Raw genomic sequence first — 287,227 nt, forward strand, 5'->3', positions numbered from 1 at the left:
TGGTCTCAGTACTTCACAGCGTTCAGCTTTACCTGAATAATCACCAAAATCAGTCTTCTGATCTCCACAACTACCGCCCCACACCATGACACCTCCCCTGCCGAATGGAAGGACCTCTCGAATACACGCCGGAGCCAAACTTTCATCTCTGCGTCGATAGACTCGTTCTCTGCCGTCATTTCGAAACAGTTAAACCACCTGAGTCCGTATCTAAAAATAGACGCCCTCATGCATATTCATGACCATCTCCACACGCTAATCCGAAGCCTATTTTAGATACGGACTCCTGTGGTTAAACCGACTTTCATCAGTAAACAGCACTCGACACCAATTTGCCAGCAATATTCCAGCTATATGACGGCGGTCTGTAAATACCGTGTATGTGAAGGGGGTATTAAGTGCACCCAGGTCTTCTAGCTATTGGGGATTTCGGGTAATAATATAGGTCCCCAACAACCCATATGCATGTCGTAAGAGTCGAGTAACTGAGTCGGATGATCAGGCTCGGTGAATTGTTTCATTGCATGTCATCTATCTCAAATGTGTGTTTTCTCATTAGGTCTTCGGCAACCCATGCTTGCCGTAAAAGGCGACTATGCTTATCGTGAGAGGCGACTAACGGGATCGGGTGGTCAGGCTCGGACAATCAGACCAATTGCGCGGATCGATGCTCATGGTATTAATCGGATTATCTGCTCCTGACTCGATTATTTACAGACCGTCGCCATTTAGCTGGAATATTGCTGAGTGTGTATCAAATGTGTGGAACGTTGCTCAGGTCAGTCACTGGATTGTCTGTTCCAGAGGGTTGGTCCGACGGCGTGGATCGATGCTTATACAGACCGCCGTCATCTCGCTGGAGTGCAGCGTTAAGCAAAAAAACAAACAAACACACCTACCTAACTAATGCATCTAACAAATGAAAGACTGAAAAATTCTGATTGATAAATGAGTGGATTCTTTAGTGACTATTCATCGTCAAGGATAAAACCATAACAAAGGACTGAGTAACTTGTGTTTTATGACAGCATTTCAGGTTCAAGGCGGCAAGTGAGGTAAATATGAGACGAAAACCCAAAGTTATGCAGGTCGTAGACGCTTACCCCTTTGGTGAAACCCAAGGGCAAAGGTATGATCATGACAAGCCAAAGTTGATACCCAAGTCGAATCCTGGATTCAAACTCATCCTGACTTTATGCACCTAGGGTCACCCGGTCAATCGTGCTCTCTACATAACAAATAACAAACTACTGAAGGATAATGTCACGTACGAGTCATCTGTTTTTCTTTTTGTACATTATTTAACAAAATACGTTTTGAGTTCCCCGTGCACGATTATGATGCTGCAAATGAACCATTATCTTGGCGAATCAGCGGCGCCACAGACGATTGGACAACAGATATCCTTGTGTGGAAATTGCCATTTTATCATCTGAGTATGGCGACGTTTTTCTGCCACTCTTGTTTCGCACATTGTCGGTCAAGGTCGATATGGAAAGACCACTCCAACCAGCAATGACACGACAAGAAGCGCAGCACATAGCCCCACGTTGTGCGCACCCTGAAATACATAAGAGTTTATTACAATCAACGACAAGTGAAACATGTCTTGAAACTGTCAAGGGCTTGAACGACATCCGTCTATATGACATGGTACATAGGGATCTTTATATAGGATTTAAATCATCAATTATGCGCCTTTATTAGTCGCAATTCTGTTGCGTTAAACATAACTTATTATTATTTGTTTGTTGTTCAACCCGCACACAGCAATGTTCCAGTTATATGGCAGTGGTCTGTTAAAACTTGAGTCTAGGCCAGACAACCCAGTGATTGACATCATTAGCATCGCTCTACGCAATTGGGACCAACCAGTTCAACGAGGCTGACCACCCGATCCCTTTAGTCGCCTCTTACTATTAATTATTTAATATCAAGGTTTTGCCATTGTGTTGTGAGCGAAGAAAACTATACTTGTTTCACTTTTCCCGACGTTGATGCTTTATAAAATTACGACATTCTTGTGATGAAGACCAACTTGGAATGGGTTTGGAGCCGGGATTTTGTATAGAGACTAGATACTATTTTTGAGCTATATAAGCAAAAAACAGATTTTTCTATTAAAGCTATGAGCCTATATTAAAAACAGTCCCCAGCCACCTATGCCACTCAATGGATCGAGTGGTCAAGTTCGGGGAGTTGGTTGATTGCATGGCATCGTACCGCGGCTGCGTGGATCGTTGCTCATACAGGCCGCCATCACACAGCTAGATATTCCCTGTGTGCGGCGGTCAACAACAAACACACCAATAAAAGCTATCTTTTTTATACAGAGCATCGTTCTTTCTCAAGAAATCCCAATTGTCTCCAGCACTTACGCATGTACAACAGTAGGGGTATCCGGTTCCGCTCACTCCGTTCCACCCGGTTCCTGCTCCGGCACCCAGATTCCCTGTGTGACGAAGATGGCGTTCAAGGGTTAGTATACAGATTATATGAAAAGCACAAGTTAACAATAAACCTAAATATTTTGGTTTTTATAAGCGTCATTTCCATCGCGTCATAAACTGACGGCAAGAAGAAACTTTACCATAGTTTTAAACCACACTAGTTTATAAACCAGAAAGATACATGCATGAAGTCAAATGTATTAATAGGATCAAAATCTAAACGTGTGTGTGTGTGTGTGTGTGTGTGTGTGTGTGTGTGTGTGTGTGTGCCCCTAGTGCCGAGCGCCAGACAGGATAACAACTAGTGCCATATTTTCACATGGCCTGGCATCAAATCCCCGACCTTCCGCTCTCAGGCGGACGCTCAACCACTAGATAACGGAGGCGGTCCGTTCACCATAGATGACGCTCAGTAAGGCCATGACAATGTCATGATTTATCAGAAGCTTATTTAATTGTTACAAGCCTAATTTTTTTCAGCTGACCAAAGACTTATTCAAGTTCGTTAGCATCAATGGCGGCACCTCACCCGGCAGACTCGGGTCCACTCGGCTTATTCCGCTACCTTCCAGTGGACTTGGTCCACGGCTTATTCCGCTACCGACAGCAGACGGGTCCATTCGGTTTATTACGCTACCGACCAGCAGATTCGGGTCCATTCGGTTTATTCCGCTACCGACCAGACGACTCGGGTCCATTCGGTTTATTCCGCTACCCCCCAGAAGGATCGAGTCTATTCGGTTTATTCCGCTACCCTCCAGAAGGCTCGGTTCCACGGCTTATTCCGCTTTTAATGGCATGACTGTGCCGAAGCAAAGCAGCAGCACTCGTCCGCTACAATCCACTCACTTTGGGCGTTCATATAACTAACATTAAAACCGGATTTTTTTCCGAACAGAACCATAAGAAGTGAAAAATCTCGCTTTTACGATAAATCGATCTTGAGAAACATTTGTCCATGGTCTAAATTTTCTTGAATAATAATCCCCTCACCTTGTGCAATTACCGACGTCAATGGCAGCACCAAAAGTACAGCTAGCACAATATTCACAGACGCCATACTGAAACTGTATAAGAAGCACGTGACATTCTCCCACAAAGCCTATATCACACAACTTCTCTGTAGATATACACCTGGAAGGAACAAAGCTAAGCACCACTCCCATCATTGTGCCATGTATCCTGAACTTCCCATGCATCGGAATATGTGCGGTATTGATCTCATTTCGATAAATATGACCAATAAGAAGAAAAGGGATCTGATGGCTGCTAGGTTCAATTGTGCTGTGGTGTCATAAAGACTTTTGACGTCAACTCACTTCAGTAAAAATCGCCATGTATGCCTACTGTACACAAATATGCCTCGCTATTTTTCGTAATGTAATAAAAACATAATTTCAAAACCTTTCAGCATATATGTCTACTTTAAATTGATCAGACATAGCTACAAACTGCAATTATTACATAAGCAGCTGTAAGTGGAAATATGAGTCCAAGTGTTTCATGCCATGTATCTCTGTGTTAAAATACAAATTGAAGCTGGTGACTTGTATTTTGTGTTCCTAAGATACTGTGGTTTTAAACTATAATGAGAAGTAAAAATGTGATTTTTGACTTCTTATTATATGTCCCCTATCTCAAAGTTGGTCACACATGTCTAAGATGAGTAATATGTAAAGAAGTACCGCATGTACTTCTAAACGGACAGAGGAGCTTGTTCAATCATACGCAATAAGAAAGCCGAGGAAGCATCTGTAAGGCCTACTCAATAACTATAGTCACGTAACAGTTACAAAATATGTTGGACAATCGATTTCAGTTTCGGTATTTTCAATATGAATATTTATTTACAAAATTAATACAGGATACTATTTTTAAAATATGTACTAGGCGGTGGTTAACCTTTTTCAGGTGTATATTCATGAAATTTCTGGTTACTAGAAAAACTTGCATACCGTAAGAGAAACTTGCATACTGTAAGATAAACTCGCATACTGTGAGATAAACTCGCATACTGTGAGATAAACTCGCATACTGAGATAAACTCGCATACTGTGAGATAAACTAGCATACTGTGAGATAAACTCACATACTGTGAGATAAACTCGCATACTGTGAGATAAACTCGCATACTGTGAGATATATTAACAAGGAGTAAAGAGTAACTACTATCATTTGTCCACCATTATGTACGTCCCAAGCGTTGGTGGAAACAAGGAACGCGAATGAGCAAATGATGAAAACTCCCCATGAGGCTCCTACAATAACCTATGCTATTACATATATGACCCGAACGATCATTAGAAATAACTGATACATAACAGAAGTAAATATATATTAAAAGGATATGATTGATACTGTTTGATATACAGACATACAAACAATATTTTCAAATTCTAGTATATGTAACTACCAAATATTATGAATATTATGTGCTTTGCCAAACCAGTGACTGAACATGATGAGCAACGATCATCGCATCAGCCAAGTCACAGGGTCTGAGCAGCCAAGTCACAGAAACTGAGCAGCCAAGTCACAGGTTCTGAACAGCCAAGTCACAGGGTCTAAGCAGCCAAGTCACAGGGTCTAAGCAGCTAAGTCACAGGGTCTAAGCATTCAAGTCACCGGGTATGAGCAGCCATGTCACAGGGTCTGAGCAGCCAAGTCACCGGGCATGAGCAGCCAAGTCACTGGGTCTGAGCAGCCAAGTCACAGGGTCTGAGCAGCCAAGTCACAGGGCCTGAGCAGCCAAGTTACAGGGTCTGAGCAGCCAAGTCACAGGGCCTGAGCAGCCAAGTCACAGGGTCTGAGCAGCCAAGTCACAGGGCCTGAGCAGCCAAGTCACAGGGTCTGAGCAGCCAAGTCACAGGGTCTGAGCAGCCAAGTCACAGGGTCTGAGCAGCCAAGGCACGGGGTCTGAGCAGCCAAGTCACGGGGCTTGAGCAGCCAAGTCACAGCCAAGTCACAGGGCCTGAGCAGTCAAGTCACAGGGCCTGAGCAGCCAAGTCACAGCCAAGTCACACGGACTTAGCAGCCAAGGCACATTGTCTGAGCAGCCAAGGCACTAGGTCTGAGCAGCCAAGTAACAGGGTCTGAGCAGCCAAGTCACAGGGTCTGAGCAGCCAAATCACGGGATCTGAGCAGCCAAGTCACAGGGCAAATGATGGTTAGTTTTCAGTGCAATAGGTGAGGTGAAATGGGGTTTAACATCGCGTCCAAGATTATTGCACTTATATAGCGACGTGCATGTACGTGCGTGTGTGTGCTGCTTGTACAAGTCCGGACTGATGCCGATTTATAGTGCTAGCTCACTGATATACCATGCCGAGCGCCAGACGGGGTAACAACAAGTACCATCTTTTAACGTCTTTTGGTATGACGCGGCGGGGGATCGAACCCCGGACCTTCCGCTCTCCGAGCGGACGCTCTACCATTAGAACGGAGGCGGTCTTCTTCAGTGCAATAAATACATATAGAGGTTAACACGCGAGCGTGTTTGGGGATGGTAAATATCTTGTATTAGGAATAAACATTGTATTTTGCGAGCCTTGGAGACCTAGGTACACACAAGCCTCTTTATCATATAATGTACTTTTTCAATTGTGTGCTAGAAACATATCTTCCAATCTCTCACAAACATTACCTAGACATTGCAAGTCTTTTCTGGAATGTGCGCATTAATATATATTACGGCAGAAGGTAGTGACAACAGTCAATAAACCATATTTATGGTACATGTATATGTAAGTGAAAATGGTCTGCATACCTGTCGACGCCTCCCGCTGGCTGGCACAATAAATACTCGCTGACGTTGTCAGCTATATATATATATATATATATACATTTGTGTGGAATTCCGAGCACGACGCAGTTCAAGCATTGTCATGACTCCTGATCGATGTCGAATGATGTATTGTCAGCAAAATCCTCAAATATCGTTCTTGGTTGCACCTTTAAAGAAGTATATTATCGGTGAGCATTTTCCTGTATAACAAGAAACTAACGTCACGAGAAACCCCGCCAAGCACAAATGTTAACAGTAAGTATTGGAACAAAGATAAGTTCTGACCACAAACATCCTATGCAAGAACGTTGATGTCTATAAAACTAAACACCAAAACAAATCCTGTAGTTTGCACGTGCTTCACGTGCTTCACACAGTAGTGCCACGCGTTGGGTGTCACTTGATTTTGACTGATTTTGACACTTTCAAGGAAGGTCGATTTATCTCTGTGGAACAATATTTCTGTCAATCTGCTTCTCATACAATTCTGATTTACTTGATTTCATTAATTATCGTTTGAACTAGCAAACGCGCGGAGCGTCGACCGGCTATTGACATGCTGGAAACAGGCAGAAGTCAGCGTGCAGTGGCCAATACGTTTATTGTTTCACAGTCAGTGATTAACGGAGTATGGAACAGGTACCAACAAACCCAAAGTGTTGACAACAAGTCCCTGAACCCGTTCAGGAAGTCCAAGGTCAACAACAACGGTACATGAAACCAGGCTTTACGACATCGAGCTCAAACGGCGCATCAGATTGCTGCGAACATTCTCCACGGGTCAGACGATTAGTAATCGTCTACATGCAGCTCATCGCCAGGCTCGACGACCACGTGCTGTGCCGCTCCTTATATAGCCAACAGACGTCAATGGTGTACACAATATCGAAACGTCGTTTAATCGGCGCTGGTCTCGTGTCATGTTTTCAGATGAATCCCGATTCTATTTGCACTTTCTTCATAGGCGTGGTCGTGTCTGCGTCAATCCAATGTCAACCTGAGATTTCATGACAGATTTGGCGGTGGATGGGGTATGGTGTGGGGAGGCATCACCATGACTGACCGAACCCAACTCCATATTGTGCAAGGAAAGTACCCTGGACAGCACTATCGGGACAGCATACTGACACCCTTTGTTGTCATGTTTGCAAGGCGCGTGGTTCAACGTTTTGTCAGAATGCGCGACGGGATATGGGTACTTCGATCAATATAATCTAGAGTATTTAAATTAAATTTTGGCAACATGATTTTGTTTTAAAAATGTATAAAAATATAGATTGTCAGTTAAACATCGCACTGTATACAGATAACAGAAATATAAAACTTGATGTTGTTAGTTGTAGGGCTGTGTTGGGTGATATATTCAAATGTATACGTGCGGTTGTTCATGAAACGCCCACTTGACTGCAACATCCGTTCATTTGAGCATTAGACCTGGCTTTCCAAAAAGACAACAATATAATATCCATTTGTATGATATACCAAGAGTTGAAAAATGTGCTAGAGTAATTATCTAATTGCCGATTTCAAAAAAAATTATTCACGTACCTCTTAAGGCCTAAGTCAGCTCAGCTGAGTTCAGACATGCGTACCAAATGATGGCTTTAATACCTATCTCTAAATAGGACATTTGCCAAGCATTGCCCTGGGGTATAAATGAATACCAGCTAGTGCTGACATATAAAGAGACAATCCAATTCCAAAACTAATGCTTTAATAATGATGTTAACTTTATCAGCATTTTAACGGGTGGATTTGCGTAGATGGAGTATACATATGAAATTAGGGCAGTGGTAATATATAACACTGATTTAATTGCTATAAATATATATTTGGGTGATTATCTAGTGCCCTGAGATACTCCTACACCCCCCTCTGTGTTGTGTCAGATCCTTGTCACATACCTTTAGTACATTAACAAGTGACAACTGAACAACCAACATACCGGTTGCTAGAAAAAAATCAATTCTCATATGAGCATTGACAATTATGTGATGGTTGGTATGCCACAAATCATAAACGCAAATATGTATAGGATTCTAACGAATTTTTGCAAAATTTGTAAAACAAAAACCTATCGTAAAAATGTCAATATTAAATACTTACAGAAATTGTTAATGAAAACTTAATGTAATAAGTTGTATGGGTTTTAGGTGACCTAAATGGGTGACGTACATATATTCTTGTTTATTATTTTGTAACAGACTAGTGTGTTACACAATTTCATTAGTTGAATACAAACTTTACCAAAGATTCCGCTTTTATATCCAGCACATATAGTTTTTACGTGTTAGGTTTAGTTTTTTCAACTACACGTCTTTACGTTAGTTGATAAGATTGTAATTCTTTACGTCTTTCTTAACACCTTAAATTTGAACGTCCTTCAAGACCTTTGGCGACCATAACATCTACTGTCATACTTCACTACCGGCTGTTATGTGTTCCCAATTCGTTCCTATACTATCATTCAACTATTACTAGAAACTAATATCTCTCACAATTCTGGAAATTTTAAGTACCAAATGGAGATATTTTCTGCTGACACATCTACTTTTATATGCCCATGAAAAATATCTGAGTTAGGGGGATGTAAACGCAGCATCAGTGCCTGTCAGTGAAAACAATCTCAGTGTCTTCCACCTGGTCTTTTAGTGACTGTGCAAATTCGACAAATATCTATCGCCATTTCTACCTTTTTGAACACATCAAAGATTTCATTCATTTATTGGCCTGTTCTAAAATTAACAAAAGCCTCAGGCTATAATTGTGGCAATAAGGTATACACTACCTTGGGAATTTCGGAACAGAATGTAAATAGTGTATATCAAAATATTATTCGTCGAGTCTGCAGCATGAGATCAACGATGCTATTCCTGTAATGAATGTGTCCTTTCAACTAAATATGCCATTTGCGAACGATTTCGGGGTGTGTGATTATAAATGATATGCATGATATTATGGTGGAGCGTGTTGTGTATATATTTAATGTATAACCTGACAAGGAAACATAACTGCATGAACTGGGTCATTCTACCATACATACGGCAAAGTGACACATGTTGCTTATGAATAAAATCGGCAAAAAACATTTCCATAGCCATAAGAAAAGTCCGTTGTACCATTCTGACTACATCATAAGCAGTATTAATGATATTCTTGATGTTCGCGAACAGGTGGCCAAAATGATGTCCGATGCAGCTCCCTATTGTGAGCTGCCCTCTACGTTCAGGTTTGTTCAGGAGAACAGCTGACTGGTTGGTGACGGGTGCCACCAGCGGGGCACAGCTTACCGTTTCGCGAACACCTGGCATCATCACTATTTGATGGAATTCATGAACACATGCTTATTGTAATGCAGATTAGTGAGTGAGTGAGTTAGGGTTAATGCCACAGTACAGTATTTTAGTTACATCGCGGCGTGTCAGCTTAATGTGGGAGGAACGTCCGACGTGTTACAGGGTGAGTAAGTGATTGAGTGAGGTTTAACACCGCTTTGAACAGTATTCCAGTTATATCACGGCGTGTCAGCCTAATGTGGGAGGAAAGCCCGAAGTGATGCAGGTCTCAGAGGTTTACCATTTTGGTGAAACCCACGAGCACGGGTATGATGCTAACAATCCTAGAAACATAATCGGAGCGAACGGGGATTTTCACACATCCATAGGTTTCTGGCGTGCAAATTGGACGCAACCCTGGACAGCGAATTGAGACGACTGGGCTACCTGTGCCCCCGTCCCGACTAAGACCCGGATGAACGTTTTTGGTGTTCATTGTTGTGACATTGCTGAATCTTTGCCGAAAATGAAAATATCACTCACACAAAGAGTATTTGGGCAATTCTTTCTTTTAAATGATATAAACAACACACAAAAATGTTAACAAGATGTTTTTAATCAAATGGAAACAAAATCATGAAGATTAACACAATAAGTCACAAACACGTGCTATCAATTACGGTCTCATTTACATGTACTTGGACAGCGCCTGTGCCAGTGCCCGTGTTACTGCTTCACCTGTGGTGATAAAATATTGAAGTAATCGTTCTTAGTTCAGTGACAAGCATTTGTGTTCTAATGTTTTCACTCCAACGACTTTCGCCCCACTCGTCCCTTTCCGTGTCCTGCAAGAACGCTCGTTCCCCTGTCAACCCTTGTTACGTGTGGAGACTAGACAAACCGTGCAGAAAGCGCGTGTGACTACATTTCTGTCAAAAATGCCCGATTTTATGTATGTTTTATCTAATTGTTTATCCAAGGGGCATATACTCGTGTCATGTTGAATTTTACCAAAACAATCACATTTGTTGTCAGTAACAACTGTGGAAAATACCCGTTTAAGTTTACACAAACAATTGGATAGTTGATAATGAGTTGACTATTCCTGTCGGTATGCCCGCTTTTATGGAGGCGGAACCCAGTTGATAAGATGGCCGCGAGAGGTAAACGAGATGCCACGCTTGTCTTGCCCCGGACTGACACGAGTGGTCACGAATGTATCAGCAATACAGCATACAGCAAAATGAATTCCTTATTCGTAAAGAAAGTTCAAAATAAACCTTAACATTTTATAACCATAGGATCATGCGCAGCGGGATGCTTAAACCGGACACGTGACAGGAAGTATATCGTGGATGTCAAGGTCGCGCAGCAAGTTGGAGGGCGGTGGCAAGGCCTATCAGGATCAGGGGAGTTGCTATGGCAACTGTTTCAGCAGCATTCTGTAAAGAAATACGAAAAAACATAAACTGATAGCCAAATTTAACTTTATCACTTAAATTAGCAAAAAAATTTAAAAACACACATACAAACTAAATCAATACGAAACACATGGTCCAAACATACTAATGCTCTTTGATCACGTTCACGGCACGTTTGTGTTTGTAGAAATTCCACGACTGACACCCGAACAACGCGAGCGGGTCCTGGGTATGGTACAGATGGGAGCCACCTATTCCCACATTGCTTGAACTTTCGATTGCTCCCGTGTTGCTGTAACTAACCTGATGCAACAGACAGACTGGGTAGACATCAGACAGACCAAGAACAGGCAGACCGAAGGTAACTACGCCCATATGATGACCGGTACTTGCTTACTTTGCATCTCCGGAATCGATTCCTGACAGTGACGTCATCAGCGACCGATTAGTCGACAGTGGCCAGGCTTACAGACTTTGGGCTTACAGACTTTACACAGGATAGTTATTGACAGCGCAACATTGTCGTCAGATACTGAGATGGGCCCGGACTGCACGTCGTTGGCAGCGACATGACTGGGAGAGCGTTGTCTTCACCGAATGAGTGAGTGAGTTTGGTTTTACACTTCTTTTAGCAATATTCCAGCAATATCACAGCGGGGGGACACCAGAAATGGGCTTCACACATTCTCACCCGGGCGTTACGAGCGAACGCTTAAACCACCAGGCTATCCGACCTGTTTTCACTGATGAAAGCCGGTTCTGACTGTTCAGAGTTAATGGTAGACAGCGTGTTTACCGCGGAAGGGGTCGTACCGTATGGTGGAGGAGATGTAATGGCGTGGGAAGGGATTTGTGGGCAGGAAAGAACACCACTGGTCATCGTTAACGGAAACTCAGCGTTACGTGGATGGCATTCTTCGTACGATCGTCCTACCATTTCTACAACAGCTGCCAGGCCAGACTCCATACAGGCGGAATCGTACAGAACGTCCTTGCAGCCATCAACGTCAACGTGTTGCCATGGCCTTGCACCCTTCCCAGGCATGTCCCCAATAGAACACCTCGGGGACGTCATGGATCGTCGTGTTCGACAGCAACCACATCCTCAAGCCAACCGTCAAGAACTGATTCAGGCCCTCCGAGAAGAATGGCGACGTATCCCACGTGACGTCATCAGAAGACTGACTTTTTCTGTGCGCCGAAGTGTTTTTGCGTGTCTAGTAGCAGGTGGTGGTTACACACGCTAATAATGTGACGTGTCATTGTACTTGAGCGATTTTAGATGTGTGCCCTTTGTCCATTACGTTGAAAGCTTGTGTTTGCTACCCCACCTCAATTCGGGCAACTGTCATGCCGAGATCGGATGCTGTATGACTGTCATTTTAAATGTTCATTTCGTTGAGACCTTGATATTTTCAATACATTTTACTCCATGCATCTATATCTTAAACGAAAGTGATTTGAAACTATTAAAAAGTCTCTTTTCGCCGTCACTTTATATTCAAGAAGCATTTGTACCTACTGTTGCACAACTCTGATTACAACCGCGGAGGGTAATCAGCTCGTCACCGATCAGATTTCATTCCATTTGTATTCTCCATAGCGAGGACTTCATATGGAAATTTGTTAAACAATGGTAAATAACGTATGTTATACGAATCCACCAACGCCCGTCAACACATCCACTCTGGATGTGAGCAGATAGCGGTTATAATGAATCTGAGTTTAAACCCAGAAAAACCGTGTGTGTTGATGTTGAATGATAAATTAAGATCATTTGGATTTAGCAATACTCAAAGTTGACTTGTACAGCCCGCGGTACACCATGTACATATACTGAACTCTCATTATCTGATAGATCAACAGGTCAACTGATAGTACATATGTCTAATCCCGTCATGATCCGGATTGGAACTGGTCTTTAGCAACCCACGCTTGTCGTAAGAGGCGACTAACGGGATCGGGTGGTCACGATCTCACACTAGGCTGATGCATGTCATCGTATCCCAATTGCGTTGATCGATGGTCATGATGTCATTCACTGGATCGCCTGGTCCGGATTCGAATATTTACAGACCGCCGTCCTATAGCTGAAATATTGCTGAGTGCGGAGTTAAACAACAAACAGACAAACAAACAAAGTACATATGCATTAAAACATCGGTTATTTCATAGAGTGTAGCTCAGTAGTGAAAATGTCAAGCGAGAATTCCCAGGTCCCGTTGTCCACGTCGGTAAAAGAATATGATGACGATTTCTTGGGTTCCCGTGGTGATATTGCTGGAATAGTGTTACAAACCACTCACTCACTCACACACTATAATTAACAGGGTATTATAAAAGTTATTTAATTCTTACGCCGTCTTTATTTGTTGTTTTTGTTCCATTTCCTGCCACAGTGCTGTTAACGTCCGCCGCTACCTACAAAATATTTTCAAAACGTTGGAGGCAAGCTATATGTATTCCATAAATGTCATTATAGTTTTACACTGCTTGTAAGAATGACATTATCGTATGGTTTTACACTGCATGTACACGTGACATTATCATATGATTTACACCGCTTGTATAAATGACATTACCATATGTGGTTTTACATGGCTTCTATAAATGACGTTATCCTATGGTTTTCCACGGCTTCTATAAATGACGTTATCGTATGTAGTTTTACACGGCTTCTATAAATGACATTATCGTATGTAATTTTACACGGCTTCTATAAATGACATTACAGTGCGGTTTTACACCGCTTGAATAAATGGCATTATCGTAAACGTATGGTTTTACGCGGCTTCTATAAATGACATTATCGTAGGTAGTTTTACACGGCTTCTATAAATGACATTACAGTGCGGTTTTACACTGCTTCTATAAATGACATTGTCGTATGGTTTTACACGGCTTCTACAAAGAGATTCGATTTCAGAGTTTAATTTGTTTCAAGTCAATGAAAGATTTGTACATCATTGCAGTAAAAAACATGGAAACAATTTAGAATATATTCTTCTTTTCACAGAATATATAAAAGTGCCGTACACACCAAAGGCAAACCTAACTCTAATAACATTAATCTATCGTCAACTGAAAATTTATAATGATTATAATCATTATTGACCTTAACCTTCTAACTGTATACACTATAAACTACTTGTCTAGGAAGACCGATGGGGTCTTTTCATTGACCTGTGGAATGAAAATAATGACTTTCATTTTCTAGTACTGGGGTACTTAACACAAAACTGACAAGACAAAACTTAAATTTGATTATTAATATTCTTTCTGTTTTAAATTAGTCAATCGTCTGCAGCATCCCAGTTCAATTTACATCTTTAAACAGTTTTAAGGTATGTCCTTCGCTTTAGGATAAATTAGAAAAGGATCACGTTATTTTTGCACTTGAGTATATCACAGTATTAGAGAGGTGTACTTACCACACGAAAGGGCTCTGCAAGGGGGAAATATACATAGTTACAATATAATGGGGTGGTCAATTGCAGGTCATCGCCGCGAATAGCTCCCTCAGGACGAATAACGAATATCAGTGTATCTTAAATTTAACTGGTTATATCCAAGTGATCACATCCTCGATTCTCCTGTGTATTATACCGCCATTCGGCTCCATTCTATTACGATGAACAACCCAGGCCCATCAGATTAATGATCCAACGCGATTTTAATGTCACGAGGCTAAAATAGTCGTCGAAACAAACCAGTTCTCACGAGTAAAAGAAGTTATATGCCAAATTATAAGCGAGATGAAGATAGCGAAGCAATGCTGGCGATAGGACGACAAGGTATTGAACGTTTCTGAAGGTTTCTGAAAATTCGACATTTCTTAACAACCAACATTTCGTTTAAGAACATGTTTCGTTCCTTCCTTTTATTGCTGTATTTCCCTAATTTGAAATGTACCTATGATGTATATTGCGGATTAATAAAGAAAACCGTGTTAATTGTATCTTGTTTTAAGAATAAATATTATATGAGTGAAACATTCTTTTTTGCAGAACGTACCTGTCAGTAACGATATTGTCCATGCCACGAGGCAGAAGATGGTGAAGCTGTTCATGTTTCTAGATGGGATAAAAATAAAAACTATTGATTAACTCTTTGATAGATACACATCTACAGTGAAACATCGTTAATCCATGTACGGATTAACGAATTATGGAGTTGTTATTTCGCCTTGATTATTGACATACCCCCAACAGTTACTGTCCGAAAGGCGGGGTGTCTGGGTTAGCGAGGTCAACACTAACAGGGGTTCGCTGTCTCTACAATGCCACATTCTAATCGTAGAGAACTGAATGTTGGGAGTACAGTGAATTGTCTCGAGTTCCACAGAACGGAAACCCCTTAACAGAATCGGATGGAGTCATGTATAAAATAACTAAGCTGGAAGACTGATGTGTTCATAGTCAACTCGAAGCGTTGTAGTAGTAATTGTGGTAGTAGTAGTAGTAATAGTACAGTGGCAGCAGCAGCAGCAGCAGTAATACCACAGGTATCAATGGGGGCAGTAGTACAGTAGTACTAGCAGTAGTTGTAGTAGTAGTAGTAGTAGTAGTAGTAGTAGTAGAGTAGTAGTAGTAGTAGTAGTAGTAGTAGTAGTAAGAGTAGTACTAGCACTGGTAGTCGTAGTAGTAGTCGTCGTAGTCGTAGTAGTAGTGGTGGTGGCGGCGATGATGGTTGTAGTAGTGGTGGTGGTGGTGGTTGTAGTAGTAGTAGTAGTGCTGGTGGCGGTGGTTGTAGTAGTAGTAATGGTAGTAGTAGTAGTGGTGGTTGTTGTTGTAGTAGTAGTAGTAGTAGTAGTGGTGGTGGTGGCGGTGGTGGTGGTAGTAGTAGTGGTGGTAGTGGTGGTTGGAGTAGTAGTAGTAGTAGTGGTAGTAGTGGTGGTAGTGGTGGTTGTTGTAGTAGTAGTAGTAGTAGTAGTAGTAGTAGTAGTAGTAATAGTGGTGGTAGTGGTAGTAGTAGTAGTGTAGTGGTGGTGGTGGTTGTAGTAGTAGTAGTAGTAGTAGTAGTAGTAGTGGTAGCATATTTTCAAATATATTATACTCACAGTATTTTCAGGTGATCCGAGGGAGAGCGACGATCTCCGGTGTCCGCCTGGTGTTGCGGCACCGTTACGTTGGGTATTTATAGACACACATGTGACGTCATGACACTGGATGAGTCTACTTGTGGTGGGGTAAGGCAGGGGGGACAACACAAGCTTACTCGAACATTCCATGTTAACGATAATCGAACCTGACTCCTGTCTCATATGATTCTCTTACACTGATCAAGATGTTTGGTTTCGTTTTCTACAGAAAGTAGTGATAACAATATTTAAGAATAATATATAAACGTTCTCACTTTATTTCCTGTAATGGATTCATACATCAAGTTTTATATGATAAATGACTAAAAGAGCATTTTATCAACAGTGTCTGTGTTGTGCTTAGTTACAAGTGATAAATTACAAATGACTTATCTTTGATATCGATGTGCATGCACAGGTATCCATTAATATATATATATATATATATATATATATATATATATATATATATATATATTGGTTATGTTGTTTTTTGTGTCAGTTGTCATGATATGAGCTTTATACATTCATACTTCCATACCGCCGTGCTTTCACGCTTTCATGTTTTATATAGCATGCAGCTGTGAGTGTGTGTGTGTGAGAGAGAGAGAGAGAGAGAGAGAGAGAGTGTGTGTGTGTGTGTGTGTGTGTGTGTGGTTGCTTGTACTAGTCTGCACAAATTCCGATTTATAGTGCTAGCCTACTGAGATACCATGCCGCTGTTTAACATTAACACACCACTCAAACACAGTATACTGACTCCGAAATGAGCAGTCCTTGTTTTAACCCCTTTATGCCGAGCGCCAGGGTAACGACAAGTACCATTTTGGCAGGACGCGGCCGGGGATCGAATCCCCGACCTTCCGCTCTACCACTAGACCACGGAGCGGTCTTCATGTTTCAATGTTTCATGTGTCTTTCAATAGTCATGCGATGACAGATATTAAAGCGTAGCGCTGGTGTATGTTAAGTTCAACTGGTTCCTGTTTTAAATACAAGGACTTGTGAATTAGAGTGTATCATCCTGAGAGGTGAGGTGAAATGGGGTTTAACGTCGCGTCCAAGATTATTGAACTTATATAGCGACGTGCATGTACGTGTGTATGTGTGTATGTGTGTGTAGTATGTGTGTGTATGTGTGTGTGTGTGTGTGTTGGGGGGGGGGGGGGGGGGGGCTGCTTGTACTAGTCCGGACTGATACCGATTTATAGTGCTTGCACACTGGGATACCCTGCCGCAGTTTCACATGAATACTGACTCCGAGCTGACCAGTCCTTGTTTTCGTCCCTTAATGCCGAGTGCCAGATAGGGTAACAACAAGTACCATCTTTTACCGTCTTTTGGTATGACGCGGCGGGGGATCGAACCCCGGACCCCCCACTCTCCGGGCGGACGCTCTACCACTAGACCACGGAGGCGGCCCTTTGCTGTAAGCGTGAGTTGGGTTAACACCGATCAGAACAGTATTTCAGTAACATTACGGCGCATCAGCTTCTTGGAGAAAAGCAAAACGCAATGTAGTTTATAACTGTTAGCCACTCCATGGAACCAGCAAACAGAGCTTTGGTGCTGACAAACCAAGAATTATAGCCAAGTCGCATCTGGGATTCGAACCAACCAATGGGCATCATACTGATTTTACGGAGTATCTGGTTTCATCTTACCGGAAATACACGAATTATGGCACGGGTTTCGTAAAAAACAGCATTAAAGCTACCTTTATTGTCATCACTTCAGTTATAACCTGGAAGTGGTGTCTTTCATATTGAAAACCGAATCGAGAAGCCAGAATGACGTCAACGAGAAGCAATGACGTCGTAACCACTGCGTTTCTCGAACTCGAATATTATAAATATATGTTATAATGTCGTAGATGATGCTAACTTTATAGAAGACTAAGAAATGAGCTTCCAGAAAGAGATATCAGATATGTCATAAAATTTATGTTTGCAGATAGTAAGTTGAAAAATATTTGAGTTTTACGTCGTATTTATTATAAATGTAGACACAAAAAACAAATACGTTTATCCGAATGGCTGTAATAAAAAGATATATATGTACCGTGAAACCCCCTTAATCAAGAACCCCAATTTTAAGGACGATTGCCGCTAGGAGCAAATGTGCATAAACAAAGGACATTAATACTCTGCTTCCCTGATTCGTTGATCTGGGAATTTGTTAACCTGGAGGATACCGTACGTCCGGATCTAAGGGATTTCACAGTGTGGTGAAACTGGTGTAAGTGACAGTCTACTGACGCACGTAATATGTTATTCAATGCAGGATTATCCCACGTATGACTTTCTCAAGATTGCGGAGATACAATATATTTTCATCGTTATGCAAAATATAAGAATCTGTAAAGAAAATCCATTCTATTTTAAAGAGAGTTAGCAGAAGACTAAAACTGGTTATATGTTATTATGTTAAAGTTTATCCAGAAATATGTATAATTCAAGTTTTCTACCTAACAATTTCGTATAATTACAATTCATTAAAAAGAGCAAGAATAGTTAAATCACTGAGGAACACGTTCGTAACTAATCTAATCAAATTGTATTATATAACATGCACTCGAACACACGTAGAGTGCCTGTATCCATATTCGTTTCGGTGCTGTAAGGTAAGATTTGTGACATTTATCATCCACTAATTTAATCAGCAGTATAGAAATTGTCAGTCTGTGAGTACAGTTGTCATGCAGGACTTCACCAGGGGTGCGTTTTTTCTCCATTTCTGATTTACTTTGCAGACATTTATATTGCAAATGGTTATAGTGATAAAATCATTTCTATTGGTTTTTAGTCATAATTCATTTGAAATGTCTATACAGCTTATTAGAATGTCTAAAAGCATGTATGGGACAGGAACGTGAGCCATCATGCCTGACGCGGTTATGTTATTAATCATCAGAGGCTCGAAGCAATGCAAATGTAGAGTTACAAAAGAGTCGCGACAGTCTCACTGCTAGTTCACAATGGAAACGTTTACACACAGGGTTTCCTAAAGTAGGCAGATACCTGGACTAACGTCTAGTCTCTGACATGAACATATTTTACAGAAAAAATGTGTTTAAATTAAAGTGATAAAATATAATAAAAAGGAGCCCAGAGGACTTTCTTCATTTGCTGATACTGGAGTAATCTGGACTTGCCAAACATTATAGACTTGCATGGGCTGTATGGGATATATTTGTTTCAGGTTGTCTATATGACAGACTAACAGTTACCAACGTGAGCCATAAATCCATATTTTTAGTGACTTTGAATTCAACCTGAGAGGTGTAAAAGACCCTTTTGCTTGAAAAATGTCATATACCCCTGGCCAACTGATTTTATTCCACGGGACATTCACATCTACTGATTTAGTTCCATGTGACACTCACGCCAACTGATTTAATTCCATGTAACACACAGACATACACATTTTCTTATTTAATTCCATGTGGCCGACACATCCACTGATTTAATTCCACGTGACATATGAATCTAGTGATTTAATTTCATATGACAGACACATCTACTGATTTAGTTTCATGTGACATACACATCTACTGGTTACATTTCTTGTGACATATACATCTACTGATTTAATTTCATGTGACATATGAATCTAGTGATTTAATTTCATATGACAGACACATCTACTGATTTAATTTCATGTGACATACACATCTACTGGTTACATTTCTTGTGACATACACATCTGCTGATTTAATTTCATGTGACATATGAATCTATTGATTAAATTTCTTGTGACATATGAATCTACTTATTTAATCTTATGTGACATACACATCTACTGAAATAGGTTCAATGTGACATAAACCTCCACTGATTTAATTTCTTGTGACATATGAATCTACTGATTCAATTTCATGTGACACACACATCTACTGATTTAATTCCATGTGACATATACATTTACTGATTTAATTTCTTGTGACATATGAATCTACTGATTTAATTTCATGTGACATACACATCTACTGATTTAATTTCTTGTGACATATATATCTACTGATTTAATTTCATGTGATATACACACCTGCCGATTTAATTTCATGTGACATACACTCTACTGATTTAATTTCTTGTGACATATACATGTACTGATTTAAATCCATGTGACATATACATCTACTGATTTAATTCCATGTGACATATACATGTACTGATGATAATTTTTATTCATGTTTGTTTGTCGAGCTTGAATTCTTCAGTTGAGATTCCAGTTCATTTCATATATTGCTAAAAGAACATCTATTGATAAAAAAATAATTTTAAAACATGTTAAATAGTCATACAAAGTACATATTTACACCCCTAACCAGTCATATGTAATTTCGGTGTTTCCTAAAAAGCATCCAACAGCTGGCCTCATCCCACAACCAGCGCGTATGCCGAGCGGTAGCTGTGACGTTTTAGTGGAGAGGCGCGTATGCCGAGCGGTAGCTGTGACGTCATAGTGGAGAGACAATGACGTGATTTTCCCTCATTCTTGGCGTAGTGAAGATGGGAAATTGAGTTGCGTGGGATGTACAACTTCAACTAAAAAAAGTACCAAAATGCAAGTCTCATTTCCAAAGTGAAAAGGCCGATTTAGCGAGGAGTAAAGATTGGATACAACGATGTCAGCGAGGAGGAAAAGGGAAACCATGCCATATCGTGTTTCTTGCATTTAGAGGAATCTGTCTATGAGAGATATCAACACAAACTTAAAGAAGTTGGTTACGAAAATAAATTTAGCATTCATTGTTCCATGACTATCGTCGAAACACAATTACAAAGCACGAAAAATTAAAAGATTACATACGAAGGCAATATGTTTGGCATATTTATGGTGTACAGGAAAGGCCTCTCTTATTTTGTTGACAAACCATGCAGGATGAACTTCTCTACAGTTTGGGGACGTCTTTTGATGACCAGATTTGAAGCTGAGAATCTCCTGTATGCACAGTATCTGTACAAACATCAAGAACATCTATTTGCCTCGGGAATGTTTTTACGATAAATGTCAATGTGAAAAAAGTAGTTATGTGTCAGTGTTATTGGATGTAAGGTTATTATCGATTATTGATAATCAGAGGCGGGTCCATGTTTTTTCAAACGAGTTGCTTTTTTGCATGCTGAATTTAGACCTAAATGCCAGCCACTATTGATCAATGACAACAATTCAACGTATCCATTGACGGCATTGTTTGGTAATCTACGCTCGTAATCTACCCAAAACTATACAGAAACAGTGATCGCTGCATGTCGACACTCCACCATCACCTCTGATCCCGTGATGACACTCCGCTTACTAACTCTCGGTAGTTTCCGGAATACGAGTAGGTTTGCAACGTTTTTTGTCACTAATATTGAGTCTAGAATATTTGTTATCTTCAAGATGTTTATTTAATTTAATTTTTTGGTATGTGTTTATCACATACTTATAGTTTACTGTACATATCCTTTAAAGGCGTCTGCAAATGACCTAATTTCTTCAAGATAACCTGAAGATCCGGGGTAGAATAGGTCTTCAGCAACTCATGCTTGCTTGTCGTAAAAGGCGACTGACGGGATTGGATGGTCAGGCTCGCTGACTTGGTTGATGCATGTCATCGATCCCAATTGCATGGATCGATGCTCATGATGTCAATCACTGGATTGCCTGGTCCAGACTCGATTATTTACAGACCGCCGTCATATAGCAGGAATATTGCTGAGTTCGGCGTTAAACAACAAACAAACAAACAAAATCAAGATAAACTTTTAAGTAAAAACTTAGATTTCAACATGCATATCTATATTTGTGAATTGAGTGAGCAATCGAATGTTCAGAACATCCCCGCAGGATGTAAACTATCGAATATGGGTCAGCCAGACCAGTGGTTGATAGAATGAGCACCGATCGGCCGGGTTACTATGAACTGCATTCAGACAGGACCCACCTCACAGTATGACGGCTAGATTCATGTATTACTGAAAACTAAAAACAGTAGGCAGGTAGAAATCAGTTAACCAGTTTTAATGGTACATGGTTACATGACTAAACATGAGGCAACATGCTGAAGGCGGAGATCATAGCTTCATAGAATGAAAGCTTTGTGGAAAGCGACATAAAGCATAAACGCAATGCTACGGGGCTTTATCATTAGTCATTCGTCACCTCTCGTGTCGTGCCGTGTCGAGCCGAACGTAGGTTACGTAAATGGACGAATGCCACTCTGTACTGGTTCACTTGAGCTGTTACAGCTGTAGTAACTAGGAACGTGAAGACCACCACGCATTGTGTTTATGGCTTAGTCGACTTTTTAACAAATGAGCATAAAAACTTTATGTCATATAATATCTGTGTGCTATAGTTAACACGTGATGTTCGATTTGCTGTCACAAAAACATAAAAAGAACTATTTTCACAGAAGTGAAAAAATACATGATTTAATGAATACCCGGACTCATATACCAAATGTTACAGGCAAATCAAATGTCACTCAAACAAAACGATGCTCTTCAAAGTAAATGACTAGGACTCAAGAGTTTAATTCCGGTCGTGATATTGTTTAGGACGGAATCGTATACCGTTAACAGATTTTATTTAAAAAATAACAGTCAAAGACATTGACCAAGCATCCCTCATACATGCAACATGAAAAATATCCACCGTCATAAATACAATTCTGAAAATAAAACTGTAAATATTTCAATAATATATGATTAAATATGTATTTTTGAGAATAAATTGTTGATGCCGTTCTAATTTGCAAAGATGAATTTAAAATACCACAACGGCACAACAAATCGATTACAGTTCGTCGGAAATGTAACTCTACCTTTTAGAATAAGATTTCGTAACAAAAAGGAATTTTCAGCTACCCAAATACCACCCTTCGGTGAAGGCCTCCTCCAAAGTTCACAAACATTAGTCACTCATGTATGTGCATAGTCGTTCTTTGATAAACTCGGTCATTCGGAACAGAAACACCTGCTATTCAAAGGCAATATATATATATATATATATATATATATATATATAAATATATGATTCACGAGGCAATTGTGATTTCAATGCTCGTCAAGACTAACAAAATCCGACCAAAGAGCAATATGTTTGTTGTGACCCAAGTGATGTCAATGAAAATAATGAAACCTCAAAATCAAGTTTAACTTGTGCATCTTATGTCGTACTCAACACGACAATTGTAAATGTATTTTACTTGAAACCGAACCGTTCGTATTAACGAAGTTCCGCAATAAACAGTGACTGTAAGTATAATATACAAGCATATTTGACTGCATCGTCAACACTTCACGGATTTGTATCCACTATGTTCCTTCATCATCTGTGAATACATATGGCCGCTTTGCAGTGCTATTTTTAACAAACGGAATCATTCTAGACTTGATTTGGATGTCTTCTTAATATATTCTCTAAGGTCAGGGAGACAGTCTACCCAGACTCATTCTGAATCAATTACAGGTCTAAAAGTAGACCCTGTTCGCTGCTGCACCTCATATCGGCCACATGCAGTCTCGGGTGATGGAGGAACGTGAAGACAATAGGCGATATAGTATTGACGATATTTGAGTGGGCGTCACCTCTGAAATGTACAAAACCAATGGCAACCTCATTACACACAATCTGCAGCGGAGCACATACGTCAACAATTATTGCAATTTGAGCATTTTCAGCAGTTATTTGTATACAGCAGGCTCTCAAAACAGAGCGATCACGTGTAACGGTCAACCAATTGTAACCATACTATAAAGGGGCTACCATGCAAAGGTAGTCAGCCCCGACAATGGATAATACCTTCAACTGACATATTCAGAATAACAGAACGTCTCTTTTTCTGAAGATGATTTCAATATCACATACTCCTGGGGCTGGTTTTCATATTAGAATATCCCCGTAAAAAGATTAATGTATGAAGATCCATGATTTCGTATTTGAAACAGATATAGCGTGTGTTTCTATACAGTCTGGATTAACGAATGCCTACACAGAAGAAATTACTAGTAAGCTTTTCATAGAAAGCGGCCTCTAATATTGTCAGATCGGAGTCTCGACACTTTCAGTACACACACGTTGTACACGTGCAATATGGCGCTTCCTTACGCACATCAGCTGTGACATACAGGTTTAATCTGGAACTTCTTCAGGACAATCTGGTGTGACATCCTCATACACATGTTGTTGCATGACCTCAACAGAATCCCATTCACCAGAGCCGATAGCTCCACACATAGTTCAGTTACAAGGCTAAGCATCAGTTCTGATCAAATAATAAAATAATATCATGGATGTTGTTAAGTCACAGTAGCACTTATGCTAGTAAGAATATTTTTTTTGACAATTGATGACCGTCACAGTTAAATCATCACTAAAGGTAATACCATATTTTAGATACACAGTGGGTGTGGTTTTCGACGCTTCCTAAAATATTCCGGAAATATTAAAGGACGTCACACACTCTGCCCACATTTGGAATCGAACCGGGTCCTTGAAGTGACGAGGGTACACTGTATACCCACAAGGCCACATCACTGACTTTTAACTGTGCAATTCAGTGCACGCGTTATCTCCCTTTCAACAGCGATCTCCGCGACGTCAGCGATTCATCCACACGGACGTAAAATACTTCCACGCATACACCAATGTCTGGAATCTGGCCACAAACGTTTGCTCGTGGAACACAATCAGGAAGCAATCAGTTTCCTTCGAGTATATGTATTTGATGTTCTCAGAAATCCACGAAATACATTTGTTTAGGCACATATATATCGTTGCCTAGCAATGCCCGTGCTTTGAATGAGAATGAGAGTTGTGCTTTATCGTTAACGTCCATTGACAAGTGACTGGAATATCATCAACAATGTCTGGTCCCCATCAGTTGTCCGCATATAGCTATTTGGATATTGATATCAAAAGATAATTCATTCTGATACACAGTAATGGTGTAATAAAAACAATGGCGCGAACTCTGTACCCCTTGCCTCTGGAGTTTTTGTGGAAAGGGGAAAATCATAAACATACTATTTATAATGCGTCATCGGGCATTCTTTATCCTGCACAAGAAACTCCGGATTAACAAGGTTTAGCTATATGGATTTCGTTGCGGCGGGGAATCAAAACAAGCGTACGTACCAGGACGTCGTCCATTTGCCCTGCATGCCATACACCCGAGGGACCAAACTGTATCCAGTATACAGATAAAAGGTCAGAATATTGGGTTGGGTTATTTGGCAAGCATAACTATTGCCTGGGCGCAGGTGTATGGACATGACGCGCTGCTATAGGTGACTAGCGTAGCACTGGGGGCGCCGTGAACACACTAGATGGAGACAGAAGCACTGGGGGCGCCGTGAACACACTGGATGGAGACAGAAGCACTGGGGGCGCCGTGAACACACTGGATGGAGACAGAAGACAATGGTTATGAAGGAGTCCACAGGTACTTTGGGTCGTGCAGGAGTATGGAGAGTTTTTGGTTGAAAGGCATGTAGAAATTGTTGAGGATTTCCCTGGTATCTTCTCTCATCACACCCAGGTCTTTGTCCTTAGATCTTCGTGCGTTAGCCACCATCGGCTTCCGGAATATTGACTCCTCTTCGTCGGATGTCAGAGCTCCTGCAAAAAATGAAAAAAATGAATGATCATCATGGCAATGATGATAATGATCTAATGATGAATGATCAACATGGCAATGATGATAATGATCAAGTGATGAATGATCAACATGGCAATGATGACAATGATCTTATGATGAATGATCAACATGGCGATGATGCCAATGATCTTATGATGAATGATCAACATGGTAATGATGATAATGATCAAATAATGAATGATCAACATGGGAATGATGACAATGATCTAATGATGAATGATCAACATGGCAATGATGATAATGATCAAATAATGAATGATCAACATGGGAATGATGACAATGATCTTATGATGAATGATCAACATGGCAATGATGATAATGATCAAATAATGAATCATCAACATAGCAATGATGACAATGAACTTATGATGAATGATCAACACGGTAATGATGACAATGATCTTATGATGAATGATCAACACGGTAATGATGACAATGATCTTATGATGAATGATCAACATGGAAGTGATGATAATGCTCTAATGAAAAATGATCATCATGACAATGATGATAATGATCAAATGATGAATAATCATCATGACAATGATGATAATGATCTAATGATGAATGATCATCATGACAATGATGATAATGATCTAACGATGAATGGTAAACATTTCACAAAATGATTATGTTGAGAAGTGAGAATGAATGGGGTTTATCTTCGTAACAATACAACTAAATATGGGATGCCAAGTACGTCAGTGTAGCTGGACAAACTAGTGGTTGATGGTGTGAGCACCGATAAATAAGTAATCGGATTAGATGACAAGCAATCACACAGTCTCACGATGTCTCCTCTCTCATAGTCATCATCCAAAGGTAATTTCTTGTCATGCAATCCCTATAATTGTTTTAGTCCCTGTTGTGTCATCCTCGAGTATCCAGGGTATAATACGTTCATTATAGTATCTATTGTAATAGAATGTAAATGGACTACATTGGATAATCGAAGATGGGTCAGAGAATGACCTTCTGACTGGATTTCTAACGTTTCCGTGCCAACGAGGTTCATCTATATTTGACGAAAACAAAGACAAGGGGTCGATTCCCCAGTTCAGTGTGTGTAGCCCATTCCACGCAGTGCTCTGATACTGCTGGAACAATGCCGTGACATTGCTGACATGGCGAAAATCAACATTTAACAAATTTCATCCAATGTCCAAAAACAGACCAGTAGCTGAGTAGACAATAGTATCACAATCGGGGGTTGACGCCAACCTTCTCGGGCATACATCAGATACTGCAAACAATTGTGTTGATGTCTATTCCTCCATATCTACTCAATATAAATTCCCCTAGCGCCATGTGTTTATTTCTGGTATTGTCACCAGTGCTGGTCGGAATGACGCCGTACCGTGCAGGAAGTGCAATGCAGCTGTAACCATGTTTTCACCAAAAAATAACTGTTAGATAATATATACATGCTAACAACAATTATCAAGTCTACTTTATCATAAACATCACACTGAGACTTGATAAGAGGCTTTTCAGTATTCCCTCAACTTAAAATCACTTGTTCATCCCCGTACGGATTCCGGTTAGTATAGTCCCAAATGCCCCTGCTTGCTAAGAAGACTGGTGGTACAATGTGTAACCTTGCTGTCCGTGTGTCATCGTACCCCGACGGCGTGGATAGTTGCATGTGTTTCAGCCACTAGTTTGCCTGACCCCGGCGTGATTACACACAGAGATATGACTGTAACGTCGCTTTTGCGTTAATTAGATCTTCTTTTCCCGATACGACACATCTCTTCGTGAAGGTCTGAGGACATCGTAACACAAGGTTGCTTCAAGTTAACCCTGAGCGAACTATGAGCGAACTTTGACTGCCCAATCTAAATGAATGAAATGTGGGTTCTTAAGCCATCCAAATAAAATGATTCGGTTTCGTTTCTTTATCGATCCGATTCGTAAATTTCGATTCTAACACAAGAACTCACAGAACACAAAAAATATTCCTTCGATGGTATTCCCTATGGGTGTAGTTGCTATAGTGCTACAAGGCCTGGTCTGGTGAGACTTTTATCAGTTAAATTCGGAACAGGCCGATTTACTTCGTTTTCGAGATACAAAACTCAGATATACTGGTCTGAATGCATTGCTCACTCGATACCGCGACGCTGATTAGCAGATGAGAAAGTACACCTGACCCGACCTTATATACACAGCCCAATAAACCTTCATTTGTCCTGCAAAGACAGCTTCTAGACGTTTGCCACTGTATGATATCCCTCAGCAAGTCTACATCTGCGCTACGTGATGAGAAGAGGGACTCTTATCTTTCCTCTGCCGCGCGGTAGTCTCGTCTGCCTCAGTCGGAAGTTAAATATTTATGTAGCGCCCCCTAGCCGCTACTGTTACGGTACTGCAGCGTGAGATACTGGGTGTCTGCGTGATAGCGAGGTCACATAATCTTGTCCCTCTTTAGGAACGCGCGGTCCGCTTTCCGCATTTAGTCATCATGCTTTGGAGACAGAAACAAGTCAAAAGCATCAGTTAGGAAATTCTTCGTATTTCCTGAATACCACACCAATACTTTCGTGATTGCAGAGCAGTCTAGGCCACGTGACTGCGTCAAGGTGGTACTGGATTTGATGTTCCCAATGAAAACAGTGTTCGCTTTTGAAAAGGTTATGTTATCGTTAGGCGGAAGAATAATACACAGGCTGGTTATATGGCATATCTTCACATAACCCAGAGAAAACAGTGAACACAGTGAACATTTTCTTAGTTAAAGACATATATTTAAATCAATAAATACACAACACTCAGCAATGTGACGGCGGCATGTTTACTATCTAGTCTGGACAAGACAAACCAATGATATCATTGACTAGATCATTAACAGGTCAACGCCATACACTTGGCATATTGCTGAATGTGAGGCGTTAAACAACAACAATACAAATTAATACCTTCTGGTAGAAGGGTAGCCGATTGAGTGTGGCGTTTGCCAGATTACTAGCCCTCGGAGACGAAAAGAGCTCTCATACACAAATATATTTGTTTTGTTTGTTGTTTGTTGTTTAACGCCGCACTCAGCACCAGATATATGACGACGGTCTGTAAATAATCGAGTCTGACCAGACAATCCAGTGACTCACATAATGAGCATCGATCTACGCAATTGGGATCGATGACATGCATCAACCAAGTCAGCGAGCCTGACCACCCGATCCCGTTAGTCGCCTCTTACAACAAGCATAGTCGCCTGTTACGGCAGCCTGGGTTGCTGAAGACCTATTCTAACCTTCACGGGCCTTCACGGGTATAGTTGAAAAAGACTGAAACAATTCATCGTCAAATTGACTTCAACCCCGACAATAAGATCCCGATACGCTTCAGTGCGTATACAAAAACACCGTTTCATTATCTGTACATAACCGGGCTCCACATCAAACAAACACTTGAGCGAGTGGTGCCACTGCTTGTCACAAACGCAACCGGAAGTCGCCTGTCTTACATGGCGTTCATTTTCCCACGTTGGATCAAAAGTGAACTGTGAACTGAAAGAGTCGTTTAAATTGAATTAAGTGTTTGTACTGATGTGGACACCATCAACCTGCAGCTACACTTAAGATGTTATGATAATATATAGAACGGATAAATAAAAAATTAATAAAAATTTCCACACATCGTCTAACCCAGCATGAAAACATTTGCAAATGATTCTAAAATACTTCCACACATGGCGTAAGCAAATGAACTACGTGATATATTGAAAATAACAAAACAGTAAAACATAACCGCCCAGCAGGCATATATATCCTTACACCGAACTGCCAGCATGCGTATCTATGTTTCCAGTGTTTCCCCATCTGGGGCGACTTACAGCTCAAGTTCTGTTCTTTAGTCTATGAAACCCGACACATGAGCGACCACAGTTCCCAGATAACTCCGGTCTCGCTCCGCTCTGCTTGTGGGGAGGAGGGTGTGTCCGTCAGGATTTTGTACAGAGTAAGCACCATCTGTGGTTCTACTTATGTTTCAAGGCATATGAGGACGTGGTATGGCTTTCTTTATGTTATTTCACTTGTGGATAACTTCGGCTCATTTTTCAAACGATGTCACAACGTCTTCTAGAGTTGGCAATTCCCTTTTACGAAACACAAGTTTCATGGAATCATGTATTTGAATATTAAATGATAAACATTACTGTACTTTTATAAATGTAACAATGAAACTATACCCTTAATCGAAAAGAAATCACTGTATTTTACCACCAATTGAATCGCATGGTTGAATAAATGGAAAAAAATTGTCAGTACAAAAGTCTTATGTCTTTATGTTCTAAAATGTATTAAGAATAAAGTATTGTGCTGTACAGTACAACCCTACGGGGAAGAGTACGAGGGCTTGTCAAGAGGTTCTATGCCTAACAATTAAACCAACAATTGTGAAAGTGTTTTCAACATAATCTCCCTGCTTTTCAATACACATCTCGAATCGACAGTGAAGCCTTTCAATTCCAGTCAGGAAGAAGTTTTCTAAAGCCACCCGAAAAAAACATTCTCGACAGCTTTGAGGTCATCGTTGTCGTCATCTTGTTTTCCACGAAGGTGTTCTTTCTGTAACCGATGTTATATTTGGGATAACACTATCTACGTAAAGTACAGATTCTCGTACTTTTATGGGTTGAGTCCCGTCCGGGATTCGAACCCACACTTGCCAGAGTGAGGCACCTAATCGCCAGCACACAAAGTCAGCGATCTAACCGACTCAGCCACCGAGGCTTCCACAAAAATGAAAGTCCGACAACTGGTAGTCTAAATCGGGTACTTTGAGTACCCCTCTGACAAGTGTACATTGGCACGGCTCCCATGGCCGAAAGCTATGAATACACAATGCCATTTAGAAAGTGGTCAAATGTAACCGATGTTATATTTGGGATAACACTTTCTTCGTAAAGTACAGATTCTCGTACTTTTTTGGGTTGAGTCCCATCCGGGATTCGAACCCACACTTGCCAGAGTTCTTGGTGTTCTTTCTGTTTAGGAAACAGGTGGGAATCACTTGGTACCAGGTCTGGTGAGTATGGCAGTGTCAGTTCTTTTTTCCTTAAGATCAGAATTTAGAAACCTTTGCACCCAACGAGCATCTATAAATGTTCATCTGTATATGTTCATGAATAATAGTTTTAATGGACCTGTGTCTTCTTCAAATTCAGCAATGGTAATACGTCTATCTGATTGTCTCCTTGATTGCAACTTCATTGATGGAAGTTGAGGGACGTCCAGACCTAGGGTCATCATCAAGGCATGTTCTTCTAGCTTTAAACATAGCTGCCCAACGTTTAACAGCGGAATAGCTAGGACACTTATCCCCATACACTTCTGACATGTGGTCATGAATTTCTTGGGGAGTACATTTCTCTGAAGTCAAAAACTTGATGACTGCTCGGTAATCGTTCTTTTCCATTTCTGTGTCCATTTGGACCCATATCACGTTGAACTGGCTAATGTACTATTGTACTAATGTACAAACGACCTCAACAGACTGAATACATTTGCAATGAACTACTCAAACAATGTACTACATTGACAGTTCACTTTGTTATGGCCCATAGTTGTAAGGCGGGCTCAGAACTTTTTGACCAGACCTTGAAGAAACTTGATACAGTTGTGAGTAAATATAAATACAAACATAAAAGGTGAATATACATATGATGCATACAGATTATTATACAAGATACATAAAATGTTTATATAGATCAGAAGCTCGTTGATGACGTATACGTAATGAAATACAGAACTGATAAGTCACAATATATCCTTTGACGATTAACTTCATGTCTGGCATTGTCTAAAAGATGAGAGAAATTGTGTAACACAATTCAAGTTTTCCGTGCAAGGATTTAAGATGGTTGACACATCATTTTGACAGGTTGATAAATATAATGTCTGAAAAAGTAACTGTCTTTCTGTATTATAGTTTGGACAGTGCAGAAGAGAGTGTATGTCGCATGCCTTGTTTAGGTTGCTTACTCTCTGGTCAGCAGTCGTGTTGAAGTATCTGGCGCTTTCTATCTCCATATTGAGGCAACTGAGTCTCAAGTTGGTCAGAGCTAATCTATGATCCTTCCAATTTACCGCTTAATATACTTCTTAAGGTCAAATATATCTTTAATAATTCCTAGATGTTTAAGTTGTGGGGGTTATGTTTTACTTGGTCACTTAAATTGAGAATTATTTCTAGTTCGTTAGATACATTAATAACACCTATCTATTGCGTTGTTTCTTTAAATAAACGAACTAAACGTATTGTCTGGCACAGTGTCCGCAACTAGAGCCCACTTCTATTGGTTATAGCTCTAGAAACCGTTATCTAACGAATACCAGTGCGTGACAAGGTTGATTGAGTCGTCACACAGAGCTCCAGCAGGGTTACACGCCCTCCTGTTTGACGCGGGAGCTCATGGTGGTCTTGGGAATTATAGTCGGTATCTCTACATCACATCGTGACATAGCCATTATACATTCCTAAAACTTGAAAGATGGTGTACGACCCAGGCAGCAGGGTTTAACTAAAGCTGTACCGAGTTAAATCGGGTAAAGCTACGGTACGCGTGTACGAGATACGAGTCTTGAAGTCATGTATTGATTAAAAAGTAATATGTATATGTAAAAGTAGATGTGAATTGGTTCGAAAATGAAACCGTCAACTGTTTACAAGTCTGATCCTGTCCAGGTAATGTTATAATTCACACTGAGAACCACCCTCCATAGTCTAGTGGATAGAGCGTCAGCCCGGAGAGGGGAATGTCGATGGTTCGATCACCAACGTCACACAAAAAGACGCAAATAGATGGTACTTGTCGTTTGTATGTCCGTCGCTATATAAGTCCATTAATCTTGAACGCGACGGAAAACCCGATTTCACCTCATCCCACTATTCGAATTGATGAAGTGTATCGTATCTCGACCTTCCTGTTGTCTATCGTATCTCGACCTTACTGCTGTGTATCGTATCTCGACCTTCTTGTTGTCTATCGTATCTCGACCTTACTGTTGTCTATCGTATCTCGACCTTCTTGTTGTCTATCGTATCTCGACCTTACTGTTGTCTATCGTATCTCGACCTTCCTGTTGTCTATCGTATCTCGACCTTACTGTTGTCTATCGTATCTCGACCTTCCTGTTGTGTATCGTATCTCGACCTTACTGTTGTCTATCGTATCTCGATCTTACTGTTGTCTATCGTATCTCGACCTTACTGTTGTCTATCGTACCTCGACCTTCCTGTTGTGTGTAGTATCTCGACCTTACTGCTGTGTATAGTATCTGGACCTTACTGTTGTCTATCGTACCTCGACCTTCCTGTTGTGTGTAGTATCTCGACCTTACTGTTGTGTATCGTATCTCGACCTTCCTGTTGTGTATCGTATCTCGACCTTACTGTTGTGTATCGTATCTCGATCTTACTGTTGTCTATCGTATCTCGACCTTACTGTTGTCTATCGTACCTCGACCTTCCTGTTGTGTGTAGTATCTCGACCTTACTGTTGTGTATAGTATCTGGACCTTACTGTTGTCTATCGTATCTCGATCTTACTGTTGTCTATCGTATCTCGACCTTACTGTTGTCTATCGTATCTCGACCTTACTGTTGCCTATCGTATCTCGACCTTACTGTTGCCTATCGTATCTCGACCTTACTGCTGTGTATAGTATCTGGACCTTACTGTTGTCTATCGTATCTCGATCTTACTGTTGTCTATCGTATCTTGACCTTACTGTTGCCTATCGTATCTCGACCTTCCTGTTGTGTGTAGTATCTCGACCTTACTGTTGTGTATCGTATCTCGACCTTCCTGTTGTGTGTAGTATCTCGACCTTACTGCTGTGTATAGTATCTGGACCTTACTGTTGTCTATCGTATCTCGACCTTACTGTTGTCTATCGTATCTCGATCTTACTGTTGTCTATCGTATCTCGACCTTACTGTTGCCTATCGTATCTCGACCTCCCTGTTGTGTGTAGTATCTCGACCTTACTGTTGTCTATCGTATCTCGACCTTCCTGTTGTGTTTAGTATCTCGACCTTACTGTTGTCTATCGTATCTCGATCTTACTGTTGTCTATCGTATCTCGACCTTACTGTTGTCTATCGTATATCGACCTTACTGTTGTGTATAGTATCTCGACCTTACTGCTGTGTATAGTATCTCGACCTTACTGTTGTCTATCGTATATCGACCTTACTGTTGTGTATAGTATATCGACCTTACTGCTGTGTATAGTATCTCGATCTTACTGTTGTCTATCGTATCTCGACCTTACTGTTGTCTATCGTATATCGACCTTACTGTTGTGTATAGTATCTCGACCTTACTGTTGTGTTTAGTATCTCGACCTTACTGTTGTCTATCGTATCTCGATCTTACTGTTGTCTATCGTATCTCGACCTTACTGTTGTCTATCGTATCTCGACCTTACTGTTGCCTATCGTACCTCGACCTTCCTGTTGTGTATCGTATCTCGACCTTACTGTTGTGTATCGTATCTCGACCTTCCTGTTGTGTATCGTATCTCGACCTTACTGTTGTGTATCGTATCTCGACCCTTACTGTTGTGTATCGTATCTCGACCCTTACTGCTGTGTATAGTATCTCGACCTTACTGCTGTGTATAGTATCTCGACCCTTACTGTTGTGTATCGTATCTCGACCTTACTGTTGTGTATCGTATCTCGACCTTACTGCTGTGTATAGTATCTCGACCCTTACTGTTGTGTATCGTATCTCGACCCTAACTGTTGTGTATCGTATCTCGACCTTACTGCTGTGTATAGTATCTCGACCCTTACTGTTGTGTATCGTATCTCGACCTTACTGTTGTGTATAGTATTTCGACCTTACTGCTGTGTATAGTATCTCGACCTTACTGTTGTGTATAGTATCTCGACCTTACTGCTGTGTATCGTATCTCGACCCTTACTGTTGTCTATCGTATCTCGACCCTTACTGTTGTGTATCGTATCTCGACCTTACTGCTGTGTATCGTATCTCGACCCTTACTGTTGTCTATCGTATCTCGACCCTTACTGTTGTGTATCGTATCTCGACCTTACTGTTGTGTATAGTATCTCGACCTTACTGCTGTGTATCGTATCTCGACCCTTACTGTTGTCTATCGTATCTCGACCTTACTGTTGTGTATCGTATCTCGACCTTACTGTTGTGTGTAGTATTTCGACCTTACTGTTGTGTATTGTATCTCGACCTTACTGCTGTGTATCGCATCTCGACCCTTACTGTTGTGTATCGTATCTCGACCTTACTGTTGTGTATAGTATCTCGACCTTACTGCTGTGTATAGTATCTCGACCTTACTGCTGTGTATCGTATCTCGACCTTCCTGTTGTCTATCGTATCTCGACCTTCCTGTTGTGTATAGTATCTCGACCTTCCTGTTGTGTATCGTATCTCGACCTTACTGTTGTCTATCGTATCTCGACCTTCCTGTTGTCTATCGTATCTCGACCTTACTATCGTGTTGCGTATATCGACTTTCTCCTGTGTGCCGTATGTTGACTTTACTGTTGTGTATCGTATACTAGTATCGACCTTACCATCGTGTATCATATCGACCTTACCATCGTGTATCGGATCTCGACATCACTATCCTGTGTCGTATCTCGACATTACTGTATCGTATCGCGACAATGTGTATCGTTTCAAGTTAGACTAGTATTGAAAGCGGCCTGTAAATAAATGAGTCTTGGTCAGGTACATAAGCACGAGCGGCGGTCCACGGCGTTGGGTGCGATGCAAAAGACGCCTGGTCTCGATGGTACCTGTTCTTCTCTTCTGGCGATAAGCATGGCCTAACTGGTACCGTGCATGGTCCAGAATCAAGTGTAAAACGATATGCGCAGTCAATATATATTACTGAAACAATACGTTAAACAGAAAAGATGCAGCGACTGTCATCAAATAATAATGTGTACAAAACGAGAGATAGATAGAGATGAATGTCGGAGAGATCGGTAATATAATATTTCGCAACCATATGACATCCAACCTATTTTTTTCTCACAACCAACAGTCAATTCTAATACAGCAATCTATCTGTTGCCAACACACAAGAGCCGTGTTACCATTACCGTATAAATCAACCCCTCCACTAACACAACAAGCGCCGTCCACAAATACATTGCAGAGTTCTTGGAAACCCTCCAAAGGTAACTCTCATAGCGACAGTTCCTTGATCTGTGGAGCTATCTGTACCTTTGTGTGCGATGACGGGTTATTTGTTGATGTGAAAGAACAGTTGGGGTTTTCAGGGATGAGCGTCTTGAGATGTCAAGTGGGAGAAAAGGAGAATGTCCAATAAAGAGGATATTGTTAGGACGAGAAGTGTTTTCAGTTAAATCTAGGAAAAACAACTTTCAGGGAGGGAATACCGTTCTTGTTTGTTTGGCAACCTAAACATTCTTTTCAGAGTTAATGAGCTTTTTTAAATCCTTGAAAGCTTCAGTGCCAAGCAAGATCTAAGATTACCATTGCGATTGGGAAACTTCCTGTTGTGAACACAAATGACACACTTTACAATTGTTAACGTCTTTACATGTTTTTAACTTTCGTACTGATGATGTTATTATGGTCATTCCGGTCCACATGAACTATATGGTTTGGCACATCTGACTCCAACACATGGATTCTGCAGGACTGTTTACATTTGGCAATCCCTGACAGATAAACGTCATTAAATAAACATGTTTTACGACAGCGAAATATATTACATTTAACGCCAAATCTCATTCACTTACATGCGCCACTTATAACGCCATTATTCTGTGTGCACACTAATTTCCAAGGTTGGGCACGGTGGAATCTCGTTCGGGACCGAGAGAGACTGACTTTTTAAAGTTGTCATTAGTATTCGGACAATGCGATCCAACGCCCTGCCAATAATATAATGTTGCTAAATGTCTAGAACAAGGCTAACTATTATACAGCAGAGAAAATGCAACATGCTTTTAATGCTTGATAGAACTGCATTTTGAACTTAAAGGCGAGGTATATTCTGGGAACATATTAATATTCCCGCTCATGATAGACAAATATTCAGAACCTTTTAAAGACTCGGCCATAACATCACATTGATCTGTGGCAATTTCAACACGTTGAAGAGTATTGCAATTTGTACATTCTGGGAAATGTCTTTATTCAGAATGTGTATTATTCACGAGTGCAATGCCCCTAGTCTGGTTAGGAGAACCCCTTCTCTCCTATTGCTTCTGGTTATAAGGAAGGTTTTAATGAAATGCTTGCATGTCATAGAAATGGCGTCCCTTTGAAGATGATGTCCATTGCTGTTACAAAGCGCCTGGATCACGGATTGAAAACGAAATCATTCTCAAGCACACTGATATGCAATCAACATATATTTTTGTTTTACGTACTAAACTACGTTATTTCTGAACATTACTTAGAAGGCGTTATTGTGGGTGTGGATCTGAGAAAAAACATTCTGAGATCATTAGCACATTTTATCAAAATATGTATGATGTAACAGATGGGAAATTACATAATCTCTGAAGTGGGTCTCTACAAAAAAGTGGAAATGGGAGACGTAGAAAAGTGAATGTACTCTCAATTGAAACAACAGATTGAACAGTTGCGACGGTGTCAGATAGCAATTACAACGGTTTGTCGTACACAGACTCGGAACCGAGTTAATCTCAACGAAATCAACAGCTGTAAAAGCGAAAAAACATTTCCGTCCTGTAAGATGCTAATAGCTTATGAGCAATATATGTTTACTCGTTAACCACACCCTATTTTTCAAAGATTTTCTTTTTAAAAAAAAAAGGTCAACCTCTTCCAAGAATCTTCGAAATGCATTAACGAACTCACCCTGGTGCGAACGTACACTTTTTTAATGGTGTAATTTGTCCGAAAATGTCACTTGCGGCTACCAAAAACTGTACGCAGTGACTGAGCGAAGTCGCATCCAGTCAGTAGCACCAGTTATGTAATAAACGCTTTTGAAATAATCTCTTAATTCAACAAATTGGATAATTTTTCAGTGCAAAGAAATTTGACATCCCGAGAGCACCCACTCACCCTACCACCACGTGTGTGAAAATAAATGGCTCGTGGTAAATTTTGAAGATAATCTTATTTTTATTGCAAATGGACCGGTTTAAGTATTATTTATTACACATCAAAGGAATTAGCATGCATAGATTAAATGGCGATTATCAATGTAGAATATGTAACCTGAATTATATTCTGGGTTTGTTTTATAAACCATTTTATCATCCAACAGGCATGTTCGGTGTTAAAGAATTTCATAGTTTAGATCTTTCCCGAATCTGTCTGAATGAATCAATAAAATACGGGCCTAAAGACACTGGGACTTGTACAGTACACAACGCTCACAAGTTCCAACTTTGATGCCTTCTTTAATGTCTGTTTTAACCATCTTCGATTATCCAGTGTATGTTATCTCTCTTCCATTTCGTTAAATACCCCATGTCAACTAGTTGTACCGTGTGAATGCCCCTTTAGCCTCGCTTACATATTCGAATGACACAACGGTACACTATCAACATAAAAATGTACATAAAATGCAACCAGCCGGCTAATGGTGACAAGATAACTAACGCTTAGGACAACAACAGTGTCCGCGGCACAGGTGGTAGCGTGGTGGACTACAAATCAAGAGGTTGCAGCTTCGTATCCCGCCGAGGTATTGGTTCATAAATGTGTCATTGCTGTACATTTTCCCGAGGTAAGAGAGTTAACTCACTATAAAAGTCCAGTTTCCACCCTTGCCGCACTAGGCTGGTATTATGGAATTACATTTTGACTGGATTAACGGTAGTCCAATCAAAACCGCGCAAACAAATCGAAATCCGGTTCGTGAACTGTCGTGCAGATTTAAGTCGATTGCAGGATTTTCAAAACACGTGCACCGCCAACTCGTAGTAAACAGATATTTTCCAAATCTTTTCATGTTTTTTTTAATCAAGTTGCTCACGTGATTTGATGCATTTCGCGATGAAAGACCCGTTTTATCACAATATAGATCTTGATTATCGATCAGACCGTCCTGACTAGGCGCCGCCATCTTGTTTGAAGCAAATGCAAGTAATGCGAAGGTGGAATCTGATTGGTCCATAGGAGAGGCTTAGAAGGGATATAACTCGTAATAGCTACTGTTAGCCTACGATTGAGCCCAGGAATTCCAGCCTAGTTCGGCAAGGGTTGGAACTGGACTTTCAAAGTCAGTTAACTCTCTCAGCTGACAATGAAAGTATATATGATTACTACGATAGATCCTTAACTTTCGTAGTTACCAAAACCTATTCTAAACAATTTTTCCCACACATTTAGACCCTAAACACGTTTAGCTGATAAGCACAACCCTGAACATGTTTAGGCCCTTGCCACGTCAAAAGTATAGGGCAATTAGTTTTTCATTGTATGGTGGTACCGACTTCAGCAGAAGTGTGAGGTTTCAAAGTTACAGGAAGGCAATCTCTTGTTTCACTTAGAAATAGAATCCATGTCTATATCATGTATGTCCTAGAGTTGTCATAGTGAAGACAGAACTGAGCAAAGCTCCACCGCAACGCGTGACACATTCGTTGTGTTCTGCTTTAATGACGTATCGCTGTGCGGAGCTGGTGGTATTCTGTGTGAATGCTGGCGCGCATAAATGAAATTGGTGTATGTTGGCATTTGAATTTAAAGTCGCAAGAATGTATTCCAAAATCATTGAGTGTGGATACGAAATATTTTAAATACGACAATTAAAAGGGAATATTATGTTCCCAAGTGCAAATCTATCCCTGCATCTTCAACGTTACATCGTCTAGGATAGGATAGGTAAGCGTGTATCATATCAGTTAATTAATGATCACAGTATAAACTATTTCTGAAGCGACATCAAACACATTCTATGATTGGCATGTTAGCGAAAGAGTCTAAATCCTAATATTAGACCTCGTTCTATACGCCTTGTTACATATTGTAAGTATTTCATTCCGCACACGTGTAACAACGATGTCTGTTGTCCACATGCCTATTTGCTCCATTACGACACAGCGTTCTATTCAGGGAGCACACGATACAGTCTTGTAGCAAGACGACACAACGTTCTATTCAGGGAGCATACGATACAGTCTTGTAGCAAGACGACACAGCGTTCTATTCAGGGAGCACACGATACAGTCTTGTAGCAAGACGACACAACGTTCTATTCAGGGAGCACACGATACAGTCTTGTAGCAAGACGACACAGCGTTCTATTCAGGGAGCACACGATACAGTCTTGTAGCAAGACGACACAGCGTTCTATTCAGGGAGCATACGATACAGTCTTGTAGCAAGACGACACAGCGTTCTATTCAGGGAGCACACGATACAGTCTTGTAGCAAGACGACACAACGTTCTATTCAGGGAGCACACGATACAGTCTTGTAGCAAGACGACACAGCGTTCTATTCAGGGAGCACACGATACAGTCTTGTAGCAAGACGACACAGCGTTCTATTCAGGGAGCATACGATACAGTCTTGTAGCAAGACGACACAGCGTTCTATTCAGGGAGCACACGATACAGTCTTGTAGCAAGACGACACAACGTTCTATTCAGGGAGCACACGATACAGTCTTGTAGCAAGACGACACAGCGTTCTATTCAGGGAGCACACGATACAGTCTTGTAGCAAGACGACACAGCGTTCTATTCAGGGAGCATACGATACAGTCTTGTAGCAAGACGACACAACGTTCTATTCAGGGAGCATACGATACAGTCTTGTAGCAAGACGACACAACGTTCTATTCAGGGAGCACACGATACAGTCTTGTAGCAAGACGACACAGCGTTCTATTCAGGGAGCATACGATACAGTCTTGTAGCAAGACGACACAACGTTCTATTCAGGGAGCATACGATACAGTCTTGTAGCAAGACGACACAACGTTCTATTCAGGGAGCACACAATACAGTCTTCTAGCAAGACGACATAACGTTCTATTCAGGGAGCATACGATACAGTCTTGTAGCAAGACGACACAACGTTCTATTCAGGGAGCATACGATACAGTCTTGTAGCAAGACGACACAACGTTCTATTCAGGGAGCACACAATACAGTCTTCTAGCAAGACGACATAACGTTCTATTCAGGGAGCATACGATACAGTCTTGTAGCAAGACGACACAACGTTCTATTCAGGGAGCATACGATACAGTCTTGTAGCAAGACGACACAACGTTCTATTCAGGGAGCATACGATACAGTCTTGTAGCAAGACGACACAACGTTCTATTCAGGGAGCACACAATACAGTCTTCTAGCAAGACGACATAACGTTCTATTCAGGGAGCATACGATACAGTCTTGTAGCAAGACGACACAGCGTTCTATTCAGGGAGCACACGATACAGTCTTGTAGCAAGACGACACAACGTTCTATTCAGGGAGCACACAATACAGTCTTCTAGCAAGACGACATAACGTTCTATTCAGGGAGCATACGATACAGTCTTGTAGCAAGACGACACAACGTTCTATTCAGGGAGCATACGATACAGTCTTGTAGCAAGACGACACAACGTTCTATTCAGGGAGCATACGATACAGTCTTGTAGCAAGACGACACAACGTTCTATTCAGGGAGCACACAATACAGTCTTCTAGCAAGACGACATAACGTTCTATTCAGGGAGCATACGATACAGTCTTGTAGCAAGACGACACAACGTTCTATTCAGGGAGCATACGATACAGTCTTGTAGCAAGACGACATAACGTTCTATTCAGGGAGCATACGATACAGTCTTGTAGCAAGACGACATAACGTTCTATTCAGGGAGCATACGATACAGTCTTGTAGCAAGACGACACAACGTTCTATTCAGGGAGCATACGATACAGTCTTGTAGCAAGACGACATAACGTTCTATTCAGGGAGCATACGATACAGTCTTGTAGCAAGACGACACAACGTTCTATTCAGGGAGCACACGATACAGTCTTGTAGCAAGACGACATAACGTTCTATTCAGGGAGCATACAATACAGTCTTGTAGCAAGACGACACAGCGTTCTATTCAGGGAGCACACGATACAGTCTTGTAGCAAGACGACATAACGTTCTATTCAGGGAGCATACAATACAGTCTTGTAGCAAGACGACACAGCGTTCTATTCAGGGAGCACACAATACAGTCTTGTAGCAAGACGACACAGCGTTCTATTCAGGGAGCACACGATACAGTCTTGTAGCAAGACGACACAACGTTCTATTCAGGGAGCACACGATACAGTCTTGTAGCAAGACGACACAACGTTCTATTCAGGGAGCACACGATACAGTCTTGTAGCAAGACGACACAGCGTTCTATTCAGGGAGCATACGATACAGTCTTGTAGCAAGACGACACAACGTTCTATTCAGGGAGCACACGATACAGTCTTGTAGCAAGACGACACAACGTTCTATTCAGGGAGCACACGATACAGTCTTGTAGCAAGACGACACAACGTTCTATTCAGGGAGCACACGATACAGTCTTGTAGCAAGACGACACAACGTTCTATTCAGGGAGCACACGATACAGTCTTGTAGCAAGACGACATAACGTTCTATTCAGGGAGCATACAATCCAGTCTTGTAGCAAGACGACACAGCGTTCTATTCAGGGAGCACACAATACAGTCTTGTAGCAAGACGACACAGCGTTCTTTTCAGGGAGCACACGATACAGTCTTGTAGCAAGACGACACAACGTTCTATTCAGGGAGCACACGATACAGTCTTGTAGCAAGACGACACAACGTTCTATTCAGGGAGCACACGATACAGTCTTGTAGCAAGACGACACAGCGTTCTATTCAGGGAGCATACGATACAGTCTTGTAGCAAGACGACACAACGTTCTATTCAGGGAGCACACGATACAGTCTTGTAGCAAGACGACACAACGTTCTATTCAGGGAGCACACGATACAGTCTTGTAGCAAGACGACACAGCGTTCTATTCAGGGAGCATACGATACAGTCTTGTAGCAAGACGACACAACGTTCTATTCAGGGAGCACACGATACAGTCTTGTAGCAAGACGACACAACGTTCTATTCAGGGAGCACACGATACAGTCTTGTAGCAAGACGACACAACGTTCTATTCAGGGAGCATACGATACAGTCTTGTAGCAAGACGACACAGCGTTCTATTCAGGGAGCACACGATACAGTCTTGTAGCAAGACGACACAGCGTTCTATTCAGGGAGCATACGATACAGTCTTGTAGCAAGACGACACAACGTTCTATTCAGGGAGCACACGATACAGTCTTGTAGCAAGACGACACAACGTTCTATTCAGGGAGCATACGATACAGTCTTGTAGCAAGACGACACAACGTTCTATTCAGGGAGCATACGATACAGTCTTGTAGCAAGACGACACAACGTTCTATTCAGGGAGCACACGATACAGTCTTGTAGCAAGACGACACAACGTTCTATTCAGGGAGCATACGATACAGTCTTGTAGCAAGACGACATAACGTTCTATTCAGGGAGCATACGATACAGTCTTGTAGCAAGACGACACAGCGTTCTATTCAGGGAGCATACGATACAGTCTTGTAGCAAGACGACACAACGTTCTATTCAGGGAGCACACGATACAGTCTTGTAGCAAGACGACACAACGTTCTATTCAGGGAGCACACGATACAGTCTTGTAGCAAGACGACACAGCGTTCTATTCAGGGAGCATACGATACAGTCTTGTAGCAAGACGACACAACGTTCTATTCAGGGAGCACACGATACAGTCTTGTAGCAAGACGACACAACGTTCTATTCAGGGAGCACACGATACAGTCTTGTAGCAAGACGACACAGCGTTCTATTCAGGGAGCATACGATACAGTCTTGTAGCAAGACGACACAGCGTTCTATTCAGGGAGCACACGATACAGTCTTGTAGCAAGACGACACAACGTTCTATTCAGGGAGCATACGATACAGTCTTGTAGCAAGACGACACAACGTTCTATTCAGGGAGCACACGATACAGTCTTGTAGCAAGACGACACAACGTTCTATTCAGGGAGCATACGATACAGTCTTGTAGCAAGACGACACAGCGTTCTATTCAGGGAGCACACGATACAGTCTTGTAGCAAGACGACATAACGTTCTATTCAGGGAGCATACGATACAGTCTTGTAGCAAGACGACACAACGTTCTATTCAGGGAGCATACGATACAGTCTTGTAGCAAGACGACACAACGTTCTATTCAGGGAGCATACGATACAGTCTTGTAGCAAGACGACACAGCGTTCTATTCAGGGAGCACACGATACAGTCTTGTAGCAAGACGACACAACGTTCTATTCAGGGAGCATACGATACAGTCTTGTAGCAAGACGACACAGCGTTCTATTCAGGGAGCACACGATACAGTCTTGTAGCAAGACGACACAACGTTCTATTCAGGGAGCATACGATACAGTCTTGTAGCAAGACGACACAACGTTCTATTCAGGGAGCATACGATACAGTCTTGTAGCAAGACGACACAACGTTCTATTCAGGGAGCATACGATACAGTCTTGTAGCAAGACGACACAGCGTTCTATTCAGGGAGCACACGATACAGTCTTGTAGCAAGACGACACAACGTTCTATTCAGGGAGCATACGATACAGTCTTGTAGCAAGACGACACAGCGTTCTATTCAGGGAGCACACGATACAGTCTTGTAGCAAGACGACACAACGTTCTATTCAGGGAGCATACGATACAGTCTTGTAGCAAGACGACATAACGTTCTATTCAGGGAGCATACGATACAGTCTTGTAGCAAGACGACACAACGTTCTATTCAGGGAGCATACGATACAGTCTTGTAGCAAGACGACACAACGTTCTATTCAGGGAGCACACGATACAGTCTTGTAGCAAGACGACACAACGTTCTATTCAGGGAGCATACGATACAGTCTTGTAGCAAGACGACACAGCGTTCTATTCAGGGAGCACACGATACAGTCTTGTAGCAAGACGACACAACGTTCTATTCAGGGAGCATACGATACAGTCTTGTAGCAAGACGACACAACGTTCTATTCAGGGAGCATACGATACAGTCTTGTAGCAAGACGACATAACGTTCTATTCAGGGAGCATACGATACAGTCTTGTAGCAAGACGACATAACGTTCTATTCAGGGAGCATACGATACAGTCTTGTAGCAAGACGACACAACGTTCTATTCAGGGAGCATACGATACAGTCTTGTAGCAAGACGACACAACGTTCTATTCAGGGAGCATACGATACAGTCTTGTAGCAAGACGACACAGCGTTCTATTCAGGGAGCACACGATACAGTCTTGTAGCAAGACGACACAACGTTCTATTCAGGGAGCATACGATACAGTCTTGTAGCAAGACGACACAACGTTCTATTCAGGGAGCATACGATACAGTCTTGTAGCAAGACGACATAACGTTCTATTCAGGGAGCATACGATACAGTCTTGTAGCAAGACGACACAGCGTTCTATTCAGGGAGCACACGATACAGTCTTGTAGCAAGACGACACAACGTTCTATTCAGGGAGCATACGATACAGTCTTGTAGCAAGACGACACAGCGTTCTATTCAGGGAGCACACGATACAGTCTTGTAGCAAGACGACACAACGTTCTATTCAGGGAGCATACGATACAGTCTTGTAGCAAGACGACACAACGTTCTATTCAGGGAGCATACGATACAGTCTTGTAGCAAGACGACACAACGTTCTATTCAGGGAGCATACGATACAGTCTTGTAGCAAGACGACACAGCGTTCTATTCAGGGAGCACACGATACAGTCTTGTAGCAAGACGACACAACGTTCTATTCAGGGAGCATACGATACAGTCTTGTAGCAAGACGACACAGCGTTCTATTCAGGGAGCACACGATACAGTCTTGTAGCAAGACGACACAACGTTCTATTCAGGGAGCATACGATACAGTCTTGTAGCAAGACGACATAACGTTCTATTCAGGGAGCATACGATACAGTCTTGTAGCAAGACGACACAACGTTCTATTCAGGGAGCATACGATACAGTCTTGTAGCAAGACGACACAACGTTCTATTCAGGGAGCACACGATACAGTCTTGTAGCAAGACGACACAACGTTCTATTCAGGGAGCATACGATACAGTCTTGTAGCAAGACGACACAGCGTTCTATTCAGGGAGCACACGATACAGTCTTGTAGCAAGACGACACAACGTTCTATTCAGGGAGCATACGATACAGTCTTGTAGCAAGACGACACAACGTTCTATTCAGGGAGCATACGATACAGTCTTGTAGCAAGACGACATAACGTTCTATTCAGGGAGCATACGATACAGTCTTGTAGCAAGACGACACAACGTTCTATTCAGGGAGCACACGATACAGTCTTGTAGCAAGACGACACAACGTTCTATTCAGGGAGCATACGATACAGTCTTGTAGCAAGACGACACAACGTTCTATTCAGGGAGCATACGATACAGTCTTGTAGCAAGACGACACAACGTTCTATTCAGGGAGCATACGATACAGTCTTGTAGCAAGACGACACAGCGTTCTATTCAGGGAGCACACGATACAGTCTTGTAGCAAGACGACACAACGTTCTATTCAGGGAGCATACGATACAGTCTTGTAGCAAGACGACACAGCGTTCTATTCAGGGAGCACACGATACAGTCTTGTAGCAAGACGACACAACGTTCTATTCAGGGAGCATACGATACAGTCTTGTAGCAAGACGACATAACGTTCTATTCAGGGAGCATACGATACAGTCTTGTAGCAAGACGACATAACGTTCTATTCAGGGAGCATACGATACAGTCTTGTAGCAAGACGACACAACGTTCTATTCAGGGAGCATACGATACAGTCTTGTAGCAAGACGACACAACGTTCTATTCAGGGAGCATACGATACAGTCTTGTAGCAAGACGACACAGCGTTCTATTCAGGGAGCACACGATACAGTCTTGTAGCAAGACGACACAACGTTCTATTCAGGGAGCATACGATACAGTCTTGTAGCAAGACGACACAACGTTCTATTCAGGGAGCATACGATACAGTCTTGTAGCAAGACGACATAACGTTCTATTCAGGGAGCATACGATACAGTCTTGTAGCAAGACGACACAACGTTCTATTCAGGGAGCACACGATACAGTCTTGTAGCAAGACGACACAACGTTCTATTCAGGGAGCATACGATACAGTCTTGTAGCAAGACGACACAACGTTCTATTCAGGGAGCATACGATACAGTCTTGTAGCCAGACGACACAACGTTCTATTCAGGGAGCATACGATACAGTCTTGTAGCAAGACGACACAACGTAGCCGTCGTACTTACGATATTCCTTTCGTAAGGTCAGTGATCAATTGCAATAATTTCTAACGCATTTCATAAGCAGACAAGAAACTTGTTGTATGGAGGTGAAATATAGAGATGTTTCTATCATGAGTGCTTGTCGTGCGTAGGACTTCACTTCAGTGAAAAATAAAAGTAAAAGCGAAATTATTTCCCAAATACTCTTCATGTATGTGTAGCATTTAAGCGACTGTCACCTGGTCATCGTATGATGACATGCAACTCAAGATTTTATTCAATCGGTAGAAAAATAAACAAACAAACAAACGGACTTGAAATTGCTCAGTTACCTGGTTAGTATGGATGTTTATGCTGGAAAATGATATTTTGTTGTCAGCTTGAAAAACAAATCTGTACCTGGACATGCTGGACATAATGTTTTGTGAAGCCAAAATCGGGATTGGATCATCACGCAGAGAAACAAAGGCATGCCTGTAAGCGCTGACTGAAAAACACTTCTGTATTAAACAAAAACAAAACTTGCAGCCCCTCTTCCTACGCTGGTACTTACTGAGTGTGAGGAATTTGAAAATGCCTTTGAGTATGTCCATGGGTTCGTCGGCGTAGTCCTCGAGTCTGACGATGTGGAGTTGATGTCGAGGGAACACACGCAGCCACTCCTGTAAGTATACATAGTACATCCCGATCCGGAGCCGCACCTGTAAACAACGAGGGGACAACAAGCGTATGAATACATACAGCCGTATGAACAATAAACGTATACATACTTTAGCCGTATGAACAATGGATGTGTGATAACATGTGAGCAATGAACCCGAGATTACCTAGTCGTGTGAACAGTTAATCAACGCATGAATACGTACATTTGTAGGAATAGGTACAGACGTATGAACAATATTCCTTTAAATATGCACAGTTATATCAACAATTCACGTATAAAGACTAATTGCCGTATGAACAATGAACGTATGAATAGGTACGTCGGTATGAACACGGATAGAAATACATCTAGCTGTATAAACATTAACAAATCAAATAACTCTCAGTTGTCACACCCCCAGATCCCCTTGTGACTAATATAGGGAGCGGATGAACGGCGGTGTGGCTAAAATAGGGATCGGATGGTACGGCGATTAGGTTAAAATGGGAATCGGATGGTACGGCGATGACACTAAAATGAGGATAGGATGGTACGGCGATGTGACTAGAATGAAGATCGGATGGTACGGCGATATGGCTGAAATGGGGATCGGATGGTGAGGCGATGTGACTAAAATATATGTGTGTGTGTTTGTGTGTGTGTTTGTGTGTGTGTGTGTGTGTGTGTGTGTGTGTGTGTGTGTGTGTGTGTGTGTGTGTGTGTGTGTGTGTGAGAGAGAGAGAGAGTGTGTGTGCGCGCGCTACCAAAGTGCCACAAATAGGCTTTCGTAGTATGTTAATCAAAGCAGCATTAGCATGAATCTCTGCTGGCATCCCATGAACTGGTACTAACAGTTTTTACTTCGTTATGTCGAACTTAGTTATATTCACGGATTAACGATTGTACATTTGTCTACACAGCTGCAGTGTCTTAGCACATGTCAACACCTCCAGAAATATGTCACATAACGGTCAATGAAATAGCCAGAAAACGCAAAACAATTTGCAGAATGTTCCCCTTTCTGTGGACGCACGCGAATTCTCACTTTTTCACGGAATTGCCATTCTTTGCAGAAACTTCGTAGCTCTCCATTTTCTGTGGAGTTTCACAGCCTTGTGGCAAACACCGAAGAATTCTCCCCCTATCCGTGGAATTACGCGTACTACTCTTAAACAGAATTCTCCTCCCATCCGTGGAATTACTACTCCTAAACAGAATTCTCCTCCTAACCGTGGAATTACTACTCCCAACCGAATTCTCCCTATATCCGTGGAATTACTACTCCTAAACAGAATTCTCCCTACATCCGTGGAAATACTACTCATAAACAGAGTTCCCCCCCTATCCGTGGAATCACTACTCCTAAACAGAATTTTTCCCCCATCCGTGGAATTACTACTCCCAAACAGAATTCTCCCCCTAACCGTGGAATTACCACTCCAAAACAGAATTCTCCTACCATCCGTGGAATTACTACTCCTAAACAGAATTCTCCCCCTTTCCGTGGAATTACCAATCCCAAACAGAATTCTCCCTACATCCGTGGAATTACTACTCCAAAACAGAATTCCCCCCCTGTCCGTGGAATTACCACTCCAAAACAGAATTCTCCCTACATCCGTGGAATTACTACTCCAAAACAGAATTTTCCCCCTATCTGTGGAATTACTACTCCTAAACAGAATTCTCCCAACATCCGTGGAATTACTACTCCCAAAAAGAATTCTCCCCTATCCGTGGAATTACTACTCCTAAACAGAATTCTCCCCCTGTCCGTGGAATTACTACTCCTAAACAGAATTCTCCCCCCATCCATGGAATAACTACTCCCAATAAGAATTCTCCCCCTATCCGTTGAATTACTACTCCCAAACAGAATTCTCCCTACATCCGTGGAATCACTACTCCTAAACAGAATTCTCCTCCTAACCGTGGAATTACTACTCCCAAACAGAATTCTCCCCCTGTCCGTGGAATTACTACTCCCAAACAGAATTCTTCCCCCATCCGTGGAATTACTACTCCAAAACAGAATTCTCCTCCTAACCGTGGAATTACCACTCCCAAACAGAATTCTCCCTATATCCGTAGAATTACTACTCCTAAACAGAATTCTCCCCCTATCCGTGGAATTACCAATCCCAAAAAGAATTCTCCCTACATCCGTGGAATTACTACTCCCAAACAGAATTCTCCCTACATCCGTGGAATCACTACTCCTAAACAGAATTCTCCTCCTAACCGTGGAATTACTACTCCCAAACAGAATTCTCCCCCTGTCCGTGGAATTACTACTCCCAAACAGAATTCTTCCCCCATCCGTGGAATTACTACTCCAAAACAGAATTCTCCTCCTAACCGTGGAATTACCACTCCCAAACAGAATTCTCCCTATATCCGTAGAATTACTACTCCTAAACAGAATTCTCCCCCTATCCGTGGAATTACCAATCCCAAAAAGAATTCTCCCTACATCCGTGGAATTACTACTCCCAAACAGAATTCTCCCTATATCCGTAGAATTACTACTCCTAAACAGAATTCTCCCCCTGTCCGTGGAATTACCAATCCCAAACAGAATTCTCCCTACATCCGTGGAATTACTACTCCCAAACAGAATTCTCCCTACATCCGTGGAATTACTACTCCCAAACAGAATTCTCCCCCTGTCCGTGGAATTACTACTCCCAAACAGTATTATCCCCCTAACCGTGGAATTACTACTCCTAAACAGAATTATCCCTAGATCCGTGGAATTACTACTCCAAAACAGAATTCTCCCCCTAACCGTGGAATTACCACTCCCAAACAGAATTCTCCCTATATCCGTAGAATTACTACTCCTAAACAGAATTCTCCCCCTATCCGTGGAATTACCAATCCCAAACAGAATTCTCCCTACATCCGTGGAATTACTACTCCCAAACAGAATTCTCCCCCTGTCCGTGGAATTACTATTCCCAAACAGTATTATCCCCCTAACCGTGGAATTACTACTCCTAAACAGAATTATCCCTAGATCCGTGGAATTACTACCCCCAAACAGAATTCTCCCCCTAACCGTGGAATTACTACTCCTAAACAGAATTCTCCTACATCCTCGGAATTACTACTCCAAAACAGAATTCTCCTCCTACCCGTGGAATTACTACTCCCCACCGAATTCTCCCCCTATCCGTGGAATTACTACTCCTAAACAGAATTTTCCCTACATCCGTGGAATTACTACTCCTAAACAGAATTCTCCCCCTATCAGTGGAATTACTACTCCCAAACAGAATTCTCCCCCTGTCCGTGGAATTACTACTCCCAAACAGTATTATCCCCCTATCCGTGGAATCAAGAGTCCTAAACAGAATTTTTCCCCCATCCGTGGAATTACTGCTCCCAAACAGAATTCTCCTCCTAACCGTGGAATTACTACTCCCAAACAGAATTCTCCCCCTGTCCGTGGAATTACTACTCCCAAACAGTATTATCCCCCTAACCGTGGAATTACTACTCCTAAACAGAATTATCCCTAGATCCGTGGAATTACTACTCCAAAACAGAATTCTCCCCTTAACCGTGGAATTACCACTCCCAAACAGAATTCTCCCTATATCCGTAGAATTACTACTCCTAAACAGAATTCTCCCCCTATCCGTGGAATTACCAATCCCAAACAGAATTCTCCCTACATCCGTGGAATTACTACTCCCAAACAGAATTCTCCCCCTGTCCGTGGAATTACTATTCCCAAACAGTATTATCCCCCTAACCGTGGAATTACTACTCCTAAACAGAATTATCCCTAGATCCGTGGAATTACTACTCCAAAACAGAATTCTCCCCCTAACCGTGGAATTACTACTCCTAAACAGAATTCTCCTCCTACCCGTGTAATTACTACTCCCCACCGAATTCTCCCCCTATCCGTGGAATTACTACTCCTAAACAGAATTCTCCCTACATCCGTGGAATTACTACTCCCAAACAGAATTCTCCCCCTATCAGTGGAATTACTACTCCCAAACAGAATTCTTTCCCCATCCGTGGAATTACTACTCCCAAAAAGAATTCTCCCCCCATCCGTGGAATCACTACTCCTAAACAGAATTCTCCTCCTAACCGTGGAATTACTACTCCCAAACAGAATTCTCCCCCTGTCCGTGGAATTACTACTCCCAAACAGAATTCTTCCCCCATCCGTGGAATTACTACTCCTAAACAGAATTCTCCTCCTAACCGTGGAATTACCACTCCCAAACAGAATTCTCCCTACATCCGTGGAATTACTACTCCCAAACAGAATTCTCCCCCTGTCCGTGGAATTACTACTCCCAAACAGTATTATCCCCCTAACCGTGGAATTACTACTCCTAAACAGAATTATCCCTAGATCCGTGGAATTACTACTCCAAAACAGAATTCTCCCCCTAACCGTGGAATTACCACTCCCAAACAGAATTCTCCCTATATCCGTAGAATTACTACTCCTAAACAGAATTCTCCCCCTATCCGTGGAATTACCAATCCCAAACAGAATTCTCCCTACATCCGTGGAATTACTACTCCCAAACAGAATTCTCCCCCTGTCCGTGGAATTACTATTCCCAAACAGTATTATCCCCCTAACCGTGGAATTACTACTCCTAAACAGAATTATCCCTAGATCCGTGGAATTACTACTCCCAAACAGAATTCTCCCCCTAACCGTGGAATTACTACTCCTAAACAGAATTCTCCTACATCCTCGGAATTACTACTCCAAAACAGAATTCTCCTCCTACCCGTGGAATTACTACTCCCCACCGAATTCTCCCCCTCTCCGTGAAAATTACTACTCCTAAACAGAATTCTCCCTACATCCGTGGAATTACTACTCCCAAACAGAATTCTCCCCCTATCAGTGGAATTACTACTCCCAAACAGAATTCTTTCCCCATCCGTGGAATGACTACCTAATCCCTTTAGGTATTAAAATTGAACTTATAAGTTCAAATGTTGATACATTTTACTAAAACTCAGAAATACAGAGAATACAATGGTACTAGTTTGCAGTTTCAGATTCGTAATAACACAGTGTGGAATAAAATCCTACGTTCATACAGCAAGCGGTCTGTATAATGTGAGGATAGTATGACTGCAAATACACTATCACATGCTAGACAGACCATCTTTCAACAGGAGCCGTTTTGGTCTTACATGTAGTGAAAAACACGAGCCGAGAGACGCAATTAAGGGGGACAAAAATCTGAGAAGGAATTTGAAGAATTTTGAAGAGGAATACTTCAGACTGGGTAAGTATCCAGAAACTGTTCTAGGAACACCGGCGTTCGTAAATAAGCAAAGAAAAGTTAACCTTTTGGGTAACATCCGTACGACAGTGACTCAAGAACACCCTGACATAAAACAGAGACATATTAAATTAATATTATTAATATAATATGTTGGTACTTTCAGATGTTAGAACGAAAACATAGTGTCTGGTTAAGTTACAGCTCGCGAACATGTTGTTAATAACTGTAAAATTAGCTGGGTTCAAGTTTACTTTCCAAACGTATACCACAGAGTTATGTCAACCGAGTAATGTCACAGTGGACCCTGTAAGCCCGGATTCCACCATTCGGATGATCACCGAACGTCTGTATCCTGGTACATACAAATGGGCATAATTAGGCATGATTCGTTAATCATGCATACGTTATTTCCATAATGTAAGAATTAAACAAATCTGTTAGAAATTGTAAATAAGACTAAGAAATAGACTTAAGAAGCGTTTTTCTTAAATTTGAACATCAGCAAGTTTTTGATCGTCGGATACTCAGTTTCTCTTTCGTCGGATAATCGAGACTGGTTATTCTCTGGCGTTATATTCATTTGGTAAAAATGTCGCGGCTCACGGACTTGCTCATACTCATCTCTTGGAGGTTTGAAAAATAGAAATAGACGTACGAAGCGTTTTTAGGGACTAGAAAAATCGCCGACCCTTTTCACTCATTTTTGCCATATTTATGTATTTTACTTATGTAAGAAGGACAAAAGGCTAGTTGTCTTGCCATTTGAACCTGCATGAAGGTTGGAGGACCTTTATCCTGCTTCATCCCTCATCAATGAGAGTTTGGGAGGAACAGTACGATGGGGACTAAAGGGGCGTCACTGTGTAACCAGTTGCTGCTGTCCTACTGTCAAGTCGGTGCAGACAATGTCTTACAAACAGGCAGTTGTTTCTTTTGGAAATACTACGGATCCACGGATAACAGCGCAATATCTGCAGATCGTCCGTACGGATGTCTGGAACGTATAGAGTCTCGTTGTGATAATATTCGCGAGGTCTGAGGTCACAGTTACATTGGTAAAGAAAATACAGAAGACATCGAACTACTTGAACCCAAAGAAGGAACAGCACTTTATTGGAGTTCTACGTCGAAATTTCACAAATCCAGCTTCGCGTCAACCTTCTGACAACAGGGATATCAACAAGCGCTAGACCAAGCAAGTTCGATCGAAACCCATTATTGTCCGCTAACTCAAATTTCATGTTGTGTACTAATTTCGCAGTTAATGGCTACCCAAATAGACACGGTGGCTCACAAATCTAACAAATGGAAGTTCGTCTAGACAAAGCCCGAAACTAGGAACCACACCCCGAAAATCCCCATTTCATATTAATTACATATTACAATTACATATGCGATGTTCCGTGATATGTTAATTTTGAATAACGTCTGCAGCACACCCAAGGCCAGAGATGATGATGCTAACAAATAAAGAGACAGACATGGTTTGAGAAACATATTTTCTGTGCGCGCCCGCGCCTTGAAATTATTGCAAGATGTTTTTTTTGTTAAATTATCCTTCCAGATGAAACAGAAAATTGCACAGAGATGGGTTTTTTTTCACTTTCCGAAATCTAAATTTGCCACAGTATGATAGATGTGCTTGTTTGTTTCGTATATGTTTGTTTCTTGATCTACATGAAAGACTAATAAGGTTGGAAATTCACAGGATGTCTGATCAAGAAATAAATGACTCCTCCCTCAAACATTCCGAAAAACAGTCCTAACAGGAGGGCAACTATTGCAACCTCTCAACTAGAATTTGTAGGTGAGATCACACATTACAGTGCGAGAGTGAGTTGGGTTTAACGCCGCTTTTAACAGTATTCCATGTGCACGGGTATAGTGCTGACAAACCTAGAAACATAATGGGGGCGAACCGGGATACGAACCCACAATCATAGGTTTCTGGCGTGCCCAAGGGACGCAACTCTGCACAGCGAATCGCCGCGCCTTGGACGACTGGGCCACCCGTTCCCCTTCACACAAGGAACAGACAAATCTGAGAAGGAATTGAACCACGGACACGGGTGCAGCACCAGCTGTTTGAGGTTTGGATACACTACATGGCGCCTACCCCCGCGGGTGGGATAACAGGTACTCACCCTGGCAGTGTTGGCGATCGTCCTGTTATTGATACACGACCGTATTGTTGTTTTATTGACGCATCGTTCATGGGAGCTGATGGCCATTAATACTTCTCGATGAAAGTCGTCCGGTGACTTCCGATGTTTTTGGAAATAGAGGTAATCCGAATATAATCTGGAACAAATAAGAACTGATAAACGTATTGTACAATCGGAGCCTACAGCAATGATAGTTAATGGTTGCCAGACAATAAGATGATATCTCAGTATTTGTGATAATTCGCCATTACTGACCACTTAGAAAATAATGGCCCAGTTGTTTAAGGCGCCGCAATTCTTTGTGCAGGATTGCGTCCCACATAAGTACCAGCATCAGCTTATCGCAGGTTCTTAATTTGAAGATTATTATTATGATCCTTAAATTGTCAGCATAACACACGTGCTCGTCGGCTTTGCACCAAAGCATTAAAAACTGCGATTTAACTTAGATATTGATTAATGGGGCGTTAAACCATCTCACACACCACTAGCAACAACATAAGACAAGAGTGAAGCGGTTTGAGACTCAACTATTTGTTTGGGGAATTACGTCCCTTATCCAGGATCTGCTGATCAAGGGTTTGAAACCCCAATAGATCTGATTATTATCTTGGTCAGCCCGCCGTAACAATATGGTTCACCAAGGTGCTAAACATCTGAGGCATCGGGACTTAGGCTAACCATCGTGAAATTACAAAAGTCACCGAAAACGTCGAATATAACGGTCTTGGAATTCTTCTTCTATCTCTCAACACTTCAACCCAAACTAAATGCTCTACAGTGCGTTCCTTCCTTGAACAGAGATATATCATTCGGCTGTCCCAAACTGACCACTCTTAGTTTCCGAAAGAAAACACAAAAACCCGGACCATCAAGTTGAAACGTTATCCGATCTCTCGCGCGTACTGCACTGCAACATAAAATGTGAACGATTAACCTGCAAACAACCAACGTTTTCTTCCGATGCGAAGAATTTCGAAACGAGACTCCGCGCAACTCCCCCACCTCTTCTATAAAGGAATGGCGTCTGGTTTTGATTCTGAAGTCATCTCAGTCACACTGAGCGGTTCTGGCACAAATGGTGTAAGGTTTGGTCTTGCATCGTGTCTGGCTGTACTGGTTTGATTATGGACATAAGACATGCCTACCAGATGAGCCTGGGGTGGAATTTTTTTTTAAATGTTTACCCCGATAGATAGCTATGTAAGCGGCTGTCGCGTTGGACAAATCATTATTCCCTGGAAGAGGAAACTCGATACCAATGTTAACTATTCGAAAGCTGTAATCAAATTAAGATGACTACAGATTGTGATGTGGATGGCGACATGTACACGCACTAGACATCAGATTGTAAAAGAGTTTCAGATATTATTCTGGCTTCCTATGTTATTTATTCAATCCAGTCTGTTCATAATATGTATATGCCTCCCTTACCTGTACGTCAACATATAGTTTACCCGTCTGTCGTATGTATTTATATATCATGCCTGTACATCTAAAGCATGAATATCTTTACCTGTATATTGTTATGGCTGAACACCCTCTGCATCAATGTGTAACCCAGTGTATGTATATACTATATATGGAATGGAATACCATGTTGGTTGGTTGGTTTGTTGTTTTACGCCGCACTCGGCCATATTCCAGCTACATGACGGCGGTCTGTAAATAGTCGAGTCTGGTCCAGACAATCCAGTGATTGATATCATGAGCATCGATCTACGCAATTTGGATCGATGACATGTATCAACCAAGTCGGCGAGCCTGACCACCCGATCCCGTTAGTCGCCTTTTACGGCAAGCATGTGTTGCTGAAGACCTATTCTACCCCGGATCTTCACGGGTCTCTGGAATGAAATATATATAGTACGACCTCTAGTAAGAGCATATCTTCAGCTGTTACACGTGGATGTTACTGAGTGAAGTTCGCATATAACGATCTGATTATAACAAAAACCCATTGGAGTTCGTCATATCCGGAGCTGGCTGTATATAAACAGAACCATGGTCAACTTCGCCATGAACACTGGGGGCACGTGTATGGAGTCAGTGTCCCTGGTCAGTCAGGTCTGACAACAGAACTGCACCTTACACAAGCACAATGCACACTGAATGGTAAATGGGGTTTCGGATATCCTCCTGCCTTCCTGTGCCATTTAGTCAACCATTGCTACGTCGGTATGCATATCACATGGCTGAGTGCCTATCCTGGGGCCATTGCTCACCTCTCAGTCGGGTCCCTCAGTATAATAATGATCTTGGCCTTGGGTATAAGGTAGCGGATGTAGTGGGCGTTGGTGTACTTGGGTTCCGTGAAGCCACAGTTCTCCGGCAGCTGCCACCAGTAGTCATTGAACCACAGCGTCGACACACTGGCATCACCTAAAGACATGGGGAGAGGTTAACTAGCGATCACTGTAACCACTGATTCACCAACCATCCAGTTCGGGGTTCACTGCATTGCTGGTTTAGTAGAAGAGAATTATCTCCGAAATCATGTTAAAGTATATTCTGTGTAAATAACAGCAAAGGTAAACATACTGCAGTCAGTAGTGAAGTCGAACTGCATTAGGCAGCTCGAGTATCAAGCAAACGTTCCCGAAAATAGAACATCCACAGACAGTTCATCAGCGTCTAAAAAAAAGGTTCCGATGGAGTTTATTACCTGTACCCAGCTGGTGTTCATTTACCTGTACCCAGCTGGTGTTCATTTACGTGTACTCAGCTGGTGTTCATTTACCTGTACCCAGCTGGTGGTCATCTACCTGTACCCAGCTGGTGTTCATTTACCTGTACCCAGCTGGTGGTCATCTACCTGTACCCAGCTGGTGTTCATTTACCTGTACTCAGCTGGTGTTCATTTACCTGTACTCAGCTGGTGGTCATTTACCTGTACTCAGCTGGTGGTCATTTACCTGTACTCAGCTGGTGGTCATCTATCTGTACTCAGCTGGTGGTCATCTATCTGTACTCAGTTGGTGGTCATTTACCTGTACTCAGCTGGTGGTCATTTACCCGTACCCAGCTGGTGTTCATTTACCTGTACCCAGCTGGTGTTCATTTACCTGTACTCAGTTGGTGGTCATCTACCTGTTATCAGCTGAGGTTCATTTACCTGTAAACAACTGGTGGCCATATTCGTATTATCAGGTGTTCATTTACCTGCAGTCAGTTGGTGCTCATTTACCTGTACTCAGTTGGTGGTTATCTACATTTAATCAGCTGAGGTTCATTCACCTGTAATCAACTTGTGGTCATATTCGTATTATCTGGTGTTCATTTACCTGTAATTAGCAGGTGTTCATTTACCTGTAATCAACTGGTGGCCATATTCGTATTATCAGGTGTCCATTTACCTGTAACCAGCAGGTGTTTATTTACCTGTAATCAGCCGGTAGCCATATTCGTATTATCAGGTGTCCATTTACCTTTAACCAGGAGGTGTTCATTTACCTGTAATCAGCTGGTGATACCCCTCCTGTTCCTCTGATGTGTTGGGGTCATTGACGTGCTCCATGAACAACGCTGCTTTGTCGTACAGGTCGATGTAGTCATTGATTGGGACTTTTGACGTGAAATTGAGTCGCCACCCTGAGGACATATGTAACACGACGACAATTAACACTTTGATGGCATTTCACAAACACAAAGCTACCACATATCAACAATATCTGCACCAGATGTATACTTGTGTTTTCTTAGAGTAAAGTCTACAAACAATAGAAGACTGCGGTTTGAATCATGTCGCACCATCTTGTTAACTAGGGGTATAGGGACTATTGAAACTTGAAAGCATCGCAACTGTGTATAGCCGGGGGCACTGCATCGATGTAAATAATATCGTAATAATGATCACCATTTATCTCTGCATTCGTTTTGTGAAAATCCGACAAGACACGTGGGTATCCATTCAAAAACACTTAAACTTGTATTTCAGTCCATATACCTCCGAACCTCATAACTTTCAAAATAAATCGGACTAATCTTGGACTTTGCGGATGTGATGTGCTTTGTTGTGATGTCAAATTAGCCCAGAAAATCTGGAATTATTAACGATTGCAGTAGTATGATATATACAGTGTTAGGACAGGAATGATCCTCATCCTTGTCTTATGAGTCATATCACGACACTGAGGTCGCGATGACCTGCAACTAATCTGTCTCACATTCCCTGAATCATATTCTTTCCCTTCCGCCAAGCCCTCACTGTAAAGCGATAGCCCTAAATGAAGCAAGTCTGGATTTTCCCCAGGTTCAGGTTCTGAATCTACCATCTTACTGGGGCTCCTTTCCAATTACACGTAGTTGCTTTTTCTATCAAAATTATATATTTTCGGAGACTACATGAGTTAGTCAACCATACCATACGATACAACTCGACTCTTGCTTTTTATGGAAATGTTTTCTGCTCAAAGGGAACACTAGTTGCCTTACTAAAGCGTATGGAGTAGATTTGAGGTAAATGTACCTGTCACCCTTATCTATACTTGAATCAGTCGTATTAAAACAGATCTGAGGGACAACTCATTGAGGGTTACGTCAGACCGACCTTTCGCAAACTTTGACTGATCAATGGAATGAATGACAAGAAGACGACATTAGCCAATCGGAAGGCAGCATTTTCGTTCTTAACGGCACTAGTTTCAAACTGGCGACCAAGCTTCGAACATGTTTTGATAATTCTTGATTAAAAAATTGAAAACTGAACAAAAGAACATTCTTGAATGGCTAATGTTATAAAGGCCGTAACTGTCGTTCGGAATAGCCCGAAATAGTTGCATGATTCCAACTGTCACTTTCATGTAAGCGACGCTCTGATTGGTCGGATGAAAGGTCGTTCTGACGTGACCCGTAATGGGATGTCCACAGATCTTTGTTCAGAGGTAGCGAGAACTATGGTCTGATTGACCTTGAATCGTTTTGTATCGATACATGACGTCACGAAACGACACGATTTTCCAGTGGTGTTACAGAGAATCACGATGCACGTTCGGTGAATAGTTACACACGCCTGCAACAACGGGGCCTTTTCCCCCGGAATACCCACAAGGTGACAAATACGAAGTATTGGGCATAAATTCTAACCCTGTATCCCGGAACACAAGGGGGCACAATTCAAGCATAGGATACTAACCTCTTCTAACCTGACCCCCAAGGGGAAACTATTCTCAGAACCCCAAGGGGAGACTACTCTTTCCCTGATGACGCAAGATAATACAAGCATGAGGCACTGGACTTGAAACCTATTTTGCCCCGAATCAACACGGGGTTGCACGAGATCACGGGGACCTGTTCTGTCCACGAACCCCCAAAAAGACAACAAATATGTATATTGGACCCCATACCGCTCTCGGAATAATATTCAAATAATGTTCAAATGATGACACCTACCAAATCTATTTTTGGCCCACCAGTGAGACTCCTTCATAGGAGGAGAAACGACGTCCGGGTGTGACATCAGCTTAAAGTACAGGTCCGTGCTCCCACACTTCGGTTGCCCGGCAATAAAAAAGTACGGCAGACAACGCAGTCTCCGAGGCTGGGCATCTTGTTCCATTTTCTTTCGCCATTCCTCAGTTAAATCTTTGAATAAGTTCCGGCAATACTTTGAAAAATGTTTGAAATGGTTAGTTTTATACACATCTGGTCTAACCATCGGTTCATACCAACATGGATTCTTAAAATTTGGAAGAAAGTTGAAGGGTGCCTGAAAAAACAAGTTAACGGGCATTAGCAATAAATAAAAAAAACCGTTTCGCAAAGCTTGCATCCAAATTAACATGCAATCATATTCACTGTAACACATGTCAAACCTGTGAGTATAGTTTTACGCCGCTTTTAGCCCTATCACGGCTTCACACATTGTGCCGACATGGAGAATCGGACCTGGCGAGCAAAAGTTTAAACCACTACTCTGCCACCGCCATGTCAAAACAATGCGAGTGAGTAAATGAATGTTTTCATGGTGTAAGCAATATCCCAACAATTCCACAGTATCGCTAAGTAGTCGAATCTGCGACGGCAGATGACACAATCAAGACACTGGAGGCCTATTCTAAGTCTGTAGGGGCACACAGTTTGAGTCACTGTGTAATATCAGATGTCTTGAAACAATGTGACCTGTTATAGCTGTTTTATGCTGCAGCGTCGAGTGTTGACATGTCTCTAATAAATTAATATATAACTCGTGGCTGGCACATTACCTATAATGTGTACGTGTTTAATATCACTCACAACAGCTGAAACTAAACATCACTTTTACATACCAACCATGGATTTTCTCATTAAACACATAAAAGATTACATTAGTGCAAGCCTAAGAATAAGGTCCCCAGTAATCTACGCTGGGGGTAAGAGGTGGTCAGGCTCGGTGATTTGTTTGATCGCATCCCAATTGCGAGGATCGATGTTTACGATGTCACACACCGGATTGTCAAGTCAAGACTCCATAAGCTGTGGCTGGACTATTGTTTGGTGCGGCGTTAGAAACAAACAAATAAAATACTTCAAGTAGCACTTACCATGCTAAGAATTTCCGACGTTTTATTCACATCTACACAATTCAAGCGGGCCCGGCCCTCCAGACTAATCCCAGACACCGTGGGTCCAACAGGCTTAATGTCGCTACCGTTCTTCTTCCACCGTAGCTCTAGAACCCCTTTCGGGGAGTACCCCATTATTGAGTCTAAACGTATATGATCTCCATTTTTATTAACAAACCCCACAATCTGCATGGAACTTTCGTCTGTTCCATTTCCACTGTGAGCAGACTGCACGCCGCCGAGCTGAAAATGTCTTACAAAATGGCCGTTGTTGATCTTGTATGACGTCACGTACGCCAGGATGACGATGGAGATGATGCTGGCAGCGAGACAGACTGCGTAGATGCATCGTGCGTCTCTCTTGGGGGCTGTTGGGGGTAGTTTGTGGTATGGTCGTTCCGTAATAGTTTGCCACCCTAAAACCATGGTCAGCTGACGATAACAACCACCGGCACAGCGCACACAACATCCGAAAAATCGTCTAGCACCCTGCAACCAAAAACAACATTTATTCAATTGTTTGATAGGCATTGTGAGAAGTAACAAAACTATTTTGTGGATAACAACTTGTAATAGCGACGTTTCGGTGTAGATCCTTATACGGCCTTGTTTGACAGCGGTATCAGGATAAATACCGAAACGTCCCCATTACATCATAATAAATCACTTGTTATCCATGAGCATTCGTTTGTCTACTGAAACATGTATTCATATAGTGTTCCAAGAAATCGTCTAGTACTCGGCAACAACAATATAACATTTTTTCATATAGTTTTAGTCATGTTCAACAAGCGTCTAGCACCCTTTAACAACAAAACAACATTTTCTTCATATAATGCTATATACAAACTGATCAACATGTCAGAAAACGTTTATATTATTTCTACTGTATTTTAACCTGAATATTTTAACCCTTACGAATTTATTCGAATTCTTATATTTGGTATGCAGGGAATTGTGTTTTTCGAGAGAGCACATGTCCTTTGTGCTTAAAGGAACCAAGACAAATAACTTTTTATCCTGTTTTTTTTTCTGCGGCCAAAAAACATACCATAAAGAAACACTTCTGAAAACATAAAATGTATGTACGTGGGAAATAAGATAGGTTAACAGAACTTAGGTAGAACAGCAACAACCGAATCTACTGCATTTATAGTGTCTTTACCGGGAGCGTTGATATTTTAACACTTTGGTTGCACAAAAGATAGACAAAGCAAATGAAACTTATCCAAAGAAAACATACTTTGGTGAAAAACAACAACAGAAAAACAACATATCCACGCAACATGATGTAAAAACTGACCCAACTTGGAAAGAGCGTGCACGTGATTATTGCTAAACGCCACATCAGCAATCTTGAAGCTATTCGCGGCGAACTTCGAAAAGAAGTGTTTGGGATATATGCATCTCTGTGGCTTGGTTGGAAGGGGGGTGAGAGAAAGGAAAATATTCTCTTGTCACCGTTTGCATCTACAAAGCAATTTGGTTTTAAGGCGAAAATGCATTGCATATCCTATGTTCGAGACAAGCGTAGTGCGTTATATAAACATTCTGACTGGACCGTCAATATATATCGTCTTGTTACGTCGAATTAACCAGTTTTCGATGCCTGTAACAATACTATGTTAATATTAGTCCGGACATTTTGAAACTGCACGACCGTTAGTAAGGTCAAGCATTCGTGGGAACATTGGTTAATCTACAAAACAGTTATTCACAGGATGCTAGTTTGTTGTGTCCGTACGGTCGTACATTCCAGCAGTCCTTAACCAACGGGCGGTGATTCAGGCGAACAGTACATAGCTTTAGTTCTTCCAGACACATTCAAGTCTATAATGATGTGGCAAGTCTAGATTGCCTCAGCCTTAGGCCTGAAATTAAACATTGTTCAGGGCTCAATTTGGGCTATATTTTTCTATTTTGTAGACATGTATTTGTAAATAATATTTCTGGGACTAAGTGTTAGTCTAGGACAATAGTTAGTATGTATCACCTATATTTCGGAGTGAGTGAGTGAGTATGGTTTTACGCCGCTTTTAGCAATATTCCAGGAATATCACGACGGGGGACACCAGAAATGGGCTACACACATTGTACCCATGTCGAGAATCGAATCCGGGTCTTCGGCGAACGCTTTAACCACTAGGCTACCCGACCGCCCCCATATATTTCGGAAAAGTCATTCATCCAGACAGTATTTACTTTTGATGACTAATATCAAGGACGTGGGATAATCTGGATACTCTGGATAATCGCTGTTCCAGTCATCCATTCCTTCAACCGTTAAACTTGACAATCAGATCGTCCATGAGGCCGACTTTAAATGAAGTAAGTGGGAGAGGGGGATATATTTTTGTTTGGCTACAACTGTCAACAGGCATAGTAACCAATGAACTGCCTGCCAGGAAATATGGTTCTGCTTAATGGTAATGGCCCACTTCCCGGATATTGGTCAAAAGGCTACATCAAATATGACATTAACTGATGTGAACAAGCCCCTGTTTACATGCGGCCTGACAGTATTTAGATTAGTGCTGGTGAATTTCCATGTTGCCATAATTCTCACCATGGAAATACTGTGCTAGCGGGTGACGTGGGTACTGTGCTAGCGGGTGACGTGGATACTGTGCTAGCGGGTGATATGGGTACTGTGCTAACGGGTGACGTGGGTACTGTGCTAGCGGGTGACGTGGGTACTGTGCTAGCGGGTGATATGGGTACTGTGCTAGCGGGTGATATGGGTACTGTGCTAGTGGATGACGTGGGTACTGTGCTAGTGGATGACGTGGGTACTGTGTTAGTGGATGACGTGGTTACTGTGCTAGTGGATGACGTGGTTACTGTGCTAGGGGATGACGTGGTTACTGTGCTAGTGGATGACGTGGTTACTGTGCTAGGGGATGACTTGGTTACTGTGCTAGGGGATGACGTGGTTACTGTGCTAGGGGATGACGTGGTTACTGTGCTAGGGGATGACGTGGTTACTGTGCTAGGGGATGACGTGGTTACTGTGCTAGGGGATGACGTGGTTACTGTGCTAGGGGATGACTTGGGTACTGTGCTAGGGGATGACGTGGTTACTGTGCTAGGGGATGACGTGGTTACTGTGCTAGGGGATGACGTGGTTACTGTGCTAGGGGATGACTTGGTTACTGTGCTAGGGGATGACGTGGTTACTGTGCTAGGGGATGACGTGGTTACTGTGCTAGGGGATGACTTGGGTACTGTGCTAGGGGATGACGTGGTTACTGTGCTAGGGGATGACGTGGTTACTGTGCTAGGGGATGACGTGGGTACTGTGCTGGCGGGTGATGTGGGTACTATGCTAGGGGATGACGTGGGTACTGTGCTGGCGGGTGATGTGGGTACTGTGCTAGGGGATGACGTGGATACTGTGCCAGCGGGTGACGTGGGTACTGTGCTAGGGGATGATGTGATCAATATCAATATTAATATAAATATCAATATTAATATATTGATATATGATATATATGATATTATATTAATATTATATGTGTAATCAATATTAATATTAATATGGTATGTGTAATTAATATTAATATTAATATACAATCATAACCTGTCATCATACTTCATTGTGAAAACAATAATAGCTTCAGGTTTACAAACCACATATGTTCCAAAATTTAGGTTAAAGTTAAAACTGGGTTTGTAATAAAAATAAATTCTACGACCAAAGCTTCTTTTATGTTGTGAAATGCCCAAAGCCTCTGGTTATGTGCTTAACCCAAATCTCTTGCCCCTTGTTTATCGTACTGGAACTATAATCAATGGGTGATATCACTCCAACACCCGATCTTGAAGCTACCGCATTTCTTCGTCTTGGAACATAATTCCAGCCTTGTTCGTGAAGCGAAACATTGCCACTTACTTGTGGCGGAACCGCCGTTACAAATCTTTGAATATGAACGCTGTCAGACGTTAGCATACTGAACAAAGACAATATATTTACTGTAAGATAAACCATTTCACAAATTCATGTGAGGAAGTATTTTACGTATGTGAACCATACTGTAATATCGGCAACATGGCCTGAAATACTGAAAAGAATTGTTTGAGAAACATTTTAAGTTTTGGGATGATAGAAACTTCCATCATTTCCATCAGTTTTGCAAGGATCTTTAAATTGGAAGCTCTGCATCCATGAGAGATAATAGAGAGTGTCAACAAATACTGTAATCAAATAATCTCTTTCTGCTACTGACATTAATACGCCCTTCACATGGACGTACAGCATGAGAACTAGGTGAAGAAGTTATGATGATAGAGTACATTGTTTGCATGGTAAAAATAACAATAACAATAACAACAATGATGCTGATGCTGTTGCCGATGATGATGATGATGATGATGATGATGATGATGATGATAATAATAATAATAATAATATAACCGCATTTCCATCAAATGCAAAAAGCCAAACTTAAATGTAGGTCACATGTACATACCACAACACAAAATACATCACAATACATGCCCAGGCTGATGCTCTTCGTCGTCTAAACCTGAACTCACCCTTTCAACATCACCATCATAAGTCATATTCAAAAGCACGTCATGACGGAGATTGCAAAATCCACCTACCACCGCGGTCGCTTTCCGCACTCAGCCAGCATAAGTCCAACGTTAGCAAACACCAAAGTATGACTGGGGAATATTTAAGAATCTCAAAACCTATCTCCAATTTCTCCCTCTCTTGAACTCGTGCACTTCATTGGATGCCGCTAATCGCTTTCCAAGACATATCGCTACCGTTCTACCCCCCTGGGAGGGCACGATGACACACGGTAGCGAGGATTTAATCAGGCAAGAGAGAACAGGTCGTCGAAGAATGGTGAGCAGCGGGAAATGTTTTATTTCATTGTCATGATTGTTGTTGGAGATGACTTCAAGCAAATTCATTATTTTTCCTGTACGCTGTTATGGGTATGGCTTTTTATCCGGGGCCTCTGTGGTATCATTGCCTAACCCGAACATATAGCGAAACCTGTTCAACCGGACGGTCCCGTACCAAGTGAATTCGATCAGATTCCAAATTTTCCGGATTAACCAGTACGTCAAAAAAGCCTTAAATCAAATGTTTACTTCTTTGAACAGTAGAGTTTTTTGGGAAGGAAGTTTTTTTCTGATTAACGGGGTTCGTACTACTAAGCGGGTTTGATAGAAGCGAATGGAGAGGTCGAGCGTCACAAAGGGTTTGACACATGAAACATCACACAGGTACAATGAACATATCAGGATGGATAGCTTTCATTTGTTGCATGACAGTAACACGAAGTTATGCCATAAACCCCATAATAACCTCTTCAAAACAGACGCTATGGTTTCCAATAACGTGTCCGGATTGACTGGTGTACGGACACTATTACCTCACTGCTCTCATCTTCTCTAAAAAAAATTTTGGGGGGGGGGGGGGGGGGGGGGGGGGGGGGAACGAATGGCCCAGTCGTCTAAGACGCCGTAATCCGATGTACAGAGTTGCCTCCATTAGGCGTGCAAGAAACCTACGATCGAGGGTTCGAATCCGAAATTGGCCCAGTCACATAAGGGAGAGAGGGAATATGGCTTAACATTGTTTAAGGAATGGGCTTTGCACATTGTACTTAAATGGGGATTCGAACCTGGGCCTTCAGTGTGTCGTACATCGATTGAGAAAACACACTATCCACTGGTTCACCCTACCGTCCCTATACGACTTTACATAGATTTGCACAAGTCTCTAAGCAATAATTATTAGTTTAAATCATAATTCCAAGATTATATAAATAATAAGAACAAGTTGGCTATTATAAAGGTAGAATTACTATACACCCATGGACTTACCATTCAGTAGAGCCGTGGAGCAGACCTAGAGTTTACACTGCAGCCCGCGATATGACGTAATATCACAGTATAGTTCTTATTCGACATAAGTGGCTTTGGAAAACATAATTGCTGAACAAACGTTAAACACGTAAATTGTTTGTTTCTCCATTAACTGAGTTGGAAACAGTCACACATTCATACCCTACGTAAGACAAAAAACACGTTCACTCATTTTAAACCAGAAAACAATATCCAAGTAGATCAAGGACGGTAAGTTCATGAAACTCGCAGAAAACTACAAAAAAAAACTGTTCCAGTGTATTAATTTAACAAGGCGGGGCCGCTGGTAAATGAGGTTTTGCGTTCCACAAATTGTGTTTGTAACCAAACCTTTTCGCAAATAAGGCGAAATTTGATATATTAACGGTTCTCTCTGTCGAAAGAAAACATCCACGGCATGTTATCAAGGCTTCGCCAGTATGTACAGAGAAGACGTCGGGACCTGACGTTCGGATTGCTCTCCGATAAGTGCCGAATGTTTGTGCAGCATTTGTACGGAGGCAGCCGATGAAGTTGTAGGCGGGTGGCATATGGTTTGCAAACTCACATAAATCTGTCTAGTTGATAAGGCCGTGAAGACGCTCAGCGCCAGCAGATAAACATTATCATGAAGATGATTAGCTTTCTTGGCAGTGGAACTTTTATGAAGAAACAGATGATTATATATGATATAACGCGCACAGAAAAAGAGCTTTTAATCTCAACATACAGGCCTCTGTTAAAGAGATATCGTAATTATCTGTTTAGGTTTAGAAAATAGCAAAGATCTCAATCAATACAGTTGTTGGAGTGCTGCCTAGTGCGGCGTCAAACAACCACTACAACATAAATGCACAGAGGGTGGGGAAGCCGAGAGGTTCTCACGTTACATGAAAGGCCTGGGTTTGGATCTGCTCTAGGAAAACAGTTTGAGATTTCCCGGTTCTGGAATAATGATAACACTGGCAAACACATCCTCCATGATCGATATTGGTCTGTCTTTGCCATACATGTGCTCGAGGTAAAAATCAACGATGAGTTTCCTTCACACATGATGTGAGGTTAAATGGAATTTAACGTCACGTCCAATATTATTGCTCTTATACAGCGACATACATGCACATGTGTGCGTTTGTGGCTGCTTGTTCTAGTCCGAACTAATGCCGATATTATAATGCTGAGATACCATGTCGCAGTTTAACACGAATACCCCATTCAGACACAGCATACTGATTCCGAGCCGACCAGTCCTTGTTTTAGCCCGGAATTCCGAGCGCCAGGCAAGGTAACAAGAAGTACCATCTTTTAATCTTTTAACATTTTTTTATATGATGTGGCGGGGCATCGAACCCCCATGAAACTGACACGTTGTGATATAACTAAAATATATATACTGAAATGGAACTGCATGGCGCTCTCTTAGGGGAATAATATAAGGCCTGGTCGGTGCAAAGGCAGTATAATGCGTCTGAGTGGGGTATCAACGTTAAACCGAGGGAACATACATGTATCTCAGTGGGCTAGCACTATAAAACCGGCATCAGTTCGGACTAGTATACACGCGGTCAAACACACGTGTTTACGTCGGTATGTGAGTGGAAAAAATCTTCGACGCGATATTAAACCCCATTTCATCTCACCACTAACCCAACGTGGACAAATCGAATCCCTCACATACTAATCACATGTGGGGGTTCCCGGTCCCCGGTCACCTGTGCAAAGACCGACGGTGTGGATCATTGTTCAGAACATCAATCAGTGCATTGTCAGGTCCAAACTCGACTATTTACAGGCCGGTATCATATGGACGGAATACTGCTGCGTGCGGCGTTAAACAATACAACAACCAACAACCAACAACCAACCATACATTGCCCTTGTTTACATGTACACGACCTGCATAATGTCCTCCCTACATAAAACAGCTGAGTGAAAACACGGGGTGAATTAACTGAAATACTATTCAACTGTTAAGCGGCACGAAACCCCAACCACATTCTGTTTCCCGATCCCCCTGGCAACTTAACCAACAAATTTCCGCAGCCATGTTCGATCTCTCGTCTAAAAACAATGACACGGGGGCATGGCTTCATATATCCTTCCGCACCTACGGCAAACTTCCCGTTTATCCTTCCGAGGGCTGAGAGGCCACACGTGTTCATTTTATGAATTGTGACTACTATTCCCGCTGCCAATCAAATTTAAAGTGGACCCATATTTGACAGCAACCTCGGCCACTTTCGACACACAGGGGGGCATGTTGCCAGAAAGGCTTTCAGCAGCGCAGCAATTAGCTGGGGGATTATTTTTCGTCATGTTCGAAAGGCGAAAACACAACAGGAATCATGTTCTGACTCCGAGGCCTTATAAAGGTTTATTTCATCAAGTAGATGAGGAAAAAGGGTACACTCGTGTGACACCGATATTGCATCTCTTTGGAGTAAAAAATCCGGTTTGTGAAAAATGAGAGAAGAAAATAGATTCATTTATAAAAAAATCAGCTGTATCATATTGAAGAGTGAGGGTGTGAGTGAGTTCGTGTGTTTGTGTGTGTGCGCGCACGCCTGTGTCTGCATGAGAGAGAGAGGGGGGGGGGGGGGGGGGGGGGGGGTGCGTGCGTGCGTGCGTGCGTACGAGTGTGGGATGAGTGAGTGAGCCCCAGGCAGTAGTAACTGGGCGGCCTCTCTCACTGACAACGCACTGGTCGCAGGGGTCACGCAATGCTGATGTGCAAATATTGGGGGATAGGTAACCATGCAGCTGTTTATAATAATGTAAACAGCTGTACCGGCCAGCGGTAGGTTATCCCAAACTGACGCCAACCTAAATGCTCTCAATATAACGGTATACAATAATTACATACATATCATAACTTACGTTATGAGTTTAGCATGGAAGTCCCATGTAAAAACGATATATAATAAGGTGTCCACCGGTCTCGGGGAGAAGATAAACTAATTTCTAGGTTACATCTGCCCACGTCACCCAAGGGGCCGGCGGACAACGAATGTATCCTACCGCCCACCTGATCATTATTGCAGCTATGTCTTATTCATGCACACTTTGGTCCGAATCTGTAAGTATACCATAGTTAGGTATTTATCCACTTCGTTCAGTTTTCTCATTCATCAAAACATAGCTTACGACAATAACAAACAGACTTATTCCCCCTGGATTCATTTCATTCGGAAAATATCGTAAATATCCGGGGAATAGAGTCTTACGTCATTAATTCGAAATACGGTTGGGATACTAGCTGTAAATGGAATGCCAACAGTTCGGCAATTGAAGTGGGAAAAATAACATATGTACATTATATTAGTGGGGTACAATAATAGAATGGATCAGAATCCGACAGCCACGTGTAAGGTAAGGTAAGACTTAATAGAGCAGTTGTTAAATTGCTTTAAAAAATTAAACATGTTTAAAACTGGCGGATCATGGGAGCCCAATACTGACAAAAGGTACAACAACATTCACTTACAGGCTATGGATATTTAATGACGTCATTGCTGACTTACCATTTCGAATTCCGCAATCACCGTCATACAGCGAGAAATATATCCAGGATATTTTGCAAGACAAACGGTACACGGTATAATTCCTCGCTTGTGAAACCACGTTCTTTGGTATGCCAGTCACCCACTTCATTTCCCCGTCGCATATTTACATACATTAACACAAACGACTATTCGACTATACAGACAGGACCTCGAGACGAAACGTGGAACCCTCACAAGCGAGGGTCAATTTAATCCACATGCATTTTCAAATCGTGACAACATATACTTTTTTTAACCAGCTGGAAAAAAAATGAAATAACGCGCGTACACTCTCTGCTTGAAATCTCCCAGGGCATGTGTTTGTAGTCTCAGTTCCAGAAAACACTGCTGGATAAAGTGGCACAGAATGATCCCGTCCCACACATCAGTGCAAGGGTGAAACTAAGTTCGGTCTGGGGCTCTTATGGAAGTATAATGACGAGATCGCTGTATCTGATAATTTGGTCCTGTCAAGGGGACCCGCCATTAAATATTCTGGCGACATTTTTTTCACGGGACGTTTTTTTCTGAAAACCGGTCATGCCCAGTGAACAATGTATATTTTTGGATGAACCCGAGGCCTAATTATTAGTAACCATTTCTTTCTAGGACAAATTAGGGTTTTCTATTAATATAATTTTGATCGGTTCCTTTCCGAGTTAGTGTTTCATCGTGTCCTAATGCTCACACTATCCTGGCCAAACTTCATAATTGTATCTGGTGAAACTACGATATTCCGGATGCCGTACGATTCTTTTAGAAACATAAAGACATCTGACAGAACCATACAAACAGCTGACAGAAACAACGATTCGTTAATCCAGAATGAAGACCGCCGGGTTTATCAAGGTGCCAGTGTACAGAGGTAGTGCTGATGGTGTAGATATGTTTTCCCCTGTAAATTACCAGCCCCTTGGGACCGACACCTCAAGTGTATACGTGTAATATAGCTGTTGCTTCAGCGCTTACCAGCATACGCTTGGACTAACAGTTCCAGCATCCCCGGGGATACATGATGTACGGATTACGTCAAGATGCCGGTGGCTGCGATGAAAACCATCTGACGGCTGCTGAGTCGGTGCTGGAGAAGAGATCATTAGCACGATGAAGAAACATTGGAATTTTGTTTCAGTAAAGAGCCCCGGTCCTCACAAGTACCTACAGTCTGTCAAAAATGCAAAGCCGTGAGACATAGTCGACATCGATGTCTAAACGTTTCTTGCGGGACCTCGACTCGGATCCGGTCAATCGGCTGAAAGCGTACTCATTTTCCCACTTCGCGCATCTTTCCGAAACCAGCAAGAAGAGTTGAATGGGAATGACATGGAGTTAATTGAATGAGATACATTCAATATGGCGGTCCTTGCGTCCCATACACAGAGATGCTGTAGAATATAAGACCCACTGTCACTGCGAGAGTGAGTGGGTGTTGTTTAACGCCGCACACAGCAATATTCTAGCCTGAAAATAACCAAATTTAAAATAGGCAATCAAGTGAGTGCGCCCCCTATGGCTTATTATCCCTGCAGTGTTTTAATGTACGATAAACAACTCCCACTCGTTTTTTGGGACCTTTGTCTTTAAGACGACCTTATATCCGTCATAAACTGGATTTGTCTTTAAGATGACGCTGTATCCGTTATTCATCTACACGTATCTTACGTTATGTCCGTTCTACAACGACATTTCCCAGCAACATTGCGTGTACAGTGCTGATTAACCAAGAATAATTACCACGTCGATACATGGATTCAAAACCAAGATCATACGATTCTGGCACGCTGAAGGGGCGCAACTCTTCACAGCTAATTGAGGTCGGCGCCGAGCCAGCATAAGGCCTACACTATATACAATCCACAAGTTGTAACATTCATGACCAATCTTTCCGAGGCAAGGGAGTTAAGTGACTATAATAGACCACTTTCCACACTTGCCGAAATTCCGAGTTATACTTCGAGTGGGCTAACGAGTCCATGCATAGTCCAATCAAAAGTCGCGTAACGAAATCGGCATCGTAAATAGCATGGCGCCTGCCGTACAGATTTCGGTCGATTGTAGGATTTGTAAAGCATGTGTACCGTCAACTGTACGTCGACAGATATTTTCCAAATATTTTCATGCTTTTAATCAAGGTGCTCAAGTGATTTGATGCACTTCGCGAACTCGTGAGACACGTGTTATTACAATCTAGATCTTGATTTCCTTTCAGATCGTCTTGACTGGGCGACGCCATTATGTTTAAAACAAATGTAAGTGATATAAAAAGGCGGAATCAGATTGGTCAATAGGAGGGACATAGATCGGAAATAATTCGTTATAGCCACTGGTTAGCTACGATTGCGCCACGAAATTACATCCTAGTTCGGCAAGGGTGGAAACTGGACTTTTATAATGAGTAAATTCCTCACACTCCTTACACGTACGTGTCAGTGGAGAATCGTCGTGAGACAGAGTGTGTGACTTCCCGGCATGAATACGCTGTGTAGGAAATAGTGCTGTGTTGTGAATTTAAAAACTGAATTGACCAAGAGTCTTCCTTTATGACAATCACAACCAGGGCCTGTTTCCGACACAGAACTCGCTTCCTGAAATGCTACATAAACAACACTGATCGTGGACTTTGTCATGCTGTGAGTCAACACCATGCTAGTGGAACTACTTATTGTCAGTCATTTGAACTATTTTGTTAAGGTTTCCAGTATTTGTTCCTGTCAGTGTGTGGACCATAGGGTCTCCAGTCATACCCAGTTGTGGCTAAATGTTATCACAAGGCCAAGGCTAGCCTCCCCGTAGACTAGCATCTAGTCTCTGAAATGAACTTATTTTACGGATAAAAACAGTTACGGATAAATATAGTTATGAAATATAATAAAAAGGAGTCCAGAGACTCTCTTCATTTCTATACTGCAGCGATCTAGACTTGCTAAATACTATAGCCTTGCATTTTCTGTGTTGGATATATTTGTTTAATGGTCTGTAGGACAGACTAGTCTCCTCGGTACTAATTATATTCAATGGGCAATGTTGTTACATTTGAACATCCGGGTTAGAATAGGTCTTCAGCAACCCACCCTTGTCTCAAGACGCGACTATGCTTGACTGAGAATCCCCAGGACTCATAAAGTAGAAAGGGTATGCTAAAGGGACTCGGGTGGTCAGACTCGCTGACTTGGTTGATGCATGTCATTTTGTCCCAATACCGTAGATCGATGTTCATGACGTCAATCACTGGATTTTCTTGTCCATACTCGATTATTTACCGGCCGCCGTCATAGAGCTGGAAATTGCTGAGTGCGGCGTTAAACAACAAACAAACAAACAAAATGTCATATTTAAGACCTGAACAATTCATTTGAAATATCAGCCTCACTGAATTTGCCAATCAAGTTCCACGTGATCTTCGAGATACAGATATTACGTTGATGAAGTGATATACATACCCATAGAAGGAAATTACAGGTGTCCATTTCAATTAAACTGTTAAATACCCCTTCATGAATTCCTTATCCGTCATGTTGTATGTCCAGATCCAAATATCTGCCTATCAGCTAGTTCACAATAGATAAGGACGTGCATTGTCGTGTGATATAACACTTCCGTGAATGTGGGTAAAAAAATTCTTGAATCGCAAGAAATATCAGACAACATCGGTTATCTCCCTTATTTCACTGCCTCGCGTTTTTGTTCTGCCATGTTACAACCTTTGCGTGTTTGAAGACGAACTTCCCTCTCTCGTCTGTTTAAAATATACATGACATTCCTTTATAAATAAGGTATTGAATGTTATACACCTTACTAGTTCCAGATAGGCACGTGCTACGTTCTGTGTCAGTGTATGATATAGCAGTAATGATTGACAGTGATAAAGTTTATCAAAACTAAAACAGGATTCATATTTTATGTTTTTGAACGCTCATTCCATTATCCGGTCTGCTGGTCGTGACGTCCCTGTTTAGTGAGACGTTCGATTGCCCGGATGTTAAATTATAATACACACGTGCGATAGGCAAAGGCTAAAGTGCCACACTATGCAAACGTCCTTATACACTGGTTACTGGCAGAATATGCGCTCAGTCACTTTTGCGGAAGGTGCCAATCACAGGGACGTCATCGACAATACGGGACATAAGCTGCAGCCACTTTAATGGGCGAGAGGATGGAGAGTTATGCACTCTGAAATGATAACAGTATGGCAGTATTCTGTGGCAAGTGAATGTTTTAAGTGACCAACCCGCAATCAGCTTTCTAGCGGTAAAACTTTTAAAAACGATTGTGGTAACGGGATGGTACATCAGACACACCTACCTACACATCACCCTCGGAACCACGTCTCTACAAATCAATCTCAGACACACGACCCTACATATCAACATCAGACACACGAACCTACACATCAACATCAGACACACGACCCTACACATCAACATCAGACACACGACCCATACATCAACCTCAGACACACGACCCTACACATCAACCTCAGACACACGACCCTACACATCAACATCAGACACACGACCCATACATCAACCTCAGACACACGACCCTACACATCAACATCAGACACACGACCCTACACATCAACATCAGACACACGACCCATACATCAACCTCAGACACACGACCCTACACATCAACCTCAGACACACGACCCTACACATCAACATCAGACACACGACCGAATACATCAGCATCAGACACACGACCGAATACATTAACATCAGGCACACGACCCTACACGACTACATCAGACACACGACCCTACACATAACCAACAGGCCACCAACATACATTGCGGAATGCTGTGTAAAGTTAAGACTTGATGTTTCCATTACGGCCAAGGCAGAGCGCTGGGAACTTTAACAGGCACTACACCAGGAAATCGCCAGCATTTAAGTCGTAAGACATGTAGGCTGGTTCCAATAACTGCATTGTTTGTACGTGTGTGCAGTGTTTAGGCAACAGGCTGCGCTGTTTCTACCGGGCATAGCTCGGGACACGATGGTCAGCTATGTTCAGACAATGCCACCACGGAAATGGGGTCTGTATGCATGCACTGGTAAACATAAACAGAGGTGATGTGAGAAATTGCACACATGAATGTTTCATTATGTCAGAGGTACTATGACCTGAGGACAATGAGCGACAGGTGTGGAGCTGGAGGAGTTCCGCATTCATCGGAATAACATTCAGAACACACTTCGGATTTACAGGTAAACCCCGGTGGTAACTGGTGACCATTTTGCTGATCAAAAGTGTCACACTTGGACTCATATTGTGTCACGATATTATCTAGAACCATTAACTCTTTCTTACTTTCACGTTAATAGTGAGTGAATTAACATCGCATCGGAATTATCTCCAACCATATGACGATTATAACTAATGGAAACTTCACGCAAGATACCAGATCAGAGGAGCATCGACGAGGCTAGCCTCGCCTTCCATCTACAGAGTATTCGTTTCGTTCTCTGCGTGAAAACAGCTAAACGTCAAAACGAACCAGTGTCGTCAGACAAAGGGGCCCATGCATGCCTTGTCTAGACGACCATGCATATAAAGGTGTGTTTACATAATTATTTAGATGAATAAACGCAGAATTCAAATGCTGGTCTTGACTTATCGCATGGATTTCTAAAACATGACTTCTTTCTTCTTACATGAACATATTCCAGTAAACCCAAATTATTTAGTGGTACGCCGAAATGTAATCTCCAATTTTCCCGCAATGTAAGTAATTGAGAGTTACCTCCCTTTCGTCATCAGTCTTTCATAGGTAATCAGACGACAGAAGTATTTCAAACTAATTTACTTTCATATTTATATATAATCGGATATTTTATGAATATCATGTATTTACACAATTTCGATTTAATGGAAAATTAATCATAACGACTTGCATATATTTATTTGTATTTGTCAAAGAGCACGGGTGCTCGCGGTTGGTAGTTCAGTCGGTCAACGGAAGACGAAACTCAGGGGTGAAGTTTAGACGACAGCATCAATGTTTACTGTTGAAAATTGAATAACGGTCGAAAGATACATATTTGTAATCACGTGACGGAACGCACATCGGAGCCGAGTGGCCAATATTCCCAGTGCGTAGACCCGCTCTGTCACTTAAACACATGGAGGAGGTGGGACGGTGATTCTTGATCGTCGACGTAATCGTTGCTGATGCAGCTGCCGAGGAAGACGTCACAATTAGCTAAACACTCCATTCTCTTCTGTCGCTGACCTGGGACGGCCTGTGATGTGCAAAAGGCTCGGGACTTATACAGGGGTCAGATACTCCATAATTCCGTGTAGCTCACTATTCTATGATTAAAGCACAAACAACTATATTATAAGTATCATTTATATGTTCTTGCCCTGGCGTGATGTATTCATAATGTTTTATTTGTTGACGGTGCCAAACTATATCACATATATATTTAAGGTATAGCCAACAAAAATAACCTACTTGGATCTGTAGAATTTCCAGATTTTTTTGTTCTTACTCAATGCAGGTTTAGCCAGGATGACACTGTCAGAAGTATATTTACACCTTAACTATGAACCTTAGAACACACACACACACACACACACACACACACACACACACACACACACACACACACACACACACACACACACATATATATATATATATATATATATATAAAAGATCTAACGTAGCTGGAGGAGGAACAGCTTTTTTACACAAGGAGTAAATCAATGATTATGGTTTTAGGCTGCCTTCAGCTACATTTCGGTGTTAGACTCAAGAAATGGGCTTAATACATTGTACCCGTTTCGGGAATCGAACCTGGGTCTTCGGTGTGACGAGCGAACGCGTTAACCACTCGGCTACCCCACCGTGTGAACCAGTAGTCCAGGTTTTAGAGAGAACGGATGGAGATATGTTGTGGATGAGAGTCGAGGTTCAGAAACATTCCTCAGGATGCCATCATCGGATTTATGTACATACCACAAGAACACTGAAGCGTATGGAACAGTAAAACATCAGCCGCGTTTGCAACACTTAAAGAACCCCTAGCTCTTTGGGGAGCAAAGGGAAAACTTATTGTTGGGGGCGGCTTCCACGCTAGCACTGGGCCACTTTGGGACAAACTGATAGCTGAGGGTGACCGGAGTCATTCCCCGGTACCAGCAAACAACCAGGAAGAGCTCTCTACTGTCAGGAACAACACAGACGTCTTGACCAACAAGTTCGGCCATGATCTCATACAGACATGTCTCCATACAAACACATGCATTTAAGAGTACAAGAAGTCTCGAAAAACGTTGTATGCTTGTTTTGTGGACTTTAAGAAATCAGTTGACATAGTTGAGAAATGGGCTAAAGTACATGTTACTTAAAAACAATATCAATGGAAACGTGAAAAACATTTTAGTGAACATGAACTCTAACGTGTCACATGTAGTATATATTGATGGTGGAGCAACAGAGCCATATCGTCCAGCATTGGAGTAAAACAAGGATGTGTCTCCAACCTTTTAGCATTTTTGTCAACGACCTGAAAGACAATCTTGCCTCAAACAAGTACAGTAACGCCTCCATGATGAGAGAAATCACGCCCTAACCCACCTAGTGTTCGCTGATCTTGTACTTCTCTCACTCTATGCTCGTGGACTTCAAACCACGTGTCGATATTCTGCAAAACGTCACCCAAGACAGAATACTTTCAGTAAATATATATATTGTACATAAACAAGATAATAATCTTTTTGTGGTTCTGCGAAGGAAATGAAGCTCGAAGATGGAAATGAGTTTACTGAAATAGTGAATTCGTACACCTTCCTCGGCATTGTCATCGTCAGAACTGGGTCTTTCAAAGCAGCTATTACTATCCTGCAGAGTAAAGCCATGAGGGCATGGTACAAGATCAAAGCTGAATCAACATCACAACTCCCCGCAGAAACCATCTTACGTTTATCCCACGCCCTAATTATTCCGATTCCGACATGTGGAGCAGAGGTATGAGGTTCCACGAGTATATAGCACTGCCCTGAAGCATTCCATAACTGGTCAAAATGTCTATGTAACAAAATTACAATCAAACTTGCTACACAAGTCTTAGGAGTGCCTAAAAGAACTTCAAGTATTGGATGCCTTAGCGAATTTGGTTCTATATATGTGGTCATGCACAAATATTTCCTACAGGATGGGACTGTTGCATGCTACATCTCAAGAGATGCCCATGTCGGTGGCACATCGCCAAATAGGTCGAGGACATCATCCATCAGGCACACAGTGAAAATCATGCTTCTTGACCACGAGTACAGCAACTTCTTCAGTCTAAATTTAAAGCTTAATTCCTTATTGAAAGTCATCAAATTTATAGTGAGAATAATAACCACAAACTTAGACATCCAGGACAGTTTCAGAGCAGACCTGTCTAATGTAAATGGACCAAACTGTATATTAGCTGTCACTGTCTTAAAACAGAAAGAGGCAGATATATTAAGAACCAGCAGACCAGAGGTTATGTCAACTCTCCCATCTAAACAAGAAAGAAGATGAAGCCCATACTGTATTGCACTGTACAATATATTCTGTTCAATCTTCTGTCATCTTCTTTTCCATGTAATAAATTCAGAAAACAAGAATGTGTATTCGGTTACACCTTATTCTAAGCCCAGGGCCAGACCATGCCACAGCGATAGCAGAAATTATACATGACGTGTTTATTAGACTCATAGTCCCCCTGTCTCAAATGAATTATGCCATAAGCTGATGACTTACCTATGAAACAACTACTCGAAAGCGTGCAGGCCTGTAAAGGAAGACCTTATCAATCTCCCTCACAGAGCTATTTGATTCCACCTGTTTCAAATAACACAAGCTGTTTGTTGTTACAATAACTTATGTTTACGCGAGGTGCTCAGGATTGACCTTTGCTCAAGCAAATATTCCGGTAAACATTGGCGTTTGTGAGCGACTAACGTACAACAGGTACCTTCGAACAGAAACGTAATCGCAGGTAATATGCAAATACACATTTGCGGACTTTTAACGAACAACTAAACAATAAGAGGCACCATGCTTCTTTGGGGGTTTAGAGTAACTTAGGCGCATAGTTCATCTATACGTTCTGTTGATGAACCTGAACTGGGTGGTTGTATTAACACGTTATCTAATACAAAATGTTGTAGATTTAATTTAAGGAAGGGTGTACAAGTTGAATTATTTAAATATGGTTAACGCCACACTCAGCAATATTCTAGCTGTATGACGGAGGTCTATAAATTATCGAGTCTAGACCAGACAGTCCAGTGATTGATATCATGAGTATCGATCTACGAAATTGGGATACGATGACATGCATCAACCAAGTTAGTCAGTCGCCTCTTACTCATACATTGTACCCATGTGTTTCGGCTTGACGAGCCAACGCTTTAACCACTTGTGCACATGGTGAGTATATGTTGCTGATATAAAAAAAAATTTTTTTGCTAAATGTTAAAGCATAAACATAAACAAAAACCTATTAAATTAACAGAGATGTGGATACAGAGAAGGATGGATGAACAAATATATTGCAGTATGTCTTAAAGTATTTCTTATTACAGCGGGTCGTGGATGAATTATGGATTACTATGCAGGGTAGAGTAACAGTATTTATTTATAACGCAATCGCTCTAAAGGAGCATGTTTAGCAATCAGAGAGCATCATCCTGTGAGATATGTGGAGCTAAAGCCACGGGAACTATGTTAGCAAGAGAACAACTCTGTTATTTGACTCTTCCTCGGAAAACTTGCCAATTAACCCAGGTTTGTCAGACATCGGGGCCGTGTGTTGTTGTCATTTCAGCAAATGTTATTTTAAAACCGCTTTCTAAACAATCTCTTACAATGTGTGGGAAACAGCCGGTGTTGGGCATAAGTGCTGACATTTTAGACTGGTCGTGTCGTATTCTCGATGCTCTTTGCAGACAGATGAATCAACCTGTTTTAAAGACACGAGTGTATACTAGTATATATTATGTAAATTATTCACATTTCATCTTCCCGAGGCAAGAGAGTTAACTGATTTTAAAAGTCCAGTTTCCACCCTTGCCGAACTAAGCTGGAATTACTGGGCAAGATCGTAGCGCCACCAGTGGCTTTTACCAGTTATGTCCCTTCTAAGCCTACCAATCAGGTTCCACCTCTTGTATCACTTGCGTTTGCTTCACACAAAATGGTGGCGCCCAGTCAGGACGATCTGATCGATAATCAAGATTTTATATTGCGATAAAACGAGTCTTACATCGCAAAATGCATCAAATCACGTGAGCACCTTGATTAAAAACATGTACAGATTTGGAAAATATCTGCTGACAACGAGTTGGCGGTGCACATGTTTTGCAAATCCTGCAATCGGTCGAAATCTGCACGACAGTTTACGAACCGGATCTCGATTTCGGTACGCGATTTTGATTGGACTTTGCATAGACTCGTTAGTCCAGCCAAAATGTAACTCCATAATACCAGCCTAATTCGGCAAGGGGGGAAACTGGACTTTTATAGTCAGTCTTCACATTTTCACCCAATATACGTTCCAGCATCCCATTTCCATTCACTTCTCATCTCTAGCAACCCATTTTTGTCCCATTCTCAGCTGTAGCATTCCATTCATATCGACTTCCCAAAGCTACCATCCCATTCGCATCCACCTCTCAACTTCGGGAAATTAAGTTTTAGCGTATTATTTTATAAACACTTAAAAATAACTTGTGAGTCAACTACAATCAGCTAAATGTTGGTGGAAAGTGCAAAGCAAAGGTAGTAGACGTGTTTCACTTTGGATAGACTTGGACAAGTCTCTAAGGCAATTATTAGTAGTTTAAATCATAATTTGTAGATAATATAAACAGCTTATCTAGACTTGCAAGAATTACTCTACATACACCCGTGGACTTATCATTCAGTACAGCCTTGGAGCAAAGATAGACTTCGGAATTCGAACTTTTTAGAAGACAATTCTACACGTTCCTTGTACTACTAGGTCTTTAGTGTTAGGTATCTGTGTATCAGTTCTTTAACAGTTGAACCTATCCCTTTAGGACACCCTTTAATTTTTTCGATATTACATGTATGTGAGACGTTTCCTTGATCATAAGCTACAAGCTCGTGGTTCATTAATGAAGAAACATAAACTTTAAGATCACATGCGTACAAGCAGCGTGTGTTAGAACAGCGACGTATAGCGCTTCCTGGCAAAGCCAACAATGAAGGGTTGTGTTGAGGACGTAACCCCGAGCGCCGCTACATGTGGTCGGCGGACGTCGCAGCCACTGAGACAATGACACAATGACACAATGAGACAGGCACACGGTGTGCATCGTTTACACGTGTGTTCTACGTCCAGACGCCACAACACATGACAAAAGGAAACTGTTTTAGGATTTATCCCAACATGCTTGTGTAATTTAGGCATGGGTTTTCAATACAGAATATACTATATCAGTTCAAACATTGAAATGTGCGTTTTAGTATTGTGTGTGCGTGCGTGTCCTACATCTGATTTTCTAGATGTTCCACTAAAGAACATTCAAACCTCTGCTACAATAAGACCCCGTTGATCCAACATCAACCATAGGCCGCCGGCATATAACTTGAATATTGCGAAGTGCGGCGTTAATCAACAAACAAGCAAACAAAACAAAGCTACAATAAGTGATGGCCTCCTAAGAAATGAATCTTATGTGTTTTCAACTGGTTCATGAATACACTTTCATGGACATTATCTAAAGTCTTTTGATAAGACCAAGCTCGGAGAACATCCTTATAACTAGTCTTAACTTACCAAAGTATTGTAGTGTTCCTAGGGACAGCCTAGTGCTTATTATACACCAAAGACGCAGGTTCGATTTCCAGGGAATACATGGTAAACTCCGGTGGAGATTGTGTGGGGGTAGCGCTTTACAAGCTCCATAACAACCCCACTTACTCACCTCAAGCATTTAGAATAAAGAAGTGCACTGTTCCTCACCTACCTACAGCTGGAGGTCACTCGATATAGTTGGTAGCATCACCGGAAATCCAATTACGGCCATTAAATAACTTCTCACCTAATTAACCCCAGCTTGGGAGGATCAGAACAGGCTTTACGACTGTGTGGATGGTCTCTCTAACAACTGCTTAATTCAAAGGAGCTCACCCCAAGTCATTAAACAAAGCTCGCAGGTTTGTATAGATTTCAAATTTCAAAATGAATTTGAATACATATATCACACGAATTGAGATTTCAAATTCATATTTGGAAACTATTACTTCTCGTGTTGTTTTCAGTGAATATTTCCTTTCGACTCGTCAGCAGCTTTGCAATTAATCGACGCGAGGTTTGAAAGCGTCGAATACATATTGTAAATACCTTCAAGAATGAAGGTGTAGGGTTCGGATGTTTCATAACCATCTCACAAATGTTCATTGTCTGTTAAAAAACAGTTTCAGTATCGCAATGATTACTTTAAGGAAACCACACGTGTAAGTCTTTGATACAAGCACGCTTAAAAGCGCGAGGACAGAGATTCTCTCGACCTTGGTGTTCATTTCAAAGCGTCCACTTCCGGGTTGTGAGAGTTTTATACATATATATTTGAGAGCGAAAAGCGGAAAACGAGCTGAGGAATACGGTACGATGCGAGGACGTATGTCCAGATAATTTATAGGAAGGTTCAGCGATCTAACTGATAGCTAGACTGACATCCAGGACTGGCGTCATGCATGTGGCATCGCGTGTTGCTGTCTCTTTATAACGTACCCCCGTTATACAGTGTTATTTGGTAGACGCTCTCGCTCTCTGTAGTGAGTGAGTATGGTTTTACGCCGCTTTTAGCAATATTCCAGCAATATCACGGCGGGGGACACCAGAAATGGGCTTCACAATTTGTACCCATGTCGGGAATCGAACCCGGGTCTTCGGCGTGACGAGCGAACGCTTTAACCACTAGGCTACCCGACCGCCCCTCGCTCTCTGTAAGAAATCGAGTCTGGACCAGACAATCCAGTGATTGATATCATGAGCATGGACCCACGTAATTGCGATACGATGACATGCATCAAACAAGTCCGCGATCCTGACCACCTGTTCTTGTTAGTTGCCTCTTACGACACGCATGGGTTGCTGAGGGCTTACAGTAACCCGGATTTTCATGGGTAACCTGGTGTCTTGCTGGTTTATAAGCAAACTGATATTTAGAAGTGCCGAACTGTAGACAAACGCCGTGTTATATGCAGTGCCGAACTGTAGACACTGAGGTTAGTCTCTACTCTGCTAATAACGGAGTCTGCGGTAAAGCGGACAGCTACCTGCCTGGTAATCAGATAGCTGGGAATTTCTCAGATATATATTTGTTTTCCTGATAATTTGTATAAAGTAGTGTTCGGGTAGTTCACTTTATACGCTTCCATTTATTGTTGTGCTCAGCATCTTTGGGAACCTTTTTGTTAATTGTTTTTAATCGCATACTTTGTTTATGGATGACTGAATTTTGGGTAATCAAATCATGAATATTCAGTAGGTGCAATGGCAGGAAAATGATCTCGTGTTTTATTTCAAAATCAATATTGATGATTATATATATTGAAATGTAACATTGAATTTTGAGCGTGTTTCTACAATGTTATCGAGATACTGAACTAAGGTTGCAATATATTTCGTACGTTTATATACGTGTTAAAGGTTATTGGGTGTGGGGGAGGGGTGCTGGTGTTAGGTTATCAGTCTTACCGTAGCTATCGGGAACGGCCACTGATAACATGTGTGATTGATAACATGTGTGTGATGACTTTGGCACATGTATCTCCGTCAGTTACCGAGATTAAATCTACCCAACAACGCCGTGTGGTGACCAGTGCGCTACTACATCTGTAGACTCACTCTCTTACACTATAAAAAACATGCCTTTAACATAATTGTAATATTTTTTTCAAAAGAACCATTCCTACTCTGCTATTTTCATGTGAATCAACGAAATTAGACTTGGTTTAGCTTGATCTAGACTTGCCTCGACTTTAGCGAAAACATGAAACTAACTAAATATAACTTCCAGAGTCATGACGCGGTACTACTACGTCTGGTACAGCGGAACCGCGACCACCGACTGTTGTGTGTTGTTCTAGTCCACAAACCCTCACTCACCCATTACCTCTTTCACTCCTTCCTTCCATCTCACACTATCTCCTTCGTTTTCTTTCTACTTATTTCGAACTGTGAGCAATCGATGACAGTCGCCGTACTTGAAACTTTTATATTCAGTTAATTGTTTCAGTTCTGAATATTACCTGTGCATACCGTTTGAAACTTTTATATTCAGTTAATTGTTTCAGTTCTAAACATTACCTGTGCATACCGTATTAATCCTTCAATTCTCTCTCAGACCATGCCACAGCGATAGCAGAAATTATACATGGCGTGTTTATTAGATTAGATTAGATTTTATTAGCCCCGCCTGTCTCCACTGAATTATGTCATATTATCAATATGTTTACTCTCTCTCTCTCTCTCTCTCTCTCTCTCTCTCTCTCTCTCTCTCTCTCTCTCTCTCTCTCTCTCTCTCTCTCTCTCTCTCTCTCTCAAGCATTAGTTTAAATCATAATCTTTCAGTAAAGCCTAGGAGCAAGGCTACGTCACTACATACTCAAAGAGCTGACAGTCCGTATATATCCCAATACCGACGTCGTAATTTAGTGCTGATGATACATTGACACGTGACCCGGCATTAAGTCGAGCATTATAAAACCAGCGACCCGATACATATCCTGCACATGGCCTTTGAAAGGAGTATAGCTTGCGTGGAAAATGTCATGCATTAAAACATATTGATGTCTGCAGCCACATCACACTATGGGCAGGATATAGCAGTATGCATATAACCCTACAGTATGCATATAACCCTACAGTATGCATATAACTCTACAGTATGCATGTAACCCTACAGTATGCATGTAACCCTACAGTATGCATGTAACCCAACAGTATGCATGTAACCCTACAGTATGCATATAACCCTACAGTATGCATATAACCCTACAGTATGCATATAACACTACAGTATGCATGTAACCCTACAGTATGCATGTAACCCTACAGTATGCATGTAACCCTACAGTATGCATGTAACCCTACAGTATGCATGTAACCCTGCAGTATGCATATAACCCTACAGTATGCATGTAACCCTACAGTATGCATGTAACCCTACAGTATGCATATATCCTACAGTATGCATGTAACCCTACAGTATGCATATAACACTACAGTATGCATATAACACTACAGTATGCATGTAACCCTACAGTATGCATATAACCCTACAGTATGCATATAACACTACAGTATGCATATATCCTACAGTATGCATATAACACTACAGTATGCATATAACACTACAGTATGCATGTAACCCTACAGTATGCATATAACACTACAGTATGCATATAACACTACAGTATGCATATATCCTACAGTATGCATGTAACCCTACAGTATGCATATAACACTACAGTATGCATATAACACTACAGTATGCATGTAACCCTACAGTATGCATATAACCCTACAGTATGCATGTAACACTACAGTATGCATATAACCCTACAGTATGCATATAACCCTACAGTATGCATGTAACCCTACAGTATGCATATAACCCTACAGTATGCATGTAACCCTACAGTATGCATATAACACTACAGTATGCATGTAACCCTACAGTATGCATATAACCCTACAGTATGCATGTAACCCTACAGTATGCATGTAACCCTACAGTATGCATGTAACCCTGCAGTATGCATATAACCCTACAGTATGCATGTAACCCTACAGTATGCATGTAACCCTACAGTATGCATGTAACCCTACAGTATGCATATAACACTACAGTATGCATGTAACCCTACAGTATGCATGTAACCCTACAGTATGCATGTAACCCTACAGTATGCATGTAACCCTACAGTATGCATGTAACCCTACAGTATGCATATAACCCTACAGTATGCATGTAACCCTACAGTATGCATATAACACTACAGTATGCATGTAACCCTACAGTATGCATATAACACTACAGTATGCATGTAACCCTACAGTATGCATATAACACTACAGTATGCATGTAACCCTACAGTATGCATATAACCCTACAGTATGCATGTAACCCTACAGTATGCATGTAACCCTACAGTATGCATGTAACCCTACAGTATGCATATAACCCTACAGTATGCATGTAACCCTACAGTATGCATGTAACACTACAGTATGCATGTAACCCTACAGTATGCATGTAACCCTACAGTATGCATGTAACACTACAATATGCATGTAACCCTACAGTATGCATGTAACCCTACAGTATGCATGTAACACTACAGTATGCATGTAACCCTACAGTATGCATGTAACCCTACAGTATTCATATAACCCTACAGTATGCATATATCCTACAGTATGCATGTAACCCTACAGTATGCATGTAACCCTACAGTATGCATATAACCCTACAGTATGCATGTAACCCTACAGTATGCATATAACACTACAGTATGCATGTAACCCTACAGTATGCATATAACACTACAGTATGCATGTAACCCTACAGTATGCATATAACACTACAGTATGCATGTAACCCTACAGTATGCATATAACCCTACAGTATGCATGTAACCCTACAGTATGCATGTAACCCTACAGTATGCATGTAACCCTACAGTATGCATGTAACCCTACAGTATGCATGTAACCCTACAGTATGCATGTAACACTACAGTATGCATGTAACCCTACAGTATGCATGTAACCCTACAGTATTCATATAACCCTACAGTATGCATATAACCCTACAGTATGCATATAACCCTACAGTATGCATGTAACCCTACAGTATGCATGTAACCCTACAGTATGCATGTAACCCTACAGTATGCATGTAACCCTGCAGTATGCATGTAACCCTACAGTATGCATATAACCCTACAGTATGCATGTAACCCTACAGTATGCATGTAACCCTACAGTATGCATGTAACCCTAGTATGCATATAACACTACAGCAACTCAAACTGGTGGGTAGAGGCACATGTAGTGTAGTATTTATATACAACAAGTATATTCCTAATAACATCTATTTCAACAAAGCAAAATCAAAGTGCAATCATCCAGCCGACGTTATACCCTTTGTACGTTGACACAGGAAATTGTAACTATTTTTAATGGGTCTATTTTCGTTTAAATCTACTCTACAGTACCATTCTGTTGATGACGCCATTTCCTTCGCCTATACTACAATAATTGATACACGAATACCTGCAATCGAATTAACTACTTTGATACATAAAACCTCTTATCAAAGTCAGTAATAATTAATAATTACTTCAGGTCATACGTGTGTATCATGACATGATCAATATGGAAAAAGGTTGTGTTTACATATTTCATTAACGTACTTTGAATAAGTACTAAGTTTATGAAAGTATTATCATGATTAACATATTCAGAAAATGTAGAAGCTGTTTTATATAAGGAGGCGGAGAGTTATGAATTCTTATACATTTAAGGATCCACGTCATGTTAAAACACAATGTTTAATGTTTAGATAATGTTTAATACATAATTAAACAACAATAACTATCATAACGTAGGTAGGCTGATTGGTTTCCACTGTGAGAAGAATTTATCAGAATATGAATTGGAAATCCTTTTCCCAGCAATTTGTGATTTGCTATGAATAAACTAATCGACAATGAGGTTAATCTGTTGTTAAAAGTATGTGTAGTTAGTACAGGTATAACGCTGAAGGATGGTAAACCTAACTCCCAGATAGCGAGATTGGGGTCATAGGGGTGCTTGTAATAGAAACCTGACACTGTGCGGATGTTCCAGTTAGGCTGTGTTATAGCAACACTACTGAGGGAGTATGGTCAAACATGTTGGTCTATTTACCTGCTTCGGTACAACAACTTGTCCAGTCGGTCAGGCAACGGAGTGGAAGATACAGCCCACTATCCAGCTCGAGTCGGGAGTCTGCACCTCACTGATACTGCACTCTGCGCGTTACATCGCACCACCTGCACATGCGTGCACCCACATCATCTGCACTGCATTAACGTTACTCAACTCCGGCGTGGATTTTAAGCACAACTCATATATCCTGACGTTGTTTCACTCAAGTCCTCACCATGCAACACACCGGGGAAAATACATTGATATTATATCGTCTGCTCGTCTCTCAAATGGTTGTCTGCTATCTGTCTCGATCGGCTTTGTTGCCTCCGTGGCATACAGATATAATGTTGTCCCTACTTTTCTACATAGCTGTCCAAACACAGTCCATGCGGCTATTAGGAATGTTTATACATCCATCGCGTTTGCAAACTGACGCTTGTATCAGCTATTGAGCGCTTCCACTCTGTGCTATCTGCTTTATCTGACGGGCCGTAGCTACTTGGTGGCAACCCCCGCTTCAATGAACCTTATCTCAGCGTTAAGGGGGAAGCCAGCTGTTTCTTCCACTATCGTATGTCCGTGGGGATTCTACTGACATAGTGTCATCTCAACGCGTTTCTCCCCCTCAGCAGGAAGCTGCAAGGATCAAAAGTCATCCTTCGCCAGTTACATCACCACAGCAGACGATCACATAAGCAGACGTAATTCGCGCACCGAGCAGACGACCAAAAAACTCCTGATCATGGCTGAAAATATGGTACCGGCGGGGTCAATAACCTCAGTGTGAGGTGCGCGCGTCCAGTTGTGTTGGACGTCGCAGAAAAAGTGGCCGGTGAAAGTTCAAATCCACTGCCGCACCTTTATAAGCGTTGCCTGTTGTTTGGACAACATTCGATGGCCATGGTGAGACGCATGCGGAGACATATAGAACAGTAACACTGGGTTTCTCTCGAAGCCAGCCACTTGCTTCGGAATGATCCACATACACAGACCATATGTCCGTCTAGAGAAGGAACTGGCCTGCAAGAAGCTATATTGAAGCCATACAGCAAGCAGCCGGCAAAAGCCACGAGGCGGCTTCCTTGTTGAATATAGACTTCTGACTGTACAAGACACACCCGAGAGAAAATGATTATATTTGAGTATTGTTTAAGTTGGGTTTGAACACATATAGTGATGTCGCGGAATGTCAGAAGAAAATGGGGAGAGAGTTATGGAGATGGAGATTGTTGAGGCTCACCAGTTAGGTGAATCCTAGAGGCTGGGTGCTGACGGATCAGGGATCCTAACGGGGGGATGCCACGACCAGCGGATCCAGACAGCTGCAGTGTTAATGGTGAGGACCACTTAAGGAGATATCAATACTTGGTGCGTTATACCCGACTATTCGTTACATCCGACTTGTCAAAACGCGATGTCACGTACATTATAATACCCCACCCCGGTGCTGTCACATTACATCATACATGATACCCCCCCCCCCCCCCCCCCCCCCGCCCCCCCTACACACACACACACCTTCACCCCCACCCCATCCCTAGTGTAGCAGGCTCAAATCAATCTTATACATTCATGCCCCTTTTCATGGGCCCAAAACACCCACTCAAGGCTCAGATCACTATTCGTTGGGCTCATATGAATATCCTACATTTATACAGTGTACTACTTCTGATCCGTAGGTAGGTCTGCATGCAATTATCTACATTACTGTTAAATTAACACGCCTGTTGCAATTCTGAAATAATATTTTGCTCTGAAAAATGTCAGATGCCGCACACAGTTAGGTTAAAAGATACTACTTTAGTTTTTTTCTAATCATAACCGATACCCTACCCCGGCGCTGTCACACACATCACGACACCCGACCCCGGAGCTGTCACACATCACGACACCCCACCCCGGCGCTGTCACACACATAACGATACCCCACCCCGGAGCTGTCACACACATCACGATACCCCACCCCGGAGCTGTCACACACATCACAATACCCCACCCCGGCGCTGTCACACACACCACGATACCCCACCCCGGCGCTGTCACACACATCACTATACCCCACCCCGGCGCTGTCACACACATCACGATACCCCACCCCGGCGCTGTCACACACATCACGATACCCCATCCCGGAGCTGTCACACACATCAAAATACCCCACCCCGGCGCTGTCACACACATCACGATACCCCACCCCGGAGCTGTCACACATCACGACACCCCACCCCGGCGCTGTCACACATCACGATACCCCACCCCGGTGCTGTCACACATCACGATACTCCAGCCCGGCGCTGTCACACACATCACGATACCCCACCCCGGCGCTGTCACACACATCACGATACCCCACCCCGGCGCTGTCACACACATCACGATACCCCACCCCGGCGCTGTCACACACATCACGATACCCCACCCCTGCGCTGTCACACACATCACGATACCCCACCCCGGCGCTGTCACACACATCACAATACCCCACCCCGACGCTGTCACACACATCACGATACCCCACCCCGGCGCTGTCACACACATCACGATACCCCACCCCGGAGCTGTCACACATCACGATACCCCACCCCGGCGCTGTCACACACATCACGTCACCCCACCTCGGCGCTGTCACACACATCACGTCACCCCACCCCGGCGCTGTCACACACATCACGACACCCCAGCCCGGCGCCGGTCCACATGCAAGCTGCCGCTGTTCCGTACGTCCCGTGGAGTAACATGTGTTTTGCATCATGCATGACGCACATCCTTCAATGGACGACAGGGGAAACAACACATTGTTTAAAGTGCCTGCCACGTATTTTAAACATAACATATCGCAATACGAGGCTCGTTACTTGTGCATATGCGTGAGTCTCGGACTTGATGACATCGCCAGTCTTACACCTCGAGAAATACCAGCTTACATTGTGTCTGAGGACTAAAAAAACAACCAGCACGTGCTCACGAAGAACTTACTTCATCGTTTATAACGGTATAAAGGATAGTCACATAAAATTGAACCTGCTCTCTGATTTTCGTAATTATAACAGTGAATGGGTGAGTTTAATTGAACACAGTTTGAACATTATTTCAGTTATAACACAACGTGCCTGCTTCTTGTGGGAGAAAAGATTTACTTTAGTCAAATCGTAGACCCTCGATGAAGGATGTGGTACTGACAAACCACGAACTATGACTTACGCGAATCTAGGATTCAAACCCACCACGAATGGGACCTGAGATGTGCAAGGGACGCAACTCTTACAGCGTACAGCAAACTGCGGAACATCAAAGCACGAGGCGACACTTGGCCCCCTCGTTATAACGGACCATAGTTGTGGGTGTATACTGAACACATTAGATTTGTCGAATAAAACAAAGTGGGGATTCTACTAAATTCATTTTCAAAGTACACCTTATCAGGGACCACATAATAGAGCCCTCTTGTGTGTGGTCTCTGACCATATCAAAACAGTTCTCCCTGGCGAGATTTTGTTTTGTTAGTTGTTAACGCCGATAAACAATATTCCAGCTATATGGCGGAGGTCTGTAAATAATTGAGTCTGGACCAGACAATCCAGTGACTCCATGAACATATCATCCACACAACTGGGATACTATGACACGCAATCAACCAAGTTACCCAGCCTGATCACCCGATCCATTTAGTCGCCTCTTGCAAGCACAGGTTACTTGGATGCCAATACCACAAGAAAACATGTGTTTATGGGACATGGTGTTACAGGCCATTAGTGTTGTCAGGGATTCAAGCAATAAACGGTGGGCTCACCAGTTACAGCAAGCACAGGTATGGTGTAGATAGCTGAAGCCGATTATGGATTTTTCAGTTACCTTTCTGCAAATTTTAATTCAATTTGACCTTTAGTTTCTTTAGCGTAAGAAATAGTGACAGTTCGTCTCGATCCTTTATCACGCCTACTTCAAGTAGTGAACATATAGTTTGAGTCTACCTCTGCCTGGCATAATAATGATGATGTGACGATGATGATGTTAATGTTGATGATGTGACGATGATGATGGTAATGATGACGAGGATATTGGTGATGAGGACGGCGACGAGGAGGAAGGTGATGATGAAGATAAGCACGAATGATGTAAGGCAATAGTTACATCCATTAAAAATGAAGGCCTGGACAGTGACTTTCTATATCAGGATTTGGTAGACGTCACAAACGTCATTTCATTACATCCCAGACATACTCGTATGGTGACAGCGCAGGGGATAGTGCAGGTCCGAGTAGCACACTAATACTGTTCTGAGTCTCATACTGCTGCACAACGCTGCACGCTGAAACATTGTCTGAACCAGTGGCGACGTCGACGTTCCGTCGTCATGATTGGCCGATTGTCATCGCAGATACGTCTCTGTTGCCAGGGAGTGTATGGTACATGAGAGTTGCTGCCCCGAACCTGTGTTGAAGTTGGGAGGTTCGAATCCATATGTCTTGGGAAGAATTTGGTCACGTGTGGGTGGCCTCTTTGGGGACGGCCTATGACGTGTTTGCTCTGTTTCCGTAAATAACATGGTGTGCCGTGGACGTTAAGTTGACGTGCAACGTCATGCTGGGAGGTAACGACGGATTCAAGCATTCCTATGGCTCGCCATCTGTGTTTTTTCACTTAAGCGTGGAATGGTGAAACCTCATCAAAACTATCAAAAGTAGTGTTTTTTTTCTAAACTCTGCACTTCCTTAAAGTGTCATTGACATGCAACTGGATATCTGGCCTCCCATAGAGAACATTGTAAGCAAGTTCTCCCTAACGTTCGTTATTTCCTTCAAAATAACATCCAATATAATCGACATTTGGTTAGTTGCGTTTCTTCGAGCTTTTTCTAAAATATTTCCCTGATTCAAATCCAAAAACTCATAAAAGTATGTATGTGAAGAAAGCCTACGTCACAATAACTTTTATGGTGATGATGATGTTGATGGTTATGAAGGTGATGGTAATGATGATAGTGGTATCGACGATGGTCATGATGATGATGATGATGATAGTTGTGCTGAAGATGATACTGATAATTTTCAATGTAAATCTGGGATTTGAACCACGATCTGCTTTATCCTGGCACGGCTGGGGAGGACAACTCTGCAAAGCGAATTTTGACGCTAGAGCATCGGTGACCCGTTAAATTAATTAAATCATTCTCACCATGTAAGTGTAGTGAAGGCACTTTGTCAGAATATTTATGTGAGCTATCTGAATCAGAACTCTTAAAATGAGAAAAAGTTACTCAAACTTGGCAATGCTTATTCAAAGACTTCTTTATCGACAGTAATTGACGCTTCCTGTCTGCGGTGAAAACCATATAAACACTGACAAGAAACTGTGCTTAGTTGTCGGATGTTAAGACGGAAGAATAAATTGTTTTTTTAACGACATGCAGACTATGAAGCGACTCCCGTTTCACAAGCGAAAACTCAAAAAACATTTGAAATGAAAAATGAAAAAGATTCATGGTATCAAACATTTTGATATCGCATGTTATCATATATTCGTTTATGTAGTTGAAGTGTGAGCATGGATATGCAGAATTATGCAACGGAAGTTTCGACAAAGAAAGCTATTATGACAATGAACAAATGTAAGACAAAAACGCATACGTATTCCATGTGTTTAATGCATATCCAATTTCATGCTGGTGAATGTAAAACTTGCGGGCAAGGAACAAAAACACATTTTCCAATATGGCTGCCATGTTTTAAACTCGTGTCGGGGTTCTATGATCACTTTTGAGAGACACATTGCTGAGGGTCATCTGTCTTGGCTTCCTAAAAAAAAAAAATATGTAACATGTTAACGGTAGATGGGCGGATGGACGGACAGACGTCAAGTTCAGGTGAGCTAAGACCTACTATTATAGTGACATACATGTGGCTGAAGTAGTTTTCTGTTGATGAACACCTTATAAACAGGGATCGCAGTGGGGGTGTTTCCAGAAATAATCTCCTCACATCTTGACCGCCTCCGTGGTCTTGGTGTGTGTGTGTGTGTGTCCCAAATATGTTTCTTGGTTTGTCATCACCATATCCATGCTCGTGAGTTTCACCGAAGTGGTAAACGTCTGAGACTTCCATCACTTCGGGCTATCTCTCACATTAAGCTGACACGCCGTGCTATAAAAGTGGCGTTAAACCAAACTCACTCACTCATTCACTCCGTGGTCTAATGGAAGAACGTCCACCCGGAAAGAGAAACGTCGGAAGTTCGATCCCCGGCCGCAACATCTCAAATGACATTAGAAGATGGTATTTGTTGTTACCCTGTCTGGCGCTCGGCATCAAGGGGTTAAAAGAAGGACTGGTCAGCTCGGTATTCATGTTAAACTGCGGCATAGTATCTCGTTGATCTAGCACTATAAAATCGGCACAAGTACAAGCACACACACACACGCACGCACGCACGCACGCACGCACGCGCGCATGCGCGGGCGCATACATGCACGGCGCTATATTAGTGCAATAATCCTGAACGTGACTTGAAACCACATTTCACCCACCTCCTCTCATCTGACATCATACAAGGTTATCACCATGAGTTTATTGAACAGTCTTTTAAGAGGGTAGCGGCATCTAAAAAAGGAACATTCAGGATCTATCAAAGGCATAATATCAAAGTTGATCTGTCAATTTAAAACGCAATTAAAAACGCATTTATGTACTTCATGTACACAAAATATTTTCCATGTTCTGTTTATATAAACAAAATATGACAAACACTGTTTTATGGTGTTCGTTTTTGACATTTTAAACGAACGTATGCATGTGTAACACGTGGCTTGGGATGTACAGAGTGTGTGTAACACGTGGCTTGGGATGTACAGAGTGTGTGTAACACGTGGCTTGGGATGTACAGAGTGTGTGTAACACGTGGCTTGGGATGTACAGAGTGTGTGTAACACGTGGCTTGGGATGTACAGAGTGTGTGTAACACGTGGCTTGGGATGTACAGAGTGTGTGTAACACGTGGCTTGGGATGTACAGAGTGTGTGTAACACGTGGCTTGGGATGTACAGAGTGTGTGTAACACGTGGCTTGGGATGTACAGAGTGTGTGTAACACGTGGCTTGGCATGTACAGAGTGTGTGTAACACGTGGCTTGGGATGTACAGAGTGTGTGTAACACGTGGCTTGGGATGTACAGAGTGTGTGTAACACGTGGCTTGGGATGTACAGAGTGTGTGTAACACGTGGCTTGGGATGTACAGAGTGTGTGTAACACGTGGCTTGGGATGTACAGAGTGTGTGTAACACGTGGCTTGGGATGTACAGAGTGTGTGTAACACGTGGCTTGGGATGTACAGAGCATGTGTAACACGTGGCTTGGGATGTACAGAGTGTGTGTAACACGTGGCTTGGGATGTACAGAGTGTGTGTAACACGTGGCTTGGGATGTACAGAGTGTGTGTAACACGTGGCTTGGGATGTACAGAGTGTGTTTAACACGTGGCTTGGGATGTACAGAGTGTGTGTAACACGTGGCTTGGGATGTACAGAGTGTGTGTAACACGTGGCTTGGGATGTACAGAGTGTGTTTGACATGGGGATTGGGATGTACAGAGTGTGTGTAACACGTGGCTTGGGATGTACAGAGTGTGTGTAACACGTGGCTTGGGATGTACAGAGTGTGTGTAACACGTGGCTTGGGATGTACAGAGTGTGTGTGACACGTGGCTTGGGATGTACAGAGTGTGTGTGACACGTGGCTTGGGATGTACAGAGTGTGTTTGACATGGGGATTGAGATATACATTATAAGTCTCTTTTGTAAGACCACTTTGTCCCAACGGAACATTTAATTCATCATTATTCCAGGTGGATTGTCTGGTCCAGACTCGATTATTTACAGACCGCCTTCATACAGCTGGATTATTGCTTGGTTCGGCTTTAAACAACAAACAAACAAACAAAATGTGAGGTGAGGTGAGGTGAGGTGAAATGGAATTTAAAGTCGCGTTCAAGATTATTGCAGTCCACTATAGCAGGTTTTATAGAGCAAGCCCACTGGGATACCATGCCCAAGTTTTAACATGAATAAGCTACTCAGACACAAAACACTGACACCTAGCCAGGCAGGGCAACAACAAGTACCATATTTTATTTTGGTATGAAGAGGCAATAAATGAAACCACTCGACCTTCCGCTCTCCGGGCAGTCGTTCTATATACCCACTAGATCACGGAGGCGGTCAGCCTGTATGCATACATAGACGTATAGATGTAAGATAAAAGAAAGAAAGGAAGAATGGAATGATGGGTGGATGGATAGAATATATAATGTAGGCGAGTGTGTTTGCGTGTATGCGTGCGTGTGTGCGTGCGTATGATTTGTATCCTGCAGTTTTGTAGTTGACAAATAATGCGCACACATACAACACAGAACAAGGGATACTGAGAGGTAGTTTAAATTCAAACTCCCATGTTTGAAGTGAGTTTGCCGTCCCGGCTTTTGTTCACTGCGGCGGCCCATGGCACGGCAGGAAGGTACATTAGTCATTATGGCTGCATGCAGTACGGTCGAAATGTCAGCCATGTGGAAATACACCCTGAGTATCACAAATGCCTCGTGTCTGCAATGTCATCTCCGTAGAACTCCACCCTTTGCGCGCAGCCAGTGACACGACTATTTTCTAATTTATTCTGATTATAGAAGCGCTCGAATGTTCAACGTTTTTTTCAGCTTACATATTTGCATAGTTGTGCTAATCGTAGTTATAATTGCGGGCGGATAACAGATAGCATCTCGCAGAGCGACAGTCACTTCCGAGCGATGACCTTCTACCAGGCATAATCAACAATGCATTGTTCACCCAGTCCGTGTTGAGTATAAGCAAGCGAAATGATCTTGTTCAGAGTGAGTGAGTGAGTGAGGGTGGGTATGCATGGCTGGGGGAGTGAGGGTTCATGAGTAAGTGAGTTTTGATTCGGACGTTTCTATATTTCTTCATACACAGAGATGTCCCTATCAAACAGTTGAATAACATATAGTAATACTACACTTTGATACACATCTTATTACTTAAACCTGTTACCAAACAAAAACAATTTTAAACTTACACCATATAACAAAAAGGTACCTTTTTAATGACTTTGTAAACGTTAACACTTTACTCAGACATCCCTTGTTTCATATTGAAAGTTAACACAGAACTAGAAAGGTATTATAACCTCAAGATCCTTTTGATAGACACGTCTCAAAAACTCAAAGTCAAGTTTCTTGTGAAATTCCGACGTCGACTCTAACGACGGAAGGAGACGCACGTACTCTTGTACACTGAAAGAAAGGCTCGGTTTAGTAAAACGACATAATAATTTAATCAAAGCTAAAGCGAGCTGACACGTGGCCTCCTAGAGAAACTCGCCTGGGATGAATGGTCGAGTGTCAAGGCCTACATGTTTGACACACGATTGTCCGTAGAACAGCGCTGTTGACATATCAGTAAAATCGTCAAGCATTTGTGGACATAATAAATTTAGATTTCGACAAGTTCTCAAAACAATGTGAATGTTTCGTCGTTTTGTTTGTGGTTTCACGTTGGTTATTTGTCGAGGCAACGGTTTTTGACGGTCCAATACAGAAACACGAGAATGCAGTCAGCGCTATTTTGTATACGTTATTTTACAGATGCCATTAAATTGGGTCGTAAAAAGGTATAAAGAAAACCAAACCTTCCCTCCTAAAATGTGTCAAAAGACAACAACAGGGGAGGTGGCATCAACGTATCGTCGCTAAGTTCACTGGATTTGACGCAGCTTTCAGTTAAGCCAAACATGTAGGTTCAATTACAGGAGTCCCAACTATATTATTATCATTATTATTATTATTATTATTATTTGATAACTACAATAAAATTATATACCTTTTTATCATCCCAAAGCTGACTTCCACAGGAGATATAGCTCAGGTGAGATTACGTGATATCTCCTAAGAAATCGCATCACAATTCTTTGCAGACCATTGTGATGTTGATCGGTTAACATGTCGTCACAATCAAAATACATCACAGACCCTGGATGTCAAGGTACTATTTGTACCAGTGAATGGGGTTTCAACGCACATTTGAAAAGTATTTCGGTTATATCAACGCTTGTCATCCTAATGTGGGAGAAGAAACCATAATGACTGTCTTTTATGCAATAAATCAATATGAAAACATTTTCTTGATATAAATCCGATATATGCCTGAATATACCTACAGTTCCTACATATAAGTGAGTGAGTGAGTGAGAGTTGGGTTTAACTCCGCTTTTAACATTATTCCAGTTATATCACGGCGTGTCAGCTTAAGGTGGGAGGAAAGCCCGAAGTGATGCAGGTCTCAGACGTCTACCACTTCGGTGAAACCCGCGAGCACGGGTATGGTGCTGACAAACCTAGAAACATAATCGGTGCGAACCGGGATTCGAACCCACAATGATAGGTTTCTGGCGCGACCAAGGGACGCAACTCTGCACAGCGAATGCGGCGCCTTAGACGATTACTCCCGAGACTTTGTTAGAAATGTGCCTCTGTCCACCCAGCAGTGAATGAATACCCGGTAGGATGGAATTGTTATGTGACTGTAAACACTATCGCCTATGGCAGCTTGGTTTGCATACTGCCCAGGGGTTCGAGAATGCAGTTTGAGTGCACACTGAATCCAAGACCGTAGTAATAATAATATAACGCCATGATAATTCACTTGCTGAGTAGAATCTGATGCATTATATTGGAAAACGGATATGGTGCTGACCAATATAGCACCATAAACGGGGTGTGTGAATTTGGTGTAACGCCCTTTTAAACATATATTTCAGTTATATCACAGCGTAACACCTTGAGGCAGGAGACCCCGAGGCAGGCCTTAGACGTGTGCCAGAAGCGCGGGTATGGTGCTGGCAAACCTAGAATCATAAACATTGGGAATCCAAACCCACGATCGTAGATTACATCTCTCGTACGCCTCATGACACAGCTCTGCTACCCCTTCGGCGACATGGTCACCCGAGTCCCCAGAAGGGGCTGTATTCGAGATCGTAGTTTGGATAAGGAACGCAGTTTTACAAAATGAACTGCTGCAAAGGCAATACAGCCGGAGTGTTTTACGCCGATTCGAACAGTATGTCGGTCATATTAAGAATCGACTTTTTGTTGGAGGTAAGTCAAAAGTGAAGCAGGTCGAAGGGGCTTACCACATTGGTGAAACCCAAGACCACGGGTATGGTGCTAACAAAAAAACCACAATATCATAGGTGTCTGGCAACACTGTACAAAGAATGCCGTTAAGAAGGAAACATTCTCCACACAGAGGCATCTTGTCTTAGATTTCACATCCTTACCATTCACCTTCAGCCAACATGCACAGCATGATTTGGAAATGCATTCTTGTTCTGCTGTGGTAATCTTTTACGCCTCAGGTGCATGTTGTGCGTCTTTGAATAACGCATGCCCTTCTATGATATTTAGCGGGGAAAAGGCAAATTGTCAACACAAATAGGTTATTGCGCTGCAGTCGTGGTGAGTCAGAACATAATCAGCAAACATTCCAGCGATGACATTGTGCTGCTGATAGTTACCAAGGCAGCTTTACGGAATTCCAAATTGCATAATAGACAAACAGAACACAAAATGCTAACGTACGCCAATCGGTGCCAACTGGGCAACCGGCGTTCCGAATATAAATAGAAATCTAAGTTTGGTATATCGCCCCTTTGAACGGCATTTCCATGTAGGTAGAAACTCCTAAGTGATGCGAGTCCCTGACGTCTATCACCTCAGTGAAGCCAACGAGAACGCTTAAGGTAGCCACAAATCTAAAAACATTAACTGATACACTATGAAAACGCATAGTGGAGTTTGGGAAATACTTTTCATTTTCAGCGAACTGACAGAAAACAAAGAAATTTGTAAGTGGTAGTGGGACAGGAAGGCATCTAACATTGCTATAATGTTGTCTGAGTTCAAATCCCCATTCACATTACCATACCTGGACATAGGTTTCAAGTAACTTGTTACTTATCAAAGAAAAAATCCACTGTTCGTCTTCAAAGTGTTTCAGTATAATTATTCGGTTATTGGAGAATCCAATCTACTCTCAGTGCTGACAAACCACGAGTCTGGTTTGAGGCTCCTTTGAACAGTATCGTATTTGTCATGGCATGGGTACACCCGGGAGCACAGGAATGGTCCCATCCTCTATATCTCCAGCGCTAACATTTCGGTAAACCTACACCTACCCCTGGATCCTTTCCCGTGGTTCTTGCAATCGCAAATTACCCGCCCTTGGGGTTAGTTCAGGTTTACGTAACGCTAGCCCTGGAGATACAGAGGGTGTTATGCTCCTGGCAAACCATTAAACCGCCAGGGCAAATCTAGTTTTTGAAACAAAGATGTGAGGACATGTCTACCTCGTTCTTCATAATCGGTTTATTGTACAAACACAACACAGTTTGATGCAGACGAATGACATCAAATGACATGTCATGACCATAACAACGTACAAGTAGATACAATAAACACAGTATCATGTCTGTAATTGCACATGAGGGTAACAAAATCTTTAATAGGCCGATTCCACTTCAGCATACTGACACCAGGTCAATATGTACCTACATATTGGTTCAACAAGACCTGATGTTCATAAACATGACCGAACATTGCTGGCAGTTAACAAATCTCGGATACTAAAACAAATCAGTCAAAACCTGTGTTGGTCGCAGTCATATTCAGGCAGCTGTTTGTGGAATAGTATCAATGTCCAATGTAAAATAGCTTTGTGGTGGTCACCTATCTTAAAATCATATTTGGTTCCTAAGAATTATTTCGTAGTTGAAGAGCACCCTAACTGCCTTCAAAAAGATGTTTGCAGTTTGTAGAATTCTTCAGTGAGCAAGTGAACGCCGTGTGGCCTCTGTTGAATGTCTTGACAAACGTGTGCATACTGTCTGTACCAATCCCAGGCTCCCAAGAATATTACACATAACGTGGACACTACATCAGCCATCAGACAGCAGGCATATCACAGCACACATGGTTGTAGCAAGGTGCACAGAAAATAATGTACAAATTTGGCAAGTGAATATAAACATTTTGAAACCAAAAACCTGATTACCACTTATCCTGTGGCCAGTTGAAACTATTTCAATCTATGCATGGAGAAAAACCTATTTTAAGAATAATAATGATACTTGTACATTAACTAAACATCAATTTCTTAGGATCATTCAATGAAGAGGTCCGTTGAATGTTGCATTGAACAGTATTTCTGTAATAACAGCAAAATTAAGCCTGATGTGAAAGTTGATCACGGTAATGTTGGTCGTAGACATTTACCACTTCAGTGACACCCACGAGCTCAGGTGTGGTGCTGACAAACCAACAGGGAGTGACGGAGTTTATTTTAACCACACATTGAACAATATTTCCAAAAAGTCCAAAGCCCAAACTGATGCTGATCTAGACATTGACCACTTTCGTGACACCGAGGATGAATGTGGTGTTCACAAACAAGAATAATAATGAGGTTGTATCTTGGTTTCAGATCTGTGATCATACGATTCTTGCTACCTTAGGGACACAGTTCTGCACAGTGAAATTGAGCACTTTAGACCACTGGACCACTTGGGCCCAGGTGTAGGGTAGGAGTCTGTTTTGCGAACCTACACAATACTAAAGCTTTGGTTGTTTTAGGTAATGACGTTGGCAGACAACTGGGGGCGATCTTACATCACACTGCCTGTTCACAGTCATTGAGAGTATTAGGTCTTTCCCAGGCATCAGCTTGAGTAGCACAGCTTGAGTATGGCCCATAGAATCTATGAAGGTTGGTACACATACATTTGTACCTTCTCGGGATGTGAAAAATACATTCATAAAGGCGAGTTGCAAGCATACACACTTTGCAGGATAAAATATATACTTTGGTCATTCATCCAGGCTCCCTTTCAACAACCACCTGCTCTGAGTGCCAGTCTCCTATTTCAAGAAGTAACCAGCTCAGAGGTTGCTCACACCAACATGGGACACCCATATACACAAGCCTTCAACTGGAAATAGGTTCAACCTTAAAGTATATGGCTAGACTCCCACCCTGAACTGGCTCTTTAGCAGATTTGTATTCAGTGAAAGGTCCAAATCTTCCATCTTGAAGTTCAGATCCTGAACAAGCTTCAAATCTGAACAGACTTGTATCCTGAACACACTTTATATGTGAACAGACTACCTGGAAAAAGTTCCTGAACTGAACAAGTTCCTGACCTGAACAAGCTCCAAACCTGAACAAGCTCCAAACTTGAATAAGCTCCAAACCTGAACAAGCTCCCCACCTGAACAAGCTCCAAGCCTGAACAAGCTCCAAACCTGAACAAGCTCCCCGCCTGAACCAGCTCCAAACCTGAACAAGCTCCAAACCTGAACAAGCTCCAAACCTGAACAAGCTCCCCACCTGAACAAGCTCCCCACCTGAACAAGCTCCAAACCTGAACAAGCTCCAAGCCTGACAGGTCACACACTTGAACTGACTTCCGCAGTGAACAGGTTCATCACCAGAACACTGACTTTGTCTTCAGCCTGTTTGATCCAGGGCTCCAAGCTATCACATGTATTCCCCACACACCCATTTAACAATGGGTGGGTTCTGTACTAGGAGGCTCCTAACTCCCGGAATTTCTTAAAGCGTTTCCACTCTCCTGTGGAATAGTTCATCTGGAAGTAGGTGTCCGCAATCATCTTCCTCTGGACACCATCCGTCTGTTGTACAGTCTCTTCCGTCTCGCTGAGTCGGATGTTGAGTATATCTCCCTGCTGTGGGCAGGGGTTGTCTGTGGAAGAAACAAGTTTGTGTGAGAGAATGCATTCTGTGAGAATAGCCACTGGTCCAAGGATAGCGGCAGGTGAGGGAATAGTTGATGCAATGAGTGTTGAGAGAGACAAATGGCTCCATGAGGGGGTTGAGTGAGACAAGTGGCTGTGTGAGGGGGTCAAGCGAGACAAGTGGCTGTGTGAGGGGGTTGAGCGAGACAAGTGGCTGTGTGAGGGGGTTGAGTGAGACAAGTAGCTGAGTGAGGGGGTTGAGTGAGACAAGTGGCTGAGTAAGGGGGTTGAGTGAGACAAGTGGCTACGTGAGGGGGTTGAGCGAGACAAGTGGCTGTGTGAGGGGGTTGAGTGAGACAAGTGGCTGTGTGAGGGGGTTGAGTGAGACAAGTGGCTGAGTAAGGGGGTTGAGTGAGACAAGTGGCTACGTGAGGGGGTTGAGCGAGACAAGTGGCTGTGTGAGGGGGTTGAGTGAGACAAATGGCTGTGTGAGGGGGTTGAGCGAGACAAGTGGCTGTGTGAGGGAGTTGAGTGAGACAAGTGGTTGTGTTGGGGGGTTGAGTGAGGCAAGTGGCTGCATGAGGGGGTTGAATGAGACAAGGGGCTGAGTGGGGGTATTGAGTGAGACAAGTGGCTGCGTGAGGGGGTTGAATGAGACAAGTGGCTGCATGAGGGGGTTGAATGAGACAAGGGGCTGAGTGGGGGTGTTGTGTGAGACAAGTGGCTGCGTGAGGGGGTTGAATGAGACAAGTGGCTGCATGAGGGGGTTGAATGAGACAAATGGCTGCGTGAGGGGGATGAGTGAGACAAGTGACTGCATGAGGGGGTTGAGTGAGACAAGTGGCTGAGTGAAGGGGGTTGAGTGAGACAAGTAGCTGAGTGAGGGGGTTGAGTGAGACAAGTAGCTGAGTGAGGGGGTTGAGTGAGACAAGTGGCTACGTGAAGGGGTTGAGCGAGACAAGTGGCTGTGTGAGGGGGTTGAGTGAGACAAGTGGCTGTGTGAGGGGGATGAGTGAGACAAATGGCTGTGTGAGGGGGTTCAGCGAGACAAGTGGCTGTGTGAGGGAGTTGAGTGAGACAAGTGGTTGTGTTGAGGGGTTGAGTGAGGCAAGTGGCTGCATGAGGGGGTTGAGTGAGACAAGTGGCTGTGTGAGGGAGTTGAGCGAGACAAGTGGCTGTGTGAGGGGGTTGAGCGAGACAAGTGGCTGTGTGAGGGGGTTGAGTGAGACAAGTAGCTGAGTGAGGGGGTTGAGTGAGACAAGTGGCTACGTGAGGGGGTTGAGCGAGACAAGTGGCTGTGTGAGGGGGTTGAGTGAGACAAGTGGCTGTGTGAGGGGGTTGAGTGAGACAAATGGCTGTGTGAGGGGGTTGAGCGAGACAAGTGGCTGTGTGAGGGAGTTGAGTGAAACAAGTGGTTGTGTTGGGGGGTTGAGTGAGGCAAGTGGCTGCATGAGGGGGTTGAATGAGACAAGGGGCTGAGTGGGGGTGTTGAGTGAGACAAGTGGCTGCGTGAGGGGGTTGAATGAGACAAGTGGCTGCATGAGGGGGTTGAATGAGACAAGGGGCTGAGTGGGGGTGTTGTGTGAGACAAGTGGCTGCGTGAGGGGGTTGAATGAGACAAGTGGCTGCATGAGGGGGTTGAATGAGACAAATGGCTGCGTGAGGGGGATGAGTGAGACAAGTGACTGCATGAGGGGGTTAAGTGAGACAAGTGGCTGAGTGAGGGGGTTGAGTGAGACAAGTAGCTGCATGAGGGGGTTGAGTGAGACAAGTGGCTGAGTAAGGGGGTTGAGTGAGACAAGTGGCTGAGTGAGGGGTTTGAGTGAGACAAGTGGCTGCGTGAGGGGGTTGAGCGAGACAAGTGGCTGTGTGAGGGGGTTGAGTGAGACAAGTAGCTGAGTGAGGGGGTTGAGTGAGACAAGTGGCTGAGTAAGAGGGTTGAGTGAGACAAGTAGCTACATGAGGGGGTTGAGCGAGACAAGTGGCTGCGTGAGGGGGTTGAGTGAGACAAGTGGCTGCATGAGGGGGTTGAGTGAGACAAATGGCTGAGTGAGGGGGGTGAGTGAGACAAGTGGCTGCATGAGGGGGTTGAGTGAGACAAGTGGATGCGTGAGGGGGTTGAGTGAGACAAGTGGCTGCATGAGGGGGTTGAGTGAGACAAGTGGCTGAGTAAGGGGGTTGAGTGAGACAAGTGGCTGAGTGAGGGGTTTGAGTGAGGCAAGTGGCTGCGTGAGGGGGTTGAATGACACAAGTGGCTGCATGAGGGGGTCGAGTGAGACAAGTGGCTGCATGAGGGGGTTGAGTGAGACAAGTGGCTGTGTAAGGGGGTTGAGCGAGACAAGTGGCTGTGTGAGGGGGTTGAGCGAGACAAGTGGCTGCATGAGGGGATTGAGTGAGGGGTTTAGTGGGAGGTTGAGGTAAGTGAGGGACTGGTTGAGTTCGGTGTCATTCAGCTAGATGTAACATGAAGCCATGTTGATGAATAGACTGGAAATGTACTACACTGGATCAGTAAGGATGAGACACAAAACAGGGAGCCATACCTCTAGACCCTGCCATAAAACCCAGGATGAGAGCCTTCTCTGGCCGAGTGACTTTGTTCGACGTCTTAAACATCTCCTGTGCTTCAAGCATTTGTTCTCTCTGGAAGAAAAATAGTAACTCCTTTATATAATGTGACATGATTAATGTGATTCAATAGCTCATTCCAGGCTGGATTTGTTTGGTCGGTTGGTTGTATGTTTGCACCAATAAGGTGCCCCGGTAGCAGGAATAGAGAAGCTGTGAGGGTAATTACTCATTACCTGCTTGTATAATAAGCACCCCCTCTATTTGATTTAGCTTATATCTGCTGTACTTTTATTTTAGTGTACATCATACAAACGAAAATAACATATATACAGACAATCTATTTTATCCTAAATCTCAATATTGAACACTACTCACTGTGAGTGAAAGCCCTTTCTTGGCCGGTGCTGCAACAGCCGCCTGTGCTTGAGGTGCTGCCGTCACCTGCACAGATTGTTGGAGTAATGCAGGTTGCTGTTGTTGTTGCTGCTGTTGCTGTGGCTGTAGTGGAGTTGTTGCCAGCACAGCTGTTTGTTGTTGGGTGACTACCTGCTGTAGGGTTGTCTGAGGTTGCAGTATCACTGTTTGTGATTGGCTGCCTGGTTGCTGGGTGACAATCATCTGTGTCCTGATCTGTGATTGGCCAAGCTGTTGCTGCAGTTGTTGCTGAAGGTTTTGTCTGGCTTGCTGAGTCGAGGCCGACAGAGTGACCGATGCTGCAATAAAGCAGGGGGCATATCAACTCATCATCTCATCACATTTATATTATCATTCTGATCTTAGGGTGAATAGGTTTGCCTTACATTCATGTGTGTCTGAGAATGAAGAGTTTTGATGCAGGTCTTAGATATCTTCTACTAGAAGCATAGTGCTGACAAACCAAGGATCATAATCAGAGAAAATCAAGGATTTAAATCTACAATCACCAGATCCTGGCACACATAAGGGATGCAACTATGAATCAAGAATTGTGGCAATTTGGATGCTTAGTAGAGTTATATAATATAAATATGACACGTCAACAGAAAAAACTTCAATTTTCATTCTCAGCTACTGAATCACCAGACAGCATAGTCAATTTAGTTGGCAATAAGGAATGGTTTTGTTCTGGTTGCTATGGGTATTTCGTGTTACCTGTAGTAGGGGTGGCGGCAGCGGGCTGTGTCGGGAGTCGACTACTTGCCGCGGGAACATACGCTGGGGTTGGGGTGGACAATGTTGAAGTGCTTGTTCCAACAGCAGGGGTGGGCATTTTCTGAAACCACATAGAGCTCATCAGTGAAGTGTGTCATGGTAAGACTGAAAAGTTGATTCTGAAGAAATAACACCCTGAAACATTGGTGCTGGCGGGAATTCCGTACTAAAGCATCCATCCAAATGATACTGATATCTGGGTGGGATCGAACCTGCAACAGTCACATCTGTAGCCTAGAAAGTGCGCTACTAGGCTACAGAGGTACTGACAAACCATCATGGTCTTAAGAATCTTGTTTTCATGTACAGGTACGTCAACACGAGATATTTAAATGGTTCATGGAAAATGTCTTTGGAAACATAAAATTGTTGATTAATGTTTGTTCCAAAAAAGGAAATACTGTTCCTCAGGTTTGGTTAAAAATGGAAACACTAGGGGTCAGTGATGACAGGTGTTTGATTCAAAATGTGACTGACTTTAGTTCTTATTTTTGTGTGTAATAGTTTATCTTTTTATAGCCCCCAGCTATTAGGAAACTAAGGAATACTAAACAACGTTGTGTACGTCTGTCTTTCTGCAGAAATCTGTACACACTTTCAGTAAGTGACTGTAACAAACAGGTTTATTATATGTGGTAAAAGGTGAAGACAGATGGAAAATTATCTCCCTTGAAATTTAGTCACCAATTATAATACAAGTTGCAATAACAAGCTATGTTCAAAATAAAGTATGAGATTCAGTGGATCACTGCCATAACCCCCATGTACAAAGTAAAAGATTCAGGGGACTTCAGGACTCCCATTTAATTTCAACACCATCAACATCAATATTCTTTACAACAATTATTGCCCTCCAAAGTCAAAGTGATATGAGTTGTCTCCCTTGATTCCACCAAATTTCTTTTTCTTATACCATTCACTAAAATGTTCTCCATTCTGTGATCAATATTCCACTTATGCCTCAAGTCATTCTTGATTTTCATGCTGTTTAACTTTGGCTGATTGAGCATGCTAAACGGAAAATAATCTTTCATAACCGTGGCTACATCACAGATTCTTGTTATTGTGATTCATCAAAGGTTTCGACGAATCATGAAAACGGCTGGTAGGTCACAAAAAACATTTCACAGTTAATTAACATCATATCCTATAGAAAAATGGTAACCATGGTAATAAAACCAGAGAGCTACAGAGCTGTAATTTAGAACTAAATTTGAAACACGCATATAATACACATCAATTTACTGCATGTGTAAAGGCACTATAGCTAATTCAAGGTCAAGCAGATCACAACCAAGCACATGGAGAGACAAAACTTTCACACTTGTCCTAATGACAGACCTCAAACAAAAGTGAGGTGAGGTTTAACGTCTCGTCCAAGATTATTGCACTTATATAGCGACGGGCATGCACGTGTAAGTGTGTGTGTGGCTGCTTGTACTAGTCCAGACTGATGCCGATTTATAGTGCTAGCTCACGGGATACCATGCCGCAGTTTAACATGGATACCCCACTCAGACACAGTATACTGACTCCGAGCCGACCAGCCGAGCGCCAGACAGTGTAACAACAAGTACCATCTTTAAACGTCTTTAGGTATGACGCGGCCAGGGATCGAACCCCAAACCTTCTGCTCTTCGTGCGGACGCTCTACCACAAGACCACGAAGGCAGTCCCTCAAACAAAGATAACAGACAGTTAAATGAACATTTGTAACAGTTAATATTGATGAAAAATGATCAAATGACAACTAACACGAACAAAGACATACCGGTGTCGCTGGAGGCACGAGGCCGGCAGCATAGTCTGGCGTGTATGATGTCACTGCAGTCGTAGTTGTTGCAGATGCTGCTGAAGATGCTGCTGCTTCCTTTTCCTTCTTCTGCAGCTCAATTGCCTCAATTTCTGAAACAAGAAGCGTTTCACTGATCAAATACACTTACACATGACAGCGAGTGATTTTGGTTTAACGCTGCTTGAAACAGTATTTCAGAGTGTCAGATTTACCAGTATGTGTATGCTGCTGACAAACCTAGAAACAAATTTTGGAAAGCAGAGATTTGAGCCAACAATCATAACTTTCTGGTTCCCCTAGGGGACAGAGATCTGTAGTACCTTAGACAGCTCGGCCACATGTGCCACCACAAACAACAATAACCCCAGTCAGTCATAATTCAACACGGGTTACTCTTGAGCTGAATGCTGCAATAAGCATAATCTCATGTAAACAGTCCTGACTTGGCCAGACAAACCTGTAACTGACAAGTGAAAACATGTGCAACTTGTGCACCAGGTCACGATGATGTGACAAATCTTTAGTCACTTCTCAAGACAAGCAATGCATTACAGGGACATATTGAACGGCATGATGAGATTGTTTGGCAAACTTGTAGATAAACATAGAACTTTTACTGACCAGCCATCTTCTTTCTCCGCTTGGCTTCCTTGGAACCAACTGGAACTTCATCCAGGTCCAAGAACTGACAAGAAACACAGTTCAGTTACCGACAGAGAAATCATCATCACAATATCAAGATTAATCAATATTTAATATGGAATTTACACCCAAAAAGGTTTTACACACATTTCAAGATTTGCAAAATACATGTAAGTTGTTGTGACAATGTAAGTACATATTCTGATCTAATCTGTAAGCTAAGGTGCAACATGAGTTGCTGTTGACATTAAAAAGAATGGTACAAAATTTGTGCGGTTTTGTCATATTTCATATGTCATTATTTCATATTTTGAAAGGTCAGCTATCAACTAGTTTGTATTCATTATTAGTCAATTGAGGCTCAATCAAATTATATAAATGAAATCACACGAAACACTTGCTTCATAATGGGCACTAGCCATTGCTGGCTGAGTAATTGTAAGGGATGATTGTATGTCAATAGTTCACAAATAAATATTGCCTTTGGAAAATCGATACAGAACCTCAGTACGAATTGATACAGCGCGCATGAATCGATCCATGGATGGGCAGATCTGAGAAGCACTGATACATCGGTGAATTGTAACACATCTAGAACACTCTAATAATAGCACTGTCAACATAGAATCATACTGGTCAGGATAGATTCATGCAAGTGATTCGTCAGCATCTTTGTCTTAACACATGTGAAAAACACCATAGAGTACTGCAACAGAGCAGACTTTCTGACCGGGTCACGTGCCAGAAACATGGCACACATAATTCCTGTCAAGCGAACAGGGTTTCCTTGCGAAACAAGAAAACAGCATTATCACTAGCACCCATCATGTAATGGGGCACATCAAATATTTTGATTGCTCATATAGTAGTGAATACAAACTATAAAAAAGAGTTCTATAAAGCCCTAAGAAGAGCACTTGGGCTGCTTTATGTCATCAGAAAAAATGATTAAATATGAAATTAACACACACAAAAGGCCCCTTCTCTGAAAATTGATAAGTATTTCTAAGATAAGCTAGCTTTAGTAGTTTCTGAGAAAACTTATCCCAATTGCAGACACTTTGTATGCACCAAGTAAAATAACATGGATTAATTTCAACGTTGTTAAAAAATAACTGACGGGTCCAATTTTTTAAGTCTTGACAAATATCTCTAAGATAAGCATGCAAAGATTCTTTCATGTAATGTCTGCATTTATTTAGAAATGGTGTCCCCATTGCACACACAATGCACTAAGATGAAAAGCACGAAGCAAGGGAAATAACTCTTTGAATAAAATATTTTTAGGCACCAACTCAGTCTTGACAAGTATTTCTAATATCAGCATGCAAACTTTCATTCATGTAATTTCAGAAGTTGCTGAGAAAACTGCAGGGAGCAGAGGCCATAAAACAGAGAAGAAACGAATGTATGACAACAATTTTCGAACACATTTGAGATTGTGACCAGTGACATCAGTGTGTTAAATTTCATTTCTCTAACTTGAATAGTTTTGAGAAAATTTGAGAAGCAGACGGACGGACTCTGTTTCAATATCTCCCGCCCCACTTTTGGCAGGGATAATAATCAAAATGAATTTGATTATTGATGACATCAGTATACTTATCCTGTCAACATATTGCAATTACGTCCTATAACACTGAACCCAAAACATGCATCTTCCTCCTCTGAAGCGCCCCCAGCCCTCGGTTACCAGCAGGAGTTATCTGTCCCTGATCCCTTCACTGTCTTCTGATCTGCAGGACTCTGGGTAGCACTGCCGATGATGGGAATGCGTACACATAAAGGTTTTCCTAGGAGATGGCGAGAGTGTCGTGATCCCAAGCCAGTGGATCGGGTAATGGGGACACGAAGACAGGCAACTGATGGTTGTACTGTTTTGCGAAAAGATCAACATTGGGCATGGTTAAGTGGTGACACAACAACTGAACATCCGTTGGTGTGCACTGATAAGGGTGAGAATGTGACAAGCCCATCCGAAAGTTCCCTATGGTACTGCGTTTGGAAGGGTGTGGGTGTATATCCTGAGACTGCTCTTTCCCACTTTGACCCCCACCAGGTCCTTGGTCGCGAAAACAGTGTCGCACCTGGCTCTTTGGCTGGTAGTGACCATATGGTTTCCGTCCACCGCCTGGATGTGTAGACGTAGCTCCAAAGTTTTGTAAGGCCCTTAGGGTGATCTGTGAGTGAACCCTATCGGCCCATGTCTTCGCTGTATTGTCCACCTTGCTGTTAAATAAGGTGAGGCCAGACCAAGGTTGTTGGAACAAAGTCATGCACATGTTATTGTCCCAAGAAAATTCTTCCATAAGAGCCTGTTGTCTCAAAAGAGTCATCTGTCATTTGTCCACGCACATGTAACAAAATGTCCACCCTGCTCTCTACATGAGGGGCAACCTGAAAAGTGGCAGACAGCAAGGGAGTAGCCCAAGGTTTAGGCGGAGTCATTTGGATTTTGTCTCTAACATGGCCTCTAAAACGGAGGCTGTTAGCGAGAGTGGCATCAGAGTGAGGCGAAAGTCACTATCAATTGCTGCAAGTGCCTTATCTTCCACTAATACACATTCACCCCAAAAGCCAAACTTCTGTGCGTGTTTATCCACAGAAGGCGACACAATGGGGAAGGGCTAGCCATGCAGCTTACGTACAAAATCCAAGTTTGCCCAACAATCTGTTCCAGTCAATCGCCACAAAAGCCTTGACCAATCACTTCCAGAAGTTCCACCCCCTTCTTACTCTCCGCATCAGAGTCCTCCTCAGAGAGAGAACGCATAGGGGAGCTGGGTCATCTCGACCAGGAGAGAAGAGTAGAGGACATCTTTGGTGCAGGCGCTACGATAGGCGAATGAGCAGCCTGCAAAGTCGTAGCTGGCGTCCAATCAAAGTGGTGTGGACCCAAAGGTGCTTGATTGTAAAGTTCGTAGTAAGCTTGATTTGGAAAAAAGGGCGGAGGTTGCTGCTGTAATCCATAAGCCATGGCTCCCATCTAAGGGTGTCTCTGATTCAGGTAACAACCCTTGGGGTGGTAAGGCGCATGATCCCCGTCCAGCGCTCGTGTGCTCAGCCAAGTCTGTGATGTAGACGGTGCCTCATTCAGCGTGGCCTTACCATTTCAAAATATGCATGCGAAATGAAAAACTTCTAACACAGCATGAAGTAATATCTGTCTAAAACAGATATTGATGGAGTAACAGTCCCACAGAATGTCCACAAATCATAAAACACTAGGATATAGAAGTACATTCGCAAGTGCATGTGTAACACTGTGCAAAATGAGAAGTGCAGGGAACAGGGACAGATAACTCCTGCTGGTAACCGGGGGCTGGGGGCGCCCCAGAAGAGGAAGAGGCATGTTTTGGGTTCTTTTTATAGGATCGAAGTCCAGAAGGAAATTGTAATGTGTTGTGTCAGGATAAGAAATAACATAAAGATTAGCCAAATGTGAGTGTAAAATTAGAGTCAATCAGAAATTAGCTAAATAGACCAACATAGTCTGTATCGCAACCTTAACAGTTCTAGCAAAGCATGTCATGTTAATATGGTGCAGGTACACGTTACAGGCATCTAAAGACCATTAGAACCACTGTATCTACAACACTGACAGTACCTTTATCTTCCCCTCCTTCCGGGACGAGTTGGACCTGTTGGTGAGAGGGGGGGTACTCAGAGGCGTGTTGTTGATCCTCCCAAATCCTGCCCCAGCTGCCCGGAAGGCTGGAGTAGTGGGGCTCCTTCCTGGCAAGCCTTTCAGAGGAGCTGGAAAGTAGCATGTCAATGTAATACTATGTTGCCACTAGTAACCACTGATGTATGACAATGTTGCCACAATCAACCATTGATGTACAACAATGTCGTCACTAGTAACCACTGATGTACAACAATGTTGCCAGAAGTAACCACTGATGTACCACAATGTCGTCACCCGATCCCCTTAGTCGCCTCATATGACTAGCATAATCGCCTTTTACCACAAGCATGGGTTGCTGAAGACCAATTCTACTCCAGAACTTCATGGGTTGTCGCCACTAGTAATCACCGATGTATGACAATGTTGCTGAAAGTAGCCACCGACTTATGACAATGGCGCAACAAGCAGCCACCAATACACAACAATGTTGTCACAATGTGTAATAATGATGACACTGCCTGTAGCTTGTCATCTCTGTTAACATTGGTTATCTCAATGTACAATAATGTTGACTCAGGTCAGCTAGTCTAAGTATTTGACCTGCTTGTAAACTGCTGTTACTGTGAATGTTGATTTATTACTTCAGTGAAAGGAAAAACAGGGGCCCCCTCAGCAAGCCAGTTTGCTTGTTGTTAGACAGCACACTTAGTAATATTACAACTACATGACGGCAGTCTGTAAATAATTCAATCTGGACCAGACAATGTACGCATCATAACATCATGAGAATCGATCTACGCAACTGGGATACCATGACATGCATCAACCAAGCCACCGTGCCTGACCACCTCATCCCGTTAGCCACCTCTAGTGACAAGCGAGGGTGGCTGAAGACCGATTCTGACCCGGATGTTCACAGGCGTTAGAGCTAAAACACTTTCATTTTAACCGACATTGACATTTGAACCAATGTATTACTTGAATCGTCCATCTTCTTAGCAAAACTCCGGATCTTGATGGGCACAGAATTGGGCACGTTGTTCTTTTTGTTGGCAGCCGCTTCTGAAGCTGAAAAAAAGGAGAGAAAAATATGACAGTGTTAACTTTTAGGCTTATGGATCTGCACACCACAGATATTTACATTTACAGTGCCAGGTTTAATCTGGCACGGAAGGCCTCTCTCCATCCTGGTGCCAACCATAGTACCAAATGATCAGGGTTTCCCATGACATAGGAATACTTAGGCATTTGACAATATTTTCCTCAAAAATACTCCGAAACTTATTGGTGATTTTAACAAAAACATGCAATGCATTTAACCGCCGTAACAGAAACTTCAAATATGAATTATTACGTGTTGCAAACAACTGAATGTTCATGATATTCTTTTATGTCTTAATGAGTATCTTTGAGATCTAAATCTAAACTCATGCATGGCCCTGCAACTCATACTCATGACTCACAAAAACATGAACAGTCAGTCAAGATGACAACATGTCTTCAATGGCTAGGGGAACCTACACTTTTGAAGAAGTTCGGCTCGAAGTGTGGCCGACTTGGGTTTTCTCTTGAGAGCGAAATGTTTGACAGGCTGTGGAGGCTGGCCAGCAGTGTTCGACAGCGCTGTCTTGTTGAGAAACTGACATTCAATAGGTAGCATGCGCACATCGGCCGACTTTTTCACTGCAGATAAACATACAAATAATGATAGCGTCCTCTCCAGGAGGGAGTGAGCAAGAGAAACATCATCATGAAGACAAACTTTACATGTTTACCAACAAAGTTGAAAATTTTACAATATATAACCTGGCTGCGACTGATGGCGACTTCCAGTTGCTGTGCGAGAAGCAACGGCCTAAATTGATGCAGACCTTGGACGTCAGTCACAGAGATGTTTCGAAGGTAGTGGATAGTCTGATCATCCGATCAACTTAGTCACCTCTTATGACAAGCATGGGTTGCTGAAGACCATTTCTAACTCAGATCTCAACTGTTCTCGTGTTATGTCAGCTTGATGTTGGAGGAAGGCCCAAAGTGGCGCAGGTCTTTTACTTAACACCTTGGTTAAACCCACAAGCCTGGGTACAGTGCTGACAAATTACCCAGAAACAAACAAAATGAACTGGGATTCAAACCCACAATCACATGGTTCTGGAACACCTAAGGGACACAACTCTGCACAGTGAACTGCGACACCTTACAGGTTCTACTGCACCACATGAGCATCAACCCGGGGACCAGCAGTGACAAGTGACATTTGGTGCAGAACTGGGCATGTGTGTTCATCTTCCTGTACATGGATTAGAAGGAGCTGGCAAAGCTGGTCATTTCTTGTTGGTTTTGTAGCTGTTTGAGCCAGACTGTGAACAAATGTGCATGTTATACCTGTTGAATGCTCAGTTATTTTTTAAAAAATATGGGAAAACATTTGGTGGTATGTAACTTAGATGACTGGGCCAGCCATGCCCTGACAACAAATAAATATTAAAAACATCATGGGATAAATATATCAGATTATTCATCTTATAGCGAAAATGGTACAATGGTTTTTTCTAGTTTTACATTCAACGGAATATTGAGGAAATAGTAAGTAAAGAGGTTCCTCACCACTCTTCTTGAGGTCAGACAAGACCTCAGCAAATGTCTGACTGTTTTCCTCCAAGGCTGTGTTCAGTGAGCCTGTAGCTGGGAAGGTCTGTAGAATCTCCGCCACCATGCACACCCATGGGTCAGTGTCCATCATGGCCATGTGCAGAATCTCATCCATTTCCCGTTTCCACTGCAACCATAACAACTTTCTATTACCATAACAATATTCTGCTACCATGATAACTATATTTTGTAATCATGATAATAATCTGTTACCATGATCACAATAACATGTAACCATGATTGATGTTTCTTAACCATGGTAACCGTAACACTACTCTGGTGATGGTAAGAAGGCAATGTAGTGTTTGCAACTAATCAGGTTCTTTAGTCCTTGAGCATGAGTCTTACATGATCTTGGGATCCCTTAAGAGTTTTCACTCGTAGTCTAATCCTTCAATATGTTAAAGGACCGCTTCATTTTCATGTTCAAGTTGCAAACATAGCTATGCAGTTACTAACTTTCAGATGGCCACATGAAACGTTTTCCATATTCAGGATACTGGGTTAACACAGGTTGACCATGTTCAAGTCGGAGACTGTTTATTCCCTAGTCGAATGTATCATGGTTGTTGGTGACATGGAGGAAATGCCACTTTTAAGTCTAAAGTGTATATGTTCACCTTAATGGTCAATATTGTAACAATTAAACAGACGCTATCTGTCATACCTATTAGGCCATGTCAACAGTTGAGTTATTCTGATGTAACATCAACAATCTTTTTATGCATGGTTACCATGTGTTTACCCAAACTGCAGCACACAAAAAAGCAACAGGTTTTCATGAAAAACTATGACAGTCAATCTGTCAGAATAACAGCTTGATTAATACTCATTTCAACTACATGCATCATGGTGACGTGGAAACTCTTACTGAACGCATAGTTTTCTGGGGGTTGTATTGTTCTCCTTCTACCCGCCACATTATACCATACTACATATATCATACTAGAGCTATAACATATGAACAAAAACTAGGATTTGTACATGTTGTATGACCTGTATATATGTATCGCTTGAATTCTTTTTATGAAAATAATCATTTGTTGCCATTTGGTTTCTAAGCTTCAGTATAAATGGCTGCAGTTTTCAATTAAAATGTATGGTAGGCATTAAGGGCCATTTGGTTTAGAGGTGTTTTTTCTTGAAAATTCAACAGATGTATCTTGAAATTTCAAAATATATACTAAGTTGAAAATTCATGATAATATGTTGAAATATCAGGATAATAAGTTGAACTTTAGGACTTTAACTCGAAATTTCAACATAGCATCTTGAAATTTTAAGAAAAAAAACAAATGGCCCTAAAAGGCTTCTTTTAAAATGTGTTTCTGTTTTTGGTACATCACAAACAGTATTACTAGCAGGGGTGTAACTTATAGAGCAAATTCTTGTCCAAGTCAATGTATCACAATTGTCCAAGGTCCCAAGGAAATATGTTGATGACAAATTAGAATTAATATCAATCGACAACACTGCAATGCTACAATGCGACTGACTGTAATACAACAAATATTTCATGTTAATCATTAACCCTATGATTAATGGTTGCATTTATTTGTTTGTTGTTTAACGCTGTACTCTGCAGTACTTAGTTGTACACAAATTATCAAGTGTGGATCATGCAAATCAGTGATTGACATAATGAACAAAACATCTATGCATTCAGGGGTTGTATATAATTTCGTACCCCAAACTGCAAGTGATTTTGTTACCCCTAAGCAATGAATTATGTCATATAAAATATATTCAAGCTAAGTGAGGACTGTCTGGGCCAGACTTTGCGGTGATTAACAGCAAGTGATGACATTTGTTTTTTAAGTCTGTCTGTCTGTGTTTTAGTTTGACTATACTTGGTATGTGTATGATATCATTCACAATCATTCACAGAGACTGACCACTTGATCACTCCGACAGCCAGGCAGAAACCGAGGAAGTGATACAGAAATGAAATAAATAACAGCTATGACGGTAAATCCATGTTGGAAGAGGTTCGAGATTAGGGCTGGGGTGAGTAACTCGGGTTGGGTGGGTACAGAGTAGAACCTGGGGACCCACATGGGTACCCGGACCCGTGGTTAGTCATGTGATATATAGTTTAATGACAAAAATTATCTTGAACTCCATGGTTACACTACAAGTCACTAATGTTTGCATTTCTTTCTGACTATGCACCCATTCTTTCTGACTTTTCATATAGTTGAATAAAGATATAACTTAAGTCAACTTCAGTGTATGCATGACCAGATCGTTAAATACATGTGTCTAAGTACGTTTTGCAAGTGCTGTGGTAAAACAAAATTTCCAATCGGACATTTTGTATCGCTTGAAACCTACAGTGGCTACCCGGGTAGGGTCGGTACCCGGATAGTAAATTTGGACTCTTCCCAGCCCTAGTCGAGATAAGTGACTGGTATTAGCGTTCACCAGGTAATCTGAAATCTCCCTGGCCTGGTTATGGCTCGCATACTCACGAAATTACCAGCACGTCAACATTTAGTTCCAAACGATTAGTATCATTTCATGTATTGCTTCTTCAAAAAACAAATTTCTAACTGATTCTTATAAATGACACAAACTTGATTCTTGATTTGGACTGAAAACAATGCCATTTTCACAACTTTGTGTCAATATTTTTTTTCGCGAAACGTCATCTCACCACTTCGGTGTTTCGCCGTGGAACGTGTAGGAAAGACAGCATGAGCTTGACCTTGACATGCGGCTGAAGTGTATGGAAACATTCCAGGATACTTAACAAACGTTCCTTGCTGAGTTGCGAGCATATTGTACGTCCAGACCACAAATCGTCCGTAGATCCTAGTTTATTATGAAGCCACAGTGCAGTGTCACCGGAGGCCATATTGAAAAGAAGCGGGCCGAGCCAAAATACATAGTTCTGATTGGTTGATAATGAAAATCCGGAAGCTCATTCAATTTTACCTCCCTTTAGCCGAAGAAATCGTTTTCGTTTTGATTTTATGAGCGCATCTTCACAAAATCGCAGAATCAACGAATACACCACATACGACCATTATACATGTATAGGATAATTCTATGTTACTTACTTGGCAAACTGATTCGGCATTCAAACGAGATATTTGATCCTCTCAAATTTACCCATAAAATGTTAGGACAGACATTCAATCTGTAAAAACTTCGTAAAAACGCAACATTTTGTTTTAATATGTCTTGTATGCATCGCTCATCTCTCATTAAATTGATTCTATGTACAATGTACAACCCTAATGACTTGAACAAAACAATGTCGTTCTCATAAGGAGAACAAGACATGCTACTGTTTAGCGTCTCCGGTCTGGCTCAGAGATGTTTACAGAAACAAAACTGCATTTTGAGAAAATTAAAGAGCGTTATAGTATATCCTGAGCAGTGGCTATCAATACTTATTTCAATAAAGCTGCCTATGAGAATCAGATTAATCATCGGTGGAAACAAGGTGGACAACCCAGTCAGCGAGTCTGACCCGATCCCACATGTCGCCTCTTACGACAATTTTACCGCAGGCGTGAATTACTGAAGACCCTTCTTTGATAGGCATTTAGAAGTTGGAGTACTAAGTAAGGATAAGAATTTATGGATGAACAACTTCTTTATTACAATTAAGAGCGACGTTTCGGTGTAGGTTCTAACACCGTTATCAAGCAAGTGATTTACAGAGTGCAGTAAGCATGTCCTTATCTGCTTTGAACAATACTGTCACATGATTCAAGTCATTGATACAGCGTTAAGGACCAGCGATACAGACTAACTGTCTCTTGTATAGTTGCCTTTCAGGATGATATGATGCTTGTTTGTTTGTTGTTTAACGCCACACCCCAGCTATATGACGGCGATCTGTAAATAATCGAGTCATGCCAAGACAGTCTGCGATTATAGAAAATGACAGCTATTACAAACCGACAACATTGACTCTCCCGAGTCCATAGTCATTCTCAGGTGTGAAAATAGTCTTACCCAGATCCTAGAGAATTAATAATGAATTCAAATCAAGTCTAGAATGATTTGGCAAGTCTAAATTGCCCCAGCTCTGAAATTAAGCATTTTTCTTGCTTCCATTTTGATGGTATTTTGTATTTTGTAGGTGTACATTTTGAAATACGATTAATATATTCCTGAGGATAAATGTTAGTCTAATGTGACAATGTGTTTTTTCAAATAATATATATTCTAAAACACATTTAGCTATCTAAAATTCACACCAGTGTGTGAACGAAACTACCTTTGACTGTTTGTAACTCAAGTACAAGGTATTAAATTAGAGTTATTTTCCGTATGCATCTTCTCGTATACAAATATATTAATGAACTCTCAAGGGAAACTACGTACTTCCATTTTCATTTTTCGAGCCTTTTGGTGCTTTTTTGTTGTCAACAAAATCGTTTCAATCATAAGGACACCCGTGCATAAAGTAAGCGTGTGACGACAGTTGACGGCTGACAGGACAGGCTGATCCTGACACGTCTAAGGGGCATAACGCTGCAGTCTCATACCAGTGAGTCATGCGATGACTGAGATAATGTTTGGTGTACCGCCGCTTTGAACAGTGTTTCAGTTGAATCATGGCACTCAGCATGATATTGGGGTCTTACACACTAAGTACTGTGGTAAACCCCCCGAATACAGGCATGGTGCTTACGAACCGTGAAACACTATCACGGCTAAATTGGGATTCGAAGGTTTTTGGCACGACGAGGAGAGAAAGAAACAGGCGCGTATGTGTCAAATTGTCATAAACGGTTCAGATGTTTTCTCTCCCCATTGATAATAGACATTATATGTAGTCGTGTATATTTACTCGATTATCCAGTAAACATTTTATCTTCAATATGTTGTGATATAAACTCTTCGCCTGGAATCATTCGTCTCTCTTATCAAAAATTTAACACAGTGAGTGAGTGAGTTGGGTGTAACGCCGCTTTTCACATTATTCCAATAATATCACGACGTGTCAGCTTTATGTGGGACGAAAGCCCGGAGTGATGCAGGTCCCAGACGTTTACCACTTCGGTGAAACCCACGAGCAGGGGTATGGTGCTGACAAACCTAGAAACATAATCGGTGCGAACCGAAATTCGAACTCACAATCGTAGGTTTCTGGCGTGCCCAAGGGACGCAACTCTGCACAGCGAATCGCGGCGCCTTAGACGACTGGGCCACCCGTGCCCCCAATTTAACACAGAATGTCTCGTCATCATTATCTTGAAATTAACAACCAGTCAAAATGCCTGTTCCTGAACGCGAGTTCAAAATGGCTTCCTCCTCATTTCCAGGGTACTAAGATGACAGACGGATGCTACAAGACGTTCAGTTGGTTGGATTTGAGATGACACACAAAAAGTTCTGCCCTGCGTTCAATTGGCATAATGTTTTAGAACGTTCCGAGCGTCTTGTGGAACGGACCGCCTTCATGCAATGTCTTGCGCCGACTCGTGCCTTCCCACGAGGTGACTCGCAAAGGGACAAAGATGGCGTCCGATACAGAGGCAACGCCTGTTCTCGTGTAGCAAATGACACATTTTGGGCTATAACAAGACACGAGTGTTATAGTATACCTACTATGGGTATATACACAAAACAATGACTGAAATATGGACTCATTTCATATCAGGATATATATTTAACTTGTGTCATCTTCTCGAGGCAAGTTCACTGACTGTAAAAGTCCAGTTTCCACCCTTGCCGAACTAGGTTGGAATTTCGTAGCTCGATCGTAGCGCCATCAGTGGCTATTACGAGTTATGTCCCTTCTATATCCCTATTGACCATTCAGACTTCACTTCTCATATCACTTGCATTTGTTTCAAACAAAATGGCGGCGCCCAGTCAAGACGATCAGATCGATAATCAAGATCGTTTTTGTAATATAAAGGGTCTTAAGTGCATCCAATCACGTGAGCACCTTGATTAAAACATGAAATGATTTGGAAAATATCTGTTGACGCAAAGTTGGAGGTACACATACTTTACAGACCCTGCAACTGATCGATCCTTCAGTTTTCACAACGCGATTTTGATTGGACTATGCATAGTCTCGTTAGTCCAGCCAAAATAAATCGGCAAGGGTGGAAACTGGACTTTGTAGTCAGTTAATTCCATTGCCTCGGGTAGATGGATTTCTGTTTATACTGTGTGTGCCAGAGTAACTGTCATTGTACTTTTGAAAAGTAGTTCTTGCCTCATTAATCAGCACGGTTATAATGGCCATTTGAATGTTGAAATTAGGATGGTGGTCGCACAATAGAGAAACGTGGCCACTTCGCACTGGTTGTGTTAGCATACCTGCCGGGGATCATAGGATGGGTGGGTGAATTCGTAGACACACACCAACTCGTAGACACACATGGTAGTGAATTCGTGGAAAAGCAGGTAGAAGAGACTATTTTGTGGGTGTGGAATTGAGAGAATATATGTATTAAGGAAGAGAATATATGGATGTCAACTTCTTTACTATGAGGAACACAACGTTTCGGAGTATATGCTTACTCCTTCATTCAACGGAAGTTGACATCCATATATTCCCTTCCTTATGTGAATCACTTCTAAAGACCTTTTAAAGACATAATATATGTATTGAATATTATGAATACTTAGATTATTTCACGTGTCTTTCATTTGCCTCCCTGGCAATTTGGTTGATTGTTTTTAAAATAGATTCAGCTCTAAGGATATAATTGCTATTATCTGAGACTTAAGATATCACGGAGATATTCAGGTGCAATACCGTTGTTCATTTGACAAAATGTCTTTGATTTTAAACGGCATATCCTTAGGAAATTTGAAACAGGTTTCTTTACAAAGTTTGCCATAACCGTTGCGACGAACCGCACCGCAAACAGTTCTCGCTACCGCTGAAACTGAGATCTGAATTTAATTAGATTGCGTTTGTGTCGACATAGCCCTCCACACTGGACGGATGTTCTTAGCTGTGCGCTAACGACAACCATGGTTGATGATGTTGGAAATTGTGAAGCCGCTACATTCGCTGGTATGAGGCTGTCCTCCTCAGTTAATTCTACAAAGAGGACTGCCAGTACAGTGTCCTCCATTTTGTGAAATGTTTGCTCAAAACAAGGCGTTTACTAAGCGAAACGTTTTTCAAGAACGTTACTGCAAAACAAGACGTTCATTAAGAGTACAGACACTTTTCAGACACGCGAGAAAACGCAGTCTGTTGAAGGCAAAGCTGGTCACATTGCCGCTTGTTTCAATCCTGAAAACAATGTAATTTTATTGATCGTCTATTTTCAGCTTTGTTGTGATTTACTAGAGTATTTATTTATTTACTATTTATCACACTGGTGAGATATAATAGTGTGGATAGTCTTGGGTGTTGTATACACATGCATGATATGATATAATGTTATTGGATGACAGTTATGTCCAGAATGGGGAAATGAAACGTATCACATCAGATATAAATGTTTATATATTTGTTTCAATACTGTGAAATTGATGTTTCTCTCCCGAATTTGAGGAGATCCGCTCTGATTGTTAGAATGCAAAGGTCAAGGACATGGTCAGGTCTTTTCTTGACAATCAAGGTCAACAAGATGGCTTCCAAACATTCATAGATTATCCAGTAATGACTATAATGTTGTCATCCATTAAAGCTTCTAGGGAAAGGTGGTCGAGTGGTACTTTTATCTGTAGAGTTGCGCCCCATCAGCTTCCAGGATCCGAAGGTGAAAGATTCCAACATGTATCGCTTTTGACCCTCATCCCCTTTTTCAATGACACGCCCTGATTGAAACTACTGCATAGAGCGGCCCTCGGCCTCAACTTACTCATCAAGTAAAGGGGAGCGACAGGAAGGTGGTTCAATCCCCGGTCGCGTCATACCAAAAGACGTTAAAATATGGTACTTGTTGTTACCCTGCCTGGTGCTAGACATTCAGGACATGAAAGAAGGACTGGTACAAGCACACACACACACACACACACACACACACACACACACACACACACACACACAGGAGCAATGATCCTGAACGTGACGTTTGACTCCTTTTTACCTCACCTCACCCAGCAAATCTACCAAACAACGTTAACTAATGCAGTTAGGAAACATGTAGGTGTATGTATGCATGTGGAATTTTGTGTTTTCTATGTCCGTCAACCAGTGTCACCATGATCTATGGATCAAAGAGCTTCAGGGTCAGAAAGGTTCCTCAGTACATCATGCATATTGTAAAAAAAAGATTCAAAGAGACATCGTGCTCCGATGTTGCAAAACGTTGTTCATACTATCAACCACTTGTTTGTCTGGCCCAGGCTCGATCATTTACATGCCGTCATGAGGTAGTTGGAATGATGCTGTGGCGTTATCAACATCTGCCCATTCACTCACTCTCTCACCCACTCACTCACTATATAATATGGTGAAATGAGAACCCCAGCGACGGATTAGATTAACAATTTATTGCACGATTTAGAAATATCTTGTGACTAGATTTATAGAAATCATTTTAATCTCGCTTAATCAAAATCCTGAATTTTATTTAAAGATCCAAAGTTTCTAAATTGGCTTTGTACATCATGACAAATCAACAAATACAATGTTCACATTTCAAAGAAAGCTTGGTAAACACCTGGTACAAAGGCTGAAGCATGAAGTGCAGCAACGACAGTCAGTTGGGTATTGAGCTAACATTTTGACAAATACTCGGAGATGTGTACCACAATAACCAGTATATCACAATTATGCATTCATGGGAAATTATGAAAGGCCTAACATCAATGGTATAAGTATATAGTTTACACAATGATTTGATTTTTAATCTCTAGCACCATTTGAAATCAATAAAGTTAAATATCGATATGCGTGCTATACAATCACTCAGCATAATCAGCAGACAGGGAATCAAGCAAGGTAACTTTACACGCGTCACCAAACGGAAACCGGTTTCTTCAGAGCAAATTTCTGATCTGGAATCAGTATCAGTTCATTCGGCTGACATCGGCTATGTCCGTAAACAAACTCCGATCATGTGTGAATGAAAAACAGGCCCGAGACACTTGGCTTACTTGATCTATTTTACAGTCGTTTGCAGGTCTGACTGGTAAGCAATTACATGCACGTTGACTTGTCAACTAGTGCAAAAGACAGGATGTTGAAAAACTAGTATTTCTGCTCCAAGGTTGAGAGTTTTCTCTACAGCTGTTGGATCGGCACATTACGTGCAAGTCGCGGAGTACGGAAATTAGCAAAAAATGGCGACGAAGCGCATAACAGTGATTGGATAGTCTTTTCTTAATACTTGCTTGTTTCCCTGCTGCAATCACGTGACCGACAGACAAACATACAGACGGACAGATAAACAAACTGTTGCCAGGTGAGCTTCAGCTTATAGGTGGTTCACTCACACCTGAAACAAAACATACTATCATAAATACATAGGTTTTAATATATGCTTATCTAGAAACTATGGGTACAGAACAAAACTGTGACATAAACGTTTGGTCGTATTCAAAATTGGATATTCAATAATTCATTACGTCTTGAACGTCAGAAACTTCTTGAACGACTTCATTCAAAGACGCTGAAACAACAATTTGGAATCAAAGTTTCTTCATCTACTTTAGCTGAATTTAGCAATAAATTAAACTGTAACAGGACCTCCCATTCAGTCAGGTCACTACGTTTTGAATCAAATTCTCATGCATTATTTCTGTGTAGTTTACACATATGTAAATTTACATACACCTGTAGGATCCCCACAATACCCGTAGCTGTTACTAGGTCTGTTTGAATTGTTGTCCGCAATGGTACTACAGAGTCAACTGCAGCCACCTTTCTATACACACAAGTGTAGCCTGTATATACACACAAGTGTAGCCTGTATATACACACAAGTGTAGCCTGTATATACACACAGGTGTAGCCTGTATATACACACAGGTGTAGCCTGTATATTCACACAAGACACGCCTATCTTCACAATGCAGGTAACCGGTTTCAGTTTAGCTGTAAACTGTAGTGTGTACAATATGCCGAGTGTGCTGGGTACTCTTACACCACGCAACCCTGACGTCAGACCAGATGAATACCCCAGCTACATTTGTGCAACAGAAAGATACAGGGAGTGCATTTCTGTTATAAGAGTGCTGACAATGACCCCAATAGCTCATCCCCGCCTCCAACTACATCAAATAAAATGTGACCTTGACCTACCAAAGATCCATCAACGACCTTGATTCTGGCCTTGGCGTAGTCCTTGCTCTCGGAGTTCTTGGCCACACAGGTGTAGTCCCCCTCGTGGGACTTCTTCAGGCCCTCGATCTGCAGCCAGCCGGTGATTTGGAAGGCCCCTGGGCCACCACGGGCGGCGGTCAGCATGTACTGGTCATCCCCTGAGGGGTCACAGAAACAGATACGAACTATCAACTGGACGAAAGGCATTTACCGACTGGACACTACCCTCTTTTCAACACTAAACTACATGTAAGCCCCTACGAGTTGGCTAAAGTAACACTGTGGTAAACTCTTTCTAATTTATTTCAAACCAGGGTGTCAATATGACTATTTTGATGAAATGACAGAGAAGATAAATAAATAGCATTTTTGTTTTGTCTCCGAGAACAATGCCTGAACAATTAAACATAAAGTTGTCCACACCCTAGACGTGACAGCATAACCCTACATTCGGCGTATCGCAAATTATTCAGTTTACTTTAAATTATCCGACATGATCCTTATTGTACACACGCTGAAGACTTATCGAGGGGGGAATACGGTTTGGTGTACGCACAGTGTAACCATGTACCGAAACCGACACTTTTACCCTCATATTTATCAGTTACCATAATTTAAAAACAACGGGCGGGAATCGTTTGTTTGTCGCCATGGTATCAGGTTTGCACCAGGCGACAATGTGTTTATGTTTAGACTCCATGCATCACGTACATCTAAAGTCAATAGTCTTCAGGCTGTACAAAGAAAATAGATCGGCAAAATTTCAGTTGCCATGACGGCGGCCGCGGGGTCTAGTTTTTTCCAGATAATGAGTACATGTATTGCCAACGGATTAACACCAGTATACAATGTCCCGATTTCCACTGTCCCTCTATATAATTTATTTAGATATTTAATAAAACAATATAATCAAGAACTGTACAGTGGCAGTACTCGGTCATAATTCGTTAATTCAGAAATTTGTTAATCGATGTGATTCCTATGTGTACAATATGTATGTGTCACTACAACCTAATGCTACAGACCTGGCACGGAGAAGGACTTGCCGTCCACTCTGGTGAAGAGCCAGGCGATGTTGGGGGTGGGGTTGCCGACAGCCTCGCAGGACAAAACCACAGATCCACCAGTGTAGTTACGAGTGAACTCGGGGGGAGTCACAATCGTTGCACCTGGAAAAAAATAATTCAATAAATGAATGTGAATACACGAGCAGCCCCATATTTCTCCGCACAACCAGGGTCATACAGTAGCAGCCCGGGGAAGGCCTTCTCTTCTCTACACCCCCAGGTGATTCCCCACATGGATCTGAAGGAAGCTCATTCCTGCAGATTCCCACATTACAAGGACCAGTGTCCTGGCTGTAATATGTATGCTGTTTGTTTGTTTGTTGTTTAACGCTCCACTCAACAATATTACAGCTGTATGAGGGCAGCCTGTAAATAATCAAACCTGGACCAGACAATCCAGTGACTGATATTTTGGGAACAACGATCCAAGCTGTTGGGGACGATGACACGCAAATCAAGCAAAAGTCCTTGAGTGTAGCCACCCGATCCATTCGGTCGCCTCTGACGACCAGCGTAGGTGGATGGGCACCTATTTTATCTCCGCATGCGCACAGTGTTATGTACTTTACAATACATCAATTTTACAATTGTCAGCAGAGAAAACCTCTCATTCAAAAGTGAAAAGTGAAAATGATACAATTCTACATGCTGTGTCTATTGTATTGCATGGCCTGTGTGTGTTCATCGGAATTACTACAAATAAACCTTGTCAGTCAGGACCCCATTAAACCGGAAACCTCTTTTCCTAACGCTTACTTTTGGGGAAAAGTCTCATACAGTTGAAGGGACATTGTCACTAACAAATGATTCGATAATCCGGATATTCCGGACTTTCACTTTAACTTTAAACGTAGTTATCTGGATTAATTAGGTTTCAATGTATACAGCCATCTAGGAAAGCTGAATACATAGCCTTGCTCTAAGGATATAGAGATGATGAGTCCATGGATGTATAGTAATTCTATCTTCATAATAAGCAAGTCTGGATGAGCCTTTTTACAGGGACAATTTGTTCCTATTATTTACATAATCTAGGAATTGTGATTTAAACTATTAATCACTTCCTTACAGACTTGTGCAAGTCAATAAATATACACCACGCAGTCTTCCTGCCTTACCATCTGACAAGACGTTCGGGCCGCGCCTACCGTTATACACAGTCGAGCATCAAGTTGATTCACCCTGGCGTACTGAACAAAACCATATTCCGCCAAGCCAGGCCCTTGTTTACAAGTCTCCCTGACGGCGAGGTGCAGTCAGTGACCCCAGCTAGATGTAAGGATTGTACGTGCTGGCTTTCACCCCCAGCCAATTCCCACAACACGACATGCCTGGTGAAATTATACACTTAACAAACTTCATAGTTACATAATTTTCGGTTCACTGAGTTTGATGTGACATATTCCATTTCGGTGTCGCCGTGGTAACCAAGGGAGCGGATGTTGGAGAAATCTCATCATAATAAGGGGGTCTCCGCGGGTGCTCGCCACCAGGAGGATGTCAGGATGGAATTAGGTCACGTAGTTCCAGGGAGGAATGCCCGTGGGTCTTACCAGTGGGGCATCTTATCTCATGGTAACTCAACACTGCAGGCTTACATTGCTAGATAGACTGATATTTAGTCCCAGAAATAAAGTTATATCCCAGAAAAAATTCAAAATGTATCCCAGAACAAATTAAGTTTAACTTGCCAAATCATTCTAGACTTGTGTAGGGTTCCTTTTTTATTTTTTTCTAGGGTCAAGGAGACAGACTAGTAAAGTAGAAACTGGTAGAGGTCGCGCCGAGTTGTATTTCCCCTTTAATAATGGCGTCTGTATTGTTTAGATCTATTTCATTTCCTTGTAACCGTTTTGCGTTGTTGGTCAGGAAGTTTAAATGATTGTGTCACTATGGCCAAAGATAGACCGCAGCGAGAGGCGAACCGAAGTAATACATTTATTTTTTAACACCACATTCAACAATATTACAGCTGTATGGAGACAGCCTCAAATGCATATGCAGACATCTAATTGATATAACGAACAACCCGGAATCCCTGTGGGGGTGAAATAGTAGTAGTTGGTTCGTTCGTCTGTCAGTTTAACAGTATTTAGCAGTATTCCAGCTATATGAAGTGATTGCTATTGTGAACAACGATCAACGCTGTCGGGGTATAGCTCCCCAATGCCAGGAGTTAACTGACTATTCAAGTCCAGTTTCCACCCTTGCCGAACTAGGCTGGAATTTTGTGGCTCGATAGTGGCTATTACGAGTTATGTCCATTTTATGCCCACCCTATTGATCAATCAGATTCCACCTCTCATATCACATGCATTTGCTTCAAACAAAATGGCGGCGCACAGTCAAGACGATCTGATCGGCAATCAAGATCTGTATCGTCATTAAAACGGGTATTGCCTTTTGAAGTACATGAAATCCCTTGAACAAATTGCTTAAAATATTAAAATATTTTAAAAATAACATTCGACTTCCTTTTGACGGCATATATGCTTTGCAAATCCTGCAATTGACCGAAATCTGCACGGCAGCTGCCGTGTTGTTTACGAACCGGATGTTGCTTTCGTTACGCGCTTTCGCGTTAAACTATGCATAAACTTGTTAGTCCAGCCAAAATAGAAATTAGAAATTCGGCCCAAACTCGGCAAGGGTGGAAACTGGACTTATATAGTCAGTTAAGTCCCTAGCCTCGGGAAGATGTCAGGGCTCGATGATACCAGGTCACCGAACTTGATCCATTTGATCGCCTTTTATGACCAGCTTAGGTTGCTGGGGATCTATTCTAATAGTATTGGTAAAACTATACTAGTGATAGGAACTGATTTTTGCTGCTCGTGTTAATACTAGTATACCAGCCATATAACGACAGGGGTTTACACGTTGAACCCTTTTTAGGAATCGAACCCGGGTCTCTTTTTTCTACGCATTAACAACTGAGCTACCTTAATGCCCACAGCAGTTTATATTAATGTTTTTTGTCACGTCCCTTTACGACTGAGGGGTGCATTAATTCAATATTCAGAATCCTTCCATCACAATAAAACTTATATACCAATTCATACTTAACACGTATTATCACAATACTCCTATATAAATTCAAATGAATCCAGTCAATTTTCTGACAAAGAGAAAGCAAGCAAGAAAGTTCATTTCAGACAAACACCATTACGAGCCGACCATAGTAAACAGTATCAAACATTACTCAACGGGATTTATGTCCCACTTAGACGCTATCGACAAGTTCAGCAATTGTGACGCAAGTCCAGATACGGACCACACAGCACACCTGGTAACAGGAGTTGTAAGTATCCAGGTTGTCACCTTTCACACCCAAGTGTCGTTTTCTTGACAGACCAACACTCTTATCTACAAGGGGCGATCTCAATTACGTAACTTGACGTATATCTTCTGTCGTAAGCTGACAAGATGTCGGCCCTTTTCGTATCAAATCGTTTTCCTTTAGCAGATATTTCTGATTTGTACTTTTCTTGGAAATTGGGAAATTGTCAATGTGTTATCTTGTTTACTGTTTTGTATCATGATATTATAGATACAACGTTGCTATGATAAAAGAAGATAACAGAAGTATAAGTATCTACTTATCTACCATGTGTTACTTATGTTTCAAAGTGCAACCATGGCAACAGTTTAATATAATGTGCCCAATATAATCAATGAACGACGCATATTAGAAATATGCTGACGAATATGTTTTGGACCAGATGTTCAATCTGTCTAGCGGACTGGTTCAAATGTGTTACACATCAACTGGAAACGTTTTACCGTACAAATGTTCTTGTAGAAAATAGACAAATTACTCAGAAAGAAACGAGAAAATAAAATGTAGCCTCTGGTCAATGAACAAATGTTTACCTGATGGGAATACTGACCAATCAGAACCCAGGTCATAGCGATAAGACAATCGTGAGGGTTGGGGAATCTCGGATTTGTTTCAGCAATGAACTTATATTATCCATTACAATACTTATATCTTACCCATTTGTCTTCGAACGATGAATACACGCTGCATACTCACCACTAATAGTGAACGTAACATAAGGGGAAACTCATCCGTCGGGTTACGGGCGATCATGGTGCTTCGATGCTCCCATACACAGAGTCGGTGAAACATTTTGGCCAATCTTCATAATATAACAAGATCCTACTGTCAAATGGCTCTAAATAATACAAAATGTAAACAAAATGTAAACGAATGCTATACCTGGTTCGCAGGGTCCAGACTTTTTAATCTGAATTTTTTTTCCGCTCCTTGCCTCGGCAGCAAACATCTGACATACGTTGTTATATGTGACGCCATCTTTGCCGCAGATGATTTCCTCAGTTTCGCAAAGGCAGTAGTGCCCGACGTCCACCTTGCTGCACTTCAGTCCGGTGCCGCAGTCGCCGTACCCCTCAGGCTTCAGTTTGTGGTTACATTCCTCACCCTCCATCTTCAAGCAAATCTCGCAGCATTTGCACTCATCTTGTGTCTTCCCCGCCAGACACGAGACGGACGGACAGGCACTTCTGTCACACTCGCCACAACCTTTGAGTGTACCTGCGTTGCAGACGACAACGAGCCCAAGAAGGGCGACCAACCATAGAGAATTCATCTTAAAGATGGACCTCGGTTCCAACTCGCTTCAAAGATGAGCAAAACAAAGACTCGGTAAACTTGTGTCTTAAAAATGGTGGATCTCGAAACTGACGTGGCTGCACCGAAATAGCTGTGTAATCCTATACTTCATCCCCCGCCTGCTCGCTGTAACCCTCCTCGCTGATCCGTGGGCCAAACCATTACAGATGGCGGACACAGGAAGTGCGAGGTAACCACTCACGCTGGAGGAATTTCCTCAGATGTTTGTAACGCCAACTGGAAATACTTGTTTGAATTATGTCCAATCTGTATGTGTGACTGAATGAATGTATCGGACGTTATGTCACGTATTTCCCCCTTGATGAAAATCTATCTGTTTATTGTTCTGCAACCTCCCTCCCTCTGTGTTCTTAATGGTACCGACCGACCAACATATTGTGTTTGCTAATTTGGGTGGACCAAGCAGGTAACCGGATTATTACGATAAGAGGAAATAAATAAAGCAAATAATGTTCGCAAAGTCACGAACAATTAATGCAACTTTTATTCTTCGAGAATTTGTGAAAAAGTGAGTCATGTTAAGATAAAGATTATAGGGATAACAGTATCTGAATCCAAAAGTGATCAAATATCTTATGTACATTCTGTCTCATGAACACTGGAATATTACCTCGAATTCTATAGTTACAGTCAAGTGTTTTCATCTACATTAAACCGCGGTAATTTAGGTCCGTGATTAAACTGACCCGCAGTGATATAGCTGAAATATACGAAAATAGTTAGGAGTCATGAATATTTTGGGGAATATTTTCTGTAGTGAAGACGCAATTTCTTAGAATGTCATCCAAACCAATCATGATACCTAACTTTTTGTTTAGAATAGTTAAAAACGGCATTAAAATCTAACTCACCTATTTAAGTTAATTCTATAGGCAACAGTTCGACATAACAGGGTTCGTCATAACGAAAGTTATCATTATCAATAGTGGACATTAACTCCCAAGCGATTCAGTTTGAGATACGGCTTTATACGGGTTTTACGGAAGTCTTAGAGCTAAAATCACTTACTTAAATGGGACACGGTTTGTTATATCCACAATACGCTATTATCATGGAAAATAGTCTAGGTCGCTCTGCAGAAGTGGTGTGGTCCTGGGTTCGAATCCAAGATCCGCCCAAGAACACCATTCTCGTGTTCGTGGGTTAAATCCAAGGTTGTAAACCTGACACGCCATGATATAACCGGTATACTGTTCGAAGCGGCGTTAAAACAAACTCACTCAGCATATCTGAGTGAAATAACTGCAGCGCTACAGGATCGTTGTTGGGGGTCTCTGGCGTCCATCTTGACCAGGCAATAAAACAATTTCAACTTTCATCCTGCTGGATAAGCCAGGCGTGTCATTGCTAGCCCATGTATGCGTTGCCGGGCAAAAAAGAGTAACAGAATTTGCCTCATGTAGTGTTCAATCTTTACAAGGCCGCCATAAACAAGCATCTGGTAGCAGGTGATGCTGGGTTCAGGCTAACGTTTGACTCCTACATGAGTACAGGCTAACATGTAGGCCCAGAAATAAAATAATAAAGCTTATTTAAGAATATATATCTATAAACAAATAGTTTAATAGTCCGATTGGAGTCTAGAACAATGCTAATTTCAGCCCTGAGGTAATCTAGACTTGAGTTGGATTCATTTCTTTAATTCATCTTCCTGGGTTTTGGAGACAGACTAGCATGATTTTTTATATAAGTTGATATTACCTTCGCATCGGCAATATTTCAGGCATGTAACGTCTTTTGACTGGTGGTGTGTAAACACACAAACATTCAAGTAACGGTGAAAACATTCCTAGTTATCATATCGCGGTTTTCCGAAGGTCGTAAAAAAGATGTTACTGGAGTGTAATTGGGTGGAATATGGCTTCCATGGGCTCTCTTCATACTTTTACTGGTTTTGAAGAACATTTGAAACAAAATAAAATTCTACCTAGTAATGTTATTGTCATATCGATATATACATTTCACCATGAGATCGACACCAATCTGAAAGGGAGAAAAGGTTAGGTAAAAGTTTTATTTTACCTCAACTTGGCTTTAGAATGTTATCCATCTATCCTGCTATGCCTTGTGTGTACGTACACATAGACGATTGATCAATTCATCAGTCCATATCACAATTCTTATAAGTTTTTGTCAGTAAATTAATCAAATCACAGGGGCTTTGGAATAGCGAAGTGTTTAAAGTGCCCCCTTGTCGATTTCTTACATGGGACTATTGTGTGAGCCTGTTTCCGGTGTTCTCTGCCCTTATATTACTTGGCATATTGCTAAATCCTGCGTAAACTCACTCACTCACAATAATTTTGTTTTGGCGCATTAACAAGGTTATACGAGGGGGGATGAGACACCATAACGTAAGATCAAAATGTCTTTGTTTCATTTGTGTCCCCGTAGGGAGTCTAGAGCAGGGAAGATCCCCAGCATCCAATGGCGGCCCCAAGAACCGACTACAATGAGGATCCGATGGCCACAATGTATGATCTGGTTGTCATTATTACCCGTTGACGCGGATCGTTGTTCATGCTAGGAGTCACTGGTTTTCCTTACTAAACTCGATCATTTCCAAGCTGTTGTGATATAGCCTGGGTGTTGCTGACTAAGGAATCCTTCCGAGACAAATATGGTTATAAAGTTGTAGTTTACGTCGGTGATGAAGGTTGCGCTATCCTTCTGTGTGCCGTTTGCCACCTCGCATCCGTGGAGAAATAGGAATAGTCTGCCTGAAGTCCGGCCCTGAACCCCTGCTGTCAGCTGAGGCCACTGATTCAGGAATTCGTCTTGATAAGTGATCCAAGACAAATCATTGAATGCCGTGGTTTTACAACTTCATCAAGAGTTAGGGGCACGGGTGGCCCAGTCGTCTAATTAGCTGAGCAGAGTTGCGTCCCTTGGGCAGGCCAGAAATCTATGATTGTGGGTTCGAAACCCGGTTCGCCCCGATTATTTCTCTAGGTTTGTCAGCACCATTCCCGTGCTCGTGGGTTTCACCGAAGTGGTAAACGTCTGAGACCTGCATCACTTCGGGCTTTCCTCCCACGTAAGGCTGACACGCCGTGATATAACTGTAATAATGTTAAAAGTGGCGTTAAACCCAACTCACTCGCTCATCAAGCGTTGGTCAGATCTTGAACTTCAGCGCGCCAAGGCTACGTCAAAGAAGACCTTTGACGAATCCTTGACGTAGACGAGAAGGGAGTAGTGGAGCATCACCCACCAACCCCCACCCCCCATCACCACACACACACACACACACACACACACACACACACACACACACACACACACACACCCTGGATTGTGTCATCCACGCCATACTGTATGCTGTCACCAATTCCAAGTCAAGTACCACGACCATACTCAGATGTGGTAGCGCTGTAGGGACACCGATACCTCCATTTTCTGTTCACAAATGCGCGAGGAGCTAATGGAGGGGAGCGGCAGGAACAATAACTGATTCCTGGTGGTCGAGGTTTTTTGTTATAACCTTGAACACCACTTGCTGAAAGACGCTGTCGCCGCGTCGACTGACTGTCCCATTCTCATTCTTTACGATGGACATAGGTCCCATGTATCTCTGCCATTCATTAGCAGGTCACGTGAACATGATACTACTCTGTTTGTCCCGCCAGCACACATCCCACGTGCGGCTGTTTCGGGCAGTTTTGCAGGGTTTACAACAACCTAAGGTATTCAACCGGCTTTTAATCATACGTTCAGTTTGTCAGTGGGCATGTCAAGTCATTCATTATCACTGACTCCAACGATTCGCCAGGCCTCTTTCAAGGCATGTAGCATTTACTCCTTTTGACCCGCTGACTGCAATGACCTATATGAACTTTGCCCCTTCAAATCTGCTTTTCATCAGGAGCATTCGTCAAGTGCCATGATGAATAAGGTAGACGGCGGGCTGCAGGACTGTACAGGACATTCGGTTACACAAGAAGACGATGTGGCATTCTTCAGCAGGAAGCAGGATGTTCTCGTGAAGACATCGCAGCCGACAAAGAAAAGGAGAGTACAATCGTTGGGGCAAAGCAATTACGGAGGACTTGGTTCTGAAGAAGATCGTTGAACGCCAGGCAAATCACCCTCCAGTCAAAGAGGGCAATGCCACCAAACACATCTGGTGTCATCTCGCGTCCTTCCGACATCCAATGTTCTGATTCAAACGACGAAATCGACTCTGACGATCTGTACGGCCATTGCCACCAACTCCAACCCGAGGGACTCGAGCATGTGCCCCGTCGTGTTTGTGTCGTGGGCCCAGTACACTCACCCTTCTTGCATCATTTGGTGCATTTGAAAGTATAAACCCTTGTAGCTACGCGTGCACTCTTTGGTCCTAGGGTCGGTGTCACAACGAAAAGAAGATTGAATAACTAGAACACCTGAGACATGTACATCATATCTGAAAGTGAATGGGACCCTTCTTTTATTCACAAGAACGACCACTATCGTCTACATACTTTTGTATAATTACTCATCTTATGGATCACTTGCGACGAAAAGTAATGGCACGAGGATGTTAAACTTCTGACATTTTAACATTATGAATATGAATGATGCCATAATAATTCTTCTGTTTAAACATAAACACACGACAGAAACAGTATCTTCTTTGTTGAGCATATATCCCCCAAAATATTCGATTATATTTGCCTAAGTTTCAGGTCCAATTGGTCGACTGGATTCGTAGTTCAAATCCTTGGCCTGTCTCTTGGGCTGACATCACCATCTTGGAAAACAACAATATCACGGCGTGTCATCACCATCCTGGAGGAAACAATATTACGGCGTGACATCACCATCCTGGGGGAAAGAATATCACGGCGTGTCATCACCATACTGGAGGAAACAATATCAGGGCGTGACATCACCATCCTGTGGGAAACAATATCATTATAAATGGGCGTGGCACAAATCATTTGGAACAATATCATTATAAAAAAGGCGTGGCTGCAAATCATTTGGAACAATATCATTATAAATGGGCGTGGCACAAATCATTTGGAACAATATTATTATAAATGGGTCGTAGCTTCAACGCATTTGGAACGAATTCTTTATAAATGGGGAGTGTCTGCAAGTCATTTGGGAACAATATCATTATAAATGGGGCGCGGCTTTAACGCATTTGGAACGAATTCTTTATAAATGGGGCGTGCCTTAAACTCATTTGGAACAATACCATTATAAATGGGCGTGACACAAATCATTTGGAACAATTTCATTATAAATGGGCGTGGCACAAATAATTTAGAACGATATCATCATTAATGTGGCGTGGCGTCAAGTCATTTGTAACATTATCATTTTAAATCGGCGTAGCACAAATCATTTAGAACAATATCCTTTTAAATGGGCAGTTCACTCAGGCATTGTATTTCTACGCGGTTTCTTAAACTATGATCTTAAATTTCGATTATTTTAAGAATGACATTATATTATTAAGAGATAATTACCATCATGTCTTCCCGTAGGGTCAATATCATGTATAAGGAGGACAATATACACTTACAGGATGAGTGTTTATCACAGGGATACGGCGGTATTAAAACGTACAATAAGAACAAGTATTTGGCCCCTTTCTCTGAGATTCTCACATTACAATATCACTGTTTCTTTTTTTCAACTTAATCTGTTGTGGAGAATCTGTGTCCGAGTTGACTGAACTGAGAGAATTGTAGACACACATAGTCTGTTTATACAACAATCCTTGTCAGAATATGCATCAATGAAGTATAGACATCAACATAACACTAATCCATGAGATATAGGGAACGCAGGTCTTGTTCATACTTGGATCGGTTTGTGTTTGCACAAAGTTTTCTCTTAACATCTAAACATGTACATTGACAAAGCTTTCTAGTCATCGTGCTAAACATGACGATCAAAACATGTACAGAGACAAAGCTTTCCCTTCATCGTGCTAAACATGACGATCTAAACATGTACAAAGACAAAGCTTTCCCTTCATCGTGCTAAACATGACGATCTGAACATGTACAGAGACAAAGCTTTCCCTTCATCGTGCTAAACATGACGATCTAAACATGTACAAAGACAAAGCTTTCCCTTCATCGTGCTAAACATGACGATCTAAACATGTACAAAGACAAAGCTTTCCCTTCATCGTGCTAAACATGACGATCTAAACATGTACAGATACAAAGCTTTCCCTTCATCGTGCTAAACATGACGATCTAAACATGTACAAAAACAAAGTTTTCCCTTCATCGTGCTAAACATGACGATCTAAACATGTACAAAGACAAAGCTTTCCCTTCATCGTGCTAAACATGACGATCAAAACATGTTCAAAGACAAAGCTTTCCCTTCATCGTGCTGAACATAATGATCTAAACATGTACAAAGACAAAGCTTTCCCATAATCGTGCTGAACATAACGATCTAAACATGTACAAAGACAAAGCTTTCCCTTCATCGTGCTAAACATGACGATCTAAACATGTTGTTTATAACGGAAAGGTGAGACTGGTGACAAAGGGCGCCAATATGGAATTCTTCGAGAAGGGCACGAGTCTCCTTTAGGAGATTGGGATAGTCCCGGAATGGCAGGAGTTGGTTACGAATGGTTTCTATCAGTACATCGTCTCCAACAAAGGGTCAAACGTATACAAGAGCGCAAATAGGTCTCGATGTGACACGATATTTCCATTTAGACAAAAAATACTAACAAGCATTAGAACAAGCGTGGTTGGCTATCTGTGGCACCTATGACTTCCCTAAAGTTGACGAAAAAAAATATTATATATTGATGAAATTGTTATGGTGTATCCACAACACAAGACCACAGTCTGGATGCACTTTCCAGGAAGGGAGACAACCCTGTATCTTGAAGGGAAACTATCTCAGTCGACTCCATAGACGCGTCATAATAACCCCGGTCATTCAAGTTGTTGAGCAAATAAATGTTTATAAATCTGTAACCATGAGACGTGGCCAGTATCTGCCCAGTCATGGAGATCCCTCACGGTCGGAGATCCGTGGAACTATAAGCTCTCCCTAAAGAAGTGGTTCTGTTCGGTAGTGGCCTCGCTTGATAGGCAACGAGTAGATCTCCCACAGACTTGTAGTAGTCGCGGTTGTTAATCGTAACCTTTTTCTCCTGAAATAATGAAAACGTTTTTCTACTAGATTGGTGAGTGAGTGACTTTGGTCTAACGCCCCTTTGAACAGTATTTCAGTCATGAAAGTGAAGCAAGTTATTATAATAATAATCATCATCATCATCGTAATAGTAACAACAATAATAATAATATACTCGGTGTACGTTCAAAGCGCTACAGTTGAACAATAAACCAACTTATATAGATGGCGGTAAAGTGGTACGTGGCACAGTGCCCTGAACATTTCCTCCATCTAGGTATCTGCCTCATCCAAGTGATGGAAAAGATGTGGTTTGAGTTTTGATTCAAAAGTTTTAGAAATCCTGACATGGATTCAACAAATTATAGAAATATGAAAATACTAATGTAAAATGAAACATAGATATATATGTTATCAGCGTAAAATCAGTCAATTTTAAAATCGACTGAATAATCTGTCCATTTATTGTCAGATTCACTGAAAATGATGACAACCGTTTCGATGTCCACTTTCATTATACTCCTCACCTTTTGCAAAATTTTGTATTCCTTGATGACGGCACCTTCGGTCATTACAGAAAGCACCTAAACAAAGAAAGCAAAACAGATATTTAACCTCACCGTACTTTCAGAAGTGTCCTCTTCCAGAAAATACACTTGAGTTCTGTTTAGGTTTACCCAGTACCTTGACCCTCACACAAGGCCGTTTCCGGTTAGATATTTATTAATGAAAATGTATTATATTATCATAAAGTTTTACAAGTATGCAAAATCGGAAGATTGGAGCACCTTCTGGTCATTCGTACGGGACATCCGCACTAGATACGTCCCTTGGTCATTCTGCTCTCGTAGAATACTGAAAAGAAAGACATATTTTATAATCAATACACTTCAATCATCTCATTTAAATAACATCTGTTACTCCGACATCATGCCTCACCCAGATCGCAGGACACCTACGCGGGAAGAGGCGGCACATGAACTTTGACCGCCCAATCTAAGTTAAAAATGCATGGGTACTTGTGTCGACAGATGCAGCTTTCTAAAACGATTCGGATTCCGATTTGTACACATGAAAATCCCAAAGAGAACACAAACATTCGATCAACGGCACTCCCTTTTGGGTGTTCATAGCTATTATGAAGGTGTCCTCATATCTTAATTCAGAGATGAATCGTATCGGAATAAAATATCTGACTTTTATGAGACTGAATCTACTTAAGATGAACATATATCTATAACAGTCTGGTTTCATATCTAATCTTTCCCGTGGGGTCCCAGGGTAGAATGTGTCCCAGCACCCCATTACTGGTCGTAAGAGGCGATTGAATTGGGCACCACGTGATGACCCACGTTAGAATTGGTCTTCAGCAGTATTGGTATCGCTTGTTGCAAAGAGGTGACTAACGGGATCGGGGTGGTCAGGCTCGCTAACTTGATCGATGTATGTTATCGGAACCCAACTGCGTAGATAGATGTTAATGATGTCAATCACTGGATCGTCTTGTCCAGGTTCCATTACTTACAGACCGCCGTCACATTGATGGCCTATTGCTGAGTGCGGCGTTAAACAAACAAATCATATCTTACCTAATCTACGCAGGTAAAACGAGGCATAACAGATTAATGTTCCTGTTAAGGTTCTCGAAAAAATATTATTTTCCAAAATGGATACTGAATATTCAAATTTAAACTAAAAATATGTTGTTTGTGTTGTCTGAATATAAATTCAAAGTATTGTATATCAGCAAATTATTTTACTAAACTAGTAGTTGTACATAAGCTTAATAAACAACCAAACTGAACATACACATTTAATGTTGTATGTGGGCGAATGGTTAATTGTATAGATTATCAATGTCTTTGAATTTTCGAAAAACTCAAAATGTAACTACATAAAGCACATTATGATATAAACATATACCACGTGACTCGCCACCGGTAGCCATGTTTCAGCGCTCTAACGACGACCAGAGACTGACAACAGAGGCTACTGGGGACCTGGGGTACGATGACACAAAATAACACCTTCTCAGCAATATTCAAGCTATATGTCGGCGGTCTGCATATAACAGAGCCTGGATCAGACAACCCGGTAATTGTTATAACGAGCACCGATCCACGCAATTGGGATACGATGATATGCATCAACCAAGTCAGCCAGCCTGACCACCCGATTCCGTCAGTCGCCTCTTACGACAAGCATAGTCGCCTTTTCTAGCACGGATCATAACGGGGAAAGTGACAGAGACTGACTACAGAGGCTACTGGGGGAAGACGATACACAGTCAACCAGGTGACAGAGACTGACTACAGTAGCTACTGGGGGAAGACGATACACAGTCAACCAGGTGACAGAGACTGACTACAGAGGCTACTGGGGGAAGATGATACACAGTCAACCAGGTGACAGAGACTGACTACAGAGGCTACTGGGGAAGATGATACACAGTCAACCAGTTGAAAGAGACTGACTACAGAGGCTACTGGGGGAAGATGATACACAGCCAACCAGGTGAAAGAGACTGACTACAGTGGCTACTGGGGGAAGACGATACACAGTCAACCAAGTGATAGAGACTGACTACAGAGGCTACTGGGGGAAGATGGTACAAGGTCAACCAGGTGACAGAGACTGACTACAGAGGCTACTGGGGAAGATGATACACAGTCAACCAGTTGAAAGAGACTGACTACAGAGGCTACTTGGGGAAGATGATACACAGCCAACCAGGTGAAAGAGACTGACTACAGTGGCTACTGGGGGAAGACGATACACAGTCTACCAAGTGATAGAGACTGACTACAGAGGCTACTGGGGGAAGATGATACAAGGTCAACCAGGTGACAGAGACTGACTACAGAGGCTACTGGGAGAAGATGATACACAGCCAACCAGGTGACAGAGACTGACTACAGAGGCTACTGGGGGAAGATGATACATAGTCAACCAGGTGACAGAGACTGACTACAGAGACTACTGGGGAAGATGCTACACAGTCAACCAGGTGAAAGAGATTGACTACAGAGGCTACTGGGGGAAGATGATACACGGTTAACCAGGTGACAGAGACTGACTACAGAGGCTACTGGGGGAAGACGATACACAGTCAACCAGGTGACAGAGACTGACTACAGAGGCCACTGGGGAAGATGATACACAGCCAACCAGGTGAAAGAGACTGACTACAGAGGCTACTGGGGGAAGATGATACACAGTCAACCAGGTGACAGACACAGACTACAGTAGCTACTGGGGGAAGATGGTACACGGTTAACCAGGGGGCATAGACTGACTACAGAGGCTACTGGGGGAAGATGATACACAGTCAACCAGGTGATCGAGATTGACTACAGTGGCTACTGGGGGAAGACGATACACAGTCAACCAGGTGACAGAGACTGACTACAGAGGCTACTGGGGGAAGATGATACATAGTCAACCAGGTGACAGAGACTGACTACAGAGGCTACTGGGGGAAGATGATACACAGCCAACCAGGTGACAGAGAATGACTACAGTAGCTACTGAGAGAAGATGATACACAATCAACCACGTGACAGAGACTGACTACAGAGGTTACTGGGGGAAGATGATACATAGTCAACCAGGTGACAGAGGCTGACTACAGAGGCTACTGGGGGAAGATGATACATAGTCAACCAGGTGACAGAGACTGACTACAGAGGCTACTGGGGAAGATGATACACAGTCAACCAGGTGAAAGAGATTGACTACAGAAGTTACTGGGGGAAGATGATACACAGTCAACCAGGTGATAGAGACTGACTACAGAGGCTACTGGGGAAGATGATACACAGCCAACCAGGTGAAAGAGACTGACTACAGAGGCTACTGGGGGAAGACGATACACAGTCAACCAGGTGACAGACACAGACTACAGTAGCTACTGGGGGAAGATGGTACACGGTTAACCAGGGGACATAGACTGACTACAGAGGCTACTGGGGAAGATGATACACAGTCAACCAGTTGAAAGAGACTGACTACAGAGGCTACTGGGGGAAGATGATACACAGCCAACCAGGTGAAAGAGACTGACTACAGTGGCTACTGGGGGAAGACGATACACAGTCTACCAAGTGATAGAGACTGACTACAGAGGCTACTGGGGGAAGATGATACACAGTCAACCAGGTGACAGAGACTGACTACAGAGGCTACTGGGAGAAGATGATACACAGCCAACCAGGTGACAGAGAATGACTACAGAGGCTACTGGGGGAAGATGATACATAGTCAACCAGGTGACAGAGACTGACTACAGAGGCTACTGGGGGAAGATGATACACAGCCAACCAGGTGACAGAGAATGACTACAGAGGCTACAGGGGAAGATGATACACAGCCAACCAGGTGACAGAGACTGACTACAGAGGCTACTGGGGGAAGATGATACACAGTCAACCAGGTGAAAGAGATTGACTACAGAAGTTACTGGGGGAAGATGATACACAGTCAACCAGGTGATAGAGACTGACTACAGAGGCTACTGGGGAAGATGATACACAGCCAACCAGGTGAAAGAGACTGACTACAGAGGCTACTGGGGGAAGATGATACACAGCCAACCAGGTGACAGAGACTGACTACAGTGGCTACTGGGGGAAGATGATACACAGTCAACCAGGTGACAGAGACTGACTACAGAGGCTACTGGGGGAAGATGATACACAGTCAACCAGGTGACAGACACAGACTACAGTAGCTACTGGGGGAAGATGGTACACGGTTAACCAGGGGACATAGACTGACTACAGAGGCTACTGGGGGAAGATGATACACAGCCAACCAGGTGATCGAGATTGACTACAGTGGCTACTGGGGGAAGATGATACACAGTCAACCAGGTGACAGAGACTGACTACAGAGGCTACTGGGGGAAGATGATACATAGTCAACCAGGTGACAGAGACTGACTACAGAGGCTACTGGGGGAAGATGATACACAGCCAACCAGGTGACAGAGAATGACTACAGTAGCTACTGGGAGAAGATGATACACAATCAACCACGTGACAGAGACTGACTACAGAGGTTACTGGGGGAAGATGATACATAGTCAACCAGGTGACAGAGGCTGACTTCAGAGGCTACTGGGGGAAGATGATACACAGTCAACCAGGTGACAGAGACTGACTACAGAGGCTACTGGGGAAGATGATACACAGTCAACCAGGTGAAAGAGATTGACTACAGAAGTTACTGGGGGAAGATGATACACAGTCAACCAGGTGATAGAGACTGACTACAGAGGCTACTGGGGAAGATGATTCACAGCCAACCAGGTGAAAGAGACTGACTACAGAGGCTACTGGGGGAAGATGATACACAGTCAACCAGGTGACAGACACAGACTACAGTAGCTACTGGGGGAAGATGATACACGGTTAACCAGGGGACAGAGACTGACTACAGTAGTTAAAGGGGGAAGATGGTACACAGTTAACCAGGTGACAGAGACTGACTACAGAGGCTACTGGGGGAAGATGATACACAGTCAACCAGGTGATCGAGATTGACTACAGTGGCTACTGGGGGAAGACGATACACAGTCAACCAGGTGATAGAGATTGACTACTACTGACTACAATGAACCTGCCGCGGCATCTCAACATGGCTGTAATAGAAACCCGAATTTTATGACCATTAAAATACTTCGAAGTCTCGTTGATAGGAACACTTGACAAATATTTCAAAATTTCAACACTATCATGAAGAGGTGATTTGTTCTAAACATTGCCGTCCTCTTCCCCAGGTTATAACTATAACAAGGGTCTGCGGTTATACTCACGACAGTGCTTTGTCTCTGTCACTTTCAGGGAAGAAGTACTCTTTCTCCGATGGCACAGAGGGCGATGTTGGTTTAGGCTTCGTCTTGGGTTTAGGTGGTTGTGGTGTTTGTTTTGCCTCAGATTTAGCTTTCGCCCTCGGCGCAGCTGATTTAGCTGCCAAGGTAGATGCTTGCGCCGGAAGCTAAATAAAAGATGATTAATCAATTTATTGGCGAAGTAGTGTGGATTAATGAAGTGTTTGAACGCGTGATAGGTTGCTTCAAATGCCTCGATACAAAGATGATTCATTGACTGATTGCTTTGTGGTTGCTGGGTTGAATAAATGAGTGAGCGACTGAGCGTAGTGTTAAGTCAACAATAATCTTTCTATATCACTGAATCAAAATTACAAAACTATAAACGCTTGACTCAGCAAGTATCGTATCAACGACATGTTCTATGAATGGTTTACTTACCATGTTGCATAGCAACACGCAAACTATGGGCGATTGTTATGTTCCAGCAACATGAACTGTGAAAAGTTGATAATAAGCTCAGTTGCACAGCAAAGACATGGATCATGAACTTTGCATGATTGGATACTAACCTGCATTAGCGATTCCATCATAGTAAAATATTGTGTCATTAAAAACAAGAATACAGTAAATTACGGTTATAACGAACATGCTAATAACGAACTACGGTTATAACGAACATGCTAATAACGAACTACGGTTATAACGAACTAAAATGCCCCTTTCAGTTCGTTATAACCGTAGCTTACTGTACGTGATAATGTTGTTTGAGGCAAGTTGGCAATGATCATTCGATAACAAAGACCATCATACAAAAGCATTCATAACAAATATAAGCTCCTGATGTTGGCAGAACGATCGAGACCACAGTGGCGGCCGTGGGACGTTTGTTTCAGCAGTGAGAACACAACAAACATCCTTTGATCGCGACCGAACCGCGCATGCATTGCGTGGCGAGCGTGTGGTTCAATCAGAAGTGCTTATGCTTGTGCTTATGAGTGAAGATGATTGTGCGCGCGTCTTTCTTTATCAAATATTTCGTTGTAGTTTAGTTCCTACCTTTATCACGCGATAATTACAGACATAATCATTGCTGACAGCACAATACCCATTCTGAAACGTACACTGTTAGTCTTTGTACTTGTATGCTTTGGCGAGTTGATGTACGTGTGCTTCTCCGAATTTGGTTTATGTGGCGTTGGTAATGGTTTCTTCTCTGGGGCTTTCCGGACCTCCTTTGTTACCTCCTTATATGCTGGGTCATCGGGGGTTGCTAGGAAACACAAATGATTATTATATCCTCAAATTCTATAACAAAGCCATTGTCAACAATATTAAACTTTTGATATGACGGCTTGAAAACAAACTATCCAGAGGTTGTTAGCACAAGTGACCACTGAAGTAGAGGTGCAAGGTCACAGACTGTGACCGCCTGATCCCCATTTCCGTCGTCCATGGCTGCCCCGGTACTCACTGGGGTAACACAGCTTAATATATTTGAGTGTCTAACACAGTGAACAGTTTTTGTTACAGAGAACTGCTGAACATTCTCGAGTATCAGGACACGGGCTTGCGCTAGACATCTTTGCAAGTTGGGACAGTTTGCTGAGACGCCGTAATGTGCAGAGTTGCGTCCCTTAGACTTGCCAGAAACATATTATCGTGTGTTCTAAACCTGGTTGATCCTGATTATGGTTTTAGGTTTGTCAGCACCATACCCGTGCTCGTGGGTTTCACCACAGTGGTAAACATCTAAGACCTGCATCACTTCGGGCTTTCCTCCCACATCGAGCTGACACTGCGTGATATAACTGAATATTGTTCAAAGCGGCGTTAATCCAAACCTACTCACTCACTCACCCCGTGCAAGGTGAAGGTTACTCACGAGGTAGAGGTATCCGTGGTCGCCTGGCCTTCTCCAGGTCTAAGTCGTTTATTTGGTCGTAGTCGGAGTCGTCTTCCTCTTCATCGGAATCCTCTGAATCAATCAACCACCAGCAGTAATAGCAACTGGAGTTACACACACATCTTTTCCAAAATACAAATTTCTAAAATAGATACAAAGAAAATTGGAAGCAATTGCAGTATGGCAGTATGGCTATAGTTTTACCGCCTTACCCTTGTGAGCATAATGGTACTGTCCTACCGAGGTGCTTGGTATCTTGACATTGATTGACCTATTATCTCAAGCAGGGTATCAGGTTATTACGATTAGTAAAGTTTCGATAATTTAAACTTTTAGATATTGTCGCATTTTCGCGTTGTCACCCGCACAAAAACAAGCATTATGTGTCAACATTTACCAAAGAGCGACAATGCGACACATGGTCAAAATGTCGGGTTGTCACACTTTGGTAAATTTTGACAGTTTTCGCTTTTTTGGAAGGTCGACAACGCGACAATGCAACATCGCGACAATATCTCGTCTAGCATTCCATAGAAAAGACAGAATTCAGATTAAAAAAAGATTGGAGTTTTTAATTATCGAAACAGATGGCGATGGCGTCACTTCCGTAACGGTTACGCATGACTCCAGGGTATTTATCCTAATAGAATGGAGATAGTATACCCTGGATGTCAGCCTTAATGGACAACGTAGTGTAATTACATACCATCACTGTCATCACTCTGTGGGGGTTCAAATATAGGCTTATGGAGCATGACGTAGACGTCTTTGGAGGAGCTGGTGGACGCCACGGACCCTGCACTGAAACTACACGACGCCATGTGTTAGCAATGAGTTTACCTGATTCAGCACCGTACCTGAATACAGCTAAATATATAGAGGATCTTTCATGTGTCGAGTGAAATATATTGTTTCCCTCATCGAGTGACGGGGGAAAGGACATATTTTCACGAGTGGCGTAGCGACGAGTGAAAATTTCTCCTTTTCCTCCGTCACGAGATGAGAGAAATGTTTATCCGACTGAAGCCGGAGACGGACGGGCAGTCCGTAACCGTCGTTCGGAAAACCCCGTGTCAACCTTTTTCGAGGTTGAATGATTAGGAGACACATTCCGACTATCACTTTCTGGTAAGTGACCCTCTGATTGGTCGGGTGAATTGTCGTTCCGAAGTGACCCGTAATGGGATGACCTTAGATCTTTGTTTAGCAGTAGCGAGAACCAAGATAGGATTTTAGTGAGATTGTTCATGATGCCAATCATTGAATTTGTCTGGTCCAGATTCGTTTATTTACAGACCGCCGGTATATGGTTGGAATATTGCCGAATTCGGCGTAAAGCAACAAACAAACGAACTACTACTACTACTACTACTACTACTACTACTGCTAATACTACTACAAATACTAATACTAATACTAATACTACTCCTTCTTTCTCACCGGTCATCCTTCACTTTGTTGGCGAGCATCATCTCCTCGCGAAAAGCCTTCATCCAAGTCTTCAACACAATGAAATCAGAGTCAAATAACTATGAATGCGGATATCAGCATTACTGTGTGGTTACTCGGGGGTGACTGTGTGGTTACCCGGGTTACTGTGTGGTTACTCGGGGGTTACTGTGTGGTTACTCGGGGGTTACTGTGTGGTTACTAGGGGGTTACTGTGTGGTAACTCGGGGTTTTTGTGTGGTTACCCGGGTTACTGTGTGGTTACTCGGGGATTTCTGTAGTTACTCGGGGGTTTCTGTATGGTTACCCGGGTTACTGTGTGGTTACTCGGGGGTTACTGTGTGGTTACTCGGGGGTGACTGTGTGGTTACACGGGTAACTGTGGTTACTCGGGGGTGACTGTGTGGTTACCCGGGTTACTGTGTGGTTACTCGGGGGTTACTGTGTGGTTACTCGGGGGTTACTGTGTGGTTACTCGGGGGTTACTGTGTGGTTACACGGGGGTTACTGTGTGGTTACATGGGGGTTACTGTGTGGTTACTCGGGGGTTACTGTATGGTTACTCGGGGTTCATTCCAAGTAAAGGAATGACCAAACAAATAAAGGACTGAGAACTTAGTACGTGTATTCCTCAATACTGACAAACCAATGGCTGATAATATAAATGACTTCTATCTGACCTGGAATCCCATTTAGGTAAAGTGTGGTCGGAAAAGTATTAAGGCTTGACATTGCAAAGGATATTGGATTTTTGTTTATGGGTTTATAATTCTACCATCAAGATACCGTTAACCAGGTGCTACCACACTTGAAGGGCTTGGGACGTGTCGGGTTATACACATATTAATTGTAATGGAATATATATTAACAATTCGTCATGGACAATATCCTTACCATTCGATCCACGTCGCTGACGCAGGAGAAGTAATGAACCTTCGCTGTTTCGTCAGGGGAGGAAATTCTGAATGCCCAGGGAGTTGATGGTTCCTCATCCATTGCCAGTAACCTACAGTAGAGTAAGGTGGTAGGTGAGTGAATGCTGTTTACAGTAGAGTAAGGAGGTAGGTGAGTGAGTGAATGCGGTTTCCAGTAGAGTAAGGAGGTAGGTGAGTGAGTGAATGCGGTTTCCAGTAGAGTAAGGAGGTAGGTGAGTGAGTGATTACGGTTTACAGTAGAGTAAGGAGGTAGGGATGAGTGAATACGGTTTACAGTAGAGTAAGGAGATAGGTGAGTGAGTGAATGCAGTTTCTAGTAGAGTAAGGAGGTAGGTGAGTGAGTAATTACGGTTTACAGTAGAGAAAGGAGGTAGGTGAGTGAGTGAATGCGGTTTCCAGTAGAGTAAGGAGGTAGGTGAGTGAGTAATTACGGTTTACAGTAGAGAAAGGAGGTAGGTGAGTGAGTGAATGCGGTTTACAGTAGAGTAAGGAGGTAGGTGAGTGAGTAATTACGGTTTACAGTAGAGAAAGGAGGTAGGTGAGTGAGTGAATGCGGTTTCCAGTAGAGTAAGGAGGTAGGTGAGTGAGTAAATACGGTTTACAGTAGAGTAAGGAGGTAGGTGAGTGAGTGAGTAAATACGATTTACAGTAGAGTAAGGAGGTAGGTGAGTGAGTGATTACGGTTTCCAGAAGAGTAAGGAGGTAGGTAAGTGAGTGATAACGGTTTCCAGTAGAGTAAGGAGGTTGGTGAGTGATTACGGTTTCCAGTAGAGTAAGGAGGTAGGTGAGTGAGTGAATGCGGTTTCCAGTAGAGTAAGGAGGTAGCGGGTGAGTGATTACGGTTTCCAGTAGAGTAAGGAGGTTGGTGAGTGATTACGGTTTCCAGTAGAGTAAGGAGGTAGGTGAGTGAGTGAATGCGGTTTCCAGTAGAGTAAGGAGGTAGTGAGTGAGTGATTACGGTTTCCAGTAGAGTAAGGAGGTAGGTGAGTGAGTGATTACGGTTTCCAGTAGAGTAAGGAGGTTGGTGTTTGATTGCGGTTTACAGTAGAGTAAGGAGGTAGGTGAGTGAGTGATTGCGGTTTACAGTAGAGTAAGGAGGTAGGTAAGTGAGTCATTACGGTTTCCAGTAGAGTAAGGAGGTAGGTGAGTGAGTGATTACGGTTTCCAGTAGAGTAAGGAGGTTGGTGTTTGATTGCGGTTTACAGTAGAGTAAGGAGGTAGGTGAGTGAGTGATTGCGGTTTACAGTAGAGTAAGGAGGTAGGTAAGTGAGTCATTACGGTTTACAGTAGAGTAAGGAGGTAAAGAGTGAGTGATTACGGTTTCCAGTAGAGTAAGGAGGTAGGTGAGTGAGTGATTACGGTTTCCAGTAGAGTAAGGAGGTTGGTGAGTGAGTGAATACGGTTTACAGTAGAATATGGAGGTTGGTGAGTGAGTGAATGCGTTTCACAGCAGCGTGAGAAGCTAGGGGAATATGGTTTTAAGACTTTTTGCAAAGCTTAAATTTACCCAACACACGATTTTTCTCACACTCCACATAAAAAACAACAATAAACATGGACGCGTATTTGAGGAAGGTATCATGCGGCTTCCGGTATTATCACGACAGAGCACGCTAAGATTATCCACGATTATCCAGTGTATTATATCTCCATTTTGTTATCATCAACACCCTGGATTCATTCGACTGTTTGCTGCAATAATTTGAGTCCGATTCGACTGATACGACGCTAAAGTAGCCTTCCAATAGGAAAATGCTTATGTGGGAGAGGCATTCTTCGGGAAAGTATTGATAAAACAACTAAGTTATGGTAGCGAATAGGTCCAGGGTATTTACCAGAACAGAATGGAGATGGAATGCCCTGCATAGTCGAGGATACCCACGAATTGGGTCTTCATCGTGTTGAACGAAAACCGTTATCATTGGGCTTCCACGTCAGCTCCGTTTTAAAAACAAAATGAAAATGCTTAATGTAACGCAGTACAAATGAAACAGAATCTTAAGATCAACCTTAATACCCCCAGTGGGATGGTCTCCAATGACGAGTGGGTAGAGTGAAGGGGTGGCGAGTTAAATGTTAACGCCGCCTCGATATTATATGGAGATAACGGGGTTCGAGTTAACGAGGTGTTGGTGTTTACCTGTTGTATCCCTTTAGTGTGAACGCCTGAAGAGGTCGCCCGGCTGTTTCACTGGCGAAGCAGTATATACACCCCTGGGATATCACCACAAATCTCTGCCGCCCTGAAATAAACACAAAATAAAATCATTTCATACCAATAGATTTATGATACAATGATGCTGACAGGCAGACAGATAGATAGATAGATAGATAAGACACATGAATACCTGTATAATTATATGAAACTTTAAATCGTGCTCATAGTGATTACATGCAAAGAATAAAGATTCATGAGACACAAAAACTTCCCGCCAATATGAATAGCAAAACTTTCCTCGCTGACCAGTGCTGACCATGCACTTACATCGTAGAACCCTGCCAAGCAATGACCTGGTCAGACGGAAGCTTTCCAACATGCGTTCCCGTTTGCCTCTCTTCCGTAGAAAGCCCGTGTGACGCGGGGGGTGGTGTTGAAGAAGGGGCTGGGCACCTGCAATTGATCAAAGTGAGTGAGTGAGTAGGGTTTTACGCCGTTTTGGCAATGTTCCGGCGGTATACACGAAATGTTGTCCTTAGTGTGTACCTAGTTGGGGAATCGAACCGAATCTTCCATGACAAGGCTACCCCAGCCATCCACAGGACATCCAAACTGCACCATGTCAAAAGGTTATTTACAATTATTTCCACATTGGAGGCGGGCGGTGGGGTAGCTTAGTGGTTGAAAAGTTCGCTCGTCACGCCATAGACCCGAGTTCGTTTCCCCAAATGGGTACAATATGTGAAGCCCATTTCTGGTGTCCCCCGCCGTGATATTGCTGGAATATTGCCAAAAGAGGCCTAAAAACATACTCACTTACTCCACATTGCAGAGGAATCTTGATCTTGCCATATATCGTCACGTAACACCGGTTTGATGCATCCATCCTTGGTTCGTTTAGCGTGTCCTCGAAAGTTTACAATCGCTTATGACATAAACAATTATTTATCAATTTTTCATACCATTCGCTTCACTATCAGTGAGTGAGCAAGTATGGTTTTACGCCACGTTTAGCATTATTCCAGCAATATCACAACGGGGGACGCCAGAAATTGGTATCACACATTGTACCCACGTGTGGATTCTGCGTGACGAGCGAACATTTTAACCACTCGGCTACCCCACCGTCCCGCCTTACTATCAATCACCCCGCCTCACAGTTAATGTCCCCAAGTACCACAGGTGAAACAAATCGCTATGACTTGCCTTCTTTCTATACCTGGTGAAATTCGCCCGACACATGATCTACGTGGCCCTTCAAACATTCATGCTTCATGGGAATCACATCCACATTTAATGTACACAACTGTCCAACACTTTCTTGAAACCCGCCTCGCAGTTTTGTTTGTTTGTTTGTTTGTTGTTTGACGCCGCACTCAGCACTAATTCAACTCTACGACGGTGGTCTTTTAATAATCATGTCTGGACCAGACAATCCAGAGATTGACATCACGAGCATCGATATACGCAAATGGGATACAATGACATGCATCAACCAAGACAGCGACCCACACCAGCCGATCCCGTGAGTCGCCTCTTACGACAAGCATAGTCGCCTTTTATGGCAAGCATGGGTTGCAGAAGACCAGTTCTCACCCGGTTCTTCACAGGGTGAAACAAGGATGGGTTGCTGAAGATCTATTCTAACCCTGATCTTCACTGGTCTCACACTTTTTTGTAAGTGTGGATGCAAATATAATGATTAGTTTATTGTGGCCTTTTGCCTCAGAGTGAGCTTTACATAAGTAGTGTCGGCAGAACACGGCAGTCAGCCATCCGGTCAGACCGTAAACCTTTAAGGGGATGCTCAAACGAGGACAATGCTCGAGCTACTTCACAGTTGTGGCAGCTTGAAATACAATGTTTATATATCTGTTTCAAAAATCAATATATATATTTATCAATACAGTACTCAAATGACACAGAGACGATATCTCAACCGCGCACAAACACACATTAAACCGTCTAGACTACAGTTGAAAAGGGCACCAAGCATTGATTGTTTGTCGTTGAACGCCGCACTCACCAATATTCAGATACACAGTTTCACCAGTAACGCTTTCACGAAGGGCTGTTATATGCACACAGCTTAAAATGAAAATGAAAGCACGTGGTAAGCAAAGACTATGGTCAGTTTCAGTAGATGCTGGGGTCCTATTCTAACCCGGAATCCCCACTGTCAAGTACAAACGGATCCTTGTGTACTACAATAACAATTGACGACTTCCTATTGAACAGTCATCCAGTTATGCGATCATGCGTAACACCAAGCGTCACGACCTACCTAGCCCTGTATAGGGCTCTGGGATGATGTCGCCCTCCATAGCTCTGGGTGATGTCATCACGTCAATAACGCCGGGAAGTCATGGTTGTATTATCGTCACTACAACACAGAAAAACAAAATGAATAATTAATCACTACCGAGACACGTGTTGAACATTGTTACGAAAAACCCCACAAAGGATGCTTGTACTTTCTTTCCCAATAACATGTGCTGACTCCTGGTAAAATACGCCCGATACATGACATTCCCGGGCCAACAAACATTCATGCAGAATGTGAATCACATCCATCGACATAGAAATCCTAGACATTTTCTTGCCACCCTCTTCACATTTTCTAAAACAGTTGACCACTTCATATGGCCGTTTGCTCATGCTATCAATCATTAGTTATCAGTTGTCAGTCGTCTTTGTTCAGAATAAAATGGGTTCTACCAAAATAAAATTGTATCTGTTTCTATCCCCAAACTGGAATGGCAATATTTTCAATTTGACGTTGACCTTGACTGACGACGCAGTTGTGACCTTTTCTCACGACAGGTGTTACCGATAGGGAAGGAAAACTGGTGTCACCAGCTGAAAGTGTCCTGTGAGTTTGTATTCACCTATGTAAGGTTGAATGTGTAGACCGTACGCTCTCGACATATAACACGATCAAGAGTCAGTGAGTATGAATATTAAATGTAGAAATGCTAGAAGAAACAATACCCACAGCATAAAGGTCGTACAGCATGACGGCTGTAAATATTACATCAATATAGAAACCATGACAGAAGTGAAGTTGTGGACCAAGGCGTGTCAGGGCAGCTGATGGAAAAGGGAGTTTGACTATGCTAACTTGGGCACATTACTGACGGTAGAGCCAATACAATATGTCGAATGTATGGAAGGCGAGATCGAACTCATAACGGACAGGTAGCCTCACCATAGAGTATTTTCATGTTTCAAGGAAAATATCACTTGGGTAAATGATTGATTGATTGATATTCAATCCTTCATAGTGGCATGCACTGTTTTGCCCTTAATGAGGAGCACAAGACAGGGTAACAACAAGTACCATCTTATTACATCGTTTTGTATCACGCAGATGGGGATCGAACTCCCGACCTTGCGCTATCAGGGTGGACGCTCTACCGCTAGGCCACGGAGGCGGTTTTAAATTATGTATTCAGGGATATATTTATTGAGCAATATAATAATGCATTTATCATACTTCCACATCTCACGTGCATATACTCTATATCAGTGAGTTATATGCAACCCACCATGATGGTCAGGGATCATGAAAGGCTCTGTTTTTTGTGTTAAATTGTGAATTTAGGTTGACGTGGTTGGGAAGTCGAGAAATTTTAAAAAGCGACGAGAAACGGTTATTTCGTTATGTGGCCTAACACTCATTGGGTGACCATCAGATTATTCACCACGTGACTAGGTAGGAGTAACTCCCCTTTGAACAGTGCTTCAGGTGATGCTGGAGGGAAGTTTACATTGATGCAGGTCGTGAGCATTGGTGAGCTCCCTACCTCGGTATGGTGCTGGCAGACCAAGAATCATTCCATGTATAAAGAGAAACCCCTTTAATCCGAACACCTTACCCGCTTTCCTGACTGTCCCTGTTTGGATCAGCTACATACTAGTATGTTTGTGTTTGTTGTTGAACGCCGCACTCAGCAATATTCCAGCTATATGACGGCGGTCTTTGATTAATCGAGACTGAACCAGACAATACAGTGATTGACATCATGAGCATCAATCCGCGCAATCCCGTTAGTCGCCTCTTACGACAAGCACGAGTTGCTGAAGACCAATTCTAACCCGGATCTTCACGGGTCGCTCCATACTAAGGACATTACCTTATTCCCATGCTTCGTTAAACCGTGCATCCGTTTATCCGGATTGCAGGGGATTTCACTCGTGAATTATTCATCAATACACGGACAAAGTCCACGAGGAGCAATGACTGGTGTACACCGGCAGGTTATGTATGGTAGGACAACGCCCACCAAGGCCAACCTCAGCGACAACATTGCAGTGCCGATAATACCTGTCAACGATCTTTGTCAATAGCTACTTGGTGTGCAGTTTCAACAGTAACGGTTGAAAGGCTGGTATAGGCACACAGATAACATGAACATGGAAGCACATACAGTAAGCAAACACTATGGCCAGTTTCAATAGACGCTGTCGGAAAAGGCCAAATATATCACAAGCATGTGTGTTACCGCCATGTTGTTAAAGTGAAGGGCTTGTGATAGGGCGGAATGTGTTACTTTAATGTTGTTATAGTGAGGGTCTCATAGCGTATGATGTCATATATGTAAACTGATAAGTAGTGTTTGTTTAGTAGGGTGCGTTTAAACCTTTTCTGTACCCCGTGCATATCTGCATGTTTGAAATTTTACCAGTTTCGTTAAATACATTTAATAAAAAAATACTTTTCCCCTGCTTGCTGCCTTAATTAAAAGAGGAGCCCAAATCAAGTTTAGAATGATTGGGGGCAGTGGGGTAGCCTTCTGGATTTTGTTGGAATATTGCTAAAAGCGGCGTAAAACCATACTCACTCACTAGAATGACTAGGCATGTCGAACCTGAAATTAGGAATTGTTCTGGGCTTAATTTGGATTTTATTACTTTTATTTTGTAGATATATACTTTTAAATAAGATAGCTTTACTTCCGTGACTGAATGTCACTTTTATTGTTGTTTGTCTTCTCCGATAGGGATACATTAATGCATTCTTCTCACGTATTTCCCTGGCCATCATGTACGCCAAGGTTCTCAGTGGTGGTGTAACGTACAGCCAGCATAATTCAACATACAATATATGTGTCCAAAAAAAGTTACCAAAGGTTCAACTAGTCTCCAAAATGAACATATTTTACAGAAAAAACACAGTTGTTAAACTATCTTCATACAACATAATAAAAAGGAGCCCAGAGATTCTCTTCATTTTCAGAAACTGCAGTAATCTAAACTTGCCCACTATTTTAGACTTGCATTGGCTATATTGGATATATTTGTATCAGGATCTGTATGCCAGACTACATTGCTGCTTAAATGGGGAATAAAACACCACACTTCTGACCTGCTGCACTGCGCTACGCTACGTGTGTGTTAGCCTGCATTCACAGTGACAATGGAACTGTTGATACTTGCGTCCCGATGTACGCAAAACTCATTGTATTGATTTTTGTAGAAACCAGTCTGATGTAAGAGGTTGGGCGCGTTCACCCAGCAAACAGACCTGTTGGTGTAACTATATACTTCCTGCTAATGACACAGCAGCCATGTTCCATACCTGCTGGAGATTGTCGGTCTGGCTCCAGACGTTTAGATTGTTCCTAGATTGTTCCTTGTCTTATTGGAAATAACGTACTCAGAAAAAGGACAATCATTATATATGTGTCTGTTTATTAGTTTGTTTTTTTCGTTAACGCCACACTCAGCAATATTCCAGCTATATATGACGGGGGTCTGTACATAATCGAATCTGGACCAGACAATCCAGTGATTGATACCATGAGCATCGATCTAAACAATTGGGATGCGATGACATACACCAATCAAGTCAGCGAGCCTGACCATCCGATCCCGTTAGTCGCCTCTTAAGCATGGGTTACTGAAGACTTGTTCTGATCCGGATCTTCACGGGTACATGTGTTTGTGCAATACAAAATGAGTGAGGAAACAAAATGAAAGATGACTTCAATCAAACTACCTGGGACTGCCCCATTCCCTTTAGATTTATGTGCCCTAATTTAATCACATACCCGCAAACGGATATGATCAGTTAGACTAGCATTAGTCCCAGGAACATACAGTGTACCCATGAGGGGAATCGAACCCGGATCTACGGCGTGACGAGCGGACACTTTAACCACAGGGCTACCCGACCGCCCCCGGATGAGTGTATACATTACATGCAAGGAAAGATACAGTTTTATATTCCCTCAGTTTAAATGCATGTCGTTGAATAAATAGGAATAGGGAAGGGTTGTTTGAAAGAAAACTATACTTCTCACAAGAACAGATGAATTCATACGACATATATGTGATGCAGGGTAATAGTATATCGTCACATGATCTACTTGAAAAGTCCGTAAGACAGTATATTTTCACGTGATCTCCTTGAAAAGACTTAGAACAGTTTATCGTCACAATGTCCTCTTGAAAAGACTGTAGAAGAATATATCTTCAAAATGTTCACTTGAGAAGACAGTAGAACAGTTTATCGTCACAATGTCAACTTGAAAATATAAGCGACAAAAAACATATCCATAACCATAATAAATCCCTGCTGTACGCAGAGTCCATTGTACGATTCCGACTATGTCATAAGCATGTGTTTATGAAACACTATCAGATAGAGATTTACCAGGTGGTTACGAAAAAACACTTGACCCATCTGTGGTAGAGTGATGACGGTCCAAGGGTCGAATCTGTTGTTCAAACCCACGACCAGCGGATCCTGTTAAGCATATGGACCGCAACTCGTTATAACATCCCCCTGTTGAGATCCAGGCACACCTACACATACGCAACTTATAACACAGCCTTCAACTCAGATATTTAACAGATATTTAAACCTACCAATATAACCCGCAATACAACCCACGACAAACCTACAATACAACATACAACACAACATACAACACATCCTACAATACAACATACAACACAACCTCCAATACAACCCACAATACAACCTACAATACACCCTTCAGTACAACCCACAATACAACCCACAATACAACCTACAATACATCTTACAATACAACCTCCAATACAACCCACAATACAACCTACAATACAACCTACAATACAACCTCCAATACAACCCACAATACATCCTACAATACAACCTACAATACAACCCACAATACAACCTACAATACAGCCCACAATACAACCTACAATACAACCTACAATACAGCCCACAATACAACCTACAATACAGCCCACAATACATCCTACAATACAACCTACAATACAACCCACAATACAACCTACAATACAACCTACAGTACAACCCACAATACAACCTACAATACAACCCACAATACAACCTACAATACAACCTACAATACAACCCACAATACAACCTACAATACAGCCCACAATACATCCTACAATACAACCTACAATACAACCTACCATACAACCCACAATAAAACCTACAATACAACATAAAACACAACCTACAACACAACATACAATACAACCTACAATACAGCCCACAATACAACCTACACTACAACCCACAATACAACATACAATACAACATACAACACATCCTACAATACATCCTACAATACAACCTACAATACAACCTACAATACAACCTACAATACATCCTACAATACAACATACAACAAAACCTAAAATACAACCTACAATACAGCCCACAATACAACCTACAATACAGCCCACAATACAACCTACAATACAACCTACAATACAACCTACAATACAACCTGCAATACAACCTACAATACAACATACAACACAACCTACAATACATCCTACAATACAACCTACAATGCAACCTACAATACAACATATAATACAACCTACAACACAACCTACAATACATCCTACAATACATCCTACAATACAACCTACAATACAACCCACAATACAACCCACAATACAACCTACAATACAACACACAATACAACATACAACGCAACCTACAATAAAACCTACGAGACAACCTACATAAAACCTACAATAAAACCTACAGTACAACCTACAATACAACCTACAATACAACCTACAATACAACCTACAGTACAACCTACAATACAACCCACAATACAACCTACAATACAACCCACAATACAACCTACAATACAACCCACAATACAACCCACAATACAACACAACCTATCAGAGTCACCATGACACCGGGTGTTTGGGAAACGGTTGATTATAGAAGCATTCGAGGACTATCATTAATGTTGAAGTTCACATTTCTTGTATCCTTGAAGGTGTGAAGCCCCACACAGCGGCAAGCAGCACTTGAAGTATAAAACAGTTAACTTACACCCGAAAACAACAACTGACGCCGAAGGCCTTTCCAACTTCGCTTATACTTGAGGTTATTCAATAGAGAACTTTGCTAACGATGTTCTGGTGCTAGAAGCGTTTCACTTTGACAACCATATACACGGCGTTACGTTGTTGCAATTAAAAAGAAAATAATTATTTTTGACATTTATATAACTCAAAATCTGCTTTCAAACTACCCGAATTCAAGAAAACACAACTTTTCTAAATCTAAAATACATGTGATATCTAAGATGATTGTACGTTAAGTGAAAGTAATACAGAGCGGTAGGTTAGTCAAGTGGGTCATACACTGGAGATCACGCCGACGACCGGGTTCGATTTCCACGTGCGTACAATGTGTGAACCATGTCTTGATATGAAACCTGCCTGATATCCTGGAATGTTGATATATGTTCAACTCAAAAAACACACTCGCCACAAATAATCTAAAAGAAGCCTTCACCGAGTCTGCCTGACTATTGATTGTCTACCAGTTCCCTCGCATGAGTCTATTTATGTCCGCCAAGAGTGTGAATGCCACATGGCAGTAAACACACGACTGACTCGACGAATCAGGAAGCGGGCGATAAAGTGTAAACGCACAGTTAACACAAGCAATCCACACCGATTAAGGCTCTGAATAATGCACCCTCAGAGTCGTATGGCATGACCATCACTGATTGAGCTCAGCAGGGTCAGACATGTATTCTGTTTACTAAGTTTTTTTTGTCGTTGGATTATTTTTAGTGGATAGAAATGAGAAAATTGTATTCAGACTAATACAATAAATATAGCGGGTTAATAAAATTAATTGAAGAGAAAATGAAAATGACACAGGGCGCATTACAAATGACGAAGACGGATAATCATTTAGATTAACAACCATTGAAGAAAACCAAATATTCTCTAACGTAGGACATTTTTATCCGCCGTTCGAATGTTTTGGTTCGTTAGTCGACATCTTCGAGAAATCCGATTTCGTTTTATACTGACTCCACGATTTATCATATTTCGACGAATGGAAATTAAATATACTTCATAACATATTTATTTCTAAAGCTTACCTTATTCGTGATTAAGAGGTTCAGTTAGTCCAGTGGATAAAGCTTAGTTAATCACACCGAAGACCTGGTTCTATGCTCTGTGGCCTGCGCCGTGATATCGCGTGTGTATTGTGCTAGCAGAGGCCCCTCACTACCTAACCATAAACGTGGCGCAGTAGCTAAGTGCCTTCAGTGGTCGTCCATCACGCCGAAACCACAGGTTCGATTCCCATCTTGGCACAATAGTATATCCTTGGTATCCTCTGTCATTCTTTTGATCAATATTGCTTAATGTGGCGTAGAATCTCATTCACTCTCTTTTAATTCGTGATGGAAATGTGGAATCAAATCATGAGTGAGTGAGTGATTTTGGTTTAAAGCCACTTTGAAGAATATGTCAGTAACATCACGGCATGTCAGCTTGTGACTGGAAAACATAACCGGGGCGAATCTGGTATTCGAACCACGAGCATAGGTTTCTGGCACGCCAAAGGAACGCATAGTGCGTTGCTGTACCTTCTAGTGCCTTGTGAAGATGGTAGGAAGCCCTATTCAAACAAATAGATACTACATTATAAGTTGTAGCAGGATCACTCCTAGTACATGGGCTATTATGCGTCCCGCGTTAGGTTTTATACCACGAGTCAGAGGCGACTGATATAAAACCTAACGAAGGACACATACAGCCCCATGTACCCCTGACCGACATGTTTTAATCTGTTATTGTGAACGAATTAAAACAAATTCAAAATTGATCGAAAACAACTGTTCGATGGAGCTGAGGTTAACTTGTGCTATGTCACGTGACTTTAATTGACTCCGACAAAGTGTGCGGCTTTTTGCTTCAAAGCTGGGTTTTAGGGATTTATTCTCCCGCTGAGAAATCCACATGCACTCTGTTTGCCTAATGGTGGGGTATAAGGGCGTTATTCTACCTCTCAGAAATGTATTTCTCTCGCATGCGGGATACATACTATTTTATTAAGATCACGTGGACCAATCAGATCTCTCAATAGTGAAATAGTGAAATCTGTGAAATCTGAGTCAACAATATTCCCTCATAGATGCTTGTATCTTCCTATGTTACAGCCCAAAATAGGCTATTGTATCGACTATACGCATACAGGAAGAAGGAAGGTACTTCAGCTTTGGTCATATCATGGGACATATATCTACATGTATATGGTTCAATGCGTTGAAAAACCGAAACACTACAGCCCACTATAGCCATCCAGTGTTATGTCCACGTTTGTGCACGTATGCCTTCTGTGAACTGGTTTGAGAGGCGTGTGAACTGTTGTTAGTTATGTCACATTTGTTTTTGGTTTTGTCATCTTAATGTGGGAGGTAAAGCACAAATGATGCAAGGCGCAGACGAATTATAATCTGTAACTTAACGAACAATACAACCTTCGTTACATCCTACAACACAGATCGCCTCCGTGGTCTAGTGATAGAGCGTCCGCCCGAATAGCGGAAGGTCCGGGGTTCGATCCCTGGCCGCGTCATACCAAAAGACGTTAAAAGATGGTACTTGTTGTTACCCTGTCTTGTTGCTAAAACAAGGACTGGTCGGCTCGGAGTATACTGTGTCTATGTGGGGTGTTCATGCTAAACTTGCGGCATGGTATCTCAGTGAGCTAGCACTATAAATCAGCATCACTCTGGACTAGTACAAGCAGCCACACACACCCACACGTGTGCATTTAGGTCGCTATATAAGTGCAATAATCTTGGACGCGACGTTAAACCAGATTTCACCACACCTCCTACAGCATAACTCATAACACAACCTACAATACCGCCTACAACAAAACCAACAACACAGCATACAACACAATCTACAACACAGCTCACAATAACCCACAACAAAACCTACAATACAACCTACAAAACAACCTACAACCCAACATAAAATACAACCTACAAAACAGCCTACAACCCAACATAAAATACAACCTCTGAACAACCTACAACGCAACCTACAATACAACCTACAAAACAGCCTACAACCCAACATAAAATACAACCTCTGAACAACCTACAACGCAACCTACAATACAACCTACAAAACAGCCTACAACCCAACATAAAATACAACCTCTGAACAACCTACAACGCAACCTACAATACAACCTACAGAATCATCCATAGACTAAGTTTTAGTGAAAGTGAATGGTACCAAATCTTCAATATTAAATCATGCCTCAGTAAACAAAGCGTTCAGATAGACAGTGCCACCACTGTTACTACTACCACAATCACTACCGCTGCCACCACTGTTACTCCTACCTTCATCGCTACCGCTGCCATCATTGTTACTACTACCACCAGCACTACCGCTGCCACAATTGTTACTACTACCGCCATCACCACAGCTGCCACCACTGTTACTACTACCACCATCACCACAGCTGCCACCACTGTTACTACTACCACCATCACTACCGCTGCCACCACTGTTACTCCTACCTTCATCGCTACCGCTGCCATCATTGTTACTACTACCATCATCACTACCGCTGCCACCACTGTTACCGCTAGATGAGTACGCTATGCTACAATATGATGTCCATAACTTTCATCTTTATTATCATGTTGTTTCAGACAAGATGTCGATTTTTGTTCAACTACATCGATCAATTGGTCAACTTACTGCATGCAACACGCTTTGGCGTAAGGTAACGTGGACTGACGGTGGCACCGTGTCAATACGTGAGTCAATAGTCCATGAAGGTGAGTCAATAGTTCATGAAGGTGAGTCAGTAGTTCATGAAGGCGAGGCAAAGATTCATGAAGGTGAGGCAATGATTCATGATGGTGAGGCTGTGATTCATGAAGGTGAGGCAATGATTCATGAAGGTGAGGCAAATATTCATGAAGGCGAGGCAATGATTCATGAAGGTGAGGCAATGATTCGTGATGGCGAGGCAATGATTCATGAAGGCGAGGCAATGATTCATGAAGGTGAGGCAATGATTCATGAAGGCGAGGCAATGATTCATGAAGGCGAGGCAATGATTCATGAAGGCGAGGCAAAGATTCATGATGGCGAGGCAAAGATTCATGAAGGCGAGGCAAAGATTCATGAAGGTGAGGCAATGATTCATGATGGTGAGGCAATGATTCATGAGGGTGAGGCAATGATTCGTGATGGTGAGGCAATGATTCATGAAGGCGAGGCAATGATTCATGAAGGTGAGGCAATGATTCATGATGGTGAGGCAATGATTCATGATGGTGAGGCAATGATTCATGAAGGTGAGGCAATGATTCATGAAGGCGAGGCAATGATTCATGATGGTGAGGCAATTATTCAAGATGGTGAGTCAATGATTTATAAATGTGAGGCAATGATTCATGATGGTGAGGCAATTATTCAAGATGGTGAGTCAGTGATTTATTAATGTGAGGCAATGATTCATGATATTGAGGCAATAATTCATGATGTTGAGTCACTGATTCAAGATGGTGTGTCAATGATTTATAAAGGTGAGTCAGTGATGAATGATACTGAGTAATTGATTCATGAAAGTGAGTCAATGATTCATGATGGTGATCCAATGATTTATATTGATGAATCAATTATCTATGAGGACGAATCAATGATTCATGAGGTTGAGTCAATGTTTATTATGGTGATTCATGGATTCATGTTGGTGAGTCAATTGTCCATGAAGGTGAGTCAAAGATTCATGATGGTGAGTCAATGACTTATGAAAGTGAGTCAATGATTCATGATGATGAGTCAATGATTAATGATGATGAGTCAATGATTCATGAAGTTTAGTCAATTATTTATGACGGCGAGTAAATGATTCATGAGGTTGAGTCAATGTTTATGATGGTGAGTCAGTGATTCACGATGGTGAGTCAATGGTTAATGAATTAGGGACAATGATTCATGAAGGTGAGTCAATGATTCATGAAGGTGAGTCAATGATTCATGATGGCGAGTCAATGATTATTGAAGGTAAGTAAATGATTCGTGAAGGTGAGTCAATATTTCATGATGGGGTGTCAATACTTCAATATTCCATGTTATATCAGTTCTGTCATTTTAATGTGGGGAGTGTTGCCTGGTTTGCCTATTTGGTAAAACAACTCACAGATAGGATGCATAAAAACACGGAACGTTAACAGTGCGAATCTCGGATTCAAATTCACTGAGCAGCAGATCCTGTAGAGCGAGTTGTGACGTCTTATGTCACTTGGATAAACTGAGCAGCTGGTATTGACATTGCGGACAGATTACTCAATATACTACTCCACTTTTGATGGGGACGTTGCTATCTTTCCATGACACACAAAATTGCTTCTCGTGATATGTCAAGTGAATATCTATAAAGAATGGCATTGTTTACAATTGGAAGCCTCCGCAAAACAACTACAACTGTGTATGTCTAAAATCTGTATAACAACCAAGTTGTTCCTTCACTCATGTACCAATTACCTTCTGATTGTACAAACATACACGTTTAGCTGACCGAAAAAATTCATTCCCAGCCGGTTGTATTTATTTCCGCTGAACAGTCATGCTATAATGAACAACATGAGACACACGTCTGTGCACGCAAGGTATGCGACAGGGCGGTGTGCTTGATCCCTCGTCGTCTATGCGTAAAGATGAAAATTTTTAAATATTTCAATGACTGTTGATAACATTATAAATTCATACCCCAACTTACGAAAGGGATATGTTTCTAACCTGACACTGGAAGCGTCGCTATGTTCAGCCATACCTATATCATGGATCAGAGTCTCGTCGATTGGCTATGACCTACATAGAAACCCCGTGCGCATACACCTGTATATTATGCAAGGCCATGTTTCCGTATGAGGTCAGCTATACAAAACGATTCCTTACCTTCTTGATGGTTGACTTGTTTGTAGTGTTTTGTCCAGGCTTTGGCTGTTTTAATAAGCAGTTTCGCATGCAGCTTAGTACGCACACTCTGTTTTAACGTGTGTCACCTTACTACTTCCTGGTTGGTAGATTACACAGATTCGCACCTATACACGCCAATGTCAGTGCGCTGTATATTCATAATACTTACCTGTTCTCAATAGCCAGGTGATATCAGTATTAACTGACAGTCACCATATTTTGGCAGTGATCAACAAATTATTCAGATAACCTAGACATAACAACGCCCAGTTATTCATCGATCGAATCTCCTTTTCATTTCTTTCCGATTTTTTATATGCAACTGTATTCAATTCACACATCACATAGGCGGTTGCGGTGTGAGGGAGTCTAATAGTAAAAGCGTTCGCACGTTTCGCACGTTCGATTCCCAACATGGGAACCTGTAAACCTATTATTGGTGGTCCTTTTCGTGAAAGTGCTGGAGTATTGATAAAAGCGGGGTCAAACCTTAATCGCATAGTTAACTTCTTGTTGGCTATTGTGAAGATTAAAGGTACAAAAGTTTCCTTTTCCCGAGCGATAGTACTGGAATATTGCTGCATGCGGCGGAAGTCTAGCCTCGTTGTTGCTATGTATTGTCAGCCAGGATGGGGTGAGTCACAGCTCACTAGCTGCGTGTGACGTGGTACTGCGCGACCGACTACTACTACTGCCACCAACACAATCACTACCGCTGCCATCACTGTTACTACTACCGCCATCAACACCGCTGCCATTACTGTTACTACTACCACCATCACTACCACTGCCACCACTGTTACTACTACCGCCATCACCACCGCTGCCATCACTGTTACTACTACCACCATCACTACCGCTGCCATCACTGTACTTTACCGCCATCACTACCGCTGCCATCATTATTAGTACTACCGCCATCACTACCGCTGCCATCACTGTTACTACTACCGCTGCCATTACTGTTACTACTACCGCCATCACTACCGATGCCATCATTGTTACTACTACCACCATCAATACCGCTGCCACCACTGTTACTACTACCGCCATCACCACCGCTGCCACCACTGTTACTACTACCGCCATCACTACCGCTGCCATCATTGTTACTACTACCGCCATCACTACCGCTGCCATCATTATTACTACTACCACCATCACTACCGCTGCCATCACTGTTACTACTACCGCCATCACTACCGCTGCCATTACTGTTACTACTACCGCCATCACTACCGCTGCCATCACTGTAACTACTACCACCATCACTACCGCTGCCACCACTGTTACTACTACCACCATCCCCACCGCCACCAGCATTGTTACTACTACCACCATCACTACCGCTGCCATCACTGTTACTACAACCACCATCACTACCGCTGCCACCACTGTTACTACTACCGCCATCACTACCGCTGCCATCATTATTACTACTATCACCATCACTACCGCTGCCATCATTGTTACTACTACCGCCATCACTACCGCTGCCATCATTGTTACTACTACCACCATCACTACCACTGCCATTACTGTTACTACTACCGCCATCACTACCGCTGCCATCACTGTAACTACTACCACCATCACTACCGCTGCCACCACTGTTACTACTACCACCATCCCCACCGCTGCCAGCATTGTTACTACTATCACCATCACTTCGGCTGCCATTACTGTTACTACTACCGCCATCACTTCGGCTGCCATCATTGTTACTACTACCTTCATCACTACCGCTGCCACCACTGTTACTACTACCACCAGCACTACGGCTGCCATCATTGTTACTACTACCTTCATCACTACCGCTGCCATTACTGTTACTACTACCGCCATCACTACCGCTGCCACCACTGTTACTACTACCGCCATCACTACCGCTGCCATCACTGTTACGACTACCACCAGCACTACGGCTGCCATCATTGTTACTACTAACTTCATCACTACCGCTGCCATTACTGTTACGACTACCGCCATCACTACCGCTGCCACCACTGTTACTACTACCGCCATCACTACCGCTGCCATCACTGTTACTTCTACCACCAGCACTACCGCTGCCATCACTGTTACTACTACCGCCATCACTACCGCTGCCATCATTGTTACTACTACCACCAGCACTACCGCTGCCATCACTGTTACTACTACCACCATCACTACAACTGCCACCACTGTTACTACTACCACCATCACTACCGCTGCCATCACTGTAACTACTACCACCATCACTACCGCTGCCATCGCTGTTACTACTACCACCAGCACTACCGCTGCCATCGCTGTTACTACTACCTTCATCACTACCGCTGCCATTACTGTTACTACTATCACCATCACTACCGCTGCCACCACTGTAACTACTACCACCATCACTACCGCTGCCATCGCTGTTACTACTACCACCATCACTACCGCTGCCATCATTGTTACTACTAACACCAGCACTACCGCTGCCACCACTGTAACTACTACCACCATCACTACCGCTGCCATCACTGTTACTACTACCACCAGCACTACCGCTGCCACCATTGTAACTACTACCACCAGCACTACCGCTGCCATCACTGTTACTACTACCACCATCACTACCGCTGCCACCACTGTAACTACTACCACCATCACTACCGCTGCCATCACTGTTACTACTACCACCAGCACTACCGCTGCCATCACTGTTACTACTATCACCATCACTACCGCTGCCATCACTGTTACTACTACCACCAGCACTACCACTGCCATCATTGTTACTACTACCGCCATCACTACCACTGCCATCACTGTAACTACTACCACCATCACTACCGCTGCTATCACTGTTACTACTATCACAATCACAACCGCTGCCATCACTGTTACTACAACCACCATCACTACCGCTGCCATTACTGTTACTACTATCACCATCACTACCGCTGCCATCACTGTTACTACAACCACCATCACTACCGCTGCCATCACTGTTACTACAACCACCATCACCACCGCTGCCATCATTGTTACTACTACCGCCATCACTACCGCTGCCATCATTGTTACTACTACCGCCATCACCACCGCTGCCATCACTGTTACTACTACCACCATCACTACCACTGCCATCACTGTTACTACTACCGCCATCACCACCGCTGCCATCACTGTTACTACTACCGCCATCACTACCGCTGCCACCACTGTTACTACTACCGCCATCACCACAGCTGCCACCATTGTTACTACTACTGCCATCACTACCGCTGCCATCACTGTTACCACTACCGCCATCACCACCGCTGCCATCATTGTTACTACTACCGCCATCACTACCGCTGCCACCACTGTTACTACTACCGCCATCACCACAGCTGCCACCATTGTTACTACTACCGCCATCCCTACCGCTGCCATCACTGTTACTACTACCGCCATCACCACAGCTGCCACCATTGTTACTACTACCGCCATCCCTACCGCTGCCATCACTGTTACTACTACCGCCATCACCACAGCTGCCACCATTGTTACTACTACCGCCATCCCTACCGCTGCCATCACTGTTACTACTACCACCATCACTACCGCTGCCATCACTGTTACTACTACCACCATCACTACCGCTGCCATCACTGTAACTACTACCACCATCACTACCGCTGCCACCACTGTAACTACTACCACCATCACTACCGCTGCAACAACTAATAGTACCAACACCACTAATACTTTAACGTCCTCCCCCACTTCTACCACCACCACTGCTACTATTATTACTACTACTAGTAGTAGTACTACTTCAGATACTACTACTACTGCTACTGCTACTGCAACTACAACTACTTCTACTGCTAGTAGTACTATTGTTACTACTGCTACAAATGCTACTACTTATACCACCAAAAGGTCTAGTTTGTGTCGATAAACCTACAAACGATGTGATCGGTCCCTAGGGTCCTTGCTTTAAAATAATGACCTCGGCAAGAGAAATCAGTTGTTTTGTTATTCCGAAGTTCGTCTATAAAGTGTTTAAGTTCACCTTTTCGCAGCCTTCTTTTTATTAGAATCACCATTGCACCGTTCCTTCATACCATAGCCCTCCATTAAATAAAGGGTGACCAAACCTTTTCCATAATCCTACGAAAGTGTCCGTTGTACGATTCGGACTATCATAAGCATGTGTTTATAAATCACTTTTAAATAGTGACAACACCAGGTTCGCGCGTCCAAAACACATACAAAGGCAAGTAAATTGTTCACATGAAAAACAAGAAAACAGCGTTATCACTATCCCCCGTCGTGGGGCACATTAGAATTTTGGGTTTTTTTATTTAGCAGTGAATATTAACTATAAAAAGTGTCCTTTTAAGCCTTAATTTGGTCGCTTGATGTAATCACATAAGCTCTTAGATAAGCGAACTTCAGTAGTTTCTGAAAATCTGCTCACACTATGCACTAAGTTGATAAGCACGGAGCAAGGGCCATAACTCTCTCAAAAAATAATTTATGGGACGAATTTTCGAATTCAGTCTTCACAAGTATCTCTTAGATAAGCATGCAAACTTTCATTATTGTAACTTCAGTTGTTTCTGATGAGGATTGTCCCCATTGCACACCCTGTTTACTAAGTTGAAAATCACGAAGCAAGGGCCAGAAATTGACATACGGGTTGTTATAAAGAACATAGCGACTGCCGTGCAGATTTCGGTCGATTGTGGGATTTGCGGGGCATGTGTACCGTCAACTGGGCATCTACAGTCATTTAACTCCCTTGCCTCGAGAAGATGCCAAGTCATAATATTAGTTCACCTTGATGGTGGATAGAATCCAGTAGTTCAAGGTTGCTTTTGTATCCTCTACCATATATGTTGGAGCCATAGTTCAGTTTAGCATCTTCAGTTGGTCAAGACTGGTGCTCTCCAACGACTTCTACCGTGGACTTGGTTGGTCCCACTTGAGCGAGATACTCGAAGCGAGAGGGATTTGCGTAAGCCTGTCTAATATCTGTGACGGATCCAGTTTTCACTTTTTTTTTTTACATAATGCCACCCATTTCTGATTTAACAGTGAGACCACATTTATAAGCGAAGGCTTCCAATGCATCTAAGTTTTTTTTGGCAAATCATGAACAGTATAATCGCAAAATTCTCCTCAGCAAATGACATGGTCTTCATTCTCTTGTGACGCGAAACTTCCTCGGTTCTCTCTTAATAGTACATGCAAGCTGGTATATAGAAGGAAGATGAATAACATTTGGCTAAGGACACAACCCTGTTCACACCAGTGTTTGGAAAATGTATATCCATTCATACATAAAAGCCATAAACATACTTTTACACAAATAACACAAGCTATTATCTTTTCCCCTATGTGTATAATGTTTTTGCTTTTCCGTATTTTTTTTTAACACCTCCACCATATATGGTAGTGAAAGCTATCTGACATACTTTATTGCAGTCAGTTTATGAAGATAACTCGTGCACTCTAATTACGCTAAAACAACATCATCCTATATATTAAAAGCCCTAAAAGAACACACACCCAACACAACACCCCTCATTCAACACTCCCACATACGGCATCCCACATACACCATATCGACCAGTACAACGTCACCCAGCAGTCATTTATAGCATTGCAAAGTAAAATGACCCGTGAAGATCCGGGGTAGAATAGGTTTTCAGCAACCCATGCTTGGGCGGGATCGGTGGTCAGGCACGCTGACTTACGTGGATAATGCCAATCAATGGATTGTCCGGTCCAGATTCGATTATTTACAGACCGTCGTCATATAGCTGGAATATTGCTGAGTGTGGCGTTAAACAACAAACAAACAAACAAACAAAGTAAAATAGTACTTTGAACCAGGCATATGCTGCTCCCTAAATTTCACCGGGGCAAAACTACACAAAACCGGGTACTCAAGGCATCGGACGTAAAACATAACCGATGCAAAAATAAGCTCGTAAAAATAAGTCTTTATCTGCTCGTGTACTTGAACTATGAAGGTTCAGTGGTCGCGGAGTTGAGGGGATAGTGTCTTCTTGTCGTTGGCCTCACAGTGCATGGAAGACTGAAAGGTTATACACCCATGTTTTCTGCGGTAGTCTGACATTTCAGGTCTTGTACAAGCGAAGTGTCGTATCACCTCTTTCACCCCGGGCACTCGGCGCCGTAATTACAATAATTAATAACAAACAACAAACAAGCCTCTCCAAGTAGGCATTACTCAGCTCCTGCTATCCTATAAATAGGAAGTTTCATATCCGAAAAGACTAATCGTTTTGTGGTTCTAACATAGATATTTGTACACAGGGTATGAATATTCAGTTTAATAACTACAGTGAAAACCCATTAACCAGAGGCGTGTTCAGGAGGGCGGGCGCTCGCGATATTACGCGAGCACGCGCTGTTGAACACAGCTAACCGCGCGAGCGCACGCGTGTACTCGCGATCGAACCCGAGAGGTAGTTCGCCTCGTAATCTAAGATGGCGTCGCACATTGAACAAATGTTTGCCTTTGGCGAGAATGGAACCGATGTCAATAGAATAATCTTTAAGACTAGATCTACCATCAAAAAGTTATTTTTGCATTTTCAATATATTGACCCGTGATGATCAGGGAAGACAATAGGTCTTCCGCAACCCATATGTTAGGATCGAGTAATAAGACTCGCTGACTTGGGTGATGCATATCATCGTATCCCCATTGCACAGACCGATGCTCATGTCGATTGCTGGATTGTCTGGTCCAGCACAGGGACATGTAACTAATAATAAAAATAAACACCTTGTTATCATGAACATCAAAATATGAACACATCAAACTTATGATGAAATTAAATGTGTGAATCTATGACACTTGTGGACAGGGCTGTTTTGATTCCCGGTGACGCCATTTTGGATGCTGTGCCGCGAGAGCGAGTACGCGCCTTCCGTTCAGAAAGGCGTGATATTGCCTCGCTGTACTCTCGAGCGGGCGCTCGCCCTCCTGAACACGCCTCTGGACACTACTCCCCTCAATCCAGTTGTCCAGATTGACGTTACTATCACGAGTAAGATGTAATGTCACTTTAACAAGGAGATAAACCTGGTGTCATCATTTTTAAAGATTTCGAAAGTATATTCTAACTTGAATTCGAAAAATACTCTATTCTAGATTTATCAGACAGAAGTTTCAAATCACAATAACTACTGCTTATCGAAACAGCTGATGTAACGGTCGACTAACACTTAGTCAATGAAAACATGTCTTTAAAATAATACAAAAATATAGAAAGAAACTTTCAACTTCTGTTGGGGAATCAAGCAAACTAGACTGGATTAGTTTGATCTAGACTTGCCTAGGCTTTTAGTGAAAACAAATAACTAAAAAATATAAATACAACAGTCATGGTGCAAGACTAATTAACGTCTTGAAATAGTGATATTACAACATAAGGTTACAAAATGCAGGGATGGGGCTACTTCATTGACAGTACATTTTGGGCAGACAGCACAATACAAATCGACAAATCAGAACGTGTATGTTAAATTTTGGGATGAAAATTGGAACGTTTCTTTTTCCGACTTTAATTTGATATCGTTCACTAAACAATGAGTGTTGTTGTAAACCCGTGATAGCATATCAGTTTACTGTCTATAAAGCTAAGTGTTCCCACATTCATGAGTATATAATCAATGGCCAACACCCAACTGACACAGAAGGGCAATCGCAAGTCATCTTATCTGGCCGCTTCGGTGCATGAGATAATCGGAGTTACTTCCCTTTGAATAGACGGGCCTATTTAAGTCTCTGTCATAGTTTCTTTTCACACCAGCCAGCTGCGATTATCAGTCTCGGTCCAGCTCGCACTTTTTGCCGTTTCATATGGGTTTAATCATTTATTTGTTATCTCATTACTGGCATATATAAGTACGACGTACGCATGTACTTCTTAGTGGATCTGAACACGGTAAGAGAGTAATTATACAATTGAATTTAAGCTAGTCATAATTGAAACGCACGATAAAGCTTGGTTTGAAACGCGTGTGGCAGCTGAGTAACGGAATGTTCTTCAGACATACAGGGTGAGTTCAGGTGATGTTGGTGATTGTACGAGCGCTTCCGGTGGACGGATTTCGCAATAGCTGTGCGTGAGTTTGACGTCGTCCTTTTGTACCATTTGTAAAATCGCGGGCAGACAAATTCAGAAATATGACTTTTTAGTGTGGATTATTTGACAGGTCGTTGAGTCAGAAAGACAACAGCATGCTGCGTAGCTATTGCTGACGAATTCCACTATTATTTCAAATGTAACGCCGTTGTAAAGTCTACAACTAAATATATTGCATCTACTCATGAACGACATAACCTGTATTACAGAGTGCAAGAAAGTCATGTGCACTAGAAATGTTTCCAAGTTTAAAAAATGCCTAAAAGTGTCGCAATTCTACATCTTACTGTGCGAACTAAATGTAAAACGTAACCTCATCATGTTATATATTTTTAGACCTATGCTTTTGTACCACTGTCGGTGGTGATTTCAGAATATAGATTTGAAAAGGAGAGCTGGTGACGGTTCTTTGAGTTGTCTTGAATAACTTGAGAATGTCACGAATAATCAAAGCATCAACGGACGGACAACAGCGACAAAAAACAACTCATGTTTGTTTTGGGAAAATTGCGACCATTTCTTCATGTTTTGTTTGGTTCAGTACAAATTGATATAAATCAGTTGTTGAGGACATGTAGCTGTGTCACATCAGGTCAGGGTCAAAAGTTACAGTCGCAACATATTTCCCTTTCGGGACATACCAATTCGTAATTAAATCAACTTCCCGAGGCAAGGGAGTTAACTGACTTTAAAAGTCCAGTTTCCACCCTTGCCGAAATGGGCTGTAATTCCTGGGCTCGACTGAAGCGCCACCAGTGGCTATTACCAGTTATGTCACTTCTATGCCTCTCCTATGGACCAATCAAATTTTATCCCTCGTATCACTTGCATTTGCTTCAAACAAAATGGTGGCGCCCAGTCAAGACGATCTGATCGATAATCAAGATCTATATTGTGATAAAACGGGTCTTACATCGCGAAGTGCATCAGATCACGTGAGCACCTTGATTAAAAACATGAAAACATTTGGAAAATGTCTGTTGACAACGAATTGGCGGTGCACATGCTTTGTAAATACTGCAATCGACCGAAATCTGCATGACAGTTTACGAACCGGATTTCGATTTCGTTGCGCGGTTGTGATTGGACTATGCATAGACTCTTTAATCCAGCCAAAACGTAACCCCATAATACCAGCCTAGTTCGGCAAGGGTAGAACTTTTATAGTCAGTTAACTCACATGCCTCGGGAAGATGTACTTAAATGTACCTCGCATTTTTAAACAGACAAAGAATTGTCAACCAGGCTAGTTTATCAGTTGTTATTAGATACACGGTTAGGGTAGGGGAGTGTGATTTGTAAACGAGAATGCGGCTGAATTAATTTTAAAAATAACCCTATTGAACTTGTAATTCATTTTTTTCCCTCATGATAACATTATGGTGTAAGAAAAGAAAAAGGAAAAATGCTCGTTTTCAAGCTATAGCTCGTATTCCCACAAACGCTTAAAGCTTATCGGCGTCACTGTATAGAAACAGACCAGCCGTGTTTTACACTCTGCACAATAGTTGATATGCTTCATGAATATGTGAAACTAATAGCTTCCCTGTATATCTATCTTTCGCATTTGGGGTAACTCACGTGTGCGTTTTTGAAAATAGACGTATTGGTGTATGTGCACAAACACGAACAATAAATTCACCCGCCCGACAAGTTCATCATGGTAAATATTTGTGTAGAGTCATTATAGGTACGCCCTGTATACATGCACAGTATAATGTAGTTGTACAGAAAGTAGCATTAGCATTGCCAATTAAAGTATCGCATGTTTTATCACCCGTTATTGAGTCACGTATGCAGGCACTCATCGGTTCTGTACCGAGAAAGGTCAATCGGTGGGAAGTTTCTGATTGGCTTTCATCGTTTAACACATACTCTTAAGTAATTGAATTAATATGAATGTAACTAGAACTTAAACTATATAATCATTATTTTTATTTTATCACCTACTCAATGTTTTATTGCGAGTGGTTTCTTTAAAGAGGTTAGATATAAGAAGATCTGCAATACACGTCACACTTTTGCAGAGAGACAGAACTATCTGTTGATGTGACACCCATCGAATGTTCAGGGGTACCGGACTGACGGCACTGTCTGAAATAAACTATAGCGATACAGTTGGGATAACACAAAACCTTATCAAATCACTTTAACCTACCTCTGAGAGACACAGTCATTCTCCCTGTTGGGTTTCAAGAGAGACCATATACCATATATGATCTGTGGTTTCAAATACAGTTTTAGAAAGTCAGAACTACACCGTTCTGTGTGGATTTCGATTGAACGTTACGTCGGTAATATTTCGGTAATATGAAAACATCTGAATTGAAAACTCCCGTGTTTATCCCAGGGTGTTGCTCTGGCCGCGTCATGCTAAAAAAGGTTAAACGATGGACCGGCCGGCTCGGAGTATATTCATATTTTGAGTTTGAGTGGGTGTTCATAAACGTCCTCTTGACATCTAAGTGAGGTAGCACTAACTCTGGACAAGTACAAGCAGCCACACTTGTGACACACACGTGCATGCACGTCGCTCGACAAGTGAGCTCAACGTTAATAAAAGGTTCTTCTTGATCGAACATCGAAAATAATCCTCACAAAAAGATGGACAGAAGGAACACATCTATCTGAAACGTTGAACGGAATGGACACAGCCAGCTATTTCAGCCCCGCCCACCCTTCCTTTCCTAAAAAAACCCACACTTACATACCTGTTTCTGACATAGAACACTCCGTCTACTTCACCGACACATACACATGTATTTCATGCCCCATGTACCACTGGGCAGACGTGAATAGCTACCGGAAGTCCTAGGATGTAATAGGATGCCACGACGCCTTTCACCGGAAACTGCTATGGCGATGTCATATTCATATCTTCATATCTGGCTTTTTTGTACTTTGTTGTATGAAAATGTCATAAATTAGTCATGTATTGTGTGACAAGAAGTACATAAATAATCTTTCTATTACATGAAACATCATCTGATGAAAGTACAGAAATGATCTGTCTATTACGTGGAACATCACCCGGTAGAAAGTACAGAAATAATCTGTCTATTACGTGGAACATCACCTGGCTGAAAGTACAGAAATAATCTGTCTATTACGTGGAACATCACCTGGCTGAAAGTACAGAAATAATCTGTCTATTACGTGGAACATCACCTGGCTGAAAGTACAGAAATGATCTGTCTATTACGTGGAACATCACCTGGCTGAAAGTACAGAACTGATCTATCTATTACGTGGAGCATCACCTGGTAGAAAGTACAGAAATAAACTGTCTATTACGTCTATTGCGTCAAAGTAGTGTGTTGGGCAAAGGAACACTGTTCCTGGAACCAGTGCCCTCAACTGCCAGACCCCCGTCCTCCGCCGACACAGGGGCGCAACACACGGCAAACAGGTTGCCCAATTCGGTCGCCTTTTTCGACCAGCAATGGGGTGCTGTGGACAAATTCTGCTCCGGGTCCACACGGGGGAAGAGCTATTAGCGTTACCCAGCACTCACCACGGGGAGGTTGTTCTTCAAGAGTGCCTCACCTGATGGAAAGTACAGAAATAATCTGTGTATTACGTGGAACATCGCCAGGCTGAAAGTACAGAAATAATTATTTATCCTCGACTAATCAACCATATTGTTCTTCGCCGTGTACTGCAATATTTCAACTATACGACTTTGGGACATCAGGCAAGGTCACCGGACCCTGTTAGTCCTGTCCCCATTAATCTAGAACTCCTTATTCCGGGCCACATTAATCTAGAACTCCTTATTCCGGGCCCCGTTAATCTAGAACTCCTTATTCCGGACCTCGTTAATCTAGAACTCCTTATTCCGGGCCACATTAATCTAGAACTCCTTATTCCGGGCCACATTAATCTAGAACTCCTTATTCCGGGCCACATTAATCTAGAACTCCTTATTCCGGGCCCCGTTAATCTAGAACTCCTTATTCCGGGCCCCGTTAATCTAGAACTCCTTATTCATGACCTCGTTAATCTAGAGCTCCTTATTCCGGGCCACATTAATCTAAAACTCCTTATTCCGGGCCACATTAATCTAGAACTCCTTATTCCGGGTCCCATTAATCTAGAACTCCTTATTCCGGGCCACATTAATCTAGAACTCCTTATTCCGGGCCACATTAATCTAGAACTCCTTATTCCGGGCCCCGTTTATATAGAACACCTTATTTCGGATCCCGTTAGTCCGGATCCCGTTAATCGCTTACAGCGTCAGTCTACATAAACTAAGATAAGACCAAATATGATTTATTTTTCGAGAGAAACGTGTTTAAACCATTACATTGTCATGAACTGTTTTGTAGATATTGTTTCTGGTGCTGAACATGTGTTGTTGTTTTAAGCTGAAATATAGGATCAGAAAACTGAACGCGAACAAACCAGGTCACTGTGTACAGTTACATAAGAGGACCAGACATATATGCTTGGCCTTGGAGTCACATATGGTAATAATGAAGTACAGTTAAATATAACCCATTTGTCAATACATGTCGAACATTATGGCAAACAAAACCGGCGACATCCTACGAAGCCACCAGTCCCATTGAAGTATACAACATCAAACGTGACATGGAATTAGTCAGAGGCACGGTGAATAGTTCCGGTGCACAGTTCCGTGGTGAAGGTGTATGGCGATTTGTGTTGTGAATTCACTGGACTGCTCTTTAGTATGCATAACTGCACATCTTATTGTATAAACTAAATACTACAGCCTTGGGGTAAACATATTTGCTTTCGTTAAATGTATGGTAATATTGTGACCTTACTATGAGAAAATTATGTTTCAGCTGACAACGCTAGAGACGTGTAATTGTGACAGTCTGAAAAAATTCAGGTGATTCTTAAGCTGGGTTAACTTCAAAGGTGCCTTTGTCTTTGTGTAGAGGTGTAGTGATTTGAAGTGAATCTGTGATTCACAGAATCAAAAATGTCATGCAGCACAAAATGTGTTCTATCTTACCAACAGCCGGAAGGCAGAATTCAAATTAAAATAATAATATACCATTTTAGTACCAATATACAAACGTAAATTTCCGTTATTTAAACTGAAGGCCAAAAGAAACTTTACCACTTACAAAATTGAAATTGCAAAAAATTAAAAGCACAAGTTCAAACTAAAACACATCGTCCAAACACAACAATGCTCCGTGCAGAAAGCGATACACGCCCACGGCACGGTTTTTGTTGTTCTTGTGTTTTGGGGGGGGGGGGGGGGGGGGGGGGGGGGTTGTAGAAAATGCGAAAAAGGGAAAAACAGGTGCTGCTGGGTCTGCAGTAAGGATATATATTTATACATGATACGGACGGCATGTCACACATACAACAAAACACCACAGAAATGACACGACTGACACCGGAACAACGCGAACGGGTCCTGGGGATGATATAGGTGAAGTATAACCAATGCCCACAGTGCTGGAACTTTTGACTGCTCCCGTTTTACTGTAACTAACCTAATGCATCGTTAAAGACACACTGGAGAGACATCAGACAGACCAAGAACAGGCATACCCAGAGTAACTACGCCCAATGAAGACCGGTACCTGCATACTTTGCATCTCCGGAATCGATTCATGACAGTGACGTCATCAGCGACAAATGCCTTAAGGCATATAGTCGTCAGACAGTGGCCAGGAGACTCGTTGGCAGTTACGTGACTGGCAGAACCTTGTCTTCACTGATGAAAGCCGTTTCTCTCTGTTCAGAGTTGTTGGAAGACAGCGTGTTTACCGCCGAAGGGGATAACGAACGGCGACGTATTGCGTTCAGGAGGTCGCGCGGCGTGGCGGAGGGGCTGTAATGATGTCAGGAGGAATTCATGGGCAGGAGAGAACACCACTGGTCATCGTTACTTGAATGACATTCTTCGTCCGATTGTCCAGCCATTTCTACAACAGCTGCGACTCGGTGTCCTGTATCAGAATTACCACGCCAGAACATCAACGTGTTGCCATGGCATGCCCGCTCCCCAAATATGTCCCCGATAGAACACCTCTGGTCATGTCATGGACCGTTGTGCGTCGTGTTAGACAGCGACCACATCTTCAACCGACAAAAACATGACGTCATCAGACGACTGACCTTTCCTGTGCGTCGGAAAGCTTTTGCTTGTCTTGTAGAAGTTGGTGGTCGTCCACGCTATTAATGTGATGTAACCAATGAACTTGAGAGATTTTAGATGTGTGCCCTTTGTCTATTTCGTTGAAAGCTTGTGTTTGCTACCCCACCTCAATTCGGGCAACTGTCATGCCGAGATCGGATGCTGTATGACTGTCATTTTAAATGTTGATTTCACTGATGATTTTCAATATATTTTACTTCATGCATCTATGGATTTGAACTAGAATGATTAGCACTATGGTAAAGTTTCTTTTGGACAAGACAAGACGCAAATTATACATTTGTTCAAAATTGTTCAGTCTCATTAAAATCATATCTTAGTTCTCGCTACCGCTAAACAAAGATCTGAGGACATCCCATTTGGGGTCACGTCAGAACGACCTTTCGTCCGACCAATCAGAGTGTCGTTTACCAGATCATGACAGTGACAGTCGGAATGTGCTTTCGAATCATGCAACCTCGAAAACGTCAACATGGGGTATTCCGAACGACAGTTACGGCCTGTACGACTGATTCCGTCAAAATTATTGTCTATCTCTCGCTTCCGTGGGAGAAAACATTTGAACGGAAGAGGCGTTGCACAGTACGTGGGAAGCACAGCCATGCAACCACAACCATATATAAGACATTCCGGAATGTTCGTTTATTCAGTTTTCAAAATTTTAATCTAGAACTGTGTAAACATATTTTTCATGCGTAGTCTGAAATGGAAGTCACCAGGTTGAAACGAGTGAAAGCAGCTTTCTAATTGGCTGATGTCGACTTCTTGTCAGTCGTTTCTGTGGGAGGTCAAGGTTCGGGAAAGGTCGTTCTGACGTGATCCGTAATGGGATGTCCTCAGATCTTTGTTTAGCGGCAGCGAGAACTTAGATCTGATTTTAATGAGATTGAAAATTGTTAAAACAAACACAAGGAAAAGAAACTACATTTAAGTACATTAGGTAATGTACAATTTAATTCATTTCATGTTAAGGTCAAAGGAGTCCTCGGACTTAATATGAAATATGTATCTGCCCATCTTCGCGGAGGTTTTATAAATTAGTTATTTATTCAGTTGAGTATACGGATAAAGTAGCCCGAATGACTAATTCATAGGCATTAGGACCTCTTTACAATTTACATGGACAACACTACACGTATTTACTAACACTGCTACTGTATAACAGTATGTTCCACACACTACCTTCCACCCTTTGATGATTTACGAACTGCAACATGTATGTAAATAATCTGGCGCGATTTACATATATAACGACCACGTTTATGAGATATATTGTCACTTGATAGCATCTGTATAATTTAAGTTGGGTGTTTCCAACGTCACATATGTGACACAACCTGTCAAACACGTTTCAGTTCGTTATGGAAATTTCCCATCCCCGAATAAAGCCTTCCCATGGAGGTTTCGACTCTTCAAATGATCCGCTACTACAACATTGGGATAAGCCGCTTTACACTCACCAAATCAAATTTAAAAACTTGAATTGTGACTACATGGCCGGTTTAGGGCCTGTTTGTGCCATTTCGACACAGCAGGGAGTGCATGTAAGATTCTAAACAATCAGGAGCATGTGCATGTCTGATCTCAGTGTTGGACTCAGTGACGCATGATCACGTGGATAGTTATGTAATTGCATGTTCTGTTTGGAGAAGCATAACATACAAATGAAGTAATCTGAGGTATGTTTACTGTTAGACATGCGTATATATGTAGAACACTGATTTTAGAAGTACCTGATGCTAAGAGCCTAAACAAACCAGTTGTCGTCTGGAATTTCACGGAGCTATGTTCCTGAGACCAGGGTACCACTAAACAAGAATAAAGCAATAATTGAAAACGTGGTAAAATTCCACAGTTTTATTACTATCAGCTAATTGTATCAATAGACGACAATATGGAGGATAAATAACTCAATGTGCGCTGAAATGAGCAAATATACAAGCTGATTAGCTGATCAACTGTATAACAGTTATAAAAAGGAGAATAGTTAAATCTTTGACACTTTGACAAGATAATTGGCAAGATGCATAGACAGCCAATTAAGTCGGCTGCGACCAATTAACACCTGAGAGTTAATTAACTCAACACTCTAATGTGTGAATAACCTCGACTGGGTTAAATAGCGGGAAATAAACACAGAGGGCCTATCCCTACAATAAGTCTCTTGAACAATAAAATAGACGAAAAACGCCTTCATAGCAAACTTTTTGACTGAAGACTGCTAAGGTAACACTAGACTTCACAAAAATACAAGGGACTTGACCTACGGAGTATCTAGACTCACTATCATTAAGAAACGCACTTGACCAAAAGAGTAATTTGACTCCCAATAGCAAATAGATATTTGACCTAAACTAGATAATCACGGGAAAACTGGTTATCCGCGGAATACCAGAAAGATGGGGACCGAAATATGAAAGCCTAGCTATTACGTTTAGCTCAATATCACCAGAGTAAGTTAGGACCAGAGAAATAAAATTGCCCCATAACCACTTACTGACGAAACGTAAGTTTTGACCTGACCACGCCATTAGCAACACGACCCATGAACGGCCTAGCGATACCTGGGGGTAAAGACACATGCTTTTGCTAAGGGACCAGTGAAGATCCGGGTTAGAAAAGGTCTTCAGCAACCCATGTTTGCCGTAAATGGCGACTATGCTTCTCGTAAGAGGCGACTAATGGGATCGGGTGGTCCGGTTCGATGACTTGGTTGAAGCGGGTGAAGCATGTGATCGATCCCAATTGCCTGGATCGATGCTCATGATGTCAATCACTGGATTGTCCTGTCCAGACTCGATTACTTACAGACCGCTGTCATATAGTTGGGATATTGTTGAGTGCGGCGTAAAACAACAAACCAGCCAACCAGCCTTTTGCTAAGGGTTTTAACCCGTTAGCGCGGACGTCAGTCTGGCAAACTTGTCCTGGTCAGTCGTGGGAATGCAATAGCCTGGTGAGGTAACCAAAGTGTTTTCTACCAAAACCCGAGTACTATGCCACTACGGAAGATGTAGGTACTGAACTAAAGCCCTGAAGCTATTCAATGGTACCACTAAAGCCACAAAAAATCATCGCGCTACTCAGTGAAAATCAAATTTACAAAAGCACTTTCAATACAGGAATAAGTTTGCATACATATGTGAGATAACATATATCAAATCAATAGATGATAAAAGTACGCAATGAAACCGATAGAGAATACAATTTACAAGTCACCAATCCTCTAACAATAAATGTGATGACATCGAAGTACGGCGTCCGCCGGACTTTGCCGAATGCAAAGCCGGAAGCCGGACAATTAAGAGAAAGTGAAGTGGTGCGGTCACTAGACCGTGACTGAATGGTTTTGCGACACGGTGCCATGGGACTCAACTTTCAAGATGACGAGAAACGCTTCACATGTATTTGTTTTCAAATTGCGGTAAATGATCAACACGGTGGTAAGATGTATTCGTTGTTAGCTGATGACGTGGGGTATACGGTTTGACGTAACCTCTGTGTTGCCATGTCCCCTCCTCGCGTGTCGGACGGAAGTCATGTTGTAGCCAGATGATTGGAGTTACAATCTTCAAGCAACAACATAGAAAACACTGGCGACTAACAAATTAACTGGCTCATTGTGGAATTCAATCCATTTCTTCTTCGAATGTACCTTATATGATGATTTTAGGGAGACATTACTGACAGCTATCGATAATCTTGGACGACAAAAAACTCTACATGGTATTCTTTCTGGTGACCCAAACCTACAAATTTTTTTCCTGAATACAAAAAATTGTTAATTTCCATTATGCAATATTATGTTTTACTGTATATAGGGAGAAAGCGGTAATAAGTGTTGCACTTATGCCCAATCTCTTTGTCTTTTTGGAAATAATAATGATGATGATGATGATGATGAGAACACGCAAGAAGCCTGTTATCCCGGGTTCGCCCTGATTGTGTTTCTACGTGCGTCAGCACCATACCCGTAACAATGTAAGGCCTGTCTCAATTTGGGCTTTCCTCTAATGCACATTAAACTGACACGCCGTGATATAACTGAAAGACTGTTCACACAGCGTCTGACTCACTCATTCATAGGTTTAAAAAATTGGAAAGGTTTATTGTACACAGATGTATATCATCTTTCGTTCTCTAAGACACGCCGCTATATATTATAAGTGTGTTATAATCGTAAGCACGATGTTCATACCCATTTCATCTCACAACCTCACCTTTCCCTATTCGGAGCGCTGGTTGGCAGGGTTGCATCCCTTACCCGTGGCAGTATCCGTTGATCGCGAGCGCGAATCCGCGATATATCCCGATTGTCCCGATTTGTCAGCACTACACTTGGACTCCGTTGGGCTCTAATGGTGGCAATCTATCTCTTGGGCGTCCCTCCCACATTGAACTGACACACCGTGATAATTGAAACACTGTTCTAAGTTTCATCCCTGTTCCCTCACTCCCTATTCCTAAACAAGCTGAACCTTTTCACATTGCCAGTCAATAACCTGGGTGAACGCTGTCTGTCATGGCAGCATGTGTAAACAGCGACAATTCAAACGGTGACGGTTAGAAAGAAGATGTGTGATCAGCTTGACCCTTGCGAGCGCTGAGGGCTCCAGGCCGACCCAACCATTTTGACTCCTGCGTCCTCTGAGGCTCCAGTTCTACCCCACCAATTTGGTCCCTGTGAACGTTGAGGGCTCCAGGCGCATCTCCCGGGCTTGATCCTTGCGGACATTGAGGGCTGCAGGCTTACACCACCACCTTGACCACTGCGGACATTAAGGGCTCCAGGCCTACCCCACCACCTTGACCACTGCGGACATTAAGGGCTCCAGGCTTACACCACCAGCTTGACCACTGCAGACATTAAGGGCTCCAGGCCTACACCACCACCTTGACCACTGCGGACATTAAGGGCTCCAGGCCTACCCCACCACCTTGACCTCTGCGGACATTAAGGGCTCCAGGTCTACCACATCAGCTTGACCCCTGCGAATGTTGGCGGCTCCAAATGCAAGTGATATGATTGGTCAATAGGAGGGACGATCGAAATTACAGTCTAGTTCGGCAAGGGTGGAGACTGGACTTTCATAGTCAATTAACTCCCTTGCCTCGGAAAGATGCAAATAACCGACGAATATGGATCGCATTGACGGGTTGTTGACTTTATTCATTGCTTCTCGTCGTACCCCTTTAAATTGGGACGGTGCTCATGGTATCAACCATTTGTTTGCCAGACCCAAACTTTACAGAGACAGAGACTTTGTGGAGACAGAACCAAGCTTATCATCGGGACTCATGTCAATCACATTATTTCCGAGACAGGACGAGTGGCGATGATTGAAACCCGTAGTTATAATAAAGGGAACGGATTAAGCCGAGGGGGTCCGACACCCAGGCCTCTTTCAACTGAGAAATTTCAATACTGTGACGAACGTCATTTATATTTACGACAGCAATGCGATAACCGTAGTGCCAAGATTTCTCTGTGAAACGGGCCTAAAATGTTAGAGCCGATTAACCTGTCAAAACCTTACTTAAACCCTTTCTTTATCAGAAAAACGCAAGGCACTATGAGACACAACCTGGCAGTCCTATTAAGCCCTATAAAGGCCGCTGTCAAACCACCCCAGGACATTTAATATCATTACGGTATTACCTTAATCGCCCTTCACAAAAACGTCGGCGTTGACCATGCGTTTCAACACGATAAGTCACACTTACAGTTAACTAAACAAGACTATCTTGAATATCTTGAATCACATGTTCACAAAGTGCTAACACGTCATCCGTTTAATGACACCCTTAAGGACAGCACAAACAGAATTTTCGACTGATTTATGTTTTCGTTTGGAGCAAAAAACGTCTGGACTCTGTGAACCCTCACAAAAATATTACTGGTTGGTCACAGTTAAATATTTTGGACAATTATCATACCCAACATTCAGACCTAGCTCAGAACATCAACACGACGGCTCGGGTACACGGCCATTCAGCTCATTCCCGAGTGATAAGTCTACAACGAATTTATCTGACCGCCATGTTTATCATTTACCACAATTTGAAAGCATGGATATATATATATCGTGAGGCGGAGAGTTTGTCCCCGTATTCCCAGATGAACTCCAGATGATCATTTGTTTATGTTTAGGCTCTGTGCACCACAACCATCTAAATTCAATGTTAATGTGCATTATGCGACGCCGTTTCACAGTAAGAGGTCTCTCGGTTGGTATATTTTTCCCAGCTGAACATTGACATTTATCGGATCGTCATTTACCAATAAATGCAAGTGTTGTATATTGTATGGTTATGTTCTAAAAGACCTGCTCGGGACAATCTCATTAAAATCAGATCTTAGTTTTCGCTACCGCTAAACAAAGATCAATTAACCATCCATTAGCCAATCCAGAATGTTCTTTTGTTCAGGTTTCAAATTTTTAATCTAGAATTTGTCATAATATGTTTCGAGGCGTAGTCGCCAATTTGAAATTAGTGCCGTGAAGCACGAGACAGCTGCCTTCTGATTGGCTAATGTCGACTTCTTGTCAGTCATTCCATTGGTCGGTCAAAGTTCACGTAAGGTCGGTCTGACGTGACCCGCAATGGGATGTCCTCTTTGTTTCGCGGTAGCGAGAACTAAGATCTGATTTTAATGAGATTTTGCTCGGGATAGAAAAGTTCCAAGGAAACCATCTGGTGGTCAGGGTCGCTGGCCTTACTGATTGCGTGTCATCGTACCCGACGGCGTAGATGTTTCTTGTGATTTCCATCACTGATTTGCCTGGCTGTCGTGATGTCGTTGAATATTGCCTACATGAATATAACTTGTGTTATGGAGAGGTATTAACATATAAATCTTCTTGGCTTGTTTGCCAATTCAGACTCACTGAAGAAAATCATGTTTAAATCATTTAGTTCGACTGTTTCGGATTGTGATCAACAAACACGCAGAATGCATTTTTGCCCGGGATGGTATTGCTGCTTTTATGTTATGAGGAATGTATGCACTTAAGATATTATACCATCAACATTTGACCCAAATCAATCCACCCGATGAACTTGTTGTGATGATAGATACTTGTTGAACTGAGTGTTGAACTGTTAGTTCTGGGTGTTTGTGGTGGATGTTTGAGCTGAATCTCTAATTTAATTAAAGTAAAGGTGTTTTCTGACCGCGTCTCATCTCTCGCCTTTTACCCCTTTTTGCACTACGACGTGTCCGTCCATCCCATCTCAGTATGCAAATACTTGTATATTTTGTATATACCTGGGTCCACCTTCAGTAACAACCACGCCGTTCTGTCGTTAATGGTCGGTAAATGGGAACACCTGCCTGGTCGCCGACTACTTCGATGCGTTACGGCGTCGTTCCTACGACACTCACTGACGTCACATCACCGGGGTGGTCCTAATTCACGTCCTAATTCATGCATATGCAGCGCTGATCCTACGTCTGAGCGACGTTTAGCAAGCCGATTTGTTATGGGGAGGTTTTGAGATGATTGAAATGTATCTCTAATTTAATTAAAGTAAAGGTGTATGCGAGCCTTCTGTGATCACAGGGGTTCGGGTGGCCCATCGTCTAAAGCCCCACAATCCGCTGGGACGACTTGCATGAGTGCCAGAGGTGTATGATCATGTGATCGAATCACGGTTCGCCCCGATTATGTTTTGTCAGCATCATACTCGTGCTCGTGGGTTTCACTAAACTGGTGAACACCTGCATCACTTCGGGCTTTCCTCCCACATCAAGTAGACACGCTGTGATATAACTGTCGATAAACCAAACTCATTCAGGACGGGCATGATGCTGACAAACATCGAAATATAAGCAGGGCGAACTAACGAGGACAGGATCCTGGCAGACCCAAGGGAGACGACTCTGCAGAATGAATTGTTGCGCCATATATGACCGATCCCCATGTTCCACTCCATCCCCGTGGAGGAACAGACGTCTCCAAACACGCCGGGTCATGTTAACGTTCACAAAAGATACACTCTGGGTGTTATCAGATGAAATACGGTGGTTAAAAGTAAATACACAGTTCATTTCAACGAAGTCCATCTCATTGATCTCTCAATCAGTCCAGCAACTGGCGGAATAACAACCTCCTTTCCCCTCAAGTCTTACACAAAAGCTATCATTGTTTTACCACTGGTCATGTTCATTGATGTTAGGGGGCTACTGGTGTGTGGGTGTCGGGATATGCAGGCGAATCGGTGGATATGATTGAATATTAGCGTGTTGGTATTTTGGCATGGGGGTGCCGGGAGGGTGGTTTGGTAAGGGTAAATGTCGGTATGTGTATGTGTGTTTGGGGGTTGGGGGTGTGAGGGAGAGTATGTATGACGATGGGAGGGTGTTGGTAGTGTAGGTGTGTCAGTTAGTAAAAAATGTAAGTACACTTACGTGCATGTATGCTAGTATTTATTTTGGAAATGCTGATTTATTTTACCTTTTATTATGCATGTGTAAATCATGATTTTGTTGTCTCTCAAACCAATTGGGCGGCCTGTGTACCATGTCTATGTATTTATGTATTCACCATTGCCTTGCACAAAGGCTGAGGCAAATATAAACCATTTCTATCAATATATCCCAAAGATTTTCACTCAACCATTAAGGCACGCGGTGGACGTTTGTCAACGCACGAATGTACTTGGTGTTGTCACAGAGCCGTGGAAGCAGCAGAGCGTGTCGGCAATGTCGCCGATGTCATGTGAACGTGGTAAAGTGCACACTGTTTTGTGAGAAGATGTTTTGGTGAGGGCTGGGTGGTGGGAACGGAAGGGATTGACTTGTGTGTTGACGGTAGCAGTGAAGTTGTATACTAGTACGTTTCTGTTAGATTTGAATTGAGTCTAACGTCTAACGCCGTGTGATGATGTCAGTAGTACACACTGTTGACACTGACGCCGTGTGATGATGTCAGTTGTACACACTGTTGACACTGACGCCGTGTGATGATGTCAGTTGTACACACTGTTGACACTGACGCCGTGTGCTGATGTCAATAGTACACACTGTTGACACTGACGCCGTGTGCTGATGTCAGTTGTACACACTGTTGACACTGACGCCGTGTGCTGATGTCAGTTGTACACACTGTTGACACTGACGCCGTGTGATGATGTCAGTTGTACACACTGTTGACACTGACGCCGTGTGCTGATGTCAATAGTACACACTGTTGACACTGACGCCGTGTGCTGATGTCAGTTGTACACACTGTTGACACTGACGCCGTGTGATGATGTCAGTTATACACACTGTTGACACTGACGCCGTGTGATGATGTCAGTTGTACACACTGTTGACACTGACGCCGTGTGATGATGTCAGTTATACACACTGTTGACACTGACGCCGTGTGATGATGTCAGTTGTACACACTGTTGACACTGAAGCTGCATGGTGACGGTTGTAGTACAAACTAGTGACAATAATGTCAAATTTTAGTCGATCGTTCGTCACACAGATGACGGCAGGTCTCTTCTCAACATATGTAAAAGACACGTGTAGAACTTAAACACAAAAGTACGAGGCGACAAACGGGACCATGTGTTCAGGCTCACTGACTTGGTTGATGCACATCATCGTGTTCCAGTTGCGTAGATAGATGCTCATGATGCCAATCATGAGATTGTCTGGTCCAGACCAATTTTTTTACAGACCGCCGTCATATACTAATTAGCTAGAATACAGTAATGGGGCGTCAAAAAGCAAACGGGAAGACTATAAATAGAGTGAAAGCGACGTATCCTATCTATCCCTTGTGAGTGAATGGATATTCCAATAATAAAGCGGAGACACCAGAAATGGGATTCACACATTGTACCCCATCCTCCCGAGGTAAGTGAGTTAACTGACTATGAAAGTCCAGTTTCCACCCTTGCCCAACTAGGCTGGTATTATGGAGTTACATTTTGGCTGGACTAACGAGTCTATGCGTAGTCCAATCAAAATCGCGCATCGAAATCGAAATCCGGTTCGTTAACTGGCGTGCAGATTTCGGTCGATTGCAGGATTTGCAAAACATGTGCACCGTCAACTCGTTGTCAGCAGATATTTTCCAAATCTTTTCATGTTTTCAATCAAGGTGCTCACGTGATTTGATGTATTTCGCGATGTAAGACCCGTTTTATCACAATATAGATCTTGATTATCGATCAGATAGTACTGACTGGGCGCCACCATTTTAGGTGAAACAAACGCAAGTGATACGAGAGGTGGAATCTCATTGGTCCATAGGAGAGGCTTTGAGGGGACATAACTGGTAATAGCCACTGGTGGCGCTATGATCGAGCCCAGGAATTCTAGCCAAGTTCGACAAGGGTGAAAACTGGACTTTTAAAGTCAGTTTACTCTCTTGCTTTGGGAGGATGATTGTACCCATGTGGGGAATCGAACCCGTGTCTTCGGGGTGACGAATGAACGCTTTAACCCGTTGCGCAAAATATGTCTCCTTGACACACGAATGATAATATTTAGGAACTTGACTTCTGACAGTCAAATGTAAGCTTATTGTTAAGTACTCTCCAAAACCCGTGAAGATCCGGGTAAGAATAGGTCTTCAGCAACCCATGCTTGCCGTGAAAGGCGACTATGCTTCTCGTAAGAGGCGACTAACGGGATCGGGAGATCAAGCTCGCTGACTTGGTTGATTCATGTCATCGTATCCCAATTCCGTGAATCGATGTTCATGACATCAAGCACTGGATTGTCTGGTCCAGACTCGATTATGTACAGACCGCCGTCATATAGCTGGAATATTGCTGAGTGCAGCGTTAAACAACAAACAAACAAAATTGTTAACTTTCCAAACATATACACATTATAAAAAGTTCATATTTTCAAAACCAACACACACAAAGAATACAGTCAGTGAATCACAAACACATTGTATGCATTATGTTATGAAGTACACGCTGATTATTTGGTCTCTTGTCCAAACCCAATGAGACGAGGTTACAGGGTGCAAAATCATCTTCTGAAGAAAGGTTCACTTAACTCCTGTTGTTACATTCATTGAATCCAATGGAAGCTTTCAGTAAACAGGGGCGGGTTCTTGCTGAAGTCGTGATTAAGATTCACAAAGCGGTTTAAGCGTCACGTTCGTCGCATCTTCTCAAGTTAACGGAGAAACTGACTTAACGGTCCAGTCTCCGCCCTTGCCGAACTAGGCTGGAATTTTTAGTTATTGTTTGGTCGGACTAACGATTCTAGGCATAGTCAAATCAAATCGCGTAACGAAATCGACATCCGGTTCGTTAACTGCCGTGCCGATTGTAGGATTTGCAAAGGAAAGGCAAGGCATCAGCAGATATTTTCCAAATTGTTTCATGTTTTTAAATCAGGGTGCTCATGTGATTTGATGCACACTAAAGTAAGACCCTTTTTTAAAATATAGATTTTGATTATCGATCAGATTGTCTTGACTGGTGGCCGCCATATTGTTTGAAACAAATGCAAGTGATATGAGAGGTGGAATCTGATTGGTCAATAGGAGGGACATAGAAGGGAAATAACTCGTGATAGCCACTGGTGGCGCTACGATCGAGCCCAGATTTTTCAGCCTAGTTCGACAAGGGTAGAAACTGGACTTTTATAGTCAGTTAACTCCCTTGCCTCGGGAAGATGCCTCACATGATATTACCCAACCATCGCACGATATTACCCAAGCCTAAAGCATCACGCTAAACAACACAAGTCAGGGTGTGTAACCTTCTACAAGTTACAAACTAACCTTGTCAGCTGAAGGCAAAACACGTTGTGGACACTATCGATTAACAAAATAATGTGCATATTTACAATAGTGTGTACATGTATACCTACAACATGTTCAAAGCGTTACATTATTACCACGGCCGATGAATCAGTGTGCACTCGATTTTCACTCTCAGCTCCATGAGGAGTATACAAACAAGCTGCCTACAAGGAAGGTTAACAGCCACCACCTCACCCTAACGGGTACCCATTCACTGCTGGGTGAACAGAGGCGCATTTCCAACAGAGTAGCTAGCCTAAAAAAACACCTATTTGCTGCATGTGCTTCGATCATCACTTTCTGTGGTCCAGACTAGATCCTTTTAAGCATGCAAATATGTGCAACCTGCCTAAACCACAAACTTCACTCATACGACGACTTTTATGCAAGTTCGAATCCTATGACATGCAAAACCTCGGACGTCTACTCTGCGTTTAGCGTGCAGATTGCATTATATTATAAACTTGCTGGAACCGCAAACCAACTCAGTCAACATAGTTTATGACTTAAGTACGTTCTTGTCATCTCATCATTTCATACCACATGTTTTCAATTTATAATTATATAGCTTATCTCTAAACAAACGAGTATCCAGGCGCACCCTTGCCTTCATAGAGGATATGGCTTTCATAAAGCGTCTTTACCTCAATGGCAACTAAATAAATCTTTTGTTGTTGTTGGTTTGACCCTGAAACGTAGGCCATGTGGGCTTGCTAAAGGAGTGTATAGAATTCCGCTAGAGCCTTACTATGTGTATTATAGAGTAGATGTTGTTATGTTCGTGATTCGGTTCAACACGGCGCAAAGATATGTTGTAGCATTCCTACTTACACTGCCATAAAGTACACATGTGTAATCCAGAAGATAAAACAAATTTCCATGTGGTACCTTCAGAATCAGGAATGAGAATATTGCACATTTCAGTTTAAATATCTATGTAAAATAAAAGAAGAAAACAAACATATTATGAAAACAAAACTAGTAATATATTTCACAAAAATGACTTCCTGAAACATGCAAAAGACCTGACGAGACATGCAGATATTGTTAAAATTGAAACCCACAACGTTGTGAGTGCGTTTGTTATTTTTAACCGTGAACCATACTTCTCTATGAGAGTTACCTCCTTGGTGGTATTATGTTTACTGCTGTAGCCTCTCACGTCAATTATTCACTCTGTCCAAAAGAGTTAATATCTCGCTACACGGAAACTGGGTCAACGTTTCCCGCAGAGTGATATCAGAGACCATATGGTATCTGGCGATATGCTGTAGGTCTGTTCCCTCCCTCTCGAGAGACGGGAAATGGTCAACGTTTCACCGTTGTATGGGGAAATAGGTCGGATAGAGCTGGACTGGTACCCTCATAGCGGCTGCAGGCGAGGAGCGCAGCGTTCTAGGACAGGTAAACCTGTCTAGGACAGGACATGGCTCCCTGTTGTGATTGTTGCCGAATAACATTATCATTTTTAGTGTAAGATCTTCTAAAGTTTGGTTACATCTTTCCAACGATTACTCATCCTCATTGCTCATGGCCCCATGTAATATTCTCAAACCGACAACAAATAAGGCACGGCGCAATAACAAAATGGAGACTTGCTATGGTCTCCAGTGCATTGAGATATCGGTTTCGAGACAGCAGCTGTGATGGCCTGGGCATTGAACGTCGCGGGTGGATGAGGGGCGATTACTTGGAACGCCATCAAGAGGCCGCTACTGGCGTTTGCCAGACCGTGAGGTTACATATAGGACCCGGGTTAGCAACCTGTGCTGAACGTAAGGCGACTACAGGGATCGGGTGGTAAGACTCGATGACTTGATAGCGTGTCATCCTCCCTGTAGAATAAATACATGGCCTGGTCCAGAGTAGGTTATTTACGGACCTCCGTCTTATAAATGAGTCCGGCATTAAACACCAAACAAACAAACACAGTATTACTTGATTAGTATTTCACGGCGTTTCAGTTTAAATCAGTTTGCCATATTGGTGAGGCTTGTAAGGTATAATGCTGACCAAAGTTCAATATCAGGGATTCGAACCATCCTCATGTACCCCGTGTTTTATATCCTAATTTTGTTAGAATACGCAGCTGGGATCAGTTCGCTACTATAGCTTTGTCAGTGAGGGGAGCTACACAGATGGCTACGTAACACTGGAAATCGACTTTGCTCTCATCCACCACTAGCCTATACTGCTGTGAAAGGGTGCAATGAAAGGACTAGTTTGAGATTGTGTTCATCATGTTTTGGTTCTGTAGGCTGGCTCTTGTGTTCAGCGTATGCCCTATATACCTACAAATTCGAACCCGGGTCTTCAGCGAATGAACGCTCAGCCACTCGACTACACAGACGGCCAACTGTGCAAGATATCCTTGGTCCAATTAGACTACATGACCTCAGCTCTGCGACCATCGTAATTCCAATGCTCAAAAAAAGACTTATTACCATGACCATGTGAACAAGGCCCAGCTGCCATTTTTGTTTATGCATTAATTTTGTGCTCACCTCAAGGAAACCCCGTTAACGACACAAATATAACATGATCTTGATTGCGACTTTCAACCTCACCTCACCTCACCTCACCTCACCTCACCTCACCTCTCCTGATAATGCAGAGACAATGTCTAAGTTTCACAGATGGCACTATTAAGAGTTGAAGTGAGGTCAAAAATTGCTTAACGTCGAGTTCAAAATTATTGCACTTACACAACGTCGTGCATGTGATACATGTGTGTCTGTGGTCCGAACTTATGCGAGCCCTCCGAGATACTATTCGTACGGTTACCCTGGATACCCTACTCCGGCACACTACACTCCGAGTCGAACAGTCCTTGTTTTATCACCTTATTGCCGAGCCACAGACAGGGAAACAACAAGTACCATCTTTAAACTGTTTTGGCATAAGGCGACCAGGATATCGAACCACCAAACTTCCATTCTCCGGGCAGAGACTCTATCCACTAGACTACGGATGCGGTCCTGCACTATCTAAAAGGTTTGGTCCTAAACTGAAACGAGCTTTTTAGTAAATGTGTAGCTTATCACCTCAAACTATTAATACATCTTATGTCGTGGGTCTCGGTAATAACTCCATGTAAATATAAGTTGACACTCCCTATAACGAGGCAGCGACTATCCTAGTAGTTACATCATAGGTATAATTAGTAGCGATTCGTTACATCCTAAATCTACATCCCTACCTTATAGCCGATATATTCCCCCAAGGCTATAACGATTTTTTTCCCGATGAGTTCAAATTGATAGATATAGAGTAATGCCATCATAGACTGCAGGGAAATTATTTTATAATATTTCTACATTTATTTTTCGATTGTACAGAATATAAAGTCATTGAATTATGAATACAGTTCAGGTGTTATTGATTTAAACGCATTGATGAATATCTAGTTGAGACTTAATTACCCACAATGCCTTAAGGCTTTTCAGGCCTGTCCCGGGTGAGGCAGGAAGTAAACAGTGATTGATGGGTTCCCATACAGCGCATGCGTATAACTACCTCTGGTCTCTCTCCCTCGTTCCATTTCTCCGTTTTCCGGATATTTCGAAACAAACACGAGGAGGTAAGCTTTAGTTTCAGTACATTTTATCTTTGAAATTAATTATCAACATATACTATTAATATAGGCGTGTAATGTTTATCCCCAGCTTATTAACAGCTGTTTAAATGTATCTAATTTTGATACATTTGTAGATAATTTTGATTGTTTAATCAGGTAAAAAGGTCCATATGTGCCTTATTTTTCCATAGAGGTTCAAGTAGTCTCAATTGTATGCCAACTAATTATACATGATATATCATTTCATTATGACAACTTAACTGTAACTAAATATTGAAAACCAAATATCGATATACGCAGGTATATTAAAACTAAAATTAAGTGTATATTTTTAAACATGTTGAAGCAGTTTATCCAATTTTTCTCAGGCGTTTTATAGTGTGTACGTGTGGAATTTATACGCGTCACTGGAAATGTATAATTGACAGCCCTGCCCATTTTTTAATAACTGCATTATTATGAATTTGTGTCTTCGTAAGTCACTCTTCGCCACCGCGACCAACGTGTTCGTAACAAATTTTGTGCATGTGTATTGTTGTTAAAACTTTTTATCATTATTATATCAAATTATCTTTTTTTATATATTATCTTTACTGTTTGCGGCAAAATGTGCATATATAGAAAATAATGTTTAAATGTTCGCCCCAAACCGTTATTCAAAGTCATGCAGTCGCTGTTGCTCGAGGTGATAAAACTGTCATAGCGTTTAGCCCAAGGCATGTAACGCGTGTACACACGTGGAAATACCTGTGTCACTGACATGCATGTGGACTTTAGCATTATGTTTTCAAGCAGATACTTTCGATGAAACATTATGCGCAGATTAATGAGAAATGGCAAATTAAAGAAGAGCCTTATTTATAAGTGCCCGAAAGTCGTCATTGATAGTGTTCCAGAGGAATTATGTATGCCTCACGAATTTGTTTTGAAATTATTCAGCCACAGATGATGTGTTTTAAGACAAATGGAGGTAGGAGGTTGGTTGGGGGAGGGGAGAAGCCTACTCGCCTACTCGTCATACCGAAGACCCGGGTTCTATTCCCAACAGCCCATTTCTGGTGCCCCAGCCGTGATATTTCTGGGATCCTGCTACAAGCGGAGTAAAACAATACTCGCTCACTTACTACAGATTGTGATTTATTCTTGCTACGAAATACTCGAATAGTGATAAGTATGCATAAGCAACGGAAATACCGAAATTATCGCTTATGACGACCTCAGGTCCCGCCCGCACAGCTGTAACAACGGTACTCTTTATATGGGTAGTAAAATCTCGGATATAACCTTCAGATTTATTCCAAATTGATCACTGCAAGATGTTAAGATGTTACGCTGCGATTTTTACTGAACATTGAACATTGAAACATTGAAAAATGCGGTTATTATAGAAACTGAGTTCTGTAACCGATATGTATATATACTCTGATATAGTCGCAAATGACAGTGTTATATATCTTCATTCTATTGTGATAGACACCCCGTACCCTTTCACTACCGCAGCCCGATTCGAATAGAATGGTGCTAAAATTAACCGAACAATAATATTACTCTCAAAAGCGAGCGAACTGTTTTGCTAAGTTAGAGATGGGGAGAAGGAAATACACTCTCAAACCAAAGCTATTGCGGTGAATGGGTCAAGGATGATAATCATAAAAGAAAGGAGATATCATACACATGATCAACGAGGATGGGCAGTTTGTGACGTAGAAAAGGTTCAGGCGACCAAGTGTCGAGTTAAAGATATTTGTGAATGTGCAAGCTACTACTGTTTAGCGCCGCAGCCAAGGACATTTGTTTTGTAAGACATTGTGTAACACATATATAGAGAGCCATTTTAGAACCGAAATATACTGTTATGCGTAGTCTCTTAACGCCGAGTCTTAACCTCATTTCCAAACTAGCCACCGACAACGATGACGTGGATGAAGCTGTTCTACCTTACTCTGGCTGTCACAGCCGCTGTTCTCATCGTCACCGTCGCCGCAGCTGATGATGACGAAGATGCCAGCTCAGGTAAGAGTACACTCATCGTCAATGACAGAACCAATGTGGTTGTTTGTTAAACGCCGCTCGACGTCGGGGCATCTTGGTTCTGGCAATGTTATTTACTGTAGACCCGTGAAGATCCAGGGTAGAATAGGTCTTTAGCAACCCATGCTTGCCGTGAAAGGAGACTATGCTTGTCGTAAGAGGCGACTAATGGGTGGTCAGGCTCGCTGACTTAGTTGATGCATGTCATCCTCTCCAAATTGCTTGGATCGATGCTCATGATGTCAATTACTGGATTGTCTGGTCAAGACTTTACAGACCGCCATCATATAGCTTGAATATTGCTGAGTGTGGCGTTAAACAACAAACAAACAAGCAAATATTTACTACAGCTTTTCCTGATTGTTGTTTTACGTCGCACTCATCCATATTCCAGCTATATAACGGCGGCTTGTAAATAATCGAACCAGGGTCCGACAGTGATTGATATTGTGAGCAAATATCAACGGCGTCTGGTCTCTCTGACAAGCTACAAGCAGTCATCCAATGTTGTTGAAGTTTTATAGTTAGGTTAATGGCACATATGTATATTATTAATTCGACTTCAATATCTGTGCTCTCGACCATTGTAAAAAATAATTAGTGTTTTCAATAGAACTATGCACAAAGAGCAGTCAGATTGCAGTCTCCACTCGACCATTTGTATAAAATACTGTTTTCCACAGGACTATATTCACAGAATACAGTCATAGTACAGTCTTCGCTCGACCATTTGTATAAAATACTGTTTTCCGAAGGAATATATTCGAAGAATACTGTCATATGACAGTCTCCACTCGACTAATTGTATACTGTGCTGTTTTCCACAGGACTATATTCACAGAATACAGACTCAGTCATATTGCAGTCTCCACTCGACCATTTGTATACTGTGCTGTTTTCCACAGAACTATATTCACAGAATACAGACTGAGTCATATTGCAGTCTCCACTCGACCATGTGTATACTGTGCTGTTTTCCACAGAACTATATTCACAGAATACAGACTCAGTCATATTGCAGTCTCCACTCGACCATTTGTATACTGTGCTGTTTTCCACAGAACTATATTCACAGAATACAGACTGAGTCATATTGCAGTCTCCACTCGACCATGTGTATACTGTGCTGTTTTCCACAGGACTATATTCACAGAATACAGACTGAGTCATATTGCAGTCTCCACTCGATCATGTGTATACTGTGCTGTTTTCCACAGGACTATGTAACCAGTACAATCAGAATGTCACCACAAGGCCAAACAACAAACCTAAGAGGTTTCAGAGAAAAAACATTAACTTTGAGATTATCTCCGTCCACAACATCTGGAGAGACCCCAACACTGTCTACTGGTGCGACTTTAGCGTGAGTAAATATGTTTATTTCATGGACGTTGACTTATTATTAAGGTGTAGATGGTTAGACTAAGAGAACAATTCAAATCATTTTCGTTAGTCATATTGTAAGAATGGGGTTGTCAGCACGATACCCTTATTCGTGGGTTTCACCAAGTGGTAAACGTCTAAGCCCTCCATCACTTCAGCTGGCAGGCCGTGATATAACTGAAATACTGTTCAAAGCGGATCGAAACCTAACTCACTCACACACTGTAAGAACTGACCACAAATAGGCATTATTGCCGAAAGAATAGGCTTCGGTGTCTACCCCCAAAGCGTAGGACCCAGCAAGGTTGCAGTTGTTACAAAATAACTGTGGACCAAGCAGTGCGAAAGTGCTTCAAATCAAGTTTAAAATTCAAATGACCACAGTTTGTGTGAAGAAACAGCTGTAGACAGCCTTGCTCTTTGTTTGTTTACCAATAAATGTAAAACACGAGTTAATAAAAGAGTTAAAAGCTTGCTAAAATGCTTTTCGAAATGACGTATTTCCTCTCTTTTAACGACTGGCAGCAATGGTTGCGTTCTGCTTAGATAGTGTCAGTTTCTATAGGGCCCACAGATGTGTTGACGTCAAGTTCATCGTTCGGTATATGTGTCTGGAAGTATACTTTACACGTTGGTGGGGTATTTAGAACAACGCGATTTTTCGCAATCCATATTCCCTGACGTCACTATCTGGTGACGTTACATCAAGCCAATTGGTGACCTCAGTCTTTGAGTACGGTTTTCATTTCATACATTTTTCTTCGTGTCCTTTATCAAAATGAGGCAAGAGTGGACCCCGTTAATATGGATGTTACCAATACCAAGGAAGTCTTCCGGATAATCATATTTTCGGACATGATGAGTAATGTTCCTTTGTTGTTACGATGTGACTTCCAAACGAAGGTTAACCAATAAATCAATACGGCAGGACTACTTTGTGTGATCAATGAAAAGGGTCAAATATGTAGCAACAGCGTAACACGCCCAGGAATTAATGTAAGTGAACTCGCGAAGGTTATGTCGAATGTCTCAGTTCTTGAACACGGAAATAGTGCTGGGAGCTGGAGGGAAGTCGATGTTTTCAAAAAGATATCCCTTCCGCACTTGGCAGGTACAGAAGACACAAGTGACGTCGACTTAAAGGCTCGTCACTCATATTAAAGGAACCGCCAGCCTTCCAGAAAGTGTCACATCACATCACAAACTTCTCGAACGATCAACCTTCCCTTGTTTATCAACAACTAAAGGACGTAACTCTAAATTCATTCACTCGCTGCCGGTCTTCCATCATTTGCATTTGATGCCACTGACAATCACTACAAATAAGTTTACAACAATATCTACCACCAGACAGCATCGTACCTACAATGAAGTTCCAGCAATAACTGTCCCAAATCCGAATGTTCCGGACCAAAAGGGTTTCGCTGTATATAAATACAGTAATGTTCCCTGTTTCAGCTTGAGGAGGAGGATGGTATCAAACAATGGAGGCACTACGACTTCAACGCAACTCACTGGTGGGTGGAGAAGGGATGCTCTGGCACGTTCGTCGTCGAGGAATGTAACACTAAGGACGTCACAAACTCAGGGTAGGTTATCGTTGTGGGGACGTTTCGAAAGCAAGTGCGACTCTACGTCGGTAAAATGCGAAAGCGATCAAGCATTCTACAACGGATATATCTTTTGCTTTAAAATAAAGGGGTCAAAATAAAGTAATTTTAATATCAGAATACTTTTTTTCCAGTGTGATCTCTTGAAAATATTATTGGTAGGATTTAAAATAAATAAAACTATGTAAATAAAGAACCGCTGGTTGGAATTACTATTCTTTGAATTACTTATCTTTGAATTACTAGTCCTTGAATTATTAGTTAAAGTGTTACGTCCCCTCGCGTATCGATTAATCTTGGACGGGGTCTTTTACCACTGAAATCTGTTCAGAGACACTATGTTTATTGCTTTAATGATATCTATGTTTATACCACCTTTTATATCGAGTTTTGGATCTGCGATTCGTAGCGCTAACTACGCCTCTTGAATCCTGCCATAATATGAATCCAAATCACTATGTGTTTAGCAGGGGATATGGGTATGTTGTGTTGAACATGCGATACGTTGGTCGATGTCAAATGTTGTCTGCTCAGTTTAAGGTACGTTAGTTGCGCATCTGAGAGTACAAATGCGAGTGTAACGTTTGTGAGTGTACATGTATAAGCGTATCTCATTTAAATCAAATCTTAGTTCTCGCTACCGCTATACAAAGATCTGAGGACATCACATTACATCACGAGACAACGGGCACACTAAAATGGCTACCGTCAAACTCATCTTCGAGTGACCTTTATATTTTCATGCCCCCACACTTCCGAATATCAACATCTCGATAAGTCTGCATTCCCCGATTACCACCTAGTTAATGACAGTGAATGGGAGCCAAGCTGTTTGCTGTATCTTAGGGGCCATTTGCAAAAATAGCATGTCACGTGATTAGCAACAGGTAGAATCGAGGGATCTCGCGTGCCGGAATATGTCCTTTTTATTAATGAGTAAGCCACCACGCTGCCACTCGTCTCCAACCAGCTCTGTGTAGATACGGGTTTATCTGGGTATGTAAACACATGTGACGTTGTCGTGAAGAGGGTCTCCAACCAGCTGTGTGTAGATATGGGTGTATCTGGGTATGTAAACACATGTGACGTTGTCGTGAAGAGCGTATGTTTATCTTAGACGTACGCATGCGCATTGACCATCACCGTGTACACATTTTCACACATTTTCATTTACATGTTGGTAACGTAGTGCTTGTACAAATAATTGACAAAATTAGCAGAAACCGGTCCAAACGACTTGAAGAACGGGTCTCATATAACTGTTGCGAGAGGCTGTGTCGCGATATAACAAATGCTTTGCTTTGCAATGAAATCACATAAAACACACACACACACACACACACACACACACACACACACACACACACACACACACACATACAAAGTATCTATACTGTGATCCCACCTCATATCGCATACCCCAAGTATTTCATGCATGTCGGACAAAGCAATACACTGAAGATTGGGCGGTTACAACGTGTATTCGGATAGATGGTGTTTTTTCGTACATCGGATCGTTGACCTTGCTATCAACAGCTGTTGTCTCTGGTCGCCGTGAAACTTTTGTTTAAAAACATTCAGTCCCACACTGATTTCGAAAAGTTATGTAACAAGTCGGTGCCCCGTATATCGAGGTTCAGTTGACGGAACGGGACTGTCAATGTATTTAACTAACTAAATGCACGTTACTGGATTCTAACTCCGAACACATCTGTTTTTGCACTTCTTCGCTAAGGTATTGTCCACATTAACGAGGTTTCACTACATATGCGGGGTGGAGGCTTGGATGTCAGCGAATGTCGCTATACATTTCTCTTATTATTTCAGACCTCGGTCAACAGCCGGCAAATCTCCCATGCAAGGAACCCTCGCAGCCCCCAAACCTGTGACCAACTGGATGAATATCATGTCTCGCAGCCGATTTGACATGGGCACCTGGGACAAGGAAGGATTGAACATGCTCTAGGAGGACACTGAGTGTGTAGATAAAGGAGCTCCTCCATTGACAAAGAACCCTCTTCGTGTGTTCAAATATATATGCACTCAACTCCGGACGTGACGAACTCAAAGGGACCCTGAACGTCTGTCTCCCATCTGCACTTTGTTAATCACATGAACAATTACGTGCATTACCACCACTACGGTACAAGTATCGAGTTCGTAATAACAACTATTCGGTATATCAGACTTCGTCACATCCGGAGTTTACTTTATATCCTGATGCCTATTTTTAAAATATTTGAACAAATATATAAGATCGAAAAGTGTTCTTTTTTCAATTAAATTTAAGCCATCTAAAATCAGAGAATAACTATGCTTTATCATCTAGGGAATAGACGGAGCTATATCATTTGTTTTTTCCATTCATATATTAACATAAGGTTGTGGGTGCCTACGATTTAGCCATAGTCTGGGATACAATATTCATCTATTGACCTGCATAAACAACTAGTGATGGATTAAACAAACCAGACGTGTCAATACCTATTTCATATGAAGTTCGAGAGCTTCCGCCACTGCTTCAAATGACTTAAATCGTGCTAATGTACTTAGATGTCGCCACTTTTCCTTGTGTTTTGTTTTTAACACAATTTCGAACAACTGTAAATCTGTGTCTCGTTTAATAAAATTAAAGAAAATTCACGTTTTGGTATTAATTGTGTAGCCGCCAGGGCTGTATGAAATCTACACCTTTAGTTTTGCCATGACAACTATCTGATTCACACACTTTACCTCAAAGCACTACCGTTCCCATCTCACGTAACCAGGGTGTCACATTGCAGCAACGCGAATAATGATGTTGACACTGACAAGGTACCAATATGTGTCATTTTTTTAATTAAATGCGTCGTGCGCTTTCAGTGCTATGAACTGGAGATACAGATCGTACACACCTACCAATAGGCTTGCCGAGACTGTCCTTTTGTCGGTCTGGGCTGAGCCAACCACATTTTTAGCCAACAATATGTCACAGAAATAGAAAAAAAGTAATCCTATATTCTTCAAACATCAAATATTTGTAAATGACTTTTAATTCATAAGTGGTTAAGTGTAACAATAGCAGCTTATAGATATCGTAGCATTGCGAAAAGAAGAGATATCAATTTACAATGTGCATTTACAGAGATACGGAATTTACCATAATTTACACAACTATCCAATGAAACCCCGTTATCCCGGGCGACAGTGTTCCCACTGAATTTGTCCGGATTAAAAAGAATCCTGATTAAGGAATCCTGGGTGCGGAGTATTGCCACTTTGTTTCCTTTTAAGTGTTCTAAGCAGTAATAGTGTGGAAGATGGAGTTGCCGGATTAACGGATCCGAATTAACGAGGTTTCACTGTTATCGTAGATTCAGTTTCCAAAAACCACCGATTTACTTTCCGTGCTGTGACAATAGACTGAGTAACACGACTATAGAGTGATTTAACGCAGGCTTTGAACAGGATTTCACTCCGGGTTAGAATTGGTCTTAGACAACCCATCCTTATTGTAAGAGGTGACACTCTGTCGTAAGAGGCGACAAACGGGATCAGGTGGTCAGGCTCGCTGACTTGGTTGATGCATGTCATCGTATCCCAGTTGCGTAGATCGATGCTCAGGATGTCAATCACTGGATTGTCTGGTCCAGAATCGATTATGAACAGACCGTCGTCACATAGCTCGAATATTACTGAGTTCCGCGTTACAACAAATACTAAAATCACAGCTTGTCAGTTTTATGTGGGAGGAAAGATTTCTTGGACGTTTAACACTTTGGTGAAACCTATGAGCACAGATGTGGTACTGAAAAACCTAGAAACAAAATCAGGGCGCAAAAGGGATTCGAACCCTCGATCACAACTTTCTGGCACACTTGAGGGCTGCTACTTTTCACAACGAACGGCAGCGCCTAAGTCGGCAGGGCCAACATTGCCCCCAACAGGAATATACATCTACGTCGCATTGAAGCCATATCGTGGGAGGTTAATTCACACGATGATCAGGTTTCGTAGGGTAGGAGGAATATCCCTGTAATAAGTATATGTTCGTTCCCCTTGAGAGGAAGCCCGAGTGCAACATCGTAATGTGTCTTTGTGAATTAGTATTGCATCATATCGATGCTACGTTATGTATACGTCTGAGCTTTCCAAAAAACATAATCCTGAGTCAATCTCAACATGAATATAGACAATGCGACATTGCTGCAAGCCCGTTTGAATAAGCATACACCCAAGTGTATGCAAATACGTTGCAGCTCGAATGACTCGGTTTTCTAAACAGTAACTCAATATTATCCTGTACTATAGTGAACAATGACAACAAGTGCGTCTCCTCTACAAGAAACCCCACCACCAGACTGACTACCCCGATATTTTTGACGGGTTTAACGTTCAGTAAGAGTGAGTACAACAGATTTCTTTTTATCTAACTGAGAGAAACGCCCTTTTCCCAAGCCTCTCATCCGTGAAGGTATAAGATTTATGAGCGCACATTGAGCGGTATACATAGATATATATTTACCTCGCTCGTTTGTCCAATCACAGTGTAGGTGCCATCGTGATGGACACATGTATTCACACGGAGATAAACAAAACTAGGGACGGAAATACGACTGTCGGTTGGAGTCGTGAAATAGGGATAATAGTGGGCGCGATTCTGGTTAATTCATTGCATACTATTTAAGGTTTGAATGAGAGCTGCAATTGCGCTGGTAAAGGACTTGATATGAACGGTCTCAAAGGACGGTTATTTGAAGAGGAACACGCCGAACCCTCTTCTGCAAACATGCGGTCTTATGGGAAGTGGAGGTTCGCCCCGGCCATTGTCCGATATTTCTAACGTTATGTTGGTGAAGATGGGGTTTGAAAACATATGTAAAGAAATCGGTACATATCCGCCCTACCACGTGATTACATTTGGAAGGCATTTGCACGAAATGAAGAAATGACTCACTTGTCTCATCAACTTTAGTCCAAGACATGATGGAGGTGGTACCAGCTGTTCCATTTCCCAAAATATTTTCTCCGAGGGTTTTGATAAGAGACTCGAGCAGAGTTAACGATTTTGATCCGACGCCACCCAGATTCGAACCCACAGATTTGACACTCTCAGTGCAGTGTTGGGAGAAACTGAATAGGCCGTCGTGCTGTTCCGTGTTCAGTTCTATACTTGACCATAGAGTGCGGGACCCTATTCATGAACGAGACTATGTGAAAACGTCGCCGAGATTCGGGGAGGCTGCTGTATCGGAACCGCATCATGTGTCAAGGGGGCCAACATGGCCTTGGAGGTCAGAGAGACCCCAAGACCTCAGTATGTCCGGCAGTCCACGCCATTATGTGTCGGCGTTGTATGACAGCAGGGGTGAGGATAGTTCCCCCTCCCTAGAGGATAGCCCCCGGGGAATGTCCCCAGATGGTCTCAAGTGCGGGGGTCGGTTCAAATCCAAGGTGAAGATATTCAAGTGCCCGTATTGTGTAATTAGTTGCAGTAACAGAGGCCAACTACTTGGGCACATTCGGATACACACAGGTAGGGATGGAACTAGCTACAACGAAACCTCGACAATATGGACACTATTACTCCGGGGCGTTACATCATATGCATATTTACTGCAGATCAAGTACTGAACTGCCGGGGCAAAAAAAGGAATACACACTGAAAATTAGATTTTACCAAAAAATACAACGTTATCAAAACGTTGAAACGTTGAAACTGTCGCCGAAACAGTGCAAAGTTTAGATCAAAACACAACTACGATATCAAACACCATATCAAATACATCACCATCGAATAACAATTTCTTGTTAGTATCAGTATTAGCCATTATCAAATATGGGTGTACGTTTTCTTTTGCCTGGCAGTTTAGTATACCGTTGGTTTTGAAACTATAGATTGTGCCTTAAATGTTTGTATTAATGAGGTCTAATTATACAAAGTGTACATGACATGTTTACTAATATGGTAATGCTTCGAAGGGCAAAACGCAGCTCTAGATCATGTTTAACGAAACCTCGTTATTATGAATAGTGTAACTTTGATAACAGTGATGATAAAACTATCCAGTGTAAAAAAAGAGCTGTTTCTTTTATTTAGAAACGTGGGCGATAACTAACCGGCTGCATAAAAAAAATCGCTGATGCAAGATGTCGAAAAATGTATTGTGTATTTAATGAAATGTGCATGCTGATCTTGATCATCATGGTAACGTAGCTTATCAATGTGTGTTTAATAGTCAAATGATGTAGCTGCAACACGGATATCGGTAACGTCAAACACATTCGTGAGGAGTTTTGAGACTGCGTTCCGTCTAGGCGCAAACGGGCATAGTTAAAAGAATTGTCAACTCGTAGCGTAATGATTCACGTATACTTCCCCCATATCTCATATATATTCCAGAAGCTTTTGAAAACACATCAGTATTACAGTATTCTACAGTATGATTGAACACATTATACTGTAGCTTGGGTATATTTGTAAATGAACGACATATGTAAAATGAAAACTTATTCGTGAGGGTTTCTTTGACCGCAGTCATACACGCATTCTGAATGGTTTGCCGTATTTTCGCACATAACATTCATCGATTAGGGGGAGGGGGGAGTCTTTTCCTTCAGTATATATATATATATATATATATATATATATATATATATATATATATATATATATATATATATATATATATATATATATATATACGCATCGATAACAGTGGTGATAGAGCTACAGTGTAAAATATGAGCTGTTTCGTTTGTTTAGAAACGTGGGCGACAACTACTCGGCTGTATAAAAGAAATTCACTAATACAAGATGTCGATTGAAATGTGCCCGCTGATCTTGATCATCATGGTAACGTAGGTTTTTAATGCGTGTTTGGTGGTCAAATGACGTAGCTGTAACATTGATAGCGGTAACTTCAAACATACATAATGTTATAATTATGGTTGATGTATTTCGCTGTGAAGGGGCGCCCAAGCATGAATTTGTCGACAGGACCCTTTATGTATATACATGTCAATAACCTTTTGTGTTGCTTAAAACGAAATATATCATGCATTTTTATAATATTTAAGAACTCATATTGTACGATAACAATGTAAATGTTGTTGTAGCCAGATAGTGACAGAGGTCTATTCACATACTTTTATTAAATGGTTTTGTGTCAGATGTGTTTGGAAAATGTAAAATATACACCCCATACAGGGCTCGACAAAACCGCTGGCTCGTGGTCTTGTATCCAGTAATATTGTAGCCGGACTAAGTGGACTAAGTCGTCTGTATTAGAAAGTACATAGAGATTTAAGGAGCATCAGGCTGTAGGTTCTGTCCGCTGTCGGACACTGCTGGCTATGGCTCATCTGCTGCCTCAGTCGGTTAGCTAATGAAATATATACATACTGATCTGAGGAAGGGAAGGCTGACAACCTTGACCTACCACCTTACTCAGTGATGTAGGACTCACTCCAGGTGGACAGACTGACCAGTCGGTTGTCAGTTTAGTCTGCTACAGTTTTTTGGACCCGTATCTATTATCTAATAATTAGTGGATGTCAACTTCAAGTATTAGTTTCACCTTCTTTACAAACTCCTCACGACTTTATTACTTTTCTCAATAAATAATAATAGTTAAAAAACTACAAAAAATACATTGTTTTTTAATACGTTTAAAACATTCAAATGTATGATACAGAACATATGACACAAAAATTACCTTAAATCATGATAGTTGATGGATTTTGATATAGAATTTCCTACATACAGAAACAAAATTCGGGTCAAGTAATTGAAAGTTCATAATAATATTACATTGACTGTACGTATCTAAAGACTGCTGATCGATTTTCTGAGCACACCGCTAATCACTTGTAGTCCGTTATGGGGTTAAAAATAAAGTAGCAATTTGTTTCTCTTTCAAACTTTATATCAGCACTTCACCACAGTTTGTGTAAAGAATAAAAGCATCGGAAGGCAAAAAAAAATTGATTTAAAACATGTTTAAAAGGAAAGGGCAGTGGGGTTCATCTTTGGGTCTTGTCCATAAACACTTTAAATCTTCCATGAAAAAGAGAGTTCATCTTCAAAGAAAAAGCGAGTTCTCCTTATTATGATTTTTAGAAGTACATATATGTATATCAATATACTCGAATGAAATACATCACTATCGGATAATCATTTCTTTTTTGTTTCATTTTAGCCACCAACAAACATGGGTGTATTCTTTCTTTAGCTCAGCGGTTTAGCTACAATATATTTCAGATATAAATAGAAAACGTATGGGGGTGAACAAAATGTAGACTAATTAGATTCGTTTAAGGAGGTCTGTACTGCTGTAGCCATGTATGTTTGTGTCAATACTCGTCATTCACCAAAAGCATATCCTTTATCCTTTACGCCGCAGAAAACTACTAGGCTGATCCCTCTGAATATACATACTACAAGAGTTACGTTCACGCACCATGTATATGAAGACATTTTACAGAGAGTACATGACATGATTTTGAAAATGTGTAGATATAATCTGCAACAGCTAAAAACATCTTTAAAAAATTAAATCTTACATGAAATAAAAATCATAATGCTAGTATTAGATTAGATACCTTGAATAAAGGTTTGTGCACGTGCACGCTATGACGCCGTCACAGGCAATAACATGTTACATTATCTAAGTTCCTTAATGTATTCATCATAACTATATTCCCATAAACTTTTACAAAAGAACTATCCCCTTCATAACACGTCCTCGGCAAGAAATTCTTCCCACGGTAAAATATCCCTTTATTGCTACACAAGACACAGTACTAAACAAACTTGAATATATTCTATTTGTCAAGATGTAAATAAAACGATATTGTCCCCGGACCTTTGACTAGAAACATATATAGTGTTTAGGAAAGAATATATTGTTATATTTATTTTTCTATTATGTGTAATATTCATTAATGGCGGTTTTCATGTGCCATATATAGTATATAACGATCGTATTAACAAAGCTCCTTAATGTTAACAGTTTTACAACAGTGTATTGTATGCGTGGGGTCCATAATAGCCATCTGCTATGACCAGTATTTTCTTTATGGCCTCAGTTTGTGAGATGGTGTTGGCGTCGCTCCCCAGATAAGGACTTTGAGATAGACGTCTATTTCTTTTCATGTTAATAATATATTATAACCAAAACCTTACCTAAAGGTAAGGAGAATAGTTTCATCACAGGAAGAAGTAACGTTTTACCCGTTGTCATATACCACAGACATTATGAGATCTCCGATTATGAGATCTCCAACCATATATGGTAAAAAGGGAGCCACATGATGCCGAGTGCACCATATCGTCAAACTGGCCGTTTTTTCTCGCTATTCCGGTTCGCACTGTACTCATGTAAACACTGCATGCAAGGATTGTAAATAAACTAAACTCTCCTCTGCCTCACCACTACCAGCACACACAATATATCTTGTATTCAGATATATACGCTTCTTTATCATACAGGTACATAAAGGTAACATTTCCTTCTGTTTCCGACTATTTCAATACAGTTCGTTATCTCGGCACACTGTGTTACATGCAGTATGACATCACTTACATCTCTCCATTGTAAACAACGTCATCAGTACACTGTGTTACATGCAGTATGACATCACTTACACCTCTCCATTGTAAACAACGTCATCAGTACAGTGTGTTACATGCAGTATAACATCACTTACACCTCTCCATTGTTAACAACATCATCAGTTCAATGGGTTACATGCAGTATGACATCACTTACATCTATCTCTCCATTGTAAACAACATCATCAGTACACTGTGTTACATGCAGTATGACATCACTTACACCTCTCCATTGTAAACAACGTCATCAGCACACTGTGTTACATGCAGTATGACATCACTTACATCTCTCCATTGTAAACAACGTCATCAGTTCAATGGGTTACATGCAGTATGACATCACTTACACCTCTCCATTGTAAACAACATCATCAGTTCAATGGGTTACATGCAGTATGACATCACTTACACCTCTCCATTGTAAACAACGTCATCAGTACACTGTGTTACATGCAGTATGACATCACTTACATCACTCCGTTGTAACCAACGTCATCAATGTAATTCTCTCAGCCAATATTTGTATCATATTCTGTAATTTAACCTACTACCTAAAGCGAATTTGCATACTCGCGTTATTAAGACGAAACCGTTGATCCCAGCAGAATCCATATCTACACTATGGTTTGATATCGTGTATCCAAATACGGATTATGTCTATTGTATGTTATGTGAAATGTGGATATTGTTGGAATATTGCCCCCAAATGCGTAAAATCAAAGTCACTCCCTTATCCATTCACTTCATAATAATTGTTTTGATATAACAGACATTATGTAAATATAAATTGTCAAAGCATAAGAATAGCCAGCCAAGATCACCCATGTCCTCCAAGCATTACAATTTGACCAATTCCAGTTTGACCTGTATCGACTAGTTGGATGACATTTTGATCAGACGAATCAAATACGCCCCCAGTGTTTTGCGATGTACGTCAACATATCATGTCTCTCACGAACCGCCCACTTATGTTGCACTAGCGCAGTGAGTAAAGCGAAACCTCACCCAGTCTCTCACGTGACATACGTCATAATCTGTATGACCTGGTACAAATTAGGTTGTCATGGTGGACATCGTATCTTCCTAACCATACACACACGATAAATTCACTCCCACTATGATCGTGAATACAACACTCGTTAAGCTTAAAACCTGTATTCACATAAAGAGTTTATACAACATACCCGCTCACGCCCTTCTCTGTAAATCAACGGCACGTGACAAATAGTAAATATATTAGAATCAGGTTGTCTTATTGAGGGTGTGGTTAGTTCAAATCATCTTTGGCCCCTGTTCATGCTGCGCTCACTGTTGACTGCGTAGTCACAACTCTCTAAATCTTTTTCTGTCCAGGGGATATACGAGCCCCTTACTGATATATGCTATAAATTTGCAATATAAATCCTCCAAAGTAGCTTTAGAGTCTAGAGTAGTTTGTAGTTAAAAGTCACTCTCTGCTAAACTTGCCATAAAGTAGATGTATTACACAGACGCAGACCACTCCTCGGTCCGGATGTTTCATAAATATGATACGGGGTTAGACAGGGTTGTGTATTTTTTCGGTGTCTTTTATGCATGTATGCATAGAATTTATCGGACTCAATAGAAAAGCCGGCGTTTTGAAATCGTGAATAAATTATGTGTTTATACTTGATAAAAGACACCGGATCAAAATTCAATCTATTTATATTATATATGTACACATATAGAGCGACACTGTCCTTCTTGTCACGGTTGAGTGACATCCTTTCACTAACCGCTTGCAGTGAGGGTTCGCCCTTACACTTGTGTTTGCAAGTTTATAGATTTCTTAACATGAGCAATCAACCCCAGTATCTTTTTCTGACTTGCTTCTGAAGTACATCGAGTTCACTTCTTGAGTCATATGTAATACCCCATCTCAGCAGTTTATCACACACCTACCGATCCATAAATTATATCGAATTCGAACGTAGGACATCAAGTTCACGTACCACTAGGCCACCCTCAGCGAATCTAATAGAATTCAGTAACTTGAGTTAAAAGATCAGGTGGTCCGACTCGGTGTTTTGACTGACTGAGTGTCATCGTGCCCTGATTGCATGAATCGAGCTGGAATATTACTGAATATGGATCCGGGTTAGAATAGGTCATCATCAACCCTTGCCTGTCGTAAGTGGCGACTATGCTTGCCGTAAGAAGCAGCTAACGGGATCGGGTGGTCAGGCTCTTTGACTTGGTTGACACATGTCATAATATCCCAACTGCGTAGATCGAAGCTCACGATATCAATCACTGGATTGTCTGGTCCAGACTCAATTATTTTCAGATCGCCGTCTAAAAGCTGGAATATTGCTGAGTGGGACGTTAAACAGGAACACAAACAAACTGCAGTAATCTAGACTTGCCAAATATTATAGACTTGCATGGGCTATATTGGATATATTTGTTTCAGTGTATGTATGACCGACTAGGTGGTGTGTAGCCTAGTGGTTTTAAAGTTGGCTCGTCCCAGTGAAGACCCGGAAACAATGTTAAACCTTTTTCTAGTGTCCTCCTCCGTAATACGTCTCACCCATCTCACCCGTCAACTCACCCACCCAATCTCACCCATTCATTAAACTCAACCTTGAATGTTTCTTTCAATTCCAGGTGAAAGGCCATTCGTATGTCAAGAACACGGATGTAAGAAATCGTTCATCCGTAACGAAGAGTTGACCCGACATCGACGTATCCACACAGGAGAACGTCCGTACGTGTGCGACTCGTGCAAGAAAGCCTTCACAAGAAAAGACCACCTCAACAAACACGTGAAGATTCATTCCACGACAGACGCTATATTCACAGTGTGATAGCATTGTGATTCAGGGGCGTGAGGAAAGACTCAATCAGTTCGTGCTGGCCCACAGACGCACATAACTAATTGTACAATCCGAAGGTGAAAATCGTTTCAGGAGAAGTCAACCTTGGCCTCCATACTCAAAAGGAATAGATTGTCATCTGACCAGGAGATAATAAGCTTATGGTGCACACTTCACAACAAGTACGTTGAAGACATTGACATCAGCGAGCCGTTACTCTGTCTGTTGCTGAGAATGGTGTTGTCTTCTTGTGCATAATATGCAGGCTTTGTGTAGGTAGGTAGGCTGTTAAGTCCTCGTTGGCGTTGTTGCAACATGTTATCCTGGTAGACGTGTTATCCGGATATACATGTTATCGGGGTAGACACGTTATCCAAGTTGACATCTTATCCAGGTAAACGTGTTATCCGTGTAAACACATTATCCAGGTTGACACCTTATCTAGGTAGACGTGTTATCCTGGTAGACGTGTTATCCTGGTAGACGAGTTATGCGGGCAGACATGTTATCCTGGTATTGGTGCATGGCTTAGTACCACTACCCATAACGTGATAAGTGTATGCTCAAACCGAGACGGGTGTCCTCGTAGTCTGAGGAGCAAGGACAGGCTGTGCAGAGTGGTTTTGCCTCGCCGTGCCAGTATCTGCAAGTCCTTGATTCCAATCCCTAATTCGACCTATGAGCATTCTTGGTTGGAATAACTTTACCCATCAGGAACAGTAACCGTCAACGACTGCGTCACAATTTATTCCCAGCTTAAGGAGACAAGCCATGCTAGGACTGAAATATTGTTCAAAGCGGCCTAAAACTCACTCACCCACGCACTCACACATTAATCAGAGTATGCTTAAATGAAGGCTATATAGCCAACAAGGTCTCTGAAATTATTAAAAAAGACCGTTTATCATAATGCTTCCTCAGCGACCGAAGTGTGACCTCAGTGTTTCACAGCTTCCACAGCGTGTGTGTGTCTGTTCCTTTGTGGTGCTATTGTAGAGAGCCGATTATTGATACTAACATGACGTGTTCAAAATGATGAGTTGTATACAGGGAAAACTACGGTAAATAAGTTACTTATTACAATATTAAGCTCAAATTGCATGTATATAAATATAGTTCTGGGCAAGTCATTGTTAGTGACGCGCATGAAAGGATTAATGAGACTCCCCGTGCGTACAGAAATGATCAAGAAGATCCTATCCAAAAAGTTCCACATCTTTCACTCGATAGATACTCGAAAGTACAAAGTTACATTAATATGTTCTTCGTGACAAACAGTTGTCGCCCCACTGATTGCACTTGAAAAGGCAGGTTTTACTGTGAGGAACACAACTTAGCTCCAAATGCAATCTCATTACATCCTATCTTTCACAGCGACAAGAAACCCATCCCGTTAAGAGAGGCATTGGTGTAAGAATGAAAGATCTGAATTTAGATCTGATTTTAAATTATGTACATAGAATACACATGTATGTCCTCTTACATTCTTTATGGCACACAAAAAAGTAATTGATAGCGTTTATGATATATAACAGTTATGAATTGTATGTATGTTTATGCCTGGCCAGTTAAACAGGACAAGTCTAATAGAAGGATACCTTTGTTTGGTACATTCACAGTTAATGATAGCGGTGCGGTGTTTATGCACTGCTGAGTTCTAATTGGTGTATGACACAAACGCGTATTGCAGAGGATTTTGATCACGTTAACACAGGAGTACAAAACTCGATCAGTGTACGGACAGACTATTTAAAGAGTCACTCAACTCCACAGGCAGGGATGTACCTTGGCTTCGTCTAGACGTAGGGTCGGTCGGGTAGCCTAAGGGTTAAAGTCCCGGGTTCGATTTCCCTCATAGGTACACTATGTGAAATCCATTTCTGGCGTCCCTTTCAGAGATGTTGCTTGAATATTGGTTAAAGCGATGTAAAGCGTACTCACTCAGTCACTGGTCCAGATGAACTTAGAACACAGTGTTTCTGCTGTTAGGGTAATCAAATTTGCTAGTTTGGTGTATGTCATGGCATTGTGTTAACAGACAAATCGACAATGACTTGGATCAAACTGCCTAGGACTGCACCACAATAAGTGTGGAATATGAAATAGCTTGGCAGATTTGTGATTGGACTTTCTATTCGATGCTTCTATTTAATAACATGTATTTACATGTTGTTGTCAGACAACGTCTTAAAATTCTCAACAAAATAAGACACGTTCAAATGAGAAGTACATTCCAATCTTTAGGTGAGTAACTCCCTTGATGAAAACGCCGAACGTTATATTTGATTGTTGTTTAACGTCGCACTCAGCAATATTTCAGCTATATGACGGCGGTCTGTGAATAATCGAGTCTGGACCAGACAATCCAGTAATTGACATCATGAACATCTATCTACGCAATGGGCTACGATGACATGCGTCAGTCAAGTCATCGGGCCTGACCACCCGATCCCGTTTGTCATCATGAACTTTCAAGGATATAGACGCATGGTGCACGCAGACCTTTTGTATTTCGGGACTTGATGTCCGGCAGTGCCTAGCCCGCTCAACGTCATATAGTCTTCTCTAGATATAAAAAAGCACTAAACAGACTTTTAGAATCATTAGAGGATGCTTGCCACGGTTCACACTGCCTCAGCAAGTCTCGTACCTTTCCCTAAACTTGCAAAATAATTATTGTGGGGCATCCTTAACAATCATGGAATCATGTGGTCAACTTTAGAAGACAAACGTTTGAAAATATTGATGTTAAACTAAATCATTAAAACTGGCTTTAGGCTTATAACCCAAATTTAATACCCGTGTGAGCAATATAATGTTGAAACACTTTCTGAGTCATGTCTCATTTTCGTTTTATCCGATTAAATAACATGTATATTTGTGAAATGTTGACTATTGAAATTTATTTATTTTTATTTTTACATTTTTGTGTAATTTGTTATGTGACTTTTTGTATAGTTTAACAAATATTGAAGATGTATTTGGAGGAAGATATTCGTGTAATATGTGAGAGATATTTCATCCATGACACGAAGCCTCCACCGTCTCACGATTTTTCAGGGCTTTTCCAGCAATGCTCAAGTGTTGGTCAAATCTCGTTGTCTCGAATACCTTATAGCGTGCATAACCTTATGCATGTCATGCATATGCACACACTATACTTTGGAACTGTTGTTGTTTTGAAATGCTCTCTTACACCACCATCTATGTCCTACCAACCCCTACCTAGCCCTTCCCAACCCCTATCTCCTACTTCCCCACCCTGACCCCAGGTCTCACCCTTATCTAGCCCCCATCACCAAAAAAAAAACAATCCTACCTACCCCTACCCATATCACCTAGTTCCCAGCCGCAACTTCATCCTCATCACCAACTACAAGTGCTGCTGACGCATCCCTGCTTCCCATGCAATACCACATACAACACATCAACTGCCACGCCCAACCACCCCCTTATGGCTCCAACACCCAACCACCCTTATGGCTCCAACACCCAACCACCCCTTATGGCTTAAACACCCAACCACCCCTTATGGCTCCAACACCCAACCACCTCCTTATGGCTCCAACACCCAACCACACCTTATGGCTCCAACACCCAACCACCCCTTAAGGCTCCAACGCTCCAACACCCAACCACCACTTAACGCTCCAACGCCCAACCACTCCCTTATGGCTCCAACACCCAACCACCCCTTATGGCTCCAACACTCAACCACTCCCTTATGGCTGCAACAACCTCACCACACCTTGCGCATCACCCACACCCAACCTCAGTCTTGCCCCAAACCCCCTACCCCACCTGCCCGGCGCCACTCATTTTCCCTAAACACCTCGCTCGCCCACACCCCACCGCCACCCTGCATATCATAGCCATCCTACGCCACTTCTGAACCCCCCCCCCCCCCACACACACACACACACACACACTCCCCATCCCCAGTTCGAGGGGTAACGGGAGTCCACTTTAATTGTTGTTCAGTAGAATGTTGCTCGTTATTTATTTTCCACTATTTATGCATGTTTACCACTAGTCTTTGCTCAACAGATTGCCGTGGTCCAGCCGCACCATGCCTAGTGTTCCTCGTGGTGCAGGTTTGGCCTATAATGGACTATTGTTTTTGATAGCGTCACACATCGTTAGTACATTTAGTGCTTCCAGGAATTGTGATTCTTTCTGGGGACAAATTATTGGAATAAAACCTGATTGTTTAAAATATATTGGTGTTTTTATTGAGCATTATTTATCTATGAATGTGGCATTGCCACTGTGAGGTCGACTGCTGTATATAGGTAAGTAGGTTTAAGCGTCTGAGTTGATGTGTACATAACTTTCAGGCAAAAGAAAGCATCCTTGTTTGATGGTGGCTAAAATGAAACAAACACGAAATGGTTATTCGATGGTGATGTCTTTGGTGAGGGTATAACAGGAGATACCCCATGCCCAACAGGTGACGTCACATGGCGTCTCAAGGAACGCGAAGTGCCAAATTTCACAGTACACGGCACTGAGCAGAGTGATGTGTGAATTTGCAGGAGTTTACTTTGTTTGGCCCGGCAGTTCACTCTAACCGGTGAAAATGCTTCTAATTCGACAATACAAATAATACCTCAGGATTCCAGGATTCACCTTGGTCGGGAAAACAAATCGCTTCTATTGCCAAAAAATGACGAACAAACTTATTTCTCTCCAACCATCTTACAAATTATATCCATTTTAGAAAACATAAACACAGAACCGCGGCATTGCGTTTGCAATTCAAAAACAATACAGAAACTTTTATAATTCTAACTGAAACATACGAAAAACTAACAAATCAGATACATGATTGTCAGAACAAAAGAAGCTATACTCCCATGTTTGATGGTGGCTAAAAAGGAAAAAAAGACATAATGATGATGTATTTGATACAGGTATCTTTGTCGGTTTTGAACCTGTTGTTCGCGGTGTTTCGGTTACTGTTTTGATAACGTGTGTTTTGGGGGTAAAATCTAATTTTCAGTGTGTATTCCCTTTTTTTTGCCCCAGCAGTTCAGTAGTTAATCTGCACTAAATATGCACATGTTGTATAGCCCCGGAGTAATAGTGTCCATATTGTCGAGGTTTCGATGTAGCTAGTTCCATCCCTACCTGTATGTATCCGAATGTGCCCAAGTAGTTGGCCTCTGTTACTGCAACTAATTACACAATACGGGCACTTGAATATCTTCATCTTGGATTTGAACCGACCCCCGCACTTGAGACCATCTGGGACATTCCCCGGGGGCTATCCTCTAGGGAGGGGGAACTATCCTCACCCCTGCTGTCATACAACGTCGACACATAATGGCGTGGACTGCCGGACATACTGAGGTCTTGGGGTCTCTCTGACCTCCAAGGCCATGTTGGTCCCCTGGACACATGATGCGGTTCTCGTTCCGATACAGCAGCCTCCCCGAATCTCGGCGACGTGTTCACATAGTCTCGTTCATGAATGGAGTACCGCACTCTATGGTCAAGTATAGAACTAACTGAACACGGAACAGCACGACGGCCTATTCAGTTTCTCCCAACACTGCACTGAGAGTGTCAAATCTGTGGGTTCGAATCCGGATGTGTGTTTACTTTCTTTTGTCCGGCAGTTTACGTGTATCTGGTGAGCTCAGCGAAATTCTCTCCGTGGTTCGCTGGTGTCTTGTGTCTTTAGTCATTGTTATTCAGTATTTATTCTTAGCGCCTGACGGAAACGTAAAAATGTTTTGTCCTTCGACCGCTTTCAATGTACCCTTGGTAAATGTAATTCACTGTTTATTATTTGAGGGGTGTGGGTAGCACAGTGATATAAGGCGCTGCAGATCGATCAAGAGACCCGTGCTCGAATCCCCTATTTGGCCCGTTGTGATCTGTTTGTCACCATACATATTTGCTGACGGAAGTATTAACCATGGCAGTGTAACCGTCCTGCAGTTTTTATCACAAATTGTTAGGCGAAACCCGCTAGTATGGGTATAGAACACCCTAGTCCCTGGTTAAACGATAGACACACGGCGTTAAACGTTAGACGTTGGGCGTCAAACGTTAGGCGTTGTACATTAGGTTTTTGCGTTAGACGTCAAGAAGCATATTAAGGTCATCATTACTACTGGTTTGTCACATATAGATTACTGAACAAATCCCGTTTAGATACCGTTTGTATTACGAGTGTATTACATGAATATCATTGACTTCAGTGTCATAGTTTATTCTCTCATCTTTCATATTTAGTTAAATATCACCGATATGTCGTTGATGAAAAAATGTGTGCTAAACTTCTTCATAGTTCATATTTAGTATTTGGACATTCTATTCCTGAGCACTGCAAAACGACTTAATCATCAACGGCCTTAGTTGATATGATCATTAGGTAGTCATTTGAATACCTGTAAACTGCAAAATGACATTCTGTTATAACTGTATTTTATAGATGCACAGTGGTAAACTGCAAAATGACATTCTGTTATAACTGCATTTTATAGGAGCACAGTGTTAAACTGCAAAATGACATTCTGTTATAACTATATTTTATATCAGCACAGTGGTCTGGGAAATGCGTCAAACAAAAAATAAAATCGTTCAGGCCTATCGCCAGAAATAAGATGTTTACACGAAAGCTCAACTGTGGTCTCAATGGTGACTTCAAGACCCCTCCCTGTACAATTGAATCGGATCACTAACACAGTTACGATGTTCTGTAAGCTTATAGTAAATTGCCACAGATGTGCGTACCGCCTATATACGCCCATCACCTACCCTGACTCGCTTCAGTCGGTCCTGTCTGTTGGGTGTATAACACATCTCCGCTAAGCCAATGATAACACAAAATAAGACCGTTTGTTCCTATTGTGTTTTAAATGGTGCCAAGCCTAAAATCTCACATATGTTCGATCTTTGACGTCTTTGAATGTTGCTACCTTAATGACGTCTTCTTAGGTTCGGGGTACGGTGACCCAGTCGCCTGAAGCGTTCAGTTCGCCGTGCACAATTGTGTCCATTGGGCGTGACAGAAACCTATGATCGTTGGTTCAAATCCAGGATGTAGTCCTCGTTATGTTTCTAAACTGCCGTGTGAAAGAAAGTATACAGCCATGTTTGATGATGATTAAAACTGAAAATACAAGAAATGGCTATATGATAGTGATATATATGATTAGGGTATCATCGTTGTGTTTTTGACCTTAAAGTGTCAGTATTTCATCGACTGTTTTCGGCCTAGTAACGTATTGTTATTTTGTTGTCAGTCCAATTTTCAAGTGTATATTTTTCTTTTCCCCGACATGTTAGGTTCAGTCAGCCCCATACTCATGCTCGTGGGTTTCATTAAAGGGCTTTTGTCTAATATTAAACAGACACGCCGTGACATCACCAAACATTGTATACAAAGCGGTGTTAGAAACTCACTCACTCACTCACTTATTCACTTACTCACTACTTTACATTTTATTGAATAATAATCACTGTGCCGTTTACACAAATGACCTCCAGATATTAAGTCTTGATGTCCAGACATGAAGTGTTGATCTCCATATATTAAGTCTTGGCCTCCAGATATTAAGTCTTGGTGTCCAGACATTAAGTCTTGATCTCCATATATTAAGTCATGGCCTCCGGATATCAACAGAGCTTTCCAGATGTTAAGTCTTGATGTCAAAACATTAAATGTGTGGATCTCCATATATTAAGTCTTGGCCTTCAGATATTAAGTTTGGTCTCAAGATATTTTACCGTGGTTTCAGATATTAAGCCTTGGACTCCAGATATTAAGTGTTTTTCTCCAATGATTAAATCCTGTCGTCAAGATATTGAATCCAGAATAGAAACTCCGGCGATATTCTGCTATTACATTAAGCACCTGCTGTAATATTACGGCTGCAAACAAATTAATTGACATACATATCCGTGAATATCTTTCGCTCAAAGAAACATGGGTCAACCCTAGTAACCATGCATACTAAGGAACCTACCATTTGGGCTAACCACAGTGACCCCAAAGTAGAGATAATTTATGGGTAACAACTGCTTTATTTACTGTAAAGGCGACGTTTCTGTATAGATCCTTGCTTGACAACGGTATAAGGATCTATACCGAAACGTCACCTTTACAGTAAATAAAAAGGTTGTTATCATACATTATCTCTACTTTGTCATCCGTCAACTTCTAAGTAATACCTATCAAACAATTCCCAGTGACCCCATCGACCCCATCTCCCCAATGACCACTCATTGGAAAAGAGGTAGAACCTAGTGACCCACTGATACCAACAGCTTGAGAAATGGGAGGGTCAGTCAATGGGGAGGATTAAAGTGAGGACTTTCCGCTACATTAGTTAATACTTCAACAACAAAGCTGTTGACTAAAATGAACGATTTGGCTTTCTTGGGCTGAAGGTGAGTGAGGTCCACCTGGGCCACAGAATAGTAATCATTTGTTGTTTATTATGATCCTTCTGTGTGGAGCATGTACACCTTTTGAGTGAGTGAATATAGTTTTACGCCGCTCTACACATTACTTCAGTGATAGATAGCATGGTGTGGCAAGTCTGATGTGAGAGGAAAGTAGCAGGTAAAGAATGTCGTAAACGTTTGCCACTTTCTTGAACCCACGAGAGTGGTTATGGTGCTGAGAAATCTGAGATCATATTCTGAACGAATCTTGATTCTAACCCGCGATCAGCGGATCCTGGCACACCTAAGGGACCTGAATCGATCGAATTCCTTCCTCTTGGACGAGTGGGACACCTTTACCTCCAGTATACCTTCTGGCAGAGAGGCAGGAAGTTAATAAGTTCATATTAAATAAATATATATCTTTAAAATCTGAATGTGTAACATTGTACTCAATTAGAACGTATCCGATCTCTCGTACAATATAGGAAATAATATTTACAAAAGTAAATTAAAACGTGCTTACGTCCCCTCATCCACTTTTAAAAGTCGAAGAATGAGTGAGAAGGGTTTTACGCCGCTTTTAGACACATTTCAACACTATCCCTTCGGAGGAGACCAAGAAATATATAGAATCGAATCCGTGGTGTACCACGTACCCTGAAAAAGCCAAAGCACTAGTATATCATTCGTCCGCCCTTTATTATTTCAGCGTCAGCAGTTTCTGGTTATGCACGCAATTGTCGTACCCAAAGGAGTGTAGAGCACGTAAATCGGAATTCTTTACGGGCTTAACTTAATGTCCTTTTAAGTACACCTTTTCGACTTCACTCCCCCTTTTCTGATGCCTGCCTTTGAGTTCGCCCCAAATAGGAATGTTTTCCATATAGCAAGCAACGCGGAATCTAACGCATTCGATAAAGATTAGATGGATGTAGAGACGCCTTAAGGAGTGTTTTCACAAAAGGAACTAGAGTGATACATAAGTGAAGGTTCGTAATAGAGTGTGTGGATAACTCATGTGATGAGCGATATGGGGGGGGGGGGGGGGGGGGGGGAGGGGAGGGGGTTATTAAACCTAGATAGGATTTGAAAGTAGGCATAGATGAAATTGTAGGATCTTGATTACTTACATTGTAGGTGCAGTGGAGGGTTACTAGAGACAAGGTAAATACCACTGAGAGTTGAACTTATTTCCAGGTTAGTGAGTAATCATTGAACTGGTTGGGGTCTCAATAACCACCACACAAAACACACACAAAAGTTCGATGAACACAGCACTAAGGGAGCAACTACTTGATTTTCTGTTTTGTGGGTGGGGGTGCGGTTGGTGGACGCGGGGGGGGCGGGGTGGGTGTGTTAGGAGCTCAGTCATTTTCCAAGATAAACAGGAACAGGAGCTCATTTTGTTTTTACAAAACAAATAACGAACTGTATTCATTGGACACATTAAGTGTTTCATACAAAGGGGGCATATGTAATTCTTTTTCAGTAAAACAGGGTTTTTTCTCATTTTGTCACTGGGTCCGAGTGTTCTGACCTTTTGAAACCATGGCAAGTATTCAAAGAACTTAAGCCCCTAAAAGTTTGAAACGTCATTGTTTTGATAACCATATTTATAAAGATAATTTGTGCTTTGGTCTGAGAACGGTTGTACCCCATTTGTCACTTCTAAGCGAGGTTCGCTTCAGGTTCACCATGATGGCGATGTTAACAGTAGGAATGTCGTCCGACGGACCTGCCCTCACTGGAGATGCGGCGGGAAGATGTCAACTGTCGGCAACCTGACTGAACCCTGAACTCTGCACTCTCCAACTACCACCCGATCTGTTCTGTTTCAACATCATGATAATATTACTAGCCCACGTTGATTGGCCCATTATGATCAAACAATGCCCTTATAAAGAAAAGAGCGTTTCTTTAGATACCAAAGCTATCAAATTGTAGGACGGTACCAATGTTTTGAATAACATACTGAATAAAACATAAAGCCTCGTTTATGCACAAATTAACAATTGGCGTTAGTAACTATTTAATTGTAAAATTCACAGAATTTGTTGACTTCAGTGAGGATTTCGCGGGTTCGAATCCCTCAGTAATACGTTTTCGTCAAATTGCGTCATTGCCAAGCAGTGATTACCGACGATTCGGTCAGTTTAAGCTCGGTCCAGCGTCATGGGTTAAAGTTGTCAGATGACTTGGCCATTATCACAGTCAAAGTTGGATTTAAGGAATACTATTGAGTGATGCCAGTAATTGGCATTGATGCTGAGTTTGATATTATAAGTCAAAAGATGTCTTTTTTCAAAGAAAAGACATATTCAGACTTAAAACATGTTGAATGTTTAAAACCGTAATAGAAAGTAAAAAGGGTCACGTGTTTCAGCTATATCTCGTCACTATCCCAACTATACCTGTAGATGTATATAGTACAGCCTGGGCCAGACATATACCAGTGGTTAATATTGTGAGCAACGTCCCACGCCGTCGGGAACACTGACGCGCAATCAGCCACGTCATCGAGCCTGACCACCCGATCCATTTCGTCTCTTCTTACGACCAGCTGGGTATCTAACCCTGGGTACCGGGGGTCGGCCGAGTAGTTCATGCCAGTCGTAGGAGCCAACTTATGATAATGTTGTCGGGTTGTCACAATTTGTGACATGGGAGATTGAGTGCCGTACCCAGGCGGCGCGGAGATGTGTCCTTATCATTCACTGTACTGAAAGATGACTGAGGTTTGGGGTGGAGCGAGAGGGGGGAATATCATTGATATCAAATCTCTTGCTCCGATTTGACACCTCTCTGAAGATCTCTCCATCAATCGCATCAGGGGAAATTCTAATCAGCCGGGGCGGTCGGGTAGCCTACTGGTTAAAGCGTTCGCTCCTCGCGCCGAACACCCGGGTTCGATTCCCGACATGGGTACAACGTGTGAAGTCCATTTCTGGTGTCCCCCGCCGTGATATTTCTGGAATATTGCTAAAAGCGGCGTAAAACCATACTCACTCACTCACTCTAATTAGCCAATCAGCAAAGCATTCAAACATTCCTAAGTCAATCAGAGTCGCTTTTATTTCTGAACCACCTCATTCGGACATTTCGGTCTTAGCAAAAGAAAACCAACAGAACACAAATATACCCTCGATATATTTTGGGTGTGGATGCCGTGGCGCTCAGAAACGACAGTATATATAAGATATCCACATTGAAATAACCCGGCTTTATTTTTTGGTATTCTGAACTCCCTGATTATATTCTTTTTCGAGATACAGAAATCGGATATGCTTATCTGAATGCTTTGCTCACTCGTACCGAGAACTTAGAAACTTCGACGCTTATTGAACGATAAGAAAAATCATCTGACGTGACCTTCTGTGTAGGTGTCCTTAGATCTTCATCATATTTTCGACTGGCAAATGCATTGTTTGAGTTTGGGCAAGAAAACCAGTGATTGAAAACACAAGCGACACTGTATTGGGTACAATGAAACACAGTCACACACTGAAACCACCCAAACCTCGCCTGCCTTCTCGTGAGCTATGATTGAGGTACTGGGACATGTTCAAAATAAAGTATACGCGGGAACTCGCAATGTGTTTCGTGCGTCAAATAGTGATCAATAAAAATAAAATTTAATAGTTTCCTTCATAAACACTTTTAATGTTTCACACAGCTTGTTGTTATGAAAGACCACATTGACATCCTCCCATCACATTCACAGCGACACATGACGTCACAAACACGTCGGGTGTGGTTGAAACGCTGACAATTAACTTTTCATCGTCCAGATGAAACCAAACATTGATCTTTTCACTGAACAAAGAGAGTCCCAGGAGTGGTTTACTAAATAATTTCACTTTGTCAAAATAAGTCTGATTCGGGAGAATATATTTACAAATGGCGTCATAAATTCACATTTATTATATGCTTGAACTTAGGCTTTACCATAGCATTCATACACCTTGGGGACACGATATTATGTGGAATGAAAGGAAAATCTCGAACTAACGGTACAGTTAACAAAGTGTAATAACATGTTTCGATACATTCGAAACCCTTTGCAAATTTGCCTCTGCTTAAACATCGGACGTATTTACACAAGTGGGCGTATTCAGTCACTCCCTACCGTCGTTTTCAACTACCGTTATATTCGACTGGATGTGTTTGCTACCGAGGTTATGAATTGATTTCGAGAGAATACACACGAAGTCTACCCTATTTACACTCTAAATATTAGCGAAGAAGCTTCTTTAAACATTGTCCTTTCGCAAACTGAATTTGTGACAGCTTTAAAATGACTGAAACACGCATAATGCCTAATTTATTTCGTCTTTGTGATATCCTTATTTGGACGCGTGTCTGAGCAATCCCCGTGAAGTCACTGTGTAGACCACAGGCTTGCGGCAAGTCGGCAGCTTCCAGAACTATCCGTGTGTGTACAAACTCAAGGATTTCGATTGTAGCATCTCCAGTAATATTTACTTGAACTTACATTTTTTATTCAAGTATGATATTAGACAAGGTAAAAAAATGTTGTTCTAAGGAGGATAATGTTTGAATACTGTGAGCATTCTGTCTTGCGTAATTTCCTTAAAAATGTTGAAATTTGGGCATGACTTTGACTCATTTCGGTATGTTTTATGTGTGTCATTTCAGTCTAAACGTTAGCTTTGTAGTCTAGGGATTTATTCATCATCTATTGTTAAGTTATTGTGTTTCACTAGAACGTTACATGTTCAGTTTCCAATGTATTTGTGCACCCTAACACAGTAGGTGATGTATGATACGTTCTGCCTACAGTCCCGATGTGCCTACTTCCCTACTTACATTATTGTAGGCACAAGTGGGACTACATGTATATTGTATCTCCGTTGATGTAAATGCTATGTCCAGAATGTCCGTATGAAGTACTACACACGCGCACACGCACACGCACAAGCACACACACGCACGCACATTTATATGTGTATAAACCGAGAAAAAATGTATATACTAGTCACTGTGTGCAGATCAGAAACAGAGATTATTAGATCATTAGCAGATTGTTTTTCCGTATCCTAAATATCGTGTGCTAGGGATGAAGATTGTACTGTGCGAGCCATTGGCGAGAATACTATTACATATTTTTTTACTTCCTAATATGACATTTACGATACGGAAAGAAGCGAGGGTAATAATCTCTTTTCCACGTATTTCTCATTCTTAAAACGATCCATGAAGTATATTTAGAAACAGTGTATGAATACAAGGTGCAATGTTTAAGTGAACCGCCCCTTTTATCATCTAGATCCAAAGGATTTGCTGCCATGTTTGTTTACTGTTACACCCATACATGGGGAAAGTCTTGCATATTAACTAATTGGTCACATCAGACACAAGTTTATAGACCAAGCAGACATTGGGCTTAAAAGTAGTTCCTGTCAGGTGAGTTCATTTGCATATTTAGCGGATCGTGAAACCAAGTTTACTGGAACGGTTTGTCAAATAGATGATACCGTCCATTATATGATAAACATACGTTTTCGTGTTATTCATACTATTAGGTCTAAATTATTGCTGCTTTATTGTGCTTGCATTGTTTGGTTCAGTATGGGAGAGTCCATCCTGTAACAGGTAAAACAGGTAGTCTACTCAGTCAAGCTCATTCATGCACCAGACAAGAGCATGAGACTGCACCGTGTTGTTTTCGTAGAGAGAAGAAGAAGAATATTCTATCAAAGTGACACCCGCTGTACATATAAAATGACTCACCCACACCGTCACACTGGACCCTCACCCACACCGTCACACTGTACCCTCACCCACACCGTCACACTGTACCCTGACACACACCGTCACAGAGTACCCTCACCCACACCGTCACAGAGTACCCTCACCCACACCGTCACACTGTACCCTCACCCACACCGTCACACTGTACCCTGACACACACCGTCACAGAGTACCCTCACCCACACCGTCACAGAGCACCCTCACCCACACCGTCACACTGTACCCTCACCCACACCGTCACACTGTACCCTCACCCACACCGTCACACAGCACCCTCACCCACACCGTCACAGAGTACCCTCACCCACACCGTCACACTGTACCCTCACCCATACCGTCACACAGTACCCTCACCCACACCGTCACACAGTACCCTCACCCACACCGTCACACTGTACCCTCACCCATACCGTCACACTGTACCCTCACCCACACCGTCACACAGTACCCTCACCCACACCGTCACAGAGTTCCCTCACCCACACCGTCACACTGTACCCTCACCCACACCGTCACAGAGTACCCTCACCCACACCGTCACACTGTACCCTCACCCACACCGTCACACAGTACCCTCACCCACACCGTCACAGAGTACCCTCACCCACACCGTCACACTGTACCCTCACCCACACCGTCACACAGTACCCTCACCCACACCGTCACAGAGTTCCCTCACCCACACCGTCACACTGTACCCTCACCCACACCGTCACACTGCACCCTCACCCACACCGTCACAGAGTACCCTCACCCACACCGCCACATTGTCCCCTCACCCATACCTTCACACAGTACCCTCACCCACACCGTCACACATTACCCTCACCCACACCGTCACAGAGTACCCTCACCCACACCGTCACAGAGTACCCTCACCCACACCGTCACACAGTACCCTCACCCATACCGTCACACTGTACCCTCACCCACACCGTCACACAGTACCCTCACCCATACTGTCACACAGTACCCTCACCCACACCCTATTTCTCAGACACCCTCACCTAAACCCATTCCTGCATCCATACCAACACTCTTATCCACATTATCAACCACGTCCTCATCCACGCCCTTACTCGCAACCACATCCTTTCCCACTTACACAAAAAGAAGCACCAACCACATACAAAGACACTAACAAAGTAACATTCCACTGTCACATATACACACTCCCAACTAAACAACACACATACACACACAATTAAACCCGAAAATACGAAACAAGCATACAGCACAACCTTACTCAACACAACTCGCAGCACCTCCACACAACAAGCACACACACAGAAAACAACAGAAACATGATCGTATTAGTACTGTGAGCACAACGGGAACTCACCGTTAGTTCGGAAACCATACGTCGAACCATCCCACCTTACTGACGATCGCTGCTTCTACAATATACACTACACCTCGCAAACAACGTATTTTGTGTGGCAGGCAGTTAACAGTCGGAAGCATATTACCTTTTTCTTGAATTTTCGGGGGAAATCAATTTTTACATAAAATCCCAGACCCCAGACAAATTACATAAAGGTATTTTCTTCCTGTGTTATGGATAATGTGTATTTGACCCATCCTTAATCAAGTAAGCATGCATGTGAGCTCCTGATACATCATAATTAACAAGTATATCTCCAATGACAACGACCCGTTAACAGAGAGAAACAATTTCACTTTTTAACAACTTGACACCAGAATATGATGTCTATGTCTTACAATTTCGGACCGAACTAAAAGTCATTAATAAAACATTCACAATCACAAATATCTTGAAATTCCCATACATTCTGTCTCTTGCCCAATGGTGTTGCTTAAAGGGGCACTGATCTAACGCAATTCCCCGGGACTGGTTGTTGCCTTTGTTATTGTTTTTTCCCAGTGAGTACCCGGATGTGGAGCAGAAATCTAGACTAGCTCGCGACCTCTGTTGCGCCATTCGTAAGCGCATTAGTCACTTTTATGGATACCGGTAGTAATAGGAGCGTATGGTCACATTGATCAACAAAATGAAATACAGTTTTCGAGATAAGGAAATGTAGGTATCTTTGTGGGTAGCATCGGTAATGGTGACGAAGTTTTGATAAGTCACTTGCTTGGTAATTTTGCGATTTTCGTTTACACTATTTTGACTTGCAACACAAAGTAAATATTTCACCTGAGCATTGCTTTTTTTATAGTGTGTATATTTTTTTTACTGTCAAAATGTGTAACATCTTTATTAAACGTCTAAATATTCAGTTATTTTACAAAGTGACTGAAACACATTTCCATCTGTATTATTATGATATCGAATTCCAAACATTTTGATGTTTAATGTCATCACCAAGAGACTGAAAATGTTACGTTGAAAAGTACATTTCTATGTTGTTTGGCTTCTAATCCTACATAACAATCTGTTGTGATGTTTGTAGGCCCTTTTGATCGTCTTAATCAATCTGGACAGATTTTTTAGTAAAAATGACTGAAATATTTACACATTTTATAAATTGCCTGAGAGAATCACATTTTACAAATTGACGGTAATCTATACACGCTTACAAAGGAAATGACCTGTGAAAACAACGTCTATCGCGCATTGAAGAATTTCCCAACCAAGAAGTAGAGAAACAAGAACGAATCGGTTCAAATGAAGGAAAACAAAATGCAAATACCATAATTACAACTTACCAAATTTATGTGTATAAATAGGCAGCTTCCTTGTTCGAGGAATGTATCCGTGAATATCCACACAAAGGAATAATATCCCACTCGTCTGCAGATATACAAAATAACTTATTCGATGTCACGTGTCTCTGTAACTATCAAATATTCTAAAAGATATATATCGTTTCGGGATATTATAACCAGTGTTCGTTTCTCAACTGATCACTTGGATTGTTTCAGGTGTTTCACATAGGTGTCAAGTCTCAAGGGTTGGCTGAGAAAGGCCACGTGACAACTATTTTCATTACGTCCACGGTTCCTAAAACATCCATTGAGTTTGATAACAATGAGCAACCAATCAACGTATTATCAGTTAACCCTTTGAACAAATTGTATGTTGTTTTTACATCGGCACTTCACGCCATGATATGAGTGTATTCCCTTTGTTTTAGTAAACCTAGACATGTAAACACTCACTTTTGACATATCAACTGTGCAAGATAACAGTGATTAATCAATCAACGTATTTTCTGTTAATCCTTTGATGACTAGGAACGATCCGTTGATTTACCAAAAAAAGTAAATCAACTGATCATTCATCTCTTGCTGGGCTGCCACGTGCATATTACATAACGCACATTTCACCTCACTTCAAACCTGGATTTAGATTGAATAATTACCCCAGACACAATAAATGCCAAATGAGAACCTTTGTCAGGTAATCTAGGTGGCGCTACCACTAATTGTACCTGTAATAAATTCATTAACTGAGCATCAAGTGAATGACGACAAATACACAAGTGTAGGGTTATACGAGAAAACGTGGATGACAACAAGGGAGTAGTAATCGTATTATCGACGCAATCCGAAATCAGATAATGCTTTCACTGCATGGATACTTTTTTTAGTATTAAACTATAACCATCTGGGGTATTTCCAAATGACGACTTCCGATGAGCTCCGCCGTTCTTTTTGTCTGTTTGTTTAGGCTGAAGAAATTAATTGACATGCGCCCTTTGTCGAATCTTTATAGATCACAGTTAACCAATCAGTGTTTATGCAAATATGCGTAAAACAAATATTGCCTCCAGCCTCCAAGTTTATTTAGCTGTCCTTGCAGACGGTAGCCCAGTCTCTGGTCACGCTCAGTTGCGTTGCGTATCATCCGGGTACTCACGGGGGAAAAAACAATAACAAAAGCAACAACCAGTCCGGGGAATGGCGTTAGATCAGTGCCCCTTTAATTTGGATGGCCCAGTGTAGTGTATTACTTGGTAAATATCGGCTCCATCTGGATAATAACGTTAACAACACGTGGACGGCACAGAAAGAGATAGCATCGTCTCTGTATCCGACACACAAACACTTGGAGTCGGTCAATATACAGGTGCTACACACAGAGGCGTGTCGCTCAATCAACACCACTCAAGTAGGATGGTATTATTCTCACAAATGTACTATTTTAAATAACTATGAACACGGGAACTGGCCTTGAAGTGATCTGACCCTAATTGACAATGTTGCGTGTACTTTTAGTTCAAACCTGTATTTTCCTTGTAAACAGGGGTAGGCGATCCTCGCCATGGTAGCATATTCCACGTGGCATATTCACGAACGTGTTTTGGCGTAGCAGTATTCACTTGCTTGACAACGACCCGTGAAGATGCGGGAAAGAATAGGTCTTCGGCACCCCGTGATTGCCGTAAAAGGCGACTATGCTTGTCGTAAGAGGCGACTAACGGGATAGGTTGGTCAGGCTCGCTGACTCGATTGATGCATGTCATCGATCTCAATTCAGTGGATCGATGTTCGTGATGTCAATCACTGGATTATCCTGTCCAGACTCGATTATTTACGGACCGCCGTCATATAGCTGGAATATTGCTGAGTGCGGCGTTAAACAGCAAACAAACAAAGCCTGTTTGATAAAGGTATTAGAATCTACACCAGACGTGATTTCAACCAAAACATGTTTGTTTTGTTTATTATTTTGCCAGATTATGTCCATTCATTGTGGTATGTGTAACCCGACACGCACACAAGATTTCATTCCTGTCAAAGTTAATGATGTTTGGAAACAGGCATCTGCCCTGATTCAACTTGTTAAATAGTGAGTTATATTTCAGCTATATATATTTCAGCATTTATCAGTTTCGGTGGGTTGATTGAACGAACAATGCTAGGTAGGAAGACACAATAACAGCCAGATCCCAGATGTTATGTACCTTCTTATGACAAGCAGGTTTTACAGTTACCTGAGTGAGTTGGGTTGAAGGTGGTTTTTAGCAGTATTCCGGTTAAATCACCTGTTAACCTAAAGGGGGAGGGGGGGAGCCTGATGCAGGTCTCAGACATTTACAAATTGGGAGAAAGCCAAAGCATGGCCTGACATGGCCCTGACAAACCTGGAAACATAATCGGGGCAAACAGGGACTCGAACCCATGATCATAGGTTCCTGGCTTGCCCAAGGGATGCATAGTGAGTGAGTGTGTTGGGCTTAACTATGCTTATAACAGTATTCCAGTTATATAACAGAGTGTCAGCTTAATGTGGGAGGAAAGCCCGAAGTGATGCAGATCTCAGATGTTTACCACTTTGGTGAAACCCATGAGCACGGGTATGGTGCTGACAAACCTAGAAACATAATCGTGGCGAACAGGGATTCGAACCCCCAATCATAGGTTTCTCTCTGCACTGTGAATCGCGGGGCCTTAGGCGACTGGGCCACCCGTGCCCCCTGGATGCATAGTGAATTGTGGTGCTTTCAAGACTGAGTCACCCATGCCACCTACAGTAACTAGATGGGTGACCCTCACCCTGACTGATCATGGCAAATATCTCATGAAATCATTGCATGTGTAGTAACTTCAGTTATAACAGCATTAATCCTTTTTGAAAAAGTGTAATACCAAAACCTTTTAAAAACCCAAACCTTACTGCGACATGTCCCCTAGACCCATGTGGCGAGAATGAAGCCATAGTACTTTAGCCATTTAACATCAGCGTCAGCTTGATGTGGGAAGAAAGTGTCAATTCCACTGTTGAGGAACCAATAGTCTGTGCAGCCAAGGGAAGCAACTCTACACAGCAAACTGCAGCAGAATTATAAGTGGAGCAAAAGTGTGAGTATGGGACACACATTTTGATGTAGTTTTCATTTCGGAAAACTTCAGCCTCTCATGTTTCTTCAATAAATGGACAAAAAAAAAGATCATTATTTATTTTCATACCACTTTCAATGTCCAAAGCTATTACACCTAATTACTTTACACTTACAAAACAGGCTGATGGAAAACCACTTTGCCTCCAAGGCAGCCAGACACATACATGAAATGTACAGGAGAGAATTTGGTCGTCACAACCACATTACTGTGGGAAATATTGCTGCCAACTTCAAACATCTTGATTGGTCGTGTTGGCACACAGTCACAGAGTTCCTGGCAGCAGGGATCAAAAGCCAGCAAGCGCACACCATTCCCGAATGGCGAGACGACGATTCGGCCATCTGTACTGAAGCACAACTCCTTAAGAAAGCCCTTTCCCACATTGGGTTCTTCAACATAATGCAATAACCTAGGTTTGTTTTTATGGACCTTATTGCTGAAGGTCCTATTGTGTCTGTTTGAGGCGCCCCCTGCCATTCTATTTCGTCCAGTATTTAAAACGAAACGCCTTCGGCCATTGTCAATTTGCCTTGAAGCATACTGATCATCTTCTGAAGCAGTAGGGTCCACAGAGTTGCCTCCCCTGATTAAACAGTTGCGTCGTAAGCTGATTTCTTCTTCTTCATCATGAGACAATGATCCTGATTCAGACAATGGTGACTCTCCAGAGTTATCTACCCTGTTACCTAGCTGCAGTCGATCCTCAAAGGGGAAGTTGAGGGAAGGGAACCGGTCAAAGTCTTGACCCTCGTCATCGTCCATGTCATCCCTATACACAACCTGCCCGAACCTACGGATGCTGGATGACAACAAGCTTCGGGACAGGATATTCCATCCTGACAAGTAATGGTCCCCGACACTGTTTGATGAGGAGCCTGGCTGGGCATCAGAAGCTTTGGAGGCGGCTTCACTCATGTCACTGATGTCATCTGATTCTGGATTTGATGCTGGACTGGGACTGGATGGAGCATCTGCTTCGCTGACTTCTTGTACATTGTGGATGCATGTCCACTGAAAGGAAATCAAACACACCTTTACAGTATTAGTCTGTAGCAAAGGGTGAGAGGATATAGCGAGTGAGTTGGGTTTAACCCTGATTTAACAGCATTCTAGTTATATCATGGCATGTCAGGTTGATGTGGGAGGAATGCCTGAGGGGATGCAGGTCTCAGACGTTTACCACTTTGAAGCCAAAAAAAACGGGTATGGCGCTGACAAACCTAGAAACATCATCAGGGCCAAACCAGATTCCAACCCACAATCATAGGTTTCTGGTGTGTTGCCCAAGGGACACAACTCTGCACAGCGAGTTGACACACCTTACACGACTAGGCCACCCATGCCCCTGAGAGGATGTGGTGTCTGGGTGCATTGGTTTTAAACAGTAGTCTGCAATATACAAATAAATACTGCTTGTAGATTCAAAAACATCAACAGTAAAGCATATACAATGTATAGTGTCACTGAACCAAATCATGTTGTCTGTGTGCGTGTTTAAAATTCTGAATTCTTATCTTGAGTGGGGAGGGTGTGTGAGTGATTTTAAAAGGGAGGGTCATATGCAGATCCTTACAAGGTTGTGAATCACCCTTAACATGTATACATTGTAAGTTTTACATATGTGACTGGGTTTACAGCCAAACGTAGCAAACGTGTTTGTTTTGGGAGATTTCTTGCATTCATACAGCACTTTATCAAACTTGGAACACAGTGAAACAAAGTCAAGCTGAGTACCTCTGATTCTTCATCAGCACTGGTATTCCTGGAAACCACACACCAGCCTTGAGGGTGCACCTGTAAACAAAAATGGTATTATTCAATCAGTTAAGGTTAATCCTCCTAGTTTTATCAGCTTAATGTTCAAAATGATGCAGGTACATTTAAAGCACGATCATTGTTTCTGGCGTGCCTAAAGGAGGCAACTCTGCTCAGTGAACTGCAGCGCCTGAGACGGATTGGCCGCCTTTGCCCCCTCATCTCTGCATGAAGATCTGAGGACACCAAAATGGGAGGTCGCGCTGGTGAACCTTAGCGAACTATCATGGATCAATCTAAATGAAAATGCATGGGTTTTGAACCAATCAGACGGCAGCATTCTAAACCAAATGGTTTATATTCAGAACTAGTCATTACTGTTCATTCTCAGAATTCAGATGTTTCTCTTAATGCTTCGCTTACTCGTATCAAGAATTCAGAAGCCTTGACATGGATTGCCAGAGTAGGCACTTCACCTGAAGCGCTCCTCCTTGGAGATTTCCACACATAGAGTGATAATATAAGGGTAACGCTTTTTTCAGAGCATTATCATTTGCAGAAACATTAGGTCTTCCGTTATTAGCTAAATAGGATGGAATTTGTTATCAAATAAAAAGAAACAACAATATCCGTTTTGAAACAGTACTGCAACCAACACGAATGTCCCTGACCCACCTTTACAGATATGGAAACATCATAGAACAAACCAGATGACGTCACTATTGAACGTGACGTCACCTTTCCCTATCCCTATGATGTCACCTGACAACGGGCGTGATAATGGCCCGTCGTCAAGCAATATGAGGGCATTATTGACCTTTTTCACACTTTCGCCATCTTGGATCGAAAACGAGGCTTGGAGAGCATAGCTCCATGCAGTGAGAGTCGCATCAGCTCATAGGGAACAGACAGCATGTTGTGCATTTCACTGATGGACATTTTAAACAAACAAAAAATGGTATCCTCTGTATCTAATACAGAAGATATTTCACATTAAATCATAAGGTCCAACTAAAATATGCCTGTAATACACTGGAATTAGCATTTTGCTGTCAGGATCCCAGAAGTGAATCGAAAGGTGCATTTCGAGATACGTATTTCAGAAATAGATTGTTTTATCATAACCTTGTCGGCATATAGATACAATGTGACAGTACATTCAATGACAGAAGTTTTGTATCGTAAATAAACCGCATAACATGAAACACGTCAGTGTACTTTTGCAAAATTGCTCAGTCAATGCGTGGCTTGGCGAACTCTAGATCAAGATTGAGATCATGTTTATTTCACGATTCATAGTGCTGTTTGCTGCACAATGCACTATCATTTTGCCATGAGTCCATTTGATAAAAGCCACTTTTTCGGCTAAGATTTTCATTTTAACATATTACAATGTTAATTATGAAAATAATTTGTGTGTCAAAATAAATATTAAGAAGGGGCAATAACTCTATTCAGTGTGTACAATGACAGATGATACTTTCAAACATCACTTACTTAACTGATTATTGCCGATTGAGATTGCATCGTGCACGACAAAAGTAATAATGTGTGAACTGTTTAAAATAAGTTAAAGGGAAACTAAAAATTGTCACAGTTTGTCCCGATTGCGTGCCTTGTTGACATCTCCATGTGTTTCATGTGCCATCCAGCCTTCACCTTCTGCTCTCCAAGCCTCGCTTTCAAACCGGAAGTAGCGAGGTGTGAAAAAGGTCAATAAAGTTACAGTGGCCTGCTCATTTCTGATAACATGCGAATGATAATTCTATCCATTTTAGCTATAATATCAAAGTAATGATTTATGAGACTGAGTTAACATCTGTCCCATGAAAAGCATCTGAACTCTACCTGGAGGGAAGCTATGACTTCAGCCTGGTTTTCTGCCGGGAAGTCGCTGATGATTTCAACTCGATTCCTCTTTCTCTCGAACACCTTATTGTACATCAGTGCGAGGCCACTGCTTGTTGGATTCAGCTGCATCAGACGATAGATGTTTGGTTCAAACCCACTGAGGTCATCTGATAACTTGGCTAGGTCAAGGTCGTGGATGATAACGAGGAAGCCCCCAGCGGTGGTGATGATGAGTTTGGAATTATCGGGCGTCAGCTTTGAGCGCATCAAGGAGTTGGAATAGAAGACCTTCTTACGAGTTGTAGTTTCAGTTGAGTAGCTGAAAATACAGCAGCCATTAGAAAGACTTCCTTCACATACTGTGGAACATACAGCAGAGATTGCTACACAATTTGAATAAATTACTGTCAGATATTTTATCCTTATGAATGTTGGAAAGTCTGTAAATCATGAAATTAATACATTTTGACCCACTCCTAACATGTGGCATGAAAATAATTCAAGTAGTCCTGCCTCCAACTATCAAAACAAATCACCAAACGATAAAACCAAGACTGTAGACATGATCTAATATGGGGGGACAGTAGCTCGATTGAATAACATCATTTGTCATTTTCACAAATTCAAATGCTTGACATGAAATCAAAAGCCAGACATTCCATAAGCGCATATTGAAATGAGTAATGTTAATATGTATTCCTGACAACTGATGCTGTTGTACTGGCATGTTCACTGCGTAGGTGAGCAGTGTTTCGCTTGCAATAATAAGTCATTAGGTTATTTGACAGGTTACCAAAACCAAAGATGCTGTCATAACAGCTGGATCAACTTGAGTAAACAAAACTGACCAAATCTTGACATGGAATTTGGTGAGGAACAAGCACTGTCTAAGACTGGCACTCAGTTACATTGTTTATGGTGAGCTTTGTTATATACTGTTAATGTGGAAAGTACTGCGAAAGCTGAGAGCGAATCACACTCACAAAAGTTTCATGACGCTGTTATTTTTGCAGACCAACAACAAACACAACAATGTATGGAGATCGAGTCATATTTCATTTATTCCCTTCCACACATTGACAAACCATCGTTAACATGGTTAAATATATAGTCCCTCACATCACGTTTCCTTATTACCCTTTGTCACTCAGTGTCAATAGTCTAATCAGTAAAGTTCACTAACCGGTCACATTTCATCAATTTCCTTACATAGGCCAGCCTTATAAAACTACTGTTATATAGACACGCCACTCCAACCTTCCTTGTCAACTACAACACATTTATCTATAGTAAAAAAAACACTGACTGACACCTTTTCATCACCCTGCTTCCTACCCTTTAAAAATAAAACATGGAAAAAGCAGCTTTGATCTTTGGTAGTCTCATCAGTTGGGTGTCGCGAAACTTTCCACACGTAGTTAAGGATATTGTTATCCACGAACGGTAATTTTATGGCACAAAAAATTCCAGATTTACAGTATGTCATTTTTACCTGTCGTGTGCAGTTTTCTTGACATGACAACCTACTCCAGTATGTCCAGTTACAAATGTGTCACTTTATTAATGCTAGCATTAATTTCAAGCTCGCTTTAATTTCACGATTTACAGAACATGAAATCTTTGAGGAGCTGGAAGGTTTCGCATTCACAAGGCCATCACATCAAGACAGTAATCCAGAGGTGTGTTCAGGAGGGCGGGCGCTCGTGATATTACGCGAGCACGCGTTGTTGAACTCGGCTAACCGCGCGAGCGCACACGTGTACTCGCGATCGAACCCAAGAGGTAGTTCGCCTTGTAATCAAAGATGGCGTCATTGAACATTGAACAAATGTTTGCCTTTGACAAGAATGGAACCGATGTCAAAAGAATAATCTTTTAGACTAGATCTACCATCAAAAAGTTATTTTTGCATTTTCAATATATTGACCCGTGATGATCAGGGAAGACAATAGGTCTTCCGCAACCCATATGTTTGCTGTAAGGATCGAGTGACTTTGGTGATGCATGTCATCGTATCCCCAATGCACAGATTGATGCTCAAGTCGATTGCTGGATTGTCTGGTCCAGCACAGGGACATGTAACTAATAATAAAAATAAACACTTTGTTATCATGAACATCCAAGTATGAACCCATCAAACTTGTGATGAAATTAAATGTGTGAACCTATGACACTTGTGGACAGGACTGTTTTGATCCCCAGGCGACGCCATTTTGGATGCTGTGCCGCGAGATGCTGTGTTCAGAGAGGCGTGATATTGCCTCACTGTACTCTCGTCTCTGGTAGGCAAACAAAGGTCTGTTTCCAACAATGCCATTTGTCTTCAAGTGTAGCAAGGACAAGGGACATAACTCTAGATTTATCATGCAAGGACTTTCTCTACGTCTTTTTAACTGAACAAATCTGCAAAATATTGATGTCAAATTGAGCATCATAAGTTTTATGGATGTTTTTTCAAAAACACTGAACAATCACAAAATAATTGTGTGTGCATGATGTGTCGGCAGGAAAAAATGTGTAAATTTGGATTATCTTCCAATTTTGAAGAACAGAGGGTCAACGGATATGTGCTCCAACAAATACAAATATAATGGCTTTAAGGGAATGCAACCCTTCAAATCAAGCGGAGGCACCCGAGACCACTGCACTATTTTGAATTCACTGCTTACTTGTTGATGTCCCAGGTGTAGACACTGCCATCAAACCCTGAAGTTACCAGAAGACCCAGACTTGAGGCATAGTCAATGTTCTTCACCCAGTTCGAGTGACCCTCCAGCGTCCGTATGCACTGCTGCAGGTTCCGCACATCCCATAATGCAACTGTGGAATCATCCGAACAGGTGGCAAATGTTCGAGTGTCAAGGAATCTGAAATGTGAAAACCAGCATGGTAGTCACGGTAAAAGTGAGGAGTGTTTTATGCCACAATAGTATTATTTCAGCTATATCATCACCAAAGAACAGCCTTCACACAATGTACTCATGTGGCGATTCCAACCTGGGTCTTAGGCATGGAAAGTAGAGGGTTACAATATATGATGAAGCAGGATCACGAGGTGTACATGGCGTTTTATGCACCCCACATTAGGTTTTATTATGCCTCAAAGTGAGATTGACCAATCAGAGAGCAGAACTACTGACCCCACATGAGCCTGTGTACTACATGTATCAGTAAAAATCCAAGATGGTTGATACTGACCAAATATAAAACCTTATACCATCAGTAACAGCCATCTTTCTGTGAACTCACATATTTCACATAGAAATGCTGGTACCAAATTTCGTTATTTGACACTGTTTTGTGTTTAACTATCATTAATTGTGATGTGTAAGGGCATTAATCTGTTTTTTAAATCACGTTCATGACTTTATTGATAAAGATTATAGTTAAAATTTTCAACAAGATTTGGCCTCTAAGGTTTGATGAGTAGTCTCCCTTTGACCTAGTCCTTCACCATGACTGTGGAATATATTTATTTTATGAAAAAAATAAAATCTAGAAATGCATACAAAAGCAAGTCTAGCCAGCTCTAGCTAGCCCTATTCCACATGTAATCAGCATAGGGAATTTTTTTTTATTTTTAGAGTCAAGAATTATATTATATTGTGTAATGTGTAAGATTTCAGAGACTAAATATTAGTCTACCTTTGACCCTTCAGGTCAACATACAGTTTCTGACATGTTTTAATGACATTCAAAAAGAGTTCAAACTAATTCAAAATAGATAGAAAACTGCTGTTCAGTTGAGGTTAACTTGTGCTATGTCACACGACTTTCATTGCGGCTCTTTACTTCGAAGTGGGGTATAACATGGATGGTATAAGGGATATATTCTGTCTCTCAGAAAACCATGTGCAACCTGACTTGTTCATGCGGGATATAAGGGATTGAGAAAATTATTTACCACCAAGGCTGGATACACATTATTTATCAAGATCATATGAACCAATTAGATCTCATCATTCAGACATGGAGGGATGATAATGGCTTTAATAACTGTCATACATAAGAAAAGTGCAAGGTAAAAGAAGGATCCCCCCCATTATTAGCTTCACTTCAGCAAAAGCAGCAGCATTATCACAATATACTAATGTTAATGGTAGGACTGATCAAACATTATTTGCATGATAATGAGTATATATTTATAATTCACAAGATTCCACACACTTATATGCTTAAACTGCAACACCATGTCTACCCCGATCAGAGTGGTCTCCAATGTTATTCTCAGCTCCCAAGAGAAAAAACAGCTCAAGCTGCATATGAGGCACTAGCAGGACAACAGTCACAATACCATCCCATCCTACCTGGTACCCATGCACTGCTATGTGGACAGAGACATATTTTAAACAAAATCACTTGCTTACTGAGACACAAAATTGGACTTGTGTTTCAGTGTGGGGCAGGACCGAAGCCCTAGAAACTTTCAGGATACAAACTGCCGAACACGGCAACCCATCCACCTACTCTCCATGAACAAAGTTGCTCAACATCGCCTGATTTGTGATCTGTCACCAGTACATGGCCCCATTGGACACACTTGTGTATTGAGGACATACCATTGAAAATTTGAGGAGGAACCTAGAATTTTCTTTTTTCAAATTATTTGTTTCAGAAAATACCAAAGAAAACAACTTTCAGACTGCACAGACACAAAAAAATAAGTTTGCTGGACATGTGAGATTTCCTGAAAATAACGAGCTGTGAAAAAAACATTGTTTGACTCCTCTTTTCAGAGAACAATTGTCTTGAAGCAGCGACTGAAAAAATCTCAGGACTCCTAAAAAATAATTAATGGCTGATCCCTTTGGGTCATGGTGAACTAATTACAATCACAAGCCCTCTGCATGCTCAGTGCATCGCTTCCTTACCTGACACAGTTGACACAGTCTTGATGGGCGTTGTCCTTGTGACCGACCAGGTTCCCATTGAACGGATCAAACATGAGTATACTCTGCCTCTCACAGGCTGCCACCAAAACCGACCTGAAACAGTCACCATGGATACCAGTTAACTGTCTATACAGTGAGTGGATAGAGTTTAACATTTTTTTTAATTTTAGCACCATGTTGGGGGAGCACACCAGAAATAGGCTTCACACATTGTAGCCATGATGAACCTTTACTATAACAATTTGGCTACCACAGCACCTGTGTCAACCTGTGCATGTCCATATGGAACTGGTTGCATCTCTGGAGAAATTAAGTGTTTTGTAGCATCTCAAGGATGCTGCAACATTAGATTAATTATTTACATATCTCTTTTCAGTGTTCGAAATTAAGAATTACTGGGTTCTTTGAGGTCTTCCCCTAAACACCATGAACATCCTAAATCACTTAACTTTTAAGGTGAGGACCCTTGACTTTCAGGTTTTATATTGAACATCTTTGAGTGTTTCTAAACCAAGACATAACAAACCCTACATGAGAGCTTGCAGCAGATGAATGTCAAAAACCATTGGTCTGATTTACCGACTGACTCAAAGTTTAGGTGCCAATCCTCACTGTTTGCCAAAACAAGAAACATGCTCCTGTCTGAATCCTGTGACCCCCCAAACCTTAAAGAAAATTGATCATTTCTCCCAAATATATTATCATGATCATGTTTATATATGGGTGGGATGCAATGTTATGCCAGAGACATTATTTTCTGCTCTTCCCAAACTTACCCATCAGCAGAAAAATCAAAGTTGAATATCCCTCCATGGTGACAGTGGTCCGTGTTCCTGTTGGGGTCCCAGCTGTTGACAGCTTTCACCGAAGAATAGAATGTTTTTGTGATTTTGCTTGTCTCTCCAGTCTGAATTGGAGATCCCGTCTCCCTTGACTGCAGCCACTTCCATGGCATGAATGTAGATGTTGGACAAGCTGGCTTAGAAAATCTAGAAGAATGGTACATTTGGCTTTTGTTTAAACACTAATCCCCGATGACAGTCATATCTCGATGGTTTCCTTCAGGATATTCCTTGCCAGCGTGGGTATCAATAAACTGTCTAAACATGTTAAATGGTTGTTGAGGAAAACTATTTTGGTCACAGTTTCAGTCAGTTGGTGACAAGGATGTTTGCTTCATGGCTAGTCTGTAAACAAAATACAATCATCATGAGAATCAGTCGACTATCAAACATAAACATGGACAAATTTGCAGTCAATTTGCAAACCAGATGCAAATGAGGCTACAAATGAGAACTGGACAATCCGTTCCCATGGAGATCTGTTCTCAGGTCATTTTCAGCGGATAGAAATTATCTAGAATCACTACAAATTAGCCCCTTACAGTAAGCCCCTTACATAAGTTACTAATGATATTCACATTTACTGAGGTAGCTGCATCCACTCACAGTTCACTACATGTATATCACTGATGATGGCAAACATACAGTAGTACTAATGATAATAACGACACACTAATGAACTGACACGCTCAGTGACATCTCTATAGTAAGCCATGTTCAATCTAACATAGTCCTCGTTCTCATTTAGAAATTAGCCTATATCCTTATGAAACGATACTTATCACTTCTGATCCAAACCGAAGTAGTCGTTGGGTCATGCTTATCATGATTGTAATAATCTAACTTTCGCTATATTCCCATTTATAACAAAGTTTACATGCCAGCAATGAACAATGTGCGAAAAATGTCTAAAAATGGCTATGGATTGGTCTGCAGCCCGTGTCACTGAAAAGTTTTACAGCGTTTATTACTTGCATGTAAAACTGAACAAACACGCATGAAAACAATTCCACGCAACCAAAATGGCTTCAACTGAGTATCAACATTGCATAATAAAAGCCTCGTCACCACAAAATCCGATGTTGACTTTGTTTAGTTTTCTCAGCAGATCGTCGGATGTACCCCGATGGAACAGTTTGGGAATTGTATCAATAAACATTATATTGGTCTGGATAAATGAAAGAATAAGACAGGAGAACGTTCAAAGGGCGGCTACTCCCAATATTCTCCAGAAGCATTTGTTTATTGGTAGGGTAGCCTGACATTTAGTCCAAGAAATAAAGTTATCTTATTTAGAGATATACATCTTCAAAATAAAATAATGAAATTCAAATGGTGCCCAGGAAATGCTTGATTACGTAGAGCTTAGTCAATCTGGACAGGCCCAAACATTCTAGGTTCGAGTTGGACTCATGTTTTTATGTAGGGTCTGGGCGGCAGACATTGGTTGGGTAAACCAGCAAGGGCGAGCACTAAATACTTGGGTGGTTGGTTCACACAAACGACTTTCTAATAAATAGAAACGTCAGCCTGAAACAAATGCCAGCCTTCTATAAAAAAATCGAGGATTTATGTGTCACATATAGCACTACAAATCGTTTCCTTTAATTATAGGTATTTGTAGTTTATGCAGTAAAACGCTTACGAAAGCGTTTGGTTTATGAAAGTCAAGATATAATATCCTTTTACTTGTTTCCGCATTATTGTGAGATTGCAAAGATTGAATCACGCGAACAAGTGCAATACGCCTACCTACAGGTAACATAACACATTTGTCATAACGCTTGCGTGGAATTTGAGTGGTTGATATGCTACCTTTGACTTTTCTGGTTCTACTATGATTCAGTCAGTCAGTCAGTCAGTCAGTCAGTCAGTCATAAGTTTGTTTACAAATATTATGAAGAGTGGATACCTTATAATGTATGTCTTTTCATTAAAACAAAACATGTACATGATGCATTTGCATAGATACATAAATGTACCATTCAGTTACATACACTTATAAAATTCATATAACACTGCACGCCCGAAACCTATTATCGGAAAGGGTTCGGATCCTGGCTGACGCCCTCGGTGTTAAACCTTGGATTCGGGTTTTAAATCTAATATAAACCCTCTGATGTGTTTTATCCTACATATAGCAGCTCTTTGTTCAAGCAGGCATATTCCTAGTTATGTAACAAATCTCCATCGATCAAACTGTCTGGTTGTTATCAACTTGCGTTCTGATGTGAGTTATGTAATATACCACATATATACACAGACAGACATACATTCATAAATGCACACACAAACCAAACACACACACACACACACACACACACACACACACACACACACACACACACACACACATGATTAGGAGTCATATGTGTAATTTACCCAAGTACACATATCAGCTGTGGGCGGTGAGGTAACAAAATGGTTCAAGCTTTAGCTCGTCACGCCGAAGACCCTGTTCGATTCCCCACATGGGTACAATGTGTGAAGCCCATTTCTAGTGTTCCCGCCGTGATATTGCTGGAATATCACTAAAAGCAGCGTAAAACCATACTCACTCACTCACAGAGGTGTTTATCCAATTACTACATATACTACTGTATATGCGAGTACACATACTTGTAGATTTGCACACGACAAGAGACACAATACAAGTTGATCTTAAATCAAATGTCAAAAAGAATATTTACGGGCAACAATACTATGGCATTCACACTGTAACATCATATACTACTCAAAACAAGTTAAAGAACACCCAAAATTATAACATTGTGCTTTGCAATACAGAGAATTTCAACATTCCCTTCATAGGTATAATTTGGATTATGACTTGAAAAAATCTCAGCTCTCTCTTATGATAAAAAACCACCCCAGCCCCCCCAAAATGAAGAAAACAACATGACAAACACCCCATCTCGTGGTATCGCTTTCTCGTCTCGCGTGATCGCTTTCCCGTCTCGTTCTATCGCTTTCTTGTCTCGTGCGATGGCTTTCTCGTCTCGCGTTATCGCTTTCTCTCTCGTGTTAGCGCTTTTTCGCGGTCGTAACTGAAGCGAGAAAGCGATGTCACCTCTCGACCACCATAGTAATGGCCGACTGAATTCAGTTATGTACGGGTCTCCGTGTGGTCGAGCGGACACGGGGTCGACCAGTGGTCGCTGGTGTTACACATCGATGTTATGATCGTCCCTTAACGATGACCGGATCCGCCGTTCATGACACGTCCCGGTTGCAATTCCTGATATTTCAACACCATACATTTTAAAGCGTTCACTCGTCACGTTGAAGACCTTGGTTCAATTCCCCACATGGGTACGTTGCTGGAATATTGCTAAAAGCGGCGTAAAACCATACCCACTCACTATAGCCTACAAATGCAGAGGGAAGTCAGGTTCGGTGACTTGGTTGATTGTATGTCATCAGATCCCAGTTGCATTGATCGTTCCGCATGATGTCCATCGTTGGACTGTCTTGTCCAAACTCGATTATATTTCAACGTAGCTGGAATATTCTTGTGTGTTGCGTTAAACAAGAAAACAAACAAAACACGTCGATTATGAAAATTAGCTAAGGTTGACTGAAGTGCCGTAAAATCTATCCGAACACTCAGTAATCCACGTTTGCACAGCACCTTTCAAGATTCTCGGATTTGTTATTTAAAGAAGAACAATCATGATACGTTCTAGTTAGGACCTTGACGAAATATGTTTTTTAAGATAGGTAAGCAAGACGTTGTCCGAAATACTTTTTCTGCTCACAGTGACTTAACGAATATATTTAATATTAGATATGTTCATGTAAACATATCGATAAAACCTAAAATCTGAGGATTTGCCAATTCCGGATACAACGAAAATGAGCATACAGCCAAATTCTAATCTAAATTAATATTACTGGATTTGTTGTATATCCCTGGTAGCGACCATCCTCGGTTATCCAGTGTAATATGTCTCAAGTTCATTATCATAAATACTCGGGATCGATCTTCCAGCATTGCTTCGTTTTCAGACCAAATAAGAGAGAAAAGAGAAAACCATAAGAGCCATATTTTAGATGGTTACTGTTTTCATTTAACTTATGTTTCTTGATATAATGGTCGTCTGAGGCGCCGCAAGTCTTGGACATGCCAGAAACCTATGATTGTGGGTTCTAATTACGTTTCGCCCCGATTATGTTTCTAGGTTCGTCAGCACCATACCCGTGCTCGTGGGTTTTACCGAAGTGGTAGAAGTCTAAGACCTTCATCACACAGAAGCTAAGTTCAAGTTAAAATTTATGTATCATTGTGAAGACATATTCCTTTTATTGGATCATTAACACGACGCTTTGTTTCATTAATAATCGATCTAATTAAAATTATATCTTTTATGACGATACGATACCTCTCAGTGTGAAGACCTCTCAGTGTCAAGATCTGAACGCCAAATCTAACTGAAGGCTGTGTGGATCCTTGACCCAATCCAATGTCAGCTTTGGCAAACGATCCGGCTCTAATTTTCACAACCTCGATTCGGAAATTGCGATTTTAATAAACGAAACTCTTTACAGAACACAAAACTCCTTCGATGGTATCGCATTTGGGGGTAGATGTCAAGGCGCTCAGAAACGACAGTGGATAAATATAATATCCACAACAATATAATCGTGCGGTCTTTCTTATTTACATTCGGAACTGTCCAATGAAACCATGGTCCTCACGTAGAGAAGTATCGTACCAGACTAAAATATATGATATATTAAAGAGATTTATTAATAAGTTGTTTTCTGTACATGTAATGTTTCATCATATTATTATAATAATCGTATTTCATTACTCGACATACCATTTATCCTTTTGCTTGGACTGCCGCCGTCTTGTATGAACACATATTAGTCAGCATATTAGAAGAACACTCGAGTCCACTCGCTCGACTTCTTCCACTGCCTCCATGATTTTAACAAACGTAATACATGTATGCAATATTCTGGTGACTAAAATATGTTTGGTCAAAAATCATGTGCATATTTTTCATAATTTTTTAAATACACTCTTCAAAAAAAATATTTGTGTGAGGTAGGAAAATACACTTATACGAGGAACCGTACAGGTATTGAGCCAAAATGTTTTGGAGAGAACACTTGATGATTTTTTTCATCTCAGTTATCGGTACATAGGAAAAGTCCACGGTGAAGGTCAGCTACCATCAATAACGCGTATGTCCCCCGTTGTAATCGATAGCGGCCTGACATCTCCTGCCCATGGAAGAGACGACTATGCGAATCACATCCTGGGGAATGGTAGCGAATGGTAGCCCACTCGGTCTGCAACGCAAAAGCCAACTGCTGCAACGTCTGGGGTTGTGGTTGACGTCGGCGTAGCCGTCTATCCAATTCATTCCACACGTGCTCTATCGGGTTCAAATCCGGGGATCTGGAAGGTCGGGGAGAACATCAACGTTGTTGTAGACAGGCTCTTGTGATCCGTGCTGTATGCAGTCGAGCGTTGTCCTTCTGGAATACAACGTTGCCGTTGGCTGCAATTAGGAGGACGTGTGGTAGAAGAATTTCGTTGATATTCCGCTGAGCCGTAAGATTGCCCTGGATATGGAACAAACCTGCCCTGCCATGATGAGAGATAATCGTCCACATCATAACGCTACCCCCACCAAACCAGTCCACTTCCTGTACGCAGTTTCCGGCTTAACGTTCTCCCCGACGTCTGTAGACCCGTGCTCCTCCATCCCCTCGACGGAGGAGAAATCTTGCTTCGTCGCTGAACCAGACATTCTCTCCATCGCAGTTGAGGCCATAACCTGTGTTGACGATACCAAAGCAGTCGTTGTTGACGATGTTGTCGACTCAATATGACGCGTCGAACAGGACGTCTTGCTCGCAGACATACTGCTCTTAAACGGTTTCGTACGGTCTGGTCGGAGATTCTGTGCAGTCTGGGTATTTGTTACGCGGTTGAGGTGGCTGTGGTCGTCCTTTCACGTAGGTTGCGCAGTCGGATGTAGCGATCTTGGGCGGGGGTGGTTTCTCTTGGTCACCCGGACCTTGGCCGATAACGTGCTGACCCATGCTGTTAAAACCGATCTCATAGCCTTGTGATGGTGCTGGGTGCTACATTGAAAACCCTGCCTGCAAGCGGCATATGACGTTGTTTCTTTGCACTTCTGTTAATCTTGGCATGTTGTTGAACTGTCACTATTCGATTGACGCATATGCCAATACCGTTCATAGTGCCCCTGCACGTGCAGTACGAGTAGCTCCACGGCCCTTTTGTTAATGCACTGGGTGCGTTTTTCCGAATCGTATGTGTTTCCCGACTAATGGTTTGCATGTCCTTGTTGTGATCATTTTGATCCGGGAAATTTGTCACTGACACTATAACACATAAAACCTCTTCATTTTGCACCTCTTGGTCCGCTAATTTTGCTTTTATGACCAAAAATATCCGTATTGCGTTTCTTTTTTTAAAGAGTAAATTCAACTCGAGAGGGACACGCTGGCGTGTAACTTTTGCCAAATCTCTCTGTCCGCTTGAGGCAAGGAACTGTGGTTGGTAATGGAATGATAGATTAACCGTTAGCAACAAATTCGTGGTATTATTCTTTAGCATATCCATCTAAACAGCCGGCCAAACGGATTGGATACACCCTTGTTTGATGGGGACTCTAATGAAACAAATAAGAAATGGTTAATCGATGGTTATGTTTTTGAAACGGGTATCACAGTTGTCTGTTTTCAGCCAAGTAATGTTTTGATAACGTTTGTAATTTTTGGGTCCAATCCAATTTTAAAGAATATACTTTCATTTTCCCTGCAGGTTACCTGCATCTATCATTAATCCCAATGTCCCATGCTACACCCACTGGATTCCATTGTGAACTTTGGGCCTGTGTTCTATCGATAGATTAACTGATTGATTGTAAGGTGCACAATATTTTTCTTTTTAAATCTATTTATGTCATGGCGGGAGATTTTTCAATATACACCATGCCATTTTTAGTTTTTTAAACTTCACATTTCAGGCGAAATGTCCTGCCTGCCTGCCTGCCTGTGACAGATATTTGTCTGTTTGCTACGTAATATATGTATGTTAAAGTCATAGCAATAGATCTCTGTCCTTATTAGTTGTTTATCTTCAAGATATGAAATGCTCTCTCTCGTTAATTGATGTGCATCACACGACGAATGAAAATCATTTTGTTTTCTCACGAAATTGAAATGTTACTGTAGACTCTTTACATTGAACTATTTATTAAATAAAACATGTCTAAAATTGACCGCAAGATGTGACCAAACACGATAACAGCATCATGCTAATATTGTCTGACAATATTTGTCCAGTGTTGATCTGACCGCTGTGTCGACTGGTCAAGGTGAGAGTTGTTGGCTACTCACAAGGTTAACGCTGGACTTGGCGCGTCTGCTATACATCCAGGTGTTATACTGATCGTGTAGGTATTACCTCTCTTGGAGGATCTACCTTTGACATTGACTGCTTTAAAGGATGACACTGTGCCATGATGCGTTGCCCATTTCTTGATTCCTCTGACATTGGCTGCTTAAAGGGCGACACTGCGCCATGATGTGTTTGCCAGTTCTTGATCTAGACAAGGTTATTAGTGACCTTCTTGAAGCTGAGACGTTGTTTCTGTGTCTTCAGGGCAATCATCACCAGCACCACAGATACTAGTGTACACTATCAAAGGACGTGGTGGAATAAGGGGCCATTGTATTTGGTCCGATGGAAATATCAAAGTATAAAGTTGCAAAAATCTTGAAAATATTAGTTGCAACTTATGAGACAAATTCAATTTGCTGACAACTAGATTTTGTTACACTTCCTAGGGTTTTCACTGATCAAATATACAAGTATGGAGAACATAAATAAAACTGCAGATTTCTTTTACCAGAAGAGAAAGTCTAAGAATGAGTAATCCGTGACCCAGGGTGACGATTTCACCGCATGTTTGATCTGTTTGATCTGTTATCCACGGGTCATGTTCAAATATTAGATCTACGCTTCCTCAAACTATCTAAATCACTTTAACTTCTTTCAGTGGCATTTAGAAGTTGGTGTGATGAAGTAAGACAAGTTCTATGGATGAACAACTTCTTTATTTCATTTCTGGTCTCCCTCACCGTGAAAATTCTTATTATAAGGCTAACGTCTTATTCAGGTACAGATTCTGTCGGACAAAAAGCTTCAAGCACACTTCAAGCCAATACATAGAAGCTCTGATCGTCTCATGTTATACTCTGAAAATAGTTAACAAAACTATCGTTGTTAAAAGACGATGTATGTTCAGAGATCTTCTTGGGGTCTTTGCCGGGGTAGCCTAGCATTCGCTCAGCGTCTAAGAACAAGGATCGATTCCCCACATTGGAGCAATGTGTGAAGCTCATTTCTGGTGTCCCCCGCCGGAATATTGCTAAAAGCGGCGCAAAACCATACTCACACACTCACTCACTCACTCAAAGATCTTCTTATGTTTGTCTCTCTCCACATATTCCGTTGTGACGTTTTCATAACTTAATGTCATACATGTGGTACCTGGGTCTCTGTTTTTTCTGAAAATCTCCTTTGAGCATGTCAGCATTCTCACAATCACGTTTAAGGGACACACAACTAAGGGTTGCGTTATTTTGTCTGTCACTATATTACGGATAGCGTGTCCCAATGGCAATGTACGATGACGCGTGTTTCAATGATTGACAGTAGGATTGATTTCAATTTCCCTGTAAACGTTTATATTAAATAATGAATCAATAATTCATTCTTTTACCCACTCCTGTCTTCCTGACAAATGTCAATCAAAGTACTTCCGTGTTAAGAAAAAGCATTATGATCAGCTTATTTTCTGCTTATGATATGTTGAGATAAAATACCTTTGTTATATTTGCAATGGCTCTAATGTGTTTTAATAATCAATTAGATAGACTTTAAGCGGATGTTACAAATCAATCGGTTTTGCAGGCAATGATGATTCTTTCCCGTCCTGAAGGCGGAGAAGTGTAGTGGTTACTTAAATATTGTAGCATGTATTTCGCAAGTTCGGTTTACAGAACTTTAGAAAAACGTAGTTACAGAAGCGAAACATATAAATCATGCCCATGAAACGTTAATGCTATTTTTTCCAGCATTCAGAGATTTTGCAAAATCACCTTCATGTAGATTATTTGCTGTATCTGAATGTTTCAGATAATTTACTGCCGTTATTAAACCCTTAATGTAATAATCCTATGTCGTTTTTTCCTCAAGGACACGTTTGCCTATTTCCACGGTCTGTGCAACAGAACAACTGTATTCCGGAAATCGTCATCAACAGCATAACATATTCCCCAGGAATCGAATTAAATATTTTATGTTTTGAATATTGTTAATGAATGATGAACATCTGAGATCACAAGTAATATGGCTCACTGCCACATAGTACCAAACTTTTGATTGTTGTTTGGGCGCTCATGTTCGCTGAAACTATTTGGATTTGTGTTTTCATATGTCAATTAAACCCAGTCCCTCGTGGTTGTGTGTTGCAATTAGTTGTACGAACTGAAGTTGTATACAACTCGGCATGCACACGGCGTCGAGTTGCATGCAACTTTGATCTCGCGAGATCTCTGACCAAAACATATACATGTGACATGTATTTCAGCATTGAAACTTACTGGGTGAAAAGATATTTAAGCGATAACCAAATTACGAGGGCTGGCCGAAAAGTTCTAAGCCTAAGTGGGATATCTCAATCGGATTGAAACAAACTTTTGCCACCAACAAGTACAATCATTTAATGAATCATGGACATAACAACTGCAACTGTGTTATTATTGTCTTTGTACCAGACCATCTTGTGAACCTACCCATTGAAATCACCAGAAATGGACAAAACTGGCTATAGGGCAGTCATCAAGTACCTGCAACTGAAAGGGCTAACGGGCTACGGAATTCAAGCGAGGCAGAAAGAGCCTTGACGATGACCCGCGTCAAGGAAGGCCTTCAACAGCAACCATTCCGGAAAACATTACCCGGGTGCATGACATGGTGATGGCTGATCGACGATTGACCACTCGACATATTGCCAGTGTTGTGGGCATCTCTCATGAGAGGGTTGAGCACATTATCACCAACGAGTTGGGAAAAGTTTCTGCAAGATGGGTGCCAAAGCTCTTGTCGGCGGATCAGAAACGCGTCAGATTCCTGACCTCCCGTGACAATTTATGCCGTTTTGAAGCAGATCCCTATTATTTTTTGGCCCGATTTATAACCATGGATGAGACCTGGATTCATCACTTTCAACCAGAAACCAAAATTCAGTCTAAACAATGGAAGCATCCGGAATCACCAGCCCCCCAAAAAGTCGGTTCCTTCTGCTGGAAAGGTGATGGCTTCAGTCTTTTGGGAGTCCAAGGGTATTCTGCTGATTGACTATCTTGAAAAAGGCCAGACTATCAATGGAACATATTGTGCTGACCAACTGAGACAGTTGCGTGAAGCTATCAAAGCTAAGCGACGGGGAATGCTCACTAAAGGAGTCCTGTTCCACCAAGACAATGCTCCTGTTCACAAATCGTTGGTTGCCATGTCAGCGATCCATGATTGTGGCTTCGAACTCATTGACCATCCCCCTTATTCACCCGATTTGGCCCCGTCAGACTTCCACCGGTTTCCCAAAATGAAAAAGGAACTAGCCGGTCGCCATGACGTAAGACATCACGACCGGTAACCTGTTTTCACAATATTGCCTGTTCACTTTTAGCAGTGCGCGGGATGTTTATTTTTGTGCCATTTTGACTTATTTTGGCATATGTAGCCCTTATTATCATCTGCATTTACAATATTACAACTAAATGCCTCAATTTGCCAAGTGTAAAAACAATGTGATTATATATTATTTGAGTATGTGCATCTATCATTATTGTTGGAAGCTTTTATGCTTTTACCACATATTTTTTATTTGTGCAGGAAAGTGCTACCATGTTATACGATTGAGTTTTCTAAAATACAGCTACCCTTTTCAAATGGAGCAACTGTATTGAGAAAGACTGGTAATAAATAAAATGTTTTTGCATACTTTTTTGTGCATGGTAGATATAATTATGCAGATTCGTGCCTTCACTTCTGCCATGCACAACCTCAATATAGTATATTCAAGATACATTTTCTCCACTTTATTTTGCCATGCATTAAAGTTTTTAATTCCTTACCCCAGTAACATCCTAATTATGCATTTCTGAGGTATCACATATGGCGGGGATTTTGAACTTCTATACCAACGTTCACTTTAATCTCCTGTAACTGTGTCAGCATATCATCGCAACTTACCATGAGGACCGAGCTTCTTGTCTCTGTAACCCTAATGCTAACCGAAGATGTTGAGTAAAAGGGAATTTGGTGGTCATAATGGCGGCCGGGCATCATTCGTATCCAACTCGTGCCATTCCGGGACAAGCCGAATCAGGGGGGCGTGGTGACGAATGTCGTATGTATAGTCTTTAGATGGTTGCGCAAAAGAGAAGAAAACTCTCATCTGTGATATGTTTGAGATGTGTGACTCACTCACATTGATTTAGGTTAAAGACGCCACCCCACCCCACCCCCCCCCCCCACCCCCCCCACAACCACCTACCCACCTCAAAAACAAACAAAAAAAATTTAAAAACTTATGTGATACCAAGTATACAATATGTTCACTTCAACAAGACAGGGGAAAAGGAAGCGGCCAGGTGTTGACCCTCCTGTTGCCTGGTTCTAGACGCCGGGTTACACGCCAGTGCACAGACTACAGCTATATCTTATAAGCATTACTGATACCAGTAACTGGGAGACTCCGCATTACACCGAGATTTATGTTTGAAAAAGGATTGACTCAAATTCATTTCTTTCCGATTTCAAGTTTTTACGATAAGAACATGCTTACAGGTGTTACCAGGTCTGAAACACTTGCAGGTCAGTCGGTGCAGCAGATATAGTCGAACGTTGTCAGCCCTCCTGCAGTGATTCAACAACCTCCCCCCCCCGCCGACTCCAACACACTCTTCACACTCCCACACAACTTGGCATCAACCAAAAATATCAAAGCACAGTTATGTATTTCTTTGAAAATATTGACAATCTTTTTTAAATCCCTGGTTAAAATGGCCCTTTTTGGCTCCCTGAAATTTTAAAAATGTTAAGTTACGTGAAAGTGTAAATTATTAGTATCAAGTAACTGAACATGATTGACAACCCGCCTTTTTTCATCCCCATCCCTTGTAAGTTTTGTACTTACCACAAGATAATATAAGGATATTGGACGTATGTCTAGAATGAGGGAAAAAAGAATGTTTTGTCGAACTTCCAGTGAAGAGTCAAAACCAAGAAGACTATTTCACATATGTTGGCACTCTCTTTCCAATAATCGTCATTATATGGCTGAAATATTGCCGATGTGACGTAAAATTTTAACTCACTCACTCCAATAAACCCAAAGAAAACCAGACTGAGTTTCAACTTTGAAACAAGACAGCAAACAACACTAATTCTTGACATGACTCGAAAATATGCAAATTGTGAGAAAAATAACCGTTACGTCTATGTTTTATTTGTAAAGATGTGTTTTTTAATTCTGTTCGTTGCTTTAATTATGTAGATCCGGTGGATCATCACTGCTACTGCCCAAAACGTCGGTCATCACTGCCGGAGTCGCTACTGACCAATGCGTCGGCCATCACTGCTGGAGTCGCTACTGACCAATACGTCGGTCATCACTGCCGGAGTCGCTACTGACCAATACGTCGGTCATCACTGCCGGAGTCGCTACTGACCAATACGTCGGTCATCACTGCCGGAGTTGCTACTGCCAAAACGTCGGTCATCACTGCTGGAGTCGCTCCTGACCAAGACGTCGGTCATCACTGCCGAAGTCGCTACTGCCCAAAACGTCGGTCATCACTGCCGGAGTCGCTACTGACCAATACGTCGGTCATCACTGCCGGAGTCGCTACTGACCAATACGTCGGTCATCACTGCCGGAGTTGCTACTGCCAAAACGTCGGTCATCACTACCGGAGTCGCTCCTGACCAAGACGTCGGTCATCACTGCCGAAGTCGCTACTGCCCAAAACGTCGGTCATCACTGCTGGAGTCGCTCCTGACCAAGACGTCGGTCATCACTGCCGAAGTCGCTACTGCCCAAAACGTCGGTCATCACTGCCGGAGTCGCTACTGACCAATACGTCGGTCATCACTGCCGGAGTCGCTACTGACCAATACGTCGGTCATCACTGCCGGAGTTGCTACTGCCAAAACGTCGGTCATCACTACCGGAGTCGCTCCTGACCAAGACGTCGGTCATCACTGCCGGAGTCGCTACTGCCCAAAACGTCGGTCATCACTGCCGGAGTCGCTCCTGACCAAACCGTCGGTCATCACTACCGGAGTCGCTCCTGACCAAGACGTCGGTCATCACTGCCGAAGTCGCTACTGCCCAAAACGTCGGTCATCACTGCCGGAGTCGCTCCTGACCAAACCGTCGGTCATCACTACCGGAGTCGCTCCTGACCAAGACGTCGGTCATCACTGCCGAAGTCGCTCCTGACCAAACCGTCGGTCATCACTACCGGAGTCGCTCCTGACCAAGACGTCGGTCATCACTGCCGTAGTCGCCACTGAAGAAGACGCCGGGCCGAGTTGAATGGGGGTAACAAGGTACACTGCAACCCAGGAAGTATATGTCCTGAGATATCCAGCTGAGATTATAGAGAGCCACACTGCGAGAGTAAGTGGCCACATCGTATCGTCGTGGGAGGGGAACACGCTACACTCGCTAAGCACTTAAGCCAACACGAGGCAGAGTCGGAGATGACCCTACTTCAGAACGCTGGGACTTGACGGGGGGAGAGGATTACCCCTCGGACTGTGGTCAGCCGAGACAGGGAAGAAATGTGGAAAGCCAGACGTTTGTAGGAGGAGGGTTTATCTTGTTTACAATGGATCTCAAACGTGTTTTATTTTGTAATTAGCCAGGGGAATGGGTGCTTGTTAGTTTACTATTCCTGGGCAACGCATTTCTCCTTGATAGGCTGTGTCGGGGAAAACAATTGGTACATGTTTTCAAAGTGAGTATGGTTTAACGCCGCTCTCAGCATTCCAGCAATATCACGGTGAGGGACAACAGAAATGGACTTTACATATTGTGGGGAATAAGTGAACGTCTTAAGTACAAGATTAACCTACCATCCAACGTTACCAGAAAACAAATTGTATCTGGCGGCACTGAGGGTTGATAAGCATAGGCAACATTTATAAGGCGTTGTGGCTGGATTCTTCTTTTCCCATCCATACCACTTTAACAAGGGCGTGGGCACCAGGGGTGGATTATGAAACAGGTGGCCCAGTCGTCGCCGGAATTTGCTGGGCAGAGTTGTATCCCTTTGGTGTTATGGAAACCCAGGATCGTGGGTTCAACCTGTATATGTTTTTTTACCAGCATTTCCCAACATTAAAAGAGGTAAACGTGAGAGACCTGCATCACTTTGGGCTTTCCTCCCCACCAAGCTGACAGGCCGTGATGTATTAGGGGTGGCTAAACGTTCTGAGTCTAACTGTGATGGACTCGGTGACTGCATTGACTGCGTTGGTTATCAACAAGTTTCAACATAATCATCAAACTACCGTCCGGTATATGTATAACAAACACACTTTCCCCGACACCATTGAACAGCTACGATATGTCCTACTAAAAGCAATGCATTGAAACCTCCTTAGTCCAGAGTCCCCGTCTTCCGGACCGCGTCTGTAGCGAAATCTGTCACATCAAGATGGAAACAAACATTTGTTTGCACAGAGTTTAGGAACACGAATAAGCTGATGTGGAAACATAGGTGCAACCCCGTTACCCTGGAAACCCTATTTTCCGGACACCTGCTGTTGACGTATGCTTGCAAGCAAAGGGAAATCATTTTTCTTCCTTGAGGAGCGGTGGGTTAGTGTAGTGGTTAACGCTAACTCACATCGCGCAGAAGACCCGGGTTCGATTTCCTACATGGGTACAATATGTGAGGACCATTTCCGGTGTCCTCCTTCGTGATTTTGCTGGAATATTGCTACACATTGTGTTAACCCCCCCCCCCCCCCCCCCCCCCCCCTTCCTGCACATTTGAACGTCGTTGTCCTGTTTAATGAGGTTTCGGTGTATTACTAATTCAGTCGTCATCACGCCCTTCCGGCAAATATAGCAGGCGAAAACACATCAGATGGCCATTTTGACTATTAAGTCTAAAATTATGCATCGGATCAATATTTGTCGCCCTATGGCGTTTATAGGACACCAGGTGGATCTAACTTGTTTGAAGAAGCCTCAATCTGTCTAGGATCAGTGTCGTTATACGAACGCCCTCAAGCGTGATTCATCCCATCTTGAGACAATAAAGTTATTCAGCTTTCCAAAGGCAAGTTCGCACGTCGGTCACAAGGTCGTTCTTTGCCTGAAAGTCACACAACGGAAGGCTCACATAAAACAATGACAAAATTGAATAAAAAGGGTTCACCTTTAAAATGGACGATTTTTACGAACATGTGTTTGTTTTACCGTCACGAATCTGACATTGGTGGCTACCCGCTTGTTACACGCCACCTTCACGTTGGAGTTCATGTCAAGGTCAATATGTCCGTCGGGGTCTCTCAGGAACATATCTTAAATATCTCATTTCACGTTTACCCGAAACAAAGTCAATTCCACACATATACATGGCGGTTAACCAGAATTTGTTATGTAGATCAGCAGATTTGATTTGCAAACATATGTTATGAATCGCAGTAGTATAGTAGTAGAAATAGAGCAGAAGTAGTATAGTAGTAGAAATAGTAACAGTAACTGTAGCAGTAGCTTTAGTAACAGCAGAAGCAACAACAGAACACCATGTTTATATATTGTCGTGTTGATATGAAAGACGATGTCGATTTTTTAATTTCCCTACTCAAGGCTAATTCCTGAAGTATGCTGTTTACTCTTGAAGGCTGTTTACTCTTGATTCCGTTACGATAACACCTTCACAGTAATGCATTGTATAAACACACCTTCCGCCCAACACGGCAATTCCATCATATAGTTAACATTTCTGAGATTAAAGTCCGTTTACGGGTCACCTCATAGATGTGATCAACTCAACTGGCGATATTTTATTAGTTATATCAATATTGTTCCATTTACTTTCTCAATTTAATCTTTTAGCGTCATCGAACAGCTAAATATTTAGGCGTTTGTTCAACGATTCAGTGTAAGCGCCCTGCGGCATAGTGAAATTGACTTAATGACTCTTGTTAATTTCAATTAACAAAAACGTTGATATCATTATTGACAAGTTGGGTCAAGGCCTCGAAATCTGACCTTGTTCAGGGTCGCATAGTCGAGTTGACATGTAGCGTCTAACAAATGTTTACTGTTTTTATATTGGGGATAAAATAATATTTAATATAAGAAGGCTGCGATATCAAAGCGAATGTACAAGTAATTGTTAAAGTAGAATGAGACTGTATCAGTTAACATGGTTGCGTCGTATCGTCGTAATTGTCGTGGTGGTCGAATGAGACTGTATCAGTTAACATGGTTGCGTCGTATCGTCGTAATTGTCGTGGTGGTCGTAGCTGAAATAGTTGTGACAGAGGTCTAATAGCAGTAATTATTATGATAGTAATAGTATTAGATGATGAGGATGTAGATATAGATGTAACAGTATCAGTAGCTGTAACAGCAGTAGTAGCAGCAGTAGCAGTAGGAGGAGGAGGAGGAGGAATAGAAGCAGCAGTAGTTGTAATAGTAGTAGATTGGGGTAGAAGATGTATTATTAGAAGCAGCGGGAATAATAGAAGCCATAGGAGTAGCAATAGTAGTAGTATAACTAGTGGAAGTAGAAATAGTAGTAGTAGTAGTAGTAGTAGTAGTAGTAGTAGTAGATGTAGTAGTAGCAGAAGTAGTAGCAGCAGGAGAAGTAGTGGTGTTGGCGATGCTAGTGGAGGGTTGTAGTCATAATAACATGTACAGTTTAGCACGTGACGTGTCCAGATTAATGGCAATCTACAGTGGTAGGATAATAATGTCACTTATACAGTGGTATGCTATTTTATTTACATGTAAAGTCGTATGATAACAAGACGTGTATGGAGGTATGACTACTTAATGCCACGTACAGTGGTATGATGACGTGTACACTGGTAAGGTACACTGGCGGCCTCAGTACAGAGGTAGGACTAAAGACGAAACAATTGCTGAGTTATGTGAATATTTAATATCCAAAATAAATTGACTGACTTTATACACACACAAAACGTAATTGACAACATTTACCTTGACATCGACATTTGAACATATACATCATTGTACAGTGTTTAACATTCAGAAATACTCAAACACTGAATGAATGGCATTGGGTGCCATACTAACAGTGATCTGTCTCCAGAACAAACCTAGCTCACGTCACATAGAAAACATCCTGTGCCTCGTCACTGTTTTAAATCTGATTTTGTAGGTAGGTCGAAGTGTAGTCTTTTTTCTTTTCGTTTTCCTAAAAATTCCAATCTTAATTCACAGCTGTACAATACATCTCCTCAAGACTTCGCAGAACTTCCCTATTTACAAAATCACGACCGGCATTTCCTCAGGGGGCCCGGGGTTATATCAAAAAGTGTACTTATGGCATGGACAATGAGTTTCAAAATGCGAAAGCGAAACTATAACCTCATCTAGCTTGCTAATTGTTTTGTGAAGGTTAATGTCGGGCCGATTTGTAGGTCGATCAGCGAGTAATGAGTGAAAAAAACATATATGTATCGTCTCATGGTCTGATAGTCTAATCCGAAAAGTGTACAAGTAAGGATGAGTAACTCAATCTAACGTGCTCGTTCCGTTTTTGAGCCGATGTGAAATGCAATAAACCTGAGCTCGTACCTTCTCAGGCCAGTTTGTATGAATGAACTACACATGAGCATCATTTACTGTAGCGAAGGTGATGGGTGAACGTACAGGAACGGAAAAAACGGCTTACAGGTTGCGAGAGGGGGCGCACTGTTCACCCCTACCTACGAAGGACGGGCTTTGGGCACGTTTTAAGTAACTGTGACACAGCTTCAAAATGTCAGAGTGTAGTAGCGCCCCCTTGTGGACACATTCAAGCCAAAAATGTCATTGTAAAAGTTTGAAAATACCGGACTCAGGCAGGAAATATGTGAAGATTGCGGAACAGCACGTAACATTTTCCCGCTCGTCAAATGTCACCAACAACCCATTCATAAACGTTCCTCTGGAGTGGGTAGGGTATTTGACCGACCGCTCCTTTTTTTAGCTGAAAGACAAATATACTCCGAACCTGTACATCGGTTGACAACATTCAAAATTCGTTTCAATAACAAAGCGATAAAGTCCTTTGTATGTTTCCACTGACCGGGCGGTTTATACAGACAGAAAACAGCCTTTTCAAGAATTCTGGCATCAAGGACCATAGCACAATGCCGATTACATATTAACTTTTGTCTCGTGATGTACATGATTAAATTAAGTTACACATTTTTCGCTATAAAGATATGTTTTGATAATTCAACAACAGCACAGATTATGTTAGATTTATCATCAACTGACAGTCTTTAGAAATGCCCTGCACCAATACTGATATTGTCTATAAAGTGAAAAGTCAAATCATACGGGTTAACAAATTTCGAGATGAACGAATTCATACACCCTGATTGAACTTTTTTGGTCAATACTGACTATGAAAGCTCCAATGACTTCACACAATTACCTACTCGAGGATCGAACCGTTGCCAATCATACTTGCGATCAAACAACCGTTGTCATAGTGATTAACTATAGTACAACAAGATATAACATATCTCAAAACTGGCCAACTACGCGTGTCAACGAAGTAATGTATATTTAAACATCGGATAAAGAAAGCACTTTAGGGTTTAGAATCCATCTTGACCGACAGCGAACCTAAACACGAACCAAACAATTATCTAAAAGAAATACCCGTGTGTGAAACAACAAGTACTTAGTAGTGTTTTTAAATACAATTGTCTTTTGAAAGGAATTCATTTTCGGGGTTGTGGGTGTTCTGGGGGTAAACAGTCCAAGTATGGCAGCGTGTATGGCCATAATTACACATGGACGGTTTACCGGCAATAGAACGTATTAACATTGAATGAATTGAATGTTTCTCGTATAGAAATATATCCCCAATAGGGGAAGTGTTCACAGGAAATCATTTCTTTGCTTTGATTATAATTGTTCAACATGTAACGGCGTGTAGTTTTGACTACATTTAAACAGAAGGAGAGTTTTGGGAGGAATTCCACAGCTTTTTCTCATTTCTCGAGCGGCTTGCACCAAATTGCACACATTTTGTATTATCTTTGAAACAGGAATTTAAAAAAGCATACTATATATTGCAATATTTGTTCATTTTAAAATAATATCACACCGACACGCCAATTCGTTCCATTTTCAAATCATAATAATGAAAAGTTAAAAAATGAGATAATTGAAACCAAACACGTGACATATCAAATGCATAATTACCCCAAAGATGCTTCACAAACCTATGTAGCAGGTGTTTACATTTGCACAGATGCTGCAGTCGTTTCTTGACACAGAGGACAGTGACCTCCCTGGGATTAAACATGCAACATGAATTAAAATATATTTGTTATCCACAGCCGATTTAGATGCATGCCTAGAGCCCCACCTTCTTCCTTAAATACACTAGACCTCCTACTTATCAAAGGCATCTCTTTCATGTTCATCTGTAATGCTCTAGCACAATAGCAGTGTGCAAACCACAAACTCGCGTTGCCCTCCTTTTCTGTTGTAAAAAATGGGCAATTGTCTTTTTGTTGTCTGAAATAGAGAACACTGATGCCTTGTCAACATGAACTGAACCTAATACAGCTAAAAAAGGAATCGGTGTAACTGTTTACCTTGCGACAGGGACGGTTTCAAAACACACTTCGTCCCTTTTCGGGTATGCGGTACAAAGGCTGTGGCATTGATAGTGTTGTGTACGCTTATAGCGCTGTACAACACAACATATGCTCAAAATCGCCCATTATTTCTCTGGGCTGCAAATAAGCGTACATTAAATATGTATTTAAATAAACAATAGTAATTGTTTTGTTGTTGTTGTTTTTAAGGATACACCTAACTCAATCATATTTGATAATAGCTCATATTATAGATACAATCTATACCCCAGACCTTCAAGGGGGCACGGGTGGCCCAGTCATTTATGGCGCCGCGATTCGCTGTGCAGAGTTGCGTCCCTTGGGCACGCCAGAAACCTATGATTGTGGGTTCGAATCCCAGTTCGCCCCGATTATGTTTCTAGATTTGTCAGCACCATACCCGTGCTCGTGGGTTTCACCGAAGTGGTAAAGGTCTGAGACCTGCATCACTTGGGGCTTTCCTCCCACATTAAGCTGACACCCCGTGATATAACTGGAATACTGTTAAAAGCGGCGTTCAACCCAAGTCACTCACTCACTCAAGACCTTCAACCAACTCTTATGTATCTACAGTTCAAATAGTGAAGTAATCATACACACTTAGGATTTTATTTGAATGTCATGTACTAACGTTCTTTGACATACTAGAGTGAATAGAGTAGTATAATTTCTTTAGTCTTTGTTAATATTCATTATTTAAACTTACAAGCACTTATAATTCTTACAATTTTCATACAGTTATAAATTACATTCCTTTCCGTTTAAATGACGTAATCAGTTTTGAGACCTTCACGAACGGCAAGTTCAAGAGAAGCTTTCCACGGAAGACATTGTGGTTTACGCGAGGGAGGAGAAGGAACAAACGGATCCACGGACAAGAGTCACTGTCAGCGCCCGCAACTCTAAGAGGGGGATGGTTACCCTAATCTTGCTAACCTTGGTCACTGTCGCTGACCATATAGCCTCGAAACACCTCGGCAAATATTGGCGTTGCAAAATGGCCGCCATTTTGAGCAGAGGTCAAAATACCGATTGCGAACGTCACACGAACAAATCGAGACGTAAACAAATGTACGTTTTAGTTGTGAGACTCTCTGAAGATGTTCAGAGGCAAAGCTGCGCCGTTGTTTCTACGTGCAGCGGGCATATTTGCATTTGAAACCCACTCCCGCTCGGCACATAGAATCATACAGTGCCAATATTGACTGATGATGTTACTGTTTATTAAAAAATGTCCACCGGAGTCAACAAAGCTCTTCTTCCAGTAAAAGAATCTCTAACGATGTATTTTTGTATCTGTGTTTCACACGCTTGAAAAGAGTAGTTGATGGCAGGAACAGGCAGATGTATCAAGAAAACTATAATTGTTTGGTATTACAGTTTGATATACAAAATAATTCCCTATAGATACAAGTAGCAAATTTCAACAGTATGAACGCAAGTAACTAGTAGATACACACGTGAAGGCAGGATGTAGATACATGGGTAATTAGGTAGACAGATGCTGTAACTGTAAACATACACAGAAGGGAAGAGAGGTGAATGGTTAATGGGCATCATGGATATATATATGTATATGTATATGTAGATAGAAACCATTACCTAGCTAATATACAGATATCGCTATGGATATATATATGTATATGTATATGTAGATAGAAACCATTAGCTAGCTAATATACAGATATCGCTATGGATATATATATGTATATGTATATGTAGATAGAAACCATTAGCTAGCTAATATACAGATATCGCTATGGATATATATCATGTATATGTAGACAGAAACCATGAGCTAGCTAATATACAGATATCGCTATGTATATATATATGTATATGTATATGTAGATAGAAACCATTAGCTAGCTAATATACAGATATCGCTATGGATATATATATGTATATGTATATGTACATAGAAACCATGAGCTAGCTAATATACAGATATCGCTATGGATATATATATGTATATGTATATGTAGATAGAAACCATGAGCTTGCTAATATACAGATATCGCTATGGATATATATATGTATATGTATATGTAGATAGAAACCATTAGCTAGCTAATATACAGATATCGCTATGGATATATATATGTATATGTATATGTAGATACAAACAATTAGCTAGCTAATATACAGATATCGCTATGGATATACATACATGAGATAGCTAGCTTGTACATTTTATCAACATCCTTAAAGATGCTTACATAATGTCGAGAGCTCATATAAGAAATAAACGACTGGTGGTACTTGTTTATCGTACAATAAAATACTGCAGCTTGATTTATTCTCCCTGTAGTGTTTTATTGTGCGATAATTAACTCCCTCTCGTCGCTTATTTCTTAAATATAACACAAATTGTTCTCATACATGTTTCAGGGGTATCTCCGAGATAAAAAGATAGATAGATAGATAGATGGTCAAATGTCAATGTCCTATTTCCTGCAAGTAACTGCCTTACCCCGTCGTTTCATCAGGTGATGTGAAATGTAACAATAATTTTGTGATCTTCCCTTTTCTGATATGAATTCACGTGAACACCATTGTATTTAGTTTATGCCTTAATCGGAAGGCCTTCCATCGTCGTAGACTCAGAAACCTCATAAATCAGCTGTTTACAAGCCCAGCTGTAGCGGTAATATGTAACAAGGGCCATTGGTTTACCATATTCGATCATCAGTATGCATGTCAAGTAGGTGTTTACAGCCAGCCGTGTCGCTATGTACAATAGTATCCGTGTAACGCGGTGTTTATATTTATTACGTTGTCTATCGCAGTATTACATGTGGGAATGTCAAACAAATGTCAATCACACGAGTTGTACATAGCATAGGTACACCCGTTGGGATACAGCACACTGATCAAGATATATTGTGCTTTGTTCCTATCAGTGTATTTGAAGTGGTATATATTCATAAATTATGTTCCTAAAGTAGACATTTATTGTGACGATCATGTTGTTGATATATATTACAAATACGAAATCCCGTACAAATGTACTTATGACTGGTAAGCCATTATCGTTTGTAACACATGTTCCTTGCAGTTGTTAAAACGACTATGTACGTTGCATGTTGTATTTCAATTGTTTCTTTGTTTATTGTTTAACGCCGCACTCAGCAATTTTTCAACTATATGAAGGCGGCTTGTAAATAATCGAATATGGACCACACAATCCTGTGATTGATATTGTGAGCAACGATACACGAAGTCAGGATAGAAGACATGTAATCAACCTGTTGACCGAGCCTGACCCCCCGATCTGCTTGGTGGCCATACGACCAGCATAGGTGGCCGGGGAGCAGCTCTAACCCGGGATCCTCACGGGGTACATTTCAACGACCCTTTGATTAAGACATAAACGACGAGAGGGAGTTGTTTTATCGGACAATACAACACTGCAGGGAGAGTTAACTATGATGGGTGCAGCCCGGAGTAGTTTATTCTCCCAGCAGTTTTTATTGTAAGATAAACGTCCGCGAGTCGTTTATTTCTTATATGAGACATCACCATTATGTTCAGCCTCTTTAAGGATGTTAATAAAATATACAAACTTTAAACATATTTACCCAAATGTTTATAATGATGACTCCCTGAATAGATTCCGAACTCGGCAATGTCGGACAAATCCATTTTACGAACAGGTGGGTTAAGATTGGTATTTCCCGCATATATTCACAATCCTCACGTAAATTACATGTCCCTTTTCTCCTAATACCGATTGTCATATCTTTTCCACGTAGGGATGCGATCATTCGATCACAGCGTTTATCTGCGTAGCCTAGCTATATCGATGGGGAAAAAACTTTCTAAACACTTCCCTCTAAAAAATAACGTCGTCCAATGCACGACGTCATCACGTTGCTAGCGCATATTTGAACAATGTTTTGTCGTGAAATAAACCACGCTTCGTTCTTCTTTGTTCTTTGCGATTTATCCCGTAGGTATCTTATATTGATCCTTTAAGAAATATGTGCAATGGAGAGTTGATATACCCTTACTAGAAAAAGTTGATTTTGTTCATTTTTTTTATTTTATTTTTTATTCAAGTCGTAATTCTTTGATATGCGATTGTACTAAGGTGTAAATATTCTTTATTAATGATCTGACCTCAAGAAATGTATTTTGAAGGCCATACTCGTGTATAGTTACAATATGAATGAAATACGAGGATATCAAATTTCATATCATTTTGATCTGCAATGACGGACATAACATGTCGGTTATAATGGGGATACCGTCAACAATAACAAAGTCGGATATAACAATATAAATAAACGCTACAGCAATAACTGAATATAACAATAATATGTCGAAAAAACAATAAAAAAGTTGGATATAAAATAATAGGTCCCATCTAACAATAACAAAGTGGGATATAACAATATGAAACTGGATATAACAAGTCGGATACAACAACAAAAAAGGTGGATATATATATAATTATAAAGAGTGTCGGATGTTACAATCATGAACACTTACACAGTAAAACAATCCTTACAATAAACAATCGTGACGAGGACACAAAGTGAAATCGAACCGCATTTATAGCAAATGCAGGGAACGTTATGCTTCACGATTTCTTGGCCTTCCAAGAATTCTGTAGTCTAGAATGGTAGTATAGATATATGTATATACAGATGTTATGCACTATTACTCACAAACAGTAAAAAAAACTATCAAAACTGTAAATGTGCCAAGGTGAATGCACATGCGAACGATAAGTTTGTGTAAATATGACATTAACTTGCAATAGTGCCATTTGCCCTTCGCACTTATTAAGTAAAGGAAATATCTATATATGCACATTCTTCGGTGCATGAAACACTGAGAATCATCTTGTGAAAAGTTCATTAAGGCATAGTTCGTGGTGTGCTGAAGCACGACAGTATATCGCCACCATGTGTCACTGTGCCGAGGCAAGGTTGTGGTATAAGCTGGAAGCTTGCAGCACAGCGTGTCAAAAAGCGAATCCGTTTCAGTGACAACTTGCACAAATTGTTGCAGAAAGGAAGCGAGGTTCCGAAGAAACAGTTAAAGGCACACCTGATAAACATATAGTGACATGTCACGCTCTGTACTCTACCCCCCGCGATACAGTTGCGTGACAAACTCGAAACTCCAACAGTAAGCGGATGCGCCAATTGACAGGATGTGACTCGGCCGCGCTTCCATACATTCTAAAGCTACACATAGCGACAGTGTAGCCGAGTTCTGTAACGTCCGCGACATCGAGTAACTGGTCAACGTTGATGGGTACGCAGTCCATCCTATATAAGGACAGGTTGACCGGCCAGTTCATACATTCACGGTAAAAGCTAGCATATACTGTTCATTGCGATCAAGCTGGTGAACTTGCTCCACTGGAGTACACAATTATATTTCCCGAACCTTTAACAGAACGTTTAAACAGGTAGGTGGTATTGTCTGACTTAACATATACTCATTATTGTGCTCATGGAAATTTCAATGTTGCATAACAAATTAACTTTGCACTGGGTTTTGTAACTCATTGACATGTCTCTCTTTAACACCGACCACAGTTTAGTTAACATTGGAATTTGATTTTTAAACCCGATTTTACCAGAAATGTAATAACATTAATGACGAATCATTCAAACCGCAGAAAGTCACAGTAAAACGTTTTCAACAGATTTTCTTGATATGGCCGTTATGCATTATTACATTTACTAATTGTCACTATATTTTTCATTTTTGCTGTAAAATGTAATGGTTGTCATAAAGTTTAGTTTTCCTTATATGGAGATTATTTACTAGAAAAAATGAGAAACTAATAGCTTTCTTTTCTTGCTCGCATTTTCGTAACAAATCTTCCCCAATACCACACCTCATATCATCATGTCAGTCCTGTGCCGCTTAAGCACATTCCTTCAAGTATTTTAATTAACAGCGTAATGGTTAAAGAAACAAAACTTCTGTTAAACATGTAAGATTATTGCCATACCAATTTAACAGATATTTACAAGTGTGTCAGCCAGATATATGAGTTGTAATTTCTTTTGACTTTAATTTTAATTGCCATAAACAAGACTAGGATTTAGACCCATTGTGTCATCGATCGTTATAAACCCGGTTTATTTGTTCAACAACGACCACTACATTCCTAGATCAACGCGTTGCCTCGAGTGGCGTAGCTTGGCAAGCCACACAACACGAAACATGTGGATTTTTCAAGTATATCTTTTAGAAAAAATAGTTTCAACGTCAATGTACTCGTTTTCTGTTTCGTATGTATCATTTTACAAATGTATATGCAATAAGAATATATTCATGTCATATCAAGAATATTTGAAAGTAATGGAGTGTTGTGATGTACCATTGGCGTGTGTTAAGAACGTGATGGTGTCAGACACAAGGGCGACTACAAAGTGTTTTATTTCGTCAAAACTTGGATGATACGTTTTTGTTGAAAGATTTTACTTCTGTCGGATTGAGTGTTTATGACTTGGATAAAAACAGATCATCTCAGCCAATAGGTGCCCTCGTAGAGTTTCTTGTGGCACTGTATCGTGTTTGAAATGATTTGTCTATTGTCTTTGTGTAATGTCTTATTGTTTATATAAATCAACCTTTTCTTTCTGCATTCACTCTCTCTCTCCTAATGGAACAATGAATGAGAGAATGCATGTTTTTTTGTGACACCGTGTAAGATAAACCTGTGCTTGATAGTATGAGTAACCGTTAGATAAACCTGTGCTTGATAGTATGAGTAACCGTTATCGCCGTCAGCTTCATCACACATTTAGACCACCAAGACCAATCCGTGCCCAACCTGTGTGTATATATCCATATTCAGAATATACCCCAAGTGGAGTAACTCTAAACCACATCCAGTATAGACCCTCACAGAAGGGTTTTCATACCAAATATGTATCATATATAATAGCTCTAGACCTATATATCTAGACCTCATACGGAATTGACGCCCTATGGATCTAGACTTCATCATTTATTTTTATAAAAAAACCGTAAACAATAGACCAAGACCTCCTCATACAATATGTATCCGATACAGAATAAACCTAGACTTTATACAGAAATCCTATATATACAATTAATCAATTATTTTGTCCACGAACATTTCACATATGGTATATTTTTGTATTATGAACAAGGGTGCACAGCACCCCACAACAGTGAGTGAGTATGTTTTTACGCCGCTTTTAGCAATATTCCAGCAATATCACGGCGGGGACACCAGAAATGGGCTTCACACATTGTACCCATGTCGGGAATCGAACCCGGTTCTTCGGCGTGACGAGCGAACGCTTTAACCACTAGGCTACCCGACCGCCCGACCGCCCCACGCCTGACCGCCCCACACCCCACAACAGATTCATGGAAACCAACAGCTGATGCTGTTGCATAACTGAAATACAATATACAACTGCATTGTACGGCACTGCAATGAGGTCACTATACCCTATAAAGCAAGAAGTTGACAGGCATGATTGATAGCTCGTTAGATATAATATTTCCTAAACTCAGGAATTATTAATGGTTGTTAATGAAGAATATTCGATATTAATGGTTACTGAAATACAAAACAGAAAACATTCCAACATTATTCACTGATGGTATTAATTACTCCGTAACCACAACATTAATCGACCCAGCATACATTATCATGATCACCGCATATTTAAAGGGTCATTCTCGACAGTTTTAAAGGGAATTTCACTGTAATGAGACCTAACATTAAGAAGCCGACAAATGATTTGAAAATAATAAATTGTACCAGAGGGAACTGAAAACATACTTTGTACTCAGGCGTTACCATAGCAAATTTTCGCTGAGGGTTGCGATGAAAATAATATAATTTTGTAAAAAATCTTTTTTAACTGTTCAGCGCTTCATTCCACAGAGATTAATTGTGTACTTTTGATCATGAAGGTGTGGCCGAAAATATATCCTGACTTTGACACGAAAACCCAACTTATAATCTCAATCCACCCCTAATCCCACCAGTCCCAATCCACTTTGTGATTAATTGATCAGCAATACCCTTGTATGTTCAGTTTGGATTCTGTATGTTTTGCTTCAAAATACATTACATGGTCTGGCTGCTGTTTTGTTTGGTCACTGAACCAAAGCAGCCTGCACAGTATGGAATGTTGTCATGTATATGAAAAAATAAAATAAAAATATATTATTCTGATATGATTGAAATAGATGTGGTATTTATTTAATTTCTACCCTGTTTGCAAGTCATTATAAGGTGTGCCCACCTACCTCTCTGACTGGTAGGCATGTTCACTCATTTTAGGCACCTCGGTTTGATGGATGGCTGTTTTTCGTTCAAGCATAAAAATGCACATTGATTTTTCTTCGGTATTGAATATGTGATTACTGACTGCTAATGGATTATACCTTCCGATGATCTCAGCTTTTCCATTTTCATTAAATATTGATCTTATATACGATAACATAAACTCAATACTGATGTCATGTTGGTGTCAATAAAAGTGATAATAGATTTATTTTGTTGGATCGATTACGAAAGGCATATACCTGATTATGTACTGGCCCTTCTGTGTATTATGCAAAGATTATTGACTAATCCGTTTTAGGCAAATCTGTCCCTGGAGACATTTTTCGATCTAAATACCCTTCTGATAATCTGCATGAATTGGATACCGTTTGAATAGCTTCGATAATCACTACTAACACGAATAGCACTTGGCACAACCAAGTGCCTCATTCCTTCACTTCAGTCTCAATATCTGCTTATCATACTCGTTATTCTTAGGTCACAGAACCGCCGAAGTTGATGTTACAATCAGAACGCTCACGTGCAATGTCGTCACAGTTGTTTCACCCTTTGTTTCCCTGTCCACGAGAACTGACCTGAGCTTCATGGGTCTTTCCCATGGCCCGTGTAAACACGGAATGCAACATTATACATGCATTAGCCCGGGGCAGAGGTTATCAGAATACATGTATGGCGTATCATAGTCATAAAGACGTTTACTGGGTTTATGGTAACAGAGCTCACATGGCTCTCAAGGACAGCATCATTCATACACATTTGACGAGGCTTAAGAAACCGTGTTTATTGTGGGCAGGGAACGGAGAGTGTTTGGTGGTCCTCTTTTCATTCATTGCACGCATACGTGCTTTGAACTTGTAGCCGTTTTAGGAACGCTGGTTTGTGTTTGTCAACGTAAACTAACTCGGCTACGTTGGAGGTTCTCGCTGCGCGAAGGGTGAGGGGAATTTTAGTGAAGAATGCCCTGCGTTCTACTGGTGAGTTAAATTTACCTTCAAAAGCATTTCTGAAGTTTTGTGCAAATATATCTCTGAGGGTGCACGGCCAAGCCATCTTCCTTTTAAGTATTGAAGATAGTTTGGGATGCCCACAAGAGGATGGGTCCTGATGTGGGCGTTGCCCTTGATCACTGTGGTGCATTGTGGGAAAATATTTATGTCAACAGTGTGTCATGTACAGTCATCTTATAAGGCATGTTTGTGGAATTCAACGCCCTTTTGAAACTACCTCCCAAAATTCAAATTTTGTCAAATAGGAAGAATAGACAACATGAAAATAATATTTACAAAAAGAACAAAATATATTGTTCAATGTAATGTGATATAAACGTATGCGGTACTGAATGAAGAAACCACACCAACCCAACCCAACACCACACCACACACCACACACCACACACCACACACCAAACCACACCACACCACACCACACAACACCCGAAAACTGATAACACCGCCCCGCCCCGCCCCGACCCGTACCGTACAACACACCAACTTCCGTACATTTAAAACCATACTAGCAATTTTCTCGAGTCCAGACCCCTCTTAGTGGTAATTAATGAGAAACAATACATGTATTTTATAATTCATTTTTCTTTCAGGTATCCCATTTCATATTTTCCAATGCTGAGCTATCTAACCCTATATAACGCCAACGTATTCCTGATTAATATGCAATGTCTGAAAGGTCTACAAGCCATGGACACGTAAAACAACATAGAATTGCAACAAAGAGTTTATCTCTCATTCGAATCAGTACGTGATAAAATACGAGTATTCGTATAACTACTGTATAAAATATGACACAAGTTTCCAACTGGATATCTCAACAAAAGTTATGAAAGGTATACAAGTGATATATACTGTGAAAACCAGTTCTTGGGGATTGAGCATTTTGAAAGCGACTATGCCTGCGAGAAGAACGAGTGAGTATGGTTTTACGCCGCTTTTAGCAATATTCCAGCAATATCACGGCGGGAGACACCAGAAATGGGCTTCACACATTTTACCAAAGTCGGGAATCGAACCCGGGTCTTGGGCGTGACGAGCGAACGCTTTAACCACTAGGCTACCCGACCGCCCCTCTGCGAGAAGGGTTCAGTGGTCAATACCCGTGTATGAACTGATTAATCACACGAGTCTTTGTTGTGTGTGGCAGTATCTCGATGTAGTAGTATCTAGATGTAGCTAGCCGATGATCAGCGGCAACACAAGCAGACCGTGGCTCCGAAATATGGACGAGACATGTCTTTGTATTTTGCATGAGAAACTCAGATCTGCCTATAATGTCTACATTGCCTCCACTACACGAACGTCGTGTCTGATATCATTGATGTTTGTTGACACGAAAAAAACAGTTTTTATATCTACAGATAAATTATGGCACTATATATACGCTTTAAATTCATTTCGGCACATTGCATAAGGGTTTGGCTCCATGAAATGTTCTAGATTTATTTATGCGAAATGTATATGTTAGGCCAAGATGTGTCCAAAAAAACAACAAATTGTCACAGACATGGTCCTATTTACAGATTTCTGGAATTTCGAAAATTCAGCCTCGTGTTATTTTAGCCATGTTTTTATTTATGTATTTAATAATGTCCTGACTCCAAAACTTGCAAGTGTAAGAAACCAAAAAAGACAATTTGAACATATTTGATAATTTTCATAACAATATTTCAAAGTTATCTGCAACTTTAAATTGTTTATTACTGATGGGCTAAACTGGCCTTACCCTACCTCGTTCTATGTTTCACTCGATATACAACATAGACAATGTACACATGGATGAGATGAAGCAGAGTGGTTACCGTACATGCCATTGTCGAACAAACGTAATTATATACCAAGACACAGAGTTTGTCCATCAATATTTGGTCCGCCGTGTTCATCGTAACACCGGCTCTGCATCCCTCATTGTTTGTGTCTGTGGGAATCTTTACCTTTTAAACATTCTTCTGATAATCGTCTTACAAGAGAACAAACAGTTTTCGACATTCCATTGTTTTTGCGTTAATTATTCTTAGTCTTTTTTCGTTTGAATTAACGTTTACCTGTTTGATGTCTTTTCGACGTGTTTGCATTTATACAAGTGACCAGTTGTGTTGTTGTCGGAGGAAGAAAGTAAAAGTAATAGTGCATCGCATTCTCACAATACATTGTGTTGTTTCTTTCCTATCCATACATTCATCTGTCCATTCCCTTATCTATCCAGCCATCATCCAACTATCGATATATGTGATATATATTTCTATATTTATCATACAAATCATATGTTTTATATAAATTAATTCTTTCTTTCTTATTCATTCATATATATATATATCAAAGGCATATATAGATATATATCCAAGATTCTATTCCATTTATCATTTCATCCATGATTCTGTTCCAATGGACAGTTGATCCAAGAAGTATCCTACTTAAGCATGCTTATCAGTCATGAATCCGATACAAAAAGCGAGTTGGCACCATACAACTGTCAGCTTTGGCCCTTCGTAGAAATTCTGCAAGATACACTCTCTGAATGTTTCCGAACGCATTCCTCGTAATCTCTGCCTGCAGCAAGACGTTAGAGCTTTTTTTTATTTTCTGGCAGTGCTGTAAATCCCTCCATTGAATGACGTCATGAAATATTTAACAGATACCGCATCTCTGTCTTTCTTACCCCAGCCTCTAAACCCTTTCAATCCACCTTCAGAAAAACAGCCCACTATCCAAAGTGATTTTTTATTATCGTGTGGGTGTTTAGTCCAAAATTTACGTCACTGCTTATTTATACCGCTGATTGACGCCTCGCCCCCGTCACAACCAAAGGCCCTTAGTCCCCATTTTCTTAACGCTAACCCCCTCCTAGTCCCGAGTCTGTTATGGTCTTCCCAAGGTCGGGCCCTGGTGGCCCGCAAACCGTAATCAACTTGGGACAACAGCAAAGCCTCTACAAACAAACAAATCGTGTATCGGGATGAAGCCAGCTTCATTTTGCTTTTGGTGTGTGTGCGAGACCTGAAAGAGCCAACCAAGTCCCCTCCTTCCTAGCCGAATGTAAATACCTATGGTCCAAGAGTAGTCCCTTGTCGAAGCACACCACCTCGCTGTGTAGTGCCAGGTCCAGTAACTGGTGGCTGACAGGAGAAAAACGGCTCTCTCGCTCTTGAGGTATTGGACATATGTCGTTTGAAGGTAGGGTCGCTGTCAGCGTTACTTACATATGAATTGTAGCATGAGTGAAGTTGTGGGCTTACATTATTGGCAAAATAACAGTTGATTCATTTTATGTCATAAGAGAATGGATGTATTGGACATACATCATTGAAAGGTAGCGCTGTCAGTGTTACATACTGTATATATTGTTATATTGGGCATATATCACGTGAAGAATTAGTTGAAGTTGTATATGAGCATTGATGATTCAGGCATCATTGAAATGTAGGTCTTAAATACTTTAGACAGTGTTATATCGGGTATATATCATTGGCAATAGAACTTGTTGGTGTAGTATATATCAATTCGGAATTGAGGTGTTGGACAAAGTTCATTGAAAGGTGAGGTCGCTGTCAGTGTTACATACTTTAGACATTGTTATATCGTCTTTGGCATGATAACACGTTGATTTTGTATATATCATATGAACATTGAGGTGTTGATGCAGTGTTACATTTCATACAGGCATTGATGATTAGACATATATCGTTGAAAGGTCGAGTCATTGTCGCTACAGAATAACATACCCTATATGTTTACACTTTAGTATGATTGAACTATTGAATATATTGCATTGACAGCATAGATCGATGGTGCAGGACATCAATCTATTCAAGCGTTTTAGAACTCTGAGGAATTTGACAAGAAGTAACGTGTCGATGCACTTTACATACTATGTGCTAAAGGTACGCTCAGAATGTTTTTCAGATAACAAATTGTCTTTACTTATAGAAAATAGATTTATGAAGAGGAGATTATATTTCCTTGTTTACACTGTTTGGGAGAGGAATTAATCAGTACATTAGTACGTGATCGTTGTAAGTACAGACACAAGCCTCGCTGAAAGAAATAACATACAATGTTAACAATTATCCGTAAACTCGAATTCGGTACAATGTAAAGGCTGTGTAGAATATAACACAGTAAACTGCGGTAATAACGAACTCAAAGGGACCACTTATTTTAGTTCGTTACAACCGTAGTTGGTAATATGATATAGACAGTATACATACAGCAAATTGACGGTACTAAAAGCAGTTTGTTACATTTGTCAATACGTTATAAGCGTGTTCGTTATAAGGGTAGTTTACTGTAGATGCTATTGTATCACATCAGACATTATATCAACTGACATTGCCTCTTCGAAAGAATGTGGCATTTATTCGTAGCACATTCGTACACATTCTTCATATTGCACAATTCATATGGATATGAATTTGTATAATTCCAATTATATAAAAGGCTTCACTACCATGTAAATACGTATTGGTTCATAAATAAATCTGTTAAGTAGATATGTGTATGCTTAGTCTACTTTTAAAAAAAAATTGCACTAAGACTGTCAAACAAACATTTTACACAGACAGTTCAACTAGGCGTACATGAAGTATTGTAGATGTCATCATGAGGTCATATTAAGGATGTATATAGAACCAGTAAGTCACCACCCTCAACTCATGGGTCTTATCCCCGGGTGTGTGCTAAGAGCGATATAATCCTTGGGTGGTGATAAGGGTTAGTTAATCCCTAGTCGGGGTGCACATCACACGGTGACTCCTCAACTGGATTAGAAGTCAGGTAACCTACATATTGGAGTATCGATTCATTGATACCTGACGTCGAGCTTCAGCGTGCCTTGAATACCGGTATGGCCATTTTGGTTACTGGACACTTCATCATTGATTGACCATTGTAGGGGGGACTTTTGTGGAAAAGAATTTATCATTGTCAAGGAAGCCCCAGGATCTGAGGATCGCTGTTTGGTTAGTAGTGTTCGCTGGTTATGTGGGATCATACAGATCCTTGTCCAAACACAGTGCCATGATTATACACCTGGAAATAAAAATTGAATTTTGTAATATGAATATAACATGACATACATGGAAATTTGTAACATATATGTCAGTATTTAACATTACAAAAATATATCCAATGAAGAACACAAAATACGCCACTACTGTGGCAATGGTGAAATATGAAGTTTACGAAAGATGTTGATACAATACGATATTTGGACAATTATGCTTCATTCGTCATTCATCATTGTTTAATGTTAAATGTTTAATGCTTAAGAAAATATTGTCGAATTATACCAAATAGTTTTTTATTTAGGTTCATGTGAACCTACGAGTTCTTCAGTCTAGAACAAGCAGGTTCTTTAAAACTTAAATGTTTAATGCTTAAGAAAATATTGTCGAATTATACCAAATAGTTTTTTATTTAGGTTCATGTGAACCTACGAGTTCTTCAGTCTAGAACAAGCAGGTTCTTTAAAACTTACCGGTTTCAGAAGGGACTATACAATAATGAATAAAATTCTCATATACTTAGCAAATATGTTAGGGATCATGAATATTTTGGGGGATATTTTTATGAAATTGTGTGTTCAGTCTTCACTTTAAAAATCCCCAAATTTATTCATGATCCTAACTTATTTTGTTCTGTATATACCGAAGTTGGTTATTGTCGGAACAGTGAGTTTATCATAACGTGAATGTCCGAATACAGAGATTGAAATGACAGGATATGCATGTGCGCCAACAAAGTTCAATTTCAGGTAATTTCAAATAACCTGATCAAAATATGTAATTTAATATCACCTCAGTTTATCTACTATGTAAATTGTGTTTGTTTCAGAAAGTGATATAATATCTCAGTCGAGTTTGAGCGTTGCGTCAGGTTGACAAGTAGTTAACATGTTAACCTTGTCTTATAGAACTGTGGAACACTTACCCTCCATTGTCACAGTAACATGCACCGTGTAAGTTTTCAAAACTACAGGTGACACAACATGACAACCCGTTCCAGCTGATTTGCCTATTTCAATATCGTGCCCTGATTATACGTAAATAATAGCCCAACGTCTCTCCATGGGCCTGACGACCAACGGCAACGTTACATATCCCTAACCTTTTTCGTTACTTTCAAAGCAGTGGAAAGTCCTTCTTTTCTTGTTTGTGTCAGCGGAATATAAAGAACTCAAAGTTATAATGTGGTCATAACTCCGGTATCGGTTGAATAATTTATATGTGTATACCTTTGAGTATTTCTTTATTGCCGGCTTAAAACTCAATAGAATGTTTCAATTTGTTTACTGTTTGCATATATTTGCAGGGGCACTTTTGATATATACCTACGTGTTATGAATTATACATCGTGTTAACAGTCATTAAATGGGCAATAAAGTCAATGTGCTGTAGTGTAAAGTGTAAATATTCTTAAAGGCGGTTTGCTATAAAGATATGACGTCAGAGTCGAGGCCGGCGATCTATATCTGAAATGGTACTATAATGAGAATGGTCATATTGCCAACTCTTTACATGACTTGTCCCATACAATCACAGTCTAGGCTATTGTGTGCAGGAGATTACAAACATATTCATATCTCAATACATCGATGTTTTACTAAAGGGCTACAACATTACTGCATTAGGCCCTTCACAAAGTCGGATTCATAGTTCTACAGTGTGCCTAGTGAATTAGCTCACAGAGCTATACCAGCGATACATCTATTTGCCTTATGTTGAAAGGCAATAATGAAATGTTTGAGAGAGTTGGTGTTATTTATTTGCTTACCGACTCATGCATGTAAAAGAGATTAAATGCTAGAGTTTAGTGTTCGGTTGAGTTAAATGGATTACGAAACACAAAAGACGTTTCCTCTTCAGTAGTTGCTAGACTCTCGACTATATGTCTTCCTTGTGGTGTCAGAGTGAGACATACCTGTGTAGCTAAACCGGGAGAGCGCACGTGCCCTGTGGATCAGCATGAAATTGATTTGTCAGTGGATTGAAAATGGCGTGTTGTGCCCGGGCTGTGGTGTTACTAGACTGTAACTGTGAATGTGGCTGAAGGTAGCATAGATCCTATCGTTGCCAACTTCAGGGATGGTTTATGACACAAACTGTGACAAAAAAGTCAGATTTCTCCAGGAGGATCACAGTTTCCATGATGTGAAATTCTAGGTAAGGCAGGGTTGTCTTATCAGGCATATCTTTTTCATGACATTTGCATTTGTCTTGCCACAATGTAAATACAGTGCTGGCAGTGTGATTGCAAATACATTGTTTAATGTTGATTGTTCACCTCATTCATTTTGGGATACTTTTATGAAATATTAATACGTTGCTTACTCAAGGACTTGTGATATATTGTTTAATTCTCGATTACGTGATAACGTAATTTGTTCATAAGTTGATCATTTAATTATTTTAAGATCTTAAGATTAGGATACCGGTCGTTTAAAAACCCGAAGTATTAACAGATTTGTTTGTCATAATTTTTCTGTAACGATCAAAGATAACATTATATACAATGGAGAAGATAGTGAGAACACAACTCTATTAACCACGACATGTGTGTACTTTCAATTGAGCGATAACACATATCGGACATATCTATTAATTGATCAAGGGTAGTGGTAGATTCAGTACAAACACATTAACTGAACAAACTCTCTTTGATACATAGTCATTGGACTAAATTTAGAAAGGTGATTTATCATGTAGTTATGATAAACGATAGATACTGATAGCAGATATGATAATGCAATGTTTCACAAAGTTGACGACACGAACGTTCAGATGAAGGTACATTACGTATGTTGAATATATGTCATATTGTACCTAGGTGGTAGTTATATGTTAATAATGTATATGGACATATGCAGAGATCCTCAGGATATATATGCGCATAAATAACATATAACAGTTACATTTACTGCCTATATGCAAATAGCTTTTGTAAGGTGAGATGGATTTGATGATTTTATTACCCTGTCTTTATGTGATAAATTGGTATCTGATTTGAATTACTTGAGTGAAAATACCACTGTCATAACATGTGTCACATATTTGAAAATTGACTGAAATCATTGCGGTAGTGATCATCATAATAATGATAATCATCGATAATTTATATATTTTTATAAACATCGACTGTCTTGATTATTCTAAGTCCTTGGTTCCTAAACGTTCGGGACAATAGGATCATGTGTTACAGCATACATTTCAAGGTACTTCTTTAAAGGACGAGTTATCCAATGAAGCAACAGAAAGTGGAGAGGCCACATAATGATTTACACCTTCAGGAAAATGTATCTTACAGATTATACACTGGTTGGAATCCACAGTAGGTAAAGACGTTTATAGAAGTAATTGTGTTCTTATCAGAATGAGCATCCATGCACTCATACCAGTTCTCAGAACAACGGTGCATAAGACCCGTTTGACTGATCATACATAGGCCTGTTTGACTGATCAGTATTAGCCACGCAACCTCGGGTATCGCATGCTTCACTGTGCCGGGATTTCCTTCTGCCGTTTCGATTAGCCGTGAGCTGATCACCAACTCGGCTTTCTCTCTCTCTCTCTTGCTGTGGCCATGGCTCAAGGGAACCTGTGCGAGCGGTGGGAGTGGGAGATTTAAATATACCTCGATGCCATAAGGGATTAAGGTTCATAGAAGTTATGTGTCTTGATTTACCCGTGTCTCGTTGCCTGTTTCTGAGATATGTCTAAGACAGATACTATATGCAAACAGGCCTTTTAGGATTGGACAATGGCCAGAGGATTGTTCTGTGTGTCGGTTGCTGGGATCTTTTGGTAGGATATCGTTTACGTCATATTTTGTTTTATTCACTTGTTAGCTTACACTATATTAAGTAAGTATTTTCGTAAACGTACACTCGTTGTCGAACAGTGTGAAGGCCTTAGATCTTGATCACTAGTCTCTGATGTATAAACCCATTTGCTTTGGTACATATGTTTGTTTCGTCTGTTGAATTGATAGCCATGCGATTACTCTGAATCGAACAACAGTAGATCGTTAGTCAAATAGTTAACCACAACATCATGACACATGTGAAAGAGGATAGTTTTATATGATATATTGTAACTGTATACATGTATCGTCTCTTATATTAGTATTCTCAGTATCTGTAGCACTGTGGTCAGTTTCTGATAATAAATGAGTTGGAGTATTTAACGTATTTTATTGGACTGTGGCGTAGAATGGCGAGTTATTACTAAACACCAAAAATCCCAGATAAATTGATCATATGGGTGCAATATGTGAAGCAAATGTCCGATGTCCCCTGTCGTGATGTTGCTGGAATACTGCTAAAGTTGGCGTAAAACCTCAGTGACTCACTTATTCACAGACTGACTGATTGACTGACTGTCCAGTTTTCAGTAAGTGCAGGTTTCTATGATTTTATACCCTTTTCAGTAGGGCTGTCCCATCGGCTTGGAGTGTTTAATGGATGTTGTAGTTTGAAAGGATGCAAAGACGCCTTGGGCCTAGTTTTACTGCATACATGCAAATCTGGGATGCAAAGCCCAGAGACGGTCCAGACAAACAATGGACCCTGTAACATCTTTGTGTTTACATCTAAATATCAATTATCAATATTTGTACACATACAACATACCTTTTTTCGCTGATTATACATAATTTGTGTAAAACGTCACATTTGCTATGGGCATCCAGTCCACTGTTCATGTACCCACACTGATCCGTTTTGGTGCATATTTAAGCCAACTCTCCACTCGCTCTTCAATAATTGATCTTCAGATATTCGAATCCCGGTTCCCCCCGATTATGTTTCTAGGTGTGTCACCACCATACAAGTGCTCGTGGGTTTCACCAAAGTGGTGAACGTCTAAAACCTGGACTACTCGAGCAACTCACTCGCTCACTAATATTCAGATATTTAAAAGCTTTAAATAGCATAAGTCAGTGTTCAAAGCAGATACAGACTGACCATGTCTGTCACATATAATAAATATGCCCACAAAATCTAACGTAAGGCGTAACATTGAAACATTTGCACTGACTTGGATTAACAAGGATTTAATTATTTGTTTCAGATTAACGCTAACAAAGGCTGCAGTTGTCCTGAGGAGTATTAGATACAGCCATGCACTGTACTGACCACACCCATCTGCCCTCCCTGGACTTGAGGAAGGGGGAGGGGGTTTTCATGTGCCCCATCCAGAATTCCACTGTCCTCCTCGGAAGCCATGAGCTGAAGATGTCAGGGATGACCACTTTCTGGAAGTCGCCTTACAACGGGGTGGTGAAGATCAACTCTCCTCTCTCATACAAGCACGCTAAAGCTTTGAGTCTGAGCAGCAGGCGATCAGACGATCCGAAACAGCTCAGTCTCGTCAAGGGCATTTTGAAGAACAGTCGGTCACGAGAGAGCGAGTCTGATTCTTCTTCAACAGATGAAACTAAGAAGCTTAGGGGGATTCTAACGAAAAGGGGGGACAGCGCGGATACTAAAAAGCGAACAGGCAAACGGGTCAAGTTTGATGATAAGCTGGTCAAACTACACGAGATAGGCAGACGGTATGCAGCGCAGACGTCGGGTGAAAGTGCAAGCGGGGATGACGTTGATGAAAGATCAACGAATGTCGATCCACCCCGAGCCCTCAGAGAAATTAACGGCAATCGTCAGGTCGAGGATGACGCTCCCATGTGCATTCATAGAGGGTCGTCTGTTCAAAATCCGTTCGTGAAATTTGCCACAACATCGGATCTCCGTGTCGGCGGCACGTCGTGTGGGTTGCCGGCACAGAGTAAGCAACCAACCCGGTTGTTTTATGAAAGAGACTTTAGGGGCTCGTCTGCCAGGTCTGAAAATATCAAAGTGATAGAATATGACAGAAATGTTCCCCGAGGACACCCACGCCTGTGTCGGGCCTACACCTCTCCCATGTTGTATTCTCAAAAATGTCACCGGAAATCTGCTCAGAATGTTATCATATACAGACAGGAGCTCAGCACCCCGGATGACCGACACTCCAACAGAAGCATCAAGAGCGCTGGGAGTGGCTCAAGACAACGAATCATCTTCCAAGCCCCTTCAATAACTAGTGATAGATCTGACGTCAGCAATGGCAGTCATTTGAATAGGACAAACTTCTGTAATGATGACAAAACATGTCAGATTGTCAGATGGCTAAGGAACGTTAATGACACACAGGCTAAAGAAGGGAGGTGCCCTGTCCTTCTGACAATGAGTGCCCATGGGCTTCGAGACCCTTGAGGTTTAGTGAGGTGGGCACATAAACTCATCTAGATTCCTCCATGGGTCGAATGGTTTAGAGAGGTGGTTCAACTAATGACATCCATATCGTCCTCTGAACTAACTTTGACAGTGTTGATAAGGTGTCTGTGTTCGGAACAGAAGAGTTGGAATCCCACTACGCGTGATGCATGAGGTTGCCACGACTGGTGTGTGGTATCTCGGCATTAAACACTGCTCTGACTGACTGGGACAAGGACAGTGTGTCAGATACTGAACGCAGTGGTGCACTCGCGTACAGTGTTCAGCATTCGCAAAGAACTTGCCTTTGTCTCGAATACCACGAGGTAGATCAACTAAATACCATTGACAAATGTGGGATCTGATTCGAGGAACAGTTTTAGCTTATATTGTTATTTATTTACAAGATGAGGTACACCAAGAAAACCCAGACGGAAACGTCCCGTAAACCGATGTAAGTGTATAGTTCACTAATACCGTGAAAAGTACATTAATACCATGGAAAAGGAAATGAACAACGTAATTCTTCATTAAACAGATGGAGCAAATGCTAAACCGCCGGGCAAAGAAAGTATACACTTTATATACGTTATTGAAACGTTGCTGGGCGGTAAACAGCCGCCGAAACACGGCAGACGTGATAACGGTATCAAATGCATCACCATCAAATGACCATTTCTTGTTTGTTTCATTTTTAGTCGTCATCAAACATGGGTGTATGTTTTCTTTTGCCCGCAGTTTAGTTTTCATGATTTCATGAATAATAACAGGCTGTTTACATTGCGCATATTTCCGCTCCACACAGGGGCGTGCTCAAAGCGCTATTATTACCCCGGTCACTGCATCAGTGTGCACTCAACAATCATTCTCAGCTCCCTGTGGAGTATGCAACACAAGCTGCCTGTTGGGCGCTTGAAGGTTAACAGCCACATCGCCATTTCATCCTACCGGGTACCCATTCACCTTCCTAAATATTTGTTCCAGGTGCTTGTAGCAAAGAAAATGTTTTGTATATTTACATGATAACGAGCAATGTACTAGATACAGAAGCTGATCAAAGCATCATCATCCTATGCAACATACATGGCCGCAGTCCTAGTTGACCTAATTTAAGCACTGATACCTTTACGTTTCATGACTCCGACGAACACGTTGGTCCCTCTGGCAACCGTGTTGAAACTACGAGGTTTTGTTTATTTCGTTAGGGCGCACTGGGTTTCAAGTTTATGTATTCAGTATCAATGTGCTATGTCGTGTCCACTATTCACAGTTTCTACGGAAGCATTGTAGGGCCTTTGACGACTGTCAAAATGACAGATATACGATACTGAACGTTGAAAGGGCTTGAACTTTCTACAACGTGTGTTATAGACTTTGTCGATAGAACTCCGTCATGTTTATACCAAACCAGTGATTTGCTTGTTCATAGTCTAATCTCAATTTTAAATTATTTTGTTTTTGAATGTTATCACTTTGTGCAGTGAATCAACAAACGAATTGTTTACGTAGCATCTCGTGTGCGCGTTAATATCCATAACGTGCCAAAAATCGGACGATAAAATAGTGTTACTGCGAACATATATTGTCAAATTTCGTTTCGAATTCAGTACGGCAATATATGTTTTTGAAACAAAGTGATAAATTCAGATTAAACGAAATATTTCATGAATATATATACTGACGGAAAGAAGTAAGGGAACTGCCCTCAAGGGCATCATGTATCCGGTATGAAATTCGGCATCATCAAATAGATGTATTACTACGCAACTACTGTGTTGACAACCAGTTGCATTCACGTCGTCGCCATACCAGAAGTACATGTGTCCAAAAGGTTAATGACCTATTGAGAATGTAAATTAAGTATTTTTGTATGTTTTGTTTTGTACAGTTGGACTGGCTGGTTTCCATCCGAAATGTAAATAAAATATTAACAATAGTAAAACTCTGTTTTTGTTCATTGTGAGGTCAACAGTGATGCTTTGGTAGTGAGACCACCTCCGTGGTCTAGCGGACCGAGCGGAGAGCGAAAGGTCGGGGGTTCGATCCACGGCCGTGTCACACCAAAAGACGTCAAAAAGTGGTACTTGTTGTTATCCTGCCTGGCGTTCGGTATAAGGAAATAAAACACGGACTGATCTGCTTGGAGTCAGTATACTGCGTCTGAATGAGATATCCATGTAAAACTGCGGCCGAGTGTCCCGATAAGTACAAGCGGGTCACCACACACACTCTATCGTGCATGCACAGATAGTGAGTAACCGTTGTTTTACGTTGCTGTAAGCAATATTACATTTGTATACTTCGGCCGTCTGTGTGTAAGTAACCGAATCAAACAAACCAGTGATTGATAACATGAACAAAGATCCACCGAGGTACCATGATACATATCCACAGAGTCACATATTGTCAACACTATTTCAGTTGGTGATAACAAGCTTGAGTCACTCAATACTAATTCTGCAACTGTGAGTTTGATGTGAGAGGAAAGCAACCCTGTACAGTGAATTGCGGCACTCTTGACGACTGGGCGACCCATAGACATCCACCACTTTCACCACCACCACTTCCACCACCACCACTGGAGAAAATCATAAGTGACGTATATTAAGGTATTTTAAGGATAAGTTTTGGGATCGACCTGGGATTCGAACCCCGGCATTTGGCAGGTGATCACGGGGGCGCTATAGTACTATTGGAGAGATCATTTGATGCATTTGACTCGTGATCGAGTCTCATCCTCTTTAAACAGGGGTGGATAGCACCGATGTACGACGTCGGGGAACGATGACACACGGCCAGACAGATGAAAGACAGTATATTTCCAAGTCTATTCCAGAACAAATACCACCAACTCCCTGTATCCAGGGACCAATCAGCCCCCTATTTGGATCTACTGATGCCTTGCTGATGCCGATGCATATATTATACAGAATATTAGCGGGTCAAATGTTCGGTCGCTGCTAAGAGCTCTTTGTGAATCAAGTCACACTGTGTGAGTGGGTATGACCATTGCACCTAGCGCAGTGTTACATCCAGCCATATCACATGTGGGGATTAGAACCCGGGTCTTGCGGCGTGACGAGCGAACACTTTAACCACTGAGCCACCTTGTTCTGTCCATAAATTGCCATGCAGGCTGTTTGAGGGTTTGTCCAGATTATGATTATTATTATAATCAGCACCATAACAATTTCCACTCATATATTATAGTTCATTCACGTTTAATTCATGAATTATACCAACAAGGTCAACCATATGCTCCTCAGTCGACCTGCCATCTGCAGATCGACTTGAGGTGAGCGAACATCAGCTGTATAAATATTAGATCTGTAGGACAGGGGGCGACCTAGATCCATAGCGGTGTAACTCGAAACATGGGGTAGGCTAAGCCATGTTTTTCGCGTGTGTAGAAGCATGTAAATTCATATCGACAATTTAAACCCTGATAAGGCGGGTTTAGCGGCCGTTGCTCTTTGAACGGAGACCCGGCCTGATCGATAGTCGATAAATCAATCAAGATTATTGTAATTTTGTGAACGCTACATGTCACATCTATAACAGGTGAATAAAAAAATGTTTTTTCGGTGTTAATATGTAATGACATTTTGTGACATATACAATTAGGAGCAAGACTGTTTCATGTGGGAATGAATGTAATGCCATGCCTATAGTATTAATATGAATCGGTATATTTTGATACAGTTATCGTTCTCAGTTAAGTCGGTTCCGGTATGTGAATGAGTGAATGTTGTTTTACGCCGCAGTCAGCAAATATATTACGTCGACCTATAAACAATCGAGACCGGGTCGCAAAACACATGGTTGATAGCATGACAGACAGACAGACATTTCATTCCACTCTAACGATATACACGGGGCCCCGGGGACCTATTCTAACCAGAAGGCGGATCCCGTGCGCAGAACAACTAACGGCGGCTGAGAGCATGCAGATAGGTTCTCGCGCCCTTGACTCCACACACGGATAGACTGGTTGTAAAACAGGTGGTGTCCCCTCGAGTGAGTGAGTGAGTGAGTTTGGTTTAACGCCGCTTTTAACAGTATTTCCAGTTATATCACGGCGTGTCAGATTAATGTGGCAGGCAAACGCGAAGTGATGCAGGTCTCAGACGTTTACCACTTCGGTGAAACCCAAGAGCACGAGTATGGTTCTGACAAACCTAGAAACATAATCGGGGCGGACCGGGATTCGTCCCCACAATCATAGGTTTCTGGCGTGTTCAAGGGACGCAACTCTGCACAGCGAATCGCGGCGCCTTAGACGACTGGGCCACCCGTGCCCCCGTGTCCCCCTCGAGAAATGCTCATCTCTGTTTCCCAGCAGT

General features: G+C 41.7%; 9 protein-coding genes, 1 long non-coding RNA gene and 1 pseudogene across 18 annotated transcripts; 3 read left to right on the plus strand and 8 right to left on the minus strand.

Moving 5' to 3' along the window:
* Positions 1–1,480: 1,480 nt before the first annotated feature.
* Positions 1,481–6,336, minus strand: LOC139452647 (uncharacterized; annotated as a pseudogene).
* Positions 6,337–10,197: 3,861 nt separating this feature from the next.
* On the minus strand, positions 10,198–16,052 carry LOC139453234 (uncharacterized). Its single transcript, XR_011652411.1, has 5 exons — positions 15,990–16,052; positions 14,945–15,003; positions 14,362–14,375; positions 13,289–13,351; positions 10,198–10,951 (listed from the first exon to the last, which is right to left on the minus strand). It is a non-coding gene; the product is annotated as an uncharacterized lncRNA (long non-coding RNA).
* Positions 16,053–24,343: 8,291 nt separating this feature from the next.
* LOC139452065 (carbohydrate sulfotransferase 15-like) lies at positions 24,344–89,950 on the minus strand. 5 transcript variants are annotated; one of them, XM_071233373.1, is made up of 8 exons: positions 89,053–89,950; positions 61,683–62,192; positions 60,553–60,868; positions 58,615–58,752; positions 57,387–57,543; positions 55,141–55,297; positions 47,625–47,772; positions 24,344–25,625 (listed from the first exon to the last, which is right to left on the minus strand). In XM_071233373.1, the coding sequence occupies exons 2-8, from the start codon at positions 62,127–62,129 to the stop codon at positions 25,432–25,434; spliced, it is 1,557 nt and encodes a 518-aa protein (XP_071089474.1). In that variant the 5' UTR covers positions 62,130–62,192; positions 89,053–89,950; the 3' UTR covers positions 24,344–25,431. The 5 variants fall into 5 exon arrangements, with proteins under 5 accessions (XP_071089474.1, XP_071089471.1, XP_071089472.1 ...); XM_071233370.1 differs by lacking the exon at positions 89,053–89,950 and adding an exon at positions 71,090–71,268; XM_071233371.1 differs by lacking the exon at positions 89,053–89,950 and adding an exon at positions 67,548–67,588.
* Positions 89,951–101,468: 11,518 nt separating this feature from the next.
* Positions 101,469–119,203, minus strand: LOC139452638 (negative elongation factor A-like). Its single transcript, XM_071234176.1, has 11 exons — positions 119,003–119,203; positions 116,302–116,473; positions 115,216–115,377; positions 114,673–114,762; positions 113,674–113,822; positions 110,046–110,109; positions 109,401–109,534; positions 107,570–107,690; positions 106,814–107,151; positions 106,411–106,510; positions 101,469–103,875 (listed from the first exon to the last, which is right to left on the minus strand). Exons 1-11 carry the CDS (start codon positions 119,201–119,203, stop codon positions 103,697–103,699), a joined length of 1,710 nt encoding a protein of 569 aa, XP_071090277.1. The 3' UTR covers positions 101,469–103,696.
* Positions 119,204–124,759: 5,556 nt separating this feature from the next.
* LOC139452598 (insulin-like growth factor-binding protein-related protein 1) lies at positions 124,760–132,387 on the minus strand. The gene is made up of 4 exons (XM_071234124.1): positions 131,843–132,387; positions 127,579–127,722; positions 126,533–126,711; positions 124,760–125,726 (listed from the first exon to the last, which is right to left on the minus strand). The coding sequence occupies exons 1-4, from the start codon at positions 132,231–132,233 to the stop codon at positions 125,721–125,723; spliced, it is 720 nt and encodes a 239-aa protein (XP_071090225.1). The 5' UTR covers positions 132,234–132,387; the 3' UTR covers positions 124,760–125,720.
* A 4,299-nt stretch (positions 132,388–136,686) lies between these two features.
* Positions 136,687–176,874, minus strand: LOC139452781 (SH3 domain-binding protein 2-like). 3 transcript variants are annotated; one of them, XM_071234395.1, is made up of 13 exons: positions 176,792–176,874; positions 153,950–154,048; positions 151,993–152,118; positions 151,648–151,750; positions 149,467–149,578; positions 148,564–148,622; positions 147,830–147,930; positions 147,103–147,195; positions 146,342–146,490; positions 145,203–145,384; positions 140,176–140,242; positions 139,915–139,971; positions 136,687–139,406 (listed from the first exon to the last, which is right to left on the minus strand). In XM_071234395.1, the coding sequence occupies exons 2-13, from the start codon at positions 154,005–154,007 to the stop codon at positions 139,269–139,271; spliced, it is 1,245 nt and encodes a 414-aa protein (XP_071090496.1). In that variant the 5' UTR covers positions 154,008–154,048; positions 176,792–176,874; the 3' UTR covers positions 136,687–139,268. The 3 variants fall into 3 exon arrangements, with proteins under 3 accessions (XP_071090496.1, XP_071090497.1, XP_071090495.1); XM_071234396.1 differs by lacking the exon at positions 176,792–176,874 and adding an exon at positions 176,239–176,259; XM_071234394.1 differs by lacking the exon at positions 176,792–176,874 and adding an exon at positions 165,910–166,022.
* On the minus strand, positions 163,243–170,028 carry LOC139451825 (uncharacterized PE-PGRS family protein PE_PGRS54-like). The gene is made up of 3 exons (XM_071233127.1): positions 169,964–170,028; positions 166,800–169,619; positions 163,243–163,600 (listed from the first exon to the last, which is right to left on the minus strand). The coding sequence occupies exons 1-3, from the start codon at positions 170,026–170,028 to the stop codon at positions 163,243–163,245; spliced, it is 3,243 nt and encodes a 1,080-aa protein (XP_071089228.1).
* Positions 173,798–203,071, plus strand: LOC139452782 (uncharacterized). Of its 2 annotated transcripts, none has more exons than XM_071234397.1 (5): positions 173,798–173,879; positions 197,478–197,589; positions 198,825–198,970; positions 200,449–200,579; positions 202,428–203,071. In XM_071234397.1, the coding sequence occupies exons 1-5, from the start codon at positions 173,853–173,855 to the stop codon at positions 202,564–202,566; spliced, it is 555 nt and encodes a 184-aa protein (XP_071090498.1). In that variant the 5' UTR covers positions 173,798–173,852; the 3' UTR covers positions 202,567–203,071. The 2 variants fall into 2 exon arrangements, with proteins under 2 accessions (XP_071090498.1, XP_071090499.1); XM_071234398.1 differs by lacking the exon at positions 173,798–173,879 and adding an exon at positions 174,040–174,060.
* A 2,127-nt stretch (positions 203,072–205,198) lies between these two features.
* On the plus strand, positions 205,199–217,235 carry LOC139452209 (Krueppel-like factor 14). Its single transcript, XM_071233597.1, has 2 exons — positions 205,199–206,115; positions 212,827–217,235. The coding sequence occupies exons 1-2, from the start codon at positions 205,563–205,565 to the stop codon at positions 213,024–213,026; spliced, it is 753 nt and encodes a 250-aa protein (XP_071089698.1). The 5' UTR covers positions 205,199–205,562; the 3' UTR covers positions 213,027–217,235.
* A 15,860-nt stretch (positions 217,236–233,095) lies between these two features.
* Positions 233,096–243,521, minus strand: LOC139452517 (DDB1- and CUL4-associated factor 10 homolog). Its single transcript, XM_071234024.1, has 7 exons — positions 243,433–243,521; positions 242,299–242,709; positions 241,502–241,615; positions 239,300–239,497; positions 236,628–236,949; positions 234,759–234,818; positions 233,096–234,035 (listed from the first exon to the last, which is right to left on the minus strand). Exons 2-7 carry the CDS (start codon positions 242,526–242,528, stop codon positions 233,133–233,135), a joined length of 1,827 nt encoding a protein of 608 aa, XP_071090125.1. The 5' UTR covers positions 242,529–242,709; positions 243,433–243,521; the 3' UTR covers positions 233,096–233,132.
* Positions 243,522–267,729: 24,208 nt separating this feature from the next.
* LOC139452712 (uncharacterized) lies at positions 267,730–284,735 on the plus strand. 2 transcript variants are annotated; one of them, XM_071234282.1, is made up of 2 exons: positions 267,730–267,749; positions 281,701–284,735. In XM_071234282.1, exon 2 carries the CDS (start codon positions 281,751–281,753, stop codon positions 282,882–282,884), a length of 1,134 nt encoding a protein of 377 aa, XP_071090383.1. In that variant the 5' UTR covers positions 267,730–267,749; positions 281,701–281,750; the 3' UTR covers positions 282,885–284,735. The 2 variants fall into 2 exon arrangements, with proteins under 2 accessions (XP_071090383.1, XP_071090382.1); XM_071234281.1 differs by lacking the exon at positions 267,730–267,749 and adding an exon at positions 278,568–278,796.
* Positions 284,736–287,227: the final 2,492 nt, after the last annotated feature.

This window comes from Haliotis cracherodii, unplaced genomic scaffold (genome assembly GCF_022045235.1).
Source record: "Haliotis cracherodii isolate W230 unplaced genomic scaffold, xgHalCrac1.p SCAF_9, whole genome shotgun sequence".
Lineage (NCBI taxonomy): Eukaryota > Metazoa > Mollusca > Gastropoda > Lepetellida > Haliotidae > Haliotis > Haliotis cracherodii.

Excerpts from the sequence above, each read along its gene's own strand:
- LOC139452065 (XM_071233370.1), bottom strand. The coding sequence starts at position 71,116 with ATGACGGTGATTGCGGAATTCGAAATG. Across the intron at positions 47,773-55,140 it reads CGATCGCCAACACTGCCAGG|GTGCGGCTCCGGATCGGGAT; the intron begins GTGAGTACCTGT and ends CGTTGTTTACAG. Across the intron at positions 25,626-47,624 it reads TTTCAAATTCCTCACACTCA|GAGCTCTGACATCCGACGAA; the intron begins GTAAGTACCAGC and ends CATTTTTTGCAG.
- LOC139452638 (XM_071234176.1), bottom strand. The coding sequence starts at position 119,203 with ATGGCCTCCGGTGACACTGCACTGTGGCTTCATAATAAACTAGGATCT. Across the intron at positions 110,110-113,673 it reads GGAAGGAGGGGAAGATAAAG|TTCTTGGACCTGGATGAAGT; the intron begins GTACTGTCAGTG and ends GTTTCTTGTCAG. Across the intron at positions 107,691-109,400 it reads TCGTGCCTCCAGCGACACCG|AAAATGCCCACCCCTGCTGT; the intron begins GTATGTCTTTGT and ends ATGTGGTTTCAG.
- LOC139452598 (XM_071234124.1), bottom strand. The coding sequence starts at position 132,233 with ATGAATTCTCTATGGTTGGTCGCCCTTCTTGGGCTCGTTGTCGTCTGC. Across the intron at positions 127,723-131,842 it reads GTCTGGACCCTGCGAACCAG|GTGCAACGATTGTGACTCCC; the intron begins GTATAGCATTCG and ends ATTTTTTTCCAG. Across the intron at positions 126,712-127,578 it reads CAAGTCCTTCTCCGTGCCAG|GGGATGACCAGTACATGCTG; the intron begins GTCTGTAGCATT and ends GTGACCCCTCAG.
- LOC139452781 (XM_071234395.1), bottom strand. The coding sequence starts at position 154,007 with ATGACATCACCCAGAGCTATGGAGGGCGACATCATCCCAGAGCCCTAT. Across the intron at positions 147,931-148,563 it reads AACAAAGTGAAGGATGACCG|TTTCAGTGCAGGGTCCGTGG; the intron begins GTGAGAAAGAAG and ends GGCGTCGTGTAG. Across the intron at positions 139,972-140,175 it reads CCCGTACGAATGACCAGAAG|GTGCTTTCTGTAATGACCGA; the intron begins GTGCTCCAATCT and ends TTCTTTGTTTAG.
- LOC139451825 (XM_071233127.1), bottom strand. The coding sequence starts at position 170,028 with ATGGAGGGCTATGGTATGAAGGAACGGTGCAATGGTGATTCTAATAAA. Across the intron at positions 169,620-169,963 it reads AAAAAGAAGGCTGCGAAAAG|CGGTAGTGATGGTGGTAGTA; the intron begins GTGAACTTAAAC and ends TAGTTGTTGCAG. Across the intron at positions 163,601-166,799 it reads AGTGATGGCGGTAAAGTACA|CATAGCGTACTCATCTAGCG; the intron begins GTGATGGCAGCG and ends ATCATATTGTAG.
- LOC139452782 (XM_071234397.1), top strand. The coding sequence starts at position 173,853 with ATGTACTTCTTAGTGGATCTGAACACG. Across the intron at positions 197,590-198,824 it reads TGACGAAGATGCCAGCTCAG|GACTATGTAACCAGTACAAT; the intron begins GTAAGAGTACAC and ends TGTTTTCCACAG. Across the intron at positions 200,580-202,427 it reads AAGGACGTCACAAACTCAGG|ACCTCGGTCAACAGCCGGCA; the intron begins GTAGGTTATCGT and ends TTATTATTTCAG.
- LOC139452209 (XM_071233597.1), top strand. The coding sequence starts at position 205,563 with ATGATGGAGGTGGTACCAGCTGTTCCATTTCCCAAAATATTTTCTCCG. Across the intron at positions 206,116-212,826 it reads GCACATTCGGATACACACAG|GTGAAAGGCCATTCGTATGT; the intron begins GTAGGGATGGAA and ends TTTCAATTCCAG.
- LOC139452517 (XM_071234024.1), bottom strand. The coding sequence starts at position 242,528 with ATGTACCATTCTTCTAGATTTTCTAAGCCAGCTTGTCCAACATCTACA. Across the intron at positions 241,616-242,298 it reads TTTGATTTTTCTGCTGATGG|GTCGGTTTTGGTGGCAGCCT; the intron begins GTAAGTTTGGGA and ends TGACTGTTTCAG. Across the intron at positions 236,950-239,299 it reads TACACCTGGGACATCAACAA|CTACTCAACTGAAACTACAA; the intron begins GTAAGCAGTGAA and ends CTGTATTTTCAG.
- LOC139452712 (XM_071234282.1), top strand. The coding sequence starts at position 281,751 with ATGCACTGTACTGACCACACCCATCTGCCCTCCCTGGACTTGAGGAAG.